The sequence below is a fragment of the Acomys minous genome (genome assembly GCF_964271855.1).
Source record: "Acomys minous genome assembly, chromosome: 12".
Classification (NCBI taxonomy): domain Eukaryota; kingdom Metazoa; phylum Chordata; class Mammalia; order Rodentia; family Muridae; genus Acomys; species Acomys minous.
The window spans coordinates 21716668-21958360 of NC_140493.1; the positions used below are offsets into that span (position 1 = coordinate 21716668).

General features: G+C 47.4%; 2 protein-coding genes across 5 annotated transcripts; one reads left to right on the forward strand and one right to left on the reverse strand.

Annotated features, from left to right (window-relative positions):
* Window positions 1-266: 266 nt before the first annotated feature.
* GRAP2 (GRB2 related adaptor protein 2) lies at window positions 267-71815 on the reverse strand. The gene is made up of 8 exons (XM_084750344.1): window positions 71452-71815; window positions 24777-24868; window positions 15574-15665; window positions 11812-11931; window positions 6011-6179; window positions 3464-3697; window positions 1587-1703; window positions 267-1168 (listed from the first exon to the last, which is right to left on the reverse strand). The coding sequence occupies exons 2-8, from the start codon at window positions 24852-24854 to the stop codon at window positions 989-991; spliced, it is 990 nt and encodes a 329-aa protein (XP_084606470.1). The 5' UTR covers window positions 24855-24868; window positions 71452-71815; the 3' UTR covers window positions 267-988.
* A 6475-nt stretch (window positions 71816-78290) lies between these two features.
* On the forward strand, window positions 78291-191476 carry ENTHD1 (ENTH domain containing 1). 4 transcript variants are annotated; one of them, XM_084751538.1, is made up of 7 exons: window positions 78291-78329; window positions 83265-83756; window positions 107345-107587; window positions 120740-120858; window positions 130746-130869; window positions 170655-171044; window positions 190320-191476. In XM_084751538.1, exons 2-7 carry the CDS (start codon window positions 83408-83410, stop codon window positions 190901-190903), a joined length of 1809 nt encoding a protein of 602 aa, XP_084607664.1. In that variant the 5' UTR covers window positions 78291-78329; window positions 83265-83407; the 3' UTR covers window positions 190904-191476. The 4 variants fall into 4 exon arrangements, with proteins under 4 accessions (XP_084607664.1, XP_084607663.1, XP_084607665.1 ...); XM_084751537.1 differs by lacking the exon at window positions 78291-78329 and adding an exon at window positions 78674-78746; XM_084751539.1 differs by lacking the exon at window positions 78291-78329 and adding an exon at window positions 78674-78746 and having other exon boundaries at window positions 170655-170837.
* Window positions 191477-241693: the final 50217 nt, after the last annotated feature.

Sequence of the window (241693 nt, forward strand, 5' to 3'; positions counted from 1 at the left end):
GATCTGTAGTCCACGCGCTTGGCTTTCCTCTGGTCCACTGGCAAAAATACCTTCAACCACAGGAAACCAGGAGCAAACCCTGACAGAGCTCCACAGAGACACTCTCATTGCCACAAAGCGAGGCTGCTTGACACACCCCACATTCTTGCCCAGGGCTTCTGCAAGCACTTCGCAGTTTAGGTTACACCTTTCTTTGCAGCTGGGGAAACAGAAGTTACATTCAAGTAAGCCACAAGGGCCTATGGGGGACCCCTGGTGTCCCCATGTTAGAGACACTCTTTCTTGTCAGGCATAGAGGAAGAGGATTGTCTAAGGGACAGTCAGGGGTGGAAAGTAAAAGTCGCATGCAGACTCTGACTAGGCCCGAGGCTTGCAGGGCCCTCCCACGCCAAGCAGACTCCTGACCACGCCCTTGCAGGCTCCCTGCTCAGACTTGCTTGGTGCCCCTGGCCCTGCATCTGCTACACCTTAATTCTCAGGGTGCAGTGCCTGTCCTGTGGAGAACAGGAGCAAAGCTGCCCTGTAGGTGGATGGAACCAGGTGAGCTACTTAACGTGCCTCGCCAAGCCCAGCCTCGCCCCTCGAGTCCATCGCTGGGGTGTGATCTCTGCTTAGCTGCTTGCTCTCTTGGAAAATTCCCAAGATAGGAAAGAAGCCATGAAAGTTCAAGGATTGGGAGAAGTCCATTTCCCCGCCTTGCTCCCAGCTCCCTACTGCCCTCTCACACAGAGAAGAGGCGGAAAAGCACCCGACTCTTCATATGAGTCCCTTCTCATGCCAGCCGATGAACCAACCCGCATGCCCATAAATCACTATCATAAAACGTTGGGTGTAGACATAGGCATACATATACATATTTTGTGTACACATGGCCACACATGCACATGTATGCATGTATGTGTAGTTATGAAAGTCCAGCTCTTTTCCCTTGTCCCGGTCTTGCAGGCAGCTTCAGACAAAAAGCCCCTAGCCAGCCCCCCCACAGGATTCATCGCATCATGGGGGCCACGTAGTTGGCGGGGAAGAGACCCAGTTTGTTATGCAGACGGCCGGTCCACCAAGACGGGTTGGAGCTGTCCAGGACTTCAACCACCTCTCCGCTTCGGAATCCCAGCTCATCCTCCTCCAGGGCCTCAAAGTCATATAGTGCCTTGGCCCAGCGCACACGCTGTAGGGGAAATAAGAGATGCTCCGATGAGCTCAGTAGGCCGGTCTTTGGAGCAATTGTCACCTAGAGGAACCATGAGCTTCTAGATCAATCCCGAGTCCCCTGGGCCCTTCCGGAAGTCTGACCTTGCAGCAATCAAAAGCAGACATGGCATGCACAACCCTGGGCCATAAGTTACTGGGACCCACCAGCTTTGCTCTTGATATAAATCTTATTTTGATTTTGTGGTACAGGGGATGGAAGCTGGGCCCTGCCACTGAGCCAATCCTGAGACCAAGTGCACTGGATCATGGGGATGAAGCTTGCCCATCTCTCACTGCCAGAAGAGTGAGAACAGTTCGAAAATAACAGCCTGGATGAGCCAGGCCGAACCCTCTCTTGAGATGCTGCCGAAGCCACATGCTCTCCGCTCACTCACCCCTGCCACCTGGAGCTGTACTGGGTCTGTGTGTCTCCGGTGCATCAGGGTGGTGTTCATCTCACTGCCAATGCCACAGTGTCCATCGTTTATGTCCAGGCTGCCTCCACGGCGGTCCTAGAGACATGGAAGAGAGTGCCACTACATGAGCAGGAGGGAGGGGTGCCTCTCACAGCCCACCTAACCTTGTGTCTTGCTTGGGGTGCTGTCTACAGAAATAACACCCAAGAATACTTGCTGACCATCACCTTTCATCTTGGAAAATGGACAGGAGGGAATGTGAAAGGATCTTAGATTCTGAAGGTAAACATGACAGCCTTCATGTAGCCAATGAAATAGCAGTAGCTTGGGAAGTCTCATGTGTTCAGGCCTTGGGAAAGCAATCATCATCACCACCATCACAATCATCCCCACCATCATCACCATCATCATCACCACCATCACCACCATCACCATCACTACCATCATCATCACCATCACTACCATCATCATCACCACTATCATCATCACCACCATCACCATCACTACCATCACCATCACTATCATCACCATCACCACCATCACCACCATCATCACCATCATCACTATCAGTGTGTGCATATGTGTGAGTGTAGAGGTCTGAACTTGGCGTGGGGTATCTTCCTCTGTCACTCTCTGTCCACCTGAAGGGATACTCCTGAATCTGGAACTCACTGATTCAGCTAGACTTGGTGGCCAATGAGCTGCTGGAATCCGCTGTTTGTACCTCCGGCCTCTGCAGTGTGAGTGCTGGGGATCTGGTTTCAGGCCCTCTTGTTTGCCCAGCACTTTACCCATTAAGCCATCTCTCCATCCCTATTTTTTTTTCTTTTAATTTTAAGACAGGTCTTTCTTTGTAGCTCAGGCTGACCTTGCATTCAGTATGTAGCCTAGCCCAGAGTTGGGCTTTTAATCCTCCTGCCTCAGTCTCCTAAATGTTGGGATTACAGGCACACATTGCCGTACCTAGCTTGTACAGTTCTTTTACTATTTAAAAACAAATCAGAAACATTTACTAGTAAGCATTAATTAGTTTAGCACATATACAGTAACGTGCTAGAGTGAGCAGATGGAAAGTGTCCACGTGAGCCTGGGAAGATCATGGAAGGCATCCGGGAAGAGGCGATGCCTGGGCTCCAGCTTGGTGGAGAAGCGGCACCAGGCTGGAAAGACCCATCAGGCAGACAGAACAGCTTATAAAAATCCAAAAAGACCATGCCAATGACAAAATGTGGTGTGTGTGTGTGTGTGTGTGTGTGTGTGTGTGTGTGTGTGTGTGTGTGTGTGTGTTAGTAAGGGTCAGTAGGAGGATATGGGCCTGGGAAAGTACATACAGGCAGCACACAAAGGACTCTGTGCCCTGTGGAGGAATTTAGACCAATGTTAGCTTATTGTATTGTCCATCTCCGTAAGTCTCCTGCAATTGCCTTCTGGAACAGGCGAGGGTAGATAAGTACACAAGGCTGCAGGTGTTAATCCGGTTTTCTTTTTACCGGTTAAGGGGTAGGAATTGAAATTCTGCTGACAGGAAAATTAGTCTTCAGGGTGTGTGTGTGTGTGTGTGTGTGTGTCTGTCTGTCTGTCTGTCTATCTGTCTGTCTACTTCATAAAGAATTTCCATCCATGGGGCCCAGAATCTTTTCAGGAGGTTGGTCTAGGCCTGGGCGTGTAGACTAAATGTGATCTACAAAATAGATTTTATTTGACCCAACTGGTGTGTGGTGAGTGGGTCCAGGAAGTCAATACCAGGGATCCTTCTCTATCCCGGTCTGCCTTGTGTTTTGAGACACAAGTTCTTCACTAAACCTGGAGCTTACTCGTTCACTCTTTGTTCTTGTCCCTTCCTTCTCTTTAAATACCTGGTGGAAATGGTGGTACGGCAGATACCGCTGCTGTGAAGGGGGCTGGGGCCCCGGTGGGAACTGAGGTGGCGGTGGCTGCTGTTGCTGCTGCTGCTGCTGGTACTGCTGGGGACCCGGAGGAAGGTGGTCCGACAGCTTCCGGTTCATCAAAGGTCGGATTTCTTCTCCTAGGTTTCCACTTGGGTGAGGGCCTCCCTGGGACCTCCTGTCCAGGCTGTTGCCTCGGTGACCCTATAAAACAAAAAATAAAAACTAAACCAACAAGGGTTTGGATCTCCACATTATCAAAAGTGTCCTCCGCATTCTCAAGTCTTCCCTAGTTCAGGAGTGCAGGCCTCTGGATGACAATCTGTTTCCACATGCTTTCCACCCAATCCATTTTTACTGGGTTTGTTTTCTCTCTGTAATCAAGCTTAAATATTCTATTCTACACACATAAAGGGATAGGTGACTTGAAAAGGACATGTGTGCTTCAGGAGAAGTAAACCCCCTCTTCCTCAGCTGTTCTCAAGACTGGCAAGCTCTAACCATCAGAGAAAAGGATTCCCACCCAGAACCCACAAAAGTTAAGAAAAGAAAACAAAGTCAACCGAGATCTCCTGGGTTATTTGTCACATGTTGCTGAACTGTTGGACAGCCTATCCTCCTGATAGCTCTACTCTTGACTTTTCATTGTCTGGAACTGTCATTTACAGCCCCGTGACGGGGTCCCAAGACAGCAACATTCTAGCAGAGCCATAGAAACCAGGCCTGGCCGGGCGTGGTGGAGCACGCCTTTAATCCCAGCACTCGGGAGGCAGAGGCAGGCGGATCGCTGTGAGTTCGAGGCCAGCCTGGTCTACAAAGTGAGTCCAGGACAGTCAAGGCTACACAGAGAGACCCTTTCTCTAAAAACCAAAAAACAAAACAAAACAAAACAAAACAAAAAAACCAGGCCTGGTGCCCCGTGTGCCAGGAAGGAACAAGGCCTCTCTGTTTCATGTTGTAACCGCTCATGGGACAGAAATACTTTATTGTTATTTTTATTTAACAAACATCTACATAGAGCCTTGGGCTCAGTATATGCTAGCACTGTGCAAATATTAACTCATTTAATCCAGTTTAATGAAAACTTTATACTGCCTCTCTTATCTCTGAGCGCCGCATCCTACTGAGTTAATACTTCTGTCCGTTTCCTGGTTAAAATAACCCACAAGATCTCGGTTGACTTTTATTTTCTTTTCTGAACTTCTGTGTGCTCTGGTTGGGAACACCCTCTTCTCTGATGACTGTAGCATTCCAGCCTTGAAAGCAGCTGGTGTCTTGGAAGGAAGGGCTTACTTCCCCACGGGCACACCTGTCCTTTTCCAGTCACTTCTCCCAGGGACCGCAGCTCTGCTAGTCAATGCGTCCTCCTTTACTCCACCTATTTCTCACAGCCACATTCTTTTCTATGAAAAATAGTTTGTGCTTTGTGTGTGTACACATGGGCACACGTGTGCGGATTCCCTCGCGTGAAGTAGTAACTTTGTTGGTGCCTGCCCGTTACGGACCAGATTCTGTGGCAGGGCCTGTGACTGTGCCCTAAGTCATACTGAGTCCACTGAGGGAGCTACTATTTGGCTTTCCATGCTAAGATGAGAAAACAGATACTCAGAGAGCATCCTTTTGTTTGTCTGTATGTTGTTTGTTTTATTATTATTTTTCAGTGTCTTGCTTGCCCTAGTTGTCCTGGTCCTTGCTATGATGGCCAGGCTGGCCTTGAACTTGCAGCCCTCCTGCTTTTACCCCTCAAATGCTGGGTACAGTCATGTGCTACCATACCCAGCTTCAGAAAGTTATATACATGCGTGTGTGTGTGTGTGTGTGTGTGTGTGTGTGTGTGTGTGTGTACCCATGCATATTACACATGTGTATGTGCCCCAGGAGACCTGAAGAGGGCATCAGGTCCACTGGCCCCAGAGTTACTGACATGAGGCTGGGAACTAAACTCAGGGTCCTCTGGAAGAGCAGCTAGGGCTCTTAACTCCTGAGTCACCTCTGCAGGCCTCAGAAAGCATTCCTAACCTGACTAGGTGACACAGGTAGTTAGGAATGAAGTTGGGATTAAACCTTTGTGGTCCCTGTACTCCTTGAGGCCATCAGGAAACTGCCCTGGCCCCTAGGCTCCCCCTTCTAGCACCTACCATCTATTGTTCTGATCCCTCGAGCAGCTCCAGACCTGAAAACACTGGAGTGAGATCCGCAAATAACCAGACAGCAGCACCCCCAATGGGAGTTAACATTTACAGTCATGTGCAGTGTGATTAGGAGTGATGGAAGAGATTGGGAAACATTAGACTCAGGACCCCCCCACCCCCACCCCCTCTTTATGCTGTCTTAAGGGATAAGGAAACAGGATCTGAGAGCCACACAGCCGGGAAGTGTTCAGATCGGATTAGGCCTGACATCTGACTACAGATCAGAATACTTTTTTTCTCTCTCTTTCTTTCTTTTGGTGGCTTATACAGGAATTCAGGCTACCTAAAATCCCTGGCCTGGAGTTTCTCCGGACCCGAGGCATACCTGGTCCTCCCGGGTTCTATCCCGGAGGAAGATCTGCTTCTGTTTGGAGATGGAAGTCGTCCTGTAGTGGTCCACCAGCTTATTTAGGGATGGGAACTTCTCAGTCCACAGGAAGTAGTTGCCTTTATTGTCTCGCATGACTTTGAAGTGCTGAACATCATCCTCGTGCCTGGGGGCCAAGCAAAGTCAAGTTGTATGTTACTTGGTGACCATATCTCTACTGGGGTGGCTGTTTGTACCCAGGGACAGTGAAATTCTGTTTGGGCAGGCGTTTTATGAACATTTCTTGGAGGCCTGGGAGTGACTTAAGCAAGCATCTGTTCTACCCAGATAGGGCACCAATGACAGAACAAAGTAACAACTCCACTCAAGTCTATCTTGGTCAACCAGTGAGTTTAATTAGGGAGACTTAAGGTACCATGGACAACATGCAAACAGCGATGCCACTGGAGAGAATATTTCTTTAGTCCCATCCACTATTAATTGCCTTCATATCCTCATGGAGGGGTGGGGTCTTGTGACCTCCTGGTGGCATGATGGGGTGTTATTAGGCCCACCATCCTGTGTGGGTCTCACGTGGATAATCATAGCTGCTGAAAGTTCAAGACCTCCGTGGCCACATCACGCCATAGAATAGCCGTTCGGTCTACAGCAGCAGGAGACATAGGTATGGTCAACCCGAACCAAGCTCTAGTGGCAGGTTTGTGGGAGGGAGCATCAACAGAAGGGGCTGGTGAGCTGACTTAGCAGGTGAAAAGGTTGTTTACTCTTAAGCAGTTTGATCTTCAGAACACACATGGTGGAAGGGAAGAACCAACTCGCCCAAGCTGTCCTCTGACCTACACATACACATACACACACACACACACACACACACACACACACAAATAAATAAAATGCAAAAAAAATAGTTGGTCAAGAAAAGGAGATGTTCCAAACACCTTTATAGCTTTATTTTATTTGTAATTATGTGTCTGTCTGTGTGAATCCATGCCATGTGAGTGCAGATACCTGTGGCAGCCGGAAGTTGGGTCTCCTGGAGCTGGGGTTACAGGTGGCTGAAAGCCCCTGCATGGGTGCTGGGAATTAAGCTGGGCTCTCTTGGCAGAGCTCTACGCTCTTACCCACCACCGAGCTACCTCTCCAGATATGTTCCCAGGAAGGACTAAGCAATCAAAAACCGCTCATGGTGTTTATCTGAAACAGGGCAAGATCAGAGTTCTCCACTCTGCTGAGGACTGGCAGTGCAGGGTTATTTTTAAGCCCCTGTTGCTTTGCTATCACCAGAAATGGCTTGACCCATCTCACTTCAGTCCATGAGCTGAACCAGCCAGCAAGAAACTATCCTTTACCCTAAGAAATTAATCACTGGGTTTTTTTTTCCCTCAACATAATGAAGATGTCTTGATCTGTCTTAGTTTATGTTTTGTATAAGCAAGATTAGAAAGCACTTTGTACTTTGAGAGGAAACACATTATACAGAGTTGTGGATTTTAACTGGAGAAGACCTTGGGGGCTACTTCAGCCTTCTTTGACTTACAGGTGAGGATGCTGAGACTGAGAGGGGTCCAAGGCCTCAGTCAGGGTCAACAGGGGCCAAACCTGAGGGAGAGCATCTGGCCTGATTCCAGCCAGGCTGCTTTTAGGTCTGTGCCTTTTGCTACCAGTTTGGATGAGGTGGCCAGGCACAATTGCACTGGGTTTGCAGAAGTCAGAATTTAGCCATTTGAAAACAAGGGAGCAGGTTTTACTACCAGCTCTGGTCTTTCTTCACAGCCAAGCCGGCCTTTCTCAGTTACAAAGTTTTGTGGTTCCCCCCACCCCCAACATACTTGCATCTGCTTGTTGCGGGTGTGTGAGTATCAGTGCTGTCAATGGCTGGTTCCAGCAGAAAGATCAAAAGTTTAATTCCTCTAAAGGTAAGTGTGGCTTTCTTAGGGATGGATTTAGGGGTCTGTGTTTGAAGGGACCAGGTATTCTGGTCTTTATTTTCATCTGGTTCTGCTCATAGGGCAAGACAAAGGTTGTACAATCACTTCTTGCCCAACTGATTGGGGTGGAAGCTGACACGTGGCCACCATTGCTAGTCTTCCCCAGGAGTTTGGACACTATTAACTTTTCTTCAAGATTCGGTAGCTCAACTCCTAGAAGAGGAAGCATTTCTTGTGTATAATAACCACCTGGTCCCTTTCAGCAATCACATCATGTTGCTGCTTGACATCTGTGTTTATGACATAGAATGACCTGCTGGTACCGAGAAACGGTACAGAAAATTATGTGGCTCAAGTCTCCAGATCTGAAAGGCTAGCGTTTTAGTAAAAGCTAAGCAACAGCCATGATGGGCTCTTAATACTCTGTGTTTATGCCAGACAGCAGTTGTAAGACTGAATGAAAATGATGGTACGTGTCTTCAAAAGACAGTATGGAGAGCACTCTAATGCTCACAAGAAGTTGCCTTGTCTCAGTACCCGGGAAGACTGTGGCAGAAGTCTAGACCAAGTGTCATATACAATTCATGTCGACCAAGGAATATGACCCAAAATTCCTAGCTGAAAAAGTAAAGGTCATGGTTCTGAAAACCAAAGGCACCAAGAGATGCACTCCAGTCTAACAAAGTGCTTGATGCAGTTTGTAACCAAGGTCTTTAACAATAGGTTTGAGCCGGGCGTGGTAGTGCACGCCTTTAATCCCAGCACTCAGGAGGCAGAGGCAGGTGGATCTCTATGAGTTCAAGGCCAGCCTGGTCTACAAAGTGAGTCCAGGACAGCCAAGATAACACAGAGAAATCCTGTCTTGAAAAACTAAAACAAAACAGACAGACTATGGGACTGCTCTTTCAGAGAACTCAGATTGGATTCCCAGTATCCACATGGTGGCTGACAGCCATCTGTAACTAACTCCATTTTCAGGCGATCTGGCTTGCACAGGCACTTCATACAATGGTAGCAGACAAAAATGCAAAGCACCTACACACACATACACAAACATACACATACACATATTTTAAAAAAGGTTTGATTGATAAGGCTTATTTAATTTCTTTATTTTTGAGACAGGCTTTCTCTGGGATTACAGGTGTGTGCCACCATGCCTGGCAATAAGGTTTATTAATAGAGCAAATTTTCATTGATGAAGATCCAATGAGTTTAGAATTTGAGATATAATAATATTTATGGCCAGAGCTAATATTTATGATTATCCAAGATATGAAGAAGTTTTAGGTAAGGAAAATTAGGAATATAGGGCTAGGGGCTGGAGAGATGGCTCAGAGGTTAAGAGCACTGGCTGCTCTTCCAGAGGTCCTGAGTTCAATTCCCAGCAACCACATGGAGGCTCACAACCATCTATAATGAGATATGGTGCCCTCGTCTGGTGTGAAGGTTTATATGCAGGCAGAACATTGAATATGTAATACATACATACATACATACATCTTTTTTTAAAAAGAAAAGGAAGAAAGGAAGGAATGAAGGAAGAAAGAAAGAATATATAGCTAGCCGGGCATGGTGGTGCACGCCTATAATCCCAGCACTTGGGGAGCAGAGGCAAATGGATCTCTGTGAGTTTGAGGCCAGCCTGGTCTACAAAGTGAGTCCAGCAGGACAGCCAAGGCTACACAGAGAAACCCTGTCTTGAAACCAAGGAAAGAAAAAAAGAAAGACTATACAGCCAGTGACATGGCTCAGTGGTGTGATGGTCTGAATAAGAATGGTCCCTCATAGGCTCATGTATTTGGATGTTTAGTCACCAGTGAGTGACACTACTTGAGAAGGATAGGACGTGTGGCCTTGTTGGAGGATGTGTGTCACTTGGGATGGGCTTTGAGGTTTCAAAAGCCCATCTGTCTCTGTCTCTGCACCCCCCACCCCCTACCCCCGCCCTGCACCCTTTCTCTAGGCCTACAGATCAGAATGTAGCTTTCAGCTCCTTCTGCAGCACCATGTCGGTCTGCATGCTGCCATGCTACCCACCAAAATGATAATGGGCTAAACCTCTGAAACTGTGAGCAAGCTCCCAATTGAATGCTTGCTTTTTTATAAGAGATGCTTTGGTCATGGCGTCTCCTCACAACAATAGAACAGTGGATAAAGGTGCCTGCCGCCAAGCTTGGTGCTCTGAGTTCAGTCTCTGGGACCCACCCACATGGTGCAAGGAGAACTTCAACTCGATAAACTTATCTTCTGATCTTCACATGTACATACATGACCCTCCACCACCACACATGGAATACACATATGCACGTGCAATAAATGAATATATATGTTCTTTATGTTTTAGCAAGATGTCAAGGTTGGTGACATTAAGGAGACAGGGGTATTTGCAAGTACACTTAAGGTGCACAGGCCTATAGATGGCCGGTCCACTGTTTATTAATCCTTCTTATCTATGTTTTGGAAGATCCTCTCATTTTCTTTCTTTCTTTCTTTCTTTCTTTCTTTCTTTCTTTCTTTCTTCTTGGTTTTTCAAGATAGAGTTTCTCTCTGTAGCCTTGGCTGTCCTGGACTCACTTTGTAGACCAGGCTGGTCTTCAACTCACAGAGATCAGCCTGCCTCTTCCTCCCTGAGTGCTGGGATTACAGGCATGTGCCACCACAGCATGGCTAAGATCCTCTTCTTTCTAAATCACAAAGCAGCCACCATTTATCACCAGAGATTAGATTTCTGCACTGGAAGCAATAAAGCCTTTTGAAACCTAGCAACTAAGGCAGGCCAGTGCTACCTATCAATCCCCCACCCCCACCCCCAACCCCCCCCATCCCCTACCCCCACCCCCAACCCCCCCATCCCCCCCCACCCCCCCCATCCCCCACCCTCCATCCCCCCATCCCCCCACCCCCACCCCACCCCCACCCCCAGCAGGAAGGAGGTGTGTCCTCTGTAGGCTCTGGCCTCCTCTTCCTCTGCTGTGAGCTGCATTTCTTGAACTTTAGTTATGTGCTCACCAAGTCTGACTTGCAGTCTTTGCCACGCTGACCACACGCATTGCATTCAGACCTGGGGTTTCTCAGTTTAGGTCTGTTTCATGTCCCTGCCTGGACTTAGTCACTTCCTGTAAGTTGCGGCATGAGAGTGTCAAGGTTCTTTCTGATCCCCTTCTCTAGGGGCCCCCCTCATCTCTACCCTGCTCTTCTCAGTTTTGCTTTGCCATGACCTTGCTGTGGGGAAGCAGCCTATCTCTGTGTCCACTAGCTTCCTTGGGATTTCTGCTTTTCTGTGGCCTTCCTTCAGACCTCTATTGACAGAAATAGGAAAGGTTAAGACACAAACTTTCCGGATGGAAGACACAGTCAAGTGAGAGTTCTATTTCCTTCTTCTTCCCCTCTTTCCACAGATACATCTTGATATCTGCAGGCTCTGTTAAGAGCACACACATAAATAAAAAAAAAACCAAAAAAACAAACAAAACCAGATCAACTTGCTTTCTGAAAATATCTGGGCTAGATGGGGAAGCAGATAAATATACACTTCTTCTTTTTTTTTTTTTTTTTTTCTTCCTTCAACTGGTTCTTAATATGTATCCCCGACTGTCCTGGAACTCACTCTGTAGATCAGGCCGGCCTTGAAATTACAGAGATCAACCTGCCTGCGCCTCTTGAGCGCTGGGATTAAAGGTAGGCACCATCACTACACACACGTCATTTTGAACAGAAACCAATGTATGGAGGAGGAGTTGGGGACACAAGCTCTGAGAAGGAAGTAGTGTTGTAGTTTAACAAGCTGCCACCATGCCTCTGGTCATGAGGTACCCTCCCAGCTTCCGCAGGCTGAGAAGGATCAAGGTGGGTTAGGACAGCCAGTACCTGACAGAGATGGAGAAGTCTCCTGGGGAGCTCTGGCTGGCTCTGATGATGAAGAATCCAATGTCTTTGCCCATGAGTAAGTTTTCTGCTTGATGTCGAGAGAGGCCTTCATGGAACCACCTATCACAAGATAGAGAAAGAGAGTTCCTTGAGACATGTGATAGTGGTGGGGAGGGAGAAGGGACCTGGAAAAGAGGGGACTCATGGGAGGAGGCCAGACACCCTGAGTCAGGGTTTGGGGCATGCACTCTAAACCCTAGCAATGGCACTGCTCAGCTTTCAGGGACGCAATGGGCTCTGCATGTGCTCTCTTTGTTCCCTTCCTTCCAGAAGTTTCTCTCTAGCTTGGGAAACTTGAATCATGGAAGTCTGCTGCTGTACCAAAATGAGGCCACGTGAGAGTGACTCGCAGCCACCTGCCACCAGGAGAGGACGTCAGAGAAGGGAATGCATGGCATGCTGCAGGCATGGGCAGGGCACCGGGCCAGCTGGTGGACAAGGCCTGGGCACCCATTCCCTTCCTGAGATGTCAGCACAGTTTCAGCTCAGGGGTTCAGGCTCTTTGGGCTAGCATGGGAGCCTCAGGGGGTTTGACGATTGTGCCCAGCAGAGACTGCCAAGTGTCCAGGAAATCTTGCACACACTTGGAGATGAGCAACTCTAACGGCAACAGCTTCTTCAACTCTTTTGTGAGCCGTCCCCTGCGCTTCCACGTCACCCCCTACAGAAATCCAGGTTGGGAACATCTTTACTGAAGAAACAAGAGACATAGAAGAGAAAGAAACCAAGCTTCCCAGAGCACAGGCAGTCAGGGTGGCAGCGGCTGGAATGTCGAAAGTGATCCCACCCGCTGGGCTAGGCCAACAGTGGCTGCCAGCTGCTGGCAGGAGACCACAAACCCCTCTCCGCTCCAGAATGAGGGTTTCATCACAACTGGCAGAGGGAGGACCTTGTCACATTGCTTTAATTGCTGCCACCCGAAGGCTAATTTACACCCAAGTCCCATTAGGACAAATGCAGGGCAGGCCTCAGGTTCTGACTTCATAGAACCGAGACCCCTGACGCCAGACTCAGATAGCGGGAGGGGCACTCTTCCTGCAGACCCGGGCCACGGCAGCAGCCCGGGCCACGGCAGCAGCCCCAAAGGGCCTGGAGCCTGGAGTTTCTGGTGTCTCACACCTCTGCAGGGCTGAGCAACTGATTGCCACACGAAACACAGTAGTGACAGGTGTGGGAAGGCCACGTTCTCCACAGCAGCCATAGCTCCAAGGGAAGTTCTTAGCAGAGGCAACAGGCAGACCAGAGAATTTAGAAAAGCTGCCTTCTCTAACTAAAATTGAGAATGGTTAAAAAAAAAAAAAAAAAGACATCCAAAAAATTTCACACAGATACAGGAGGTTAGAACTTTAATCTTCCTTATTATTCCATAGCTATTCTTTTGCTTACTTTATATCTTTTATTTATATTTTTGGGGGTTTTAAAATTTTGAATTGGTTAATTAAATACTTTGAGATAGGGTATTTCTGTACAACCCTGGATATCCTGGAACTCACTGTATAGACCAGGCTGCTCTTGAACCCACAGAGATTTGCCTGCCTCTGTTTCCCAAGTGCCTGGAATCAATAGTGTGTACCACCACACCCAACATATTATTTCTGGTTTTTGGGTACATGGTTTCATGTAGCCCTGACTTTCAACTTGTTGTATGTTAGAGGCTGGCTTCCTTTGACAACAGGTGCTGGGATGTCAGCATACCTTAGCGGAGTCTGACAGTTTTATTGACCACCATTTTGTTTTTGTTTTTGTTTTTGTTTTTGTTTTTGTTTTTTAGGCAGAGTTTCTCTGTGTAACAGTCCTGGCCATCCTGGGACTCACTTCAAGGCCAGGCTGGCCTTGAACTCACAGCGATCTACCTGCCTCTGCCTCCCAAGTGCTGGGACTAAAGGCGTGCGCCCCACTCCTGGCTTTTATTGACCATCTTTGAACACGTGGGACTGTTTTCTTGGTGCTAGGAAAACAGTGATGAACAGAACAGACACGCAACTTCACTCTCAGGGAACTGACATTCTAGGTGGCCCGGGAGACGCACACTAAATAACAGAATAATAAAAATGGCATGCCAGGGGATTGTGAGCCAGGAAAGAAAATGGAAACAGAGTGGACAGGATGCTGGGAGTGGAAAGCCATTTAAAATGGCCACGGGAAGATGGCTTAGTCAGCAAAGTACTTGCTTTGAAAGCATGACAACCTGAGTTGTCACTTTCCTTGCACCTCGCAAAAGCCTGGCATAGAGATGTGCAGCTGTAGTCCCAGGACTGAGGAGACCAACTTGGGAAGATCCCTGAGGCTCACTGACTAGCCAGCCTAGCTTAATTAGCAAGTAATAGACCAGTGAGAGACCCTGTCGCAAAAGATGTAGATGATGCTTCCCTCTGGCCCCCTTCTGTATCCATGATCATACACGCCACCACTGGGGGGAAAATGGTGATGTGAAATGTTTATTGGAGAAGAGTGGGGGAGGGGAGCAGCCAGGGCACTGGAGGACCAATGGGAGGAGGCTGGAAAGAGAGGAGGCATTGCTCCAGTCACAGAATATGTTACAGTGGGAAGGAGGTCCCACCATGCTGGGATGCTGGCTGAATACGAGCAGCTGCAATCTGTAGCTAGCTGGGACCTTGTGGGCAGGAGTCCTGGGGGATCCACAGAGAACGGGAGGGTGGAGTTGGTAATAGGAGTGCAAACCCTTTTGAAGAAAGGAAAGGAAAGGAAAACTAGAAGGAGTTGGGACCGACAGTTTCGCGGCTTTGTTTTTCATTTGTTTCCCTGGCTGAGGTCATGGGTGATTCCAAGCAAGCCTGTTGTCAGCTGGCAGGAATGCTCCAGCAGAGGGACGGACAGTACAGTGGTGGAAAGGGGTCCTTCTCTGCTGGAGGCGGGGGACAGCTGCGTCTGACCGTGGCTGCAGGAGATGCTGGTCCCGTGGGAGTGGGCCTGAGGGCGGGGGAAGGGATCAAGGAGCTTCTCTTCTGTGGTTTCCACGGTCCCCCATTCACCTGGGAGGAAGGTGGCAGCGCTGAGAGGTAGGTGGGAGAGTGATTGGCATGCAGTGGCCACCTAGCAGATGACAGTGGCAGCCTTTTGGTTCAGTGGTCTCTCCTGGGTCATAGAAAGTGACACCACTGCCCCTCATCTGAGTCATCACTGCTACTATGATTTTTCTTACAAAGACTATGCTCTTGGGGCTAGACCCTGGCTGTGCGACAAAATTCGATTTCTATCTAACCCTTGTGGTCAATTCTTGAGACAAATATAGCCCAATCTGTGTTTCACTTCCTCTTTCTGGAGGGAATTCCCCCACTCCCCACCCCTGAGTGAACAAACAGAGGAATGGCTTTTGAGGTGGAACGTCCAACAGCACCCCCTTTGGGATTCTTGGAGATCCTACAGGCTGGCGCTCTCTCTCTCTCCCCCTCCCTCCCTCCCTCCCTCTCTCTCTCTCTCTCTCTCTCTCTCTCTCTCTCTCTCTCTCTCTCTCTCTCTCTCTCTCTCACTCTCTCTTCAGAAAGGAATGTGATGCCATGCAAATCAACCTTCCTCCCACCTGGCCTCCGGCTGTGGGTTCTGGAGGCCGGGTTCTGGAGCTCTCTGGAGGCAGCCATTTCTGACAGTTCCCTGGGTATGCATGGATAATTTTAGTGACGACTGAAAAAGTAAGGGGAGCGTGTGTGGGTAGATCCATCTTGGCAGGCTGGAAATACTTACTCAGGAAACTCGATATCTATAAAATTCTTCGGCACATATCCTTCTTGGCTCCCAAGCTCCGCCTTGAGCCACTCCTCCTGGTTGCTTAGTATCTAGGTGGAAGAGAACAAAGGACAGGGACTCTGATGAGAGGACACCAAGGGACAGGAAGGGGCTGCAGGGCCCTGAGGAAGGAAGATCAGCTAAGGAACTGGGTGGGACATCAGCTCTAGGGCTTTGTGTGGAGGGAGGGAACACCAGGCCTCGAGTCCCTAGAGTTTGACTTCTTTTCACATCGTCATTTTTCTCCACTTGTGCCGCCCACTCATGTCACCCCAGCATAGCTCAGACCTAGCACTCAGAGACTGCCCCGAATCCTTTCTTGTCATTTTAGGTTTTTTATGTTGATTTATTTATGTGCATGCATTTGTCTGTGTGTATGCACAAGTGTGCCACAGCATGTCTGTGGAAGTCAGAGGACAACGTTTGGTAATACTCTCCTTCCATCTTGTGGGCCTCAGGGAGCAAAAGTCACTTACTGAGCAGTCTCATCAGCCACTCATTTTCTACGTCCTTAGTTATTTTTTATTTTATTTATTTATTTATTTATTTTATTTTTTTGAGATGCGTTCACGTGTAGGTCAGGCTGGCCTGGAACTCACTATGAAGGATGGCTTTGAACTCTTGACCTTCCATGTTCTGGGATCATAGAGGTATATAACACCACACCTGAGCAAACATTTATTTTTAAACAAGAGGACTAAAATGTACCTATCTAAGTGAGGCCAGCTTTATAACCTAGAACGCTTTATATCCCCATTTTGAATCTTGAAAATGGTTGGGATAGAATTCAAGATACTTGGGATGACAGAACAGGCGTGGTGTCTCAGGCCTGGCATCTCGGCACTCAGGAAGGTGAGGCATGAGGGTTTCTGTCAGTTGGAGGCAAGCCGGAGCTGTGTTGTAGTCAGTTCCAGGTCACGGAATAAGAACTCGAGAGGGACGGGGCCTCTCTACGGAGACACCTGGGATGCATTTTGTAAACTCAGAGTCAGATCCTCAGAACAGCACTAAGAGTCACCTGTCTTGGGGTTGGGGACTTAGCTCAGTGGTAGAGTGCTTGCCCAGCAAGCCAAGGCCCTGGGTTCGGTCCTTAGCTCTGGTGGGGGACGGAGGGGGGGGGGAGAGGACAAAATAAGAGTCCCTTCCCTTGGTGATGCACATGATTCTGCAGACACAGATGTAGGCATCATCATTGATTTCAGAAAATGTGATGCCCTTGATGGTATCTGCCATCTCCACTGAGAGGCTTTCGAAAGCATGTGGGCTTGGACTAGAACAATGCTCCTACCCAAGCAAGGGTGGCAGCATAAGAGACTGGGAAACCTTTGATGGCGCCCACCAAGCCTCCTGAGTCAGTCACTTTCAGACAACCCCTCCCTCATTGCTGGGTTTGGAGGAATATTAACTCCTTGCTGTTGCTGAAGTCACTGTCTCTTTCTGGTAGCTGAAAATGTTTTCATGGGTGGAGACGCTAGGGTCGAGGGAAGAGGCGAGGGTGGCTGGGTAAGACTGCTGCCGACCTCGCCCGGCGACGCAATGAGCTAAGTGGGCCACGTGTGATGATGGAAGACCCTCGTCCGTCTTTGGTCTTTGGTTCTTGGAGCTCAATGTCTTCCCTCTAGCTGGGGAGGTTAGAAGCATAGGGCCTTGTGGCCCATGGTTGAAGACTCCGGACTTTTTGTTTTCAGATTTATAGAGAACCCCCAAAAGATTTTAAGCCAGGAAATAACAGTAAGAATGAGAGTTAAGGAGGAGCTTTGCCGGTGAGCTGGGGGCGGGGTCAACCCAGGGGACGAGGAAGGAAGATGGGTGGAGCCGACCAGGTAAGGGATGGTGGGCCAGGAGGACCTACTTCAGAGGATTCAAGGAAGTAAAATCAGGCAGGATTTTGTAACCATTTGGGGAGGGAGAAGGGGATTCTGGGAAAAGTCTTAGCTTGGGAGACTAAGTGGGTGGTGATGTCTCTACTGAAATAGAGGCACAGGAGCAGGAGGGACTCAGCTTGTAGCGGGTGAATTCCAGCTGCAGTGCTTCAACTGAGAGGAAACCGTCAGTGAGCGGTGACTGCTGTGGATGTACGTGTTGGATGGGGCTGGTGACTGGGGTTTTCCAAGCTTCACCCAGAAAGGGTAGGCCAGGAAGTCCTTGGGTCCCTTGGATTTCTCTCTCCCACAGCAAAAACTAATGCTGGAGGAGCCAATCGTCCCTCCCTCCCTCCCTCCCTCCCTCCCTCCCTCCCTCCTCCCCTCTCACTCTCACTCCTTCCCTCCCTCTTCCCCTCCCTTCTTCCCCACTCCTTCCCTCCCTCCTTTCTTTCCTTCCTTCCTCCCACAGAGTTTCATGTAGCCCAGGCTGGCCACCAAATTCCTATGCAGCTGAGGGTGGTCTTGAATTTCTGATCTCCCAGATTACATTTTCTGAGTGCTGAGATTACAGGCAAACTCCACCACACCATGCTTATGCCGAGTTGGGCTCCCTGCATACTAGATGAGTGCTCCACCAGCCGAGCCTCATCCCCAGGTCTAGGCTTCACTTATGTTAGTTTTCTCTTTCAAAAGAGGGCCTCACTGTATAGCCCTGGCTGCCCTGGATCTCACTATGTAGACCAGGCTGGTCTTGAACTCATAGAGATCAGCTTACTTATGTCTTCCAAGTGCTGGACTTAAAAGTGTGGCACCATTATGCCTGGCATTACCTGTAATACCACTCCTGAGAAGGAAGAAAAGGAATAGTGCCATCAGGTTTGGAGCAAGAAAACATGGTTTCTAGCTTCAGCTCTGTCGTTAGCTTTGTGACACAGGACAAATCAATTAGCCATGTAAAATATTGGGATAACAAGAACCCCACTTGAGCCTTATAGAGTTTACGTGAGGATAGATAGAGCTTTGGCACGTGAAGACCTATCTGAAGGAAGATATATTTATATGTATTTATATTTGTTTTCCAAGACAGGGTTTCTTTGTGTAACCCTGGCTACCCTGGAACTTGCTCTGTAGACCAGGCTGGCCTTGAACTTAGATCTACCTGCTTTTGCCTCCCAAGTAATGGGATTAAAGGTGTGTGTCACTACGTCAAAAGGCATGTTGGCATGCATTCTTTGTGTGTGTGTGTGTGTTCTGCTCAATGCTGTATCTTTATGAGGGAGGCCTCCAGTTCTGAAGGACATGGAAGGGTTTGTAATTCTTGCAAGCGTTCATGAATGCTTGAGCTGTAATCCTTTGTTCTGAGGCAGTAAAATCATGTCCCACATTTGAGCTCGAGAACTGCTGAGAACAGAGAACTCTGTGACATCAAATGTGGCTCTCGGCTTTGCCGAGGGTGGGTGTGGGTCTGCGTACTCTGTGTATACTGCCGAGGGGGTGGGGGAGCACACGATCTAGGTCAAGGGAGGGCGAAGAACCTCAGCAGTGGCATCTTCTACCCACTTCAAAAGCACAAGAACACCTCCCTCCACGCACTGCTCCCCAATCGACAGCTTTGGAATTAGTTTTTCCTAGCACAGGGGACCTGGGGGAGGGGAGATGGTTTGGCCAGAGTAACCAAGGTCAAATTCTAAGCGAGCAGGGGTGAGGTGAAAGACGCCATTTGGAAATTGGCTTATCACAGTTACGAATCACACTCTGTACTTCCCTCTCTGACCGGCAACAAGGTGCAATCTGAGTAATCAAGGCTGGTGTGCATTCTGCCTCCTCCAGAAACTAGAGAGTGTCCCTGACTGCCAGCCATTTGTCTCCACCACCTGGGGCTGATCTGCTTGAGGCAGTGTTTCCAGAGAGGTGAATTTACAGGCATTTTATAGTATATAGAGGGTTTTTTAAAATCTTATTTTCTTCAAAGAAAAGTGATACTTTTTTTTTTTGAGGGGTAGTGGCTTCCTTGTGCCTCGTGGGCCCTGAGCCTCAAAGCTTCCTGTTCTGTCTCTCCATCGATTGAGCTCCCCCTGTCTCGTACCCATCATGTAAGCCTGAGCAAGGAGTTCAGCCCAAGCACACGAGGTTCTACACTTAAATTGCTGTATCGTCTTTCTTAAAATGTTCCCTAGGAGAATAGTTTTCTGGGTTACATGGTCTGAGAATAAGCTAGATGTGGGAAGAGAAAGGCCAAAAGTACAGCTGGGGGGGTGGGGGTGGGGGAAGTAAAATTGGATGGGAGCACAGCTCTTAGAGGCTCAGCGGAGAGCCGACGCATTGAGGAAGTTAATTGTGTGAGATTAAGTCGGTGCTGTTAGGCCTCTCTTAGTAGGGAGAAATGGGGTCGGCTTGGACACATTACACAAACAGGTAGGAACAAATTGGGTCAAATGTCATTTTTTTCCCCCCCAAAGCTGCTGGCGGATTCCGATGTAGATCTGTGTCCTGTGTAGTAGCTACAGGGTACGAACATGATTCCCAACATCCTTTGCAGCTGTTTATTTCCCCAGAGAACATGGATCAAGCCACTTGGCAGAGGTTCCTCGCCCACCATCTTACCTACGATTTCACGCACATCAGCATCTAGTAAGCACCTACTGTTTTAGCTGGGATGCAGAGAAGAAGTGGGGGAGAGCAGCTGGCTGGTGAGGGCAGCCAGGCGCGTCTTTAAAAAGTTTGCTTAACCTTTAGCACTGAAGGCCAGTCAAGAAACCTGAGCACCTCACAGTGACTTTCTGGGGCGCTCAAGAGCTGGCCTGGAGATGGTTTGCCGTAACCCTGGGTGTGTTCTCTGACTTAGGATGAGGGTGCCTGACACGTACGCTAATGGCCGCCATTCAGACGGAAGAGCTTTGGAGCAGGCTCTCTGTGGCTTATTTACCACTGCAGCCACAACAGGCAGAAATGGAAAAAGTGGGCAGAGCTGGCTTGCAGGGGGCGGGGGTGGTGGAGTATTCTACATGGCCACATAGATGCCATTTCCCAGATCAAGGCATATGCACTGGGTCCCTGTTTGGGGATGTGACTTGTGGTAGATGCTGGGAAGGCACAGTGTTGAACTGGAGTCTCTCTGGGGTCAGGGAGTTCATCAGTGGACAGACCCACCATTCATTCATTCATTCATTCATTCATTCATTCACCCATCTAACATTGGTGAGAAGCAATGTTCTGCTTCTACAGATCTGAAGTACGTGTGGCCTTCATCCCTACAAAACTCCGCCTCGGCTAGCGGGGTAGCCAACAGGGAACCAGCAATTAAGGTCACGTGGATGTGCAGTGCTGGGAAACAAAGAAGAGGCTTGGTTTTGCTTGGGACCTGGGTGGTAAGGAGGGGAGAGGATCAGTAAAAAGGGGGCGGGGTCTCTGGAAAGATGGGCAGATACAAGAGGACACTTGGAGACCCGGCAGGGGGAGCCTGAGGTAGGCGAGGTATACCACAAGTGGGGCAGGAGCAGCGTGTCCTCAGGGACGTGTGCTGTGTGTACGTGTGCACATGTGTGCTGGCGTGTGAGGGCGATGAGACTGGACCGTGAGCTGGGGTCAGTGGGAATGGGAGCCACGAGTGCTTTTGAGCAAGGAAACGATATGATCTGATTTGTCTTTTAGAAAAAGCCATTTTGGGACCAGTATGCAGAGTGACTGAAGGAGGAATTGAGGGGGCTGTGGGGAGCAAGCAGGAAGCCACCATTTGCTCAGTATATGCTTTGGGCCTGGGCTGTTACTTTAACTCCTCCCCTGGACTCTGCAGGATAGGTGATCCCTGCATACACAGAGGCAAACACTGATGCTCTGATCCTGCAGGAACCTAGGCCCAAGCCACAGGGCTCATAGGCTGGGAATTGAAGGACTATTCATATGGTTCAAAGCCTATGTTCCTTCCCTTCCACCTCCATCGCATTTTTCCCCCTAATGTCAAAGAGCCTCTCTTGGGGGACTTAGTGAAGGAAATTTAGGATGGAGATAGCGTATAAGGAACAACAGAGTGCTACCCAGGCCCGGGCTCAGTCACTATCTACCTATGTGATTTTGACATGTTGTTTATTTTCTCAGCCTTAATCTCACACTTATGGATTGGAGAAAGTACTCCCAACCTCCCAGGTTCACTGCGATGCGACAATGGTACGTGCAGCCCCTGTGCCAGCCCTGGCAGTAGTGACCACCAGGATTTGGCGAGAGAGGTGTGCAGTGACTGAACTTCGATAGTACTTGGATCACGGAGGAGTCGGTTGCGTGGAATTTCGGTTAGGTGGGTATATGGGGGTTGTGCAAGCCTGGTGGTAGGGGCTGCGGGATATGAGGTGACATCCAGCAGGCAACTGGTTTTGGGGTTCAAGGTATAGACTGGAGGATCTTTAGCATAGAGCCAGAGGAGGGGTGAGGTTGTTTAGAGCAAGAAGCAGAATTGGAAGGCCAAGGACAGAGCTTCAGGGGGGGTGAATAGCAGCTTAGAGGAGGACAGGAACATTCACAAACAAAACACACAGGAGAGGAGAAGGGAGGGGAGGGGAGGGGAGAGCAGGGGATGGGAGTGGGGGGAAGGGAGGACAGAGGAGAGGAGAAGACAAATAAGACAGGAGTGCCACCAAACAAGAGAATTAGAGAGCCCCAGGAGAGGGGCGCAATAGAGTCTCATTCCATAGGTGTCTGGGTAGAACATTCTAGACACATGATGGAGGTTGCACATGCTGGGTTGTTTTTGTTAACTCGACACAGGCTAGAGTCATTTAAGAAGAGGGAATGTAAACTGAAATCAGATAGGCCCATAGGCGAGTCTGTAGGGCATTTTCTTGATTAATGATTGATGTCGGAGGGCTCAGCCCACTGTGGGCGGTGCCATCCCTGAGCAAGTGGGTTAGATAACAAAGGTAACTGCTGAGTAAGCCGTGAGTCAGAAAGCAGCGCTCCTCCATGGTCTCTGTTTTTTCAGTTCTTGCCCAGACTTCCCTCGGTGGTGGACTTTGATGTGGAACTGTAAGTCAAACAAAACCCTTTCCTCCCCAAGTTGCTTTTGGTCAAGGTGTTTATCACACTACCGGGAAAACAAACCAGGACACAAAGTGAGGGGCAGGCTTCAAAGGGCCGTGGAGCCAAAGGGGAAGCGGAGGGTACCCAGGGCAGATAACTGCTTCCTGTTTGAGCAACAGAGGAGAGGAAATATATAAGGAGCCAGGCTTTTTTTTCCCCCTTTCATTCTGCTGGACAGTGGAAGACAACAGGCGAGCTTAACAAGGCATTAGGTTCTATGTGTGCTGAACATAAGGGTGAGATCTAGTCGGAGCAGTGGCTGCTGCAATGTGCTTGGCATCTGAATGGTCACAATGCCCTGTAGAGGGGGAAGGGAGGACTTATCACATGACAAGTGTCTGTGACCCCAGTAAGGATCCAAAGATGCAAAAGCCACATTCTCATCAATCGGTAGCCTAGACACATTTGAGCTTCTAAACTTCAAACTTGGGACACCATGGGGTCAACCACGGCACTAGATCCTTCAGGCTGAAAGCAGTTAGAAGGTTGCACAGTCGGTGCGGGGTGGGGCGTGGATGTTGAATGACAAATGAAGCCTTCTTTTCTACATGCATGTGCTCTGTGGACACTTTCCACGTTGCCCTCTGACACCCCCAACGAGGGCCTCTGTAGGCCATTGCTCTCTGTGGCAAGGCACAACAGTGGCCTTGGTGACTTAGACATGTGAGAGGGAGGGCCACCTGGACAGCTGAGGGGAAGAGCTGAGGCTTGCTCTTGGAGGGTGCCCCTGAGCTCAGACAAGGGCGCACTGTCACCACATACTCCTGAATATCCTATGGACAGGTTTACAGTCGTTTGCGAATGACAAAGGCTGGCTTTTGGAGTATGTAGATGGACACCTGGGGTGTGGAAGAGGTCCAAGGCCACTCCAGCTCTGCAAGTGGCCACTACAACTGGAGTAGGGCCTGAAAACAAGTTTTAAAAAGCCTCTTAGTGGCTGGGTGTGCATGGCCTCTGTCAAGCCGCCTCGGGGTCTGCTGCCTCTCCCTGGCGACTTCCACCCATACCCTTTCCATCTGAAGCCTGGCCTTGCATTTCTATGGGTTTGCTGTTCCCTGACATCCACATTGCCACGATTTCACACTGCCCGCCCTTCAAGGTGCAATCCCATGTCCCCACCCGTGCTCCTGAGCACCGAGAGGAGAGCATATATGAAGGCCAATCAGAAGCATGTGCTACCCACTCCATGCCACAGGCATGGCGGGAGAAAGAGGGCGACTTATGCCAGCTCTGAATTTCTGTCACCCAACCTGGTGCACATCAGTGCCCAGAAGGAATGCTTTGGAGGGATGTGAACTTCACTGTGCTGTGCTCCAAGCAAGGCTTCTTAAGGATGGCTTTCCTGGGCCTCAGGCCCCAGGAGAGCATTCAGGCAGTGAATAATACACCAAGGTCTTGAATTTAAACCTCTAGTATCCACATAAAAAACCTGGGGACAGAGGCATGCATCTAGAATCCTAGCACAGGAGAGGAAGAGGCAGGTGGATTCCTGGAGCTCACTGGTCAGCCCGCCTCAGCCAAGTCAGGGAGCTCCATCCAGGTTCAGTGAGAGACCCTGATTCCAAAAATTAAGCGGGCAAACAAAGGAGGAAGACAGCTGATGCCAACTCCTGGACTCTACACTTAGGCGTGCACGTGTACATGGACATGCAGACACACCTGCATACATATGTGCATGCACATACACATGCAAACACACACATATACACATACATGCACATATACACAATGACTCTTGTTTACCCAACTGGGGTGCTATTGTGATGAGGGACATAACATTTGTGTCCTCCCTATAGCAAAGGTCCGTTCCTCTGCATGTCTTCCAGGCAGTATTAGTGGGGTAAGGCTAAAGAGCTGCAGTATTTGTCCTCATGTGGGTGGTCAGTAGATAGAAATAAATCTCTGTCTCTCTCTGTCTCTCTCCTCTCTCTGTTTTGAGATAGGGTCTCATGTAACCCAGACTGACCTCACAAACTCACTATGTAGGCAAAGCTGGCCTGGGACTCCTGCCCCTCCTGCCTCTACCTCCTGAGTGCTAGGACTATAGGTATGCTCTCACACCTGGCTTTGAAACTCTCTTGTAAAGAAAATATTAGGAAGAAAAAAAAAAATAAAAAGGAACTGTGCACTTTTTCAGAGACAAAGGCGTGGGTTGTGAGTGGCGTTGGTGGCCAGGCTCAGGGACCTCACTCCTCACTGTTTCCCTGGGACCCCCACATGACCTACCTTCAGAACATCTCCAGTGTGAAAGCTCAGTTCATCCTCACCCGAGGCCATGAAATCAAACTTGGCGATAGCTTCCATGTCTTGAGGAGAAGCTGGAAGAGAAACAATGTGGTCATTATGCCTTTCCACCAGGGACGGGCTGAAGAGCAGATGGAGCTGCCTGGCTGGCTCAGCAGCGGGCAGGAGGGTGGCCCAGCGGATGTCTGCAGACTGGAGAGCTAGGATCAGGCAGCCGAGAGGGCCATGCTGGGCCAGAGCTCATGTTTGCAGCAAGAGCTGCTGCAGCCTTCCAGATCTGGGTCCCAAAAATCATTCTCTGAACCTCTAGAGACCAGAAGTAGGAAATACAGCCAGGGACAGGCCAGGCCGCCTCCCTCCAGCTCCCTTGCCCCTCCTCCCCCTGTGGCCTGTCACTGCTTCTGGGGTATCTCTGTTTCTCACTGATAAGGACAGAGGCTTGCTATAAACTGGAACTTGAGGCCCAGGGGCCCAGAAAGGCTGCTCAGTAAACACTGTCCCTCGGCTGTCGCTGGGCAGCTATATTTAACCAGGCAGTGTTAATTAGACAGATGCCATTTTCCCTTTTACATCTGAATCATTTAAGAGAATTAGACAGTATTGGCCAGTGGGGAACTCAGCGTCCTTCTGTCCAGTTTGACAGTAGGAAGTGTTTTTGGTTTTTGAGCCAGGCAACTCAGTTGGTCCAATAGCTTATTTTAACATCATGATGTAACCCGAGTAACATTTCAAAAATTTCAAATTTGATATTTCTGAATTGAATTAACCCACCTTACAGTAACACCCATGTACTGATCTGTGTCTACTCATTAAATATGAAAAACATTCAAGAGGCTGTTGGACATGTCACAGAAAGGACTGAGTGGAAGTGGGGGGGAGGTACGCACACGCGTGTGTGTGTGCATGTGTGTGTGCGTGTGTGTGTGTGTGTGTGTGTGTGTGTGTGTGTGTGTGTGTGTTTATGAATCACTGTATGATATTGGCCAAGTACTTAAGCCTCTTGGGATCTCATTTTCCTCATCTTTCGAACGGAAATCTTAATAGTGGGTCAAGTTGTAAGACAGAGTTAAGTAATAGTTGCAAATGCTATACACAACACAGCTAAGGAAGTGATGTTTTAAAATGATTTTATGAGTGAAGAGGTGGGTCTATTGTTTAGCATGCATGAGGAGTTTGAGCCCCAGCACCGCATGAACCGGTCATGACAGCACATCCCTGTGATCCCAGCTCTCAGGAAGTAGAGGCCGGAGGAGGATGAGAAGTTCAGGGACATCCTTGGCTACATGTCAGTTGGAAGCCAGCCTGGGCTACATAGCATCCTGTATCAAAATAATATAGTCCTAATTTTATGGAACAAAACTCTCTCCAGCCAAGGCAGCATGAAGCAGGGGAAAAAAAAAAAAAAAGACCGTGTCCCACATCGCCTATAAACTATTCCCACTGACTGTGGCACTTAATCAGCAGAACTGTCACATTCTCTGATCCTCTGCTAAAACAGCTTACTGTCAGGGCAGTGTCCGGAAGACTGTGGTTTGGCGTTTATGCTTTACAAACTTTCACTAATTCTCAAGCCCTTGGGGTGAGTTAATAAGTAAACCCTCAGACCTAGTGGGCTCTCAGTGATCAGGACGCGGGGGCTACAAATAGTTTTCTCAGAAACTTCTATCCATCTTAGGGAGATCTGGAGCCGTCGGGGATGGTAGCGGTAGGTGGCAGGGTGCAGCAGGGAGCTCTTGGCGGATTATAACCCACTGTAGCGGGATGATAGTGAGCCGCTCAGGGTGCTGGCTTCCTGCATCTGCTTTGTGAGGTGACTAGTACCGATCTCCAAAGGCAGACAGAGAGTGAAGCCTCCCCCGGGAGCCAAATAAAATGCCATCTTTAGCTCTGTGTGCCCTCCCACCAAGTCACAACTTATTTCCACATAGCAGCAACACAGATGCATTTCTTTTTGTTCACTTTCTTCAAGAGGTGTCTATCTGAGGCAAATTAACATGTTGGTGGCCTGAGGCCAACTCCCTGAGCACCCTGAGCAGGGAGGAAAACCCTGCCCTTCCTCCCTAAGGCTAAATGTTTTTGCTGAATTGACTCACCCCTTTGCCTCAGCACTCAAACCTTTCCCTAATTAAAGCCTTGCCTCTGGTTTGCTGGGAGATGTGACTTCTGTGGGTCACTGTCGTGGTAGCCACAGTAGACACTTGGTCACCTCAAGAGTTCAGGTGTCGGGTGAATGGGTCCTGAAAACCATGATCCCATTTCCACACAAATTTACCTTAATAAGGAAAGTGAAAACAGGGGGAAAGGCAAATACTAAATGTATCAGAAAGTCACATAAATTAGAGACGAGAAAAGCATGCCCTGGGTGTGACCTTGAGCTTGGGAAGGCAGAGCCTAACCGCGGGCTTGGTTCCCAACAGCTGTAAATCACTTGGGCGAGAAGGCCCAGACGGAAGTAAAATTGCTACTGAATAGAGTCACTTTTCTGTCTTCCCCCAGGGAAGGTTGACAGTGTGGAGGAGCCAGAGGTACGGGCATATCACACAGCTCCCCAGCTTGTAATATTAATCCTGGCTCCGAGAACTCGATTAAACAAGCCCACTCTTTGTGAGATCCACTCCCATTTCCATTTGTGAAATAAAATCTGCTCGGGCTGCTGTTTTGTGAGAAGGAGGTATTCAAGGTGGGGAGGGGCTCTGTGCTCCCTCTCATCCTCCTGAAGAAGAGAACAGTTTGACTGCTGAAGCGTATAGACCTTTAGATCTCGATTCTTCTGTATTCATTACTGTTGGTTTGGAAAAGTTTAACAGGGACCACTAGGGAAGAAGAAAGTTGAACTATCGATACAGTTTATGCAGTGAATATCGATTGCTTTTTATGTGTGTGTGTGTGTGTAAAATAGTGTGCACCTGTCGCCACAACATTTTACATCTGGAAAACAAATTTATATCTCTCTATATGACTAGATTAAAAAAAAAAACTGAGTAGCAATGCTGAAGGGAAGGAGGGGAGTGAGGAGAAGAACGTAACCTGAATTCAAAACTGCCTTCATGCTGTTATTTGTAATTTCTGTGCTCCTGACCTCTGGGAGAAATGAGGAGAGAGACCCCTTTCCAGAGTAGTTCATCCTTACAGATGGACTCAGTGTGGGTTCCCTGCCAGGGACTGGCTCTAGAAATGGCTGAAATGACACCTGCCACACAGTATGAGAAGCTGCAGCCTCCAGGGGCAGCCTGTAACCTCCAGCAGCCTTTTCCTCTTCCCCAAAGCCACACCCCACAGATGATGCCATTTGTGGGGCTCTAATGCTAGTCAGCTTCCCTCCAGCCCTTTTCCGGCTTTTGCACGCATTATCCATTAGCAGCCCTGAGACACAGATCAGCCTCACCACAGGGTGACGCCACACAGGAATGCCTGAGCTGATCTTCTCTGCCCTTGAATTTCCTTGTAAGCTGCTTTTACTAGGATCAAAACAAACAAACAAAAAAAATCACCCTGGAAAATAGTCAAGTTATATACGAGGAATGTTTGTCTACTTTTAAAACACCATCACCACAAGATGAAAGCAAAAGGCACAAGGCAGTTCTTTAACTCCATTTAGAAGCCAGATAGAATAGATTTGTTCAGAAAAGTAGTTATCATCAAAATGGTACCAGGAAAGAAACTTCTTGCACAATTCCAGCTCCTCCTAAGTTGGCTATGAATAGCCAAGGCTTCCATTTTATGTCTCTCTTAAAAGGAGCAATTGCATAACAGCACAAGGCTAAGTGAGACTCAGACTTAGGACCCAATGAAAGAGGGAGGTTGGGTCTTAAATTGAACCAGCCATACTACTTCCTATTTTGCTGGGGACAGCTCTAATTTGAATGCATGCCCCAGTTTGTGTTGTAATTCAGACAGTGTAATGTCTTGCAATGAGACAGAGAGAGAGAGAGAGAGAGAGAGAGAGAGAGAGAGAAGAGAAGAGAAGAGAGAGAAGAGAGGAGAGAGATTGCTTTTATGGATACTGCTGACCACACATTTATCAGAACATTAGCCACAAATGTAATTTTTATTAGTTTGTTTGAAATGAAGAGAACAGTGAAGAGTTTACCGTTTTTGAACTTAGGGTTTGGGTTACAATGAAGAGCTAGAAAAATTGTAAAATTGTGCCCCTAATGCTACATAATATAGACAGCCGGGGGCCACAGCCTTTATAGTGTTGTTACTATTATGTTGAGGTAGGATCACCTGAAGTCTTGCTATGTTGATTGGGCTGGCCTGGAACACCGGGACTCAAGCAACGCTCCTGCCTCAGCCCCTCTCGGAGACAATCAAAAGTCAGCTTCATTACTCTTCAGAAGCAGAAACCCTTATGCTGCTGCGGGGGGGTGGGGTGGGGGGTGGGGTGGGGAGGTGGATATTACAGCTGAGTCCCATTGCACACAATAGAAAGCTTCTTGGAAAGCTATTATGAATAGAGTATTTGTAAATGGAATGTATTAGCATGTACTGTAGAAACTCAGCTCTACAAAGCCCTTATGAAATGAAAAGGAAACTTTATTATGCAAATAACTACCTTTTAATTGATCCATTTTAAGGTCTGAGTTTGTAGGCATCAAGTCTTAAGAAGAACACACCTGCGTTATCACCCCTAGCTCCCCCACACTGGGGGCCAAGTAAATATTAGTCTCCACCACGCTCAGTCCTGAAAATGCTTTTAAAAACTACTGACAGAGACACCATTCTACCTTGGAGTGTAGACCAGGGGTCAGGGGGCTTTTTTTCTGGACCGGGCCTGTAGCGAATACCTTTGGTTTTGGGGTGGAATAGTCTCTAGTGTATCGTTGTAGCCTCTCCGTCAGCCACAGATGACAAACGAATGGGAACAGTTGTGTTCCGGTCATACTTTATTTGCGAACACCGGCATTCATTTCTTCTTGTGTTGTTGAGACAGGGTCTTAAGTATCCTAGACTCTCAAACTAGCCAGGTAGATGAAGATGACCTTGAACTTGCGATTCTCCCTCCCAGTCCCATTGAGCGCTGAGATTATAGGCATGTGCTACCACGTTAGACTTTGTTACTGGCTTCTGGAAGGGAGGGGTTATAGCTAAAGGGGTGAAAATCAGGAATCCACTGGCATGAACCGGAATCTGTAATGTGTCATTTGCTTCTTGGATGGCACGTTGTCTCATCCACAAAACTGCAACAACCACAGGTCCTTCGTGTGTAGACCCTAACCAACATATGTGTGGTCACCATGCATGTTATTCTGAGAGCCCCCACAACCCCCAAGCAATGCTTAGTAGGTATTTCGTAAGTGTTTGTTGCATGCACAAAAGCATAACAAATGACCTGCCACTAGAGTTACAACCACATTGGATTGCATCAGGGGAAGAGAACTACGTATCTAAGTTTACAAGGACCAACTAATTTCCCACTCCAAGGTGCCGTGACTTTTCAGCAAACTCAGCTAGAGACAGTGAAGCACCAGGCAGCTTTAAGAAGTCTGGCCTACTTAATCCAACAGAGGGCAATGGCGCACCCCAAACTGTGGCTTGTAGCTTGTAACTTTCTTTTCTTTTCTTTTTTCCTCCTGAGGCCTTGTAATCTTTATCCAGGATGGTTTGGTGACTGTCCTCTCTTTGTCCCTTCTGAATTGTGAGGCTTGTAGGCATTAACAGTTTCAGAGTCTAGCACCTATAAAACCCAGCCTTGCTTAGATGGAAGAGAATTCAACGCCATCTTCTCCTGACATTTTCTGAGGCTTAAAATCTTTCTGAACACCATGGCAAGAGGGCCCCTTTCATCTCAAGGTCCCCTACTCTGTCTCCTCCATGCACACACACTTTGCCTTTCAGAAGCAGTGTCTCACTTTGCAGCTCAAACTGGCCTCAAACTTGCAAAAATCCTCCTGCCGTAGCCTCCAGAATATTTGGATTCCAGGTGCTTGCCACTACGCTTGACTCTTAGTGTGCTTTTGATCTTGTGTTGAAATCTAGATTGTGTTGTTTCCTTCTTTCCTTCCTTCCTTCCTTTATTTATTTTTTGCATGTGTCTGTGTAGTTTATGTCTCTGTCTGTGTCTCTCTCTGGGGTATGTGTATGTGCGTACACACACACACGTGTACTAGGTATTTATGTATTTAGGCACACTTATGTGTTTACATGTGGAGGTTTAGTTTAACATTTATTCATTTTATTTTATGTGCATTGGTGCTTTGTCTGCATGTATGTCTGTGTAAGGGTGTCAGATCATGGAGCTACAGACAGGTATAAACTGCCATGTGGGTGCTGGGATATGAACCTGGGTCCTCTGGAAGAGCAGTCAGTGAGTGCTCTTAACCACTAAGCCATCTCTCTAGCCTTACATGTGGAGGTTTAAAAACAAAATTGGGTGTCTTCCTCACTTACTCTCTGTGTGTCTCTTTGCTGAACCCAAAGCTCACCAATTCTGGCTAGTCTTGCGGGCCAGCGAGCCTGCCCCAGGGAGCACCTCTCTTTTGCTTCCAAGAATTATAGGCAGCAGTGATACCTGCCGGGCTTTTAGGTGGGTTCAGGGATTCAAATTCCAGTCCTCACTCAAAGTGCCTTCTCCACTGAGCCACCTCCCCAGATCCTAGTGTGTGCATTTGTAAAAATGTTATCTTATTCTGACCGCTACAGCTGTGTCTGGGCCTGTCTGCCTTAGTGGACATTGGGTTTAGCAGAGGAGAACAAAAAGGCACAGATAGATGCCTCTTGAAAATTTATAATCATTGGATGGACAACGACCTCTCAGCCTGCCTGTCAGCTTCTGTTTAAATATTCTCCTAGAGACACAAACCAATTTATTCTGGAGGAACATGTGGGAGGCAGAAGGCTTGGCGTCTCTGTTTTTGGGCTCTCAGATAACAGAAATGTTAGCCTGATTGCCAAACAAGACATACATGTTTCTTTACTGTGTCTTCTAGAATTGTCTCTAACGCATCCTCTGTAGCCTTTAAAACAGTGCCCCGTGAATCCCTTCCTAGTAAGATTCCACTTCTGTTTCTTCAAAGATTTGAATCTAAGGCTAGGTCCAGAGTGTGGAGTGGGCAGAAGAATGGGAGAGCCGTCACCAGCTCACACAAGGCTCCCTGGTACTCCTCCCTGCCCCATCCATCATCACCAGGTCAGGGCTGCAAGTGACCCTGCTTCTGGGGGTGGCCCTCAGGGTCCTCTCTATTAGATTTGCAGCCAATGGTTCCCCTAGATGTTGGTCCTCTTATGTGAGACACTCCATCATTTTTTGGGGGTGGGGTGGGGTGGGTCTCAGGATTTTAGGAGAATAATCAACCTTCTCAGTGGAGACAAGTGATCTCTCTTCAGGGAATAGATACTAACATTTCTGATTTTACTGCAACCGAAGAGAGCAAGACTAGCGAAGTACGTCCCACCAGAACCACTTCCGTCTAAGAGACTGAGATCCCGTCCTGCCCTCAATTGACTCATTATTTTCTCCCTCCTGTGCCCCAGGAAAGTACAAATCCCCCATCACGGCTGGCAGGGGTGAGCACATGGAACTCAGGGGGCCCTCTGCAGCTTGTCTAAGAACAACAATCCATCAACCCCAAGCTGCTAGTGCCAGCCTTGGAGACCCAGAGGAAGTGGCTTATGAAAGGAAACCTCTGGGCCCCACCCCCAACTCCCATCCATTTCTGTCCTGAGCGCAGGTGTGTTCCCCGCCCCCCCCCTCCAAATAACAGTTCATCTTCTTGCCGGCTTCTCTTCTGCAGGAAGCCACCAACAGTGCTGTCTCTAATGACAGGCGACAAAGGGGCAGCTGGTTTGGCAGCGAGGTGCTGAGCAGGCAGGCAGGGAAGATGCTGCTTTTCCCTCCTCATCTGGAGAAGCCTGGGGCTCTGCCCATCATCACCGTGGCATTCAGGGAGGCGAGGCAGGTCATTCCAGGCTTTGCCTTACATCTCGCTGCTCCCTATTGCCAGGGCCCCTCCTGGAGAGTTTTGCCAGCCTGGGATCTGGGAGCCCCCTGTTTCGGTAGCTCTCTCGTGTGATTTTTCTTATTTCCAAATGGGAAGCAGCTTCTCTGTGGTTGGAAGGCATTTGGCATTCAGGTTTGTGGGAAGCATATAAGCAGGATGTTTTTCAGACGTACAGACAAACTTGACACGTGGGGAGAGCCCCTAAAATCCCTGATGTCCTTATTTAATCTAATCACTGTTCTGCGGGCCCCTGTCACTGAGGACTGTGGTGACTGCATTACTCTCAGAGCTTGGGCATCTCTCATTTTAAATTAGCCCTCTCCATCCCCCTTTTCTCTCAGTTGTTGGTTTTTTGTTTTGTTTTGTTGTTATTTTTATTTTTTATTTTTTTATTTTTTTGGTTTTTGTTTGTTTTAGAGGAAGGACTGGGAAGAGAGGAAGTAAAAGAAGGGAAGAGACATGTGAGGATGCTGTCCCCAGGCAGGTCCCCTCCCCTCTTCCCAAATCCCAGTTTCATCCCTGGCTCTCAACATCTTCCTTCTCTTTAATCCGTTCAGCCTGGCTTATATAATCAACTATTTTTTTTTATGCTTATCACATAACATCTCACTCACCCCCAATCTTTATTGGAGAAAAAAATACTCTTTTTCTTTCACTGCAACATGCATGCTCCCACCTGTCAAACTGTCAGGCGACGCTGCCTCTGAAGCAGGGATGCTCACCAAAGACCAGGGCCAGGGTCAGACAAACCTGTCCTCAAACCCCTGTTGCTTATGTGGTAGCTGAGGAATCTTAAGTCTCCGTGCCTCAGTTTCCCCTCAGAGAATTCAGACGGCACACTTCACTCCATCACCTTCCAGGGAAAGCGAGTGCAGAAAGCTTTGCTCAGCCCCTGGCATTTGCCTGCGCAGTGTCTTTCCCCAAAGCGTTTTGGCATCTGAGTATTCTACCAACATTTCTTGTAGAGAAAAACAAATGTCAAACTGCTTTTAAAAGTGTAAATCCACCAAACATATGCTCCTTTTTCCCCCCCTCGTTTGAAGCCTCCGTTTCCCCTCACTTCCCCTGGGCAGGCGCTAACTTTTTTCTTCTGGCCACAAGCCCTGGCTGTGGTGTTAGCCAAAGATACAGCAGTGGCGTGGGATGGAGACCACTCGGTAGGTAGAGAGAGAAGGCCGCCTAGCCAAGGGGAAAGGAGGAAAACGATTTGCTTTCTACACTCTGCCCAAACACCCAGAGTGAGATTGTGGTGTGGCTGGCTTAAAACAGGAAGGCCCGGGACAGCCAGGGAGGGAACATGCCACCCAAGTTTTGCCAACGCCTAGAGACAAGGGCTGGCCAAGACTAAGCTGCCATTGCGTGCTGTGGTCTATAGTGTACCCAGGGTTCTGCCAGTGGGCACTGCTTGTAATTCTGGGGGAGGGGCAACACTGGGAATTGAACCTACTGCTTCAGGCATGGTAGGCAAGCTCTACCATCCAGCTACATCCCCAGCTCAACATTTATTATTATTGCTTGTGACTAGACACAGGAGAAGGACACAAGCTATTAGAGTGCACGTTTGATGGGTCCTAAGGCCATGCGCTCTCTCTGCTTGGTTTTTTTTTGGCTTCTGTTGGGACTAGCAAAATCATAGGCCCTTCTCCCACCAGGTCAGAATAATTGCTAACTAGCTGAGGCTTGCTGAACCTTCCTGGGTGGCTGTCTGTCAGCTAAGAAATTGACAGTAGCAATTCTCACATACCATGGAAATTCAAGCCCATTACTTCTCGGTCAAAGAGGCAATGACTGCAATAAACTGGCTGACCTCAGAATGGGCAATCATGGGCTCGAAGGCAATTTTGGAAATAGGAACCATGTAACTTCACACACTCACAACCTGCCTGCAGCTCCTTCTGCTTCCATCCCCCTCCACCCTTCCTCCTCCTCCTCCTCCTCCTCCTCTCCTTTTCTCCCTCCCCATCTTTCCCTCCCACCTCCTACAATATACCCAATAGTTTTTCAAGTTCACTTTCTCCTTTAAACACTGGTCACTTATCAGGGCTATATTTAGAGTGTATGTTTTAAATTCTCCTGTTGTTTTGGTAAAACAACACTATGAACATCTCGAAGCAACAACATCCAAATGCCAGGCTCCCAGCAGCCCACCCCCACAAGAGAGGTCCCTGACAGCCCCACTGTGCTGTCTGTCAGGCTGACTTCAGACCCAGCAAGCCTGTGCTTTAAAGCGACTATGGAAATGGGTGAACGGTGATGCATTTCTGGACCAACTGCTGCATTTTATCCTCAGTGTTTCCTAAAGCCACAGCAATTGTCTACAGACACACCACGAATACTGCGGGCAAATCCAGATGGAAATGAAGCATCACAAATACCACCCCGACTCAGAAATCATCTTGTGAACCCCTGTCAGACGGGCATGGGGAGCAGCTGGGATGGATGAAGGTAAAGGACAAGAAGGGGACAGACAGACAGATTTTTTTTTTTTTAACAAAAGCCAGACTTTTTTTTTTTTTTTATCCTTTCCATTTCCTATTCACATCACGCTTTCCCTTCAAACACATCACTAGGATTTTATGGGGCCTTCATGCTCTTTTCTCTTTTTCCCTTCTGCTCACTTCATGTTTGTTTTTATTAATCTGGGCTCTGAATGTGCTAATATTTATCATGTATTTGAAAACCTCCATCTTCTTGCTCTCTGGCCACCGGGGCTGTAGCATTGCTCAAGCACGTGACAAGTACCCCGCCTGCTGTCTTCCCTTGCTTCCTTCCCTATCTGTGCCCAAGGCTCTTGTCACTCTCATTTGACCAACACACAAGAGTGTAGCTCAGAAGACTCCATGATCACAACTACCTTAATCTTTTTGTCACTTTTACTTGTGTCATCAAATTCCCATTTATCACCGGCGCGCTGGCCATTTTTCAGCTCACTGGTTTCCAAGCTTGCAAAAGTGAACATTAAGTCAGACAGTCACTTACCTACCTTCAGTCCATAAGTCTATCCCTGAACATCTAGAGGTGCTGACAGCTTCATACAGCAAGTCAGCCAGGAAAGGCACGAAAAGTTGCCAATCAAAGGGATGATATCAATTGGGTGTGGTGGTGGCATGCATGTGCTGGTAATCTTAACACTTTTGTCAGGTGAGGCAGGAGGATCACAAGTCGATTCTGCTTTGGAATACATAGTGGGTGTCTGTCTCAAAAAAAAAATATCAGAAAATAAAACAAGCAAAAATTCAGACAAAGGGATTCTATTTTGAATTTTGCTTGTCAAGTAAATAATTAGAATTTTTCTCATTTTAGGGAAATGTAGGCCTTTCTAAGTTGAGTTTGGTAGAATACAGTTCTCTCTCTCTCCCCCCCCCTCTTGCCCCAGTTCTCTCTCTCCAGCAGGGTCTCACATAGACCACACTGGATACATAGTCAAGGCTGGCTTCGAACTCCTGATTCCCTGCCTTTACCTCCCCAGTGGCAAGATTATCCTGTAAGCACCACACCACTAGTCTTTCTTTCATTTTTTTTCTCAGCAGTTTTGAGCCAATCCTGGGCTCACCAAATTGGAAGCAGCTCACAAAGCTGGTGGATTTTTTCCTCAGAGAGTATGTGAGTGCAAGGGAAGTGGCCCGGATGGCACTTGGCGAGTCTGTTAACACTGAACAAAAAAAAGTCTCTTCATTCCAAACATTGCTTGAAAAACAAACCACCAAACCACCACAGATCCCGGATTCTTGTTCCTGAACTTGACTGTTGCCTGGGTCCTTCACCACCCGCCCTTGATCGCTTGCCATTTCAAGGGCTTCATGTCAGTCATCCCCTGCCCTCAGAACATGTCACTCAGCTGAACTCAGTACTCAGGATGCGGCTGAGCAGGGCTGTGTGGGCTACATGATTGAATTACTCTCTCTGCTGCTAGCACCTGGTAATTGTGTTATACACTGCTGCTGGCTGGTCCAGAGGTAAGATACGCTAAGAACGCAGGAAGATGGCGAAGCTGGGCCACTTGTGTTGTGGGGGCGTTGAACCAGAATGCAGGGCTTCACATGGCCCCTGACTGTTTTGTTTCTCTCTGTTCCTTTGGGCAACTGCCAGTCCAGTTGGCATGCAGGCGTTCTGATTTCTTTCTAGTCGCTTCCTTCAAGTTTTCTTTCCTCCTCCTCCTCTTCCTCCTCCTCCTCTTCTTCCCTGCACCTCATTTTATGAGACAACCTTTCACAGGGCTGCAGCACACCAATTAGGTAGGCTGGACGGCCAGCGAGCCCACGGACCCACCCGTCTCCATTTCTTCAGTGTTGTGATGACAGGCACACACAACCACACTTGACTTTTTGTCTTGTTTTGTTTGGTTTGGTTTTTCGAGACAGGGTCTCTCTGTGCTAGCCTTGGCTGTCCTGGACTCGCTTTGTAGGCCAGGCTGTCCTCGAACTCACAGCGATCTGCCTGCAATCTCCCAGCACTCAAGAGACAGAGGCAGGTGAATCTCTGTGAGTTTGAGGCCAGCCTGTGCTACAGAGTGAGTCCAGGGCAGCCAGGGCTCTGTTACACACAGAAACTATGTCTTGAAAATCATTCTCTCTCTCTCTCTCTCTCTCTCTCTCTCTCTCTCTCTCTCTCTCTCTCTCTCTCTCTCTCACACACACACACACACACACACACACACACACACACACACACAAAGGAAAGAAAATTAAAAAAACAAGACTAATGTGCCATCTTCATAGTGTCTTGGGATGATGAAGTAAAGTGTTTATCACAACCATTTAGTGACATGCCTGGTACAGAGTAGGTGAGCAGTGAGCATTAATTATTGGGGCTTTTAAGACATTAACATATTTATTTTTCTCAGCGCCTACTAAGGAGGTAAGAGTGTGAAAATGTAACTCCTTCAGTCAGGTTGCCAGGTAAAACAGAAAGTGCCCAATTAAACTTCTATTTCAGATAAATAAGTTGTTAGTATGCGCATATCGCAAATGTTTACCCACTCCACAGGAACCTCTTAAAGCGTAGACTGGAGCCCTGCTGAGAATAATGGCCAGAGCCCTTTGCCGCTGCCTCCCTCTCAGCTCCACACTCCTCGCTATTCTCCCCTCACACAAAGTCTGCCCCTAAGGCTGAGCAGAGTGCTAGCAATCAGACTGGCAGCTGCGGAAGGAAGTCTGTAGAATTCTTATTTTAAAAAAAATTTCTGCGTTCTTGGGGCAGAACTCAGGGCCTTGTGCATGCTTGGCACACGGCCTGCTGCTGAGCCACATCACCAGGTGTGAGGGGAGGGTTGCATGCTGCATCCTGCAGCCTATGAGCCACAAAAAGTGGTCACGTCTCTACCTTGGGTGATTTGCTATTTTTAATACTTGCGGGTCAAAGTTGAGCTGTAGCCGTAGGTTTTCTGTGTTGCAAATCCTGCTCTCTACACTCGTAACCCATCCTGGGCAGAGCCGGGGTCCTCCAGGCCCTCTCTGGACTCCTGTCACGCCCTTGTGATTATTCCGGCATCTCATGTTGTTATTTCCTCACACCTATAACTTCTCACACGCTTTCCTGTTGGCACTTGCGCCACGACACAAAATTCCTGGCTAGTCCCGGGAGGTCGTTAGTGATCCCATCACAGAGCCGCCAGGTTGACATTGCCTGTGTCACCCATGTATGTACTCCTGGTGACAAATACTCCTTGAATGGCTGATGACACCACATCCTATGTGATTCGTGTCTTCCTAGAACTTCGCTTCTTCCTGAAACCATCTTAGAGGAAGTTACAAAACCACCAACAGTCCCAAATGCGCATCTGCGCGCCTCCCTCTCTTTATTCCTCCTCCTCTTTCTTTTTATATTCTCTCATTTCTAATGTCCTGTCCCTGACCACCCTGCCTAGTCCCTTTCTCTTATTTCAGGAAGTGACCTTTTCTTCCCAAGTTATTTCTAGTGGCTTGGCTTCACAGAACTCTTTCGGGGACTCTGTCTATCTGTCTGTCTGTCTGTTTTGTTTTAGGGAAAGTCTCACACAATTGCCCTGGCCCACCCAGAGCTATGTAGCTCAGGCTGGCCTCAAACTTGCTATCCTACTGCCTCTGCCCCCTGAGTGTCCGCATTACAGATATATATCTCCAAGCTGAGCAGGAACATCTGACTGTCAGTTTGTCTGGGGCTTGAGGCCTGTGTGGTGGTGCTAGGAATCACAACCCTGGGTCTGATTTGCTAGGTCACCTCTTTACCCAATAAGCTACATCCTCAGCACCAGGAGCATCTATCTCGACACCTCACGCATTCGTTCAACAACCTCTCCCAGGCTTTACTCTGTGCCGGGCCCTGTGCTGAGCATGGGGACTCAGAAAGCACTATAGCTTGGGGGTGGGGGGCTCACAGCTTTATCAGAAGGGTAGATCAGTCAACCAGAGATGTGGGCCATGTTGATAAGGGAACCCAACTGCAAGTGTCAAGAAGTTCGTAGGCGAGGCTTCCACAATCACCTGGCCACTAGAAGGCAAGCAGAACAGAGAACCCAGCACCTGTGACACATAAACACGAGAGTGCCATGAGCAAGGTCGATATGGGGACCCAGTCTTTTCATTATAGTGCTTGTGGAGTGGCCAAAGACGAGATGAGTGGTTGGGGTGGAGGCAGGTCACAGAGTGAAAGGCCTTGGACCTCCTGGAAAATGTACTGCAGATACAAAGATTCCATTAGCCTCTGGTGGCCTTATGGAGATTGGAAGGCAAGGGCACCAGAAGATGGAGAAACTACTCCAAGTTACTGTGGCTAGACATAATGACATAGCAAAACCACCATGGGGACATTTTAGCTGATGGCCCTGGCACTTCCTGAAACAGGGAACACGGACAGGAAGTGATTCAGGAGGAATCTGAAATACAAGATTCTGGTCAAGGGTTAGTCAGGTAGATGCATTTCTCAGCAGGAACAGACTACATAGAGATGAAAACTTGGGGGCTACTCCAAAACAGGTAAGTGCTGTTAAGGGGTGATTGGTGGTGGTTGTGAGGCTGCTGCTACTGTGCCTTCCTGGCCATAAAGAGCTCCATTCCCAGAACTGTAATCCAAAACAAGCCCTTCCTCCCCTGAACTGCTTCTTGCCAGGCAAGGAGAAAAGTAGGGAACAGACCTGGCCTTTTCCAGGCACTTCCTCCACTGGTGACATCTTACACAGTGCAATATCAGAACTAGAAAACGCTGTGCTGTAGATCACGGCAGAAACTACCTGTGTCATCGGCTCTGTGTCTCCACCTGCTTGTTTATTCCTTGACAGCCAGAAGTATGATGGGTAGAAAGGACCAAAATGGTGTAACCTGTAAGGTTCAAGGGTTAAGAGTTTGGTATATTCGGGAGGTTTTCTGTTCCCTAAACCCTGAGGCCACAACATCTTTCCTGGGACCACATGCAGTCTGCACCAATATTCTGTGGTCAGACCAAGCGCCTCACGGTTCCCTTGGCTTTAGCTTTGTCAGGGAGGAGGATGAACGCACAGGTTCTCTGTGGCTCTCACCAGTGTCATGGTTAGGACACAAGGATCAGAAAAAGGAGGTAATGCACTTCTGGTCACACCCAAGCTGCTGTTAGGACATTTCTTTAGTGAAAGGCAGTTCCTGCCACTGTCTGCACAGCAGAAAGCCAACAGGTTAGGCGGAAGCCAGCATTCCTATTGATGACTCCATCTAACTTGCAAGTAGAGAAAATTTGAGAGGGACGTAGAGCCCCCCAGCCTCCACCCCAACACAATAGACGCTCCATAAATGCCAGGGATAGAATCAGACTGATTTCCAGCCAGGTACATTTCTCAAAAGTAGAGTCAGACAGAGCCAGTACCCAGAAGTCTCTTTGCTTCTAGGAAATAAACGCACCAACGCAGAAAATGACACCACCTTGCTGGAAATGGTGGCTGTTTATCCACCAGGGTTCAGTAAAGGCAAATAACCCATTGTTAATGGAGGGAGATAGAGTTCCCTGTGTTTCAGCTTTAAGCAGTAATTTGCTAACGGGTAAATATAGAATGACTTTCTTTCTCCCTTGGAGACAAATGAGTTCTGGCTCTCAGGAACCAATATATCTGGCAAGAAGTAGAGAACAGAAAGTAAGAAACAAACAAACCAGGTGTTTTGCCTGTTAAGCTTTCAAAAGTAAAGGGAACATTTATTTTGGACAGCTTGGAGAAAGGGGTTAGCCTGGGCACCTTCTGAGCTGCCGGAGGAGGCTGGACATGGGTGGCGAGATAGCTTTAGGCAGAGTGAACCCTCTAAGTGACATTTCTGCCCCTTGAGCTCTTGATTCATTGATTGAATATGGGCTTTAAGTTTTTATTTTAGTTTTCATGTGTGTGTGTGTGTGTGTGTGTGTGTGTGTGTGTGTGTGTGTGTGTCTGCTTGTCTCTATGTGTACCACATGTGTGCTTGTGCCCCAGAAGCCAGAAGAGGCTGTTGGACTACCTAAAACTGGAGTTACAGACCGTTGTGAGCTGCTTGATGTGGGCATCGGGTACAAAACCTGGGTCTCTGGCAAGAACAGCAAGTATGCCCAAGTCATCTATGCAGCCCCCTAAAAGATGGCTTTTTGGTTGCTTATGTGTTTGTTTTCAAGGCAGCATTTCATGGCGCCCAGACTAGCCTCCACTTGATATGCAGCAGAGGATGATCCTGAGCTTCTGATCCTCCTGCCTCCCCTTCTCAAGTGTGGGGATGACAGTTGTGTCCCACCATGCCTGGGCTCTGGGTGCTGGGGAGCTAACGTGGGGCATCGTGGATCCTGAGTCTGAGAGAGAACTCCTGGAAAGAAGAGGTATCTGCAGACACTGAAGGGCTGCTTGGAACTGCAGTACTGTAGGGAGGTTGGAATGCTGCAGGCCCAGAGGCTAATCCTTATCCTGGGCTAGTTCTAGCCCTCTGAAATAGCAATAGCCATCCCTTGCCCACCTCTGTGTCAGAGCTAACATCTTGTGACTAAGAGATAAAGACCCTTTAGAACCTATTAACCTAGCTGACCACTAGCTTCCACCAACCCCAAAACTAAGCTAGCATTTTGGGCCTATAGAAAAGCTTCCTCAGCAGGTGGATCTCTGTGAGTTCGAGGCCAGCCTGATCTACAAAGTGGCTACATGGAGAAGCTCTGTCTTGAAATACAGAGAGAGAGAGAGAGAGAGAGAGAGAGAGAGAGAGAGAGAAGCTTTCCTGCTTCTCTGCTGTATTCACCAATGTATTTTAGATCTGCCTTGATTTATGACTGACTTTGTTCTGCAAAACCATAAGACTTCATGAAACTGCTTCCACATTGGAACATGTAATTTGGGGGTAATCTGTCAGTGTTGCCAGGCCACGGTCACTCAGAATGGCTCCAGAATAAAGCATCTGTTTCCTTTAAGATGAAAGCTGTGGTTTTTGCATCGACATGGCCAAGCACTCTGGCAACCAGACCAATTTATTTGATGTGCCTGTACCTTCCTACTGACACCCAGTGTCACACACGATGTCGGCAAGTTTAAGAAGGGGGTTCTGAGAGCAGTCTGCAGTTATAAGGACAAACTTCCAGTCCAAATGTGACGGGTCTGAAACATGGGGTCTCCTTACTTTGGTGGTGCAGAGACATCAGCCGTCAAAGGGCAAGAAAGAACAATGCATGTGTGACAAAGATAAAGAGAATAGCTGAAATCAAAGGGTGAGAAAAAAAAAGCCATGCCTTTGATCGGCCGCATTGTGGTAACATGGTTCTGTCCCTACTACCCTTTTGAACAAGGCAGCTGGGACATTTGCATCTGACCCCAGCCATTTATTGAAAGGAAGAGACACAGCCTGCACTTCAAAATGTGTGTGGTGGCCTCTCCAGAACCCGCTCTCCAGGCTGACAGGAACACTGCCTACAGGACAGAAATGAACCTCCTTTCTTGCGCCACTTAAATTCTGGAAATTCCTCCTGATTCTAGACTACTGCAGGGCACTGTTTTTTTACCAGGGTCTTTCAACCCTAGCTCTGAGACACATCAGAGGGATTCTCACAGAAGCACCACAGCAATGGAAGTCTTCAGCAAAGCCAGAAGCCCACTGCTGCACGGTGGTGGAGGGGGTGGGGCTTCCTCGGAGGCCTGTGCCTGGGGTGGGGCAGAGGGCGTGTGGGGGAGTGAGGGAGCATTGCACTTTGAGCTGCGTAGAAGCTAAAGCAGCACTGTGGCCAACGGGATGGAATTAAATGTGTTCAACTTGGCATCTGTTTTCTCTCTCTCTTTTTTTTTTTAGCTTTTACATGAGAGAGGGAGGGAGGGAGGGGGAAAGAGAGAGGGGGAGAGAGAGAGGGAGAGAGGGGGGGAGGTGTAAGGAAGGGTAAAAAAACGAAGAAGAAAAAAGGCCCCTTCTTGAGGTGGGGTGTTTTATCTTGAATTGTCCCTGTGCCTCCGCCTCTGAAAGCCAGTGTCCACCTTTTGCTGAACTGTGGTTGACATGCTGGGCTTGATCCTATCTGGGGCCAGCACAGGGTGGTAGCTTCTGCTTCAAGCTTTCTGCACTCTCCCTTCCCCATTCCAATCACGATAAATATATTTATACTCACTTGATTATGTCAGCCAGACAATGCTCCCCTAATTGGCAGTGATCAGGGTTCCAGAATTGCTCAGGTGAACCTGCTGTCTCTCTATCAGGCAGAGCACTAAGGGGGTCCGCTAACGTAGTCCCCATTAAGAATTTCCAGGGGAATGAAAAGCAATCCCAACTCATGCATGGCAATCAATGCATTTTCCAAACAGTTCTTAAGAGCCTGCCTGTGAGGAACTCAGAGTAACATGGACCCTCCCACTTCCCTTTCACTCCACCCTCTCTTACCCCCCTCCCCACTGTACCCCCCATACCTCCCTTTTACCTACCTCCCTACCCCCTGCTGGTGCATTTAGAATAAAACAAATGAACCCTGAACTACTTCTTTTGCTGGGGACTCTTTTGTTCTTTGTCTTTTTTCTCTCTCCCTTTTACTGGGCTTCTGGAGCTAACTGTCATTTTTGGTTCTTGGGTCTTTGTAGATTTCAGGGACAGCTGGCATACACTTTACTGCGCTTGCTAGCTCTGGTATTTGTAGCTCTGCTTGCTGCGCTCTCTGTGCCTGTTAACGCACCGCATACATAATTTATGCATGCATAATTTGGAACTTGAGTGCATAGGTTTATTTTGACATTTGTGGAACTTCACAGTGCCCATCATAGGTAATGATGCAATACATACTCATGAAATGAATGACTGTACCAAGGAGGCACAAGCAGGCAACCATCATTCGTTCATCCATCCATCCATCCATCCATCCATCCATCCATCTATCCATCCATCTATCCATCCATCCATCCATCCATCTATCCATCCATCCATCCATCTATCATCTATCCATCCATCCATCCATCCATCTATCCATCCATCCATCCATCTATCCATCCATCCATCTATCCATCCATCTATCCATCCATCCATCTATCCATCCATCTATCCATCTATCCATCCATCCATCCATCCACCAGACACTGAATGCTTAGTAGGTACCCAAGTACTGTGGTAGATGATAAGAATTTAATCATGCACGCCCAGAGTCCTACCTCTCAGGGAGTTCGTTACTGAGGCATGGGAGGCAGATACATAAATAGGCAACATTTATTTTATTATTATGAATGGAGCTGGGCATAGGGGCACACACTTAGAATTCTAGCATGTAAGAGACTGAGGCAGGAAGATCCCAGGTTTAACACTAGCTTGAGCTATACACAGTGAGACCTTTTCAGGAGTTCAAGGCCAGCCAGGATACATTAGTGAGGTCTTGTCCCAAACAAACAAAATACAATAAATGACATCATAGAGACTAAGTGACAGCACCTTGTGCAGGCAACTTGCAATTCCAACAAGGGAGGTTAGTCCCCAGCAACATGCAGTGAAGTACACCGCCCCCACCCCAGCATGAAAGTGAATAGGCAGATAAATACTTTGTGTGTGCATATATGTGCATGTATGTGCACTTGCCTCTGTGTGTGTGTGTGCATGCTTGTGTGTTGGGTACATATGCACGTATGTACAGAGGAGACGACCTTGAGTGGTGTTCCTCAGGAACTGTCCACCTTGTTTTTTTTTTTTGAGACAGGTTTTCTCGCTGGTCTGCAGCTCATCAAGTGGACTAGTCTGGCTGCCAGAGACCCTCTTGCCTCGAGCACACAGCACTGTGCCTGGCACTTTTCCGGGGCTTTAGAGATGAAACTTAGGTCCTACTGACTGAGCTGTCTTCCCAGCTCAGATAGGCACTTCAAAGCATAATTCTATATAAATTCTTGAGGCACATTCACAGGAAGGCACTAAATGATAGCGACCCACTGTTTCCAGCCTGGGTCTCACACACACACACACACACACACACACACACACACACACACACACACACAAAATCAACTCATAGCTAAATCCTGTTAGACTTGCTGTCTCCAAAGTGGTGGTTCTCAATCACTGTGGTTCCCCTAAGACCATTGGAAAACACAGATATATTTACCTTACGATTCATAACAGTAGCAAAATTACAGTTATGAAATAACAATGAAAATAATGTTATAGTTGGGGTTCACCACAGCATGAAGTGTATTAAGGGGTTGCGGCATTAGGAAGGTTGAGAACCGCTGCTTACAGCATTGCTCAGCGCACACCCGCTCTATTAAGAAACTCAATTTACATAGAGAACAGCATTCAGTGTCACACTCAGGCTAAGCCCAACCACACCTGCCATACCCCTTACTCAGTCAGTTGGGACAGTGTTCATGAATGTTCCCTCTACCCGGCCTTGTCTCATTTGGTGCCTCCAGTAAAGGTCGGACTTGGATTGAAGGCCATTTCCTTTAGGTCTGCTGTCTGGCCAGCCTGTCTTCTTTTAGACCTTGAGGTGCATTTACTTGCCATGTTGTTTATGAATAGCTGTTCATTTTACATTGGAGGTTATGTTTTGTTTCTTCCTAACTAGTAAGCCCCAGGGGACAGGAACCGAGCCACACCCTTTCCATAGTCAAGGCCTTGCACAGTATCCCATTTGAGGTAAATAGTTGACACTGAACTTGTTTATAATGTGATAGATATAATTTTCTTGGTATTATAGAGTTGCAGCCCAGAGTCCTCGTTTTCTTCTTGGAGGAAAAAAAAAAAAAAAAGCTTGGAGAGAGCATGGCTGGGTGCGGCCATTTTGGAGTAATGACAATATAAGGCATGAGGCATTCCTTCCACAAATTGTAAACAGCATTTTACATGTGTTTCTGGGGAGCTTCAAGTCCGCCCAGGAACGAGATATTTCACAGATCAAAAGGAGCATATGTGCAGCCCACCATGGGGGATAGTCACGCTGCTAAGTTTAACAGAAAAATGATCGAACATGCCAGCCTGAAAGTAGAAATGGTTTTGTAGCACGTGGCTAGAAAGAACCATGAGTGACTTAATTTCTGGCTCTCGGGGCACATGTGCCGTGAGTAGCACACGGGGTTTTTCACAAGGAGAAACTGGCATAAAATCAATAACAAAAAGCAGCATTTCCTTACGGACCCAAAGGCACTTAAGGAAGCCAGTTCTGCAAAGGCACGCAATGGCGTGGAATTTGTAACTGGGCAGTTAAAACCACCATCTAAGATGGCAGCTAAGATTTCCCCAGAAGAATTTTGGGGAGGAAAAATAGTTCACTACTCATTTCCGTTTGTGGTGTGTGTGTGTGTGTGTGTTTGTGTGTGTGTGTGTGTGTGTGTGTGTGTGTGTAAAAGTGTTCTTATGGTTGTTGCTGTTGTTTCTCTATTGTCTTTCCTCATGGCTCAAACAAATGACTGCTTCTTTGCAACCACATGGAAATCCATTCATATGCCAATACTTGTCACTGACTATCCATCAGAAGTCAAACATGGGGTCAGACCCAGGTTTGGCACCATGTATATGATTCTAGCACTTGGGAGGCAGAACCAGGGTTATAAGTTTGAGGTCAACCTGGGCTACCAAACAAGACCTTGTCTTTCCTTTCCTCCCTCTTCTTCCTTCCTTCCTTTCTTTCCTTCCTCTTTTTCTTTGAGATATGGTCTTCTGTTTGCCTAGTGGCCTCAAACACTCTCTCTCTCTCTCTCTCTTTCTCTCTTCCTCTCTTTCTTTGAGATATGGTCTTCTGTTGCCCAGGTTGGCCTCAAACTTTCTTTCTTTACTTCTTTCTTTCCTCCTTCCTTTCTTTTCAAAGGTTTGTTTATTTATGCATCTTCACGTATATGAATGCTTTGTCTGCATGCACACCTGCATGCCAGAAGAGGGCATCAGATTCCAGTCTAGATGGTTGTGAGCCACCTGTATGGTTGCTGGGAATTGAACTCAGAACCTCTGGAAGAGCAGTAGTGTTCTTAACTGCTAAGCCAGCTCTCCAGCCCCCTGGCCTCAAACTTTCTATGTAGTCAAGAATGACCCTGAACCTCCAAGCATCTTGTCTCCACATCTTGAGTGGGATTATGGATATACAGCATCATGCCTGATCTTAGGTGCTGTAGGAAATCAAACCTGGGGCTTTGTGCATGCTAGGCAAGTGCTCTATCAACAGAACTATATCCTCATCTTGAGGTCTTGTCTTAAAAAACAAACAAACAAAAAACAAAACCAGCCCCTGCCCCGCAACACCTCTATGTTTTAGGTATTGGGAATGCAGATGGAGACAAGAGAGACAAAGTCACTGACGTCAAGAAGCTTGTACGGTAGAACGTGTGTGCATGTCCATGATCACATTGGAAATCATGCCAGACATAGACAACCAAGGTACTGCTAATGTCTTACTGCACTTGAAAACCTAACTCCAGGCTCTGTAGCTCTGTCCCTGCAGGATGAAGCTTATGTGTCTTGGACCAGCCCCAGCTGACCTCAACAGCTGTGTGCTCCTGCTTTCTCCCTAGACCCCAGGCCCCAGCTGTACCAGCCCCAGCCACAGAAGGACATACATATAGAGACCTTTCTAGGTCAAAAAAAATCAACCACAGGCTTTGCTCCCCCCAACACTTTCCTTTTTCCTTACTTCATTCCATCCTCTATGCCACTCAGAGGTCACTGCCCGAATCAAGGGTGCTTAATCCACACCCCTTTGGCCTGCGAGAATCCTGGCCTTCCCTTCCACCTCACGAGCAGTCTAACAGACAGGCCCTTGCGATGTTTTGCTTACTTGTGTGTCTCCCTTACAAGGGGCTCCCTTGAGGGCACATCCGCATAGAGAGTAACTTATTTGTGGCCCAAGGGCATAAGTGCCCGGCACACAACAGACACTCAATAACCGTTGAATGAATGAGTCACCAGTGGTCTCTTCTGGTTTGGCCAGTGACCTACACATTTGTGCATCAGGGGCTTTGGCAATACAGCAGTAGTCAGCATAACAAAGAATTCGACTGTGTTCTTCAGAGCAATAAGTTTTAGACACTTGAGCTAATGGGATGCAGATGATAAAATATTTCAAGACCCCCATTTTTCTTGACAATGTTTCTGTGTGCTCTGCATCTGGAGATGTTTGGGAAGTTCAAATAAATGATTAGAGCATGTCAAACAGACCCATGAAGTAATCTGCATCATTTCCTGCAGAAGAGAAACTTGAAGAGACTTAATAATGGTCCTTAATGAAAGGGAAGATTGTGATCCAAGGATGGCCAAGCTTCTCCATGGAGACAAAGAGAAGGCCAAGGCTGATGTGCCTGCAAACGCAAATTAAAAATATAATAATAATAATAATAATAATAATAATAATAATAATAATAATAATAATAAGCCTCACAGGTTTCCTACTGAGTCCTGTAGCCCATTTCAGCTTACTATTATAAATTACTCACACAGGGCCAGCAGGATGGCCCAGTGGTAAAGCTACCTGCCACCAAGCCTGACACCCTGAAGTTGATCCCTGAGCCCCGCATGGTGAAAGGAGAGATCCAACTCCCAGAAGCTGTCCTCGGCGTCTGTGCAGGCACATGCATATATACTCGCACACAAAATGATATATCTCAAATGTAATGAAAACAAACAAATAGGGCCAGCGGGATGACTCAGCGGGTAAAGGCACTTGTCGAGCCTGATCACCTGAGTTCAGTCCCTAAGGCCCACACTGCAGAAGGAGAGCAATTCCTGCCAGCTGTCCTCTGACCTCCACAGGTGCCTGGTGGAGCACACAGATACAAAGAGAAAAAGCGCGCACACACACACACACACACACACACACACACACACACACACACACACGACTAAAAAGAACGCTCCCCTATTGCATCATCTGACCTGCCAGTGAGCCCATGCCAGCTCTTCTTATTTTACTATTTCCATTTTATAGGTGAAGGAACGGAAGCCCAGGATGGGGAAGTAACTTGCCCAGGCCGCACAGAAGACAAGTTGTACTGCAGGGAAGGGGAGACTACAACTGTGTCCTTGGTCCGCCTTACGGCCTTGCTAGAGGCTGAAGTAGACGTCAAGAGCCCACTGATGGGAGCCCAAGGCTGAGCTCCAGAGAACGCAGTAAGTCCACATGGCTGTTTTAAGTCCCCCCACCTTTTCTCTTTGTTTCTCTTTGTTCTTGTTTTGATTTAGGATCTCACCATGTAGCCCAGGCTGACCCCAAACCTTCAGTGAAGCTCAGGTTAGCCTTGGACTCAAGATGCTGCTGCCTCAGTTTCTTGAGTGCTGGGATTATGAGCAAGGACCAGAAAGGCTGGCTTACAGTAAGTTTAAACAAGGAAATTCGTGGTTATAGCAAGAGTTTGTCATTGGTAGTGTGTAGAAAAGTAAGATTATTCATTTATATATACATAAGTATACATACATAAATATACATATATGCATATATATGTGTGTGTATGTGTATGTGTGTGTATATATATATGTTTGACCTCAAACTCCTGGGCTTATATAGTCCTCTTGCCTCAGCCTTCTGAGAAGCTGAGCCTGCAGGTGCACGCACAGTGCTCTCTTCACTATGGTGGCCTGCTCATCATCCCATTCTTTATCTTGGAGAGTTGGCCTACTAGTTCTCAGTCTGAGAATGAGGCAGATGTTGCTTTCTTGTTCTGCTCTGGGCTGTCGGGGCCTATATGTTTCAGCGCCCACATGTGTACGTGTAGTTATAAGAGCTGACATCAATCCAGCCCTATTTAGTTATTCTGACTTTACCTCCAGGGTGATGGCACTTAACTGTAAGGGCAGGAGAGCCAGCATTTTCTTCCTTTTTTTTTTTTGCAAGGCAACCTTGTTTATCCTGCCTCAGGGACATGCACAGCAGGGTCATAGTGATATAGAACAGGGGGCAGCTCATCATGTAACTCAAAGGCAACTCCAAAGTCTACACCAAACAGTCAGCATTCATCTGTGGGAGGGAAGCCAGGGTGACGGAGGGCTGAGCTGCGCGGAGCTGGAGCTGCGCAGGCCTGGGCCCAGTTCAGGGGAACTGCAGCTGCCCACGGGAGCCCCTCAAGGAGGATGTGAATGAGTCACCCGGCTTCTCGGGTTGACTGAGATGACTTCTGCAGATTTTCTTCGAATCAAGTCACATCATCAACATTTGCACATTGGGCATAGAGGGAAGAAAAGCGGGGATCGTTTTCTCGACAGTATCTGGACCTCAGCAGGGTGATGACGATAAGATGCAGGGTTCGATGTGACTTAGCAAGAATGTTTGAGGCAGCGCATGAGTCCCTTGTGTGTGCTGGGGGTGCAGCAGCAAATGGGTCTTCTTGGGTCCCTGGAGCAAGTGTCCTTTGATATAGCCTCGTTGGGACAACAGAAGGCAATGCTACTTTGTCACACTTTGACCTCAAAGTCTAGGGAAAGCATTTGCTTTTTAACATTGAGTCCCACGATATTCAGATGAGTTATTGACATCCTGTTTAAAGCCTTGAGTTTTGGGAGTTCACATAATTTTTCTGGCCTTGTTTTTGTTTTCGTTTTTTTTTTTCCGTCTGTCTGTCTGCCTGCCTGTTTGTCTCTCTCAACAGATTCTCATTATGTAGGCCAGGTTGTCCTCAATTCACAGAGATCTGCTTGCCCCTGCCTCCTGGGTGCTGGGACTAAAGTGCAGTACATGCGCCACCCCCCATGACTACCTTCTTCTCTTTAATAGATGTAATCATGGCCCTATTCCATAGGGTAAGATTAAGATCAGCGCATGGAGTGGGTCTGGACGGTGCCTGGTACACAGCATAAAGCTTGTATTTACATTAATGGACGTGTTGTGAAGGGTAGACAGGTGATAACAGCTTGAAAAAAAAAAAAGGTCTGGTCCTCCATTAGGGTGTCTTCATAAGCGTGGTCTCCAGCAACCCTAAGTCAGGGGGACTCAGAACCTGATACCACGCAAATGGTGATCTGAGCTCACAAAAAAATCAACTGGGGCCGCCCTTATTTCACGTCCATTACTTGCATAGCTCTGATTTGCATGCCAGAGATTACGTAACAAGAGATTAGGAGAGCAGCTTACGCTAGCCTTCTAGAACCATCATCAGCCGACGCCGACTGTTATTGTTCACACGGCACAGATTACAGGCCAAGAAGTGATGCAGAGAGACCCATGCACACGGAAAGCCCACATCGTGCTACCCTGTACTTCATATATTTCATATGCTCTGCCCTTTCTAGTACTCAACAGATTTTTTTTCTTATTCAGTATGTACTAATTCTCCCCTAGTTGCTGCAGTAGCTGGCATCAGCTGGATGGATGCATCTGTAATGAGGTAATTTAATATTTGCTAGGGGGAATAGGCCCAAGCCTATTAAAGGCAGATGTTTTGTACTTAAGTCTATGGTAAGCGTTGAAGAAACTGAGAGGGCACACTTAGCGGGATGCATGGTTTAGTCTCTGAAGAGAGGCGGCTTAGGGAGAGAGGAAGCATTTCTGCACAGTGGGAGGGAAGGGAGCTGAGGGTCTGGTGAAGGGGTGAAGGCAACAACAGGAGTTGTCGCTGGAGAGTTAGGCTGGGAATGCCACACAGAAGGCAGGTAGTGGGGCGACCATGCTTAAGGAGGATCCAGGGCTGGGCCTAATGTAATCAGAAGCTCTAAAACTGCAAAATGTAACCTATTAGTGACTCGGTACTGACTAAATATAAAACACCAAGGGCCACCTCCCGACCTGCAGTCACCTCCTAGGAGCAGACGTCCTTACAGTGGTGGCTTCAACCAGTAAGGAGCCACTTAATATATATAAAGAAAATGAAAGCAGCATTATGTTGTAGGTATTGGGACGGTATGTCAAAAAGTACCTTTGTATAAGGTCGAATCCTAGCAAATGGCCACTTTGGGGGGTTAAAAATTAGTCAGATTCCATCAATTTCATACAGCTCAACCCAATACATTGAGGTTAATTGACACTAAATCAAAAACACTTATATGACCTTGCCTCTTACCGCCTTTTAACTATGACCATAAAATGAAATTGGCCAATTTTATGTCTCAGCCTCTTTGACCTTCCAGAATTTTTCCATGCTAGATGCTAAATAAGTGTTTTGTTAATTGAGTGGTATTTTCTGTTATCTCCTCTCAAAAGTTAGGTCGGAATTTGCTGTGCTACTTACATTCTTAGGCTGTCCCTAAACTATAATTAATAAAGTGTTGGCTTCGTTTCAGTTTTCATGATTTAGATAAATCTTTCCTGTTCCTTGTTTGGGCAGTGCTGGGAATCTAATTAATATATTATTAATATATTTCACAGGCAAACAAGACTCTGCTTGCTCACACGGCCATGACAAGAATGAATTCAGGTCAGAAATATTTTTTTGCAATTACGGGAAAATGTTATTATAATAATGAAAAATTATTGTTTATATAACACAACCCTGAGCATTAAGACACATTATAGACTAACAAACAAGGTGAGTGGCAACCAGGGATGCTCTTTCCCAGAGGTGCCAATTACTCAGAGCCCAGTAGGAGCATCAGTGTGCCCTGCAACAACCCTGAAGAGATAACTTTTGAGCAATCCCAGAAGAACCTCATTATTATCAATTGTTATTATCCGTAAAAGGTTTCATAAGAGTTGTGGTTGATTCCAAACTTAGCAGCAAGCTCTGACATAGCTGAGAGGGTAGCATGAATTCATTTTCCACTCACAAAATAAAATGCTTCTGGGCTGGGCTGTGGCTCAGTTAGTTGGTAGAGCGCTTGCCTGGCAGGCCTGAAGTCTTAGGCTTGTTCCCTAATGCCACGTAAACTGGGTGTGGTGGTGCATGCCTGTACTCTGAACCTTTGGGAGGCAGGAGGATCAGAAGTTCAAGGTTTCCTTCAGCTATATCGTGAGTTCCAGGCCAGCCTGGGGTATAGGAGGCCAAGTCTCAAAAAGTGAGAGTGGGCTGGGAATAAACAGCGACTGTCTCAGTGGTTTTCTGTTTGCCTAAGAGATATGGGCTGGTCAAGGAAAGCTGAACAAGCCAGGAGTTACAGCACCTCTTCTGGACCCTAGTTACCCCTTATTTGTTAACTACCTCCTAGAGAATATTCCTTTTTTTTTTTTTTTAATACCATTTGCTGTTGTGTGGATAAATGAGCAACATCTTAAAATGCTGCAGGAGCTTGAGTCAGAAAGGATATTATTGAGGTTTGGTTGACCTGGGGCTGGGACAGCAGCCATGCCGTACGCACAATTCTGAGAAAACAGAATTGCTTTCAGTTTTGAGGAGAGCCACAAACCCCTCTATGTCTAAATCCCTTATTTGCACCGAACCTGTGGGCAAGGGAGGAGCGGGGATGCCAACACGAGACATTCAGTACCCATTTGAACTCCTCCGTCAAGACCAAGGCTATTCCTTGTATTTTCCTTTTCCTTTTTGAATAGAGCATTCACAGTCCTGCCTGGTTTGTGCAGTCCAATGGGGTCCTAAGCGCAAAGTCATGGGCTCTACAACGACATGACAACGCCCATGATAGCTTAGAGCCGCTAGGCCGAGAACAGCGCCAAACACACCTAGAGGTCATCAACGGCTGCTCACACAGCCCCGAGGTGAGCAGCTGGAGCAGCATGAAAGAGAATCAGCGAATCTCAGGAGGAGCAAGTTCCAGTGGTTTTGTTCATCTTCTGATTCAAGTGGGCAAAGATATGGAAAACACTGAAAGAACTAGGCAGTTCTGCGTTGCTCCCTGCGTTGTTCGAGGGGTTTCGGGGGTGTCGGGGAACAAGTAGCTGCTGGCAGGTGGTGGGGAGGTGTGCTGCAGGAAAACTGGCTGGGGTTTGAGGGTAGGGGTGTGTGCCAGGCCTGCGTTATGTGGAATTACTGAAGTCTGAGGATGCTGATGAAAGGGCAGGAGGATGCATCAGAAGTTGGCTCCGGGGCGAGGGCCCTGGGCCAGTCCCTTATTACATTAACAACACAGCTGTAATCCAGTATAACAGTGAGTTGCCTCCCATCACTACTGCCATAATCACAATCTGCTCTCAACAATGCCGGTCCTGTAACACCTCTGGATCCTTTCTCCAACTTCCCATTTCTGAAAATGGTTTCTAATGTGCACCGAAAAGAGAAGCAATCAGAAGCCATTCTTGTTGATTGCTGTTTTAAATAACCCGAAGTTATCCTTTGTCTGAGAGTACACAGTCTTTAAAAAAAAAAGCATGTATTGAGCACATATCATGTACTTGGCCTTTGCTCTATGGTTAACCTTTTAAAAGACGACTCCTTAAAAAGTCATTCAGAAAAAAAAAAAAAGTCGGCCTTACTAACGCATTAAAATAACAAGCACTTAGTCCCTAAAGTGCTTGTCACACAAACATGATGTCCAGAACCCATGGTAAATCCCTGTAATCCCAGAGTCGGGGAGGTAGGGAGACAGAGGCTCCCTGGGGCTAACCAGCCAGTCAGGCTAGCTCAGTCAGTGAGTGCCAGGCACAGAGAATGACCCTGCCTCAAAGATTCAGTGGACAGCCATGGAAGAACACACCCGTCACCTTCCTCTGGCCTCAACATATGCTTGCTCATCTGTGCATCCCCTCTCTCTCTCTCTCTCTCTCTCTCTCTCTCTCTCTCTCTCTCTCTCTCTCTCTCTCTCTCTCTGTGAGTGCCTCTGAGTGCCACCAGGCATCTCCGTCCAAGGAACATGTTCAAATATGGGGCACCAGAGTTTGTGTGTGCTAAAAAGTAACATTTTCTCATATTCTGTACAGGTTCCCTTCAATAAGGGAGCAGTGTAGCCTACATCGTGTGCAGTGTAACCACATTCAGCCAGATGAACCACAACCAAGCTGGGAAGCAAAGAGTGACACTCACAATTCAAAGTGTGGCAACTTTTAAGTAGAAAATCAAGTTACAAGAAAACATGTTCTGCTGTAACTTTTAGATCTGATGTGGTCTTTTTTTTTTTTTAACATTATTTATTTATATATTGTATGTGAGTGCTTTATCTGTAGAAGAGGCCATCAGATTGTATTATAGATGGTTGTGAGCCACCATGTGGTTGCTGGGAATTGAACCAGGACCTCTGGAAGAGCAGGTGGCTCTTAAGCACTAAGCCATCTCTCCAGCCCCCTGATGTGGTCTTATTATGCTCAGTCTAAAAACAGAAAACATACAGATAAATACAGAGAATAATTTTTATGTCCATAATATTTATGGTTTTGTTTTTGTTTTTGTTTTTGTTTTAGACAGGGTCTTGCTATATAGGCCAGGCTGGCTTGGAAATTACTAAGCAGCCCAGGTTGGCCAAGAATTTCAAGATCGTTATGTGTCTGCCTCTCAAACGCTAGGATTGCAGGTGTGCATGCTACCACATCTAGCTTGTTTTTTCTTGCTGGGTAGCCTGGGCTGTCCTCGACTTTTTTTTCCCTTGCTCTCCCTAGTGCTGGGATGTTGGGATAAATATGTACTTTTTTGAGACATGGTCTCATTACATAGCCCTGGCTAGAACTGGTTATGTAGACCAGGCTGACCTTAAACTAATAGAATTTGGCCTGCCTCTGCCTCCCGAGTGCTGGGGTTAGAGGCATCAACTACCCATGCATAATACTCAAATATAATTTGGCTCTTTTTTTGTTTTGTTTTGTGCCTCACTAGTCATAGGATTTTCACGTGCTGCTTTAGGTCTGTTTAATAGACCCTGTTTGTTTCAGAAGTGTATAGGCTTCCAAATCTAGTACCAACCCTTAGGGACAAGCCCTTCTGCAGGACTCTTTTGGTCAATACAGTTTTCTCCTTTCATTGGTTTGAGCTGTTTTCTCCATTTACCTCCGTTGGGGCAGTATAGCAGTGCTAGGGTTAAGGGCTGCAGCACATGCACAGGAGTCTGTGTCCACCAGCAGTTCACAGTTGATTCCAAAGTGGTACATATATGCCCAACTGTGACCTGAGATTGACAAGACCAGCTGGACGAACAGACTCCTTCTATCTTGGAGGCCGGTGGGAGGGTATGGGTTTGAGGCTAGCCCTTGAAGGCTGCCTAGGATTTTGGAAGGTATTGTGAGGGTCCTGTGAGTTCAAGCAAGAGCAGAAGCCCTTTGTCCCAGAGTTGGAGCAGATGAGTTCCTCGGAACTGTTTGTGTGTCCTCAACTCCGTGGGTGTGCTTTCACTGTTAAAACCTGGTGAGGAGCCCGCAGCTTATGGATGGAAGGGTTAATGTTCCACATTCTGTAATTTTCTATTTCAACTGGGCTAAGGAGGGAGCCTTGCTGAATTTTTATATATCATCCAGTTGCCCTCTAACCTCTAAAGTCATATAATACAGTCATAATTTCTTTTGGAGAGCATGTTGCAGTTTACAGATTGCTTTTTTATACCCATTATTACATTTGCTCTATATAACAGCCCCGCGCCATCCCGAAAGTGCTTCCTTTTGACGGCGACTGCTGGCTAGAAAACCTACCCACTTGGGATAGCAGCACACTCCACAGGAGCCGTGACACATTAGAAGCATGGGATAGCTAAAGCCAGCAATTCAGGAGAAACGGAAGGAGAGGGCCCAGTACACGCACGCACACACCAGGACTCCCCGGAGGCTGAGATGGTAGTTTTGAGAACTGACTGGTGTGGAAAGGGACAAATGCACAGCAGACGGGAGACCCTGAGCCAGGCAGAAGGCAGCTTCTCAGTGTGGTGCAGGTGCAGAGTAGGCAGTCACCTCAGCTACCAGTAGGGCTAGCATGTAGCTTGAATTATGACAATTCAAAAAATTCAGAAACATGGGGGGAGGAAAGGAGAGAGAGAGAGAGAGAGAGAGAGAGAGAGAGAGAGAGAGAGAGAGAGAGAGAGAGAGATATTTTGATAACTTTTTGGCTTTGAGACAAGGTCACATATAACCAGGTTGGCCATGAGCTTGGTAGCTCAGGGTGGCCTTGAACTCCTGATCCTCCTTGCCTGTACTTCCCGAGTGCTGAGATTATGGGTGTGCACTGCCACGTTCAACTCTAAAGAAGAACAACTTTTAAAAATTATGTTAGAGGACCAAGAGCTGGACCTCAGGGTTTGCCCAGAGAGGTGCACTCATCTGCTTGATGTATCTGCCTTCTGCCTCATTCCAGAACATCCCATCTATCATAAAACAAAACAAAACAAAACAAAAATCCATGCTAAAGTGGGGCACTTTGGCAACTGCTTTGTGGAAGGGAACACAATCAGGACGCTGTTATTGTTGCAATATAGCCAGGATAAATCTGATGGATGTTGGCAGCATTCACATACCATTTAGCCTGCCGAAAATCAGTTTACTCCCCTACTTAGAGACACGATGTGAAATGAGATTAATCCAGTTGCGTAGAGAGTTGAGCTGAACAAATCCCTCTGCAGCTCATTTGAATCAAAACCCACATGGCAGTGGAGTGTTGTCTCTAGCGCCTGAGTAAAGCCATTGATCTCAGGTTTATTTACAGTGAAATTCCCATCACATCGATGACAGCAAGCTCTTCTGTCCCGAGATGAGGGTCACAGGGAAAACATTGGTGGGACAATCGAGATGTTGCCTAAGGATGATTGTACAGGCTACACTATAATAAACTCAGCCATGATCCACAACTCCCTAGAGGAAGACGGAATAAAAAGCAACAAAGCCGTGGATGCTCTTTTCCATTCTCCCTCTACTCTCCACGGCCAAAAGGGCACTCTGAACACAGGATATAGTTCATAAATATGTTTTGGTGGTAACACTTGCCAGCAGGCAAGACTTGGAGGGGGTCCAGAGGGTCACGGCGGGGTGCAAGGGTTGTCGAGAGATGCTTGGGGTGGTAAGCTAATGGAACTGTGATTCTGCAACTTGACAAAGGGTTGCCTGGGTGGGTCACTGTGGGGGGTGTGCTGGGAAGGGTGAAGGAGAGCTGCTCAGGTGAGGGTGAGGGGAACACGGGGGGGGGGGGGGGGAGGGGGAGGGAACGGAGGACACCATGGTGACTTGGATGGATTCTAAGGAACCCACGGGTCCTTGGGAAATCTTTCATTGCCAAGTTTAAAGCTGAAGGGGAGATAATCTTTCTGAAGTGTCTCAGCTCCTCTATTGGGGGGAAGCGGCCTGGAGGCACCTCTCCGGCTCTCTCCAGGCTCTCATCCTGTGGTTCTGCAGTAGCCAGGGTCAGGACTCAGCTTGCTTCTCAGCTGCCTTTCTCCATAGCTCCGAGCACTCCGCCCCTTCTTGCAAGTCAACCGTACTGTGGACTCAGCAGAAGCCTCTCCTTGGTGAAGAGGGATTAAGAAGCTCACTGGAGCTGAGCGCTCAGCTGACCCTGCCACGGGTCACCCTCTGAGGCTGGCATGGCCGGCCCAGTTTTGCCAGTGGAGTCGGCCTCCTCCTTAAGCCTCTTCTTACTGGATTTACCTGAAATCCCTCCTGGCGCTCCCTGCTAATGCTCAGCACACTTTCTTGTTTTCCAGGCCTTACACGATGTTGGGATCATAAGAAAGTATTCACTCTACTGCCTGCTCCCTTCCCATCTCTCCAGCCCACCCCACTCCCAGCCTCCTGTGGCAGTCAACTGGCATTTGGTCCCTGTGTACAGACCTGACTTGCAGTAGGATTCTCTACTACCTGTCCCCTCTCCAGGTCCCCAACATTACACTGGCCACTGCCAGTTTATTTTATACCCCCCCCCCCGGCCATATGCACAGTTCTATTTTCCTATAGCACAAACCCATGAGTCCCCTAGAAGCCATATAACCCTACAGAAGGCTTTCTCAACTTTGTTGCCACTGACCTCTAAGCCAGCGACTGTGGGGACCACTTTGTGAAGTGCAGCTTCCACCCACTGAGCAGCATCCCATGTCCAAATGATAACAACCAGAGGTTATCTCCTGGCACTGCCAAGCACCCCTCCTAGGGATGGGTGGTGGCAAGCACATGATCTGCAGAGACCTAGCAAGGCAAGGGTATTTTAAAGCCAGTGCTCTAAGCCTTGAGAAAAGGGTGTGTAAACTGGGCACATTTAAATCTGGTAAGGTCATGACTAATGACTCTTTGTACTCTCAAAAATGCCAGAGGGGGTAAACAGCGTTAGGATAGAGCTTGGGCAAACCCAGTGAGATCACTTCACCCGATATCAGGCCTTCCCAAATGTCACTGTACACGGCAGTCATCAGGAAAATATTTTGGAAATTCAAAAATCAGATTCGGGAGGTTTGGGAAAGAGACCAAGAGCCTCTCTTTTTATTCATTTATTTATTTCTGGCTTATTGGAGGGAACTGACTTCAGATCTTTTCTCTCAGGCTCACAGGCAGCTGATGATACTGACCCTGGAACATGTTGCTGCACCAAGCACAGAGGCTCCAGGTCCCGGTCTCTGCTGAGAGCGAAAGGGGAGAGCATTGCGCTCGATAGTCCTGAGGTCACAAGAATAAGCCTGCACTAGAATAACAGGTCAGAGAAGCGGGAGACGTTCCCTGCACCTTCCTGCAATGGCGCAAACTGCACATGGGCTATTTTGAAACAGACACTTGCATTAGCTTGAGATGGTATGTTGTAACTTATCCATGAGCTCTTCCTTTCAGCCTAAAATGATGATTTTCAAATCTCTAGTTTCCTCAGACTATCAAAGGTTTCCAGGAGTCTGACAGACACCCAAAGCTCAAGTTGTTTGTCATTTGTGCACACTACCCACAGAAGACAGCGGTGTTAGGATGGGGTGACAGAAGGAGTGCAGAGAGCCACTTGACTTAAAGTTTTTTTTATCATTTAATTCATTTTTCTGTAGTGTGGTTTGGAGGGTGTGGTCTCTTTTCTCCCCTCAGTGCTTGGGATAAAATCCTAGGGCTTTGGGTATGCCAGGGGAGAGTGCTCTGTTACCAAACCACATCCTAGCCCAAAAGATTAGATTTTACACACATATATTATATATAACGTACATATTATATATAATACATATGCATGTGAGTGTTTTGTTTGCGTGTATGTTTGTGTATCTTGTGTATGCCTAGTGCCCACAGAACCAGAAGAAGGCAATGATATCCCCTGAAACTGGAGTAACAGGCAGTTGTGAGCCACGATGTGGGTGCTGGGAATTGAGCCTAGGTCCTCTAGAAGAGCAACCAGTCTCTTGGCTGCCGAGCCATCTCTCTAGCCCAAGTTTGAATGTTTTCTTGCTTGAAGTATTACAGCTCTTGGCTGGAGAGATGGCTCAGCCCATAAGGCACTTGCTGCACACAAGTGAGGATCTGAGCTGAGTCTCTCAAAGCCCACGTAAATGGCCTGAACCTGAAATCCCAGCATGAGAGACGCAGGGGCGGAAGGACTCCAGGGCTTGCTGGCCAGCCAGTCTAGCCAAAGCAGTAAGCTGCAGATTCAGTGAGAGACTGTCTCAACATATGTGGTGGAGGACAATTTAGGAGCACATCCGACATCAACCTCTGGCCTCCACAAGTGCACACCTGCACGCACCTGTACACTCCGGGGTGTGTGTGTGTGGGTGTGTGTGTGTGTGTGTGTGTGTGTGTGCGCGCGCGCGCGCGCGCGCGCGCGCGCGCGCTCATGTGCAGAAATATATATATATAGAGAGATTGCTGTTCTCTTTTCACATCAATCCAATACCAATCTCTTCTTTCTTTCTTTCTTTCTTTCTTTCTTTCTTTCTTTCTTCCTTCCTTCCTTCCTTCCTAATACAGATCTTACTATGTAGCTCAGGTTGTACTCGAATTTGCTATCTGGACCACATACACCTCTACCTCCCAACTGATGCCCATTTTCTTATGAATCTAGAATCCTCAGTCAGTTGGAGAGTCTCCAGGAACATGACAAAGAAACTCATCATGGAGATGAGAGCGTGGCAAGCACGAGCTTCTGGCCCAGGTTACATGACAACCATTCCTAATTCATGTGCTCTTTATACCACTGAGGTGTCACCTTGAATCGATCTCGCAAAGAAGAAAGGCCTTATGGCATTTACCCAAATGGCAAACAATTTTACTAAAAAAAAAAATCATATTAACCCCATACAGTGCTGTTACAACACCGAATCAGATAACCCAGTCATATCGTTAAGGCAGTTGCACAAGTGAATGCCCACTTGCTGTAATTCGTCGTGATAAATGTAATCAGATCTTCTGAAAGCTGCCCAGAGCCTGATACAAAACGTTTCCTTCTCTCATATAATACTGCTCACGCTAACACTGACGTTGGGTTTTGTAGACACCTAAGTCTTTGCGTAACCTGGGAAAGGAAATGGCCACGCCCATCTGTTACTGTTTTACAGTGAGGTCCTAGCATGTCTAAAGATATAGACTTCCCTGGCTGGGGGCAACTTACAAATAGGAAAGGGAACACAGCTCCAAAGCCCTTGAGATTGTCCCTGCTGCTACACTAGCACCTCCCCCAAGGGAGGAAGAGCTAATCTGCCTGGTCTGTTCTGAAATATTCTGACAGGTTGCTATCACTATGACCAGATGTAATAAGGATAAACGTCATTACTAAACCTCTGTCTAGTGTTCATCCCCTCTGTCTCTGCCTCAGTCTCACACAGACACACACCACAAACACACACAGAGGGTGTGTGTGTGTGTGTGTGTGTGTGTGTGTGTGTGAGAGAGAGAGAGAGAGAGAGAGAGAGAGAGAGAGAGAGAGAGAGAGAGAGAGAGAGAGAACACAGCACATGAGAACTCTGTGGTTCTAGCTGACCAGTTCAGGGATGAGTCAGCAGTGGGAGGCTAATGCAGCCACGGGCTGTATTACCAGAAGCAGAGGGAGAAGGTCTGGGGAATAGTTACCCTGTGGTATTTGCACTGTCAGAGCTCTGTTCCATGTTGGACACCCTGGCTGAAGAAGAGTTCGAAATTGGACTCTTTCTAGATAAGGCCACTTCAGACGATGGCGGCATGCAAAACTGCAGCACAAGGAGTTAAGCCAACCAACACTTCCTTTTTTTGAAAGAAGACTCCAAGGGACATGGTGGCATGGAGGAAGAGAGAGCCTCCTCTGAGAAAGAGCTCCAGCCACAGAAACTTAATTTCGGATCCCTAATGTGAAATAACTTATGAGGGCCTGCTCAAATTTTGCTTGTGAAATAGACATTTTCTCTCACGATTTCCTTGATATCATGTAAAAAGTTCAGGATGGGTCAGGGGAAACGGCTCAGTCGGTAAAGTGCTTGCCTCTCAAGCATGAGGACCTGAGTTCAGATCCCCTAACATCCTCTCGAAAGCCAGGCATGGAGGCTGTGATCCCGGCCCTGAGGGGAGCAGAGGCAGGTGGATGTCGTGTGCTAGCTGCACAACCAGTCTGCTCACCACTCAGCTCCAGTTCAGTGAGGGATCTTATTTCTCAGGCTAAGGTAAAGGGAACAGGGAGCTGGCATGGGGGTTTAAGGGTGCTCTGCTGCTCTCACAGAGGATGGGGTTCTGTTCCCAGAACTCATATTGTGTGGCTCACAGCTGCCTATAACTTTAGCTCCAGGGAACCTAATGCCCTCTTCTGGTTTCTGTGGGCACCACATACATGTGTGCACACACAGAGAGATACACACTCACATAAATAATTAATAAAGTAAAAACAATGTAGAGACCAATTAAAGAAGACATAGTGTCGACCTCTCTCTCTCTCTCTCTCTCTCTCTCTCTCTCTCTCTCTCTCTCTCTCACACACACACACACGGCCTGGATGCATTAGTGCCTCCTTCTGCCCTCAGGTATGGCTCCTCCAAGAAGCCTTTCCTAACAATCCCCACCTCCAGCCATTTTCTCTGTGGTTTCCATGTCATGGTTTCCCACTACTATAGCATTTTCTTCCACTTCTCCTACCTTTCCCGAGATTATCCCTTCCCCGGTGAAGAGGACTTTGTTATGGTTTTGATTTTTATCTTCCTAAATGTTCTCGGTTCATCCGGGTCATGGTCAACAAGAGGCTGAGGAATTTCTGCAGACAGCAGCCGAAAAATGAATTAAAGTATCCGGACAGGTAATCCTTTCTAACATCTACATGACAAAGCATTGCGGCTACTCTCTTGATGCTAATAAGGGAATCAGCCCTTTGGGTTATGATATAATGTGAGCCGACAAAGCTGGCTGTGCGCATCTGACTCCCTTACATCTCTATTTCCGTGTGGGCGCTGCTCATCCATGCTGTAGAAAACCCACCGAAAAGCTGTCTTTCCCTTCGTCCAGGCACCAGGGGGTGTCTCTCTAGCTAGGGGGCCCCTTCACTTCACAGTTGCCCTTTATTTACTTGGATATTTGTGGGGGTACTGCATGTTACAATGCTGTACGGGGCCCTCGGTTCATAAAATGTACTGTGGTCTGTTTATAAATATTGATCTAAGGAATCAGAATGCCACAGAAATGAGTTTGTTTAAGTAAGAAAGGACTGTGTAAGACATTTCCCATTGAGATGTTACAGGTTTTACAGCCTAGAAAAAGAGAAGCAAATGGTTTTGGGTTTGTCATGCACGGACATTCCAGAGTCTCCTGCATGATCTGGGCTGAGGAACAGTGTCCCTTTGTTCAAGGACAGAGCAGTGTGTGTGTGTGGGGGGGGGGGGATGGGGCAGCCTGAGCCATCAGAGAAGCTGAGAACAGAACAACCTCCAGGAGCTTCATTCATGTGCCGTCACTCTCTTTGTAGGGTTAGTGTTACGTCCAGTAGCCCAGGGACCCGGCACGGTGCAGAGTATACACACCCTTGGAAGATGTCGATGTGGCCTCATGACCCAAAGTCAATTTAGAAAGTTTAAAAAGCAGGATGATGAGAAACACAACCTCGGCTTCCCACCATCGGTGGCAAATCAGCAACACCGACAGTCACTTGCATGGCTAGCCAGCCTGGCTTTGCCAATGGCCACTGGGGAAGGGATTGCTATGTCCTTCCTTGGTCTCTGGGCTTTTGAGATGAGAGCTCCTGATTTTCAAATGGCCAAGGCCATTTCAGAGCTATTAAAAGCTGTAGGGAGTGGGTGGGCATGCACATGACCAGGTATGTGCCTGTGTGTGTGTGTGTGTAGTTCAGAGGTCAATGTCAGAGGCTTCTTCAATTGCTCTTCACTTTATTTTTTTGAGGCAGGGTCTCTCATTAAACTCCTTGACTCAGGAAACCAGCTAGTCAGTAAGCTCTCCAGATTATTTTCTCTCTCCATTCCCAGAAACAGGATTATAGACACGCACACCTACACTTAACCTTTTCTATAGGTCCTAGAACTCAGGTCCTTAGGCTCCTATGGTGAGCACTTGACTAACTTGAGCCATTTCCTTAGTCCCAAGGATATAACTTTTAATGAGAAATCATGTGGAAGGCATTGCGTCCTTCCAGAAGAGCAACCTCTTTACAGAGACGGGGCCTCTCAGCCCTGAATCAACCCATCAGCATTGCTTATGTCCATGTTGCACTCTGAACTGCCCACGAGGGATAAGAAAATAGTATGCTACAGAGCAAAGGTCAGAAGATAATTGCTGTCAAATAGCCCCGCGGCAAATGAGGTGCCAGGCAGAATGACACACAGTGGCCTGCAAAGGCACTACTGATATTTATTGTTCCTAATAAGATTTGGATCTTGCAAAGGAATCTATCAAGATGGAGAGAGACGCCAGCCCTCATGACTTACAGGGAAGGGTGAGAGGTCTTGCCACATAGGGCAAAAAGAGTCATTTACCATCTGTTCCCGGAGGGATACTTAACTCTCAACAGAGAAACAGAGGGTGTCAGAGGACACTTGCTCCGACCTTTCACTTGGCCAGAGGAAACGGAGGCCCAGGGGAGTTGTGACCTGCTCAAGGTCACATAGGTAGTTCTGTTAGGTACAGCCAGAACCCAGGTCTGCAGACACCAGGCAAGGAGGGCTCCCACGATGGGAGAGTAGCAAGCCCAGAACTGCGTGGAGGAGGGCTGTGCGTCCTGCAGGTGCACCCTGAGTGAGGAGCTTAAACTTTGCTTTTTCCTTTCTGCAAAATAGAGGTAAGACCTTACCCAGATCAAGTGAGATAGTGTGTGTGTGTGTGTGTGTGTGTGTGTGTGTGTGTGTGTGTGTGTGTGAAGACCCGTTTTAAAAATCCTGTTGGGCTCAGAGTAAAATAAATCTAGAAAAATTTTCCTGTTGGGCTTGTATGGATGGACACACACACATACACACACACACACACACACATACACACGTGTGTGTGGAGGCGTGGGAGGCTCAGTGCAAGCATGGGCTTCCTCCTGGTGTCACACTCCCCTCCCCCTCCTCTCCCACCACTGAGAACTTTGAGCGGTGGGTATCAGTGTTATTTATGGGCAATTAAAAAGTTGATATATAAGGTGTTGGATTTGTTAAGTTTTCCTAGACTCAGTATATGATCGGGCTCTGCTCGCTACAACCACTTACTGATTCAATAATATACACATTGCTATGAACAGGGGAAGAGAGGATTTTCAGCTGTGTGTGTGCATGTGTGCGTGTGTGCGTGTGTGTTTGTGTGTGTACAAACATGTGTTCCTGACGTCAACTCAGGTACCTTTATCAATTACTTTTTGTCCTATTTATCTTATTTACTGAGACAGGGTCTCTCACTGAACCTGAAGTTTGATTCTGTTAGGTTGACTGACTGGTCAGCAAGTCCCAGGGGTCTTCCCAGCTCTGGGATTACATGTGTGCACTGGCAAACCGCTCAGGCGTGCCGGGAACCCAGACTCGAGGCTTCGGGCTTCAGGAGCCACCGTTTTACCCAGCAAGGCATCTTTCTCGCCCCGACGTCACATTCTGCTCCTTCACAAAGGACCAAAACCCCCAATTTATAAAACAGAGCAGAAACCTCAAGGTACAAATCAACCATTTTTTCCTATTCATCTTCTCCCCCGTTACTATTTCTTAGTTATTTAGGTTCTTCTTGAAATTCATGTTAAACAGGAGAACGATCTACTCGCTGTTGGCTAAGTTCCTGCAGCGTTCTCAGCTGTTCGTGTCTAACAGTTTCCCATAAAATCACTAGACAAAAGACTCAAATCACAAGCCATTTGTAGGCGGACACATTGAAACCGTGCTTCTAGAAGGCAGAGGGGTGGAGAGGAAAAAACAACAACAAATGAAAAAGTATTCTTTGTGACCAATTGATCGATTAGGCTGCTTTTTCACCAAAAAAACATGACAAGGCAGAAGCAACGTGGTAATGACGGTCCTAGGAATGCGTAAAAGCGTTAATAACGCGAGATTCCTTTTGCTCACTTATTTTTTGGTTCTCTTTAGAAAATTACACTGGAGAGCCTTCCGTAATGGCAGTTTCAGGAGCAGATAGGCACAGTCCTGGAACCCGCTGGCAATGCTAATGAGGGCTCAGAGCAATCCCTGGCTGGGGAGGCTTTTGCTGGATAAAACTGTATGTTTCTGAGAGATTTGAGCCAGGTCTGAGTGCTTGAGATAACCAGCCGGGGGCATTGCTACCCACAGCAGACATCCATCATCCATTGGGTTACAAGGAAACCCAGGGTGGCCTTTATGAATTGGACAAAAAACACCAGTGTTTTAGTGGTAAAATTCTTTACAGTACAGAAATGTGAAAGATGAGGATCCCCCATCGCCCCCCCCCCCAACTCTATCAAAATATCATGTTCTGCCCCGAGGCTTTGGGGTCTCATAACTCCTTTCTTGTATCAGTCTTTTTCATTTCCTGCCCTGCCTTCTAGCTCTCCCTTTCTCACTCCCAACTCTTCCGCGTCCTTACGTTTCTTGATGAAGGGTCTAAGTGATGTGAATGCAGTAAGTAAATCTATGCCCCACAGAATGCCATTCCCATTCAAAAGACCAACACGTGCAATGCGTTTGGGTAGCCATGCTGGGTTTTCAATGTCAACCCTGGTTTATGCAGCCCCTTTTGCTCATTTCCATTCAAGTCTGTGCTATCGTTCCTCCTTCCACACGCCAGCCTTCACAGAGAATGTTCTGGATTCTGCTTGGTATCAAACCCCTGGCTCTGCTGTGAGTTACCTTGTGTGAGGTGTTTTGACCTCTTTGCACTTTACTTTGTGTGAAGGAACTATATCGCCAGCACTTTCTTGGCTACGCTAGGGAAAGCAAACAATTTAATACCTGCAAAGCGTCAGATTGGCACCGGAGGTCTTGAAGTGGAGTTTACAAGCAATATGAGAGGTAGAGCAACAGATTGGCCACAAGGCAATAACAGCAACCGCACCAACAACACACTGTTTTGGATACGTGTATAAATTATTTGATCCTCAGACAACCCCACTAACATCCTCATTACTCTCCCTTTGTGGCTCAAGAGACAAAAACAGAGAGACTGAGCTTTGCTCAGTTCACTCAGAAAATGGTAGGCTGGGCCCAGATTTAGGCTGTTTGACTCCATAGCAAGTACGCAGCCAGTACAGCTTATAATTATTACTGCGTGTGAACTTATGCACTCGCTAGATAAATACAGCTGCTGTCACTGGTGACTGAGCACAGCTTATGCATCTTCAAAATATATTAAAAATAGATATGAGCGCCAATGGAATATTGATTAAGGCAAAGCTAGCATCTAAAATCATCAAATGGAAGCAGTTGGAAATAGGATGTTAGCACAGTTCCAAAGTGTCACCTCCTCCAATTACTTGCTAATTGTAACAGGGAAACAAGTACCTTTCTAATGAGAGAGAGACAGAGACAGAGAGACAGAGAAACAGAGAGACAGAGGGGGGAGGAGACAGAGAGAGACAGAGACAGAGAAAGACAGAGAGACAGAGAGAGAGGTATCCCCAGAGCAAAATCAATGCCTAGAGCCAGGACCAAACTTGGCATCATGAATGGTGGAACAATCCAGAATGATGTACCTCCTGATTTGATGCAATATGGAGCACCCCATGGCACCGTATGGATGGTGTTCACTGAGTATCTCAGTGTGAGCCGGTGAGAGCGGGTGAAAACGCTGGTTGCCGAGCCCAACAACCTGAGTCTGCTTCCCGAATTCCACATGGTAGAAGAGAACCAAATCCTACAAGTTACATCCACACAGAGTAAATAAGTGAATATGCTTTCAGTCCTAATATGGAGTTTATGTGACAACGAAGAGCAGGGTGACTAATGAGCCACGAGGTAAGAGCCGATTCAGAACTCAGGGCATTTCCATAAGATCACTGGCCTGACTTGGGAAAAACAATTTCAGTGTTGAATAGAGAGATATATAAAAACTAGATCCTGGTTTTTTGTTTTTTGAAGTAAAGGTATAGGTGACAGTTGGGGACAAGATGGGGAAGGTTAATATGGACTAGCTACTAAGTAGTAGATATTAAGGACTCCTACCTTCGTAGACATAATGATGGCATCGTGATTACATAAGAGAATGTTCTTGTGCTTGGGGTGTGAACTGAATTATTCAGGAGCAACCTGTCATTCACCTGCGACTTACAAGAAATTCAGAGAGAAATACAGCAGACGGAGCAAGTGTGAAGAGGTTATGTTAGTAAACCTAAGTGCATTTAGCATTTCAACTTGTCATTAAATTTGAATATTTTTGATATACTCTTACTGTGAATCTGGCCTGTGAATCTTACCCTGAACTTGCACCTGTCCTTCTGCCTCTGCCTACCAAGTGTTGGGGTTCCAGGCATGTGCCACCACGGCCTGCTGAAGTCTGTATATAAATTCCCTTTCTTCATAAGACACGCGCTTAACATCTATGGCGAACATAGAAGGTTTCTATCATTGTGCATGCTGCCGTAGTTTCATTAACTTCTCTAAAACTTTGGGCTATGCTTAGAAAGAAAACCACTTTTAAACAGTATTTACTGAATTCTTCTTGGCTCAAGTCTATTAAAACCCAATGTGAGCTTTGTTAGAGTCCTTGGCACCCTAGTGTAGGGTGTGGAACAAGTTTTGGCACAAAGCAATTGCTCAATAAATGTTAGTGAAATGTTTGTTGAAGCTGTGATTTCCTGAAAAGTCTCAAACTACAAAAATGTAATAACAAAGGGGAAAAAAAAGCAGAGACACACTAGTTGAGGTGCTCCTTTGCATATGGAGATATGCAAAGATTTCAGTTATACAAAATGGGACTAACCTACTCTACTCTTTGATTCAAATAACTATGCTAAGTGACCACTCTTGAGCTCTTAAAATATTATTTTATAGTCTTTACTATTTACATGTGCACTGCATGCTACAGCATAAATGTAGAGTTAGAGAACACCTTGTAAGAATGGGTTCTCTTCTTTTACCATGTGACTCCCAGAGATTGAATCAGGCCATTAGATTTGGTGGCAAGCATCTTTACTCACAGGGCCACCTGGCTGTCCCCTTGAGCTTGCTTCATTGGAGCCCGAAGAGTCTGTTCCTTGGATAGACCCAGCGGCAACTGTTACTTAGTTAAGGAACCCTGATGGAATCACACTTAATGACATGTTTGTGGACAATTATAGACTTTTCTAGAGCCAGGAAAATGGGGCACGCTTGCTCAAGTTCAGGCATGAGCTCTTTAAGCTGCCGACAGCAGCAGGTGTTACTCTCTGGGAATCAATGAGCATGTGGAAGTCAGGATCACTGGCAGCTCTTCCAGAAGGCAATCGTTCCAAAAGAGATGGCTCTGGGGCAGCAAGAGAGACGTGTTTTGTGCAGAGATGGGAGGAAAAGTGATTAAGATTTAGGGAAACAATAATGTTCCCATTATGAGTTTTCTCAGTGCCTTTCCCTAAGATGCATGGTGTCCGTGTTAACTCTTTTATTCTTGCCGTGTCCCTATGAGGTAGGTCTGAAACAATTGGAGGCTAAGACATGGACACTATTGTTAGCAACCAAGGCAGCTCTTCATATTGACCAGATCGATCGCCTCCTTCCCCTCTGCTCCAGCAGTCATTTTTAAAAGATGAAAGCTATTACAATCTAGGGAGAATAAGATTACAGCTCACTACGTGGGAGACTCTCCGAGTTGAGTTTAATGGGGATAGTTTTCTCCAGTGATATGGGGCTGCCTCTTTTTACAGAAAACCGAAACACAAAACACAAAAGAGTCTCAAAAAGGGTGTAAGTCAGAAGTGTTTAAAACTTGGCATTGAAAGGCACTACATTGCAGGCAGATCTCTACGAGTTCGAGGCCAGCCTGGTCTACAGAGTGAGTTCCAGGACAGCCAGGGTTACACAGAGAAACCATGTCTTAGAAACAAACCAAACAAACTAGCTTTTTGAAAGAAGACCTATGTAAAATTATCCTATGAATGTCAAGCTTTGTAGGCCATGTCAAGTCACCAAAGAAGACCAAATTCAACTAAATGTTCTTTCAGAAATCAAAATGAAGGGAGGAAAAAAAAAAAAAAAAAAAGGAAACAGACCTACTAAAGAACTAAAAGTTTATGACAAATGTACCCGCATGCAAAGCTTGTCCATTTTATCTCACTCCTACAAAGCGTGCTCATCACTGCTTTACCCCTGTGGTGTTCTAGATCCCAAGTAGCCCCTTTAATTTGCCTCTGGATGTGTGCTTTTAATAATATGGAAATGGTTACATATGTCTTGCTAATAAGACTGCATTTGAGGTAAGTAGATGCAGTCATTTTTAAGTTAGTGAAAACCCGGTCTTTGCATTCCTTCCTCATGTTCTGGAGCAGATGGGGACAAGAGTGAAAATTGGAGATGGACTTAAGAATGGTACATAACTATTAATAAAGAGACAAAGATAGACGACACCCCTCCTCATATCTTCCCACGTGAAGTTTTCTCTTATTAAAGGAATCCAAACCAGTGTTCCTCATAAAGAGAGCAGGAACCACCAGAACTACAGTTTGCGCTGGTGGAGAAATCGAGCAAGCCAGAGAGTTCCTGACCTTGGAGTCCAGGCTCCATTCACTGATGCTCAGTCCTCTGCCACCTCCCACTCCCCAACTTGGATTAAATGCTGAACCTTCACTGGTTTGCTGTCGGTTGGTTGGTTGGTTTTTTTGTTTTTGTTTTTTTTTTTTTTGAGATAGGGTCTCTCTGTGTATTCTTGACTGTCCTGCACTCGCTTTGTAGTTCAGGCTGCAGAGGCAATCCACCTGCCTCTGCCTCCCAAGTGCTGAGATTAAAGGCATGTGCCACCACCGCCTGGCTGAACCTTCATTGCTGAAGGGAGATTTTTACCTCTGGGACTCCAAAGTCTTTTCCAGAGATCGCCCCAAGCCGGTTTGTGGACATGCTGTTTTCTTTGTTATGGGCCAAGTAAGGCCCAAGTTTTCTCTAGTTCATTTGACAGAAGTTGAATCCAGTCACAAATAATCCAGTAACATAAGTCAAGTAGGTAAGAGGCCTGGGCTGATGGACAGAGTATTGACAGCAAAGTTTAGCGAGCCAGTGGGACTCGATTTCGTTAGATTTGGCTCTTAGGGCACAGAATCTTAAAAGCGCTGAAGGTTTCTAAAGGGTGTGCACCCACATTGTATGACATACCTTTTGGAGGTGAAGAAGTTGAGAGTGTATCTCGGCTTTGACAACGAGTTATTAGAATCTTCGTTTGCTGGTGGGAAGACGCGCTGAAATGTCAAGATTGCCGCTCTTCAGCCTACAGGTTTGCCTTGGGCTGGCTTCTGAGCACCCGCGGAAGCAGGGTACGAGCCCCAGATCCATCAAGACAGCTCCCTCCTCCCTGCCTCTTGCTCTCCCTTCAAGCTCCCCCCAGCCAGTCTGCAGTCTGTAGGCAAACCACACAGGAACTAGCAGACACCCTGCTGCACAGAGCTGGGCGTGAGCCGTAGATTATGTGGTTTTGTTTTCTTGCTGCTAGAGTCGAACCAAAACGCAGGAGGTTCACCGAAACATGCCTGCTTCTTTATGTTTCAGTTTTAACAATGCCCCCCCCCTCCCGGCCCCAACGCTCATATTCACATAAGGAAATCTCTGATCCTGGATATGGACCATTAACAAGCCCCTTCCTCCATCCCGAGAAACACAGAGGGGCCACTGGGGAAAAAGTTAAAGTCGCCCTGGTCAATCACAATGTTAAAATCTCAGAGAAATCGCTTGCTAAGTGTCTCCATCCCATCCCATAACTCTTAGCTTGTGATAAAAATCTTGACCTGAGAGAAGAAAGAAAGGGGGTGGGAGACTCTCTGAGCAGGCGCTCTGTTAGAGACACACACTAACCCACTGTGTTAGCCAGCGGTGAGCTAGGGGTTTGAAGTCCAGGTTTGCCACAGTCACGAGCAAGGGTCTTCCCTTGGACCCGTGGGATTTCACATCCTCTTAAGCAAGCTGGACCCAAGGCTTTCTGAAGACTCATCTCCCTCAACCTCCCTGCTTCTCACCTTCATGTTTCTAACCCGCCCTGCCCCCACACCACCTGCAGCCTGTGAAGGCGGCACAGGCGGCTTCCTTTCTCTTTGTTCTTGTGTCTTTTGCACAAAAAGGAGACATATTTCAACTGGCTAAGCAACACCTTTAGGGGTTGGAGGTTGGACCCAAAGTGAAGAGGGAAATAATTAGGGCCTCACTTCCATTAATCTTTGGATAGTTTTCTCTACTTGATTCTATTCAAAGTTCTAAAATTTTAACTTATTCTTCATTCTTGCCTTCTGAGGTGGCATCTCATTGCTCCTTTACATGAAGAACTTTGCTGAAGCTTTGTTTTGTTCTATTAATTTTTTAAAAAGTTTTTTTCTTCTCCTTGAGACAGGGTCTCTCTGTGTAGCCCTGGCTGTCCTGGAACTCACTCTGGAGAACAGGCTGGCCTCGAACTCAAAGATCCCCTTGCTTCTGCCTCCTGAGTGCTGGCATTAAAGGCGTGTGCTAACCACCCTGGGCTTGAAGATTTATTTATTTTTTTTAAAACCTTCTCATTATAATCACTCTTTCTTCTTCTTCCTCCTTCTCCTCCTTTTCCTCTTCCTCCCCTCCTCCTCCTCCTCTTTTCTATTCCTCCTTTTTGGAAACAGGCTTTCTTACATAACGTAGCCAAGGCTATGCCTAGAACTCTCTAACTTCTTGTTATAACCTCAAGACTTGGATCCCACCTGCTCAAGTGCTGGGTTTAAAGATGTGTATTATCACACCTGCTTGGTTAAGCATTTCAATTGAAATGGGAAGGAAGAAGCCTGCTATAGAGCTGGCAAGCTACCTTTCTCAGAGTAGGTGCTCAGTAAATATTCATCAAATGAGCTAGAAGAAGAAATTTGCATCCCCCAACTCCTTAGTAATGGGATTTAAGAAAGATTTTATTTTAGCTTTAATTATGTGCATTTGTGTAGGTATGTGCATGTGAATTTTGTGCATATGTGTAGGTATGTAAAACAAATGCAGTGCCCATGGAGACCAGCAGAGTGCTGGGTCCCGTGAAGCTGGGGTAACAGACCACAGTGAGCTGCCGGACATGAGTCTCTGCAAGAGCAGACCCAGTCTTCTCCACTGGGTCATTTCTCCAGCTTCTTTAAAGTCTGTACAATTTCCTTAAAGCTAAGTTGTGTGCGAACAGGATGGCCATTATTTTCACATTACAACGAATCTTAAAGATAACACGTCACTGATTTTAAAACAGTAACTCAGGCTTCAGAGTTCCATCTTTGTGCTCTAAGATTAACTTCCTTGGCTCCACTGCTGAGAGTCAAGGGCATGGAATGGTCAGCTATGACTCTCTCAGCTTGCATAGCTGGGTTGTGGGCGGGAAGGGAAAATGGTGAATGGCTCTTTCTATCTAGAACCTCTCAGAGGGGTTTCATCGTGTCCCCTAATGGGAAATCCCTCTCCTCCCAAGTAAAGGGCAGATTCCAGAGCTGAAGAACCTCAGGGGGAATGAATTTTGCCAGCGAGAACTGACTGACTGGCAGACACGAGATGGGGGTGAAGCCACTTCAGTGGTTGGTTTGGTGACAGCTCTGTGACTGAAGGGGGACCAAGTCACAGTTTAGGAATAACGACCCCAGTGTGAGGACATCTGCATTTCAGCCTTCACTCTCAGGAGACACTTAGAAAAATAGCCAGTAATTGGGAGGACTCAGGATGTGTGAAATCCCACTTATCCTCAATGGAGAAAATGTCCTTAAAAAACCACAGTTGCTTTAAAAAAAAAATCCAGCAGCTCCTTTTGAAGGGTCACCATTCCTAACTTCTTATGTGCAATCGTGCTTAATTTGATTTTAGGGTAAAATATATACTTCTGATTCAGTGGAGTGCATTCAGATGTTCAGCCACTCAATAAATAAAGTCTGGACACCTCTGTGCATGGCTCTAGGGGTGTGCTAGGAATGTACTGGGGAACGTAACACATGTTGTGGCCAAGGGCAGCGAACTGCTGTGCTCTGCATATAAGGGGTGAGCATGAACTTTAGCTAGTTCCAGTCCCCAGGATCCCAAGGCAGAAGAAATACCATGAGTTCAAGCAGAGCATGTAAGTTCGAGGCCATCCTGAGTTACAGTGTTGAGCCCCTCTCCGGAGGCTGAGGCAAGCAGACTTCTGTCAGGCCAAGGGCAGTCTGGTAATGTCATTGTATCACCTACTGGAAGTGTAGCATCGGTAACTCATTTATTTGATAGCCATCTTGTATTTCAAAAGGAACCTGATAATTAGGACAGGAAGTAGATAGAAGACAAGCATCCAGAAGGACTCCACGGCTCACGGCCTGAGGAACTAGCACAGGGTGGTGCCACTGCATCGCCCCCCCCTGCACCCCCAGGAGACAATGTGGGGGAGCCTGAGTGGTGAAAAGGATCAGGGGTCTGGGTTTGGAAATGTTAAGGAGACATGCTAAGGGCAGTCAGAGCCCTTGACAGATGAGTGTGGAGGTCAAGAGAGAGAAGACTGCCAATGAAACCTCGAGAGCTGTGGGCCTGGAGGGGGTTTAAAGCTGTGAGACTAAACACCTACCTCCTGGGGCACAAGATAGCTAGAGAAGAGAACCATTTGGAGAAAGGGCACCTCCACAGGAGAGGGAGAAGTGAGGGGTTTGCTGGATCAGAGGAATTGACACCCTGGGAGCCAAGCTGAGTAAAGTCTGTTGGTTTTTGTAAAACTCCAAGTTCGGAAAATTAAAACCACCACCACCAACAACAACAATAACAAACCACCCCACCAATCAACTCCTTATCAAAGAAGGGCATTTGTGCTGGGGAGATACTACAGCATTGCAACTAAATTGTGACCCTAATGGAGGGCAACAGATAGAAAGGACCCCCTTATCTAATACTCTGTCAGGCGTGGTGCCCATCCCCCACTCCTGCTGGGCCTAACCAATTCCTCTGCAGCTCTCCACTTAACGGGGGCTACAGCCTTTGGGGGTGCATCATCTTATTTCCACCTGCCTCACCTATCACTTTCTCTGTGTTGATTCCCCTCAAGCTTTCAAAGTAGGCTGTAAACCTCCTCCCTTCTCTCCACTAGCCTGTCTTCTGGTGGCTTCAACTCATAGGGGTCCTCATAGCAACACTGGTGGAACCAGATTTTATCTCTTATTCCCGTTAAACCACCTTATATAATCTTGATGAACAACAGCCATTTGCAGTCACCCAAGAGAGAAATGGAAGGATCACTGCAGACTCCCCTTTTTTTCTCTTATCCCTATATGTTTTAGAGTCAAGCCCAGGGACTTTATAGCTGTAGTACAATTGGAACAGAACACACAGCACACCCATTGCAGCCACTCCATTTTAGTTGGAGGAGACACACTCAGACTTAGATGGATGCTTGACACTGCATGTGTACCAAGCCCCGTTAGGTACTGTGGTTTTTCCTGTACATGATACTGTTAAACTTACACATTAGGCATAGCAAGAGATGAACAATGGTGAAGAACAGTGGTAATATATTTCAATAAATGATAGGTGGAGGCCAGGGGCACCGTGTTTAATCCCAGCACTCAGGAGACAGGCAGCAGGCTCGCCATGAGTTCAAGGCCAGCCTGGTGTATAGGAGTTCCAGGTTAGCCTGAGTTGCATAGTGAGAGTGTCTCAAAAGACAAAACAAAGCAAGGGGCTGTAGGGATGGCTCAGGAGTTAGGAGCAATTGCCATTATTGAAGAGGGCCTGGGTTTGGTTCCCAGCATCCACACAGTGGCTCACAAACATCTGAAACTCTAGTTACAGGGGACTCAATCCCTTCTGACCTCCATCTGAAACTCTAGCTACAGGGGACTCAATCCCTTCTGACCTCCTTGGGCACCAGGCACACATGGGAGCATAGACATACACGCAGGCAAAACACTCAGTGACATGGCTTTTCAAAAGGATCTTACTGTACTGTGTTTAGTACCCTTTTTTTTTTTTTTTAAATACAATGCCTGCTTGATGGCAGGAAATGAGAGGAGCAGGCGTTGTGAAGCAGTCTTAGGCTACTATAAAGCACAACAGGTACTGTAAACTAGATGTAGGCTGTCTCAGTGGGTTTCTTGAACAAAGCACAGCCATGACTCAGTCCATCTGACAGCCATTAAGTGACCCTTGGAGAGGTAGTATATTCAACATACAAACACTGGAAAGGGGGATATGTTGGGTACCAGCTGGAATGAAATGGGATGTCCAGGGCATTATGCTTTCAAATGGCATCCAATTTAAACTTTTTTTTTCTTCTGGAATTATCCACTTAATATTTCTGGGCTAAAGTTGACTGTGGGTAACTAATGATTTTTTTTTCTGGACTTATCTACTTAATATTTCTGGCCTATAGTTGACTGTGGGTAACTAATGATTTTTTTTCTGGACTTATCCATTTAATATTTCTGGCCTATAGCTGACTGTGGGTAACTAATGATTTTTTTCTGGACTTATCCATTTAATATTTCTGGCCTATAGTTGACTGTGGGTAACTAATGATTTTTTTTCTGGACTTATCCATTTAATATTTCTGGCCTATAGCTGACTGTGGGTAACTGAAACTGAATTTGGAGCTGTGGGGAAGTGGGCACTTCTGTATTTCTGTCTTGGGCCTTCTTCACTTATTCCCAGAATTACTGCAGCGTTCTGTCCTTTGAAGTCTTCTGAACACATGCAAAATCCCACCCCACCCCCAAAGAGAAAACGGAATGGTTTAAAATGGCAATCTCTGGTCTCACAGAACAGCACATAGACTGGTGACTGAAAATATCAATGGGACTCAAAAATCAAGGACAGAGGGCTGTCTTTGGATGCAGGCAATGAGGACGGAGTTGGACACCAGTGATTAGGTTCCAGAGTCCAGTTATTGGATATCCTAAACAATCCTTATCACCCAGATATTTCTACAAGCACATCTCCTCCAGAAGTCTTTTCTTTGTTCCCACTGCACTCTATGGCTGCCTTCACCATGCAGCCTTTCATGGGGGTGATTTTGATCAGTCTATAATTTTCTTGTATTCTCATGGTGCAGCATAGAGCCTAGCACAGAGCAGTTTCTTAGTGATAGAGAAATGAATGTAGTTCCTCCGCATGTAAAATAAGATGATAATGACCAATTTTAGCAGCTCTTTGAAATGTACATACGATGTGTGTAAATTATAACTTACTGTATAAATCACTTGTTTGTTCCCTCACTACTTCATGGAATAAAATCTAAATATCTTAGAATGAAACTCAAGGCCCCAGACAATCTGTTTTCCAGGCTGCCTTTTCGTTTTGCTTCTGGCTCCACCTTCATTATATTATTTCCAGTTATGCAGTATTTCAAACATACCAACTTCTTTCATATTTCTCACGATTTCATATTTGACTTCTCTATTGACATACATGTCAGTATCAATTACTTTGGCTATTATGGTAGCTGAAGCCGTGGAGGATAAAAAGAATCAAACTTTACTTTTTAATTTCAAAGTCTTTTCCTACCCTCTAAGTCTTTCCATCCTAGTCAAAATTTCATTTAGTCACCAGCGTGTTTTAAAACATGAACTCGATTATACTGTCAGTGTCCATAGGGAGGAGGCTCTTTGGGACTTGCCTTAACTCTGTCACTTCGTCTCCCTCCACTGTTGCTCCACTAACAGCTAGCTCTACTGTCACAGCCACGAGAGGACTTGCAGTTCCACTGAGATAATAGGTGCTCTCTGTGTTCCTGCCTTTATACAAGAATCGTCCTTTGTCTCTGATGCCCCCCTCTTCTTTGTCTACCCCGTGAACTCCCTGTCATCCTTTACGATTTAATTCGGATGTAAAATGTCCTGCCCTTAAATACTCCTTGGCAGAAATTAGATGCTGTCTCCTCTCTCATTATGCAATACATATCTTGTCACAATCTTCTATGACTGCGCCTGTCACCTCCACTAACCTGTAAACTCATGCAGCGTAACGCTATGCTTTATCTCTGGGTCCTTCCTGCCGGGTACAAAGCGTAAGCTCACTGCTGATGGCATGAATATATCAAAGACTAGCCCTCGGTGAGAGCCGGAGCTGTCCTCAGAGCTACTGCGGCGCTGACCATTAGTCACACGGCTTTCCCCCCTCTAGCTAAGCTCCGAGGTGGCAGTCAGGGCTTGCAGGGTGGCACCTCTGATCCAGCACAATAGTAACACAAATCGTAGAAATCTAGAAAGCAAAATTCAAAACAGTGCTACTAACCGAGATTGGATATCAAGGACTTTTGTCTTTGGTCTGTTTGATCCGGCCAAGAGGATAGACCTACCGCAGACGCCTTGTTAGAGGCCCTGCGAGTAGCAGGCACTAAGGGGCCGGAAGTGAGGAAGCGGAAGCAAGGGAGCGGAAGTGGGCAACGGCGTGGGCTCTTGGGACGAAGATCGCTCTGGGGGGCGGGGGGTCTCGGGGGTTTGATATTTTGATGGGAAGGAGATGCCCAGGTAGGTGGCTGGAAGGGCCCATCGGATAGTAACCTCCAGGGCAGAACAAAGTGGATGGAGGGAAGCCAGTGGCCTTCCCACCTAACTTGCCAGTAGCCACCGTTCCGCCCTAGGCACAGGACAGGCCGGCCGGCGGGCGGGGCCCTGAGGCTGCTGCTATTGGATGCCATGCAGCCCCTCCCTCTTTCCAGAAGTTTCCTCAGCGAAGTTCCCCATCTCAGGAAACTGTGTCCTACGCTTGTGTGAAAACCTGGAAAGAGGGTGCCAGGAAAGTCCCTGTCTAGCGGAAGTTGATTCTCTGGATCTCTATCCTCCATTTTTCAGAATTCTCTCCAAATCCCGTGCCTTTCTTCCTCACCGTAGCCCTGTGCTGTAGATGAGGGAACTAAGGCTCAGAGGTGTCATTTAATTAGGGAATGGACCTCAGATCCGTGCCATTGGATCTTAAATGCACGGATGTGACACCTCACAAAGCCATGGTGTAGCGATTCCCTTGGGTGGGAACTGTGCCTTGTGCACCCATTTCCCTTATCGCCTCCTTGCTGGGATAGAGGTTGCCATGTAATCAACTTTGGGAAAAATCGCTTCACATGGAAGCAGCTCAGAAAAGTTTCTCTTCCTCGTTCAGCATCGAGTTCTTTCAATCAAAACCGTAACCCCTTTCAATGCCACGGTGTTCCTTGTAATGGTTTGATTAGCAGTCTCCACCAGAGCCTACTTCCTCCTGAGCCAAACTCATGTCTGTAGGCAGAACGCAAACAAACAAGGACTGGGCTTTCTTTCTAGTGTTCTCTCTGCTGTGTCTTTCCAGAGACGCCTTTGAGCGGTCAGCGTCTGAGATGCTACTGTTCTTAATGCCCACATCTGGATAGTTCCTCTGGGTTTTGTTTTTTGTTTTTTTGTTTGTTTGTTCTGTTGTTGTTGTTGTTGTTTTTAATTTTATGTGTATGGGTGTTTTCTCTGCATGGGTACTGCACCTCATGTGCAGTACCTGAAAAGCACCGTCAGATACCTCTCCAGACAGGTCAGAAGAGGTGTCAGATTCCTTGGAACTGGAGTTGCAGAGTCGTAGCCACTGTGTAGGTGCTGGGAATAGAGCCCAGTTCCTCTGGAAGAACAGTCAGTGTTCCTAACCACGGAGCCCTCTCCCTCTAGTTCTCCAGTCCTTTAGTTTCGGTTATGAAATCTAAAGTTTCGAAGACCAGTTTCCCTTTTTTTTTTTTTTTAACTTACTTAGGGAAATCTGAACTGAAATGAGACTGCTGATAACCTCTGTACCAAATATCTACAAGTTTTGTTGCAAATATGTTGGCGGGGCCCGTTGCTCAGAGCATCCCTACCCCTCACTGTGTGTATTCTGTAGTGTGTGGTACAGGCACTGCGGTGCCTTTCAAAACAGCAACAAAACTTCAGTTCAGCTGGCCTCAAGGAAATTGTGTGGGATTGTGGACCAGTGGCTCAACATCATCTGACAAACGCTTTCCTGCCTCAATTGAATTTTCAATTCAACAAAGTTCTCCAAACAGGAAGTTTTCCCCCCATAGGGAACATGATTTACATTTCTTCACAAACGTGTATAAATGGCTCTCAAGAGGTATTTGTTGATTGCTTTGGAAACATTTGTTCAAATTCTAAACTTTTACATACATGACAATTACAGGGGCTGGGGTTTTGTTTTTGTTTTTTAATGTCATGTTTGAAATGGGAAGCCGTAGAATCATTTCTGGGTTATCCCAAAGCAGAATCGTGTAGCCATCTAGTCATGTACTCCTCACATGTGTCCTGGGTTCCCACCATGGCTGGAGGGGTTGGGGGGGCTCCTTAGGTGTAGGATTGCAGTAATATATAAGACAGTGGCGTTGAGGGTTCTGTCCTTCAGGAGCTCCCAGTCTGGTGTTATTTGCCACACTCAAACAACAAGTAGTTAAGTACATGTTATTTTAAATGTCATGAAAGAAATTCCATTCTCAAGAAGGAAATCTACTGGGTGTGGATGATAGGATGACCTTTATGGTGAGGTCAGAGGTCGGAGGGATGACGAATCTGGGCCATGAATTGCCTTCTTCTCAATGTGATGGTGAAGTAGGTAGCCAGACAACCGAGAGTCACATGTGGAAACTTGTATCCTTGCCAGGGATTTTTGTCTCAGATACTATCTAGTCAAAAAGGTGCTTAATGCCAGGGGCACATTCTGAAAAATGTACGCTTAGGTCTACACCAGCATAGGGTATACTTACCCAAACTAAGATGGCTATGATGTCATCTTGTGTGACCACAGTCATGCATGACACCCTTGCACATGCAGCACATGACTGTAATTACAACCTCCAGGTTACCTCAGGGTGCGAGTAAGAAGCATTTCTCTACAGTTGAGTGTCTGAACATAATAAGCTCTCATCATTTCCAAATGACGCCTGTTACTGAGCTCTTTATGGTGCCTCATTCTATGGCCATGTCAGCACATGTGAGCAGTGACACTAGTTTACCCAGCTAGGCCTTTTTCTTTGTGGCGTTTGTAACAGTTAGGAGAGCACTTACTTTTGGCATGGTGTTGGGTCATCCCTTTAAAACTACTATTTTAGGTTAGAAGGCTCTTCACTTATTTTCTGGTGTAGCAAATTTGTTTAAGAAAACAGTTCAAAAATTTAAGGATGCAATTCAGAGAATATAGGAAAGCCGAATAATGAACATGGTTCTTTCAAAAATATAGATAGATGGCTATAAAAACAAAAGTTTTTTTTTAAACAACTGCTTAATTCCAGCAAGTTATAATTCTAAGGCAGTTTTTTTTAAAAAAATAGATTTGTGAAGACACAGATCAATATTGGCTACTCTAGGCTGGTGTTACAGCACAGCGCTGCATTGAGTAAGTTTGGTAGAGGAGAAAAAAAGGACAGTAGAAATTGAAAGTTTTAATAGCTTATTGAAACATTTATAAATCAGATTTTTGCTGTAGGAGGAAGTCAGACAAAATGCTTGTATTCAGGGTGCAAACGAGGCAACCAGAAAGCCACAGAAACACACTTCTCCTTTTCTATAGCCTATGAAGGATATGGTCTCTTTCTGAGAAATGTTAATTAAATCGATTATATTTTCTGTCTCATTTATTTGAGAGTGCATTGGGCTTGAGTCAAAAAGAGGAGGGACAGAATGGCTGATGAGCTCCTGTTTTTTATTTTTTTTAAGTGATAGTTCATTTACCATGCATCTGACAATTATGTCTTCCTTTGACACACAAATTAATCAGGCGTGAGCTAGGAGCCAAGGAAACAAAACTAAAAATACCAAACAGTCGTTATGGGTCTGATTTTTTTTTCTTTTGTGTGTGTGCAGCTTTGATAGTGAAATCTGATTAAGTCCATCTAGGCTTCATTGGGTCTGGATGCTCATCAGGGCTTGAAATCAGTTTGGCACAGTGCCTTGGTAGTTGTCGGAGGTGAATCACTAGAGAAATTGCAAACTGAGTGACTCACCTTCCTGCAGAGTAATGAAAAAGAGGAAAGGGACAGTTTCATGTAAATTATAAACTGATAATTCACAAGCATCTTGTGAATTCTTGGGGCTACATACTCCTCTTAAGTTTTAATGTGCTTTTATATTAACCTAAATATCTTCCATTTCTATGTATCTGGGAAATTGTCAGACACATGGTAATCACTCCAGATTTTAGGGAGTTCCTTACAATTCCCTATTCAAATGCCATTTAACACTGTTGAATTTTAAAGCTATATCTTTTTCCTGAAGGTGAGTAAAGAAAGTAATTGAACCTTTCCCCCTAGTTTGCTGGTTGTTTCCGGGCTAAAATACTGGTTTTTGGGTGCCACACATTGGTTGTAATCCAAGAAGGTAGAATATTTGTCTTAGTGCTGGCTCCCTAGATGGACAAGAAAGCAGAATGTGTTTAGATGTGATTAAGTTTAGATTTGTCGTTCTAGAGCTAAGTGTACTGGGAGGGCCTCACATTCAGTTTTTACCAGCATGTAAATTGTTTTCCAGGCACAATATTTGTATAATGGCAGCATAGGTTAGAAAAGAGATGTCAGCTGGGTGGTGGCAGCACATAATTTTAATCCCAGCACTTGGGAGGCAGAGGCAGGCAGATTTCTGAGTTTGAGGGCAGCCTGGTCTACAGAGTTCCAGGACAGCCAAGGCTACACAGAGAAACCCTGTCTTGATGTCTCGAAAAACAAACAAACAAACAAACAAACAAACAACCCTCCTGAAATACTAATTGGTCTGCTCTGTGCCTTTATACTTACTGTATTTCTTGCCAAAGGGATTGAGTGACATTTTCTGCAGCAACTTTTAGGAACAGATAGACAACCTACATTGCTTTGGATAATGGAGGTCAGTCTTGTTAGGGCTTTTCTGGTGCTCATCCTCGCCTACATAGTCCCCTCCTCCCTTCTGGCTGACTTGGGAATTAAATCTAGATTTTTTTCCTCCAGACTAACTTGGCCTTCTGTAGACATTTTTCTTTTAAAAGGAACTTACACATTTTTCATACTTTCCTTGCAGGAAATCGATACTTTACCATGTGGAGACAAATCACTTGTGTTTGAGAGCTGCAGACCCAGGGACAGATCTGTCAGGAGCTCCGTAAACCAGCCGTCCCTGTCCCATCGCTCTCACCCGCCCTCACCTTCACACTCATTGTAGCTATGGCACTCAGGAGGCAAGTGAAGAACTTTGTGAAAAATTACTCAGAGGCTGAAATAAAAGTCAGGGAAGCAACTTCCAACGACCCCTGGGGTCCCTCCAGCTCCCTGATGTTAGCTATCAGTGACATGACCTTCAACTCGGCCTCCCTCTCCCAGATCATGCACATGCTGTGGCAGCGACTCAGTGACCATGGCAAGAACTGGCGCCACGTGTACAAGTCCCTCGCCCTGATGGACTACCTCATCAAGAACGGTTCCAGGAAAGTTATTCAGTACTGCAGAGAGGGCTTCTGTAGCCTGCAGATGCTCAAAGAGTTTCAACACATAGACGAAGCTGGAAAAGACCAAGGTAACAGTTCGTAAAAAAGAGACAGGGCACCTGTAAACAAAGGCTCGCTGGGCAGACCCTGTTTTAAACCCTAAACTGGGCTTGTTTGTTTGTTTGCTTGTTTGTTTGTTTTTTGATTTTGAGAGTATCTTGTTGTGTAGCCTAGACTCCCGCCCTGCCCTCCCACATGCTGGGATGACAGGTGCACACCGTCACGCTGGGCTTGAAGAGTTGTCCTTAAGTGTCCCGGCCACCTTTCTTCTTAGGCAGCTGTGAGTCGCATCTTCAGCCTCTGTGCTGACTATGACACTTGGGAGAACAGTATGATTGCTTTCACACTTGGGGTCCTGATCCCATGACACCTCATAGAAAAACAAAAACAGCAAATGAAAAGAGGAGAGCACAGAAGTTTGTATATTGATGTCACTATAATTCATAATTATAATTAGGTTGGAACTTAGTCACACACTAGAGAAGTGTTTCTGGGAGTTCTGGGATCTCTGAAGGCTATAGAGATGGGGGTACCTAACAGAAGTGTAGAAGTTCATGACATAATTCTGGGCATGGAGAGGAGGTGACCTAGGAAGAGCCGAATAGAGTGTTAAAGTGAATTGGTGCCAAATAATTTGCAGAGGTCAAGAGTCAGCATTCTTTTCCTTTGTGTTAGAAATACAAAGTTATAATTTGTGTTTAAAGTGATGGGTTTTAAGTGAGAAGGGAAGAAAGTTTGCTATAGTTATACTCTGTGGTTACTGCATTTTAAAACTACAGTTTTAAAAAATACAAAAATTATACAAAAAGTGGTTTCTATGCACCCTTCTCCACCCACCCACCATCTCTCCAATTACTAACATCAGGGAGGGACATTTGCTACAAATGGCAGCCAATGTTGCTACTGCTAACGCTCATGGTTTACACGCAGCACAGTTGGCCGTAACCCTGTGCCCACCACCCAGGACAGCACAGGGCCTCTCACTCCCCCAAGCCTTAGGACCCACCCTCCCCTCTTGGCCCTGGAAGCCCCTTGTCTTCACAGTCCTGCTGTTTCCAGGCGTCATGATGTTATAAAGCTGGCTTCTTTCGCCGACATTACACCCCGAGCTTCCTCCATGCCTTTCCACAGCGTAAGAGCTTGTTTCTTTTTGTCTTTCCTCTTCATAAAAAGTCTTGTTTGGATATAATTCACAATACCATACAAACTGCACACTTAGATATGAGCCTACGTATATATTATATATAAAATATAAGGCTGTTTATGTAAGGTACATATAAGTATAAGGTCGTGTATTATAAGGTGTGATAGCTGGATCAAGACTTAACCTTTTTGCGTTCATTTATATTAATATTTTTTAGTCAGAATCTCATGTGGACTTGAGTTTATTAAGTAGCTGAGTTGAGTTGACCTTGAACTCCTGATCTTCCTACCCCCACCTTCCAAGTGCTGAGATTAGCAGTATGTGCTATCACCATGCCAGGCTCATACTTAGGTTTGTAAGTGCAGTTTGGTGGCATTAATTACATTTACTCTGCTGTGAAGCCATCGCCACTCTTGTTTAAACATATTTTTTAAAAGCACGCTGTCAACATTAAGCAATAACTCTTCATTCCCAATCCACTAAGCCTCTACTTTCTATCTTGATTAATTTAAAAGTCCTCTCACATAAAAGTGGAATTTTAATATATTTTTTTTCCTTCTCGTCAGGCTTATTTCTCTCACCCTACGGCCCTTGAGGTTCATCCATGTGGCAGGATGTATCAGAGCTCGATACTTTTGTGGTTGAATAACAGTTTATTTTCTGTGCTTTGCACATTTAAGCAAATCTGTTCATCTGTTGATAGATTCATGGGCTGGTTCTCCTTGTGAGCTCTTGTGAATAAGGCTGCAGTGAACATCAGTGTGTGTCAGGTCAGGTCTCTGCTTTCAGTTCTTGAGAGAGATGGTAGAATTGCTAGGACGTGTGTGAATATCGGTGTTTGGCCTTTTGAGGATCTGCTGAGCCTTTCCGGGGGCACTGAACCATCTTGCATTCCTATTAGCAGTGTAAGAGGCTTTCCTTCTTCCTGTGTCCTTGCTAGCGCTTGTTATTTCGTCCTACTTAAAATTATGGTTAATCCCACTGGATATGAAGTTGGCCTCGCTGTGCTTTGACTTCCATTCCTCTGAGAATCTTGATCTCAAGCATCACGTCCTTGATGGAGATGCACCTGCTGTCTTTTAGAAATGCCTTTTCAAGCCCTTTGCCTGTTTTCAAATGCATTCTTTTATTGTTGAGTTGTGAAAGTTCTTTAGTATTCTGTGTACGAGTCTCTTAGCAGAGAGGTGGCTTGGAAGTACCTTCTGCTCCTCTGTAGGTTGTCTCTGTGATCTCTTGATGTGTATGTCCTCCTGTGCACAAAAGTTTATTATTATTTTTAAAAGGAGTCTTACTGCATATCCCTAGCTGGCCTGGAGCTTTGCTGTGTAGACCAGGCTGGTTTTGAACTCACAGAGATCCACTTGCCTCTGCCTCCTTGATGCTGATATTAAAAGCATGCACCACCTTGCCCAGCTAATTATGCCTCTATTTTCTCCTAAGAGTTTTGTTGTGTTGACTCTGTTGTCTTAGGGTTTCTATTGCTGCTGTGAAACGACATGACCAAGAAACAGCTTACCCTTCCACATCACTGTTCATCGTTGAAGGAAGTCAGCACAGGAACTCAAACAGGGCAGGAACCTGGAGGGAGGAGTTGACGCAGAGGCCATGGAGGGGTGCTGCTTACTGGCTTGCTTCCCATGGCTTTATCAGCCTGCTTTCTTACAGAACCCAAGGCCACCAGCCCAGGGATGGCACCACTCACAGTGGCCTGGGCCCTTCCTCATCAATCATTAATTTTAAAAAAATGCTTTATAGCTGGATCTTTTGGAGGCATTTTTTTTTCCAGTTGAAGTTCCCTCCTTCCAGGTAACTCTAACTTGTGCTTGTGTCAAGTTACATAGCACTAGCTAGCACACTCTCTTATTCAGATCTTGGATTCCTGTAGACTTAATATTTCTGTATGATATGAGAGATAGGGGGCCCACTTCAAGTTCTTTTTTTTTTTTTTTTTTTTGAGACAAGGTTTCTCTGTGTTATCTTGGCTGTCCTGGACTCTTGTAGACCAGGCTGGCCTCAAACTCACAGAGATCTGCCTGCCTCTGTGTCCCAAGTGCTGGGATTAAAGGCGTGCACCACCGTGCCTGGCCCACTTCAAGTTCTTTTGCATGTGGATACCCAGTTAGTTCTTATGACATTTTGAAAACATGTTCTTCCCCCTTGAGTTACGCTGGCTCCTTGTGACGAGTCATTCTCTCCTCTAATCTGTGTCCTCATAGGTCTGTGTTTTTTCATTTGCCAGCATATTGCTATATCTTTGTAGTAATACTTGAAATCAAGGAGAGTGACTACTTCAACTCCAGTCTTCCTTTAAAAAATATATTTTATGGGCTGGAGAGATGGCTCAGAGGTTAAGAGCACCGTCTGCTCTTCCAGAGGTCCCGAGTTCAATTCCCAGCAACCACATGGTGGCTCACAACCATCTGTAATGCGATCTGGTGCCTTCTTGTGGTGGGCAGGCACACATGTGGGCAGAATACTGTGTAAATAATAAATAAATCTTTTAAAAATATTTTTTATTTGCATTGGTGTTTTGCCTACATGTATGTCTGTGAGAGGATGTTAGAGCCTCTGGAGCTGGAGTTACAGACATTTATGAGCTACAGTGTGGGTGCTGGGAATTGGACCTCTGGAAGAGCAGCTCTTAACCACTGAGCCATCCTTCCAGCCTCCATTCTTCCTTCCTTAATGCATTCCAAGTCTCTTGCATTTCCTTGTGGATTTAATGTCAGCTTACCACTTTCTGTTCAGACAAATGGGCAATAGAATTTTGGCTGGTATTGCATTGGCTCTCCAGACAAATTTGGGGAACACTGCTTTCTTATGAATTTTTTTCTTTTTAAACTTTTTTCTTTTTACTTTTTGAGATTATAAATTATATCATTTCTCTCTTCATTCCAAACTCTCCCACAGACTCCCACCTTGCTCTTTAAAATTTATGGCCTTTTTTTTGTTTAATTGTTGATATACATCTATCTATCTATCTATCTATCTATCTATCTATCTCTCTATATATGTATTTTTCTAAAGATATATGTATATGTATTATTAAATACACAAATAAGTGCATAAAATGTTACTTGTCTGCGTGTTTTCAGACTGGCCATTTGGTACTGGGTAACCGACTGGTGTGCTCTCCTCTAGTGAGGACGGTTCCTCCTGCCTCCTGTAGTCCCTTACTTGCCTGCAGTTCCTTGTCCAGGGCTGAGGCCTCATGAGCTTTCTCCCTTCCAGGGCAGCACGTCCTTTGGTATTGTCCACGCCGAGGTCTTGTTTAGGCAGCCATGTTGATGAGACATCATGGTTGTAGCTTCTGATATTTCTAGGAAACATCATCTCTCAGCAAACTTCCTGCTCCTTTGGCTCTTACCATCTTTCTGACCCTTCTTCTGTTATGACCTCTGACCTTAGGTGCAGGAGTTGTGCTGCAGATGTACAGTGGGACTGGGCTCCACAGCTCTGCATCTTGATTGGTTGTGGATTTCTGTAACGGTCTCCCTCTGCTACAAGGAGAAGCTTCCTTGATGAGGGGTGAGAACTACACTTAGCTGTGGGAATGAAGATAAAGATTTCCAGTGCAGTTAGGGATTATATTGGCTTAGTAAAATGGAGGTTGTAGATTCTCCTCCGAGATCCATGACTTCACTGGCCTTGAGCAGTTGTCTAGGTTTCCAGAACCAGGCACAATTTCCTTCTTGTTGAGTGGGCCGTAAGCCCAATTAGACAACTGTTGGTTACTGCCACAGTGTGCGGCCACTCCTGCACCCTGAGCATTACTGTTGCGTGCTGGTTGCTGATGTGGGCCGTGGGCATCATAACTGGGGAGCACGGTTGCTTGTTCCCCTCCTTTGGCAGCTGCATGGCTCCTTCTGGTTCCAGGAAAGCTGGTCCTCAAGGAGGAGGCTTTCAGGTTGGATTCGGCTCAGGTCCTCTGGGCCTGTGTGTCTGAAGTGCATGGTGTCTTCAGGAACAGGGACTTACCTTCCACCTCTGGGGGCAACCAAACACAACAGCAGTAGCCTGTAGTGCTTTGTGTTTGGGGAACCCTGACCAACAGCTCAAAAGAGGATTTCTCATGCCTGGGTGTTGTTGTTGTTGTTGTTGCTGGATAGTCTGTGGGTCTTGGCAAGGAGTATTGCCAGCCCAGATTGGAAGTTTTGTTTTGTTTTGTTTTTTTCTTTTCTTCCTTTTTTTTTTTTTTTTTTTTTTTTGTTTTGAGACAGGGTCTCCCTGTGTAACACAGGCTGGCCTGGAACTCACCGTCCTCCTGCCTCGGCCTCCCAAATGCTAGGAGTATACATTTGTGACACCATGTTGGTGAGCTGAGGGCTTTAAAAGAAACCAACATTTATTTATTTAATGTATATGACTGCTTTATACCTGAAGGCCAGAAGAGGGCACCAAATCTCATTATAGATGGTTGTGAGCCACCATGTGGTTGCTGGGAATTGAACTCAGGACCTCTGGAAGAGCAGGTGGTGCTCTTAACCTCTGAGCCATCTCCCCAGCTCGAGCTGAGGGCTTTTTATATTTGCTCAGGTTGAGTAAGTTTTATTCTGTTCCTGATGAGTTAGGTACATTTCAATGTCATTATTTGTTTGTTTGTTTTTGAGACAGGGTTTTGTCTCTGTGTAGCCTTGGCTGTCCTAGAACTCATTCTGTAGACCAGGCTGGCCTTGAATTTACAGAGATCCACCTGCCTCTGCCTCCTGAGTGCTGGGATTAAAGGCGTGTGCCACCATGCCCAGCTTCAATGTCATTATTACTATTACTACTGGTGTGTGTGTGTGTGTGTGTGTGTGTGTGTGTGTGTGTGTGTGTGAAGGCACGTGCGGTGTGCCACAGCATACATGAGGAGGTCTGAGGATAGTTTTCAGGAGTCAGTTCGCTCCTACCACGTGGGTTCTGGGGATCAAACTAGGGTCGGGAGGCTTGGCGGCAGGCTCCTTTACCTTCTGATCCAACCCGCCAGACCTTGAGTGTATTTTAAAACCAAGAAACCATGTTGAGTTTTGTCAAATGCTTTTTATGCATCTCTTGAGGTGATTATGTGTTTTAAAAATCCTTTTATCCAGTGAATATGGTCTATGACCTTGATTTTCTGCATTCCTAGCATAAGTCAGATTTAATCATGGTGCTCAACTTACTTTTAAGTGTTTATTTTAGATTAGGTTTTGGGCTTAATGATGAAATTGGAGAACCCTTCATGAGTTTTTATCCTGCTGTGCTTGATTCATTCAGAAAATTTTATACAAATCAACTTCTATGAAGATTAAATTTTTATTTATTTAGTAGATAAGGTCTCACTATTTTACTATGTAGTCCAGGCTGGCCAGAAATCCACAGTCTTCCTGCCTCAGCTTCTTGAGTCACAAAAAATATATATATATATTTATTTTTACAAGGTAAAATAATGCTAATTAAAATTTTCAGGTCTTCCCTTGAAAATTCCAGTGCCGCAGTTTTATAACCGGACTAAGGACTTCCATGACTTTGTAAAGCAGAGGGGTTAGTCCCTGGTATAAAGAGCTCATGAGCTATTCTGAGCAAGGGACTTGAAAAGTATAGAGAATTACAAATATTCAGACAGACCTGTTTATGCACACATAACTTTTGTGAACATTTAAATCTATCTTCATAATGGGTTTTCAGATTCTCCAACACTTGAGCTTAAAACCAAGTACAGAACAATGGGAGTTCTCCCAGTGGAAAAAAAAATCCCAGACCAGCGCTGACAAGTCCACAGAGGCATTGTGCATTTACCTGTTTACTCTGGAAGGGCACTAGTCATTGATTGATAGCATTGACACGTGTTACATTCATTATTGGAATATTTACTAATAAATGATAGTAATTACAATGTCTTAATTAATAGGAACAAATGAAATGAATTACATTTATCTTTTACATACCTCCCTTTTGGTGTTTATTTCCCAGAGAACGTTGTATTGTACAGGAGCAGCTCATGGCATCATTCAGTTTATATTGCGGTGTGCTTCTATGAGGATGGCGGATGCTGAAAGCTGTTATTTATGGGATAGCTAGTCAAGAGAGTCTGGCTCCTGATCTGTCTCTGTGCTTTTATCTCATTAGCCTTCAATGTAGGTTGCTCCGTCAACAAGCACCGCAGTGCTAATGCATTGCTTTGTGCTGTACTCAAAAAGTTCTTTGCCCTCTAGATCTAGAATGTTCATTTCTTTCTGTTGTTGAATTCCTCTTTACTCTTCAAATCCCAGCCCAAAGACCTTTTCCTGGGTATGCCCATTTTTCTTTCCTTCACTGAGAAATAGCTATGCTTTTTTAATTTTAATTTTATTTTTATTTTTTGAGACAGGGTTTCACTGTGTAGTCTTGGCTGTCCTGGACTCATTTTGTAGAGCAGGCTGGCTTCAAACTCACAGAGATCTGCCTCCCACTGCCTCCCAAGCACTAGAATTACAGATGTGCACCTCTACACCCAGCTGGCTATGCTGTTTTATTCATATCAGTGTAGTGCCTTTTATGTTATATGTACACATGTGATATATATGTCTACATAATTTCCTTAACCCGATTCTGAGGACACATACCATGTGTGAGTCATCTTTTTATCATCAGACCTTGGCACATAAAAAAAGGAAAGACCCACCCCCAAACAAAAGGTATATGACCATTGAAAAACTGCTGGATAAAAATGGTGTTGCTAGATTAGAGAAGAAAAGAGGTATAGTGTAAAGTCACTGAGAAAGTGCCAGAACGCACTTCCATGCAACTAATTTGCACTGGAAGCCTAGCCCACACACGGATCACAAAGAAGCCAAATTCTGCTGGGAAAAGGGCTTCTGGCTTTCTTGGTTGGCGCCCACAAAGTTTAGTAAGCCATGCTTTCATTTCACCCATTTAAAAACAATTGACCTTCTTTCCCTCTTTATTCCTCAACCCAAGTGTTATTTAGCTCTGGATATTCTAGCTATCTTCTTACTGATGTCCACTTTAATTCTGTTGCGGTCTGAAAACAGATACTGTATGATTTTGTATTCTTCTAAATGTATTGACACATGCCCCGACTTGGAATGTGGCCTGTCTCGGTGCATGTTCCATGTGGGCTTGATGAGCAGGAAGTGGCCTATAACTGTCTATCACATCAGCATTGACTCTGTGGATTCTGAGGCTCTCATTTGATGTGTAGACACTGAAAACTCTTGCATTTCCTTGGAGAATGCCACCTATATTGTCAAGCAGTTCCCTTCTTGCCATGGACACATTTTCTTGGTCTGATTTCTGATGTGTCTGAGATTAATTGTGTTTTCTAAAGCTACTCCGGATTTCTTTTGATTATTGTTAATATGGTGTGTATTTATAGCTTTACTTTTTTTCTAGTCATGGGGCATGAGTCTTTGAAAAGGCTATTCACAGACAAAACAGTTTTTCATCAGAGGAGGGCATCAGGCATCTTATTCTATCAGCCTCTGCCTCATTCCTTTGAGCCAGGGTCTCTCTGAACCTAGGACATATGCTTCTCAGCTGGTAGTCAGCAAGACACAGTGGTCCTCGGGCCCTGACCTTCACAGTGCTGGCATTATAAGCTTGTGAGAGAGCACATCAGCTTGTTATGTGGATGCTGGGACCTGAACTCAGGTCCCCGTGGTTGGTCAGCACTTGGTCTTTAGCCACTGATCCATCTTTCTATCTACCATACATAAGACGTTTTCTTGAGGAACAGCCGTATCAGGCCTAGCTCATCTCCTTCCCTCCCTCCAAGGGGTGTGTCTCACTTTGATACTCAGAGTAGCCTTGAACTTGTTGTCCTCCAGCCTTAGACTGCCCAGTATCTACTACTACAAGTGTATGCCACTATTCCCAGCTTCTCCACTTACTTTTAATCCCTAGTGTATTTTTGTATTTAAAGTGAGCTTCTTGCAGACAGTATTTAGTTGGATCTTATTTCTTGGCACTATTTCTGTCCTTTAACACTTAGCTCACTGGTAACTCAGAGTGATTCTGATAGTTGAATTAACAGCTGCCATATTTCTTACTGTTTCACTTTGTTGGCCTTGTTTTTTGTTCTCCTTCCTTCTTTCCTTCCTTCCTTCCTTCCTTCTTTCCTTCCTTCTACTGGTGCTTAAATACAAGACATCATGTACACGAACCACCTGCCTCTGTGGTTTAATTGGTAGTTTTGTAGATCTCATTTTTTCCCCCTCTTCTGGTGTAGCTGTACATCCTTTTCCTCATTTTTTTGTGTTCCTTAGTTTGTAGTGTGTGTTTACAGCCAGTCTGGTCCCATTGTTAAATGGCATTATGCTATGATTTGGCTAAGTGTCTGAGAGGTGTGGCCTCCAGATGATGGAACTACTGGGGTGTAGGTGTGGACCTCTTACGAGGTAAAGCCTAGTGGGAAGCCTCTAGGCATTGATGGCATAACTTTAAGGAAGAGTATGGGACCCTAGTCCCTTCTTCTCTTTCATGTTCTAGCCATGGTGAACAGGTTTTTGTTTGTTTTTTTTAAATACCATATTCTGTCTTATTTCAGGCCCCAAAGCAACAGGGCCAACCAGTCATCATGGCCTGAAACTTCTAATAGCAAGACCCCAAATAAGCCTGTCCTCTTTATACACTGGTATCAGTTACAGCTAGGGAGAGCTGATGAGTGCACGCTACACAACCTCATGGTTAATGCTAATATCTTTTTTTTTTAACTCTTTCAGAATGTTCTTTATTGACAGGCGCCGGACAAGTATAAGGCACATTTACAGGCTCTGAAGTGAAACACAGAAGTTCATTCTCTCAACAGCTACTCTTCTCTGTAGCTGATCCTGCAAACGCCCCTGTGCGCTCTGTGTGTACTGCTCTCATCTGTGAGAGCATGTAGACCATGTCCCAGGGACCGCCATGGAGAGTGTCTCAGAATAAGGCGTGAGCTACAGACAAAGTCACTGAGACACGACTCACATGGACACAGGTAGAAGGTGATTGCATTTCGAGTGCAACAGCAAACACGCTGGAAAACATTTTTTGTTGCTTGAGAGAAATGGAATGTAACCAGGGTTCATGTTTCTGTATTTGCCACGCCTACAGGTCACTAGTGACAGCCTCCTGTGTTGAGCTTCTTAAAGTAGTATTCAAACTGTAAACATTCTTAGCCCTTCAGTTCTTTGCCTGGAACTGTAGCTCCTCTTCATAAATCTTCAAAGTGCTTGTGATCCAGCTGATCCACATTTTGGAAATAAATTTAAAAACTTTTTGTTTGTCTGTTTGTTCTGAGATAGGGTTTTTCTCTGTAGCCCTGGCTGTCCTAGAACTCACTCTGCAGACCAGGCTGGCCTCGAACTCACAGAGATCTGCCTACCTCTGCCTCCCGAGTGCTGGGGCTAAAGGTGTGTGCCACCGCCACCAGCTTTATAAAATACTTTTAAATTAGTATCAGCTAAGATTTTTTTTTTACCCTGTCCACTGTCTGCTCACAGCAGTCCCACACCTGACACTATGATTCCTGTGCTAGTCTCATGAATCAGTCAGCCGGGGCGCAGACATGTCCAGCTAGCGCTGCGCGCAGGAGCACCGTGTGCCACCGCCACCAGCTAGCGCTGCGCGCAGGAGCACCGTGTGCCACCGCCACCATCGTTCTCCCTCCTGTGTTCTCCCACCAAAAGAGAAATGTACCAAACAGTCTTGAGGTGTTGGTGTTCAGATTGTTCTGTTTGCTTTTGTGTAAAGTAATGCATGCTATCTTGTATTGTGGCCTGAAAACAAACTAGCTTCATCACAAACTATTCAAAAGCTAGTGCCTTACAATAACAAAATAATTACAATTTCCTTCCCATACCATACATTATTGCCACCAGAACCCACACAATCAAATACATCTCATCACTACAGTAAGATCTCACATGGCCCGACTTCCCCTGAACTCACACCATGTAGCCAAGAATGACTCTGGACTTCTGGTCCTCCTGCCCCTACGTCCCACGGGCTGGGATTACAGGTGTGGGGCACAAGGCCGGGTTTCCAGAGTGCTGGGGATCTTCGTACCCAGGGCTCCCTGTGTGCTAGGCAAGCACTCTACCAAGTGAGCTACATCCCAGCCCCGCTGTGCTGAACAAACCACTGTGAGATTCACAGAGACCAAGGAGAAGAAAGATCTTTGTCTTACCTTTACTTACACCCACTCTGGTGCTTTCTTCTTTCACGAGGCTCGGTCTCTGGCCTTTGCTTTTACTTCTTATTACAGAATGTCTTTGAACATTCCTCGGAAGGCAGGAGTTCTGACATCAGATCCCTTAGTTTTGGTTGGAGAAAGTATTTCTCCTCATTTGAAGGACAGTTTCACAGGGCCCAAAATTCTGGCCTGGTGGTTTTTCTTCTAATAATTTTAATATTTCTCTCCATTCTCTCCTTGCTTGCATGGTTTCTGAGGAGATGGTGAATATGATTCTTGTCTTTGTTCCTTTAAAGAAAAGGGTTTTTTCCTTCTAGCCTATCTCTTTACCTTTGATTTTCTGGGGTTTGGAGATGATATGCCTGGGGTCATTTTCTGAGCTTACCTGAACCGCAACCTGACATTAATTTTAGAGGAATCCTCAGTGGCTGTTGCCTCACATATTTGTTCTGTTAACTTCTTTCTCTCACTCTCTCTTAATTCCCACTGACAGCAGCACACGTTTACCTCAGGGCTGTCCCGCCGGCGCAGATATCCCACTCTGTTTACTCTTCATGTCTTTCTCTTTGGGTTTCTACTGAGATGTTCTCACACTCGAGGTTCTTTTCTCAGCCACGTGCTGTCTAAAGCCAGCCCACTAACGACGCCCTTTGGAGTTTTCCATTCTTTCTGGGTCTCTCGGCTTCTCCACCCTCTGCCCATCTGCTATTCACACTGTGTTACCCATCAGTGCCCTCAGCCTCTCAATCGTCGCCATTTCACAGTGATTCCAACATCCCCGCCAGCTTTGATTGTACTTTTCACACTTGCTCTGTCGCCCCAGACTGTGCTTGCTGCCTTTTAGTCTGTCTTGTAATTTTTCTCCAATAACTGGGCTGGATGGACGGGTGGGAGGGGCTGTGGGAGGCAGGCTTTTCTGTAGTGGTGGGAAGGAGAGGAGGCAGAGAGGATAAACTCATCCTGTGGCTAGGGCTCTGTTGAGTGAGCCTGTGTCTCTGGGATGAGCATCACATGAGCTTTTCATTTCCCCTCCCTTGGCCCTCATCAGTGGGGCGGGCGGTTGGAGTAGATTGGGCTAGGGCAGTTTTCTTCTCCCAGACTGCTGAGATTCAGCATGTCCCATGTGTTAGCTCTAGCCGACACATTGCTCAGAGGTCAGAACTTGTTAAGAAACACAGAGTGTTGTGGTTTATTTTAAAAACCAGTTCTACCCCCGCCCCTCCCTCAACAGAAAGAACTGGGATTCTCCACATGTGCATTGTAGGAAAAGCATAGGGTCTGCAGGGTTGGATGTCCCATGGCTTGAGGTACCTATGGGCACCTTTGAGCACGTCCCGGTGGGCGAGGGGTCTGCTGGGAGTATCATCTGTGACTGAGATGACACGCTGAAGCTCAGGGGCTGTAAGGCTGCACACACGATTAACCTGAACACAACAAGAACTCAGGTCTCCCGATCCACTTAGCCATAGTCCGTTACTACACCAGACAGCCTCTCATGACTCAGTCCGTAAAAGACCTTAACAAAGTTTCACTGAAATTCTCAAATGAGTTTAATTAAAATTGCTTGGAAAATGCTCAGTGAAGTATGAAACTTTGTCATACTATCAAGTCATACACTTAGACAAATATGGTATTCTTCTAAAACTAGATTTTAGGGAATATGTTCATTGTACACTGATAAGTCCCTTTTTATTCTGAATCAATAAGTAAGTTGTGAAATTGCAGGTGCTTTTATTTACATTGGACATTTTATGCATGATTCCACATATTTAAATTAAAAGCATCTTTCAAAAAGGGATACATTCTAAAAGAACAATTTTTCAGTGTCATTAGAAAGCCATGTTAGGCCATTTTCCTGGAAGTGGCATCCTTTGGTGACATTACCATGCTGGCTTCCTAGTGCCATCATCAGCCTCTCCCTTAGGACACGTGGCAGCTCCCATCCATATCCACGGCTGGTTTGTGTGCAGAGTGCTCCTGCTTCTCTGACCTGCCTCCTCCAGAGTGCTGGGCCACACCAATCACTTATTTGCCCACCAAATTGTAAACAAGCTAAGCCTTTTAGGCCCTCAATTGCAGCTGTACATTAAAGTGTAGAAGCAAATATTCCAGAAACATAATGCTTAGTTTATATTCGCTTAGGCTGTAAATTACTAAAATCACTTGTGGGGTTTAGGTTCAGATTCTCACAGAAGGAAAGAAAATACCAGGTATTTGATTTGGTAAAGATTTAGACAGAGAACACAGAGTGGGTGGGAGGGAAAGGCACAAGCCAGAGTGTATCCTTTCTAAGCAACTCTAAGTAACGCAAAAGACCTGAGCTATTTACAAAAGGTTCAAGGAAATAAAAATCCTTTTTTTCTTCTAAGATAGGGTATCTCTACATAGCCTTGGCTGCCCCAGAACTCACTCTTTAGACCCAACTGCTTTAAACCCACAGAGATCCCCTTTCACACCTCTGCCCCTTGAGTGCTAGGATTACAGGCATGCACTACTGTGCACGGCAGAAAGAAGCCTTGGCTGTTAAAGGCTAGGCTCACCACCAAAAAGGCAAGAAAAAATATCTTTTAAATGCAGGAGTACTTACTTTAGATGTGATTAGCCAAGTCAAGGCTACAAATCTAACAACTGCAATTTGGGAGTATTGCTCCTTGAACAGAGGAGTCTAGACTTGGGGTAGCGGGAGGCCGACAGCCTCGCCAGCCCTAGCTAGCTTGATGCAGGAGATAAGCACAGTGAACGAAAAAAACAAAAAACAAAAAACAAAACCAAAGGAAAAAATCCTATCTAGCTTCAGAGTGGGTCAGACTTAATGTTTTCTTTTTTCTCTACTCTTGTCAGACAGCACTAGTCACAACTTTAATCTAAATACGCCTGGTGTGCGGTTGTAGACTAATAAATGCAGTTGCCGGTGAGCACTGGTGGTGGGCTAATTAGCGCAGCCTCCCTGAGTACATTTGTAGTGTAGGTAAGTTATGTGATTTCTTGCAATGGTCATTTTTTATGAACAAATAATTTCCTTTAACAAACACCTTAATTAACAGGTTTGGGGTCAGTATGAGCCTGCGGCTTTAAGTTATATCACTGTGCATTTAAGCAAAGTACCTTTACTTATCACAGTGGCAAGGTTTAGCCTTTTGTTCCATTTCAACAAATACAGTTGGATTGGTAATTGGGAAAGCAAGAAGCAAGACTTGAATTGATTTAGAGTTGAATGTGACCTTCACCCAGTGCTTAGTCTTCCCACTGTCCTCCTTGTTTACTGTGCCCAGCAGTGACAGAGAAAGCAAACAGAAAAGAGAGAGCAAGCAGGCCAGCATTGCCAGTGCTGTGTCAACAGAGTTACTCACTCTGGATTCTCATCAAATAAAATAGCGATGGATCATATGCCAAGGTCAGTCAGAGAGATTGAGGTGTGCTCTTGTCATTTTTACAGAGCCCGTCTCTACTCTCTAATGCGCTAGTGCTTTGGCTTTGGGCAAGTTTCTTCATCACCAGACGCCTTGCTGTAAAGTGGACTTCATAATGAGCTCGGAGGGTGGCCCTTAGGATTAGAGATGCGGTTGAGGGCCGGCCACATAACAAGCCATCAGTCTAAAACTGTTAGGGCAGAGTGTCTGTGAGGTGCCTTCCTGGGCCCTGTGCTCTCGCTGAAACAGCTCAGCGTGAGTGCTCACTAGGAAGGCCTCGCCTGCGGCCTGGATAGGGGTGCAGTTCTCCTCTGCCAGCTGGAGTCCCATGTCCATCATAGACCTTATTACACAGGTTTGCATGCCAATTCCTTCACTGTGGTGTGTGTGTGTGTGTGTGTGTGTGTGTGTGTGTGTGTGTGTGTGTGTGTGTGCGCTCGCGCGTGCTGCTGGTCATAATGAGGTGCCTGTATTTACACCTCTGGTTTTCATGGTGGACGTGTTGAATGTTTAGTTTCTAAATGACTGTCCGCCTGGATAGATGGCCAGTGTGCCTCTGCAGGCCCAAAGAAGTGACTGGTGGCTCATAGTTGTATGTATATGGAAGGCGGGCAGGGGAAGTCACTTTTTAAAAATGGTTTCATTATTTATAATAATCATCAATCACCATTGTAAATAATGATATGAAAAAGGATAAAAGGAAATGGAGGGAGTATTAATCCCGTTTTTATTATTACAATGGAATACCAAAGGTAACTGATTTATAAAGAAAAGAGGTCAGTTAGCACACAGTTGCAGAGGTTTGGTGGCAAGGTGCTAGGATCTCTAGAGAAGACCTCATGAAGCTGGAGTCACAAGCCTGGAAGGGAGAAGTCCATCTCAAGGCAGGGAGCCAGAGGGGGCTGAGTCTTCTGCCTCCCATAGGCTCACCTCCTAGAGAGCCCATCTGCACTGCCAGACTGAAGATGCCAGGGTAATAGTAGTCCCCAGGGGACAGTGCATACGATAGATTAAGTGCAGCAAAGGGGTGGGGTGGGGTGATGGTACTAGTAATAACCTGTCACCATTTGTCAATCATATAGTGCCAGCGATGAGATTGTTTATTGTTTGACTATTTTTTCTTCTATAAATTTGCTTAATTCTTTCCCTCTAAGATTCTGCCAAGAATATTTAAGGATTCACTTAATTTAGATTTATCTAATTTAATTAGTAGTTACAATTTTTATAAAAACTCACCCATACACAGTTAGGAATGATCTGGTGTTAAGTAGCAGTGTATAAAAAACAAAGAGCTAAGTGCCAAGCAGTCCAGCATTTAAATGTTCTGATATCAAAGAGAGGACTTTAAAAACCAAGGCAGCAGGCTGGGTGTGGTGGCGCACACCTGTAATCCCAGCACACGAGGAAGCAGAGGCATGTGAATCTCTGTGAGTTCAAGTTTGTACCAGCCTAGTTTATAAAGGAAGTGCAGGAAAGCCAAGGTTACACAGAGAAACTCTGTCTTGAAGAACCAAACCAAACAAACAAGGCAGGAGCCGGCATATGGTTCAGTGGTGGTAGAGTGTTTGCCAGCATGTATGAGATCCTGGATTTGATGCCAGTACTATGAAAGAAATAACAATATGAGAAGCTCACCTATACCTGGTCAAACGATGATATAGACAGATTTTGGGGATCTTGAAGGTGAAGCAGCTGAGATTTTTCAAGGAAAGTCACTCTCCAGAGTCTAAGTAAATAAGCGCGAGTATGTGTCCTAGTAAAAGTGTCAAGTGGTGTTTTGAGGAGAGTTACTGCCGTGCAAGTGTGAGGGCCTGAGTTCAATCCCTGGTACCCACATAAAAAGCCAGGCCTTGTGACACATGCCTGCACTCCCAGCACTGAGGAGGAGACAAGGGCAGTTCCTGGGACCGAGTGGCCAGCCAGGCCAGCCTAATCACTGAGCTCCAGTCAGTACAGAGACGATAGGCATGAGCCATGCACTTGGTCCAGACAGCACACGGTAAAACTGAGATATTGAGCTGTGGAGGCAGGAGGATCAGGAGTTCAAAGCTAGCCTCAGCCTCATAGCAAGTTTCAGGTCTGTCTGGGCTCTGTGAAACCTTGTATCAAAAACAACAAAACAGCAAAACCAAGACCTCTTGCGAGGCTGACATTAAGAATTAAAGGGTGTAAGGTTAAGAGAGAACCCAGAGGCCCCACAACCTCCAGTGCCTTCATTTTGTATTTCCCACAGTCTTAGACACAATCCTGACACTGTCCTTCCACCTGCTCTGGAAGGCCCGAGGCCATGGCCACTGGAGAGGCAGGGAGCGGGGCTTAGCAGCATAGTGCTGCATGACGACCTTGAGCCAAGGTACTTAAGGTACTTAAGACACATTCTCCATTTTCCCAGGCCTCGATTCCCTCCCAGTGAGCTGGTCTAGGAGGAGACCACATAGGGCACGCAAGGACACATGGGTAAGCAACTCTGATCTGGAAGCTGCAGCCCCAAGTAAACCCCTCTTCATGAGCCCAGTTCCTCATCTTCGTTGCTTCCTTCTCCAAGAAACATCCCACCGAACTCCTCTTCCCAGAACCTTCCTCAAGGTGGAGCTGGCCAGACCACATTTGACTCTGCTTTGAATTCTCACTCCCAGCCAAGGCAGTGAAGATGGAGAAGGCACTGTGAGGCCTCACTTTGTAGACCAGACTGGCCTTGAACTCACTGCCTCTGCCTCCCAAGTGCTGGGATGAAAGGCATGCGCCACCGCCACCCGGCCTCTATCTTTTTATAATACAGTACTAATAGAATTGCAATCTGTCATCTATAATTCCCTATGCTCATTTATTGAAGAGGCAGCTGCCTTGGTACTTTCTCAGCATGAAGACAGATGTTCTAGTGGGACTCCATTACTATACCCAGAAGCACAGTCTTGATGGTTGGTGATAATCCTGAGCTAGCTCAAGTGGCCTCATTTTTTTTAGTGTTGCCTGATTTACAGTGTTTCCACTACCTTCTCACAGAACTATCTGGATATGTTGTCCAGAGATGCCATTCCAATTCCCTATTGGTGGAGTGCACTTCTCAACCCGACAGAGAAATAGTAATACAAGTCATGATTGATTTTCCAGTGTCCATCCCCCAGATCCCAGAAGATGAGCTATGAAAATGTTAGCAGGTGCCATTGGAGTGGCTATCTCTCACAGCCCAAGCAGAGGGGCTGATGAGTCAGGGAGGCAGAAGGTATCCCAGCTCTTACCCTGTAGCTGCATCCGAGGCCTCAAGTCCAGAAGCTTCTATGACAATGTCTCTGTCCTAAATATGGGGACTCCCCTGGGTGGGCTAACCACTGTCCACTCTGTAAAGAGGAGGGTCAACACAGAGGCATAACTTTGTCCCTGTTTCCGAGCAAAGCCACAGTCAAGCAAAGCCTTGACTTATTCTCAAAAGGCAGAACAACTGAGGAAGACAGACCAGAGGATCCTGAAACCCTTCTCACTGATTCCAGTTTGTGCTAGGTGTTAGGTCCTCCACTAGAATGTCTGTCTACAAGGGACCACAACACTTAAAGAAAACTGACTCTCCCTCCCCCCATAGAAGGAACTGTCCTTAGCTCCCCAGGTAGGGGTGAGGACTCCTGCCTTCCTCCTGCCTCCGTGCTGGAATGTTGACCGGCTTGATTTTGTGCAGGTCTTGGTCAGGCAATCATGCTTGCTGTGAATGAGCGGCCCTGCCCTGTCCAGAAGGTATCGTCTGCTGCTTACAGTCTTTCCACCCTCTCTTCCGTGACGGCCCTTGGGAAGAGAGGCTGTGACGCAGATGTCCCGATTGTGGTTGAGTCCTGCAAAGGCATGTATTCTCTGCCCTTTGATCAGTTGTGAGTCTCTGCACAGAGAAGCTTCTCTGATGAGGTCTGAGAACTGCACTAATCTAATTTATGAGCATAGATAAGTTAATTCGGAAGGCAGCATGAGGCTTTAGTGAAATAGTAGTAATAGTTCTCCTGGGGCCTGCGAGTTCCTCAGCCAGGGCTTCCTGGCCAGATTTGCAGATCATTTTGATGTAAGAATTCAGGATTTACCTGTAATTCCCAGCACTGGTCTTTTTGAGCACTGCTGTTTTACTATTGCCATTAGGTATCTTCTTTGGAAACTTCCAGATGAATATTGGGGCCTTGCTGTCTGCCTGTTATGACTGCTAATTATTCTTTTGCTTGTGGTCTCACTGCTATACTTGGAACACATTGGTGCTGTTTGCTTCCATCAAGTCTTTCTTCAGCTGTTTGAGTCTAAGATGTTGAGGGTGTTTTTATTTTTATTTTTAATCTCAATTTTGACTGAAGTTTCATAGTTGGGATGCTTATTTGATTCCATCCTATCATCTGTTCTTATTTCACTTACATGAACCTTTGTTTTGTTTCTTATTTATATATGTGAGTCTTGCATTGTGTGTGTGTGTGTGTATGTGTGTGTGTGTGTGTGTGTGTGTGTGTGTGTGTGTGTGTGTGTGTTTTCACTCTGGGGATTCAGTTCCTTCCTTTCGCCTTTTTTTTTCAAGGTCTCTCTTGTCGCAGTCACTCTGTGCTCTCTGGCCCGTGAGCTTATGCCTGGTCCTCCTGACGCTCCCTCCCGTGGCACTGGAGGAGTGCGGGGATCACAGATGCGAGTCACCATGTTTTACTTTCTATGTGGGCTCCAGGGATCAAACTCAGGTGTCAGGCTTAGCCAAGAAGTGCTTTTACCTTTTGAACCACCTCTTCTATCCTCTGTTAACTTCTCAATGGTTTCTTTTTAAATCTTTTAAAGAAAAAAAATTAAAACCCTCTAGCACCTTGGTTCTGTAGAAGATCCTATAGATGCATTTCACCTGGGGAGGAATTGGTCTTATTGCTGCGCTTTAGGCTCATTGAGAAGGAGGTTTTTCTCACAGCTTCACAAGTTCACTTTGCCTTCACATTAGCTGCTCTGATTCATGTGCCCTGTTCCCTCCTGGCCTACAGCACAGGCCTTACCAAAGTGGCTTGGAGCCTGCGCCTTGTGGTAGAAGTTGGCTGTTGCAGACCCAGGCCTGAGCCAGCAGGCAACTTAGTTCCGTGAGTTAAGACTGTGTTGTGCCCCTTTTCCTGGGTCCATATAAATCTCTGAAAGTGGATCTTCCCCCAGAGAGTAGTGAGTGCCCTCCCTCTCTCACCTTCTTTTCATAAACACAGAGCCCTCCCATCAAAGGGAGATGAGGGCTAGACCTCTATCTGACACCTGAGTTGCTCAAGTCCTAGCTGCCAGAACAAGAGCCCAGCAGCCCTGTGTCTCCAGCCACACATGTGGCTTTTTCATGTGTATTTCTCTGTGGAGGGCTTTTTTTTTTTAATCTTGTTTTTGAGACTGGCAGTGCCTGTTCCCGCCACGTGGTTGGAGCAAAGCAGAGCAGAGAAGTACTTTGAAGCATGACCGCACTGTGCCAACATGGACGGATGGGGTTTGTCTTGCCTGTGTTTGTAGTGCTGTGGGCGGAAGTCAGGAGCTTGAGGATGCTATCTATGTAGGTGTTCCATTGAGACCTCCCCTTAACCCCTGTCTGAAATGGGGGTTTTGTTTTTAGTAGAAATAACCTGGTCAGATACTTTAGCTCAGTGGTTCACAATCTGTGGGTTGGGACCCTTTTGGGGTTACATATCAGATATATCCTACATGTTAGATATGCACATTACAATTCACAATAGTAACACATTTATAGTTATGATGTAGCAGCCAAATAATTTTATGCTTGGGGGGTCACCATACCATGAGGAACTGTATTGAAGGGTCGCAGTGTTAGAAAGGTTGAGAAGCACTGATGTGGATGCTCCTCCCTCTCTTCCAGTCCCTGGCACTTTGAGGCTTCTTAGAAGGTAGATCAGGAGGAAGATGAAGAGGTCAAGAACTTAAGCTGTCGTAGACAGCAACGGATCTGAAGTAAGGGAGGTGGAGGGGGTGGGGGTGGGGCGAGACGCATTCTTCTAGGAACCTTTGAGCCTCTCCTTCCCCACCTTTGAGAAACATCTCCTTGCCATCCTCACCCGTTCCACACCTTCTTAATGTCCAGGGGACCAGCAAGTATAGTTCTGGCCTTTGTGGGTGTTGGAGGAAAGGACAGCTGTCAAATGGGCAGCTCCAAACTGTAGCAGACCTCTAAAGGACTTGAGTAAAGTGCTCTGAGAGGCTGGAAGGAAGGCCTGGCCACGGCTGAGCCCAGGTCTGTGTAACCCCTCACTGAGACTTCTGGGACCGCACCCCACACTCACATCCAGTGTGACGCCCTTTCAGACTTTCTTTAGAAAACACAAGAACCTGCGTGCATCTGTGCACTGTCTCCTTTTCCTGCTGGGTCCTCAGTGCTTAGAGCACTCCCTGAACTGAGAGGTGACGGAGTGGCTGCAGAAGCTAATGTCGTAGGACATGGTCTCTTGCACAGCTGCTCCCGTGACTCTTGTCTCCTAGTCTCTTACCTTGGGTTGGAGAAGGGACCTCAAGTTGACCTGCTTGGTCTTTCTCCTGCCTTATTAAGCTTGCCCTCATCCTAGGTTTTTATTATTTTTGTGTTTATCTATCAATATTTTTGTATATTTTGTGCTTTTCTTTTAAAGACATTTATTATCTTTATGTGTGTGAGTGTTTGGCCTGCCTGCATGTATGTGTACCGTGTGCGTGCCTGGTGCTCACAGACGCCAGAAGAGAGTGCTGAATCCCCTAGAACTAGAGGTAATCACAGTTTGAGCCACCATGTGGGTGCTGGAAACTGAACCTGGGTCCTCTGTAGGAGCAACCAGTGCTCTCACCACTGAGCCATCTTGCAGCCCTGTGGTGTTTTTTCCAGTGGAGGTTGTGTACTGTAGCCCTCCACCCTCTGCCAGAACAACACGGGACTGCTTCAAACTCTGTAGATCAGTCATTTGCATGGATCCCTTCAGTTCATAGGAGGAAGAGGGAGCCCTCCAAATTGCAGAGTGTGAAGTGACTCAGTTCAGAAAATCTGTTTTCTAGCCCTGCCTTATTCCTTTCTTTTTCAGACACGAAGCTGCTGTCCTTCTTGTACTGTTAGGGTTTTATGCTGTGTCCTCCTTCATGTCTTTTTAGAGCGTATTGCTCAGAAATGAATGGTGCCGTTGCTGTTGTTTATCTCCTCCTTGAAGCAGACTTAGGGGCTCTTCTTGCCTTTCTTAATTCTCACTGTGGTGCTTTAGAGAGGTCTGGCTGGTAGAGAGGGCAGCAGAATGGGAGCTGGGGGAGGTAGGCAGGGTTAAATGAGTTGTCCACTTCTGGGGGATTTCTTTCTTATTTTTGGGCAAAACACAGTGGCCTGCCTTCCTGAAGCTGCTTCTGTTTCCTTGAGGGAGTCCGATGCTCCAAGGAGGCGGCTCCCACCAGGGCAACTAGCTTTCTGCTTGCTATGCCTGCTTGCCACTTAGAGCCAGTGAGCTGCTCCCACATCCCACCAATCCCCACAGACTCCAAGTAGAATGTTCCAATTCTAGCCCGTAATTTCTAGTTTCTAATTGGGGGTATTGCAGGAGGCTATTTTAAGCCAAGCAGCTTTCTCAGGCAGCTAAGTTGTAAATTGGCCACCAGCATCTTTCTGCAATCTGCTTCATTTACACCATAGCAAGAGGAACATTTGAAACTTTTTGATAATGTTTCTTTCTTGATTCATTCACTCAGTAAATATTTATTGAATGTATGTTCTGTGCCATCGGTGTCTGCAGTGAGGCTTCTCTCATGGGCTTTATATTCTAAGTGAGGAAGTGAGCACAGAGGTGATAGCGGGTAGTGGCAGCTGCCCCAGGAAGAAGCAAATCAGGACAAGGAGTAGAACGATGAGGCGAGGCTCCTTCCGAGGGCAGCAGGAGGAAGGCTGCTCTGAGGAGGCGGTATCTGAGGGGAGACCAGATGAGTCAGGGATCCAGCCAAGCAGCGCTCCTGGAGGAAGCAGCAGCTGCCTGAAGTTCTGTGTTGTGGGCAAGAGGCTCAGGGCTGCAGGAGCAGGTGTTGGAGGAGGAGAAAGGCAAGGAGCCGGCCTCCTGAAGTTGAGAATGGGAAGACACAATATTTTTTTTTGTGTGTGTGTGTGTGGTTTTTTTTTTAAATCTCCAAATCTAGACTGTGTCCCTGTTCTCAGGGAAGGACTGTATGTGACATCATCCTCAGGGACTAAAGTTCCAACTGACTTCTGCCTGTCATATGACACTGAGTGGGCCTAGCACACAGTGGGCCTTTTCAGTTAGGCACTGTGAGCTGTCCACCAGGAACTGAGGGTGTTTAGAGCAGCATTTGAGACAGTTATAAAGGAAAATTGGAAGGAAGAAATGACTAAGAGGTGAGATTGGAGAACGCAGCCTTTGTGCACATGGTTGCCTGTTGCGTGCATGTGGAAGCCGGAGGCTGAGGTCAGGTGCCTTCCTCAGTCTCTCTCCACATTGTCTTTTTGAGACAGGGTCTCACTGAACTGTTAGACTGGTTGGTCAGTGGGTCTCTGGATACGCCTGCCTAGGGCCCAGCACCGAGGCTGCAAGCAAACACCGCTGCTCCTAGATCTTAGTGGGTTCTGGGAATCTAAACTAGGTTCTCCTATTCCCGTAGCAAGCATTTTACCCACTGAGCAATCTCCCTGCCCCCACACTCAAACCTCTCTTGTCTGCTTATGTTAGTGGATTTATTGCAGAGTTTGGATAGCTTTCCAAAGAAAAATCCACTAATGCATTTAAAATGAAAAGTATAATGCCAGCTAAGACGCGGTTTCATCACAGGTTGGTGATTTGTATGCTTAGTGAGCATGGAGGGTGTGTTCATCATCAGTCTTCTCTTGTCTTTCCACTTGGCTACATTTTCACTTTTCCTTAATTTTCTTTAGAATAAAATTAATTATAGTTTTACTCAGTTTTTCCATTTTAAGCAAATTTCTTGGGTGTTTTTCAGGTCGCTTTATCAGGGAGAAGTCTAATCAAGTCATCACTTTGTTGACGGATGAGCAGCTGCTTTGTAGAGAGCGGGAAGTGGCAGCTAGGACGAGGCAGCGGACCTCCTACTCCATGACGTTTCCCAGCAGCTTATCTGCCTCAGGGAACTCCCCTGCAGCGTGCGCCTCCATCCTCATCCCAGAAAGCCTGACCTCTGAGAAGAAGCACTCGCTCCTGACAATCGCAAGTCTGCGTAGTAAAAGTGCGTACTGTAAGCAGCGGCCTAAAACATGATAGGTTTCCAGTGAGAACAGCTAGAAACACAAACACACCAGGTTCACACCGACGTGCCAGCACTGTATCAGCAGGAGCCTCCCACTGTTCCACTGCATCACTGTATCAGCAGGAGTATCCCACTGTTCCACTGCAGCACTGTATCAGCAGGAGCATCCCACTGTTACACTGCAGCACTGTATCAGCAGGAGCCTCCCACTGTTCCACTGCATCACTGTATCAGCAGGAGCATCCCACTGTTCCACTGCAGCACTGTATCAGCAGGAGTATCCCACTGTTCCACTGCAGCACTGTATCAGCAGGAGCCTCCCACTGTTCCACTGCATCACTGTATCAGCAGGAGCATCCCACTGTTACACTGCAGCACTGTGTCAGCAGGAGCCTCCCACTGTTCCACTGCATCACTGTATCAGCAGGAGCATCCCACTGTTCCACTGCAGCACTGTATCAGCAGGAGCATCCCACTGTTACACTGCAGCACTGTGTCAGCAGGAGCCTCCCACTGTTCCACTGCATCACTGTATCAGCAGGAGTATCCCACTGTTCCACTGCATCACTGTATCAGCAGGAGCATCCCACTGTTCCACTGCAGCACTGTGTCAGCAGGAGCCTCCCACTGTTACACTGTAGCACTGTATCAGCAGGAGCCTCCCACTGTTACACTTCAGCACTGTATCAGCAGGAGCATCCCACTGTTCCACTGAGTTCTGCTGGGAACAAAGATGAAGGAGGGTATTCAGTTGGCGTGTGTGAAAGTTTTTGGAATGTGTTACTTCTGAATTACATAAAATAGTTTTCGGCTAAAATTGTTAGCCCAATGGCTATCCTATTTGGCATCTTTATTCATTTTAATATTTTTTCTAACTGTGATATGAAGGAGGCTTACTTTTAGGGAGTCAGCCTGGGTACATGGACATGTTTCTTTAAATGTGTTTGAAGAGTCTAACCTAATTTAAATATTTTCTAGCATGGTTCTTTGTGAGCCTTTCCTTTGCCTAAAACTTTAACTCTGGATTACTGAACTTTAAAAACAAGGGTGGGGAAACTATGACATTACCAGGGATATAAAATGTCCTTTCCTATTAATCTTGTTGAAACATCAAGGAACCCATCTTGCTGTAGCTTCTCCAGCACCCCCTGATGAGTGGTGCATAAAGACAGGCAGTTGGGAGGAGAAAGCATGGATGGAATCTGATGTAGTTCTAGCTGCTCCTTAAAAGCAACTAAATTCAGTGCTAAAAGTGTGGGCCTCCTAGTCACAGCATCTGTGTCTACAGCAATGGACTGAAGGTTTGCCCCACCTGCATGTTGAGATAGAATTTGCAGTGTGCTGAAAGCTGGAGGTGGGGTAGAGCTTTCAACAGGGCTTGAGCCCTGAGACCCTCGGGAGCTCTCTCTTGCCCTCAGGCTGCTGTGGGAAGAGGTGGCTTCTTAGGGCCTGACCTTGCACAAACCCCGATTGCAGACATCCCATCTTCTGGAGCTGTAGGAAATTGATTTTTGTTGTTTCCGGGTCACCCATTCTGTGGTGCGGTTAGCAGCCTGAACCACCCGAGAGCTGCAGGGACCCACCATGAGCGTGAATTGCAGTTGTCAGCGGAGCACAGAAACTCACACATACCAGCAGTGATACGGACACAAACCAATCCTAAAATCACCCTCCCCGAGTTTGTCAAGGCTTCCTAAATGCTCACACAGTTTGTACCTGTGGGCCACTGACAAAGAAAGGCATTCAAAGGGGTTCTTTGTAATTATAACAGTAAACACCACCAGATAGTTCTAGAAGTAGTGGAACATCTTTTTCAGGGGAGCCATTTATTTTGGAATGAGTCCCCTTCAGCTGTTACTAAGAACTGTGACACCAGCTCTGACTCTTCGGGGCTTCTTTTGCTGTTTTCTGTCCTTTCTTGCTCGTACACACATGCACATGCGTATGTGCATGTGTGTGTGTGTGTGTGGTATACATGTTCATGTTGGTGTGTATATGTTGGGGCACATGTGAATGTGGAGGCTAGAGGTCAATGCCAGTATTTTGCTCAGCTGAGCCTCACCTTGTTTTTTGAGACAGGGTGGCTCACTGAGCCTGGAGCTTGTCAGTTTGTGTGGGATGGCTGGCCGGGAGCTCTAGAGATCTATGTGTCTTGACCCACAGTGCAGGGATTCGACTGTGCTCCAATGCCTGGCCTTTACACGGCCTGTGGGGCTCCTCATGCTCAGCAGCCAAGCATGGATGTAAGCGTCAGGGCTGCAGGCATTTGGACGTCCATCTGGCTTATGGAGCAGAGGTGGTCACTTTCATGTAGGTCCCCATGCTTGTGTGGTGGGCCCTTTACAGTGGGGTCACCTCCCAGGCCCTTTACAGTGGGGTCACCTCCTGGGCCCTTTACAGTGGGGTCACCTCCCGGGTCCTTTACAGTGGGGTCACCTCCCAGGCCTTTATGCCACTTTTTGGCTCACTTTCTTCTTGAGCTTTATTGCTTGAGACCCGAATGCCCGGCAGAAATGGAAGCAATAGCAGTGAGGGAATCACTTCACTATGGAGCTCACGTGACAGAGGCCAGCCCAGGGGCACACATGCACAGAGTAACACAAGACATGTCACATGGTAATGTGTCCTTCAAAAGGGAAAGCAGTCAGGGACAGAGTGACAGGGATGGCTTTATTTGGGGACAAATATGGGATGGGGCAGCATTTTGAAGGAGGGGACTTTAAACAGAGACTGGCTACAGTGCAGAAGCAGGTGGGTCACGTGCTCCTGCCCCGAAGCAGCCATGGGTGACAGCAAGCTAACAAAGGGAGTCCCGAGTCCTTGCAGAAGCAGCTTATCTCTGAGCCATGTTTGTGAGGCACATAAGAAATTCTCGCTACTTTATAGTCATGGAGTAAGTTGTTTTTAAAAATCCAAGTGGCATCTCCCAATGTTATGACACACCTCAGTCACCAGGAAGAGCTCTGAATGACCCTTTTTAAAAAAATCATAAACTCAACACATGGTGGCACACTACCGAGACCCCAGGACTAAGGAGCCCTGTCAGGAGAGTTGAGTTTGAGGCTAGCCTCTGCCACACAGCTGGACCTTGCCTCAAAGGGAAAAAAAATCTGGAGCTTTGTTACAGTGCATTTAGCAGCACAGACATAGAGAACGGCCTGCCACCTTCCAGGCCCTACAGTAGGCATGGTAAACAAATGCAGTGCTTCTGCTGCCGTGGGAGTGACATGGGGTGATGTACAGCACTTCACAACATGAGGCTCCAGGAGCGAGGCCATGGAAGTGCTGCTTGACATGCATGTTTGGATAAGGAAGCTACTGGAGCCCTGCTAATAGAAACTCGGTTAGATTATTTTTGTTTCACTTGCCCGCTGTCTGTACTAGATACATAGATGTATGCATTTATGTTTAGAAAGGAGCAACTGGGTTGAGTAAGTTTAACTGCAGTACCATTTCCACAGTCACCATTTTCAGGAAGATGTTGGATCTCAAGCTGTACTTTCAAGGAAGAAAAAAGCAGATATTTTGGGATAAGAAAAAAAAAAAAAAAAAAAAAGAGGCCAAGCATGGCTGTGCACTCCTTTAATCCCAGCACTCGGGAGGCAGAGGCTGGTAGGTAGATCTCTGTGAGTGAGAGGCCAGCCTGGTCTACAAAGCCAGCCCAGGACAGCCAGGGCCACTGTGCAGAGAAGCCCTGCCTTGAAAAACCAAACTAAAACAGAGTTGGGCAGGGGCCTCCTTAGCGGGACAGGGAAGCAGCAGGTGGAAGTGTCTAGAGCAGGGATGCGTCTGAAGTGGGAGGTCACGAGCCACAAGCAATAGAGGGAGGCACAGGAATCCTAGTGGCGTAGCCACGGTGGGGATTTCTTTCCCTCTAGAGGAATGCAGAATAGGTGTTTAAGGACTGATATGGCTTCCTGTGGTGTCAGCAGCCTCAGCAACTTTCTGTCTCATTGCTATACCAAAGTCATGACGCATGGCTACCAGAACGCCAGCATCACACCAGCGTTCTTGCTGTAGGAAGAAAGGTGTGTTGAAGACCCAAATGCCCCATGCTGCTAGGTCACGTCTAACGTTTTGGCTTACATGTTGCTTATCACGCAGCCACATGGATACTCCTAGTCGCAAGGGAGATTGGGTAGCTGATTTAGAAAGAAGTCAGAAGAAACAAGGGGAGAATAAATAGAGGAGATGATAAAATAGTCTCTGCCACAGTGGGAAAGGGTACAAGCAGAAGGTGGATCAGGCGTGGAAGAACTGCTTGTATACTAAATGGAATAAAAACTAAATTTGAATATGCAGAAAAATGTGGGCAGACACTTGAAAGTTTTCTGAGCAATTAACAAAAGGCATAATAAGTGGATTTTGGAAATTTCAGTTTGCTCGAACTTGTGCCTAGGAAGCAGTTCAGGCCTTGAACAGGAGGCCTGTTTAGCTTAGTCACAGAACTTCGCTTTCTCATTACAGAAAACAGCTGTTTTGGGGAGATAATTCTTATGGCTTTGTGTGGAAATGAAGGAGATGTGGGTTGCAGGGAGACTGTGAGGAACAAAAAGTCTGAGTACAGGACCCGCCTGGGTGGGAGGGGTGAGGGGAGGGTCCTGTTTGAAGACAGCAGTACACAAAGGGGCAAAATGGGTGTCACACTGGAAAAGAAAGGGACGAACTGAAAATGCCTTCTGCATCCGAGTTAGAGCAAAGAGGTAGACAGCGGTATCATCCAGGTAAATTTCCATCCGCGGGAGTCTAAAGACGTGCCTGCCTTATTTAGTTACAGCGGGATGTGAAATTGAGAGCATCACTAGAAAGCCTAGAGCTGAAACAGCTGTGTCGACTGCTTCGAGGTAAATTAGCAAGGGAAAAGAGCGCTCCGAAGCAGCCTTCACACATCACCACTTCTTGTGTTTTATTTCTACTCTTGGATGTTTCCCTAAGCTCTGATTCTCCTCGATTGCTTGGGTGGTTTCTGTTCGGAAGGCTTTGATTTTGAAGGAAGAGATGCACTAAAGGCTCATTGCTGCTTGATGACAGCAGGCTGCAGAGAGCTGCTCTGACCCAGCTCTGACTCTGTGGGTCACACAGGCCCTTTCTTAGAGGGGCACCAGAGCTTCTCTCTCCAGAAGCATTGCTTACCCACCCCAGCACCTCGGAGTTCTCTGGGAGGTGTCTTCTTTGTAGTACAGTTTCATCTGTTTCATTAGAGAGCTGGCTCAGAGGTTAAAAATGCTGCCTGCTCTTCCAAAGGTCCCGAGTTTGATTCCTGGTCATCACAGTTTTGTCTGTGTCTAATGAGGGTTCTTTTGGGAAGTAATGGCATTGCATGGCTTGGAAGCATTCCCGTGCAAATGACATGATGGCTGCGGAATCAGTTACAGTGCAGGTCACCATCCTGCCTTTCCAATCACAGCCTGATGCTTTGTCTGTACTGACCACCTTGCTCACACACAACAGATGAGGGCTCACACCACACATTGGCTGCCGCTGAAACACTTAAGCTGGTGAGACCTGCTGTCGATCCTTTACATCTTAAAAGGAAACATAAAAAACCCATAACTCATATTGCCTGCCTCCCAAAGCCAACAGTTATTACAAAGAATAGTGACTTCCAGTCTGCCTTTCTTTTTGTTTTGTTTGTTTGTTTGTTTGTTGTTTGTTACTTTGTTCCTGTAAAATGACACAGGCTCTTTGTAAAGGTCTGGTTACTTGTAATCACATCCTAAGTAATCAGTGCTGCGTGAACATAACCCTAGGCGTGTGTACACACAAAGGGGTGACTAAGGAGAGCTTAGTGCACAGCGTGAGCGACGTGTCTTTTCCCCCCTTTGTGAAGGAGAGGAGCAGGGTCTTGCTGTGTGGCCCTGGCTAGCCTTGAACTCAATCCTGCTGTCTCAGCTTCCTAAGTTCTGAAATCACAGGTGTGCACCAACTTCATATATTAGATGCTAATTTATGGTAAAAATGTCAAATGTCTGCTGTAGCAGTAACTCTAGGGGCCCATCCTGTTGCATGCCTCCTGAGTGCTGAGATTAAAGGCATGCACCACCACACCTGGCCATAATCTAAATATCTTAAGAAGACCTGTAGATGGGAAAATATGCCATGTTTATTACTGAATGATGAAAATATGCCAGTTGTTTCCAAATTGAAGAGTTGGTGAGGTTTTTCTGTCTTGGTACCACTGCTGTTTTGATCAGGTTGAGTCTCTTGTGAAGGTTTACACTGTAGGTATTCTCCTTGCCCTCCACCCCTGTGTGGTATTGGTACATTCCTTACTGTTGTGAGAGTAAAAAAAAAACTTCTGCAGACATGGCCAGATGTCCCCTGTGGGCCAAAATTGTCTCTAGTTGAGAACTACCGATTCAGTGCAATTACAATCAAAATTTCCAGAAGGATTTTAAAAAGTGAACGTGATGGGCTGATAATAAAATGTATTTTGAAAAATCAAAAAGTCAATAATAATGCATGACATGAGCGTGTACGCGCACAGACGCACACACATCACGAGCAGCCCAACAAGCTGTCGTCTGCGGTAGTTCATATCACACCTGTGGCCTCAATGCCTGGGAGACAGAGGCATGAAGAGCGTGAGTCCCACAGGGAGACCCTGTTTCAAAATGAGAGCTGAGCATTCCGGAAGCGGGGTCAGGCGAAGGGCTGCCTTCCTATCCAAGCCTGGGAACGAGGTCATCACAGCATGCTACGGAGGCAGGCAGGTGTGGACAAACAGGACAAAGCCCTGAGCAACTGTGTGGCCCCAATAAAGGACAGTGGCATCATTTCAGATTTATGGGGAAGGACGAATTGCTCAATAAATAATAGGCCCACCACTAACAAAAATGAGATTATGCCTCTGTCTCATGCGCACACACAAAATCTAGCTGAATTAAGGACGTAAAGGCACAAAAGCAAAGTAAAGGTGTTTAGAAGATTTGGGAAGACATATCTTCTGTAATATTAGGTAGGGAAATACTCTTTTTAGACATATAACAAAGTGGATTCCCTGGGACTGAACTCGGGTCTTCAGGCTTGGTGGCATGTGTCTTACCCGACTGTTTTGATAGACAGAACCTGTTATTTTCTCTTCTGAGGTTCTGGGGTTGAACTCTGGGCCTCTCCATGATACACAAGCACTCACATCTGAACTATAACCCTCAGCCCCCTAAACAGTGCAGACTGGAAAGGAGTGAGTGAGTGCTCTGTGGCAGCAGTGTTCCGCTGTCGGCCCAGTGTGCCCCCACCCCCACCACACCTACTTCATTTAGTTCAAAACATCTTCTTAAATGTTTGTGCTTTCTTCTTCTTTATTTTTCTCACCCTTAAAAATTGCCTTTCCCCAGAAACGCTGAAAATTTGCCTTCAAAGGAAAATATGTAGTATTTGTATACCCTGTCTCTGGTGAGAAGCAGCCAAAAGCAGAACAGAGCCTGTGAGAGGTGTGTTTAGAGTGCGGCCTCCAGAACTTTCCCTCCAAGGTCATGGTGCTCCATTCCTTCAGCTGTTGGAAAGTTGGTGACTGAGGTGTTGTCCCCTCCCCCTGTCCTTCTCTGGGAATGCCTTGTAGCAGAAGGCAGCCTCCTTGCCCAGGGTCATGGTCCCTCCTGAGGATGTGCTCAGGATTGGCTGTGGTCTAACCTAACCCTCTTGCTTCATGGCAGTAACTAAGAGGAGAGTCTAGCTTGACAGCTACTAGAAGGATCTACCCAGTCCTCTCTTGCTTAAGTGCAGTTCTGCTTCCCTCGCTCCTCATAGATCTTGTTTCTAAGAGCTCCTCCTGCTGAGCCCCCATGTATACATGTGTTTTCTGGGGAACTCAACAGTAGCTCTCCCTCCAGAGTGAAAATAAAGGGCAGTAATGGCAAGTGAATGTAAAAGAGAAAAGAGATAAAACAAAGGCTGAGGACACTGATGATGGCTGAGTCTACATGGTGAACACATGGGTGCTCATGTCATTCTTGAGCATTTTCTGTGAGTTTAAAATTACGATGAAACTGGCAGTTTCAAACAAGTAGAGCAAGGATGGGTTGCTTGAAGATGTTCAAGTGTGATAATGCTCCAAGGGGATGCAATTTAGCGGAGCGTGGTGGCTCATCTGTAATCCTTGCAAGAGGCTGAGGAGGAAGGGGTGCTGTGAGTCCGAAGCCAGCCTGGGCCACACAGTGAGAGAAACTGGAGTCAAGATTCCAGATGTGTGAGTCTGCAAAATACAAAGAAGTTCCATCACCATGGAGCTGCCTTTATATCTTCCTGGTTCTTCAGTCGTCCACCGAGTCCAATCCTTCCTTCCTCTCCCCTCCCTTCTACTCCCCTCCCCTCCCCTGCCCTTCCTTTCCTGTGTTCATGTATGTGCATGTATGCATGAGGATGTGCATGTGTAGAGACCATAGGTCAATTTTGGGTAGCTTTCTTAATTACTCTCTACCTAATTTTTTGAGATGTAGTTTCTCACTGAGCATGATGCACTGCGAGGACCCTCCCATCTCTACCTCCCTAACTCTGGGATTTCTAACTGCACACAGCTAAACCTGGCTTTCTATGTGGGTTGTGGAGATTTCAACTCAGGCCCTTGTTTGTACACAGTAAGCACTTTACCAACTATGCATCTTTCCAGCACCTGGGTGTTTTCTTAGATAGAATATATTCTCTCTTTTTTTAAATTTTATTTTATTAATTTATTCATATTACATCTAAATTGTTATCCCATCCCTTGTATCCTCCCATTCCTCCCTCCCTCCCTCCCATTTTCCCCTTACTCCCTTCCCCTATGACTGTGACTGAGGGGGCCCTCCTCCCCCTGTATATGCTCATAGGGTATCAAGTCTCTTCTTGGTAGCCTGCTATCCTTCCTCTGAGTGCCACCAGGTCTCCCCAATCAAGGGGACATGGTCAAATATGGGGCACCAGAGTATGTGTGAAAGTCATACCCCACTCTCCAATATATTCTCTTTTATGAAAATTTGAAAAAAAAAAGTCTGAACTGTGCTGCCCAGGTCGGCCTCCAGAGCTGCACCTGCACACTTCTCCTGCCCCAGCCTCCCTAGACTACAGTGTAGGCCGCCATCCTGCCTCTGAAGAGTAACTGAAACATGTTTACTTAAATCACAAGTGAGAGGACCCTGTGGATCTACAGTGACAGCATTTGTTAACTCTGGGGGAGGAGTGGGACAGTTTGCATGCGCTCGTTTCCAGGGCATCTCAACTCTAGCATCACAGTGGCACTGATCGTGCCCTGTAGTCTGTCAGCTCAGTATCTCATCTAAGAGCTGTCATGGGACCCACCAGTTCTGCTTTGTGGTGTTATCTGAGCTCTGCAGGCTCAACGAGATCGCCAGCTTTCCAGATAGTTTCTCCAAAGTCAGCTGCGGTATTGGGCCACTCATCTTCCAGGGCCTCCCTGGCGTCGCTTCCTGTGGCATCTTCACACTTTCCTCTGGGGCCTCTCATTCACTTCCTCCTCCTCCACCTCATGATCTCATAGTTCTAATTGCTGGACTTCATATTTCCAGCAAGGAGCTAAATGTGCGCATGCGCACACCTCCTCCTTGTGGAAATCTGGCCGCACATGTTGTTTAGTCGTCTAATCTAATGGAGCGCGCCTCACTTCCAGTATCATGCTGTGTGATATCAGGCAAGGACGATCATGAATGTCCCGAGGCTTTCTGCAGCCTGCCTGCCACTCTTCCTGGCCATGGATAGCTTCGTAGTATTTTACCCGTTGTGTTACCTAGTTTTAACTGTCAACTTAACACAGTCTAGAATCACCCAGCAAGAGAGTCTCAGTGAGGAACTTTCTAGATCAGGATGGCCCATGGACATGTCTGGGAAGGATTGTCTTGACTTAATTGAGGTGGGGAGCCCCACCCTTAATGTGTGTGGTGCCGAGGCCTGGACAGTGTTCTGAAATGTGTGAGAGCGAAGAAAGCCTGCTGTGCACAGCAACAAGCCGGCAGTGGGAGGGCTTTCATTTTTCCACTCTTGACTGTAGCTGGAAGTAGCTGGGATGCGACTAGCTGCTGGATCGCCTGCTTTGATTTCCCCTAGATGACAGACCATGATCTGGAATTGGAAGGCAGATGCCACCACCCTCCTTGGTTACAGCAACAGAAGTGAAATGAGAGGGTGCTTCTGGGCCAAAGTGCATCTGCGCTGTGCTCAACTTCTCCTGAAGGTTCCTCAGAAGGGACTTTTGGAAATGCTTATTAGCCTCCCCCTCCCCGCCCATGCTGTTGAAAGAGCCTGGGCCCATGTCATGTCAGACATAATTTTGCCGCTGAACACTGAAGGAGCAGTTGGTACAGCTTCTGGCCAAACCTAAGAAAAGCAGGTAGACGAAGCCCCAAGTCCCCACTGTTTGCCACGACTGATTAGAAAATCTCCACATCAAAAATAAGTCCATTTTAATGACTCATTTTCATGTGACGCTATAACAAAATGAAAAGCTACCAATGTAAATGAAAAGTCATTATTTCTTCAGAATTTGGCACCTACTGTCCTTGTGCTTTCTGCCAGAGATGATTTCTGTCCACCTGTTTACTGGGGTGCGCACCGCCTCTCAGAGCCCCTTCAAACTGACTTCCTGTGCACAACCTGTCAAAGCCACTGAACTCACAGCGCGTCCTCAGAAGTGCTTATCACCCATAGAGAGTCCAACTTCATTGGAGACACACGCTTTAATGAGCTAAGTGGAACCATTCACCCACACATGGATACTATTCATTGCTCGCTGTAAGCACTCTGCAACATCTATTTTATTTCATGTTTTTTAATAGATATAAATGCTTTAAAAACCTGTTCACAGAAATCATAGCCAGGACTAGGAGGTACTTTATTGTAACACTGTCAGTCAGTCCTATGAATTCCTTCCAAGTAATGTGCCATCAGTATCTAGTGACTAATTATAGGAATATTTCCTGTCTCTTGTCAGCTGGAACCTGATGAAGTCTTTCTCCCATGTTTTTGAAAGCAAAGAGTTGAGAACACATTATTTGATTATTTGGGGAAAGGTTTTTTTAAAAAAAAAAAACAGTCATTAGGAGTAATTTACTTTTTCAACTTCTGGGAATACTACAAAAACCCCTTTATTCAAATTGATCAGCTATTAATTAAACTTGTACTCTAACCCAACATAATCAGAAATTGCAGGGGAAATGAAAATACTAACCGCCTTATGATTGTCAGTGTAATGTATTTGTCAGAAGCCGATTTTATAGCGTGTGCTTTAAATGTTTTCAATTCTTTATAACTGCAGACTTGGTTTATGCAATTTTGGGAAAATAGCTACCATATAATCTTCTTGGCAAGTGCAACTCTCATTGTCAAATCAATAATTTGAATTGGATTTCAACTGGCTTTTTCTCCATAAAATGCCTTACTCATTTATTCTAATAAATATAAATATTTCTACCATTACCTTCAAATCTCTACATCCTTTACAATTATTATACTTTTGTTTACTTACTTTGAGCGTGTAAGTGAATGTGTACGTGTGCCCATGCATGCCCTAGCATGTGAGTGGAGGTCAAAGAACAGCTTGTGGTGCCTTTGCCTGCTAAGCCATCTTGCCTGCCATTTTCTGAGGGGTGGGCATGTCATGGGGCCCAATCTGGCCTCAGAATCTATATGCAGCAGACCTTGGCCCCGAACTCGGGGTCCTCCTGCCTCCACCTCCTCAACGTTAGGATCTCAGGCACACACCGCATGCCTCCATAGGACTCCTGAAGCCTTTCCTAAGCAGGCGGCTAGCTCAGCCTTGGAGCCATGTGAACTGTCAGTAATAACATAAAGATGCCTTCCCCTGTCCACACGTATACCCAGGCTTCATTACTCTGCTCCCGGGAGACTTCCTTAGGAGTGATTCGTTCTTTGACCATCATTGGGATGAACAGCACATGATGTTAAATGGAATTGTCTACCTCTCCTGCTGCTCCATGCTGGGATAGTGTTTCTGAACATCAGGTGTTCTGGTAACCCCTTGCCATTGCTTTGCCTTTAAAAGACCATGTATGGGACAAAACACTGCGTCTTCCCTGTCTTGAGTAATGGAGAGCTCCCTGAGGTGGCTTGCTCATTGTGCTGTTTCTATTATTGGTGCCTTACATTTGGGGAAGAAGACCTATTCACAAAATGGATACATGGTATGTCTTTGTTTTTATGAAGTGGAGGAAACCATGAATGGCAAAGGGAAAGAGTTGGCCAAGCCCTCTTAGGCAGATGAGCTTTTGGAAGAAGATCTGTAGATGTTACAGACCTGGGAAATGATTCCTTTAAGAGTCAATGTAATCTTAGCCCCTAAGGGGCACTTATGCTCCCCACAAGTGTGCAGACACCAATATGAAGATGGCCGTCTTATATCTCTTATTGTCCACATTAGCGTGTCAAGATAGCGTTAGCACTAATACTTTTAGACACTCCTTTTCCAGTGCTCATATATGCTGAGTAAATGCTAGACAACTGAGCTGCATCCTGGCCCAGAGGTTCACCTTTAGAGCTGGGTAGTACTACACAGTAACTAACCCAGAAGACACGGGATATTAAAGCTGAAAAAGATGCCAAATACAGTAAACATGGGCAGACATACCAGCTCATTTTCATTAATGTATTTTCTCCTTTATGCTTAATGATTTTTTACATTAAAGGCTTATTTGCTGCATAAATGATCTATGCATTTCTGATCTGTTCCTCCCACATAGAACACATGAAATTCACTTTGCAGTGATAAGACTCCTTAAATATCCTAATAATTATAGTCATTATTCTTACAATCCTAAAACCCCCTCTCAAATAGTTCTCACCTTTGAAGTTCTAGTTTGTTATGCATTACTATGTGATAACACTATAGCTACCACTTCACTTTATGTTGTTTTTTAAATGCTTCCAGAAATAAAGCTATAACAGAATTTCTGAGATGGGACAGGGCCATGGACTTCAAACCATAGTTTTTGAACCCCTCTGGGCTTGCTAATGTTGTAAAGTAGTGAGCGCATCCTCAGAGGTTGCCTTTTGGGTGTGATGTGTATTTAGAAGGCAGAATGAATCCTCAGAAGTGATTAAAGTTACATATGAATAAAAAATATACAAAATACTAATATTTATTTATTTATTGCCAAGGTAAAACTAGCTTTATGTTGTTGACAGAAAATGCCTCCAAGGCAAGGCTGAGGCTGGAGCAGTGCCTGGACATCCCCTCACCTGCTGGTACCTCCCCGGCCAAGGACTCTCCTCCACTCAGGATGAAGGCATGGAAATCGACAGAGGTGAGGTACTCCGGTTTCCTTTGCTCCTCTGCCAGGTAACCAAACATGCACGCTGAAACCTGAGCGCGTTCATTTGCACCTCTGCAGGTTGAAAGTGTCTGTAAGGCATTTGTGTTTTATGTAATCCAGAGTTTTAAATACTGGTTAGGTAAAATTGTGGTGAGTTTTCCTTTATAGTATAGTTTGGGCTGTCCATATATTTATTTTGTGATGTTGGGCACTGAACCCAGTGTGTGCTGGGCCAACACTCTATCTACCTCAGAGCCAAATCCACAACCTAAAAAAGCCTTGATTGTGACTTTATGGGAAATTGACAACAGTACAGCATCTTAAATGGCCTTCTCCCTGCTTTTTTCAGTGTTGACAATGCCACACATTCAGATAATGTTTACATCCGTATCCCCTTGGTCATTGCCCTCCTCCCCTGCGCCCTTCTTCTCAGCAAGTCTGTACAGATTAGGCATGACAACGTCCCTGGTGCATGGGGGAGGAGCCCACAAGGCCCTACCTTCTGGCTTTCATGTCTTGTATTGTACAGCCCCTGAGTTTAGTAAGATTTACTTGCCCAAGCACACATAGGAGGTTGTTTAGTAAAGCAAGGGCAGCTTGTCAGTGGGTACATCGCTGAAGAAAACAGTGTCCCTTTTCCTCCCCACCACAATTTCCAGTAGTCCCCGTGGAGGCATGGGACAACATGGTTAAATGGAGGAGTGGAAGTGGCCACCCCTGCAGTACTGAGGCTGCACATTGATTCTTTATCTTTAGCACCCCAAGAAGCAGCAGCCTTAAAGGGAGACCTGCCTATGTAGGAGTTGAAACAGGAAGAGGGAAAAGCACATTCCCAGGCCTGCTTGCTCATCCCTACCAAGCAGCTCATCGCCCTACCTCAGGGCCTTCCACTGTGGAGTACGGCTTCTGACCCTAGCATACGGTAGGCACCAGGGCAGCCAATGGATGAGCTTCCTCCTCACTTTATCCCACCACTGTGCCACTCACCTTCTGCCCAGGATAAGGCCCACCTCAGCTGCCCCGTCCATGCACACAGAGAGCCTTTCTCAAGAGCTCAGGGCCCCCTTTTCTTCTCATTCTTTCTCTCCCTAGCACTCGCCAGCGCCTGCTGTGTTCCTCCCGTGTCCCCCTCCTCAGACCTGCACCTTGCTCCCGTCTGTGCCTGCATATGGCAGCTCGTGTTTCTGGTTCAGACACAGGGCTCTTCCCATACTGCTTTATCCTACTGCTTTGGAATTCTTTCTGCTTAGTAGCTCCTAGGTACACATCTGGCCATTTAATCTGTCATTCCCCATGCTTTTCTTTCTTTCTTTTTAAAAATTATTTTATTTTTGTACAAAAGCATTTATATTATTACACACATATACAATAGATCACCTATGGCAAGAAGAACCGTGACAGAATCAGGAAGTATATAAATGTTACATTCTTAGTGCTTTGGCTATTTGTATTTGACAGCCTTGAAGAAGACATCTTTTCTATCTTGGTGCATCTAAATTTCTGAATGTAAATCAGTCTCCATCACATATTGTCATTATCAACTTAGAACACCTATCTAGACCTAAAAACATCTTAAACCCTAAACAATTAAGCTTCATCGTAAAACTAAACTACCTGGCCTTCAACCCTCTCAGAGACTTGAGAAGGAGTAAACTTGATTAGCTGAGTATGCTGGGAGTACAGGTTAGTAGCTTTCCAAATGAAAAGATGACAGAGACAGTTTTCTACCTGAATAGTCACCCAAAACTCTCTATAACATTGGAACATCTTCTTCAGCCTTTTGGCCCAATATATCTGACATATTTGTGAGGCAGGAGCTATTGAGGACTTGCTTACCCTGTCTTGGCAGAGTTTAGCTATTGACTCTGCCTGCATCCAAGTTTGCCCCCCTTTTTTTAAAGGCAGAATTTTGTCTATGGTAGAAATGACCTTTTCTTCAGTGACTAGTTTGCCACATTTGAAGCCGTCTCCATAAGAAGGTTCTTTAATGCTCATCATCTTCTTTGAGGTAGGCTGGGTGTTGCCAAGAATTAACCTGTTTCATTGTCAAAGATTCTTTAAAGTAATAAAAAACATTTTAAATGCCATATTCTGCATGTTCCTGGGGTTTTTGAAGACTTTGTCTTTCTATAGAATCATATCTATCTGCTGTACCTAAGATGGTACATCTACACAATGGAATACTATTCAGCTATTAAAAACAAGGAAATCTGGAAATTTGCAGGCAAATGGATGGAACTGAAAAAGATCATCCTGAGTGAGGTAACCCAGACTCAGAAAGACACGCATGGTATATACTCACTCATAATCAGACATTAGCCAAATAATAAAGGATAATTACACTACAAAACAGAGTCAGAAACATCAACCAAGGACCATGGATGATGTGGACCTAGACCCACTGCTTGGATGCAGTAGCACAGTCTCCTTGTGGATCCCACGTCTGGAGAGTAGGGACTACTTCAGACATGCGCTCTGGCCACCAAACTTAGATCACTTCCCCCTGGCAAGATGGCCATGCCAGACTACAGAGGAAGAGGTTACAGCTAATACAGATGAGACTTGATAGGCTGAGCTCAGATATTAGGGGAAGAGGGCTTTCCTGTCTGAGTAGGGAGGGAGGGAGGGAGGGGGGATGAGGGAGGGAATGAGGGATCAGGAGGGAATGGGGGGAGGGGTACAATCAGGATGGGAAGAATTTAAACTGCAGAACTAGCAGGTAACTTGTATTGCTAATCCCACCATATGGAACTGGCTCTGAGACTGGCTGAGACGTGAATGTCTAGGCATAGACAATGCTCCTTGTTGTCTACAGAACCCCGATGATTACTATTAGATGCTGTTCTTCATATGGCATGAATGAAGTGTTTTTTTGTTTTTTGTTTTTTTTAGTTTTTTTGACACAGATTTTCTCTGTGTAGCCTTGGCTGGCCTGGACTCACTTTGTAGACCAGGCTGGCCTCGAACTCACATTGATCTGCCTGCTTCTGCCTACCAAGTGCTGGGGTTAAAGGTGCACGCCACTACACCTGGCATTCCAAATGCTTTTCAAACTAATTTTTTGTCTTCCATTTTCCTGCTCAAGCTGTCCAGAGCCAGGACTTACATTGACAGCTTGAGGCTCCCCACCTTCACTGATGTCAGAGATGTAGCCAATCTGGTCTGTAGAGCACTGGGTGCGACCCCTCTCCTACCTGAATGGTACGCTCCCTCAGGCTGTGGCTGAGTAACAACAGGCTGTTCCTGCTTCCTTCCTTTATGAATAGTGACTTAGTTCCCAGAGTGACTCCAGGCAGTGTGGCTGCTTTGGCCTTCCATGGCTGTTTCCTGCCTGACCTCCTTCCTGGAGCTGAGTAGGTGTTTTCTGCCCCGCGCTGGCCCCAGAGCCCCGGTGGCCTGCAGCTTTAAGCCACGGTTTTGCTCATGCTCCTCGTCTATGAACATAATAGCTTCGTTTGTGAGCACGCTGTGTCTTTTTGATTTTCACATTGTGTTTTTTCCCCTCCTTACTGGATTTTTGGAGAAGGACGGTATGCACAAAGTATGACCTTGCAGAACTGCCTTAGTTGGAAATCTCTTCCACTTGTTATTGATGACTAGGTGAAATGCTCACTGGCCTTTGCTGTTTTGTTCATTTTGACTCTGTGCTTTTCAACCAGAAGAGCGCCTCCTTGTGAGACAAGACTGCCGCCCCAGGTCTCCGGTGTGGATGGCTAGCGTGCTGCCTTCCCTTCCTTTCCTATGAATGCCGTTCCTAGGAAGGAGGCTTGAATGCTTGACCAACCCTCTTTCCTCAGTCCTTTTAGGCCCTGGATCTAAGGGCTTTCCTGATAGTTTGGAAAGGGATTTATAGAGTTCAAATTTACTGTTCCTCGATACACAGTGGTTTACAGATTAAAAAGAAAACTAGATTGTTTTAAAAGATAAGACATGAGGTAAAATGATTTTAAATTACTATTAATTTCCTTGATGCTGATAACTTTTCAGTAAAAAGCAGATGTGACTATTTCTCTGTGTAGTTGAGCCCAAGGCACCAAATGCCGCCCTATTTCTTGGATTAGTCTTTAAATCTTGACATTCACCCTTGTTTTCGAGGAGCCCTCACTTACTGATTTACGTAATACTGCATTTTGTATCAGTGAGAAAATGATAGCTTCTTTCACCAGGAGTAGTCTAGAAGCTGAGCTTTCATTTTTTTTTAAAGGCTTGGTGGCGTATCAACACTGACCACCCCCTTGACAAGCACGGCCTCCTGTTACTACTGGGAGCAGTCAGTGCAACCCAACATGTCTTCTCTGGCCCCCATTCCTACAGCAGAAGATAAGTCCTAGCAAGCTGAGCAGCAAAGCTGATTGTTGTCATAGTGAGCTGCCTGCGGAGTGCACATCTGTCCCTTGTTTCCCCGAGCAGAGCAAGAAGGGGGCGGTGGTGGTCAGGGCTCAGGCAGAGTGGGGTGGCTTTGAAGTAGCTCTTAAAAACTCAAATAGAAACCTCTTTAATTGTTCTCTTTCTACAAATAAGAGAAAAATTACCTCAAAAGAGATGCATATGCTTCTTTTAAAAGTATGTTTAAAGATTTGTTTGTTATTATGCGTCTGCCAGAGTGAGTGAATGTCTCGTGTGTACAGTGCCTTGGAGGGTAGAGGTGTTGGGTCCCCAGGAACTGGAGTTACAGATGCTGGGAACTGAGCCTGGATCCTCCGGAAGAGTTGTTGATGCTCATGGCCACACCAGCTTTATTCAGTGGGGGGACTGGGGTCTGAACGCAGGCCCTCATGCATGCGCGGCAAGTGCTCCTGCTGGCTGAACCGCTAAGCCAGCCCCAAGTTGCATTTTTATTTTGGTGCTGTTCATCTTTTACTAGTTCTTATCATGCAGAGTTAAATCTTCTAATAAAAATAATGGAAAAATTAAAATAAAATAAAAAGAAATGAGCCAGCAATCCATAAAGACATGCAAGAAGCCAGTAAAAGTATATGCACCACGGGAATCCAACAGTATGAGAGCCTGGAAAAGACAGAACCCGGAGAGTGTAAGATTGGAGTCTCTGGGGTGCAGGAAGAAATCTGTAGGCAGTTCAGGGACAGCTTTTAGGAAAACTGATCTATACAGTAATGTATACACATGATTGACATGTGTCATTAGACCTTTGCTCAAACCCAAAACATGAATAACAGCAGTGCAACTACAGACCTGAGTGAGTGTGTGTCTGCAGACCACTCAGCAAGGGTAGCATTCAGGGAGTGTGCCCATGGTGACGCTGTGGGTAAGCTGAACAGGGTTTACAAAGAAACCTCTACCTTCTGCTCAATTTTGCTGTAAACCCAAAGTACCTCTGAAATATATTCTGGTTTTGTTTTTTAAAGGAGATTTTTTATAAAGTTGTAGACTCTCAGGCAAATGTTTCTAAGAATTCTTAAACTCCAGAAGTAATAATGGATAGATAAGTAGATTGGACTACATAAAAGCTAAAGACTTCTATCAAGAGAAAACAAAACAACCAAACCAAACCAAAAAACAAAAAAACAAAAAAAACCATAAAAGTAAAAAAAAAAATTTAAGTTAACTGAAAATGAATAACGGGCTGATAATGAGATACTTCCTCAGTAGGTCAACAGTTCTAGACGTTGATGAAAAGGGCAGCAGGAAGGCTCCGTGGGTGAAGCTGCTTGTCATCAATCCGTTGACTAATGGTGGAAGGGAAGAACTGACTCTTACAAGCTGTGCCCCGTTGTCTTCTATGAACTGTGGCATATGTGTCCCCCCTCGCACACACACCAAAAATGAGTAAATGGACATAGCAAGTCCCTTTACGAAGTTGTTAAGCAGGAGGCTGGGGCTACAGCTAAGTGGTAGAGAGTGCTTGTGTCCCTGAGGCCCTGGATCCAATCTATGGCACCAAACACCCATACACAAGAAACGATGAAATGCCTTACAAAATATCACGCAGTCTCATGTGTAATTAGATAAAACAAAATTTTCATGCCTTTCATGCTGATAAAAAAATTTAATTGCTCCCACCCTGTATTTGCACCGAGAGGAAGGGCCCCGCCAATGAGTTGCTGATACAGGCAGGTGCGCTTGGGTACAATTTGGCACCATTCAAACTCAAGTCAAACCTGCGTGAGTGCTCACTGGTGCCACTGTGAATACACAGCTTGAAAGGTGTCTGTATGAAGCTTTTTATTGCAACAATTTTAATAGATAGAAACAAGAAAAAAAATCCTGAAATGATTACCAATAGGGAATGATTAAATTAATTTACACATCAGGAGTACAGCTCAGCTCTGTCCTGAGAGAAGCAGGTCTGTCACAAATACTTGAGTGACAGAAGCCTAGGTGGGGACAGCACACAGTGAATGCTTGCATTGATTACATAGAAAGATGGCCAAGATAGATCGCCGATGCCAGAGAAGGCTGGAGAGAAATATATAGATTGTGAGTCCATTTAGCTTTTTAAAATGCATCAACACAGAAAGTATCCCCCCAATTGATAAAACAGGCTGAGTCCTAGTTGCCCCGAGTAGAGGCCAGCACTTGTGGAGAAGCGAGCAGAAGCCTCGCTCTTGGCTCTTTATCATGCATGGTGTTTGGTGTTTTGCAGTGAGTATTTTCTAATCTAAAATATAATAATTAAAACACAGATAAAGGCATTCAAGTGGACTTTTAAGCAGAAGCAATGGCGCAGCAGAGACAGGGGTGATGAGCAAACATACTTAGAGTGAGCATAATTTCCACTTCTCCAGCAGCTCTGATGAGTTAAAAATTTTGCAAATAGGACAAATTGCACAGAAATAAACCAAAGGACAAAATTTGTATATTCTTTATTTTGCAAAATCCTAAGCGGACACAGCAGAACATTTATCACCCATCACTATTGATTTAGCACCTGACAAGGACATAGAAGGTTTTGGTCAGCCTTAATTTTGTGTGAACTGCTTCACAACATCCCTGTTGGTTGCTATGGAAACAGCTGCAACAACAACAATAACAACAACCCTGCAGCTTTGGTTTATTTGTTTATTTATTTATTTATTTATTTATTTTTCACTTTTTTAGTGGGCAAGAAAAGAAGGATTTCTTTGTTTGTTTTTGTCATAATAAAAGTACAAATAACCTTATTTCCAAACTTAATGATAAAAACTCTGGACAGCAGGAAGAGAGAAAATGGACCAGTGTCAATCATAAACATAAAAGGTTTCCTTAGTTTTGAAAGCTCATTCTCTAGTGAGCCCTGCTCTACCTTTGAAAGCTCTGCTTTGCTTTCTGTGGGGCTGGAGAGATGGCTCAATCATGGGGAGCACTTGCTGTGTAGGCATGAGGACTTGAGTTCAGATCCTGAGTACTCACATAAAAAGGGGCGTGACCATGAGCATCTGTGACCGCAGTGCTGGGCAGAGGGCGGGGAGGGCAGAGGCAGGGTGCAGTGAGCTCAGGGTTCAGTGAGAGTCCTTGTCTCAAGAGAATGAGACGTGAGTGAAAGATGACAACCCACGTGATCCTCCAGTCCTCAGGTGCACACACAGACACACACAGACACACAGACACACAGACACAGACACACACACACACACACACACACACACACACACCCCTCAATGGAAATAGTTAACCATGTAGTGTGTTAAATGACCTTTCACTGTCTGGATGTAGTGTCAGCCGCCCATTCACCTACCAACGCTTGCTTGCAAGTTTTGTCAATCATGAATAAAACTGCCATGAACATTTGTGTGGCAAAATAGGCCAGACTCAGATACCAGATACCACATTTCCTCATCAACATAGGGTCTAGATTTATATATATATATATATAGTTGTGTGTAGGTTTTTGTCATTGAGAACCTGGAAAGCTTTGTATCATTATAAAACACAATTCCTAAAATACAGAATGAAATTAACATACTTGCATTCATTTGGGGTTTTTCTTCTGCAGCAGTATTTTTGCTCTGAGATGATGATGAGTTTAATGTGTGCAGGATCCAACAGGTAACCATGGATACTCTGTTTTCATTATCTTTGGTGTCCTTACCATGGAAGAAAGGACATTCAGACACACAACAGAAGAGATTGTCACAGGCTTGAGTTGGTGACATGTCAGCCTGAGCTCATGCAATTTGCCTTGTCAACAAGAGAAAGAAAAACATATCATGATAATTTCACTTGATAGAGCAGTGCATTTGATAGAATACAGCACCTATTTATGGAAAAACTCAGCAAGCTGCAAATCAGATGGTAAACAAACAATATGAATAGTCATTTCATCAAATATGGACAATAATGAAATGCTAGGAGAGATGGCCTGCGTTGTTAGGCCCGAGGCACACACGGTGTCATATTGGAATGGCTGGCACAGAAGTGGTGACAACCCCGCATGCTAACGAGAGTATGGAGGACTCAGACCACTCCTGTTTTGCTGGTGGGACTCTCAAAAGGTGAAATCAGCCTAAGAAATCATTGATGGTGTCTTATAAAGCAGACCATGTGGGACAGAGCGAGGGCTGTGGCTTAGAGCACTCCCTGCTCTTGCAGAGGACTCGGGTTTGGTTCTCAACACCCACAAGGCAGCCCATAACCACCTAAACCTCCAGTTCCAAGGGATCCCATACCATCTTCTGGCCTCTGGGCACCAGGGACACACATGGTGATAGATGTAACATCCATGCATAATAAATAAATCTTTAAAAAAAACAGCAACAAAACAAAACAAAACAAAACAAAAAACCAGCAAAAGTCAGCAGAATGTGTGCCTGTGCTGGGCATGGTTGGTTAATCCCAGCTCTCAGGAGGCAGAAGCAGGTGGGTCTCTGTGAGTTCCAGGCCAGCCAGGGCTACATCATGAAACTCTGTCTCAAAAACAGTGACACCTGATTATATGACATCCATCCGCATACCCCTGCAACGGCCCCCCTAGTGGTCTCATAGACATGGAAATTAACTTACATCATACAAAAACCTATACCCAGAGATTTTACCTGAAACAGCCCAGATCTAAAAAGAACCCGGTGTACTTGAATGTGTCTGCCGCACTCCTCAGCAGGGAAGAGGAAGGGGCTTTTAGTGTGCACAACACGCTGGGTGAGTCACGGGAACTGTGCTGGACAAAAAGAGCCAATCCTAAAGGGTCACAAAACGCACCTTAAATATCAAAATTACAGAAAGCCAAACCGCTTCATAGGAGCCTGCGATAGATTTGCTTTGTCTCCTGGTTGAATTCGTGTCCGATCCCAAACGTAATGTCCTATTAGGGCTACTATTGGTGTGATGAAACACCATGACCAAAAGCAGTTTGGGAAAGAAAGGGTTTATTTCACTCACAGTTCTATATAACACTTCATCACTAAAAGCAGCGAGGGCAGGAACTCAAACAGGGCAGGAGCCTGGAGGCAGGAGCTGGTGCGGAGGCCATGGAGGGGTGCTGCTTACTGGCTTGCTCCTCGTGGCTTGCTCAGCCTGCTTTCTTATAGAACCTGGACCACCAGCCCAGGGACGGCATCACCCACCATGGGCTGGGCCCTCCCTCATTAATCACTAAATAAGAAAGTACCCTTACAGGGCTGTCTACAGCCAGATCTTCTGGAAGCATTTTCTCAATCGAGGCTCATTCCCTCCTCTCCAGTGCTTGTAACTGGTGTCAAATTGACATAAAGCTTAGCCAGCACACACCGGTTTTCTTTTGATCATGTGTCTCGCTGTGTGCACATGAGTGCAGGTGCCTTTGGAGGCCTGAGATATCAGATGCCCTGTAACAGTTGGGTGTACCTGCTGGAACCCAATCCAGTCCTTTCAAGGACAGCCACACTCTTAATGGTTGAGTCAACGATACAGTGCATTTGTTGTTGTTGTTTCTATGTGTTTATTTTCTCTCCTTTTTCTGTCAGGACCTAACATTGTTGCAGGATGAGTATCTGAAGCAGCTTTTGCCAGTGATACCTCCTTCCATCACGTCTCCTACTTCCTGGCTATCAGAAGGGGAAGCGGAAGTCTGCAATCTCTGGGACACAGGTAATTTGGTTACAGACGGAAGTGTCTTCAGAAGCTGGCTTTGTTTCTCCTTGGTAACCAGGGAGGGGACTGCCATGATAAGTCCAACCCGTGCCCGGCCTTAGACTCCCATTTTGTCAGGCACTTGCTTTAGTGGTTTTTATTTCTTTTGCTTCTTTTTCATTTTTTAAAAAAGTTACCTGCAAGCCTTAAACATTTTTTTGAAAAGCTTTAAAGAATAGAAGTAATTTTATGTTCTTAAAAATATTTATTTTTGTTATTTTATATGTATACGTGTTTTGCCTGCGTACGTGTCTGTGCACACATGTGTGTCTTGTGGCACGGAGGCCAGGGGAGAGTGTTAGATGCCATTGGAACTGGAGTTGTAGACAGTTGTGAGCCACCACATGGGTCCTGAGTATTTAGCCCAGGTCCTCCGCAAAGGCAGCGGTTGAGTCATCTGTCCAGCCCAATTTTAGTATGTTTTTTAACGTAACTTATTTTTGATGAAGTTTAATGAATGAGAGCGTGATAAAGCAGGCATTAAGTGGCAATGAGGATAAGCATAATGCATAGGTCAGCCCTATGGATCACTTCACCATCTCTTGATAGTTAACATTAGGGAAGGGCACAGGATAAAGCTGGGCGTGAGGGCTGACACTTGTAATCCCCCTGCCCCCAGGACAGTGAGACAGGATTGCCACAGACTCAAAGCCAGCCTCACCCAAGCCAACCTCACCTACAGTGTAGGACCCTGTCTCAAAAACTGTGGGAGAAGAGGGAGAAAAATTACACCAAAGGCACTTCTAATAAATGACAGTTTGGAGTCCCGTCTGCATCCTGCTTTCAGTAGGCTCCTCCTCTTGGTATGCGCAGCAGGTAGGGTGGACCGTCCTCACCAGGATGTGAGGGTAACGTCCTTAGCCCCTCACCTGCCATCTGTCTTGCATTTGTAGCTCCCAACCGTCCTCTCCTGCCTCACAAAGCTGGTTCCTTGAGGTTTAGATTCTCTCTACTCCCTGTTCTTGGACCATTCGCCTCCAAGTTTCTTCTTTGACATATCTGCAACACCCAAAATGAAAAGCCACAGTGTTAGCATAGACTTATTTTCCTTAGAGACACACATTTACCAATAGTTCCTATAAATGCTTGTGGGAATTATCTTTTAATAAACAACAAAGACTTGAGGTTGTATAATAGCATTAACACGGATAATTGTTGTCAATGGCTATACTGCAGGGACAGCTTGCTTGACATTTATTTGTTTGTTTGTTTTTGAGAGTGTCTCACTATATAGCCTTGGTGTGCCTGGAACTTGCTGTGTAGACCAGGCTGGCCTGGAACTAACTCACAGGGATCCACCTGCCTCTGTCTCCTGGGTGCTAGGACTGAAGGCGAGTGCCGCCACCGCATCTGTCTGTTTAGTATTCTTCCACCTCCCAACTCCAAAAGCTTGAAAGAAGAGCAGTGAGGAAAATTTTTCTTGTATCCTAACATCGCCTAACATTTTCCCTCCTAACATTTCAAATATAGACTTTCTTTTTAGGAGCAGTTTTAGATTCACAGCAGACCTCAGTGGAAAGCGCAGAGCTTCTGTGTGCTCCTGTGCAAAACGCACGTGGCGCCTCGCTGCCCACATTCGTTCCAGTCAGGCTTGTATTGACGTGACGGTCGTTCTAAGTCTGTGGTTTTGTCCCAGCTCACTCTTGGTGTAGGGCGTTCTGTGCGTTTGAACACACGGCATACATACACTGTTGCCGTGTGCCACGGCTTCATTGTCTGAAGGTCCTCTGTGCTCCGCTGTCCACCCTGCCTCCCTCAGTGCTGGCAGCCACTCACCATCTTGCTGTCTGCAGTTTTTCCTCTCTTAGAACGTCATAGCATTGGAATTATGTATGAGTAGCCATTTTAGATTGGCTTCTCGCTGGCATGGTGGCGCACGCCTTTAATCTCAACATTAGGTGGGTCTCTGAGTTTGAGGCCAACCTGGTCTAAAAAAGCAAGTTCCAGGACACCCAGGACTACACAGAGAAACCTTGTCTCGGAAAAAAAAATTTGGCTTCTTTGAGGTCATGACCAGCCTTGAAAGTTCTTCTCGTGGCTGCAGAGTGCAGAGTGAGATGTGCCAGCTTATTGATTCGCCCACTGTGGGACGCCTTGGTTGCTTTCGGTCCTGCAGTACTAAATAAGCAGCACCGTAGGCTTTTGTGTGGATATGTATTTTCCCTCTGACACTTTAACACAGTGAGGGTGACGGAGATGAGAGTGAGAGGCCACAGAGCATGCTGCATGAGGAAACGTCTCCGTTGTTTCCCTTGGCCAGAACCCATCTCAGACAGAGGGGCTCTGGCTGTAATTTGTAATATATGTGTATGGTGTGTGTGTGTGTGTGTGTGTGTGTGTGTGTGTGTGTGTGTGTGTGTGTGTGTGTTCATGTTTGGGTGTGTATGTGTAAGTGTATGGCCATGCCATATGTGGAAGAGGCTTGAAGTAGATGCCAGGTGTCTGTCTCACTGGCTCTCCACTCTGTGTACTGAGGCAGGGTCTCTCACTGAACCCAGAGCTCACCAATTCCTAGTAGTCTCGCTAGCCCACTAGCCCAAGGCTCCCATCTCTGCCCCGAGTGCTAGCATTACAAGCGCTCCAAGCCTACTTGGCCTCTGTATGCAGCAAGCAAGTTATCCACTGAGCCATCTCTCCATACCCTTTTCCTATTTTTATGCCTTTCTTTTCTCCAGCCTTTCCCTGGCTTGCTAAAATGCAGATCCTAGCATTTCACTTCCCAGCCTCACAACTGTCAACAGCTCTCTGCTGCCAGTGGGATAAATCTAAGTTTTTCATATTGTCATATGAAATTTCCATAGTTTGATCTGAGCCAATCCTTTTGGTCCCATCACCCCACGCGGCCAGTACCCACAGGGCTCTGCGACATTCCATGTGTAGTCCCTTCTCTTGATACTGCCTTTGTTCTAGGGTAACATGCTGGTCTAAATTTTGTGGCGTAAATACCATTTATTATGTCCATAGATTCTCTGGGTCAGGAATTAGGACAAGGCACAGTGGGGATGGCTTGCCTCTCCCATGATGGATAGAGCTCTGAGCCTCGGCGGAAGGCCTCAAAGGCCAGGCCAGGAATCTTCTGAAGCCCTGCTCCATCGTGTGTCTGGCCTTGCTGCTGGCTATCCACTGGGGGGCCTCAGTTCCTCTCCACAGGAGCCTATTTAAGTGGTCTTTCCACGTGGGCTAGTGAGAGCTTCCTCACAGCATGGCGGCTGGGTTCCCAGGGTGAGCATGTTCTGTCCAAGCAGAGAGCAGAGACCCAGTAGACACTGTATAATCAATCTCAGAAGCCATGTCATTGTGCTTCCAGGCTGTCAGGAGGCGGGAGTGCGCCTCCACCTCTGCATGGAGGTCATACCACACTGAAAGAAAAAAAGCCTTGGGGTGGGATGCACGTTGGTGCATACATGTATGAGCCAGTATGAGGTTTTGAAAAATGTCAGTCAGCCTCCTATCAAACTATAAATATTTGACAAAAATCCTATTCAAATAGCAAAGCCCAGTGAAAATGTCACAACTGTTATAAAATCTTTCTATGTGCTAAATAATTTCTCATTTCAGTATGGTCTCAGATGACTTACCCTTTACTTCTATTATAGTATTTTAAAATGTGTATTTTAATACGTGTAAATTATACTTCCCTTATAAGTACATGAGTTAATAAGTGAATATACTCATAAAAAATATTGAACATTGGAAATAAAGCCATTCTGCATCCTCACTGTCTCTTACTCAGCACAGTCACTTCCACGGGGTTAACGGTTAATAATGTGGTGGGTATTTCTAGACCTTTCTCTGTGTATTTGTACACGTATGTATTTTGAGTTATACATATATTTTGTTTTGCAACATTATTCTATGTTTTTCCTGAAACTATGTGAAGTGTAAGAATACCACTGGGTTGGAGGTCAAAGACTGTTCAGTGTTTCGAACACTTGCTGTTCTTTCTGAAAATCAGAAATCACTGCACGTGTGTGCACACACACACGTATACACACACAAACACACACACACACACACCTTAAAAAAATAAAAATAAGCCTTAAAAAACAAGCCAGAATACTAGTTGGTTAACCTTGTGTGTGGGGGGGGGTTTTGTTTGTTTGTTTACTTTGCAGGCATTTTTCCTAATCTCCTGTAATATTTGAGTACATAATTTATTCGCCTGCTGGTCAGGATTTAGCTGTTTCATATTTTTCACTCTTAATTACAGCTTTTGTGAAATGCCTTGCACACATATGTAATGTTCTTTAGGGTGGAGTTTTAGAGGTTGCTTGCCTAAGTTGTAGTGTGTGCCCATTTTCGTTTGCATTATTGCTATCAGATAGCTCCGCAAACATCAGTGCCGGTTCCAGCTTGCAGAACATGAGAGCGCCCATCCTCTCACATTCTCACTAACACTTGTTATTTTCAAGCTTTATATTTTTATCACTTGTATGAAAGTTGCATTACATAGCTGGTATAATTGGAATATTTCCACATATTGATTGGGTGTTTTTATTTCCTCCTCTGTGGCTTGCCTATTTATATAATTAACCAATTTGTCTTGTGTATTGTTTGTTGTTCATCTGAATTGATTTTGTAGCATTACATATACATGCACATATAATTTATGTCTGTAATTTGTGTTGCAAATCTCTTGTAGGCTGTGGCTTGTCTTTCAGCTTTCCTAGTGATGTGTTCAGAGAAGTTTTAGGTTTTGTGTCATCACTGTCTTCCTCCAGAGCTTGTGAGTGTGTGTTTTACAGTGTGAAAAGCAGCTGACAGGGTCTAGGTGTGGCTCAGTAGGTAAAGTGCCTGCTCTGCAAGCGTGAGGACCTGGGTTCACATCCCCAGAGCCCATGTAAAAAGCCTGGCATAGAATAGGCTACCTGACAACAACAACAACCAGGCAAGAGGTTCCCCAAACACAAAGCACCATAGGCTACTGCTGTTGTCTTTGGATGTCCCCAGAGGTGGAAGGTAAGTCTCTGTTCCTGAAGACACCATGCACTTCAGACACACAGGCCCCAGAGGACCTGAGCCGAATCCAACCTGAAAGCCTCCTCCTTGAGGACCAGCTTTCCTGGAACCAGAAGGAGCCACGCAGCTGCCAAAGGAGGGGAACAAACAACCGTGCTCCCCAGTTATGATGCCCACGGCCCACATCAGCAACCAGCACGCAACAGTAATGCTCAGGGTGCAGGAGTGGCCGCACACTGTGGCAGTAACCAACAGTTGTCTAATTGGGCTTACGGCCCACTCAACAAGAAGGAAATTGTGCCTGGTTCTGGAAACCTAGACAACTGCTCAAGGCCAGTGAAGTCATGGATCTCGGAGGAGAATCTACAACCTCCATTTTACTAAGCCAATATAATCCCTAACTGCATTGGAAATCTTTATCTTCATTCCCACAGCTAAGTGTAGTTCTCACCCCTCATCAAGGAAGCTTCTCCTTGTAGCAGAGGAAGACCGTTACAGAAATCCACAGCCAATCAAAGTGCAGAGCTGTGGAGCCCAGTCCCACTGCACATCTGCAGCACAACTCCTGCACCTAAGGTCAGAGGTCATAACAGAAGAAGGGTCAGAAAGATGGTAAGAGCCAAAGGAGCAGGAAGTTTGCTGAGAGATGATGTTTCCTAGAAATATCAGAAGCTACAACCATGATGTCTCACCAACATGGCTGCCTAAGCAAGACCTCGGCGTGGACAATACCATAGGACGTGCTGCCCTGGAAGGGAGAAAGCTCATGAGGCCTCAGCCCTGGACAAGGAACTGCAGCAAGTAAGGGACTGCAGGAGGCAGGAGGAACCGTCCTCACTAGAGGAGAGCACACCAGTCGGTTATCAGGACCAAACGGTCAGTCTGAAAACACGCAGACAAGTAACACTATACAGACTGAGCAGGTTGGATATATTTAGTAATATAAGTGTGTGTGTGTGTGTGTCTGTGTGTGTGTCTGTGTGTGTGTGTGTCTGTCTGTCTGTGTGTGTCTATGTGTGTGCATGTGTGTGTGTGTGTGTGTGTGTGTCTGTCTGTCTGTCTGTCTGTCTGTCTGTCTGTGTGTGTGTGTCTGTCTGTGTGTGTGTGTGTGTGTGTGAACAATTAAAGGAAAAGAGGCCAAGAATTTGAAAGAGAGCAAGGGATGAGGTGCTACATGGGTGCTACATGGCAAAGTTTGGAAGAAGAAAAGGGATGGGAAGATGTAATTATATTATAATCTCGATTTTTAAATTATTTAACTAGGAAAACCCCTGGTATAATACGTGCATTCTTATAATCACAGTCTTAGGGAAAGGAGGTAGAGACAGAGGGATCCTTAAAGCTCACTGGCCAGTCAGCCTCGCCTGGTGAAGGCGCTTGCTGCCAAGCCTGACCGTCTGGAGGTTGATCCTGGAATCCACATGGTGGAAGGAGAGATTAACCTCGCATAAGCTGTCCTCTGAGCTCCACATTCATGCCACGATGCTCACGCCCAAGTGCATAAAAGCAAAAGTGGCATGAGATTGAGGAAAGACCCTAGATATCAACCCCAAGCCTCCACACACAGGACATGAACCCAACCCTCACACACTACACATATACACAACACCTCATACACGCACTCTGAGAATATATCCCAAGCTCCTGGCATGTATTCGCCCATTATATTTTCTTTTCTTTTCTTTGTTGTTGTTGTTTGTTTTTGTGAGACAGGGTCTCTCTGTCTAGCCTTGGCTATCCTGGACTCTCTTTGTAGACCAGGCTGACCTCGAACTCACAGCGATCCACCTGCCTCTGCCTCCCAAGTGCTGGGATTAAAGGCGTGCGCCACCATGGCCGGCACACCCATTATATTTTCATGGCTTAAGTTACGTACTTATTTATCTTGATTTCAAGTGTTTGTGAGTGGTTGTAGACAGCTGCCTGGCCAGCCAGTTACCTCAGAGTGCTTATGGACCCGTCCATTTCAGTCATTCTGTGTGTGGGGCACACTCACATGTTCATATGTACTTGCCTGTGCATGTACACAGGGTCCTGATGTCTACATTGGGTGTATTCCTCTGTGTTGTGGTTAGTTTACCAGTATTGCCTAATAATGTTTATTATTAGGTCTATAATTATTATTACGGCAGGATTCTTTAGCCCACTAGCAATCAATCAAGACACAGACGCCTGTCACATTTCAAAATAGCCTTAGTTAACCTGGAGCAGGGCAGATATTAATCCCCTAAACTACTTCCCAAAACTTGCTAATTATCTTCATCCGGGCCAAATCTCCATCCACCTAACCTATGATGGCACCTCTTTCACTTCCCCTCCCCCGCCCTCCCCTCTGCTCTCTCCCCTCCCCTCTCTTCCCCTCCCCTTCCCTCTCCCCTCCTCTCTTCTCCCCTCCTCCCAAGATTCTCTCTGTCTCCCCAAGCCCTGGAACCTTAGCCGTGCCTATTCCATTTGCCCTGCCCAGGTGTGATGGCCTTTTATTGATCAAACAGATTAGGCTTTTAGGCCAAGTACAGGTGGGGAAGAGACAGTAAGCAGTAATTAGTATCAGACCAACCTCCAACACCTCTGTCTTCTCTACCTTATTTCTTTGAGACAAGGCCTCTCACTTAACGTGGAGCTTGTCATTTTTGGCTAGTCTGGCAGGCCAGTGAGCCTACATTGCTGTAATTACAGACATATGTGGCGACATCAGGCTTTTGTGGGGCTACCGGGATCTGAACTCATGTCCTCATGCTTACGTGCCATGAGTTTACCCTCTGAGCTGTCTGCCCAGCTCCTCGATGGTGATTTGAAATGATTCTTCAACCCGTGCTAGCAGCCGGAGTTTAACAGCTCTCCTGATCACCCCCCACCCTCAACGGCTCACAGTGACTATGGCTAAACCAATACACCCCAATACTCTTCTCCTGGGTGACTTCAGCGCTTTCACTGTTACATAAATGATGGTGAGGTGACACTATTTCTCTCCACTAGAACAAGGCAGGCTTTTATTTCTGCTTCTGTGGTTTGATGCAGATTTCAAAACACATTATTCTGAGTTTCTGTCCAGCTCTCTAACTTATCCTGTCAACAGATGGTTCTGATTTCCATGTTCTGATTTTGGCAACTTCAGCCCATGGCAAAAATAAAATAAGAAAGCTATTCTGGCCAGGCCCTCCGTTCTGTTCCCTTCTCCTTGGCTTCTGCCCTGGTTCTTTCTTTCTCTTCTTTCTCACGTGGCGTTGGGCCCTTAGGATCCATCTACAGACACCGCCTTTGTTCCCCTTCGCCGCTGCACGGTTTTCCCCTGTAGGGGCGCTCTGTCACCAGCAGCACGCCTTAGGTCGGTTGCTTGCTTGCTTGCTGTCTTGTTTTTAATTACACACGGGGCTTGTATGATCTCACATAACTTGTCCAAGACTCCTGGACCTCACGGACAAGAAGTTCTCCAGGCAGCGATTTGTCAGTCAGCCACGAGCTCCTTGAAATCACCTAGCATGCCAGCCTGTTTTCTAAAGACCTAGTTTCTACAAGTCCCCGCCAGCCCCTGATCTTGTTACAATTGAAAAACTGCCAAGGTAGCGGGAGCGATGGGCTCTCATTTGTTCTAAACTGTTTTTTCTTTCAAATGAAACTGAGCATATTTTCATGTGTGGAAACACTCCACCGTCTGACTCACTCGTGTTTCCTTGTGTAAAGCATCTGCATGTATCTCTTTGCCACTTTTCTGCTGGGTTGTTTGTCTGTTTCCTAATTGATCTGCAGGAGTCTGCATCCAGGCGGGAGGCTGAGCACACCACCTCATGTGTGGTTTCGCAGCTCACGGGTCCTCTTTACACTTCAGATGGAGGGTTCGCAAAACAGAAGTTCTGAATTTTAATGAGGCAGAACTTTATTCTTTATGATCTGTGCCTTCTCTAATCTGTGTCTTCTCTAATTTGGGAAATTTCCTCCTTGTCCCGAGAGCATGAAGATAACTCTATGTAGGCTAATTTTTAAAAGTACTTTGCTTCTCATAGTTAAATCACCATTTCACGTCGATGGTGAGGTGTGATTGAAGTCGGTGTGCAGTTTCTTTTCTCCATAGAAAAGCTGCCCAAGAGTCATGAGTTGAAAAGCCCGTCCTTTCCCACGGCTGCAGGGCCCCCGTGTTCTAGAGCATAGTTGACATGCACACAGATGTGCTTCTGGCCTCTGTTTAGAGCTGCCAATTGTGTGAATGCACCCTTACAGCAAACGGTTTTCCTCACACTGCGTTTACAGTAGCTCTCGATGGACTTCCCATCAGCACAGTGGCTGTTCCCACCCCTCTGCTCTCCTCATGAAAGCTCGTCTATTGGAGTCTTGATTGGCACAGTATTGAATCTTTAAATCATTTTGGAGGAACACAGTTCTTACAGCAGCAAATCATCCCATTCACCTAACTCTTGCCTGCTGTATTTGTACTTTTTCCAATTTGTAATTTTTTTTTTCTAGGTTTGGTTCTTTGTACTTGCTCTGCATATGCTCTCAATGTAAGGTGGTGTGATCATGATTTTTCAACTAAAGGCACAAAACTTCATTTCGAATTTGGAATTGTGGTCTTTTCTGGGCTAGCAATCTGCCACATATTTGGTGGTGCTGCAGAGAGGCTGAGGGCCAGAGTCCCCAGTCAGCCCTGTGATCACAGGGCTGTCCCTGGTGCTCTGCTGTGTTCCACAATGCCAGGTGAGCTGGGCATATTAATGTGCTGTCAGTTTGCTGTGTTTTCAGTTTGCAATGGCTTGATCAAGTCTACCTACCTCCTTAGGATTGCCTTGAGTCTTAAAATGAACCTCAGTTTTCATGACTGCTCTAAGAAACTTCATTTGATAAATTTCATTTATCTTGTCTGTTGGTAGTACAGATGCATGGAATTAATTGTTTGTATATTGATTGTTATAGCCAGCCCCTTACTGAACTCTTAGCAATTTTCCTGATTTATGTAGCTTCTTCTGGGTTTCTCATATTGAAAACCACATCATCTGTAAGTGATGGCAGCCTTACGTCTTCCCTGTGTTTGTGTTTGGCTCTGCCCACTGCCCCCATACTTCATACGCTGCTGAGTAACAGCAGGACCACGGGCTTCTGAGACCTAGTCCATACCTGCCAGAGGCCAGCGTCAACCCCAGGTAATAGGAGATATTCCCTGTACAGTTTGCAGATCCCCATTGCTAATTTCTTAGCAGCATTTTTTTTTAAATCAAGACTACATTTCAAATTTTCCCCACTTAGCATCTATATCAATACCTACAGATTTCTCTTTTAGACTATTAATTTTATAAGTGATTGATTTCTAAATATTAAAACAACCTTGAGTTCCTGGAGGAAAAAAACCTCAATTGTCCTGATATATTCTTTTTTAACTTATTTCTAGATTTGGCGTACCAATGTTTTGTTCAGGAGTTTTGCGCCTATGTCTTGAGTGACATTAAGACTGTCTTTCAAATTCTCTTTGTTGTGTTTTGATCTGGAAGCTTTGCTGCAAAGGACATTGGGCGGGAGCGATTTCTCTTTTTTTATCTCCTGGATGGAGTTGTACAGTGCTGCAGGGCACATGCTGGGAGACACACAGGGAGACCTGTAAAAGCGCTGACAGTGGGAGACACACAGGGAGACCTGTAAAAGCGCTGACAGTGTGGTTTGTCCTCAAGACTGCAGGCAGGGATGAAATGCCAGTGTGGGTCCTGCCTTATGAGGAGGGCTTAAGGGGTCCAAATGAGTCAGCCTCGGCACCAGCTGATTGGTTTCCTCCCTTGGGGTGTGGCACAGTTTGGGCAGTCAGGGTTCGTGCTCATCACCGTCATGGTAAAGAGATCACCCTAATGAGGGACCGTTTCTGTTGCTGCAGCCTCACCTGCAGGGCAGTTCAAGGTCACAGCAGCCCTGATGCTCAGCCACAGCCCACCTAGCAGCCACTACCTCTGACTGAATAGAGCATTTTCCCAGCTGATGTGGGAGCAGATCCTCCACAGTGGATGGCATTCACAGGGACACGAGTGTCTTTGCCTCAAGTACATGTCCACAGAGTTGTGTCTACCAACCTTCTCGTCAGCAATCTTCTCACCTTATCCTGTCCAGCCCCTGCTGAGGACCCTACAGCCACTGCTCATGAATTCTAGTTGATTCTTCTTGGCAGCTGGCCTTTCCCCTTGCATCATATGATGATGTACTGTCTGCAGTTCTGCCTCTGGAAAAGATTTTCCTGCTAATGTTTAGGGGCATTCTGAGGGGGGCTGTAGTTTGGCCACTTCACTCCTGAGCAGCGCTTTGCAGGCTGACTTAGAAACCAGTCTGTCCTTGTCCCTCCCCATGGCTGCAGTGAGGCGCTCTCCATCAGTCTGTGGGTGTAAGCTGAAGCAATGGGAGTGGTGTGCGGCATCCCCACCACCAGCCTGTGGTGCTTCCATGGGCCTCTGAACCAGCTTGATCTGTGTTATATGAACCAATCTACCGTGTGTGTCCAGCTTTGTGTTCCGCAGACCAGATGACATAACAGTCATTATGTGAGGGGACACAGTTGTTTGGTGTGCTATGATCAGACATTTGGTCTCTTATCAAGGTCGTGTCATAAGCCAAGGTTGTGGACAGTAACCATAAGCAGAAGGCATGGCCTTGCCCTGGTACGAAAGACGCCAGCCCTGTTGTTTCCTACCAGGGCAGAAGAGCTTCCACTGAGCATGCTGTCTGCCTCAAGCACTTACTTTTTCACTGGCTCCCCCAGGTTACACAGCTCAGCAATCACTGTGGCTTGACTAATAGCCCAACCCACTACAGAGCCTTGCCTTGCCGTGGTCTTCACTCAGTGCAGGCAGTAACCAGTCGAACACTATACCATGCCCTACAGAACCCAGACAGGCCGTGGACGGTGTGTTTCTTTCTTTATGTTGGGCAACTGGAAGAGCTCACAGTTTGCCTCTTGCTTGTGTGTGTGTGTGTGTGTGTGTGTGTGTGTGTGTGTGTGTGTGTGTGTGTGGCGGGGGAGGTCCTTCTCATTGTCCAGGCCACTGACTCCTCAAAACCCATCACAGACGTGGCAGGCCCTGAACTCAGTTCACACAGCTCCAGGAGTGCCTGCTGCTGACTGTACACATTGAGTTAACATCATGCCACCAGTGGAGTGGCCAACGTGACGCTCTATGAGTTGGAATGAAGGAAGTTTGGTCCTCACAAGATTCAGCAGAAACTGCGCATATGGGTCGCTCACTCCCATAATCCTAGTACCTAGGTAGCTAAAAAGATGAGCTTGTGGCCAGCATTGGCCACAGAGTGAAACTTTGTCTCAAGACAAACAAAGAAAAAAGGCAGCTTTGAAGCAAAACAGTAAAGGAATGGCCGTGGTGTCTGCCACATGAAGGTTGATACTGTGTTAGTGGGAGGCTGGCAGCTGAGCAGTGACAGTAAGGCTGTGTTGGCCTGCTACGGTATGAACCGAACCGCACAACTTGCCGGTTATCAGCAGCCATCCTCCAGCCCACTGGCTTCACGGCACCCGCTCACACGGGGATATACAAGACTTGCCACCACAACATCCACATCTTTGATGCCTGCACAGACCTCTGCAATTTTCCCAGAAAGACAGGATGGTTTAATTATAAGTGTCTTCTTGTCCTCCGTAGCCACAGCAGCCTGCCCTCCATGGGCACCACCATAAGGATCTGTCTATTATGAAACATGTGTGTTCCCTGAATGTTCTGAGACCATGTAGTTGCAGGTCTTGTGGTAAGGTGGATCCCAGAGTAAGATTCCTACACTACCTGAGTTCCATAAACTCTCTGTGGCTGGCAGACTACAAGTGCTGCCACTAGGACTCCAGAAACCAGTGTCCCTTCAGAGCCATCATACAATAAGCTAACGGAAGCATGAATATTTCCCTGCCTATGACAGATGGAGATGATTCCTGGTGCCTCTGGGAAAGGCTGTGTGTGTGTGTGTGTGTGTGTGTGTGTGTGTGTGTGTGTGTGTGTGTGTTAGCACCTAGTCCTCCTCATGTAACATAGTCTCACACTTTCATCCCACTGTGGTGTTACAGGTGCAGGGGGGAGGCCTTCCTGGATATTACAAATCAGCCACCTCCCCACCACTAGTGACACCTTCCTGTAGCCAACGTTTGCTACTTGGTGGGCTCCTTTTTCTTCCACCTTTCTCCATCCTTTTCCTTCTTTCCTTCCAACTCCCTAATACTAGATATGAGAGAAAAAAGGATAGAGAGGAAAGGGGGTGACGTTATTGTTAGACTGCTTCCTGCTGATTAGGGGCATCGAGCTCCTTGGGGGCAAGTTTGATCTTCGCCGTCAAGATGTCTATTTCCTCCTACTACTCTTCTTCTTCTCCTCTTCCTCCTCCTTCTTCCCCTCCTTCTCTTCTTCCTTCTCTTTGTGTACAACTACTTAACAAACTGCAACCAACAACCACCCATCAGGGCTCTAGCATTTATCTACCCACTGAAAAGGAATTTCCAGAATTCCAAATGTCACACACTTGCAGAAACTATCTGCACCCAGCAAAAATCATGCCTCTGCTAGAGCATGAGGCAAATTATAGTCACCTGCTGTGGAGCAGCTCCATATTCCACACCTGGGATTAAAATGAAAACATGTTCTTATAATATTTCAGTGTTTTTTAAAGAAACCAAAACTCCAAAATTCTTGCTGCACCTTTTTCTCTCCCAGGTGTGTTCTCTGTAGCACTTCTCAGCATCTGACATACTGTGTGGCTTATGAGCCCATCTAAACACACATGACCCTCAGATGTCACAGTGAACCTGCCACTAGTACTGACCAGGTTTGGACTCTGCTCTTAGGCAAGTCTAAGTGTGTGTGTGTGTGTGTGTGTGTGTGTGTGTGTGTGTGTGTGTGTGTGTGTGTTGCTTTCTGAAGCAGCTGTGTGAAATTTGTGTGTGCTTCTCATGACCCAGGATCATTTCCTAAAGCCTTTTATTTGAGGGCAGTCACTAAGTTCCTTCATCTCTGCCCTGCCAGTGCCAGTAAGCCATCATTAGAGCAGAGTAGACCATGCCTGGGGTATGAGCTGATACAGAAACACAGGACATTGTTAGCATAGTGGCCGAGTACCAGGTTGGTATTAAGAAACCTGATTAAACCCATTTAGAACTCACTTTTTCTTTCTTTCCCCTCCCCAAAACATGAGAATGGATGACTTATATGTGCAAAAATGGATGGAAACAAAATGATTAAAGGCTTCCACTAAAATGAGTGAACAGGCAGAACAAAACCCCAGGCACCTGCGTAAAAGCCGAGGCAGTAACTGCTTGAAGTGCAGGGGTGGATATGACTTAAGTACATGTATTCACGTGTGAGATTACCAGAGAATATACAATACAAATTTATTTTAAAATGCCAATTTTCATTTACTGTGTATGTTGTGCTCAACCATCTCATCATTGTGATGATTAACAGAAACACTGACCGAGTGATGCTGACTTCTGAAGTGTTTGTGAAGTTTTAGGTAAAGAAATGGTCCAGTGTAAACCATTTTGCTGAATGGGCACATTATAAAGATGTCATACACGCCCCATCAACAGTTCCAATAGGGAAAATCAAGTCTATTGTAAACTAGGTTGACAGGCTTTTTATCAAAATGACCATGATCTCTCAGGTGTGTCAGCCCCAAGTTGACTTTATTTGGATGACACACATGGCTGTGTGCTTATTACCAACAGTGGGTTCATTATCCTCCCCAATAAGGTCGTAAATGCCTGCTGTGTGTTAGGCACTGCGCATCTGCTAAACAGCCTGGCTTAGCAGGGGCCGTGCTGGGTGGCGCTCTCCCCCTGTGGTCTAGCCCTTGAGAAGCCGGAGGGCGCCTGATCTCTACAGCAAGTTCTAGGCCAGCCAAGGTTACATGTCAAGGTCCTGTCTCAATGAAACAAACAAACAAACAAGTGTAAACAAGGTCTTTGCCTTTCAGCAGCTTTCAGGCTAGTGGGAGATGACAGCCTTAGTCAGATTGTGTCAGACAAATGGGTGTCAGGACGGGAGGGGCACAGTGGTAGCCTGGAAGGCCCCCGGCCTCTCCTTGGGAGACCTGGGAGGCTCTTTGGGGAAGGTGTTGTCTGGGCTGGAGCTAGAAGGGTGGATGATGACCGAAAGGAAGGCTGACCAAAGCATTGCATGTGCTGCAGGCTTTAAAAGGTCTTTACTTTTCATTTGCATAACAGTTTTCTCCGATAAATGAGGAAAATCCACATAGAATATTTAAGTGATTTGCCCCAGGTCAGGGTCAAGATTTGGAGAGGAGAGGTGAGACTGCCTCAGGCAGGAGAATAGTAGGTGAGAGGCTGGGTGGTGGAGCAGGAGGGCAGGGGTCAGGGAGAGCTGGCAGCTCTGAGGAGTTGGAGGCTCCAAAGCTTAGGGAGGCCTTGAGACTAAGTGGATGGCAGGAGGGGTGCCAGGCAGAGAGTCGAGTAGGGCTCTGGATAAAGGCAGCCATATAATTAGTGTCCAAACACTCCACACAGCAAAAGAACACAATGAATAATCATTGGCCTTGGTATTGGCCAGGATAACCATAAATCTGGATATTCCTAGGCAACAGGGCATGGATGCCCAGTATCCTGATAAGCCAGCCACGCTGAGGACTTTCTATGGTGTCCAAAGCAGTATGGAGCCTTTCGGGTGCTTTAATCTGGGACAGTGTCCAGCCTGGTGCTTGCATCAAAATAAGGCTTCCTGCCTTTCATAGCTCTGGTGGGAAGTTAGTGAGTTAGACAGACAATGAATGGGACAAGCTCCAGGTCACGTCCTGCACTGGCCTCTGCTCACCTGGAAGAGTCACCTGCCATTACCTTCCTCCTCCCAGATGGAGGTCCAGCTTAGGCACTGCTTCCCAGACACTGTGATCTCTGGCCTTGTCCCCACTTGTCACTGCTCTCCATTTGTCCGGGCTCAGCTCATCTGGGTTCAGCTAGGATGCCCTGAAGGCCGGAGGCACAGCTTGCTACAGCTTCTTCTCAGGCCCTGGGGGCAGGCCCTGCTTCCTTACACTACAGCGTAATTCTGGGAGGCAGGCCATGTCTTGCTCAGCACGCAGGGAGTATTCCCTTAAATGCTTCTTGGTGAGTAAGTGGCATTGAAATGCCCCTAAGTAGGATGCAGCCATCCTTGGAGTTTTCATTCTGTGCTTTTTGCATACTCTTTAAAAGCGTCTTCAAAGAAGATCTACCACAGCTCTAAAAGGAACGTGGCCTGTGCCACACAATGGAAGTGCTTGGAGTTCAGGCTGGGTTCGCTGCCTGCAGAGTTGCCTTTTGAAGCTTCAGAGAACTTCCTCATGCCTGTGGCTGACACTTGATTGTTACGATAGTTAAGGTTCTGTGCGAAAGGAGGGAGTGCACAAACACAGTGCATTGGAGATGTGTCCAGAGCGAAGTGAGGATGTGTGCTAAGGCCGTGACCAGACCCAGGTATCACCCACCGAGTTCTTCCTCTCAGCTGTGAACCCAGGAGCTGTCCCTGATGTGGCAGGTGCCCAGAGATGTCGCATCAGTGGCCGCCCACCCCCCACATACAACATTCCAGGTTCTAGATGTCAACAGGGATGGGAGGGCTGCAGGTGGGGGAGGAGCAGCATCCCTCTAGCAGCCAGAGGGACGTGGTCATGGAAAGCTAGCAGAGGCAGAGGCCCCTCAGAGATGGAGAGCATGCCTTGCTCGTGCCTGGGCTGCAGGTAGGCATGCTGTCCTGATTACAAGCTGGACTATTAGTATTCAAAAGGGATAGCTGTGTTTTTCTATGTTCAAGAGAACCTTCAATCTCTTTGGTTATTCTGGGCGTTTACTGTGTGTGTGTGTGTGTGTGTGTGTGTGTGTGTGTGTGTGTGTGTTTACTTATATCTATCACATCAGCTTTGGGTTTCCCTTCCTCCCTCAGCCTGCCCCTAGAAGGCTTGGCACTGTGGCTTTGTGGAGGGGGAATACTCATTCCCTGTTGTTTGGACATTTCTTCAGTGTGGCCTCTGGTGAGAGGAATCTCTTGGCACTGCCCTTGGTTGCCTATCTATCTATCTATCTATCTATCTATCTATCTATCTATCTATCTCTCCCTCCCCCTCCCTCTCTCTCTCTCTCTCTCTCTCTCTCTCTCTCTCTCTCTCTGCCTGCACCCACTGGCCTGGTCTAAGTGGTAGGCTGAGCAGGTCTATTTCCTCCTTGCCCCATGGTGAGGCTCTGTCCATTATACCATCCCCTCAGCTAACTTTTCAACCCAGAAGCTTCTGGAACTGCTCCTACCTCTCATGGCAGACTGAGTAGCTGGCTCAGATGCCACCTCCCACCTGCCCTTCCTTTGCACCAGTGTGGTGTTTCTTCTCGACCACCTTGTCTCTCTCTGCTGTCAGAGTGAAGAGGGCCGCCAAGCCGAGCACAGCTCACTGCCCCGGGCTTCACCAGGAAAGCAGGCAGGAATCCTCTTTGCCCCTGGAATGAAAACAGTGTGGGAAGGAATTTCTCACTTTTGCTCACTGCTGAAAGCTCGCTGTCTAGAACAGTAGCCAGCTAATAGGCTGAAAGGAGTTGGCTGACTGGGTCCTCCGGGTCTCTGAGGCTTCCATGGCTTTGTCGCAGGCTGGCTTACCAGACACCCCTCCCTGCTTAGGCTTCCTGACTTCCCTCAGCAGCTTCAGTCTGGGTTGGGAGCTCACTGTTGGGGACACTGCAGAAGCCAAGACAGCCGGCTTCTTCAGAGCTCTTGCTGCTACTCATCTGAATTGTGCTTGTCTTTTCATTTGTTGTGGCAGTGCTGGGGGGTTGAACCCACAGCCTTGCATGTACCAGGCAAGTGCCCTACCACTGAGCCACATCTCCAGCCCTTCCTGTTCTCATTGAAGATTCCATCTCTAGACCCATCTTCTTGGGCAGTGGTGACTTCATACACGTGGCTGTGCTTGAGGATTCCATGGTATGTGGCGCTGTGGGGACAGAGACCACTTGGTAACACTTGTCCATTCTTCTTCTGCCTTTGTGTCCCCAGATCCTAGCACACAGCAGACAGCCAGTGCTTGCTGTTGGGGTGTCTGGTGAGTGTAGAACTGGTAAGAAGAGAGAGAAACAGAAGCCTGAGGGTGGCCCGGGGGTTAAGACTCCGAGAAGGGGTGTTCAGCCTCATCCAATCCCACTCAGTGCAGCTCCATGACTTACTGATTGAGGGCAATATGGTTAGAGCCTCAGGCTCACACACTACATTAAAGGCAAAGCCCCGAGAACACCCCCTTTCTGTAAACATAAACTAGAATAGCTCTTAACCAGATATCAGTGGCAAAGTAAACACAGAGTTCCAGAAGAGGAGACTGAGGAATTAGATTTTAATTCAACAAATAGCTATTGGGTTCCTGCCACTTGTGCTATGGTGGATGTGGATTTATGGCAGACCTGTCTGTCCTCTAGAAGCTTCTATTCTGGCTAAGGTAGCAGACAATAAACAGATAAAGCACTTAGGATTGTGATACGAGGATGAGGAAAACAGACCAGGGGCTTCATAATTAACGGTGGCTTGTGCTGGGACACCTCTCTGCAGAGCTCCGGGAGCTGAGCCAGGAGAGTGGAAGGCACATTCTCTTTATTTGTTGGCTTGTTTTATTCTTCTCTCATATATTATATCCTAACCACAGTTTCCCCTCCCTCCTCTCCTTCCAGTCCCCCCACACCTCATCTCTCCCTGGATCTACAACTACTCCTCCGTTTCCCTTAAAAAAAGAAAAAGAAAAAGAAAAGAAAAGTAAAAGAAAAGAGCAGGCCTCCCAGGGGTAGCGAACACACACATCATAGTATGCTGCAATAAGACTAGGCACAAACCGTCATATCAGGCAAGCCAGTAGGTGGAAAAGGGTCCTAAGAGCAGGCAAAAGAGCCAGAAACACACACCTGCTCCCACAGTTACAAGTCCCACAGGAAGACCAAGCTCTACAGCCATAATGTATATGCAGAGGGCTTAGAGCAAACCCATGCAGGCGCCATGATTGTTGCTTCAGTCTTTGTGGGCCCTGCTTAGTTGGCTCTGTGGGCTGTGGTCTCATGCTGTCCTTCTGAGTAGAGAAAACAGTAAGCTTGGAGGCCAAAAGTGGAGAAGGTTAAGTTTTCCTTCAGTTACAAGAAGCCGCATAGCTGGAATATAGCACAGGAGAGGAATGGTGTGAGGGAATGATTTAATCCTCAGGCCAGGAGGCAGGGGAGCGTTTGGACTGACTGCTGAGGGCAGAGGGGAGAGGGGAGGGTGAGAGAGCAGAAGCACAGAGACCAGAGAAGCACCTGCGCCTGGCGTGGCAGTTGTGGTAGGACAGAGCCGCTGGCTGTGGAGAAAAGGGCACAGGTGCACTGCACTCTGTCAGGATTTCCTGATGAGCGGGTGTCGGGGATGACAGGGATGAGCTTGCTTTTCAGCCTTTGTAAAGTGAGGGTGTGACAGTGTCGTTTACTGAGAAGGAGGGGACAGCAGGGAAGAGGGGTACCGTGTGTTAGCTGTGTCAGCAGCCCCTAGGAACTCTTCTTCTCTGGGAGGATGATGATACTTGAGGCACCGGGACAGCTAGCTCACAGCACAGACAGTCAGTTGTCAGGCTGTCTCTCTCTTTCCCTGAGAAACCTGGTTTAAAAAATTCTAATTCTCCCCCTCCAGGGGACATGGTCAAATATGAAGCACCAGAGTACGTGTGAAAGTCACACCCCACTCTCCACTCAACTGTGGAGAATGTCCTGTCCATTGGCTAGATCTGGGTAGGGGTTTAAAGTTTACGGCCTGTATTGTCCTTGGCTGGTGCCATAGTTTGAGCAGGCTACCAAGAAGAGACTTGAGACCCTCTGAGCATATAAAGGGGGAAGAAGTCCCTCTCAGGCACAGTCATAGGGGAGGGAAGTAAGGGGAAAGTGGGAGGGAGGGAGGAATGGGAGGATACAAGGGATGGGATAACCATTGAGATGTAACAAGAATAAATTAATAAAAAATGCAAAAAAAAATTCTAACTCTGAGCTGGGTATGGTGGCGGAGGCAGAAGCAGGTGGATCTCTGTGAGTTCGAGGCCAGCCTGGTGGACAAAGCGAGTCCAGGACAGCCAAAGTTAATACAGAGAAACCCTGTCTCAAAAAATCAAAAATAAAAAAAAAGTAAAAGTAAAAATAAAAAAATCTAACTCTGTTTCCTGGATTGTATGCTGTACATCTGAGTCAGCTGATTCTTCCATTGCACTGGCCGTCTTCAGACATGCCTAGCCTTTTAATAAAATTCTGGAAGAACCCCCTAGTAGTTGATCCCGTCCTCCTTGCTGATTACAGTTCGTGTTCAAGCTGTTGCTTCATTTTCTCAAGCTGACAGTCATAGCAAACGTGAGTGGTCCCAGGCATGTTCATCTTGGCACTGCTGTCTCCACCACAGCAGAGTGAGCACGCCTCAGAGCCTCCAGTCAGCCTTCCATCGCTGCACCAGACACCCCCAGCACCAGCTCATAGAGGGAAAGGCTATTTAGGACCACAGCTTTGGCCATGTCAGTCTGTGGTCATTGGGCTCTGCTGCTTCGTGGCCTGTGGTAAGACAGCACGGTATGGTGGGAACACAGGGAGGAGTGGAATCTCTCGCCCTTCTGGTCAGGAAGCAAAAGAGAGGAACAGAAGGGTGAGTCCCACAATCCCCTTCAAGGGTATGCCCCTCAATGACCTGAAGGTCTCCTGTAAGGTTCCACCTATTTATTAAGGTTCCATCACCCCTTAATAATTCCACCCTGAGGACATGCCATTAACCTCCGCCCTTTGAGAGACACTTAGCATCTCACTGTGGCCGAGAACTAAGCTGTGTACATACCGAGCTAGTCTCTAGTGTGCTGACTAGGCTTGGACAAATGTGACTGTTTGTTTGTTTGTCTGGTTTTTCTTTTTTCATGTCTACAGTGTGTGTAACTAAAACAGCAGCATACTGTGGCTTTCTGAAGGGTCTCCAGATAACCCTATGGAGTTCTGCAGCAGAATCCTCCTCCCCGCCCCCCCCCCCCCCCCGCCCCCGTTGCTGGGTCAGCATGCAGTGTGGTGAGGGCATAGCAATTACAAACCTTGATAAGCAAAGGCGGGGGCAAGAACAGAGCTTGACTGTGGCTCTTGCCAAGGTCAGCCATTTCCCATGATTGTAGATCAGAAAGGCACTTTGCTTGTAGGCAGGCTTTGATTCATTTAACTTAGAAAAGAAAAACTCAGAGAGGAGTTCACCATAGCTAACACCTGTTGCCAGTCCCTTCCCTTCCGTAACCTTGGCAAGCTTAGTTATTCATAAATTCTCAGCCATAGTATTGTGACAGTCCTTTGTTGATCACATCTTTACTGCCATCTCCGTCTCCTGTGGAGCCTGGTCACTCCTGCCTGGACTGTTGTGATGTCTCCCTCGTGCTCTCTCTCCCCGAGCCTTGCATCTATCCATCAACTTGTCACTTACTCTACAGAGCAGCCTTGGTGGCTTCTCACAGTTCCAGCAGTGAGGACCAGACACCGAAGGTCTTCCCACCCTTCAAGGAGATGAACAACAGGGCGAGGACGAGAGAAAATGTTGTGCGCATGCTCGGGGGTGAAAGGACAGTTATAAGGTCAAAACAAAAGAAAGACAGGCTTGAGCGCTGGACCATGATTGGAGCATTAGCTGCAAATGTAAACAAATCAAAAGACAGGTAGGGTCTCCCAAGGTGACTATGATGCCAGCATCACAGCTGGAGAACTAAGCCTTGAGCCAGGAGCAAAGGCAGACACTGGACCTCAGGTCACCTTAAATTGGAGCTCCCAAGGGGGCTGCAGATCCACGTTCCCAGTTGCCAAGATAATTCAGACCTTTGGGACTTACAGCCGGATGTCATAGTCAGTGACCACCAACCAGAAAAGGGAGTAGGGCTGCAGTAGTGAGAGTCTTCAAAGGCAAACCAGGCATTTGACCCCAAGACTCAGGACCTGGATTACTTCCTGAAGGATGTTAAGCAACTCAGTGTGGAATGATTTTGTTTTGTTTTTTAAAGATAGAGGCAAAGGGTGGGGGAGATGGCTCGGCGGTGGCAGTGTGTGTGTGTGTGTGTGTGTGTGTGTGTGTGTGTTTGCTCAGGGAGACCTGAGTTTGGATGCCCAGCAGGCATGTAACAGCCAGGCGTGGTGAGTAGTACTTGCCTGTGAGTCCGGTGCTGGCACAGAAGGATGAGGGCAATGGGTAAGACAGGAGGATCCTGGAGATTTGCTGGCCAACCAGTCAACCCAGCATGGCAAGCTTCCGGTACATGGAGAGCTTGTTTCCAAAAATTAGGTGGAAAGTATTTTGTTTTGTTTTTTTTTTATAGGCACCTGGCATCAACTCTGACCTCCACATGCACATGCATTGGTGAACACACACAGGTGCACATGTGTGTACCACACATGCACATACACATAAGGGTGGGGTCAGTAAATGAGAAATGTCCAGAGAGATTTGAAAATGACCACGTAAAACTACCAGAAAGGAAAATCCAGCAGGTCTGGAAGGAGTAGGCAATAGTTAGCATCAAACCTGAGTGAGGATTGCAGATTCTGGTGCAGATCAGGAAGAAGCCAGATAGATGCAGCAGGGGCCAGGGAGGTGGGAGGAAGTTAAGACACAAGGAACAATGCAACTCACTATAGCCAAGGAGGGAATTACAGAAGAGAGGCAACATTGAAAGATGGCAGCAGGCCCTGGTTCCAGAACTGGTGAGAGACAGACACAAGAAGTGCAGCATGCACTGAGGACGAGAAGCAACTGGGAACATTGCAAAGTCACGTGTCAGGGTGTAGGAGACAGAAGACAAAATGGAAGTGGTGGCTTCTAGGAAGCGAGAAGGGAGCAGACCTCCTCACAGCCCACTGGACAAGGGGCACAGGTGGTTTAGGTGCAGAGAGAACCCCTGTCTGCTTAGAATGGGTGCTCACTGATAAAGTGTGAGGAGGAGTTGGGATGGACCAGACCCAAGTTACCCATAGGCCCTCAGGAACTCGTCACAGCATTTCAGGAAGTAAGGAATTAGACCAGAAGGAAGATCGGAGATGCAGGAAAAAGTAGTGAGCTTGGAAGTTGACAAAGAGTTGTGAAGTCTAAGCGCTGTTTACAATAGTGACAGCATCTGAGAGAGCTGAACGGCAGCTTCTGAGGAAGGAGGTCACTGTGTGCCTGGAAGTGACTTCAGAAATGAGTGGCATTGAAAAGGGCAAGGAGAAGGGCTGGAGAGATGTCTCAGAGGTTAAGAGCACTGGCTGCACCCCCAAAGGTTCCTGAGTTCATTCCCAGCAACCACATGGTGGCTCACAACCATCTACAATGAGATCCGGTGTCCTCTTCAGGCCTACAGGCAGAACACTGTATATATGATAAATAAATTAATAGTTTTTTTTAATAAAAAGAGCAAGGAGAGATTCTCTAGGTGTGTGCTCTGTGGAGAGAAGGCAAACAAGATAGGGCCAGGTTTCCAGGCCTACGTAGACCAGACCCCTGAATTCTCCAGTGTGGGTGCGAGAAAGAACAAAGGCACCTTCCTGGGAGGGGGGACCTTGCTGGAGCAGCTGGAGACTCCCCAGAGCAGAAACCATCTTACCTGGCATTAAAAGGCAGAAAGGGGCAGGCTGCAGAACTTGTGTGTGTGCAGGCTTGCCAGTGGTGTGTCTGCCCCTCAGAGGGGCAGGTTAGAAAGACACGCAACACACGTCTGTGGATCACATGATCAAAAGGTAATTAAAAACAAAATTCATCAGTTGAAAAATAATTATCACACCTACTGTGTGGTGTTAGAGTGAGAACTAATCTGTCAGGTAACCATAGTGTGCAACTGTTCCAGGGCCCTTAAGACTTGGAAGGTGGGTTCACATGGGAGCTTTAGACACCCCTAGCCTACACACACACACACACACACACACACACACACACACACACACACAGAGAGAGAGAGAGAGAGAGAGAGAGAGAGAGACAGACAGACAGACAGACAGACAGACAGAGACAGACAGACAGACACAGAGAGAGAGAGAGAGACAGACAGACAGACAGACAGACAGACAGAGACACAGAGAGAGAGAACTGGTTATAGAGGTACGGTATGGTGAAAGAGGAGGAAGCCAATGAGGAGGCGGTGGTAAGATTTCTTGGCCAGGAGCTGTTGTCATGTTGAGTCTCATTTTCCCCATGAGGCCATTGTCATCATGTTGGGTCTATTTGAAGAGCAGATATCTCTGAATGAGGATGCCGGAAGTCTGGGAGGACTTCCTCCAAGAGATTGCCTAGCACGGTGGCATCCACCCCGAGCTTCAGCATAGTGCCTGACTCACTTCAGCAGTGGGAAGGCTACATTGCTTGACCCAACCTTGTGGGAGGTGTTGAAGGGTGTTCTTTAGGTTGGTGGCCTCAAGGCTAGGAACCTGCTTCATGCTGGATGGTATAGTCAGGAACCGCCTGTAGGAGGAGGGCAAGGTGGCTGGTCGCTTTGGTGGTGAGCCTCTGTGGCCTGGTGAGTGGGGCTGGCCTATGCCCCAAATTTGGTCAGAGCATGGGCTACATCCATGTGAGCTGGGTGGAGGGCACCATGGTTACCGTGGGTCTTGTCTTAGAGGGTAAAGAAAGACACCCGAGTTCAGAGAGGAAGGTGCCACCTACAATTAGGTTGTCAAACTCAAGTCATCTCATGTCACCTTTGCTTCCACAGCAGAAACTATATCTAGAGTCAGACCATCACTGGCATCTGTCCCTGTCCCCAGCAAGAGCTCAGTGGTTACTCTGGAATCCCTGTGACCTGACATCTCCCCTGTGTCCTTTCTTCTTCTTCTACGCCTTTTCCTACTTGCTCACCATGCTACAGGCATCTTAGATCATTGGGATCCTTGAAATGCATCTTCAGGGACTTTTCTCCCACTGGAACATTCCAGACTCTTCTAGTGTACATGATCACCCTAGCACCGAGCCCCCTCTGGTTACACTGTATGAAATAGTAGCACGGTCCCCACCAGCCTTTGGCACCGAGCCCCCTCTGGTCACACTGTATGAAATAGTAGCACGGTCCCCACCAGCCTTTTCATTCCCTGCCTCTGCCCCGAATGGTTTTATTTTCCTCCATAGGATTCATCATTGTCTGAATGGCTAAATATAAATCCTCGTTTAATTATTCATTTCCCCTCCCCCACTGTGCAATCTAAGCTCTAAGAGGGTAAAGGCTTCATCTTTCTGTGCACTGTCATATTTTTAGTACCTAGAATAGTGTGTGACACCCCGCCTAATAAATATCATTTGAATGAATGAGTATATGAAATGAAAGGAGCAGAAAGGGGGGGGGGGCTCGTCAATCTTAAATGCCACAGAAATGTCCTGAGACAGGACCAAAATTTTCCACTGGATTCAGCAATGAACAGGCCAGTGCCGGCCACCCAGGGGCAGCTCCGTCAGAGAGGAATGGGAGCATGCTGCAATGTCATGAGAAGCCAAATAGCAAAGAAGGAAATGAAGTTAACACAAAAAAGTATTGTTGTAGCCAGTTGCTTGGGTGAGTAGAGCAAGAGAAAGGTAAAACATAATAGCAGAAGGGGCCCTCTGAGGAAGTGTTGAAAGCTGACGTGACTTGCCGCAAACACAGAATTCTCACACGATCCAGCAATCACACATCTGGGAACCTTCTCAAAGGAAGTGAGATTACAGTATGTGGAAGAGATGGCCTCCCATGCTCACTGCAGTAAGGATGCAGCCAAACTGTCCATCAGTGGAGGAGTACAGAGAGTAGGGCCATGTGCACAATGGGATGCTCTCGGCTTCACCGAAGGTGAAGCATGGATGAACCTAAAGGGCACTGTGTTACACAGATCAGGCCCCCGCAGCACAGAATAAACCACACACGATTGCACACACATGTGGAATCTTCCAAAGCAGAAGGAATCCAGAAGCAGAGAGTAGGTGCTCCCACTGTACAGCATGGAGCCTGGATAACCATCAATGCAATGCCTGAGAATTGTAAACGCTTACAAAATGATTAGTGTGTGAGGTGGTAGGGATTCAGTTAGCTTCACTTAACTTCACATTGTATCTCTAGATACATAAACACACACAGTTCCTGTGCGTTGAGCATAGCCCAGGAAATACAGATGTGCTGGTGCGGGGAGGGCGGTGCACCCCTGCAGACCAGGGCTCAACTGCAGGGAGGGCGGTGCACCCCTGCAGACCAGGGCTCAACTGCTACAGAGCTGAAGACAGGAGGAAGTGCTGACCAGAATGAGTGCTGGTGACAACCACAGCACAAAGCAAGTAGGAAAGGTCAGGTTGCAGAGTGAGTGTTGGTGACAGCCACAGGACAAAGCAAGTGGGAAAGGTCAGGTTGCAAGAGGTGCCCGAAGCAGCGAGGAGTGTAAGAACGCAAGCTAAAACCATCAGCTGGAGGATGGGCCTCTCCTGATGCTCCAGACGACAGTAGACCATGAGGTTACGGTGGTGTAAGCCGGAAGTCCAGGTGTGAGGCAGTCTGCAAAAGTTAAATGTCAGGAGGTACAAAGAATTGGAGGAAGATGTCTCGGGCCTAGAGTCCCACACAGGGGACCATAGTAAAGGGTGGCCCAGTTAGCTTTAACTGTCTGCTTTTCACAGCCTGGAGTCACCTGAGAAGGAAATCTCAGCTGAGGAGTTGCCTAGGTTAGACTGACCTGTGTCTCTGGGGGTTCGTCTTGATTGCCTTATGCTGTGGGTGGGGCTCAGCCCACTGTGGGCAGATAGCCATGAGTTTATAAGAAAGCCAACTGGGCATGACTCTGCAGTCAGCCTGTAAGCAGTTCTCCTCTGTAGTTCATGGTTCATGCGTTGGCTTGAGTTCCTGCCTTGACCTTCCTCAGTGATGGCCAAACAAACCTTTTCCTCCCCTATGAAACTAGAGCAGGCTCTCAAGGGAACCTTAGAGATTCTCAGATTCACTCCACTAGAGGGAGAACTTGGGGATGATCCCTCTCACAGGGCCAGAATAGCCAAAGCAGCCACCACCAGTGAAGGGACAGTGACAGTGCCCAGGAGAGAAAGAGACAGACACCTTCCCTCCTGTGCTTTCTATGGTCTAACACCCACAGGACAGAACACAAGGGACAAGAAGAGACACGGTAGACCATAGGATGAGTGGGGAAAGGAAGGAGCAATGGTGAGGGCACAGGCGCACATAGGAACCTCACATGCCCAGAGGCCAGCCTGCAGTGGTCACATGCCCAGAGGCCAGCCTGCAGTGGTCACATGCCCAGAGGCCACCCTGCAGTGGTCACATGCCCAGAGGCCAGCCTGCAGTGGTCACATGCCCAGAGGCCAGCCTGCAGTGGTCACATGCCCAGAGGCCAGCCTGCAGTGGTCACGTGCCCAGAGGCCAGCCTGCAGTGGTCACGTGCCCAGAGGCCAGCCTGCAGTGGTCACGTGCCCAGAGGCCAGCCTGCAGTGGTCACGTGCCCAGAGGCCAGCCTGCAGTGGTCACGTGCCCAGAGGCCAGCCTGCAGTGGTCACATGCCCAGAGGCCAGCCTGCAGTGGTCACATGTCCAGAGGCCAGCCTGCAGTGGTCAGGCCACAAGGCTGGAGGAGCCACGCTCCTGTCAGAGTGATGCTAGTCACACTCCGCTTGACGTGTCACTCAGTCTTCCTGCTGGATTTCTCTCCTGTTTATCTCTGCGCCATCCACCGAGTCATTAAATTTTCTTCCAGTTTTAAAAGAATTTTAGGATATTATATTTGGATTCTTTAGTGAAATCTGCATATATTTTAGCTTTTATAATCTCTTACTTTTCCCTCATCTTTCAGAAAGATTCTTTTCTTCTGAGCTGTTGTATCTGGTGTTTTATCTCCAGTCTTAACAATTCCAGTGACTGAAGAAGTCTTTTCTGGCTTTTGCCTCCTCAGTACAGTGTGTCTGCAAAGTGCTATTTCATGAATGAAAATATGTGGAGAGCGCTGGAATGAGACAGAGTAAGCAAAACATAGCTAAGTTACAGATCAGTGCTGCAAGCCGTTCAAGAGGATACGAGCAGAGAGCTGTAGGAACAGCGGTCATGCAGCAGTCTAGGGTATGCACTGTCTCTGGAAATCAGTAAGGTGGTCCCAGAGGGATGTGCTCTCGGGATAGCGCTGATGGGTTTTTTAATTGTTTTTTGTTTATTTATTATGTATACAGTTCTCTGCCTGCATGTATGCTTGAATGCCAGAAAAGAATATTAGATCACATTATACATGGTTGTGAGCCACCATGTGGTTGCTGGGAATTGAACTCAGGACCTCTGGAAGAACAGTTAGTGCTCTTAACCTCTGAGCCATCCCTCCAGCCCAGGCTGATGGTTTTAATGGGAGTCTTCTTGGCTTATTTTGAATAAGAGCACAGTCCTGCTTCATAAGAAGTAGCGTTTCTTCTTCATTCGCAATGTAAATGGTATTTAAAGGCTGGTTGCTGTGCTATAGACATACCCAAGATTTTCACTTGCTGTTAAAGTAAAAAAGCTAATTATTGGTATGCATGCTAAATTAGGAAACTGTTGGAGAGTTGTCTTATCATCATATCCCAGAGTACAGCATCCTCTGCATCTCAGATGCCGCCCGCAGAAGATGCAGAGAACCGCGAGCCAGGCTACACACCTCATGCCTGAGGCTACAAGAGCAGGCTCGTTCAGTTCTGCTAGCCTCCAGGCCTTGGCTGCCTCCTAACCACACCTCAGGCCAGGCACAGTTTAAGATAGTCTGTAGTTTAAAATAATTTAATTCTGGCTAAAGTTCAACCTCGGACCCAATTCAGCTTAAATCTTCACATTTCTGGGGTCATTGTTTGCCTGTCATCGTCAGTCGGCCAGTCACCACCACTTACTTATGCCTTTGCACACCTGCTTATCTCACAGGGCCTGGAGTGTGCTTGCAGCACAGGGTGACCTTTACATGGCAGATAGCAGCTTCCAATTCTCCAGAGCCTTAGAAACACGGACTCTGCGATGGGCGGGCAGTGATCACCAGCCTCACAAAGGCCTTTCTTCCTCCCTTTCTATAGCTGCAGTCTAGTGAAGTGTGGTTTTTATTGCTGGTGGAGCCCAAGCTATGACATAAAACTCAATAATGAGCACTCTGTGCCTATTTTATAATCCATTCATTACAATCCCTTTTCATGGCATGAAACTGTTAGCTGCCCCACTTGAAGACACTTTTTAGAAGTCCTTTTCTGTAGGTCCCAATCTCCGGCTTCCTGTTAGAATGCAGCCGCTCTGTTCCACAGGCTCACTCTCCAGGAAGCTGTCCATAGAGTTGTGAGTCTCCAGGCTACAGTGTTGAGCGTGCTTCTTCTTTCACACTTGGTTGTAGTTGTAGCACCATTAGACATGACCATGAAACTATTCCACACTTAGCACAGATCCCATGGAGCCGGTAGCTGCTCAGATTTACAATTATTTAGGATTTTCCGCATGTACCACCAAAACCATTTTTTTCTGGTCATGCATACAATTTAACTTTTGCATTCAATACCCATTTTAGGTTAATGCCCTGCCTCTTTTAAACCGGTGTATTAGTACGCAGTTTAATCACTCCCGTGTTAATAATTTGTAACTGTGGCCTCTTAGCAAAATGACCTCATTATTATCTTCACATCCTGTTTCCTCTGATTAACTTAATTACTAAAAGGGGGAAAATCCTTCAGTTATGCCTTTTTAAACTACAAAAAGCTGTATCTTGGCATCCATCTTCAGTCATGTCTGCCAGCTCCCTCCTCTGTAGCTGTAATTGGATCCTATGCGTCAGACCAAGAGGAGAATGGAGCACAGTGCCCGCTCTGTTGGACTAGAACGCCCATTATTAGATTTATAATAACAAATACATAATATCACGCAATGATTATAGCCCTAGAACAAGCCCACGGAGTTGCTGAAAAAATGAAAAAGGCATCAGTGTGGAGTCTGTCGGCAAAGTCTCTCCAGTCAGAACCAAACTGAAGTCTGTCAGAATGATCTCACACTCGTGAACTGGCCAAACCCTTCTTGACCCACTGAGAAGGCTGGTCTCTTTGGCACAGAGGCAGTTTGCTGGGCTTGATGTTTTCTGCATGTTCATGTTGGTCTGTGTGGAAATCATAGTCTGGTGTCCTCTGCAGAGAATGTGCTCCCCGAAGGACAGCTATCAAGCCTAGGATGACCAGCCTTCAGCTCTCAGGGTCCCATTTTGTATCAGTCAGGTCTATTGGCTACAGTGAGCTGGTGGCGTCTCATGATTTAATACTGAGCCTCCTATCGAGGAGTCCGCTGAGTAGATGCTAGAGAGAAAGCTCTGACATTCAGAGTTGAATTGAAAGAAAACGAGAAACCAGATAACGCCAGCCAACCAAATTAATTCACTCAGAACTCCTCCCCGCCTTTTCAGTGGCATTCACAGAAATTCTCTCCTGGAAAAGGTTGGGAAGGCTTCTGGAACAATCCCATTGGCGTTTGCAGTGTATGCAATCACATGTTTGTGTTCAAACGCAGAAAGGCAGGCCCGGTGCTGTACTCCATCACAACCCTCACACTCTTGAGAGCTGTAGGGAAATGTCCACGAATGCTGGCCACTCCTTACGTGTTCAGCAACCATCCTCCCGCAGACTTCCTTCCAGGAGCTGATACACAGGCTCAGACACATATGGAGCACATATGATCCCGCTCACATGCCCAGCATCCCATGGATGAACAAAGTGATCCTGAGATAGGATCATGTAGAAGTTATGGACACAGCACACGTTTGAGTCATGGCACTGTTAGTGAAGAACAACCCTGTGTGCACAGCTGGCTCTCCCGGCGTTTCTAGTCCTTTCTTCACGTCCCAAGGCAGAAGAGCATTGACTTCGTGAGTCTGGCAGAAGGTATTCTTTCTGCCCTTGAATCCCGTGTGGTCTCAAATGAGCCCCTAGATCTCTGGGTGTCTCCATGCCGCGCCTATCAAAGGACTACGTCAGAATATCCTCTTTTCCTTCCCCTGGCTCTACAGATGAATTTGTTTGTGATTATATTATTGGGACAATAATGACTATCAGACACTCTGTAAGTTGCCTGTGGGTTGGACAGCTTCAATAGGGGTTATGCTCTGAGGGGTGTCACTATACTGGAGGTGACAGTTCTGTACAAAAGAAATTAGACTGAGTTAGAAACAACACATTTGTTTAGTGCTGTGATCCCTGAGCTTAGGATACTGCCTGACACATCCTTACACTCAATATGTGTTTGTCAAACAAGCAGATACATTTGAAATAATGAGATTGGCTAAAGAAAAGTCAGTATTCATATGGCATTCATTTTGCAATAGTAAGTAAGGAAAACAGATTCTTTTTAACCTGGAAGGTTCAACATTTTTTTAAACAAGAAAGAAATTGGTTGGGCACTGAAGAATGAAATCATCTTTTGTCAGAGTGGGAAAGAATCCTGCAGGCTGAGGCATGCCCGTGAGCAAAAGCATAGGCCTATCTAAGGGGAGCCAACCTGGAGGGGGCAATCCTGGGCCTGTAAGGAGGGGAGAGAATTTCAGGTGAAAGGACCAGCTGGGTAGAGGCTGAGGCCCAGGAGGGGTGTACAGGTGGAGCCAGGAAAGCATCGCCGAGCCACAGTCTTACAAGGGCAGTGATGCAGGTACTGCATGAGAGGTAAATGGGGCTTGTTCATGCAGAGCCATGAACTGCATCCGATAGTTTGAGAACCAATCTCTGTGGTGGGGCAGATCCAGAGACTATAGTGGAGGCTTCCAAAATAGCTCAAGTGCTGGGGAAACTGATGGCCATGTCAACTAAGGTAAAGCAGATATCGGGGACAGGAGGTCAGGATGGTGAGCTCTCCTCCCAAGGAGCAGCCGACCTCAGCAGGGACCAGGGTTAAAATGTGTGACTGGATGGCACAGACCATCCTACTTCTGGCTGAGTCCAGCAGCAGCTGATACCTTATTATTGACTCAGAGAAGTCAAGTATCAAAAATATACTGCCTACATTCCATTCCAGAGGAAAGGAGGGCCACAGACAAAGACAGGAAGGCGGCCTGGAGCACAGGAGAGGAGACAACGGTCCATCAAGGTGTCCCACGATTTCCGAAAGTGTCCCATGATTTCTGTTTCCTTCCTCCCAACTCCTGCATGCCAGTCGGGAGGTCCACAGCCCTGACTTTCTCCTCCTCTCTCGGGCACACAGTAAGAACTAAGAACACCGAATGGCTCGTGCCTGTCCTGCTGATGCCACCACATGATGCTGGGTACAGCCTTCTCTCTCTGAGGAAGTCCCATTTACTGAGGCGCTTTCCCATCTTTCTCCTCTGCCCTGACTTTTTACAGTATTTGTAGAGCTGGATGATTGGCCTACTTAGTGTATCCCCAGAGCCTTAATACAGCCCAGAGTAAATAGGAGGGATCAATTAGCTGGCCTTTCTCTCCCTTCATTGCTCACTCCTTTCCTTTCCCTGCCCAGGCCTTGTTAGTTTTCATGGTACTTGGTATCAAACACAGAGCTTTCCTTATCCTAGGCAAACACTCAACCGCTGAGGTAAATCCTAGCCCCAACACTATGGCTTGATTGAGCATTCTTGATTTTAGGTTTCACATCAGCATGCTTTGATGTCCACAGTGCCAGCATATAAAGGTGATGCCAGGGAGAGACACATTAGGGACCAGTTAAATTTAGCAGACATTTGCATCTCTTCCCTATGTGAAAGCATCCTGTAGGCTGTAAAGCCAGAATGCAGGAACTTCATGTATGATTGGCACTGTATTGTATGTAATTAAGTAAAACAATGGCTTCATGGATGCGTGCGTTCTCGTTTCAGAAAAGGCAAGGCTTAGGGTGGAGAGTTATCTGTAAGATTCTAGAAGCAGTAACTGTTTGGGGTGGGTCTTGTGGGATCCCTAGAGTTTAAGTCAGTGAAATAGGAGGGTGTCGTCTGATGGGCAGGATGCCAGGAACAGGAGCCGAGTCAGCCCGAGGATGCAGCTCAGGGTAGGTAGCAGGTAAGCAATGGAGAGCCGAACCCATGAGGTACAAAGTTGGTCACTGGCATAGGAGGGGACTTTTGCATACCAACTATAAAGAACTAAGCAGTGAGTACACAGAATTAATTTGACATGGTGTGTGTGTGTGTGTGTGTGTGTGTGTGTGTGTGTGTGTGTGTGTGTATAATTGGGCTGACAGCAAAGACACCCAAGGCAGCTTTATTCTAGAATCTTCAGAACGTTCCCATCTTCTGTTCAAGCAGATAATGTGCTGTGCATTTGAAATCATTTTTTTTCCTAAGCAGTCTGCTACTGAGCTGTATCCCCAGCCCCTGTCATTGGACTCTTTTTTTACATCAAAGTGTTCAGATCACTGACTACATTCCCAGTTTGAGGCTGAGAATCTAGCTCAGTAGTAGAGTGCTTGCCTAGCATAGCTGAGACCCTAAGTTCAATTCCCGACACAGTTAAAAAATATTACTAGCTTTAATAAAAGTCCAAGCAACCAGTTTGCAGTTTATTCTTCCTAGACTATCAGAAAAGGGGGTCGATAAAAATAGAAGGACTTTGGTCTAACTTGTTTTGTTGAATTTTTAAATTATTTATTTACTTATTCTGGTTCTTTGAAGTAGGTGCCATGTAGCCCAGGCTGACCTTGAACCCTTGATTTTCCTGCCTCCACCTCCCAGGCACCACGTGAGGTTTACGTCATGAGCCTCCACATCCCACCATCTCACTGAATTCTTGAGCTTGTGTTAATTTTGAGCTTTCGTACTAAGTATTAACATGGCATCTAGAGTCCTTGCTCATGCCAGTGCTGGTATTTGGGTTGAGTGTTCTTAGGTTATTTTAATGGGAAAGCCATTGTCATCCTGGGCTGCCCCAATTTGCATACCACTGAATTTTAAAGTGATTTCATTAGAGAAAGAGCAAAATATTTTTCTCAAATACAATAGAGAATCAAGAGAAATATTTAAATAAAATCCCCTTTAAGGAGTACTTTAAAGCAAATATAGTAACATGCACATGCATTCTGAAGTACCATGACTCTGGTTTCCTACCAGGATATATTAGTACTTGTAACAAAGCCTTTTACCAACCAAATATAACTAGGTCATATGCTAATTAGTAATATTTCAGAAGAGGTTATTTTCATCTACCAATTTTCTGTTTCCTTTTATTATTATTAAGTTGTTAAACTATGTTAAATTTAGAAAAACAAAAGCATTATCTCCTCTTTGGTTCTTGTATCTGGGTTTTTCCTTCCATTGAAAAGACATTGATTGAGCACATCCCTCCAGGACTGGCACTGTTGGGTGCTGGGACACAGAGACAACTCAAGGTGACAGGCTGGGACAAGGCTTGAATGAAGGCAGTGTTACAGTTGCTCATCAGGCTCCGTCCAGTCTTTGGTAGTGGAGGCCATAGTAAGACAAGGCAAAGACAGAAGGGCCAGGGCAGCCATTGAAGAGAAAGTGGTACTTGAGCCGAATTTTCAAAGATAGAAGAAGCCAGACATTACAGCAGAAGGCGAGAACCACAGCACTCAAGAGACAGAGGCAGGAGGATGCTGAATTCCAGGTTAACCTCAACTACAGAGTCAGACACTGTCTCAAAACCCCAAAAAATAATGGAAAGCAGTATGAAGCCCCCCCACACATGCATGTATGTATTTGTCTGAAAGCAGAATGTGACTGGACGCTGTATTTCCACTCATGAGCTTTGCTGGGTTACAAGACCTGGGGAAGCTTAGGGCTTTGTTCTTGGCACTTCACTTTGGGAAACAAGCCACATGGGGAGTTTTCCTGTCAAGTTGTTTCAGTTTGTGTTCTGACGTCTAAGACTAGTGCGTGCAGAATTAACCACAGGAAAAGAAACACTTTACAGAGTGGACTCTAGAGGTTGACACTCAAAGCATCTTAGCAATGTTTTCTCTTTTAAACATGAAGCCGTATCTCAGAACACTTCGGTGACAAGTGATTTGGTCTGCTAAGGAATCCAGCTCAGCAACTTAAACCGTTCAGATGGCAAAGTTAGCCATAAGGTACCTTTTGTCTCCCATGCTCCATGTGTTGTCATCTCTGTCCAGGGGCGGCCGCTACAGCTGCACTGGAATATCCAAGGTAGGATCATCTTTGTCGGTTCCTAGGCCAAGCGTGAGCATCCTGTAGATTCTATTCACGTGTGGCTGGGGATCTTCCAGAGTGAAGCTGGAAGTCAAGAGCGCAGTACATTTAACAAGATGGCCTGGCCCTTCGCAGGCCTGCCATTCCTGTCAGCCCTCTACCCTTGCCTGAAGGGGCCAGTGCTGCAGTGGTCAGCTTTGCCTCCAGGTGAGTCTTTGCTGCCACGTGACCTGTTGTTGAGGTTCTCTGAGGGCTTGAGCTCTGCTGATTCTCTCCAAGTTTGCTGTTCACCCCCCCCCCCGCGTGTGCTATGATGTCGTCACATGTGGGTGCCACCAATCACTTTGACCTTTTCAACCTTCCCCTCCAAGATGTCTTTCATAATTTTGTAGAGGTTTTAAAACTTTGTCTTTTTCTCTCCCTGTTATCTTTCTCTTCTTCATCTTCTATAAGATGATGACACCAAAGTCTTGCCCTCAGGTTCCTTCAGCGGGGGCATACGATACTCATCAGTGGGCTCAGTCAGATAGATCACTTCTCAGTCTTGCGGTCGGAGATGGTCCATGAAGGCCAAGTTAACTACTTGGTCCTTGGTCTCAGCTGTGGTAAAATGGACGCGCTTCTGGTTTCCCTCGTTCTGGTGCAGTAATCCTTGAGAGAAACCCCCTCCTCCTCAGAGCTTCTTTGGACTTTGAGCATCTTCATGAATTCTAAGCTTTTTATTTTTGAGAATTGCTCATAAAGTTTTCTGTGGTTCTGTTTACCTTCTGCCAGTTCAATGAAGAATTCTAAGTGTTTCTCAACCAATTTCTTTCTGATAACTTCCAAATTTTTGTTTTGCTGCAACATTTCATGGGAAATATTTAGAGGGAGATGCTCAGAATCCACTATCCTTCTAATGACATTCAGACACTCAAGGAGTAACTCCTCACAGTTAGCCACGATGAAAACTCTGTGTATGGACAACTTGATGGTCTTTCTCTTTCTGTTGTCAAACACATCAAAAGGAATGCGTCTTGGGACAAAAGAAGGGCTCAGAATTCCAATTGTCCTTCAACAGACAAGGACATTGTCATTCAACGCTTTGCCATGAATGCTCTTCTCGGTCACTGGTCTTGTAGAACTCTCTAGATGCTTCCTTAGCAGTGTCATCAGAATTTCTGGTCCAAATGGTCTTTGTTTTACTTGGTTCTTCTTGATCAATGTACTCTTCCTGGTCTTCTCCTCATCACTATCCATTCTTCTTCTTTTTTTCATCAGAACCAATATCTTCTGTTTCTTTTTTTCTCTTTATCTCCTTTAAAATAACATTTATTTATTTGTATTTTGTGTGCATTGGTGTTTCCTCTCCTTTCCTTCCATACATTGTCTGCGTGTATGTCTGTGAAGGTGCCAGGTCCCCTGGAATTAGAGCTACAGACAGTTGTGAGCTGCCATGTGGATGCTTTGAATTCAACCCAGGTCCTCTGAAAGAGTAGCCAGTGCTTTTAACTGCTGAGCCATCTCTCCAGCCCCAAAATCCAACATTTTTGTTTTGTGAAACAGGTTTTCGTGTAGCACAGGCTGCCCTTGAACTTAATGTGTAGCCAAGGGTGCACCACAATCAGTCATGCAGTGCTGGAGATTGAACTCAGTACCTCATGGATGCTAGGCAAGCACTTTATCAACTGAGCTACATGCACTATTTCCTTTTCCTTCGGCCTCATCATCACTGACTTCCTTTTCTCATTCCTTCTCCACAGAGAAAATAATAGGGTAGCCAACTAGCTGAGAACGTTTGTTCACAACCTCATTTATTCTCCTTTCTCCTAAATACTCAGCTTGGTCTTCTTTCACATGTAAGACAGTCTTTATTCCATGGCCTGTTGGTTTGCTGTGTCAGTCCTCGCTGTGTCAGTCCTCATGGTGTCAGTCCTCACTGTGTCAGTCCTCGCTGTGTCAGTCCTCGCGGTGTCAGTCCTCATGGTGTCAGTCCTCACTGTGTCAGTCCTCGCGGTGTCAGTCCTCATGGTGTCAGTCCTCACTGTGTCAGTCCTCACTGTGTCAGTCCTCGCGGTGTCAGACCTCGCGGTGTCAGTCCTCGCTGTGTCAGTCCTCACTGTGTCAGTCCTCGCGGTGTCAGACCTCGCTGTGTCAGTCCTCGCGGTGTCAGTCCTCGCGGTGTCAGTCCTCGCTCTGTCAGTCCTCGCTGTGTCAGTCCTCAGTCCTCGCTGTGTCAGCCCTCGCTGTGTCAGCCCTGGCTGTGTCAGTCCTCACTGTGTCAGCCCTCGCTGTGTCAGCCCTCGCTGTGTCAGTCCTCGCTGTGTCAGTCCTCACTGTGTCAGCCCTCGCTGTGTCAGCCCTCGCTGTGTCAGCCCTCGCTGTGTCAGTCCTCGCTGTGTCAGTCCTCGCTGTGTCAGCCCTCGCTGTGTCAGTCCTCGCGGTGTCAGTCCTCACTGTGTCAGTCCTCAGTCCTCGCTGTGTCAGCCCTCGCTGTGTCAGCCCTCGCTGTGTCAGTCCTCGCTGTGTCAGTCCTCGCGGTGTCAGTCCTCGCTGTGTCAGTCCTCGCTGTGAGTGATGCCCCTGCTGAGGACTCCCAGGCATACAGCCCATCATTGTCATGCTTGGTAATCACAGTCACTTCTTCAGCAACAAAATACGCAGAGTAAAAGGCAACACCAAACTGTCCAGTCATGGAACTATCTGCCCCAGCCTGCAAAGCCCCCCATGAAGGCTTTGGTGCTAGACTTGGCAGCAGTGCCAAGGTTATTGATTGAGTCAGCCTTGGTCATGCCAGTCCCAGTATCCGCAACAGTAAGGCTTTGATCTTGTAGGCTGGGAATGAGATTAATTTGAAGCTCCTTCCCAGAGTAGTCAGCTAGGATCTGTCAAACTCCCAACCCTGATCTAACGTAGAGCATCTAATGCATTTGGAATGAGCTCTCTCAGAAAGATCTCGTTGTGAGACTAGAAAGTATTGATGATTAAGCACATTGGCTAGACATTCCCTGAAAGGGAAAAGCCTTAACCTTTTCCTCCTCCATGGGTTGGTCTTGGGTCTCGGGTCTGGGTTTTTTTAATCTTACCAGTTGAGAATAAGATCACTACCACAATTTAGAGCCAAATTTGAAGCAAGCTTTAATTAAATCCTGGCCAGGAGGCTGGCCTCTGGCCAGGTCCATACCTGGGTTCCCAGGAAATGGCCATGAGTCATGTTTTGCAGGAGCTTGAAAGGCAAAACCACCCTATTTCTTATCAGGTCCAATCAGGGGCAAGCATACATCCTGACCTACTTCCTGCCTGCGTACCTCCCATCTACATCCAATCAGAGGCAAGCATACATCCTGACCTACTTCCCGCCTGTGTACCTCCCACCTACATCCAATCAGGGACAACTGTAGATCTTGACATATTTCTTGCCCATGTACCTCGTGCCCACATGTGACCAAGTACATCTGCTACACATGGGTCAAGCAAACTTAAACATAAGCAATTGCCTCCAGCGTTTTACTTTGGTTCTGTTCCGTCTCAGTTTCCTCACATCTTTGTTGAGTGACCACACACAAAATGACTAGCTGCATCATGACAGTGAAGCAACTAATACAAGTTTCTTGAACTTTCTACTTCTGAATAAATACCAGAGGCTCTCCTCCAGACTCCGAAAGTTATGGGAGCCTGTATGTGTGCATTCTGACTTGTCATACGGTATAACCACCTAACAGTGAACCCACAGCCCCCGCAGCCTCCTCCCTGTAGGATTCCTATTTCATGAACCCAACCACTTTGTGTGTGTGTGTGTGTGTGTGTGTGTGTGTGTGTGTGTGTTTCGAGACAGGGTTTCTCTTTAGTCCTGGCTGTCCTTGTCTCACTTTGTAAACCAGGCTGGCCTCAAACTCACTGAGATCCACCTGCCTCTGCCTCCTGACTGCTGAGATCAAAGGCATGCACCACCACATCCGGTCATGAACTCAACCTCTTAGAAACAAAATTCTCCCATTCCATATCCAAGTCAGGATGAAACTCTGAAAACAGTCCCTCGCACTGAGGGTTGGGGTCTGGTCCCATGTAGAAATTCAGTCCAGGCCCTAGATGTGTGGGTTCAGGCAGTGGTCCCTACCCCACTTCCCCTGCAGTTTTGGCTTCTTACACTGCTTCAGCCCCTTGTGCTCTGGATACCTGGCCTGCTCCAGGCTTCCTAGTGCTTTGGTGTTTTAATGACTAGTGACAGAGTGGACAGAACGGTTGCATTGCAGTAGCCATCAGAACAGCTCTGTAAGAGATGGTGTTGTCCTCCACACAGACAAGATTCATTATAATGGTGCCGCCCCTGGAGTGCTTCTGAATGTGCCCCTGAGAGGAGACGGCTTTCCTTGCAGGAGAGATGAAGGGTTTCATCGGGATAGAATGATGTGTATTTTGTCTAGCTTCTCTTGTAAAGGATGAAGGTTGGAAGGTCCTAAAAATATAGTGGCTGAGAGACGATCAGTGGGTGAAGGGAGAAATACTTACAGGGAAGTTAGTTGAAATTTTCTGTGCCTTGTGTTTTAGTGCCTCCGAGGGGTGGGGCGGGGGCGGGGGAAGGCAGCCACCAAATGACTAAGACATCAGTTACAGCTTGAGGGTACTTGAAATAGCACATCCCAGCCTAGCAGGAAAGCAGAGGACTAAATAGGAAAGATCCTACTTATTAAAGTGGATTTTAAATGGAATGTTTCGGTTTTAATTTGGGGCTACTTGCTATTTTGCAGAGGCTGTGTCTACTCCCTCAGAAAAAAGCCCATCGATGCAGACAAATATGAGTTTAGGCAAGAAATTGGAGAAAACCATTGCAAATACTATCACAGAAAGTCCCCCACAAACTCCTCTGGAAAAGCAGCCAGCTGAAAAAAACTTTGAAACCCTGACACCGTTACAAGCATTTTGGCCATCAGGTAAAGATGAGTCCACCAGCGTGGGTTTGAGGATGACCAAGTCAGAGTTCATGTTCCACAACCAGTCCTCTGTGGAAACACTCTACGCCTCACCCTCATTCAAAACCATTAGCCCAGTGAAGGAGACCAGTAAGGACCTCCAGACACCTGCACAGTCCAGCATCTGCCGGGTGGAAGATGTGAGCCTCAAGCCTTTAGCCATGTGGGGTGAGTGTACCCCTCAAACAAGCCAATGAAGCGAGGGAAAATGCTCTGCAGAGGCAGTCTGTGATGTCTCTGCTTTCTAGTCTTTTCTTGTCTCCTCTTGCTCTTTGTCAGTTCCATAGAGCACACCCACCACTGAAGGACTTCTTGGGTGGTCATGTGTCTCTTTTATTAAATGAGTTGCATATAATTCAAGCAAGTATTTGATAAAATATATTACCATCAGCTTCTGAGTAAACCAAATTAGATGTTCCTGGCATTAACTGAGGCTTCCAGTTAAGTCTATAGGTAACTTATGAAGGGATTGTGTGCAAAAGAAGTGGGTTTTGTTGTGCGTCCAGGTGTGTATGTGCACAGCTGTGTAGGGGTTCTTTAAGGCTCTGTACTATTTGCACCAATGGGACAAGAGAGCATGTCCTTTCTCTGTTGTTTTAAAAAACCAAGGGGCTGGGCATATCAGGGTGTACGGCTGTTCCAGCACCCTGGAGCCAAGGAACAGGCTTGAGTTCAAGGTGAGCAGGGCTGGGTAGTAAGCCCCCATGTAAAACAGAACGGAGTGAAGTGGCCTGCAGTATCATTTAGACCCTGTGATGGAGGGTCAAGCCCCGCTTTTAACTGCCAGGCTTTAAGTCTTGTGTTATGTAATTATGCTTTTCTTTTCAAAGTTAATCAGTAAAAGAATAGCTTGTTTGTGCACCAATTTTTCAAAACCTAAGTGGTGGTTTTGTTGGTGTTTCTGTATGATAATGCTTACCAACTCATATAAATTCAAAGATTTCAACATAAATCTTTTAAATTGCCTCAAACACGAATCAAAAATGCATATAAACAAAAATAATGGAAGCCAGCATGTAAAAATACATATAAATAAAAACGATGAAGCAGCGTGTAGTGGCTAAATTAATTGACCTTGGTTTCAAGGGCAATGAATAAAAAAGGATTCTCTTTGAAAAAGAGATTTCAAAGATTGCTGCATTTAAAACACTTTGGAATTGAATCACCTAAAGGTAGTAAAACTGAGTCTTAGGGTCCACAAGATGGCTCAAATGGATCTGAGTTCAGTCCCTAGCATCCTACATGATGGAGGGAGAGCACCTCCTCCCAATGTTTTCTTTTGACTTACATGCACACCATGGCACAAGTGTGCATGCACACACATGGATGCATGGGTAGGTGGATAGGTGGGTGATAAATAAATAAAATGTATTTGTTAACGAATGTTTGTTTTGTCATCGAATTAACTTTCCTACTGAGACTGCTTGTCAAGGAAGCCACCTAGCACTGTGCCACTGTGGTGGCCCCTGTACGGGTGTCCTCTGAGAAGGCGCTATTGCTATAATGAAGTTGCTAGACCATCTAACCCTCCTCTTTACTTATTGAGAGGCTGTGGGACTTGGGAGAATGGAGCCAATAAACGAGTCAGTCAAACTAAAGTCTCAGGCAAAAGCTAACTTTGGTCAGAGCATCAGACAATTTATATTCTGGGGGTTAAAGAGAATCACATGAGACAAGTGTATGATCACAAGGACAAGCCACGTGTGGCAAAAACATGTTTTTCATAGAGGCATTTAATTGAATAACAGCAGCAAGCAATGTAAGTAATCTGAGATAAGCACACTCCTATCTGCTGTGCCTGGAAGGAGCACAAGAAAATATTTCAAGAACAAACTGAGGTCATAAGACTCTTGTCTTTTTTTTTTTTTTTTTTAGTTTTCACACAAGCACTCAGAATTCTCCTTGTATGACTCCATTCTTAGACCATTTTCTGACACACTTCCAATATTAAAGCTGAAAAATCAAATTAATAAAAGCTTGGTTAAATTATCAGAAGATCTCTGAGGGATAAACACTGTGGATCTGGACCCCAGGGCAAAGAGTATTTTGGTGAGTCACAATTGACCTCGGTCATTCCTCTCTTTGGGTCAGAAGTGAGTCCCCAGGCCCACTGGGCTTTGGAGACAGAGTTTGAGTTTTTGGAGTTCCAAAGTATCTCAAAGCTCAAAGTGGCTCAGGTTCAGTGAGAGAACAAGAGCCCACAGGGAAGGAATTCTTTGTCTCTGCAACTGCATGCAGCAAAGCTGTGTTCTCAGAGAGAAAGAAACTGAAGAGCGTTGGGGGTTAAAGGAAGAGCTTCTTAGAGACCAAGAAGCTAGGCTGAGCCTCTGATCACCGTCGGATACTAAGACAGACACACAGCATTCCAGGAAGATGCTCCTCTTGTTCAGCTGGGCGCTGGGGGCCTGACAGGCTGTCCTGCACAGAGCTAGCCTCTAGGAGGACAACACCAGAAACACTGTTCTTACAACAGAAAATCCATGTACAGTCTAGGTGACTGCCTTGGGTTCCATTTGGCATCTAGAAGACAGACCTTTTTGTGAAAGCTACTGTAACTTTTCATGAAAAAAATTTAGACATACAACAAAAACAACAAATTCCCAGGTATAAGAAGGAGTGAACAAGCATGCAGAAAGAGTGCAGAAGCGGAGCCATGGATACCTACACTCTGGAGGCCCAAGGCATGTAAGGCAAGGGCTTGTGAGGAGAAGGTAGACTTTCATTAGGCCATTTCCGTCTGTGTTGTGAAAAGGCTGAAGGGAAATTTTAAAGCTGAAAAATACATCCCTGAAATTAAGATCATGAGGGTACTCTGTTCCATGTGGTCTAACAGGAATGCCCAGCCTTTGATATTGTCAAGTGACACTGTCACCTGCAACATTTGCACTCAAGAGCCAAGGGCTCGAGCCTCCAGAAAAACTCACAGACCTCTCATTCATTAAGTACGTTTATGAGTCTGTGTTAGGCTGGACTCATACATGTCCTTGGCTGTGTGTGGCCACATGTGGCTTAGACCACACGTTTAACATCCCAGTACAGCTACAGAGGAGAGTTCAGTGTACAGATACTAGGTGGGTGTGAAAGAAATCTTGAGGGAGACTGAGATGGGTGAACCTATAAGCTGGTATAAACTCTGCCCAAATCTTTGACTGATCATGAACTAAACTTTCAGGGGGGAACCAGAGTGAGTGCCCCCCAAGTCCTGCTGGAAACCAAAAGAAGATGAAAGCCTTCCACCCGCTGCCTGGGTAACAGTCTGAAGAGTCAGGCAAGTTCTCGTTCTCCACCTACAGGAATGGAGACCAGTCTTCAGGGGACTAGCACAGAATCGAGAGGCTCTACAAACATACACTACAGTGTTTTTTAAATGCCCGACATGGAGCTGGAGATGGGACTCAGTGCTTAAGAGAATGTAGCGCTCTAACAGATGACCTGAGATCAGATACCATAGCCACATCGGTCACCTCACAGAAGCATGTACCTCCAGCTCCAAGGGATCCAATGCCCTCTTTGGCCTCCACAGACATCCTCACTCACATGCATAAACACACACAGACACATAATTAAGAATTTAAAAAAAGTGTCAGGCACCTGAAGAAATAGGACAGAGTGAGCCACAATGAAGGCATGGAGTATGTTATAGAAGCTGGCCATGACGACACAGACACTGTGATTAGCAGATGAGTTCATGAAGCAGCCGTTAAAATGTGTTTAAGAACTTAGCCTGACATGGCAGTGAACACTTGTCTATGCAGCACTCATGAGGCAAGAGGACAATGACTTCAAGGCTACACAGTGAGTTTGAGGCTAGCCTTGGCTACACAGCAGGATACTTTCTTAGCAAACAAACTTTTTTATTCCACAACTTGAAGTAGTCACAATGAGTGAGCAGAGATGATGTCTCAGAAGACAACACTAAAAAAGCAAAATGGAAGCTGTGGAGATGAAAACTAATTGAAATGACAAATTCACTCGAGGTCTTTATTTAGCAGTGGGCTGGAAATGAAGGAAGGAAAAGTAAGTGAGTTTGAAGATAAATCAACAGGAATTATCTAATATGGAAAATGGGGAGGGATAAATAACTAAAGACAGACAGCCTGGCAGGGCATACTGCACAGCCTGGCTTTGGTGTGACTGTAGTTCCAGAAGACGAAGCAAGAGAGGGCAGAAAAATGATGTGAAGAGATCCTGGCCTCAAACTCCCAATTTTGTGGCTAGAATAAGCATCCAGATTGAAAATGCTCAAACAATAAATACAAGGAGAACTACACCCAAATGCATTGTCACTAAACACCGGCCGGAGTCCACAGACAGAGTTAAAAGCAGCAAGAGCAACAGCTTTGTTCCATACAAGAACGACAGTATGGACGTTGCCTCAGTTTCCATCATGAGCTCTGCTCTGAGAGCCAGAGAGGTCACCTCACAAGCCGGAAGCCAAGACCTGCCAGCCAGAAATGCCATGCCGAGAAGCATTTTAAATGAAGAAAAAGATATCTAAGGGCAAAAACGTAACTCATGATCAAAAGATCTATTAATAGTGAATAAATATTTTCATAAGAATAGAACACTATGCCAGAAAGTACCTTGAATCTACAAAAATGACGAGTCTTAGAAATGACAAATATTTGAGTAAATAGAAAATACTGTAGTTTGACTGGTGTACACAGCAGTCTTGACTCACTCTTTCTGAATACTGCAGCACATTACCCCATCATTTCATGAAGAGGGTTAATCCAGGTCCAACATACAGTACAAGAATAGTAGATTAGAAAACAACACATATTAGCATGAGATGCAAAAATGCTTAAGATGTTAGCACATCAAATCCAGCGAGGTCAAAAAGTGCCAATATGCTGTGCATGACCCAGTGGGATTCTTCCCAGCACTGTAGCTTAGCCTTGACGCTTGAAAATGAATCTCTGCAATCCACTACATTAGTAGAAAAAGATTTAAAATGATATAATTATCTTGATTCATGTAGAAAATTGATACAATTCTACATTCAATTATGATTATAAAAAATGTAAGCAAATTAGGAATAAAAAGGAACTTCCCTCAAGCTGATAACGAGTGTATTTTAAGATTCGACTGCAGACATAATTAATGATGAAAGAGCAAATGCTGTTCTGAGTGGATCAGCAAGGAGAGACGCGTCTTTCTGCACCACTTTTATTCAGGAGTGTGTTAGAGGCAAATAGAAGGCATGAATACTGGAAAGGAAAAGATAGCCTTGCCTTTGATCAATGATAATATGATTCTTTATGTAGACACCCCCCCCAAAAAAAAACCCTTCCAGATCTAATAGATCTGTAGCTAGATCTAATAGGCAGGTCCATCAAGAACTCAGGATGCAAGATCAGTGAACAAAATGAATGATAACCAGGTGCTGCTCAAGGCCAGCCTGGACAACAGAGCTGGTCCATCTGTAGAAAGAAGAAAAGTTGTATCACTGTTGACCAAATATGGACAGTTAGATGTTAGAATTAAAGGGACTGGAGAGATGGGGAGAGATAGCTTAGGAGTTAAAAGCCTGTGCTGCTCTTGCAGAGGCCAAAGTTCCTCTCTAGAACCCACATTGGGTGGCTCCCAGCTGCCTATGACTCCAGCTCCAGGGCACCCAATGCCATCTTCTGACCACCTCAGGCTCCTGCACACACATGGTATACAAGTGCGCGCGTGCACACACACACACACACACACACACACACACATTATTTTTAAATAACTAAGAGTAAAGGAAGAGTATCATTTATATTAGTAGAACTTTTAAGAAAATCTTGCACTGAGGGCTGGGATGTGAGCCAGTTGGTAGCATGCAGGAAGCCCTGGGTGCCATCCTGAGTGCTGCATAAACTAGGCGTGGGGGCACACACCTGTAATCCCAGCGCTTGGGAGATGTAGACGGATCAGAAGCTCAAGTTCCCCCTCAGCCACTTAGAGGAGGCTCTCCCGGGATACTCAAGACCTTGTCCCAGAAGAACCGAAATAGTCCCTGCACTGAGAGCAGCAGAGGGCCTGAGCAAATGGAGGAACTCTGTTTGCCATTTCAGGTTGGTAACACTGGGCAAGATGCTATTTCTCCCTGTGTCACTCTGCCGACTCGGTGCAACCGCAGAGGCTTCTGTTGGTAGAAGGGGGTCTTACAAATGGACACTTTGGGTCTTACACTGTCCATTGGAAATGTAAAGCACAGAAAATAGCCCAAATCTTGAAAGCAGAACTGTTCAAGATGTGTCATAAAATGAGACACCAATAGTGCATGTGCTGGTTTTGTGGTGTGAAACTTTCACAACTGTTAGAGTGCTGGCCCTGGGCGGGGAGTCTCTGGCTGTCACTCAGGGCAACTGGCTGACTAACAGAGCTAACCTGTCACTCCAGTCACTGCTGTAGAACTTAGTCTGCCAACTCCATGTCTACATGTAATTTCTTTAACCTTTCTTTTGGACCTTAATTTCTCTTTCCAATTTTGTTAATAAAAGGGAGAGGCATAAATAAGTAGGTAAGCGATAAATAGATAGACAATATATTTATGTGACATTGATAAATTTTACAATTGCTGCAAATTGTTAAAACATCTCTGTTACTAAACTAGCACTAAATTATGTTTGTGGTGGTTGCTACTTTCAAGTTATTGCATCTATCTATCTATCTGCCTATTTATTTATGCATTTATTTATTTTCTATTTGTTGTGGATGTGTGTGTGTGTGTGTGTGTGTGTGTGTGTGTGTGTGTGTGTGCGTGCAACAGATCAATTATGGAGGCTAGAGGACAAACTACAGAAGTTGTGTTCTTACACTGTGTGGGTCCCAGGGATAGGGTTCAGCTTATAAGCCTTGACAGTAAATGCCTTACCCACTGAGCCATCTTATCAGCCCAGAGAAGCCCAATGCAAAAGACACTGTGAATTTCATAAAGATCGATGGCAGAGTTCCCAGTGCTGGAGAGACACTAGAGAGTTAAATCACACACCTTAAGCCTCACTGTGAAGCCTAAATAGGGCTGAACAGCATTCCTGTGACAGTGCAAGCTCTAGAGTTGGACTGTCTGGATTTATGATCCCAGTTCTTCTGCCACTCACAGTGTGGCAACTGGGGGAGGCACCTGGCCTTTCTGCGTGTCTGTGGGACGGATGGAGATGGCTCTGCTGCATGGAGTTCAGGGAAGCAAAGCCCTCCGAGGAGGACATGGTACTCAGTGCACGTGGTCACTGCCGTTGTTACTCGGGTGCACATGTGTTTAGAACTTCGCACCCTCGGCTGCTCATAACCTTTAAGATCTCTCTGTTGGCATCCTTCTTGTGCCTTCTCAGGAACAGGCACCTACATGCCTGTCTTAAGTAGGGTTTCTATTGCTGTGATGGGACACCATGGCCAAAAGCAAGTTGGAGAGGAAGGGGCTTATTTCAGCTGACACTTCTAGGTAACAAACAGTGCATCACCATGGGAAGTCAGGACAGGAACTCAAGCAGGACAGGAACCCGGAGGCAGGAGCTTATGCAGAAGCCATAAAGGAGCTCTGCTTACTGGCTTGCTCCCCATAGCTTGCTTATCCTGCTTTCTTATAGAACCGAGGACCACCAGCCCAGGGATGGCACCACCCACAGTGGCCTGTGTCCTCCCCTACGAGTCACTAATTGAGAAAATGCCTTACAGCCAGAATTTATGGAGGCATGTTCTCAATTGAGGTTCCTTCCTTTCAAATAACTCTAGCTTGTGTCAAGTTGACCTAAAACTGGCCCTCATAACAACTTCCTCCCAGAAAAGGCATTCCCACTGTGGAATGGTGGGCACGGGACTGAGCACAGAGGTCCCGGAGAGCACCAGCTCATTTTCCACAAGGCAGCCAGTCAACTGTGGGTTGATCACTTTTCCTTTTTTCTTTTTCTTTTTTTCTTTTCTTTTCTTTTTGTAGATACCAAATTGCCTTCCAAGCCCTGAGCATCCAGGCTTCCACCCTCTCACCAGCCCGTGTTCTCTTATAAGTCTTGGTTTGTCCTCTAGTACAGTTCCCTCTCACCAGCCTTCTCCTGCCCCCTCCTGCCCTGTTCACCCCTGTCCAGCTTTCCAAGAGCATCCCGCATGCGCCTTGGGGTTGAAATGCCCCCATGCGTTATCTCCCCTCTGTCTCCCATAACACCTTCTGTTACTCTTGTCAAACAGTGGCTACATATAGATTCAGTAGTTGGGTGCCTTCTCCCCAGCTGGAATGTAAGCAGGGACCCTGCCTGCCCTGCTTTTGGGCATACGCCCAGCACCAGGCACAGTACCCTGAACATTATAGTGCTAGTGTTCCATAAGTGAACCGAAACCAGCTTAGAAATGGCAGCAACGGTGCAGGTTCATGAGAAATTCAGAATGGGATACTAGTGCATTAAGCCAGAGGGACAGGAGCCCGAGAGGCAGGTTAAGAAGTCCGAGCTTGAGGGCTGGAGAAATGGCTCAGCTGTTAAGAGCCTGCACTGCCATTAGAGAGGACCTAAACTTGGTTCCAAGCACCCACTCAGAGTGACTAGAGACTGCAGAGGAGGAGGTACAGGAGGTAACCAGTGGTCCCAGTGGGGCGTGACCCTGGGAAATTGGGCCTGAGTCCAGAACCCAGAAACAAAGGGAAGTGCCTTTGTGGAGGTGAGAGGCTGTTTCAGGGGGCTGCTTGCTGTTTTGAAGCAGTGAGCCTCTGGGTGACCTTTATCCTAAGACATAACCTCCGTACCTTCTCACTGGGGGACACCTGTGCTGGCAACGTGACCGCATCTGGAATCACCTGGGAGACAGACTTCTGGGCGTGGCCTGTGATGAGTTAAGACCCACCCTATGTGCGGGCAGCATCGTTTCATGGGCTTGAATCCTGGACTGAATCAAAAGGAAAAGGGGAGCAGGGCTCCAGCACCCCTCACTCTCTGCTTCCTGACTAGGAATGCAACGTGACCATGTGCCTCACACTTCTGCCACCATGACCTCCCCACCATGTGTGCCATTGAACTGCAGGGCCAAAATAAACCCTTCCTCTCTGGAGTTGGTCACAGCACAGAAAAAGGTACTGAAGACTCCCTCCGCCTGCAGGGTTTGGAGCGGTTGGAGAAATGACAAGTGCCTCCCGGCAGAAGAACCTAGGAGACACTGATCCTGCCGGAGCAGACTCCCGTGCCCTGTGCAATACGGAGCCCTGTTCTCTAGGAACTGCAGCCTGGGTGCAGGATAAGAAGGATGGAGGTCCACCTCTCACAGTGGGCTGTGTCCTCCCCTACAAGGATGAGACCTGCAAAAGACAGCCTCTGGCCGCCGCTGCCTGCGTGGGGAAAAAAGTGCCTGGCGTGCCGCCTGCCTGTCTGCCTTATAGATGGGCCTCAGGAGCTTTAGTACTCCGGTGGCAGTGAAGGACAGCAACTGCAACCCAGGCCGCACAGCGCTGGCGTCCAGATGTTTAACATGTGGTCCTTATAGCAAAGGAGTGCAAGTTAGCAGATGAGACAAAAAAAGCACAGTGGCACAGCGTGGCAATGGCAAGGTGGTGGCAGTTGAAGAGTTGGTGGTGGCAATCTGAGTTGATACCGGAGGGAGCACACAGTAGGGCTGCCTGTACTGCAGCCTCAGCAGGCTTCCTGTGGGTGCTTGAGAGTCATGGGAGGGTTGGGTGTGAATGAGACAGAGCAGAGCAACTTGAGAACCAAGGCTTGAGAGCAGGGCAAGTTTTGAGCACTGTCTTGCTCCAGGTGGCCGAAGGTCACAGTGGTTGAGGAATTCAGGCAATTCGGCCTGGGGTGGCCATCTCATCTCCACATGCTGGGGATGATGGAGAACAAGGAAGCGCTTATCTTCTGATTTTACGAACTGTTCATATGAAGGGCCCTGGTCTAACATCAGTAACTCTCTGGGGTAAAGAGCTGAGCAATTAAAAGGCACTTGCGCACGTGAGTCTCTGTGTTCTCAAATGGGGAAGGGGTGCCACTTACACGCTTCGACATCCTCCCGAATGACAGTTCCTTCTGGCCTTTGGTTCTGAAGAACGGCCCCTGGGCAGTCATTGCCTCACCTCAGCTTGGCTTGTTACTGCCAAAGCTCAGACTACCGTTTCTCCTCATTATCTGTTTCCTCGTCACACTGAACAGACCATCAGCGGGCTGTGTTCACCCCTGCTCTCAAGTCACAGCTGCCTGCGTGTAGTCTTTTTTAGAGGCGAACAGTCTGGTGTCCACTCTGATGCGGGACAGCAGCAATGTGCGTTGTGGCCTCAGCCTGCTTCTTCCGTCTTTGGTCCCCAGTTGTTCTGTGCACTGTGCAGCTCTTTGCTGGTTCACCTCTGCTGGTGAGATAAGCAAATGGGTGCCACAGAGTAAGATTTTTTTTCCTTTTAAAAAATGGGGGGATGTGGTTCCGTGGGTCAGGGCACCTGCCTGCTGCACAAGTACGAGGACCTGAGTTCAAATCCCTAGTCCCTGTGTAAAAAGCCAGGCATGGCCACCCCATCTGTAATCCCAGCACCGGGGCAGCAAAGACAGAAAGATCTCTGGGGCTCCCTCACCAGCCAGCCTAAGCTGATTGGTGAGAGATTCTGCCTCAGAAAATAAGACAGAGCAACTGAGGACACACGTGCACGCGCACCAGTGCAGGCACCACACACACAAGCTTGTACTTCAGTGCATTTTATATCTTCTCAGCGTTGTGCAGCCGCCCACATTCCAGAATAGTTTTCATCGCCTCAGAAAGCCCTGTGCCCATGAGCAGGCTCTCTTCAGTCCCACCCTAGCTGCTGGCCACCAGCAAGCCTCTCTATGCCTGTGTCTTGCCTTTTCTGGACTTTTCACAGACACACCATCATCTCATATGAGACCCCTTGTTGGCTTCTTTCTCTCAGCATATTTTGAGAGTTGCAGATTGCCTCAGTCCATTCCTCTTCATGACCAGATGGTAGTCCATTGTGCAGATAACAGGCTACTGACCTGCTTATCAATCAGTAGACGTTTTAGTTGTTTCTACTTTTAACATTATAAACAAATCCTTCGCAACATTTATATAAAATGCTACATTTCTTAGCCACAGGGGGAAAAATGGCAGTACTTCAGTGTGTGTGTATTGTTCATTTGGAAGTCATTGTACGCCATCCGGGAACACTGAACGAGATGAATTGAGGAGTGAAAAAGAGAAATCTGTGTTTAGCCATCCAGGGCCCGGCTGCTCCTGATGAAACACATGTATACTCAGGCAAGATTTTAATATCCCTGGAAATGTACTTTTTTCATCTTTGCAACAATTTAAATGCCATTTAAATGGAAAGCCATTGTATCTTAATTACCAGGTCTCTTACATTTACAGTACAAACAGTTAAGGAAAACACACTGGCATTCAGAATAAATTTGTCATCGCTGTCTCGGAGCAGCTGACAACTGGCCTGTGCATTTCACATGATGAGAGTTTAAAACACAGCCACTTGCTATATCTTATTGCAGTGTTTGCTACACACAGAGGATGGATGCCAACAGGATGCCCACATCGCTTCTGTGGGGAGCCAGAGCGGGGAAGAGAAGAGGTAGTGGAGGAGAGCGCCAGGAGCAGAGTGCAGGGCGCAGCACAGCTGTGAGTGTTTGGAAACAAAGGGAAATTGGTGTGCAGTAATTAGCACTGAGTGGTTTGTCACAGGCACTGAGCCTGCAGATCAGAGCTGGAGCCTGCAGGATACTGTCACTCAGCAATGGAGGCACAAAGCCACAGGAAGCTGGCCAGAAGAGGACTTGCCCGGTTCCTACTTCAGAAACACCCGGAACCTGGAGAATTCTGCTTTTTTTTCAGCCCAGCCTTGCTTCTGGTTCACTAGGCCCACGAGCCACACTCAGACAAGTGCCCAGATATCAGTGCCACAAACACAAAGTTAAGTGGTGGACAGTGGTTCTCAACCTTTCTTCCTTTTTTTTTTTTCAAGACAGGGTTTCTCTGTGTAGCCTTGGTTGGTCTGGACTCTTTTTGTAGACCAGGCTGGCCTCGAACTCACCAGAGATCTGCCTGCCTCTGCCTCCCGAGTGCTAGGATTAAAGGCGTGTGCCACCATGCTTGGCAGTTTTCAACCTTTCTAACACCGTGACCCTTTAATAGAGTTCCTCGTATTGTGGTGACCCCAACGATAAAATTATTTTGATGCTACTTTATAGCTGTAGTTTTGCTACTGTTATGAATCATAATGTAAATATCCGACATGCAGGATATCTGATATGCGACCCCCAAAGGGGTCCCAACACACAGGCTGAGAACCACTGTGTGGTTTAGTGGTCTCGTGTATGCGTGTGCATACCTGTGCCCTTGTGTGGGCATACCTCCTCCTTAATGGTTGGTTCCTGTACTTGTTTTCCTCATGGTTCTTTAGGGCTTTCCTCTGAGAACCTTCTTTCTAAACAAGCAAACTCAAATTCTCCTGTTTCCCATTTTGCCCCCACATACACCCTCAGTCCCCCTTTCTTTCCCCTTCCCCCATCAAAGCCAGTTTGTGCCTCCCAAATACACTTGGATGTGCTGTGCAGCGTTCCACTGGAGTGCACTTGACTTGTCTGTCAGAGGAGTGCCGCTCTCAGAGAAAGCTGCCCTCCTTCTCGCAGCAGCTAAGGAGTGTTTGCTCCGTGGCTGGAGGCAGGACGTCATGCCCAGCTCCCCTCCCCATGCTGGCCTTGCTCTGCCTTAGGTCTGCATAGGCCTTGTCCTTGTTGTCATAGTCACTGCGAGTTCACATGTGCAAAGCTCCCTCGTGTGTTTAGGAGACACCGTTTCCTTGTCCACCTCCTCTGGCCCTTAGACTCATTTGCCAAATACTGTTTCTGAAATAGTTTCTTAGTACTCTAGTAAATACGTTTTGGGCCCCAAAATCTCCAAATTTCATCAAGACATTTTTCTGCCACTGGATATGTAACCTCCTCACCAGGGAGTCACAAGCTCCCTGAATGTCAGGCAGCCTGCGTTTCCCCTGGAATGCATGGCTCGTGTGGAAAACCATTAGCATCAATAACTCCTTGTATTGGTGACTGTTGTGTTTCTATGACCACAAACCCTACCAGAAACATCTCAGGGGAGAAGAGACTTGTTTTGGCTCATGGTTTCAGAGGATTCAGCCATGGTGGTGGGGAAGGCACAGCAGAGCAGCTGGACAGAGCAGGGGAGTCCTGGGGAGGAGGCTCACATCATGGCAGCCAGGAAGCAGCGAGACAGGAAGCAGGCAGGGAGAGCACCTCCCCCCACCACCACACATGATCCTAGGGGCCGACTGCTGCCAGTGAGGCCCCACACCAAGAGGTTCCCAGCCTTCCAAATAGAACCACTACCTAGGGAGTGAGCATTCAGGCTGCGAGCCTTGGAGGAGCTTTCAGCTTCAAACCACTATAGCTGTGTTCACTTTATGGGGCTACAACCCATTTTGCTAAAACTTGCACATCCTGACCACCAGTCTAACTCACGCACAGTAAGAGAAATGCCAACTGATGAAATACGGTTTCTCTCTTTTTCTTCGATCACCTCTTTTTCAATTATAAGATTAGCAGCTCCTAAACTGTCAGCTCGTCACATGGAGGCCGTGTCCATTCACCATCCTCATGGTTCCTTCTAAATGTTATGCCCATAATTTAACCCAATTCTGTAATGGATTGAAACCAGTCCCGGGGCAGTGGAGTGTTGTGGAAGTGCAGCGCCCTGCCTGAGCTTACAGTCCATGACATCAGAGACACTTGAATTTGAGTCCCACACCTGTGTCGTCTTAGCTTTGTGATCTGAGAGAGATTTCTAGCCACGGAATCCCTTTGCACCATGTTTAAAATGAGGTTATAAAACCTATTCCATATCAAGTGATGTACCAGTGTTCCATTGTTGTAACGCGATACCGGAGACTGGAGACTTTGTCAACAAGAAAAGGTTTACTTAGCTCAAAGTTCTGAATATCTAAGAGTGTCTGCTCAGCTCTGGTGAGGGGCCCTTGGTAGTATCAGAGAGAGCATCATGAGAGAGAGAGAAAGATCCCATGATAAGAAGTCAGAGAAGGATGTGGGTGCCCAGGGTTGCTCTTTGTAACAAGTTTCTTTCCCAGGAACTAACCTGGGTTCTGTAAGAAACTACAGTCCTTCCTGTAGGCAGTATCCCCAATGACCTGATGCCCTCCTACTTGACCCAACCCTGGACTTGGTCTGCCTCCTCTTGTGGCAACACTGAGAAACATGCTTCCAACACTTGAGCCTGTGAGGACAAGCCACATGGGAAGTGCTGGAGAGGACTTCAAAGCAGCTGTTTAAAAAAGCCGGGCATGGTGGCGCACTCCCAGCACTCGGGAGGCAGAGGCTGGCAGATCGCCGTGAGTTCGAGGCCAGCCTGGTCTACAAAGTGAGTCCAGGACAGCCAAGGCTACACAGAGAGACCCTGTCTTGAAAAAAAAATGAGTCCCATAGTCCCAGCACTCAGGCTGCAGAGGCAGGTGGACCTCTGTGAGCTTGAGGACAGCCAGGGCTACTTAGAGAAACCATAGGTAGGTAGGTAGGAAGGTAGGTAGGTAGGTAGGTAGGTAGATAGATAGATAGATAGATAGATAGATGAATGCAAAACAACAAAAACACCACTACCACATCATAATAAGAATAATATAAAAGAAGAGAAATCCTGTCTCAAAAAAAAAAACCAAAAAAAAAAAAAGAATAATATAAAAGAATAAAATAAAATGAGTTCTATCCTTGGGCTTCATCTTGAGGCAGTCACCTTGAATAGCCACCTACCCTACAACTCCCAGGGTTGGGGGGTCTGGAAATCTGGAGAGAATAGTTGGGGGGTCTCTGAAATGCAAGCTCCAAGAGGTGTCAGGTTGTGGAGACTTTAACCAGAGCAGCTGGAGGAACAAGTGAGCAGAGAAAGGCGAATGCTGGCGCCTTCCCTTGTGGTTGCAAGAACGCTGGCAGCCAGAACTCTCCTCTCATAGCAGCAAATGTAAAGAGAGTGAGAAGCTAACCTGTCTCAGAAGAAAGACCTGACCTACCAGCATCTGTAGTTCTTGTCAAATAACCCGCCCCAGCGACTGTGCACTGGGCCTCCAAGTTGGCGCCTCACACTCATCTTCAAAGCTGCTGTCAGGTTTCACCCTCTATCCTTAATCATTAGCGGGCATGGAATGGGGCCTCCTCAGGGAAAGGTCTCTCACATGGAACAGTGTGGGAACACAATGGAGAAAATTACACTATGAAGGGGAAACAAAATACTTTTTTTTTTCCAAGACAGGGTTTCTCTATGTAGCCTTGGCTGTCCTGGACTCACTTTGTAAACCAGGCTGTCCTTGAACTCACAGAGATCTACCTGCCTCTGCCTCCCGAGTGCTGGAATTACAGGTGTGTGCCATCATGCTCAGCTAATGCCAGTTAATTTGAAAAGAAAATGCCTTTAAAATGTTTTTTAAGGTCCCCCCCAAAGATAAGAAAATATGATGTGTCTATGAAAGAAGAAAGGCTGTTTTGAGAATTTCTGAGAACAACAAAAAAACTCCTCAAAGTTAAAAAATCCAGCAGAAAGAAAAAAAATCACCAGAAGGATTGGAAGCTAAGGCTGACAAAACCGCCAAGAAGTAGGGCAAAGAGACAAGGTTAGGAGGAGGAGACGAGAGAAGAGCTGGGAAGGGAGCTGGCAAGATGGCTCAGCCAGCAAAGACACACACTGAGCAAGCCCATGTAAATGTGGGCAGAGAGAATAGCCTTCACAAAGTGTCCTCTGACCTCTGCACGCGCGCGCACGCACACACACACACACACACACACACACAGAGAGAGAGAGAGAGAGAGAGAGAGAGAGAGAGAGACAGACAGACAGACAGACAGACAGACACACACACACACAGAGAGAGAGACAGACAGACAGACAGACAGACAGACAGACAGACACACACACACACACACACACACACACACACACACACACACACTAGTGCTTGAAGAAGAAGGCCAGAGAAATGGCTCTGTAGATAAAATGCCTCTCAAGCATGAGGCGCAGACTCCGGACGCCCAGAACAGAGATGTGGGGGCGCACATCTGTGATCCTGGTGTGTCTGTGTTGAGACAGGAGATAGAGAAGGATAGCCGTGGCAAGCTCCAGCGGAACATGGTCAGTGGTCAACAAGAGGCTCTGTGTCACAGTGGAAGGAGGGGACCCACAGCCAAGAGCGTGGGTCTCTGCAACACATGTGCGTGCGCACACACTGGACACATAGTAAAAATAGGAGTTGGAAGATGGCCCAGCTGCTTTGAGAGAGAGAGAGAGAGAGAGAGAGAGAGAGAGAGAGAGAGAGAGAGAGAGAGAGAGAGCGAGAGCGAGAGCGCTCACGCAGGGACACCGGGGCCGGAAGCTCACTGATGGAAGCCTTGAGAAAACATTTGAATTTGAAGGAAATGAGTTGCCTGATTAAAACTCGCTTTCGCTTGACCTCAGTCAATGAAAATTGCCCTGCTTCAGTGCACAGCATTGAGGCTTCCAGAATACTGGGGACGAAGAGGAAATGTGCTAATACCTTAGGGGTGCAGCCGGCTGTGCCGTGAATAAGAATTAGAACAGCAGGGCTGGAGCGGGGCTCAGCAGTTGAGAGCACTGGCTGCTCTGCGGAGGACTCCAGTTCAATTCCCAGCACCCACATGGTGCCTCACAGCCATCTGTAACTCCAGTTCCAGGAGATCGGTGCTCTTCCCTCGCCTCCACAGGCACCAGGTATGCACGCAGCGCACAGACATGCACACAGGCAAAACACCCAGACACTTAAAATGAAAATTAATCTTTAAACATGAGAGAGAACAATACTGGACATAGGAAGCCAGGGGAACATGGCTGTCAAGAGTCAATGGCCAAGCAGGTGCCATCCATCGTCTTGTGGAGACCTGAGTTTGCCTCCACAGAACTCACTACCATGCATGGCTAATGTAGTGAATTCTGCGATCTGGTGCTCCTAGGAAGAGATGGTGGGCGGGTGGAGGGAATTCCCCAGAACCTCACAGGCCAGCTAATTTGGTGTACACAGCTGTGAACAAGAGACCCTACCTCAAACTAGATAGAAAGGTGAGAACAAACGCCCTAGGTTGTCCTCTGACTTACACGGGGGGGGGGGGGGGGGGTGCGGGGGTGGAGGTGGGGGCAGGGGGTGGTTTAAGTCCAAATGAAGAGGTTTTTCTGCCCAGAATCCTTAACACAAACTGTCACTAAGCCTGAAGGTAGAGCAAGAGTATTTTCAGGCATGAATATTCCAATGTCTTCGCCTCTTGGGCCGCTTTGTCATTGGCCTGATAGTGGTTGTGCTACCCGCCCCCCCAAATGACAGCAAAACAAGAAAGAGGGAGACAAGGGAGCTGCAGAGCAGAGAGCCAGCCCAGGAGGTGAAGGGATGCAGCAGAGGGCAGCTGGGACCCAGCTCAAAGCACGTGAGCTGAGCTCATGGGTCCAGTGCCGCAGCAGCGGGCCTCTCTCAGCATCCACACGCCCACTAGCATGGTGCTACCCTCCCAGCCCCAGGACAGAGCAGCTGGATTAGCGTGACCCAGATTCTCCCCTGAGCTCTGCTGGCCTTGACCATGCGCACTGAGTCCCCCCTTCCCTTTCATCCCTGTTGCCGCACCAGCTGAGAATACTCTTGGCATCCAGAACCAAGTTTTGTGATTGGAACTTTCCCTGAGAACTGGAGATAGGGCCTTGAAGAGCTTAGAGGCAAAAAATAGAGAGTGGCCACCTGCCCCAGCCATTTTTATGAGTTCCAGTTTAGTTCAGGAGGGACATGAATATGTAGTGAAATCTACCAACAAAGCCAGTCCCCCACCCCCACCTCCTGTATGCTGAATGGCAGCCTTCGGCTTCCCTGCTGTGCGCCAGGCGGAGTAAATCTTTAAAGGAGCAAGTTCAGAGCAAATCACAGACACCTGATTTTACCAGTTTGTACCGTATATCCAAAAATAAATCCAAGTAGATATTCCAAGAGGAAAAAAAAAGGCCTTGTGTTAAAAAAAAAAGTTTGGGAAACACTTGGATAAGACGCTTGGGAGCTGGGGGTCTAGCTCAGTGGGTAGAGTGCTTGCTCAGCATGCATGACGTTCTGGGTTCGATTCTCAGCCCCACATAAACCTAGTGCCATGGCACACCTGTAATCCCAGCACTTGGGAAATGGAGGCAAGCGGATCAGGAGTTCAAAGTCATCCTTGGCTGTGTTGTGAGCCTGGGCTACATGAGACCATGATAAAGAACTATAGATTTCTCATCACTTTTTAAAGATTTATGTACTTCTTATGTATACAGTGTCCTGCCTGCTTGTAACACCTGCATGCCAGAAGAGGATCACATTATAGCTGGTTGTGAACCACCATGTAGTTACTGGGATTTGAATTCAAGACCTTTGGGAGAGTGGGTGGTGCTCTTAACCTCTGAGCCATCTCTCCAGCCCGATTTCTCGTCATTTTAAATGTGCTGATGGATATAATTAATCCTAATGGGAGGACTAATGTGCGGTGACCAGTCTCACTTGACCACAAAGCCCTGATTTTACAAAATGCCTGCTGTTTTGTTTTTTTTAAAGATTTATTTTATTGTGTAGGTGTTTAGCCTGCATGTACGTACGTGTGTGTACATGTGTGTTTGGTACCCATGGAGGTCAGAAGAGGGTGTCAGATGACCTGGAGCCAAAATCAATGATGATTGTGAGCTGCCACGTGAGTGCTGGGGACCAAACCTAGGTCCTCTGCAAGAGCTGCAAGTGCTCTTAACCACTGAGGCATCTCTCCAGCCCCAGCGTAGGCCATCTTAAGGAACACACTGAGGACAGTTTGGGAAACTAGAGTGAAGTAGATACGAGGAGACGTTTAATATGATTTTTCCTGAAAAGAAATGAAGTTGTTCTCAAGTCTTTAATTTTATGAAATGGGCTGCAAATGCCTTTTCACGGGGCTTACAGATCCTTCATGAGAAGAGTGGGTGTGCGTGTGCTGCAGTGCTCTAGATCGAAGCCGGGTTGGACTCAGTCTTAATTGTATCTGACCACAGAGAAGAAAAGATTCATGATGCTCACTGGAGTTTATTTTGTTATAATAATATCTGTACGGGGAAAGATGAAGGCTACAGCAGGGCTCTCTCCGCCTTCCTGCTTCAGATGCCTACACAAAATGCTGTCAGGCGGTGGGAAGCCTTAACACCTTCCTCTCCTGGACGAGGTCTACAGCAGTGTAAGAATGTGCTGGGCAGGGTTTGGAAGTCAAAATGAATACTGAGCATTCTATTTTAGACTCGTTTCCCGAGCGTTACATCTCTAGATTTGTCTCAGTTTCCTGCTTTGGGTTTTCAGGTTTATGAATTTTTAACTTTTAAAATTCAAACTGGTTTGGAACCTTCCAGATAGGTGTTTACACGGCGCCGTCGTTCTAGCTGGTACTCTTGTTTGTACGTTATATAAATCTCTCTGTGTCTTTCTCCGTTCTATTTCAGTCTCCACTGCCTCTGAGGCCGCATCTTCCTTTTCTACTCTGTCCGTGTCTTCTCCTGAGCCGGCCTATCCAGAGAAGTCAACCCATCACTTTACCCCGGTTTTGAGCAGCCCTTCCTTCTGGACTCGGCCCCAGCCACAGTCACCTTGTGCCCCCTTCACAAACAAAAACGAGGCAGCCAGGGTCCACCACCCTTTCGCTCCCAGGGGCACAGCATCTTCGGATGACGAGGAATACCTGAATCTTCCAGATAACTCCGATTCGGCTACAAAGAAGCCAGGTCACATTCACAGCAGCAGTGGGGCAGTGTTTTCCACCCCAACTAGAGCCCACTTCCCTTTGCTGTCCTGTGCTACTTTTCAGGCAAACGAAGGCTCCGCCTGGGACTCCGAGTCCCACTCCATCCACACTCTTCTAGGCGAAGTGAAGAGCGCCGTGGTTCGGCTCCACGAGGACCTGAGCCTGGTGATCCAGGAACTTGCTGTCATCAACAGCCGCCTAGGCAACCTGAGTGGCAGCAGACCACCAGCTGCCGAGACCCTGCAGGACCCCCAGTCTTCCCGGGGGAGTCCAGACCCTATCTAGTCACCTGGCTATTTTGCTGGGACACAATGGTTTCCACTGCCCACAGACCTAGGAGGTTCCCATTGCTGTAGGGACAAAAAGGCAGTGACTTAATTTTTACATTGTCAAATGTATTAGCACATCTTTCAAACCGACAAAGCCATTTGAGTGCTGTAATTATTTTTTTAAGAGAAAGATGTCTCTGTTGGTCATTTCAGGTTTAGATATTGGTTCCTTTGAAAGCAAAGAGTCTTTCTTTCATTCGTCACGTTTCTGTACTTTATTCCTAATGAGGTAAGCTTTAGTGAAAGTTCTGGGGAGACTTTAAGGTGCAAGTAGCTGTTGGCGGGCTTTTGGGTGAACAAGTAAGCCAGGAGAGCCCCTGGGTGGCCCCTCCCCAGTGCTGACGTGGGATGCCAACAAGTTTCTGCCTGCCCAACAATCAAGGGCCGGAAGTCTCCTCAGCTGCCACAAGGTCAGGAGAGAAGCTGAGGCAGGTAGGATGTGGAGCAACACGCACATTTTTATGTTTATTGCAGGGAGTTTGGGTGCCTCCCTTTCTCTAGTAGTTCATAAATAAATCTGATGTTTTCAACTTGCTGTACCTTCTTTTTAATTTACTAAAGCAACTTTCCAGACAAAATTGCCACGTTTCCTTTATAGACAAGAGTGACCTAGTTTGAGTGTTACAGACCATACTTCTCATCCAGGTGCATGCTGGGGTCAGTACAGAAGCGACTGTTTGTTGTTTGTGGCTCTGGGTTGGAACCCAGAGGCTCACACCTGCCAGGCCAGTGCTCTGCTACCTTGCTTAAGGCAGGGTCTGCTGTGCCCATGGTAGCTGGCCCGAGGGATTCTGGGTGATTTTCCCCTTTCCACCTCCCTTCTTACCTCAGGAGTGCTGGCTTACAGCAGGGCTCCACCTCAAACAAGGTGGAAGGAGAACCAACTCCCAAAAACTGTCCTTTGACCTCTACCTGCCTGTGGTGGCAAGTATGTGTCCTCACTCACAGATACAAGTAAAGGAAGCTTTTAAAAGGGACCCGTGAGAGGGCTCATGCAGAATTTGCTTCACAGCTTTCTCATACCTTAATGCTTCTTGAAGATTATGTCTTTTTAGCTTTTCTCTTTTTTCCCCCTCCACATTTTTTTTTCCAGAGCTGAGGACCGAACCCAGGGCTTTGCACTTGCTAGGCAAGCGCTCTACCACTGAGCTAAATCCCCAACCCCTCCCCCTCCACATTTTTACTTATTTATTTGTGGTGGGTGTGTACACAGCACGTGTGAGGGTCAGTGGACAACTTATACGACTCGCTTCTGTCCTTCTATCATATAGGGCCGAGGGCTTGAACTTGGGTTGTCAGGCTTGGCCGCGAGCCTCTCTACCCACTGAACTGTCCCACTGACCCTCCTGCAGGTATTTTCAAACCTGCCTTCACTAAGAAGAGCAGTAAGCAGATATCCTGACTAGCAAGTGTAGAGTTCTTGCTCTCACAGGAAGAATAACAACTTAACTAGGACATATGCTAATAAGCTAGTAAGTCTGCATCACAGCTGTCACCCATTCCAGAACATTTTCCTCACAGCAAAGCCCATCCAGTACCTGCAGCACATGTTGTGCCTTTGCTTTCCACACTGTGGAGACGAGAAGCAGGTTAAGGAAAGAAAGTTCTGGCTCACAGTACAAGGGGAGACAGTGCATCGTGGTGGAGGGAGGCAGAACTGCTGTTCACGTTGCATGAGTAGTCAGGAAGCAGAGGGCATCAGCTATAAAGCCTTAACGAGACCCACTCCCACCCTACCCACCGCAACCCACTTCTTTCAGCAAGGCTCCACCTCCTAGAGATTCCACAGCCTTCCAAAACAGGGCCACCATCTGGGGACCAGGTGTTCAAACACATGAGCCTTCTGGAGGAGAGTTCATATTAAAACCCCCAAACCCTTCTGTTGTATAGCAATTTCCTCCTATATAGATCTTCATCTTTTAGGGCAGCACCCTAATACTCAAGATGTTCTAAGGAGGAGTGAAAACTTCCATCCAGGGGGAAGTTCACTAAGCTCAGGAAGTTCCTGAAACTGACCTGATTCGCCACACATCTACATAAGCACTGAGGGCTGCTGAGCTGTCTGGAAGAGACAGAGACCAGCAGAGATGCCTAGAAAGGATGCTCTGACTATCCAAGCTGCATAGAGGCTGCTCAGTGTGCTCCAGGTTCTGAGTTTTGTGAACTGTCACTCATGTGGGGTGAGCCTTGGTAAGGTAGCTGTCTTTTGTGGGGCGAAGGAGACATGCAACTGGAGGGGTCAGCCTGGAGCAAGAGACAGGTCAAGGCGTGTCCAAACCCCGGAAATAGTGTCTTGAGACCAGCAGGAGTAGGAACATTTCCTCCCTGCCCTGGGCCTTAATGTACTGGGACACACATAGCCTTACAGGCCCCACCTCTGCCATCCTTGAAGTGGTTACATAGCCTGGTGGCTATGTTTCAGGATAAACTTCCTCTCTCCTTATAAAGTCATGTCCAGCAAGCGCCTGGAATTCCTCTCCACGCAAATAAGGCACTCACTCCCAGCACCTTGGCCCCAGCCAGTGATATACACTCACCCCCAAAAGCCTTTATCCACTACCCAGAGGTTTAAATAGTCTTTGCTCCCCACAACTAAACAAGCTGCCTCTCTGAAATTGTCACCTGAGAAGTCTGTTTTGAGGTTCCCACCACCCCTGTCCATCCCTGCCCCGGTTTCCCTCTCAGGTCACGGTCTGATCGCAGGTGTTCATGCCATTAAGGAATGGGGTGCAGAGTGGGAACAGTAGCCTTTGAGTCCTCTTTGCCCCAGTAAGTAACCCCTCACCCATATTCCAGTAAGTAACTCAATAAAACTCCTTGGCTCACCAGCTGCACGTCAGTGGCACCCTTAGTTTGGTCTGCTCTTAGTTACTTGTCTGAGGTGAATAGATGTTTGTTCATGTCTCCGCAGGAGCAGTATCACACAACACCCTCTCTTCCAAATTCTTGGCACCGAAATGTATTGTCTACCTCCATGATATTTTATATAAGTGATATTATATATCAACAGAATCATACAGGCAGCCATGCAGCCGACTGCACCACATCCCCAGCTCAGGGAGGAATCATAAAACATGAGGGCCTGTGTCTGGTTTCTGTCATAAAGCATCCTATTGCAGCATTCATCCATGTTGTAGCACAGGTCAACACTTCGTTTATTTATGTGGTAAAGTAACATCTATCATATGTAGATACCACGTGCTACTTGGCCATTAGTCATCTGGTCTGGGTCGTTTACACTTCCTTGCTCTTAGGAATGGGGCCGCTGCAAACACTTGGTGAACGTATAATTCAGGTCCTGTCCTGGTCTCCTTTCTGCTACTGTGATAAAAACGCTTTGACCTGAAGGGATAAAGGGCTTATTGGGCTCACACCAATCCGTCAATGCAGGGAAGTCAAGGAAAGAATTTGAAGCAGCGGGTCACGTCACAGACATGAGGAGGGGAGAATGCATGAGTGCCTGCCTGCTTGTGCTCAGCCTTCACGCTACACCCAGACACTCTGGGATCCAAACCCAAGAAACCTTTGGGCTGGGTCGTCCCACATTAAGTAAGATGGTGAACTCCGTTCTCCCAAAGACATACCTTCATGCCAACCTCTCCCGCTTTCTTCTGGGAGCTCCTTCCTCCACCGAGAGCTCTAGGCTCTAGTAAGGACGTTACTGCTCTTTTTGTGGTGGCTCAAACACTTTTCAGTTACATATTATGAAGAAAGAACAGGGCGGGAGAGATGGCTTGGTGGTTAAAAGTACTTGCTGCTCTTACAAAAGACCCTGGTTAAGTTCCCAGCACCCACCTGGTGCCTTACAGCCATCCATAACTCCAGTGTCAGAGGATGTGGCACCTCCTTCTGTGACTCAGCAAATGCCACCTGCACATAGTGCACATCCATGCAGGCAGGCAAACACCCATACACATAGAATAAATATGAAATAAAAAGCAGTATAAAATAAAAATCCTCCAAGACACATCGCCCCTCCTTCTCCGTTCATATCCCCCAAAGCTGCTATATCTGGATGTTGAATGGGGGGGAGTAACCCCCCCACGAGTAACTGGGGGTTACTACAACAAAAACTACCTCTTTGTGAAACTCCCTCCTTTACCACATGCTTACCAGATGCATATTGTTGCCTCCAATTATAACTAGGTTCTACATAGCTCATATATTTTATGTAACAATTTGCTAATTAGTATAATTAATAAGCACTTATGTGAGCTTCTATTTAGCCAACTCTATTAAACCAGTAGAAAAAAAACTTGGCTTAAATGAAGAGAGGGTCTATTCTGATTGACTTTCCAATATTCTCGTATTAAAAATATTTCATGAGATGTTCTTCTCATAGTGTTTTAGTCTGAACTGAAGATCGTATTATAAAGCAGTTATAAACATACTTTACAGTTTGCTTACTGTCAAATTACTTATGTGCTCATTCTTTAAATATTTATAAAGTGCTGTTGGGCGTAGGCAGTTTGCCAGGCATCGGGACACAATAGTGAACAAGATGGATGAGTCCCTGTCAGAGTTTCGGCTCTGTGGCCGTGCGAATGGATGAGTCGGTATTTGTGCTACAGTGTGTGACCTTGCAGGGCACAGGGTGATGGGGCAGGGGTTGGTGCAGAGTGCAGGCAGCTTGAAGAGATTTGGGGACCTCGCATAGAAGACCTGAAGTCTACGTGGAATCTGGAAGAAGCAGAAAAGCGCCAGAGTGTGGAAGGGAAGGGGTAGTGTGTCTGGGCGGGGGGCAATATAATGGTGGGAGCCCGCACGGAGGATGCGCCAACAGGAAGGGCAGCAGTTTGAGCGCTTCCACGGTGGCTGCACTGTTGGTAACAACAAGGTTGGCCTTTACACGCTCAGAAAAAGACCAAGAAACATGGAAAGGGATTGTTCTTAAAATGTCACAGAAACTCGGGGGTGAGTGGGTCTCTAAGAACCAACCTCAGGCTGAAAAAAAATTGGCTCTGGAGAGAGACTGCAAGGGCCTTGCTGGATAAACTTCCCACTAAATGAACTCGCTGGGACCATGGTTTCCCCCAAGTGGGCACAGAGCTGTCTGTGTATGCTCAGTTAAGAAATCCAGGGACCATCAGGAGCAACTCGGAGACTCCATAAGACACTCAGTATTCTGGGTGCTCTTCTCAAGGTTTTACTGTATTTTCAACAAAGTGGATTTTGAGATGTGATAAAATGGGTTTAGAGATGTGGAATTGAGAGGTTTTTATTTCTTGAAGAACACCAAGGAAGTTGACGAGGCCGGTACATTGTTGTTACGGCAGACATATGTGCCTCCTCTTATCAGCAGGCAGGCTGAGGAAGAGTAAATTGGCTCCGAAGAAGCTGGATTTCCAACATGATTTTGTTTGGTAATTTTGAATTCTGTTTTCTTACTGATGGTGCAGAAAGTTCCCAAAGATATGGTAATTACTGCAGAAATACGGCTGCTAGCGTTTCCAGCTATTCAAACAGTAAAATTCCATTATAAAACACCACAATCTATGTGTTCGATGATGCTGCAGTTCAGCATGTGTCCCCTGTACTATTTCCTATAGATTCATCTGTGGGGGGAGGGGCAGGTATGTATGTGTGCACATGTGTGTTTGTTGGGGGGGGGGAAGGCCAAAGGTCATCTTCAGGTGTCCCTCAGGATACCCTCCATCTTGATTTTTATTTTAATTTACTGTAATTTATTCAGATTACACACTGAATGTTATCCCCTCACTTGTATCTTCCTGTTCCTACCTTCCCTTCCTCTTCTGCCCTATTCCCCTCCCCTAGACCTCTGACAGAAGGAGATCTCCTTCCCCCACCATAAGGCCACAGCATATCAGGGTCTCATCTGGATAGCCTGCTTCCCCTTCCTCTGTGTGCCCACCAGGCTTCCCCACCAAGAGGAAGTGATCAAATTGGGTGCACCAGAGTTCATGTGAGAGGCAGTCCCTGCTCTCCCCACAACTGTGGAGAATGAGCTGTCCATTGGCTACATCTGAACAGAGGGTCTGGGTTTACTGCATGCATTGTCCTTGATTGGTGCAACAGTTTGTGCAGGCCTCCCTGGGTCCAGATCCACCAGCCTGATGGTCTCTCTGTGGGCCTCCTGAACCCTCTGGGTGCTTCCATCCTCCCATTCTTCCATACTATTCTCAGTGTTCCACCCAGAGTACAACAGCAAGTCCCAGCATCTGTTCGGATGCCCTGCTGGGTGGAGTCTCTCTGAGAACATCTACTTTGGGCTAATATCTACTTATAAGTGAGTACATACCATGCATGTGTTTCTGAGTCTGGGTTACCTCACTCAGGATGATCATTTCTAGTTCCATCCATTTGCCTGCAAATTTCAAGATGTCCTTGTTTTTGATAGCTGGATGGTATCCCATTGTGTAAATGTACCACAGTTTATTTATCCATTCTTCAGTTGAGGGACGTTTGGTTCTTTCCAGATTCTGGCTATTATGAATAAGGCTGCTATGAATGTAGTTGAGCATCGTCCTTGTTGTATAGTGGAGCATCTTTGGGGGATATGCCCAGGAGTGGTATCGCTAGCTGGGTCTTGAGGTAAAAGCTATTCCCAATTTTCTGAGAAAGCACAAGATTGATTTCCAAAGTGGATGTAGAAGTTTTCGTTCTGACCAGCAATGGAGAAGTGTTCCCCTTTCCACATCCTCTCAAACATGTGCTGTCACTTGAGTTTTCGATCTTAGCCATTCTGATGGATGTAGGATAGAATCTCAGAGTGGTTGTGATTTGCATTTCCAAGGACGTTGAGCATTTCTTTAAGTGTTTCTCAGCCATTCAATATTTTTCTGTTGTGAATTCTCTATTTAGCTCTGTACCCTATTTTTAATTGGGTTATTTGGCTTGGTGGTTTTTAATTTCTTGAGTTCTTTATATATTTTGGATATTAGCCATTTGTCAGATGTAGGGTTGGTGAAGATCTTCTCCCAGTCTGTAGGCTGTCATTTTGTTCTGTTGACGGTGTCCTTTGCCTTACAGAAACTTTTCAGTTTCAGGAGGTTCCAGTTATTAATTGTTTATCTTAGAGCCTAAGCTATTAGTGTTTTGTTCAGGAAGTTGTCTCCTGTGTCAATGAGTTCTAGGCTCTTTCCCACTTTCTCTTATAACAGATTTAGTGTGTCTGGTTTTATGTTGAGGTCTTTAATCTACTTGGAATTTAGTTTTGTGCAGGGTGATAAATATGGATCTATTTGCATTTTTCTACATGTAGCCATCCAGTTAGACCAGCACCATTTGTTGAAGATGGCACCTTTTTTCCATTGTATGGTTTTGGCTTCATTGTCAGAAATCAAGTGTCCATAGGTGTGTGTGCTTATTTCTGGGTCTTCAATTCAATCCCATTGATCAACCAGCCTATTGCTATGCCAGTACCATGCCATTTTATTACTGCTGCTCTATAGCACAGCTTGAGATCAGGGATGGAGATTCCGCTGGAAGATCTTTTATTTACAGGATTGTTTTAGCTATTCTGGGTTTTTTGTTTTTCTGTATGAAGTTGGGAATTGATATTTCTAGGTCTCTAAAGAACTGTATAGATATTTTGATAGGGATTGCACTAAATCTGTAAATTTCTTGTGGTAATATGTCCATTTTTACTATGTTGAGCCTCCCGATCCATGAGCACAGGAGATTTTTCCATCTTTTGATATTTTCTTCAATTTCTTTCTTTAGAGATGAAGTTTTTTCATACACGTCTTTCACTTGCTTGGTTAGAGTTACACCAAGATACTTTATAATTGTTAAGGGTGTAGTTTACCTAATTTCTTTCTCATCCCATTTGTTATTTGTATATAGGAGGACTATTGATTTTTAAAATTAATCTTATATCCAGCCACTTTGCTGAAGGTGTTTATCAGCTGTAGATGTTCTTTGATGGAATTTTGAGGGTCACTTATGTACACTATCATATCATCTGCAAATAGGGATACTTTGACTTCTTCTTTTCCTATGTGGATTCCCTTGATCTCCTTTTGTAGTCTTATTGCTCTAGCTAGAACTTTAAGTACTATATTGAAGAGATTTGGAGAGAGTGGGCAGCTTTGTCTAGTCCCTGACTTTAATGATCTTTGAGTCTCTCTCCATTTAGTTTGATGTTGGCTATTAGCTTGCTGTATATTGCCTTTATTATGTTTAGGTATGTGCCTTGTATCCCTGATCTCTCCAAGACTTTAAACATGAACAGATGTTGGATTTTGTTAAGTGCTTTTTCAGCACCTAAGGAGATGATCATGTGCTTTTTTTTTCTTTCAGTTTGTTTATATGGTGGATTACATTGACGGGTTTCTGTATGTTGAACCATCCATGCATGTCTGGGATGAAGCCTACTCGGTCATGGTGGACGATATTTTTGAAATGTTCTTGGATTCAGTTTGAAAGTATTTTATTGAGTATTTTTGCATCAATGTTCATAAAAGAGATTAGTGTGAAAATCTCTTTCTTTGTTGGGTCTTTGTGAGGTTTAGATATCAAGGTGACTGTGGCCTCATAGAATGAGTTTGGTACTGTTCCTTCCATTTCTATTTTGTGGAATAGTTTGCAGAGTATTGGTAATAGCTCTTCTGTGAGGGTCTGGTAGATTTCTGCACTGAAACCATCTGGCCCTGGGCTTTTCTTGGTTAGGAGACTTTTGATGACTGCTTCTAGTTCCTCAGGAGAAATAGGACTATTTAACTTGTTACCTGATCTTGATTCAACTTTGGCAAGTGGAATCTATCAAGAAAATGGTCCATTTCATTTAGATTTTCAATTTTGTGGCTTATAGCCTTTTGAAGTAGACCCTAATGATTCTTTGGATTTCTTCAGTGTTTGTTATGTTTCCCTTTTCATTTCTGATTTCGTTGATTTTGGATAGTGTCTCTCTGCCTTTTACCATCTTGATTTTTAAGACAGGATCTCTGGCCAGTGAGCCCCAGACATCCTTCTGCCTCACTGAGGTGTACACCATCACGCTAAGCTGTGTTGTGTTTTTTTACCGTTTCATACAAGTATATAATGTATTCTGCCTGCTCTCCATGCACTCTCTCCTCTCCCTCCCGTTCTTATTAGCCCTCCCCCGCCATTCCTACCAGTTCCTTATCCAGACTTATGACTTTCAGGGGTTTTTGTGACCCATCTAGTTTAACAGGGCCATCTAGGTGATCACTGCGTGGGAACTAGTCAGTGCAGTCGCCAGGGTCATCAGTGGGCACACAGCTGAAGACAATGACCCCTTGTGGTGGCTGAAATGAGGAATCTCTCCCTCAGGCTCCTTTTCTGAACACTTGGTCCTTCTCTCTCCTCTCTTCCCTCTCCCTTGTCTCCCTCTCTCCTCTGTCCTCTCTCCTCTTTCTCTTTTCTCTTCTTTCTCCTCCGCCCCCCCCACCTTCTGTTCGCCTCTTCTCTCTCTCTCTCAATCTCTCTCTCTCTCTCTCTCTCTCTCTCTCTCTCTCTCTCTCTTTCCCTCCCTCTCCCTCCCTCCCTCCCTCCCTCAGCTTCCTGCTCCTCTGCCTGCCTCTCACTCCATGCTTCTCTGCTCTGATGGACTCTAACCCGCCGCACCCTTGAGTACATGTTTCCCTCTGTAAGTTGCATTGGTCCTGGTGCTTTATGACAGCAGTGGAAAAATAACTAAAACATCCACCTTCCAATCTATGCACAGCCAATGGTCCAGCAGGGAGAGGTTGGGTCTCCTGAGCCCCCCCTCCATCCATGCATGACTCATGACTAGCCCATTCAGTACAGACTCAGGCAGGTAACCACAGTTGCTGTGAGTTGCAATGGCTGTTTAGCCCAGGAGATGGCATTTAGCAACCTTCTTCCTGTGCTCTGGCTCCTACATTCTTTCCAGTTCACCTTTGCAGTGTCCCCTGCTTTGCAGGAGATGGTGTAACTGCCTTATTTAGGGATGAACACTCATTTGTCACTAAGTCTCAGCACTTTATGTAGCCATGAGTCTCTGCCTTCAGCACTGTTCACTGCAAAGAGGCCCCTCTAAATAAAGTAGCATTTGCCTGTGGTTATAAACACAAATATTTAGAAGGTAATACAGTATGCCAATTTAGATAAACAACAGTGTTCAGTGTTTCCCGTCAGGTTTATAGTAGCAAGCATGGATTCATTCCTGCGGAGAAAGCCTCCAATCCGATCAGACAGCAGTTGGCTACCCCCATAATCCTAGTACCACTATTGCGCGATGGACACACCTTGCCTGGTCTTATAGTTCATAGAGGTCACAGCTGGGTAACACCATTGATGTCCTGTCTCTTTCAATGCCTGGGTAGCACCGTCAGGAACTATGACAGCTAGGAAAACATGGCTCCTTAGAGCAGCTTTTTCAGAAACACACTGAAGTGTTCTCCCTTCAGACATATAAACAAAACTTTTAATAAATCCTATTTTTTAAGTTTAGTTCCAAGATAGTAGGTTCCCATATGGCTTTTTCACACCTCCTTCAGTTTGGTTACTCCCCACCCCGACTCCCCAGTCACATCTGTCCCCTCCTCAATTAAAGCCTCTCCGCCCCCAGTATTCCCATGCCTGGCTTTTTTTACATGGATTCCTGGGACTCAACACAGGCTTTCCTCCCATAGAAATATCATAACCCAAACCCTACCAGGCGGAGGAGGAGGTACCCTGACCCACAACCTCAGCTGACAAGGACGACGTATCATCAGGGGGGACAAATGCCCCCTAACAAGGCAAAAACATCAGCTTAATACCCAGGCACTCCTTTATGCAGTATTACAGTGGGTCTATTCAAGTTCTCAAACTGATTATGCAATCGGAAATCTAATAAATTACACTTTTCTTAATGATCCTGTACCTAATAGTCCATTTACTAACTGAACAGCTCTTAGTGCATCCCAAAGTGATCAAAACCATGATTAGCAGAGGGAGGGCTCAGCTGGTCTGTGGGAATGGTGGGCATCTTCTGATGACTGTTGCTGAGTCAGTCAGCGTGAGCGCAGAGGTGACAGTGTTGGGGGAGAGGGTGCTGTTTTTAAAAGCGTAGTCATTGGTCATTCATAAAGACCCAACTGACTCCAGGCCCAGCAGGTCCAGCCCCATGTAGTGAATCTGGGCTTAGAAAGTATTGCAAAGAGGGCAGAAAATGCCTTTCCTAGAACATTCTGGAGCTGGGACAATGGGAAGCCTCAGAGGAGGAGAATTAGCACTTAAAGTATATGGGCATGAGCATGCGGACACAAAGACAAGTCTTCACAAAGGGAAACACTACACAGTTCTAGGTGAATGGCACCAGGCCTGGAGGAGGGGAAAGTGCAGTTGTCACAGTTGTCTGGGGGAGCTTCAAACCAAATGATTGCTGAGCCTACCAACCCCTAAAACCTGTGTCTCTGCCAAGCTTATCACCAACCGAGGACCGTGCCACCATCCAACTGTCAAAGGGGACAGCTCACAGACGGGGGAGCACCTTGGCACCCACTTTCTGTTTTGAACCTTGCAACATACCATGGCTTCGCCATCTTCCTCCCCACTTGCCTCTCTCACTTGCTGTTCTGGCCACAGCGTGGAAGCTCCAGAGCTGGCTATGGGCCCCTCTCCTCTCCCAGCACAGCCCCGTTGTTGCCTGATTCCGCTGACCTGCTTCGTCCCCTCCTTGGCACACACTTGGCACCCCCTACCTCCCAGTTCTAACACTCTGCATACATCTAGACCTTCCCAGGACACTGACCAGAGTCGCAGGCGATGTCCTAGACCTCACACCAGCAGCCCAGGTCAGGACAGAAGCAGCAGGAGCAGAGAGGAGAGGCAGGGAAAAGCAGACAGGCTGGAGGAGAATGCGCAAGGAAGACAGCCTACAAGTCCGTAAACGATGATGTCTTCATGAGTTTTTACCCTGTCACAAGTCTCTAAGGAGGAAAGGTTTGTGTTGGTTCACAGTTCCAGAACTTTCCGTCCACAAGTCACTTTACACTCCATTGCTTCTCTGCCCATGTGTGGTGAAGCAGAATATCATGGCAGGTATAGAAGAGACTGGGACGAGATGTAGCCTCTTAGTGACCTACTTTCTCCACAAGGCCTCCCCTCCAGTAGCTCCCTTCCCCTCCTGACAATGTCATCAGCTTCTGGACCTTGTCAGTGGATGAATCTGTGGACTAAGTCAGAATCCTCATGATCTCATCACTCGGTGACTGGACTCACCAAGCTGGGGAAACTATGACATTTAAAGGTGCTTCCCACACAAAGCAGAGCTGTGATGAGCTGATGCTAGGGACTGGGAGAGGCGGGTGGTTGTGGCTCAGCTCCGTCCTGCTGGCTTAGTGATCACAGTTGACACTTGGTAACAACTCCCACCGCCCTGAGCTCAGCTCTGTTCTGCTCAACAGCCCCACCAGGAAGGGGTTGGTGACCAGTGCTTCCTCTGGCAGAGCTAAAAAGAAGCTGAGGGGTGCATTTCAGGGTCCCACACAAAATCACAAGAGTCAAAGCCAGATCTTGAACCCTGACCAGCCTTCGGGGGAGTCCCCCAAAGCCTCACACTGGGCATGGCTGGCAGGAGAGGCAGACAGGGTCTCCCACATCATCCTGCTCAGGTGGGGCACCCTGCACCCTCAAGATCTTCCTTCATAGCCCTCCCCCCCTGATTCTAAGGAGCTTTCTGTCGACACCCATTCACCACAGCACCACCACCACCTCCCTTGCTGCTTTCTTATCAAGACCCAAATTAGTGAGGCCTGGGCAGAGGAGGGGTTACTTTAACTGCAGGCTTGGAAATGGGGAGGCTGGCCCAGCCTCTCTCTTTTCCGCCTAATTAAGCCTCAGGAATGTCATGTAGCCACACACACACAGTTTGATTTTAATTGGGGCCTGTGTGCGGGGCTCACCCTAGCTGCAGAGAACACAGGCTTGCTCCGATGGGTCTCGGCTCCCGAGAGTGTGTGATGAGCTCTTGAAAAACCACGCAGAACAACCCAGAAATAGCCAGCAGACCAAAGGGAAAATGGTTTGCAGCCGGCTCCACAAAGCAGCGATATGTCCTTACTTATTTTTAAAAACAAAGCAGGGGCCCTGAGGTGTGACCCCGAGAGATTGATTCCCTAGCTCTGCACTGCCGGGGGGGGGGGTTGCCTTCCCTCCACACCCCCGGAATCCAGGAGTCCCGAGGAGGGCCAATAACCCCAAAGCTGCCTTTTTTTTTCTACTCCTGTATCCTTTTCTCTCACATCCCAACCAATACACAGAGAAGACAGAGCTGGGAGCACATGTGAGAGAACAAAAGCATGGCTTGAAAAGCACACGCCAAGGAGAAAAAGAACTAGGCAGGGTGAAGAAAATAAACCAGGGCCCCGCAGGATAAGAGGCTGCGAGAGGCCGGGATTAAGCCATTCTCACAGGGGCGCACATCTAGCAAGGCAGGCAGCGCCACTCTGCCCTTTTCTAAGGCTAGAGCGAGTGGTTGATCAATAACAGCACTGCCTTCGGCCTCTGATGGCATCTGGAATCCCTCAGGGAAGGGGCTGGTGGGACATTTTGGAGAATCTGGCTCCAAAGTAGATATGTATCAGGGCTTGGAGGCAGAGGGTGGGCAATTGAGATCTCTAAGGTTGGGTATCCGGGACTTATGCTATGCCAACAACATAGGGCCCTCCCCATCTTGGAGGTCACTACGGTGAAACACAGTCTCCATGGGACTGTCGGGAAACATGAAGTCTCCCACGTCACCATGTCCGGGGGATGTAGGAGGCTTACAGAGACAGCACTCATCCAGATTCCCACAGTGTGGCCGGGAGTGGGGGTGGGGTGGGGCTCTTCAACCCAGAAATGTCTGTTGACTGAGTACATTATTCAAGCTCACCAACCTATTCCCGGGAACCCTTGCTGAACATACCAACATCTGTCTAAATTGCCACTGTTCCAATTAGAAGACACCTCATAGGTCGTGGTCCCCATAAGGGACAGCAATGGCATACACACAGCTCAGGAAGAAAAGGGTCCCAAGGCTATTTAACCTGCTATGGAGATGGGAGATAGATACATCTCCCCTGCCCCCCCCCCCAGGATTGCAAAATTCCCTTTTAAGGTATTTTAGGAAGCTCTCAACACCTGGGTGAGGAGTGCTGATCTGTTTCACTCAGAAGCTGTTCCCTGCTCAGTCCACACTGTCCCTGGCGCCCCCGCTCCATGCCACTTGCAGCACATTTTGCAATGGGGAAAGAACTGGAACAGAGCTTAGTTTCTTCCCACAGCTCTTTGGAGGAATGGGAGTCCCAGGGAGGCTGGGTCACTGGCTGGTGGTCACACAGCGTTGCCTCCTCCAGGATTTCTGATGCTGCAGGTGCCTCAGTCTGTTCCGGCTGCCATGCAATGCACCGTGAACTGGGTGGCTGGCAAGCCACTGAAATGCATTTCTCCTGGTTCTGGAATAGACTCTACTGTGTCATGCACAGCAGAGAAGATTTCAGGGCCCTGGAAGGAGCCTCTTTGACATGCTGAGGACTTAAAAGTGAGAACACCGAAAGTCCCTAAGGGAAAGTCTCTCCCTGCCCTTCAATTGTCCTGTCTCCCATCTACCTCTCCCTACAAATCCAATTATAGAAACAAGGGTTCCAGTTCCCCAAGGACATGTCAGAGAAGTAGATATGCAAGCCTCCTTCCCCACCTTTCTGCAAAGCAACTGGCTGGAAACCTGAAGGCTGGAGAGATAGCTCAGTGGTTAAGAGCACTGGTTGCTCTCCCAGAGGACCAGGGTCCCAGCACCCATATGGCAGCTCATGTCTACTACTCCACTTCTAAGGGTTCCAAATCCCCTCCGCTGGACTCTGTGGGCACTGGATGCATGTGGTGTGCACACATATATACCTGCAGGCAAAACACACACATACACACACACACACACACACACACACACACACACACACACACACACACACGCACTGGATACATGTGATGCACATACATATATACCTGCAGACAAAACACACACACACACACTCACATACACACACACATATACACACACACACACAGGATGCATGTGGTGCACATATATATATACTTGCAGGCAAAACACACACACACACACACACACACACACACACACACAAACATGTGCCCACAAATGCGTGCACATGCCTGAAAAGTCAAATATTTCAAAAAGTCTTTGATCCGTCTTGTCATCAGGAGGGGCAACAACCAGAAATGGCAAGGAAAAAAAAAAAAACACTCTGGTACCGTTGTGTTATATCTCATGCGCCCAAATGCAGTCTCTATGCAACTGCCCATTCCTTGTTAAACTCAAGTAAAACACAAACAAACAAACAAGATTCCTGGGTCTTGGGACTGCCATACCTCATGCAACTTTACTTAGTTAATTAAATGATATATAGTTTTCTTGTTATAGAGACATCTGCTGAGACACATGTGCTGGACAGGAAGCTCACACTCTTCTGTCCCTACAAGGCCACGAGGACTCTCCTGGCCTCCTTCACAAAAGGATTTGCCCCAGGGTAGCCTAACAGCCTCCACTTGTGGTGTGGATAAGTAGGGTCCCAATCACCCACACTTTGTCTACCTGTCACAGGCTTGGTCACTGTCGAGCCTCGCTTGACCGGCAAGAAAGACGCGACCACCGGTTCTTCTCCTAAGCAGCTTTATTCAGGCCTTTCTTCTTCGCTTCGGTGAAAATCCCCCCAAGCCACTCCCCTCACATTCATTTATAGCACTCAAACAGCCAATCACACCAAGACACGTCTCACGCTCTGATAGGCTCGCGAGCAGCGGGCCTTTTTCAAATAAGGGGTTGTTTAAATCGAAACGGCTCCGGCTGCATGCCGGGCGCCCTGTGGAGGCGGGGGTCCACAAAGGGCTCCGTGGCTCTCCACAGGTCACCAGGATGGTGCTGGCTGGACAGTGTACAACCTTTTAGGAGGTGGAGCCTAGGGGGAAGAATTTGCCTTCCCAAGGGATTGTAGGAATTTAATCTCTTCCTCATTCCTTCATCCATATCCTGACTCACAAGGTAGGTGGTTTACTCTGCCGCATTCTCCTTCAGTGACATTCTGTCTTCGCTAGAGGCCTAAAGATATAGGCCACTCAATCTTAAACATAAACTTCCCCAGGACTCCGGAGGCAGAGGCAGGCAGGTCACTGTGAGTTCGAGGCCAGCCTGGTCTACAAACTGAGTTCAGGGCAGCCAATGCTACACATAGAAACCCTGTCTCAAAAAACCAACCAACCAAACAAACAAACTTTTAGAATCAGAACCCAAATAACCTTGAAAACAAACAAACAAACAAACAAACAAAAAGCCTCAAATATTTTGTTACAGTAATGCAATGCTGACTAGTACAGCTCCTAACAGTGTCCTTGGGGGGAGGGGGCGTTCAGTATGAATGGAGTTAGGGAGGCACAGACACCACAGGAGGATTCCTGCTTCCAGGGTCTCTAGCATCACCCAGTCTCCTGCCCAAACTCAATGGGGAAGCTCTCCCCTTGAAACCAACTTCCGCATTCTTAATCTCCTACATGAGCCTTGTTTAAACCATTAGCACATGGCATGATGTCAAATACATGGGAATTAGTGTTTTTATACGGCCCATTGATCTCTGCTCTTCTCTATAGAGGCTGAAGTTACCGGAACAGTATTAGAGGAGGCAAGAGCACCCCACAGGCTCAGAGGAGCTAAAGGAAACCACAGAAGGAGGAGAATTTTAGCAACTTACCTGTCACAGTTTGCACGTGGTGACACTCGCCAGCCTTGGTGCCTCGGCACTAACACGAGGAAAGCTAAATGCAGGTGCTTGAAAGGCTAATTCAAGTCACATTGTTTTAAAATTGGGGTTGTTTCTAAGGCAGGACCTCTCATTGCCTAGCTCAGTCTGGCCTGGAACTCACTAAGTAACCCAGACTAGCCTCAAACCTGCAGCAGTCCTCCTGCCTCAGCCTCCTAAGTGCTGGGATTACAGCTGTGCAGCACGGCATCCAGCTCAAAGTTGTGATTCTTAAAGAAAGTGTAAAGAGCATTGGGATAGCGCGGAAAGCAGGTGTATCTCTCTCTTCTGCCTTTGTGGCTGGAGAGAGCAGCCCCCACTGGCAGCGTGCCCGAGTATCTTATCTGTACCAAGTGTTAACCTGTCCCTTGTTAAAACACAGCCAGCCTGGCTGGAAACACGATACAAAGCACCCTGGCCACCAATCCACCAGAATAGAGGCAGGGGACGCCCCACCCCCCCACCCCTAAGAATACCTGCGTTTCCAGAGGCAGCAATAGGCCTTCAGAGGATGGTGAGCTGGGGATGGGGCTTTGACTTTTCCATGGGTACAGAGGTGGACCCCCTCCAACAAGTAAGGAAACTGAGGCCATCACAGACCTTGTGTTAGCTGCTCAGTAACAAAATGCCATGAGCCAAATGGCCTGAAACCGGACATGTTGCCTCAAAGTTCTGAACATGAGGAGTCCAAGGTCAAAGCCAAGATGTAGACAGGGATGGTGTCCTCTGAGGCTGGGAGAAACGGGGTGCCTGCCTGCCCCAGCCTCTGTGGTTAACCATGATGCCCATCGGTCCTGTGTACGTACACGCTCTCCCCAGGCTCAAGCTACCTTTGAATGGCCTCCCAGTTTCTCTCCTGATGCACTCTTGGTTCATGGCAGCTCCTGTCCCAAATGTCTCCTTCCTGTGAGAACACAAGAGTCAGCTTGACCCAGAACTCACACAAACGGCCACATTTCATCACCTCTCTAAAAATCCTATTTCTAAATGAAGTCCTACACCAAGATGCCCAGGATCAGGATGATGGGGCAGTCCTTTCTTCATCACAGGGGATGTATTCCAAGCCTCTGGGTAGATGCCTGAAGACACGGTCGACAAAAACCACCAGATACGCTGGTTGTCTGACGTGTCCACCTGTGATGAGGTTTGTGAGTCAGGCATGGGAGGAGACGGGCAGTAACTAAGAAGGTAGAAAGTTACAACAACACACAGTGTGAAAGTCACGAAGCTGTGGGGCCACTTTGGAAAGAGCCAAGACAAATGTCAATCCTTTTACACTGAGGTTGACCAGACAGAACAGACCCCCAGCAAGCAGTCCTGTGGATAAGGGGTGTCACCGCGAGTTTTAGTTGTCGACTTGTTACAACTCGAAAACACGTGGGAAGAAAATCAAGCATGGGTTGTCAAGATCGGTCCGCCTGTGGACACAGCTGCGGTGGAGAGACCCTGATTGCTTCAGCTGAGGCGATACCACCAGCCTGATAGTGTGTGGCACCTGTCCTAATTTGCCTTCGGTTGCTATGACAAACACCGTGGCCCAAATCAACGTTGAGATGAAAACAGGGTTGTTTCATCTTACAACTCCCAGGTCACAGCTCATCAGTGAGGGAAGTCGGGTAGGAACTTGGGGCAGTAACGGAAGCCGACTATGGAGAAGCACTGCTTACCAGCTTGCCTTATCCAGCTCACTGAGGAAGTCACATGACTAGCTGCCTCCAAGTTCCTGCCTTGACTGTCCCCAAAGTGATGGCCCATAACCTGGACTTGTAAGCAAATAAATCATGTCTCCCTTATACTGTTTTTTGTTTTTTGTTTTTTTTTGGTTGGGACACTTTGTCATAGCAGCAGAAATGAAACGCACCCACAACAGCTCCCAGTTCTCACGTGCGGCCTCGCTTGTTCACCTGCGAGCAAACGCTTGCATAAAAGCAGGCACGGTCCCAAACACCTGGCTCCATTCCCATCCTGAACTCAAACAGAGCTCGACAGAGGTTCTTCCATTTCTTCTCATATTGAACAGACAGAGCTTAGCCCTGGGAGGAGATGGGGGTCGGCCATTGATGATTTAGATCTGGCTCCGCCCCTTCCGGTCTCTAGCCCTTAGCCTGAACCCACCCTTCCTAAACCCTCATTTCCTCCTGAACATTGGGAAGTTATTACATCAGCCACCCCTCCTAATTGTAAGAATGAAAAGGGATCAAGTGAACAACACATGGCTGGCTGCAGACGCTCAGCGGGCCCTCACGCCATCCTGACGTCTCCCCCATATCTTGCATGGTCCTGGGACTTGCTGCTGGCCCGACCTTGCCATTCAGATCACACGCTACTATGCCTCTTGCTCCTCAGCTGACTCTGTGCTTCCTTTAGTTAACAAAGGTGGAACATTCCTCAGTGCCTGGGTTTTCAGAAGCCACAGAGGGGTACCAAGTCAAATGACAGGCTGCCTCCTTTGAAAAGGATGCAGGCCAAATGCCATGCCTGGAATTGATTGGCAGGTGCAGTGTCTCCAGGTTCCACAGTGTGGGAGCCTTTGTGTCTGCCCTCCAGAAATCAATCACACTGTGCCTGAGAGCCTTCGTCCCAAGGAGCAGCATTCAGCAGGGACAGATGCACCAGAGAAGGTGTCGCTCTGCCTGCGAGGGGGGGGGGGGAGGAGCTCTCCGTCCTCCATCCCTGGCTGTGGTCAGGCAAGGCTGCAGCCCACTTCAAAAAGGCTGCTCCTAAAAGGCTGTTTCTCACTGGATCCCCGCCAGCCACCTTGATTTTGCCGCCTCTGGAACCCCAGTTTTATCAGCCCTGGCAGGGTTCATTCTTCAAGCCAAGGATGGAAAGATTGGCATAGTTTTCCATGCGTCTGATCCTGTGATGGGCAGAACAAAGGGGTAGTAACAACCCCTGGATAAGCCAGAGGGGGATGAGGCTGGTGAAGCAAGCCAGCTGACCCTGCAGCCCTAAGCCTAGGGAAGCCTTCTCAGCCAGAGGTCCCAGGTTCGAGGTCCCAGTACTCACCTGGCAGCTCACAGCTGTCTGTAACTCCAGTTCTGAGGGATCCAGTGCCCTGTTCTGGCTTCAAATAAATATTTATTTAAATCCAGGCTAGCCTCAAACTCAACATGTAGCCCAGGATGGCCCTGAATTTCTGGTCCTCCTTTCTCTGCCTGCCAAATGCTAGGATTACAGACACTACACACCTGCGGCATGCAGTGCTGGTGGTCGAACCCTAGGCTTTATGCACTCTATCCACTGCGCTACATCTCCAGCCGCCTTGCTTTCCTTTCTAGAGAGTAAAGTCTCCTAAAGCCAGAATCCCTGTGTCAGTGCGGAAGCACAGAGGTCACCTGTTGGAGAAACAGAGTCGCATCCCCAGAAGCTCCCCATCCCCTAGACGCAGCGGTAAGCTCTCTTTTTAATTCTTCATTGGCTTCTAGAAAGTTCTCTGGATGGCAGCATTACCCCATGACATGTTACAAGTTTCACAATCACGGCTGATTTCATATTACATTTCACAGTGGCTGCTTGCTGACGGCCTAGAGACGTTCTTCATTTCCTGCAGGTCCCCTGCCTCCAGATCACAGTGCAGTGTGCCTATGCGCCCGCTGGCCACCGGCTCACCCACAACAGCCATGACTTTGTCCTGGGCTTCAGGGTGAGTTGAGGACTGCTCCCCATAAACAGTGGAGCCTCCTAAAGTGGAAGCTTCAAGTCGAATCTGCTTCTGAGGGGGGGTTGGGGGAGAAAGAGAGGCAGAGTTGGGGAGGGCTTGGATAACATGAGAGAAAACAGACTCAGCAAAGCTGGTCCAGAAAGGGTGGCCCATCACTCCATCCCGGTGTGGGCACTGTTATCTAAAGCTCTAGAAGGTTCAAAGAATCATAATTCCTACAGAGCCAGTTGTGCTGGACTTTTCTCACTCCCAACCTGAGCTACTTGTCACCAAAGCCCTGCCCTCCTCTCCACTGCCACCACCTACCTACCCATCACCCACTTGCCACTATCCACACTCCATCCACCCTCAGCCTCCAGCTCCACCCTGCCCTCCATGGAACAGAGGAGGCATAGGAGGCACAGTGTGTGTATGGGGGACGAGGGTGCACTGTCACAGCAACCTGGAAAAATCCTGGGGGCCAGACTTATCCAGGGCTGTTGGGGCAGGTGATGAAGATGACAGTGTGGTAGGATGGAGGGACAGATAGACAGAAATGAAACTCAGTCACACAGCCACACGGCAGCCTTGTTTATATATTTATCATGCACGCACTATCTTCTGTGCTATCAAGGAAAATCAGGCTTAGGGCAGTGATGGAATAACCCAAGAACACACAGCCAGTGAGAGTTGGGGGGGGGGGTGATCTTGGGGCTGCCTAAAGCCACAGGTGTGTTCTAAAACTATATCATCCGCTACCTCCTACCAGAGGGAGGGGCGAAGAGCCATGAGAGCTTACAAGAGATCCTCAAGAAGGGGAAGAAAATCTGCCATGGGCCAACGGGAAGTGCTGATGGGCGAGAAAAGCATATAGAAATGTCTCCCTCAGTGGCTGAGGCTTCGAAACTCCTAGAAAGAGAAAGACCTTTCTTGATGAGATAGTTCTAAGCGCTGCTTTCCAACTTAATTTGGGGGCAGGCCAATTAAAGAGGTGCCCCCACTGGTCAGAATTTCCCCCCCCCAGAAACCTCCCTGCAGCCCACCAGCATGGCTTGCAGACTCCACACTCATGTCCATCTACATGCCCTGTACCGCCCATCCGCAGGTGCATTGCAATGATTGGCTGTTAGGCTCTGGGGCCCAGGTCTATTAAAATTCTGATGCTTCTGCGGCTGTGGGAGCAGAATATGATAGAAACTTCAGTGAAGAAAGAGAGGAAACACTCTAATGACAGTCCGTACCCCGGAAGTCAAAGGCAGAGGGGATGCCACAGGGCCAGGGGGTGGGGTGGGGGTTTGTTCTCCACCCTTGGCCTGTCTGGAGAAGGTAACCCTTCATGGCCCTGGGGTGATGGCCACAGCAAATTGTTGGAGTAATGTGACAAACATAAGAACTCACTATTAGCAGCAGCAAATAGCAAGTATGACACATTTGATGTGCGTGTACGTGTTTGTATGCGTACATGAGGAAACCAGGGGCTGATATAGATGTTTCCGCCCCTCTCTCTCCCCCTGCCTTGTTTTATGACACAAGATTTCTCTCTGAAGCTATTGTTCCCAATTTCAGCTACAGCCAGTGACTCCCTAGAATCTGTCTGTCTATACCTCACCTCCCAGAACTAGTATTACCATCATACACCACTGAACCCCACTTTTATCTAAGTTCTGGGACTCAAGCCCAGGTCCTCATGTTTGCACAGCAAGTACCTTGCTGACAGCATTCTCCCTGGCCCTACATTAATATTTTGCATTTGTGCTTCATGCTCATAATTCACATCTGCAGAGGGCCTGGGGTTTACCAGCGTGCGTCACATACAATTCTCTCCCTTCATCCTCACAAGCTGGGGAAGCAAGCAGGGAAAATGCCATGTAAGCGTGAATGCTGTCACCACACAAGCATGGTCCCCTCCTCCAAGGCACAAAGCAGAATAACACTCTCTCCCACCCACCTACCCACCCACCCCTAGAGTTTGGCTGTGGTAAGCCACTTAAAAGTGTGGATGATTGGGGCCGGAAAGATGGCTCAGTCATTAAGAGCGCGTACTGCTCCTGCAGAGGACCCAGGTTTGGCTCATCAAGACCCAGAACTGCCTGGAAGTCCATTGCCAAGGAATCTGCTGCCCATTGCTGGCCTCTGTGGATGCTGCACTGCATGTGGTGCATATAGACTCACACGGGTGCACATACCTAAATAAGTAGATAAATAAATATCTTTAAATATAAACAAAGCCTTTCCTCTATAAGACCTATGCTCCCCCCCCATCCCCAATGCCCCATATGACTTGGATTCCTGGGGGATACTCAGAGGAGAATGCCCAACTATCCAGCACTAGGTGTGGCATGAAGGGATGTTTGTCACAGCAGCTAACTACAGCCATACTGACTAGTGCAGAAATGATTCTCACCTCAGGATGAATCAGCAGAGCCTCACACTTGCTGCCCTAGGCCTCCTAGACATGAACCTGGATGGAAATTCAAGACTTGGCTACCTGGGCAAGAGGCTGGCACCATCGTGAATCAAAATGGACTTGACCAGGTAGGCAGAGTGGGCACTGAATCCAGAGAAGCGCTTCCTGTTGTAGCTTGAGGCCATGAGCAAGTGATTTGGGAACCACGTGAGGGGACCACTCCACAGAGTAGTTAGGAGTGCCAACACTGTGTGACCCACATGGCACACTTGGCTCTGACAAGCATTCAATAAGCATTGGTCCCTGCTGACCTGTGTTCTGTTCACTCAGTTGCTTCTGTTTCCAGAGGTTTCTGTACAGCTCAGGGAGTTCAAAGGTGATTCAGGGTCCCCCAGGATCCAGCTGAGGCGTCTCTGCCACCTTCAGTTAAACAGCACTTTTATCTCTGCCTGGGCTTGGAATCCAGAAGGCATCCCCTTTGTGTCGCCAGGAACATTTTTCATTTCGAAAGTATTGTTGTCTCGGACAATGGCAAAAAGCAGAGCCTACCTGGCTCCCAAGAATAGAAGGAGACAGTGAAAAGGGGCCCCCCCAACACCTTGGCACCTTTGAGTGGCAGTCTTTCTCCGTTCCTCAGAGCCACCTGCTCTTGCTGTCAGCAGGAGAGGGCTTGGTAATTAATTTTTAAATTTGCTATTATCATGCATTTAGGCAGCAGACTGAACTTCCAAGTGATTTGACCTTTCAAAATGTTACAAGCGATATCAGTTTTTCTCCTGTGTGAAGGCATTGACCCAGAGGCTAGGAAACAGCAGCCTGGAGGGGGAACAAGCCAACCTGGCTCTGTCCTTTTTATTTGCCTCACCCGTTTTGTATATAAAAGGAATCCCCACACCCATACCTTTTCTTTTTCTAGGAATGGGCTATCCTTAAATCCCTTCCTCTCCCACACTCAAAGTGGCTGTCATACACTCTTTTCAAGTTGTGGTAAAATGTACGCAATATAAAATCAGCCATCTTAGCTGTGGTGTGTTTGTGCACATGTGACCGCATGTGCACACGAAAGCCAGAGAACAACCTTAGGTAGCATTCCTCAGGATAGCATCCGCCTTCTTCGCTGAGACAGGCTCTCCCACTGGTCTGGAGTTCACACATTAAGTTAGGCTAGCTGTCCCCCAAGCCCCAGGGATCTACCTGTGACGGTCCACAAGCATGCACCACCATGCCCAGTTTTCCTTTCCTCCTCCTCCTCCTCCTCCTCCTCCTCCTCCTCCTCCTCCTCCTCCTCCTTCTTCTTCTTCTTCTTCTTCTTCATTTCCTTCATTTTTGGGGGGTCTTTTTGTTTGTTTTTTGAGACAGGGTCTCTCTACATAGCTCTCTCTGTCCTGAAGCTTGCTATGTAGACCAGGCTAGCTTCTGCTTCATGATATCCTCCTGCCTCAGCCTCCCAAGCGCTGGGATTAGAGAAGTGCGCAGCCATGCCCAGTTTTCTTAGGTTGGTTCTGAGGTTCAAATTCGGACCCTCACACAACCAACCATGACCCAGAGAACTCTTTCATCTAACCATGCTGGCCCCTTGTAGCTCCGAGTCCTGGTCACCCCGCCCCACCTCACTTGACTTCACTCTCTCTCTCTCTCTCTCTCTCTCTCTCTCTCTCTCTCTCTCTCTCTCTCTCCCTCCCTCCCTCCCTCCCTCCCTCCCTCCTTCTCTCCCTCCCTCTAGTAATGTACAACAGCAGAGCTGGAGTTGCAGACAGTTGTGAACTACCTGGTGCTGGGAATTGAACCTAGATCCTCTGGAAAACCAGCCACTTCTCGTAACTGCTGAGCCATTGCTCCAGCCTCGCACATTGTTTTGTGACTGGATTGCCTCACTCTGCATCTGTCCTCAAGGTCGGCTTGTCTCCATCTAAGACAGAACTTCCTTCTTCGCTAAAGTGGCTGAAACCCCCCTCATGTGTGAGCTGTGATGGAAAACCCCCAGCTGCCAGCAGCTTCCTACCTGTCCTGTTTAGAAAGTTTTCTCCACCCATCCCTTTGCTGGGGCCCAGAGATTTCATGTCTCCCCCTCATAAGCACACTGTGTCACAAACACAGATGAACACACTTGTGTCTTTCCACAGTGTCAGAGTATCCTGAAGAATAATAAAGACACAAGGGATGATGGTCTCATTGGCAGCAATTTACCAGAGTCCTGCTTTCCTTGATGGCCTTGGCTGAGGCAAACACAAATCCTTCCATTACAGCCCTAATTACTGATATTAACTCTCAGATTACACATTACACAGCACACATACACACAAGACACACACACTCACACACATATTGGTGTGTAACTATGCTTCTCAAAATGTGTACGTATAGGTTATGAAATAGCTATAGAGAATTAAGTGGCTGCAGCAGAATTCAATAGGTTTCAGAGGCCTGAAAAATAAGGAAATTAATAATGATGTGAACAGAATCTCTGTGGAGAAAGCGGAGAGCTAACACACCAAGGGGAGGTGCTGAGGCTGTCAGCCAGAGTCAGGCTGCAGCGTCAGAGCTGATCTGCAGAAGAGAGGTGCAGTGAAGGGTAGGACCAGGTCCAGACAGACGGACGGATGGATGGATGGGCGGACAGGCAGCGGTTGAATAGATGGCATCAAGATAAGGGATGGAGGCAAGCTAAAGCCCCTGGGACAATCAGGAGTTCTCTGCCTGTTGGACCACTCCTAGAAATGGTCAGATGGCATGGGGACCATTGTCATCACAGTATTCGGTGTCCTCTCCATAAAGGGCACAGGAAATGGAACCATACTCTTTACCAAGTATATTCAGTAACTTCTTGGTTTTCTTGATATGATCGCAGTATGTGTCCCTATACTCCCATTTCATCTTGAGGGATTTGTATGGTGGCTCTCGTGCCACTCCCATGAAGAAGCCCTGTATCACTCTGTGCCACGAGGGTGGTTCTGGATCGATGGTGCCATTCACGTGTCTGCCCGGGTACAGAGTCATCCTCCATCTTCAAAATGGAGTCAAAAGCTGCCTGTAAAATGGAATCTGTCGGGACAAGGGACAGCCTGATTTGGGGGAGGGGTGTCACCGTTTTACACAGTATGGAATAAGCTGGAGTAGGCCTTAGCCTGATCTCAGCAGCCACTGAGACTCTGACAAGCTTCCCAAAGCCAACCCTGCCACAGCGCCCTGGCCCACCCATGACCTCATTGGGAGTAGCACTGGCTTCACATTGGCCTGAGGCCCATTTCACTCTAATTAACACCCCTCCCTCCTGCACCTTCAGCAGAGCCTCTTAACAGAGGCAGCTGAGCTCAGAGCATGGTACACCCTCTTACAGCCTTCTAGAAGAAAACAAGAGAAAACTCCATCCCAGTCTCTACCCCAGGATCCCCAGGCACCTCCTTCCTGTCTTCCCTATAGCATGACTGACCATCAAGGGGACAACAGCAGACAGAAGCTTCCAATTTGCACTAAAGCCATGCATGATAAACCTTGACCCAGGCTCAGCTGTCATCTCCCTACTGAGAGCAGCCATCGGGAGCAGGCCCCTACTGAAACCAGAGAGGGGTGTCTCCTCCCTCTTGTATTTGGTCACTCACACAGGAAGGATGTGAGGGAACCTGAAGTTCACATTTTTTCCCCTTCCAGGAGACAGGAGCATGGGACACAGAGTCAGGATGGAAGAAAACTGATGGCCGAAGCCCAGCTTCCGCGTAGAGGCTCCTGACAAGATCCAGGCTTGGGGTCTCCCTACTGCTTCTCTCACAATGGTCTCGGGGACCCCTCCTCAAAGTCTACACCCAGAATGTCACCCTCTGTGCTCCATTCTGGAGGAAGCTGATGGTGCCAGTCTTAAGCTGTGTGGTTTCTTCACTGGGGCCCAGTGGCCACGGATGCCACCAAGGGGAAGGAGACCTGATGTGGCCTTGATGACAGACTAGAGATAAGTCTGCCTGTTACCATATACATTGTTCCCTGTGGCCACATATGGAAGGACAGGGGACAAGTCTTCCCAAGGCAGAAGGTGGAACACCCAAGAAGGCTTGTCTTCAGGGACAAGCTCTCTGGGCAGTAGGGTAGGGAGACACACCCAGCGGAGGGGACAGGTTGTGCATGGCCAAATGGGATGTCCTCAGGGAAGGGCCAGCTGGCAAATAGCAGAGGACGTCCTAGGAAGCAGGTGGGGAGCCACCATCTGCAGGACTCTGGAGGACAAGTTCAGGAGTCTGTACTTGGGCCTGCAAGCAACAACGGAAGCTGAGAGAATTTGAGAGATGAGTCAGGGGTACCAACTCCTGCTGGGAGGCCACAAGGGAGAGGAAAAAGAACAGCCAGGGGCAGCAGCTGGAAGCCTTGGGGACACTAAACCTAATTGACTACGGCAGAGGAGGAGATCGGCAGGAAGTGCTTTGGGGAACAGATGTGTCCCTAGCTCTGAAGGCCCTCAGAGGAGTAGATGTGTCACCAGCCACCACATACCTGGATGGGGAAGATGTTGTACACACCAACTGATGGAGGCTGACTTCTTGCTACCCATGGCAGCTGTGGTAGGGACATAGAGTGGGGTGGGCTTTTGAATGAAGCTGAGATGTGTGGCTGGCCCAGGGTCCACTGAGGGAGCCCTGGGGAGCCCTTTGGGTACCTGGAGACATTGTCTTCTTCCCATCAGTACAGGTTCTTGCCTCTGGTGCTAAACAAGTCCTTTGTGAGTATCATACTTTGAAGGGACGTCGGAGCCTTCCTCCCCAAGCTGCCGTGTGATCTTAAGGAAGCCCTTGAGCTCTCTGACTTCTATAAGAAAACTGCTTTCTTCAAAGACAGTAAGAACCGTATCTTCCTAGGCAGAAGGGTGCAGAGCAGGGTACCACACTCTTCCTGGGGGGAGGGGCGCAGCTCTTCTTTGTAGTTCACCTTGGGGGTGGCCTCCTCAACTCTGTTGCCATGGCCACGCTACTTGAGAGGTACCTGCTCTTCTTTGAATGGTCTGGTAAGAACTAGACAAATGCCAGTTACCCCAAAGCCTGGGTTAAGTACCAAGAAGACAGCGAATGTAGACATAAAATATGATGCATGATACACAAGGCATCCGAGGGCACGCCATTACAGCCCACCCGCCCCATCAAGAGGCCCTGATCCTGTTGCACACATTCCTAAGGAAAAAGATACGGTTGCATTCTTGAGCAAGTTCACATGGACTACACAGCCTCATGGTGTGTGTGCGCGTGCACTCATGCAGTGACAGCCATGTTAGTGTGCTTCACACCATGGTCACTAGCTAGTTCTACAAATCAGGGCTGGTTAGGTTTTTATTGGCAACAAGACACAACTCCGAGTCACCAGAGAAGAAGGAATCTCAGTTGAAGAATTGCCTTAATCAGACTGGCCTTGTGGCCATGCCTGTGAGAAAATGTCTTGATTGATGACTGATGCGGGAGGGCCCAGTCCACTGTGGGCAGCACTACCTCTTAGGCAGATGGACTGTATAAGAAAGCTAGCTGAGCATGAGCCAGGAGGCAGCCATCCTCTGTGGTTCCTGCCCTGGCTGCCCTCTGAGATGCACTGTGACCTGGAAGCCAAATAAACTCTTTCTTCCCCTAAGTTATCTTTGAGTGGAGTGTTTGCCTTATCACAGTGACAGAAAGCAGCCTAGAACGCCAGCATACCTCTGGCTAGCTGCACCGCTCTTTCCTGTGACATGGAGGGACTCATCCTCTAGGAAATGGGAAACAAGTTCAAGAGAAAACAACCCACAGATCTGTCCAAAGGCAAGTGCAAAGCTTTTCAGAGCAGCTGGGCCCATCGCAAGCCAAATGGCCACTCATTTGTTGAGCTATCAAGCAAGCCCAGGCATTTATGGAGAACAGAAAGGTGCCAGATCAGTGTCAGCTTGAAGCAAGGATGACAGAGAGTGACCAGGCATGAGCCACGTGAAACTCTTGTTTTTAAGCACAGAACTGACTTTATGTAATTCAGTAATCAGGCTCGGGGGAGAGCATCAGAGGACACACCGGGGTTATCACACAGTGCCGTACTCCCCACACCAAGGAGCAGCGCTGCCCTAGCCCCACCTTGGGGGTTTCCTGGCCCTCCAGGAAATTGCTTTCAGAGATCCTTGGTGCCCAAAGTTCACACCACAGCCGCTTCTACACCAGGAGCTGGCTGGAAACCAACGAGACTGCCATTAGAGAAAAGAGAAGGGCAAAGACCTCATGTCCTCAGTCTTGCTTCCAAGTCCAAACTCAAGTGTGCTCTTCATCCAGCAACAAGGAAAACAGATAAAGCCTGCCAGTGCTCATGATATGGTGGACCATCTTCCCCGGCCACAGAACGGGCTTTGGGTAACTCGGCTTTACGTAGGTGCCCATACACCCTGTTGCCAATGCAAATCACAGCTCTTGCTCCCAAGAGGATAAAAGATCACTTGTTCTAAGCTAAGTATGGGCAACCGCAACCTAGATGCACAAGATCAGGTTATCCTGAATAGCAGCATCCTGTTGCAGAAAAGGTTACATGAACCTTTATAGCCACAGACTAATCTAGCCATAAGGCCATGCGTTTCCCAAACACATTGGTGGGAGCATCAGGCAGGTGGGGTACGGCCTAGAGGGGAAGCTTCTGCTGTAGGTTTCACGTGCTGTCTGATGACACTCCTCTCTATGTAACACAAGGGTTTTGGTTTTTTTTCTTCTCAATCAGCAATACTTCAGCTCTCCACAATCAGGACCATCCAGGCCACCCCTCAGTCTTCTGGATCTCCAGCATAGATGTGACTTTCTCAGGAAACATCAGTTACAACACCATTGCTGCCTTCTAGGGCTTTTGAGCCTACTCAGGGGCAGAGTGGAGGTTCCATCAAGCTTAAAACAGTAAGGGTCTTGCCTTCTGCTCACTTTGGGAGCAGGGCCTAGCACCTAAAACATCTGACTTGATTGCCCAATGAAGATGCTCGTTTGGGAAGCTGATCCTGCCCCCACTCAACCCCAGTGCCCTACCTGGTCCTCCCTAAGTGTAATTGATGGGCCAACCCATAGCATCACATCCATGCATTCATTCTCACATCTCAAAAATCCCAGGGAAGGGGCCCTGGATGCGGGAGGGATATAGCTTCCCAACACATGAGCTCAAGACCAGAAGGAAGATGGGAGGTCGGCAATCCTCTCAATGTGTGGCCTTTGATATGGTCCAGGAGGACAGAGAGGAGGACCCAGTGAGGACCAGGGTATTGGTGGAGTGTCTGCCAGAAAACCAAAGGTGAGGGACAGGCAGATGTCTGTCCTGCTTTTGGACCTAAGGGAGTGACCACAACAGCACAAAAGCTGATGTTCACAGAAGACTTCTGGAATGCCAGACACCGTGCAGGGGCCTTTAACTGTGCTGTTTCATTCACCGTTGTCTGTTCTCGCCCACGTTTGACAGGTGAACAAATAGGTTCGGAAGGAAAAAGAAACTTTCCTCAAGCTCATATAGCTACAGGGATCCAGGCTCAGGATCTGAACCTATTCCCACAGCCTAAGAACTGGGACACTCTGAGGAAGGCAGGCAGGGCATTCAATGACAGTCTGGAGAGGCCCTGAGTGGGCAGTGAGCACTGAGGAGCAGAGCAGGAAGTAAGGAGAGCTGGTGTGGCAGGACCCACACCCGGGAATCCCTGCATACACCTGCATCTAGATTGTCTCTGGGAGCCAGAGTAAGAAGATAAAGGCCAGGATAAGTCTGAGATGTAGGACCATGATAGAGGCCTAACCCAGGCCCAGCCTCTGGCTTCTTATGAGCTGTGGCTGGAACTGCAAGGTCAATAGCTATCCGGCCAGGCTGTGACTACAGTGAGACCTCATCTGTGACACAAGGATAATGGCTTGGGGGGGGGGGGGTGCTATGTTTGGACGAAGTGGAATGGCATGTGTGAAATGGCAGGCTGGGTTCTACGGCGTATGAAATCACCCCAGCTGCCTCAGCAATAGTCACTGACCATGTTACATCCAGCCAAACCAACCTGGAAACTATATGGGCATTAAATGTTCCACTTGTGACTCTTGAGAGCTTGGGAGGGCACGTGAGCAATGGAGGAGGGGACAGTCCTCCGGCGTGTGTACAGGAACTCCCCAGGGGCCCAAGGAATGGTGTGCACCAGGCTGGGCTTCTTCTTCTCAGCCATTTTTAGTAAAGGTAACAAATCCATGGGGCTGGGGAGATTATTGAGTAGTTAGGAACACTGACGTGCCGGCAGAGGAACCTGGTTGGCTTCCCAGCACCCACGTGGTGCTGACAACAGTCTATAACTCCAGACGACCTCTTTTGGAGCCTCTCTCGCTCCTTCCCTCCTTCCTTCCCTCCTTCCTTCCCTCCCTCACTCTCTCCTTCCCTCCCTCCCTCCCTTCTTCCCTCCCTTCCTCCTATGACCACACCTGGCTGTGCATGTGCATTTTTCATTTGAGGATGGTACAGATAGATGCCCCTTAGAGATTTTTCTCTATCAGGCCACACAGATGGAGTCTGTGCACTCTTGTGGCTTCTCGGAATTCCAGGATAATCAGGGACTAATGCCTTGTTATCAGTTTCGATACCATCTCAACTTGGGTTTCTGTAAATATCTTTGTGTATTTGTTCAGTGAATACATGGGAATGCAACTGTTAGGTCAAAGGTCACAGGCCTCCCTGAACACCACCTACCGTCTCAGCTCTACAATTTACTGGAATGTCCTGCCAGCCCAACCACCTCTCCATTTCCTTTAAGCTCCAGGACAGGCCTTGTAGGCAACTCAAGTCAGGCTTTGATGTTCGTTCGTTCATTCGTTCGTTCGTTTGTTCATTCATCCTTTCTTTCCTCTGGTCCAGACCCTGGTCTGACTGCTGAGCACACACATAAGGTCATCCCCAGCCTTCAGAGCCTTCAGTGTAGACCTGGATCCTTTTCCTCCATGAAATCCCCTGAGCTCCCCATGCAGGCCTCCAGTCTCCTCTCTGAGCCCTACAAAGCCATCTACAAATAATCTTCACATCTTCACCTGGGTAGTAGAGGCACACAGAGGAGTCATCCAAGGAGATCCGTTCTACAACCAGGGACACAGCACCCTCCCTCCATTCCAGAGACCGCCCCTGTCCATCCCTGATGGAAGTAGGGTTATTGCAATTCGGATGCCTGTCCCGGAGACTTGGAAAGGCTGAGCTGTTGTGCAGAAAGACGCTGGGATGAGAAGATGCAGAGGTGAAGATGGCCTAGATCTACACACTAGAAAAGGCTATGGCACGGCCATGACGCCGTGGCAGGGAAGCTAGCCCGTGGCTTAGAGAAGTAGACTGCCACAGAGAAGGATTAAAGCTAGAAATAGAAGTCCTAGAGAAAGTCCCATGAACTTCCTTCCCTCCCTGAGGACCCCCTGAACCTTCTCAACAAACTGTTTTGTTTATCCTCAGTCCATCTGATCCATTCCTTGCCCCTGCATAAGGCCCCTCCAATTCAGTCTAGGGCACCTACCCCTCCGCTCCCATCCTGGTGTGCTGGAGCCCCTCGTCCGCACCAAGTGAGAGCTGAGTGTGCCACAGGGTACCTGCCAGACCCTTGAGGAAGTAGCACGGCACACCCTCTTCACCGTGGAGCTGCTTCCAATGCCACTGACTCAAATCCTACATGGCCTTCATTTCTAGAAAGTTCTCAAAGCCGTGGCCCAAGTCCCTGATGTGGCCTTCAATCCGGTGTCCTAGACAAGCTGGGTCTGCACAGGAACATTACTGAGAAACGGAAGGGTCTGCACTGCCCAGCAGGCTCTGTGTGAGCTGAGCCAGCAGTCCCATAAACTGCCAGGCTACGGGCCCCTTCACTGTCACTTGAGCTCTCTGCTAGGCCCTGGGGGACCATGGGTAATGAAGAGACACCGCTTGGAACAGTCTCACTCTATAGCCAGCACAAGTTTACTGTCCTTATGAGGCTCCTGCAGCAGGGGACAAGAACACAGGTCTCACAGAGCACACTGTGGCTGAGGCTTACATAAGTTAGTCAGTAGGAGGGTGTCCTCCCACGGTGACATTGCACAGCCTGCCGGGCTCCCTGCTCCACCCTGTCATCCTGACGAGTAGGGCACAGTCAGGGGACAGGAGCTTCTGATGACCCTCATCCTCAAATTGACAGGGCCATCCACATCCTTGTCGTGTCCTCCTAGACTCCTAGAATGTGGGGTTCGCTTGCCCGGTCACTTGAGAGCTTTCCAGTTGGATGCCACCCTGGCACCCTGAGATCCTCTCCCAACCTTCCTGCTGAGACAACACGATGACACCAAATGATGTCATTCTCTTGGGGGAGAACAGAGTCTCTGAGCTGTGTGGCCCTTCCACAGATATGATCCACTGATGGCAGCAGTACCCAGAAGGCTGTGGGCCAAAGACTGCTGACCGGCCAACATTGCTCTCAGACCTTTATGCCCTCATGGTAGGGAGGGGCTCCCTTCATGCCCTCAGGGCAGGGCAACTGGTCTCCAAGAAGCAAATCCCAAGAGCTAAGGAGCCCAAAGGCTGAGAAGCTCCCCAACACAGTGGCCTAGTTGATAGAGCTCTTGTCTGAGGTACCTGACGTTCTAGGCCCAACTACACTAGGCATAGTGATGCCTGCCCATAATTTCACCACTCTGGATGTGGAGGCAGGAGGATCAGAGGCCGGACAGAGAGCTCAAGACCAGCCTGGCTTACATGAGAACTTGTCTAAATAAAAATAAAGCTAGCGGGGGTTATTTTGGCAAAGCTCAGAGAACGGAGGAGTGGAGCACTTAGGCTCCCTAAATGCGGGAACCAGGGACAACAGAGGACACACCCTGACCTGCCTGGAAGAGTGGACAGAGGCTTGAGATGCTACACACCTTCCGATGGCACCAGGATCTGCCAAAGGTGAAGGACAGGTAGAGCAGGCCATTTGTGCCCACCCTAGATCCTGGGTAAGGGATAGGCAGGGAGTGACCATTTCCCCCACTCAGTCAGTGAGCCACCATGCCTCAGAGGTGGAGCGTCTGTAAAGTTTTCAGAGCATAACGTCCAGATTCCTTTGGTTGGGGGGGACAGGGCACTAGGGACACTGAGCACAGACAGCTGAAGGCCAGGGCTGACCTGTTCCCAGAGCCCAGGGAGACATCACCCTGTTGGTGGCACTGGAGAGGCAGTGACAGTCAAGAGAAAGAGGCCTGAGGCGAGGTGGCAGCTGGCCAAAACCACTAAGCAGAGCCCAAGGGAGGGAGAGGCTTCCCAGGGCTATTAAACCCACTCATTAATTTAAAGAGTAAAACCTTCCCTTACGATAGCCACTGGCTGTCCCCAGAGGCTTCTGGAAGGCTGGGTGCTGCTTGTAGGCTCCAGGTAACAGAAATGTCATTAGCATATTACAGCCTTGGCCCTCTGGATTGTTTTTATGTTCTGAAGGCAGAGGATAAATGGCCCTGATCACTTTTATGATGCAGGTGTCACTGAAGAAGCTTTGCATAAAGTATCTGTGTGTGTGTGTGTGTGTGTGTGTGTGTGTGTGTGTGTGTGTGTGTGTGTGTATGTGTGTGTGTGTGTGTGTGTGTGTGTGTGTGTGTGTGTGTGTGTATTATTTATTGGGTGCACCAGGTTCTCTGCACCTGAGCTAAGAAATGGCCTTTCCCACCTTGGCACCGGGTTACTCACACAGGTCTTGTTGATCCAAGTCCATCTCTGTGGGGCCATGTGAAGACCTTGGCATCACAATTCAAGGTGCAAGGGAGGGCTGGGAGATGGCTCAGGGGGTAAAGTGCTTGCCGTGTAAGCAGCAGTTTTGATCCTTAGCACCTACAAAAGCCAGACATTGTAGCATGCTTCTGAACTATGAGGGGTGGGGGTGCAGAGAGGAGGATCCCAAGGCCTCACTGGCTAGTCACAGCTTAACCCAAATGGTGAGCTTTAGGTTCAGTGAGAGACCTGTCGATGATGACGATGATGGTGATGATGATGATGATGATGACGACGATGATGTTATTGCAATGATCAATGTGAAAGACACATCAACATCAACCTCTGATCTCTATATATGCACACACACTTGGGCACAATCATTTGCGCACACACACACACACACACACACACACACACACACACTCTCTAAGGGGTGCTTGAGATGAGCTGGGCTGGGCAGGGCTGCAGCCCTGTTTCCACCCCCATAGGGAAGCAAGTGCCCTGGGTCAACCAGCAGCTTGGCTGGACAACTGGTCTTGAGGAAGCTGGCCTCTGTCACTGGGCCTCAGGAAGAGCCGGAGCAGCTCGCGTAGAGCATCCCTGGGGGCTGCTGTACAGGCTGGAAGCTAATGGTCATTCGACAGCCAGGACACAGAGGTCCCAAAAATCATTATCACAAACCAGCCGGAGGGCTACCGCCACAAGAGCAGACCCAGTACCTCCGACCAGCACACCCCTACCTGTGGCGTCTGTGAGGCTGGAGGACCAAATCGTATGTCGAAGCAGCCTACAGATCTTTGGTGCACACGGCTGATGGGAGACTTTAAAAACACCTCGCTGGGCAGAGCCTCTTTGGCTTGGAAGCTGGATGTATTTGGAGACCTCTGTGAAGGTCAGGGCTGGAAATGCAGCATGACTTCAAGTCCCCAGACAACTTAATCAAGACTCAATCCACTCTTTTTTTCATTATGGGCTAGACTCCTTGTTCATCTTTCAAACTAATGAGAAATCTTGTCTGGGCATGTTGGGCACCTTCTGTCTCCTCCCGATTATCACTACTAGTATCATTACTATTATTACTATTATTATTATTATTATTATTATTATTATTATTATTATTATTATTATTATTATTATTATTATTACTTTCCCCCATATTCCCAGCAGCCTTGCAGCTGAATGTTTTGCCCTGGGTCTGTTCAGGGCTCTAGGAAGCTAGAAGGTCACCCAGAGAAGCAGGGGACTAAGGCTCTTGTGGCCGGGTTTGTGAGGACTGGAGCAGAGGCAAGGTGGACACTTATGCTTCAGCCATTGATGCTCCTCCAGCCTGTCCTGCCCCCACTTCCCAAAGGGAATCAAAAGCTTACAAATGAGTTGTTGGTGCTCCAGCAGCTGTCCTCTGCTATCCGGGAAGGAGCTAAGTACAGAGCGAGCATGAGACAAGTTAAGGTACCTAAGTGTGGGAACAGAGACTTCTGTACTGGCTAGGGCGACATTGCCATAATGCAGGACTGGGCTTTCCCTAAGGAGCGCAGCATGCCTGGTTTGCAGCCCAGTGACCTCAGAAGGACTCTGGGAAGCAGTACTCAAGCTGGTCCTCATAAGGCAGGAGGCACATGTGACATCATGTAAGGACACTGGCTGTCTGGATTTCCCCATTCCCACCCCCACCCCCACCCCCACCCCCACCCCCACCTGCATCCATCCATAGAGAGGGTCCTTCTCCTCCCAGATGTGGCTGGGAGCAGTGAAGCAATTCACATAAGGTCTCCTGACTAACTTCGAGGCACATCAGCCTTTCCACTGATGAGACCTGCATATCCCCTCACCCCCCCTGCAAGGTTTGGGGAGCAGCAGCAGATGCATGAAAGAGTTAATCCTGGAGTCAGGTCTGTCTGCCAGGGCTCAAGCACACATAGCAGCCATATAGTTTGCCTTGGGCAAGCCCCCTTTCCTTGCTGTGAGGATTCATTTCTATATCCCAAGTCATCCCATGCCCAAGTAAACACTGCAGCCCAACATGGGCTGCAGAGCTGAGCAGGCGTGACAGGGACATACCCTTCAGCCGACTCTTCCCAGGGTCCCAAATCTCCAGGGAAGGTATCTCAACCAGCACAGCCCATGCCCACAGGCCGGGCATCGAATCAGAACTGAGTCACAGTCATTTCCTCTGTGTGGGAACTGGCCTTGGCACACATGACTCAGTTACTCAGAGATAGGTGGGGCCCTGTGGGGGTGGGGGCGGCATCTGAGCCCAAGGAAGGTGCAAGTGCTGTGCTGTCTGGCTGCTAGTTAGTTTGGGACACTTGGAGTACCCCACTCACGGCGGCTGCAATCGGTTCCAAGATGTTCCCTGTTCCTCCAGGAATGATCTGGGTCCCTCAGTTCCAGAGTGCATCTCAGACATCTCACAAAATGCTTTTCATGAACATAGCCAAGTGGCCAAGAAAGCTCTCCTAGCCTTCTGGCACTTTCCCCGTTGGGCATTTGCCAAGCAAGAAGTAGGTCCCCTGGAGTAGCTTATTCCAGGGTTTCTCAGAGGACTTTGAAGCTGAAGGCTGAGCTCTGGGATGGGCCTGCGTGCTGTCCAAATTCCCCACCTTAACATTCACCTGAGCCCCAGGAGGTCTCTGTCATGGGTGCCCATGCCCGCTAGCCCCTCCCACAGGATCCAGATTAAGGACAGCCACCAAGAATAACTGAGACCCAAGCCGCCACAGTGGCAGCTTTTTTTTTTTTCCTCACATGACAGTCCACACAGCCAGCAGCACGTGTTCCCATCCGATGGGGCTGCAGGCATGGGCCAGGTCCATGTCAGGAGTCAGTGACCCAGAGAGAAGATAACTGCAGGGCCAGCCGAGGCTGCAGATAATGCTGTTGAGAGAGTTCGGTCCTGCCTCCATCATGGGCCTTTTATGCCTGGTCCATCAGCATCCATGGTTCAAGAAGGCAGGTCCCGCTCCCACTGCTGGAGCCATGGCCATCCCTCTCACGCCTCATAGCCAAGATACCTTCCTGGTACTCAGCTCTGATTCAAACCATTATTCCTCATTACTCTGCTGAGCGCTCCTCAGCAAGCATCTCCTCCTCCGCCTTCGTGCCCTTCAAAGGACTACAACAAGACTCATTTCTTGGCTAAGGGACAGGCCATCCGTCTTCTTAATCTGCCCTCATAAATCAACCACCTGAGTACCCCAGGCTGCCCACCTCTGCTGCCCTAGAACTCTCAAATCCTCTGGATATCTCTCAGGGAAGCCCCCAGGCTCTTGCGGAGGGGGCAGTCATGTCCCCAGATCACCCAGCAAGCCTCTCTCTCAGTGCCTGTCTCATGTGAAGGGGTGGGGGGCCTGGCAGATGCCTCTACAGGAGGCTTGGCAGCAGCCACAGCAGCTGCTTCGGCTGTCAGCGGGGCCTTCTGCTGGAACGGGATGTCTTAAGCTTGTTGGGATCAATTGCCCGTGGTGCTCTGATTAAAGCCCCTGCCAGGTGGCTGACAGCTTCAACAAAGAGGGGAAAGAAGAAGGACTTTGTTGGGACCCTGAGCAGATCCAAGGGACGTGGTTGTAAGGTGGAAAGTGGAGGAGGAGGAGATGGGGTCTGCCAGGCACGGGCAGAGTTCAAAGGTGCTTCGCTGGGCCCATGGTCTGGTCTTTAGGAAAAGCCCAAAGCAAAGGGCAGCAGAAAACTACTAAAAGGCCACAGAAATTTACAACTGAAGAAGAGAGAGAGAGAGCTAACTAGTAAACAGGAAATGGGTGTGAGTGTGCATTTGTATGCATGTATATGTGTATATGTGTGTAGGTGTATACGCATGTGTGTGCACACAAGTGTGCATATGCGTGCCTATGTGTGCACATGTGTGCATAGGTATGCATGCGCACGTATATGTGTATATGTGCATATGTGTGTGTGTGTGTGTGTGTGTGTGTGTGTGTGTGTGTGTGAGATTTATTTGTATATGGGGAAGCCCAGAGGTGTCTTTAACTTCCCTCTCCACCCAAAGTCTCTTTAGGATTCATAAAACAAGAGCTGAAGAGATGACTCAGTCAAGTGTTTGCTGCACAGGAGGACCTGACTTCAGCTCCCAGCAGCCATGCAAAAATCCAGGCATGGTGATGAGTGCTTGTAACACCAACGCCGGGGAGGTGACAACAGAGAGATCCCTGGGCTTGCAGGCAGCTATTTGTACCATTTTGATAGGCTCCAGGTTCATTGAGAGACCCTGTCTCGAAAAATAAGGTGGAAGGCTGGGCGCTATAACATACACCTTTAAGCCTACCACACGGAGGCAGAGTTCAAGGCCAACCAGAGGTATGTATTGAGATCCTGTCTAGCAGAAGGAATAGGAGGAAGAGAAGGAGGAGGAGGAAGGAAGGAAGGTAGAGAGAGACTGAGGGATAAACCGGATGTCAGCTTATGGCCTCCACATGTGCATATGCACACATGAATACACACACACACACACACACACACACACACACACACACGTTAATAAATATCATTTTAAAAACAAAAACAGGGCTGTTGCCTTCATCTGACAATGTTATGGGCTTTGAGAAGTCAGATCTTGCTTCCTACTCATTTTTGGCTCTTAAAAAATGCCTTTTGCTTCCTTGAAAACTTAGCCCTGCACTGAATAAAGAAATTTCTGGCATCTCACCTGCCTCCCATACCTTTCTCTACTTGAGGATCCCAATTGGATTGCATTCCCAGCTTCCCTTGCAGCTAAACATGGCCACTACAGTAGATGTGCTGGGTGCTGCTTCCAGGCTTACCCCTCACAAACGCCTCCCACACAGAGTTTTTCATGCTGGAAATAAATGCTTTCTAGGCCACTGATCCTGTTTAGAGGAGAGACGCCCACTATATTGGATGTCACTTGAGCAGTAATAATAGCTGGCGTGCCTGACGTAGCCGCTAAGCACCCCTTAGCTAATACCAGAGAGTCTGTGGGTAAGTACTGTACTCAAAATATTCACAAGGCTTAGAGATCCAGAGGTCGGACCTCGTCACAGAGCCTGAGGGGGGGGGGGTGCATCCCACTACTGCTGCAAATGGGATGATCTGGCTAAGGAAGGCTTCCACACATACCTCCTAGCATCTTAGAACCCTACCTTAAGCCCTATGTTGGCCCATGGGGTTTTCTACTTTCAAGAAGTTCCTGGGTAGGTCAGGCCATGGATGGACACACAGGTGACCTGAGACAGAAAGATGATGACTGTTGTGGGTCTGAGGATAGAGGCTGTCCTTCGGGAGATGGCCCATTCAAGCTGAGGTCACAGGGCCTGGGTGGGGCTCTGCCTTGCCAGAGGTTCCCAGTGGCAAGAGCACTGGGCAGAGAACACCAGGCAGGGCGCCGCCTAGACTAGAGCAGCTGGGACCCCTGAGGGCAGCCTGGCTGCTCTGAGAAAAGGTGTGGGATGTTCTGAGGATAGGCTTGGGGCCTGGAGCTGGCAGGCCTGATCTATGCTAGAAAAACCTCGGTCCACGGTTTTCAATGACAGCTTGCCCGGCAGTAGCCAGAGCCTTCTGTGCAAACATGTCAAGAGCCCGTCAATCCCTTGATCACTGTGGAGGTCTGGACTGCCTTCCAGCGGCTGGTGACATTCCTGAAGAGTGCCTGTGGTGGCAGGCAAGCAGGAGGAGACCCAGCTAAGACCTGACACTCACACCCTCCTTTGCCCTCCTCAGCAGCCTCTGGCTGATGAAATTGTGCCAAATGGGCTGCTCCTAGCAAGGCTGGAGTTGAAATCTGAGCCAAGCTGTGGCCCTTGGTTCCAAGACAACATGGTGGGTTACTGGGCACGAGGGTGTAATCACACACGAACCTAGGTATTTCTGGGCGGTATTTTGTAGATGTCCTCATTTCCAGTGAGTTTCCTGGAAGTAAAGGAGAGGGCCCTTGGTGATGCGAATGAATTCATCCCACCACTTAAAGGGGGAATCCGCTTGGGATTATGACAACTGCCTGCCGTGCCCCACCTCTTGGATTCTGAGGTTACCATTCTCACAATCTTGCCAGCCAATCCCAAACCAATATTTTAAAACATACTTAGTAATAAATTAGGATCAATTCTGACAAATGCATCATTTAGGAGAGTTTGCCATTGTGCAAAGGTCACAGTATGTGCTTGCCCAAAGTTGGATGGTACAGCTGACTGTACGCTCAGAATGTGCGGCACGGCCACCATCACGCACATAATCCATCATGGACTGGATAACTGTCAGGCACATGGTACACATGCGTTGTACTGGCCACTTTTAGGTCCCAACAGACCTACAGAACAACAGAAGGGAAGAGGTATTTGTTTTGAGGCATAGTTTCAATCCACAAGTGTCCCATGTGCCTCCCCAGGACATCATGGCAGTGGGAATGCATGGTGGACACTTTTCACATTGTGGTGGACCCAAAAATCAAGGTGGGGCAGGAACCAAAGGCTCCTAGTGGCCTATTTCCACCAGGTAGACCCTGCTTCCTAGAGGCTCCACAGCCTCCCAAAACAAAGTAACCAGCTTCGGGACAAGCAGTTCAAAACACAAGCCATAAGCAGACACTTCAGATTCAAACTATAGCATGTCCTATAGTCCCACGTGAGTCCTCGGTGGCATACCACTGTCCGTCCCACCTTGCTGCAGCACCTATGCCAAATCCCAGATCACCTGCCACTCTTCTGGAGTCCATGGCTGGTTTCTGCTTTGGATTCAATGTTTATGCCTTAATTTCACACATTGAGGAGGTCCCAAGTTCCAAATCAAGAGTTCTCTATGAGAGGGGGGTCTTTGATTTGGACTAAATGAGAGCATGAGGGTAGAGCCCTCATAATGGAAATAGTAGCCTCACAACAAGAAGAAAAGATCAGAGCCAGCTGTCTCCTCACAGGGACAGAGGAGGAAGTGATGTGAAGGCCCACAGTGGACAGTGGATGTCTCTTAGGAGATGCTTGGTTCAGGCTAAGGTCACAAGACCTGGCAGGACTGTGTCTACAGGCCGGGATGAGGAGTCTCGCCAGGTACTGAGAACCTAAGCTGTCTGATATCTTTGCCTCCTGAACTGTGTGTGAGAGAGAAAAATACCTACTGCTTAACACCCTCATAGCCTCCATCACCCCATCAGCACCCCAATCTGTGGTCTGTTGTAACAGCAGCCAGAGCTAATGGAAATGGTCCGGGAGTTCAAATGATGTCAGCCAAGGGAAAAGCTGTGGCAGGTGGGACATCTGACTCCATTGGCCAATAAATGAAGGCTCAGAAGCCAGGGCAGGGGCGGAGGAGTGAACTGCTGTAGTGCCACTCAGGCTGGGGTCACAGCCCAACCCAGACACATCTACCCAGAGAGTCTAGGGCATCACAGGCAGAGGAAGCGCCATCACACCCAGCGAGCTCCAGCCAACGTGGGACAAGCCTAGAGTTTTGGGTTGACATTGAGAATGCTGTGCTCCCCACACCCACACCGTATGTAACAAATCCACCCCAGCCTGACCTCTACCCACCCAAAATATAGGACCTGCAGTATTGGAGACCAGGAGAGGTGGCGGTGAGCCTGGCTAGACTTCCTTGAGAAAGTTCTTAGTGAGAGGTTCTCTGAACCTGGCTTGCTCTATTCAGCTGCCCTGGGAAGTAGGAAGAGTTGTGGCCAGCACCACTCTGAAGACACTGGCATGCGCTCTACACTGCCCCACGTTCCACAGGGTATAGATCTCAGCAGGAAGATCAAGTCAGAGCTGAGGGCACACCTGAGATTGTCTGTCAATCCTCCTGAAAGCAGAGGCCCCTGGCAGCTGGGCACAGCCTATAGCATGCCTTTCCGAGTTACTGTACTTCCTACCCTGATAGGATCCATGTCTGTCCTACTCTGGGTACTACAGCTAAGAAAAGAGCCTCTGGATTCCAAGATAAAAGAATAAAGGGGTTGGGTGTGGTGGCGCAAGCCTTCAATCCCAGCACTCGGGAGGCAGAGGCAGGAGCATCGCTGTGAGTTCAAGGCCAATCTGGTCATAGCTACAGGGAATAGCCCCTCCCTGCTTCTCACCAACAGTTCACCTGTCACTCAGATCCTGCACAGAGTCTCCTTGAAGCAGGCCACTCGGAGGTGACTTCACCCACGGTTACCCTCTCATCTCTGTTTCCAGCCACCGACGTGGGTGTGGGCAGCTACTTGAAGGCCTCTAACCAGAGCTCTCAGTCCTTCACCGAAAGCTGTCTGGATGACGTCATTGTTTTGATTCCTTGTCCAAAAGGGACACTTCTCCACAGTGGCTCAGAACTGACAGTTCATTTCCCCTACAACAGGTGTGAACAAGAAGGAAATGGATTGGGCTACGCATGTAGCTGGATTAGTCGAGTGCTTGCCTGGCATGCACAAAGCCCTGGGTTCAATCCCCTGCAGCACACAGAGCAGGCGTGACGGCACAGGTTTGTAATCCTAGAGAGTATGGAGGTAGGAGGATCAGAAGTTCAAGGTCATATTCAGCTACGTAATGAGTTTGAGACTAGACTAGGCTACTTGTGAGGGAGCCTTTTAAAAGGGGGCTGGGGTAGCCAACTGAAGTGACATCCCATCACTGCCTACACTCTTAATTAGTTGGACACAAGTCCCTGGCTCCAGTACACCCACAGGAGAGGGAATTGGACAGCACCATGGGTTCTAGGAGATGACAGCTTTGGTTGTTAGTTTTATGTCAACTTCACACAAGCAAGAGTTACCCGAAAAGGGGGGAAATCTCCATTGAGAAAGTGGCTCCGTAAGATCTGGATGTAAGGCATCTTCTTAATTAGTGATGGGGGAGGACCCAGCAGCCCATGGTGGGTGGTGCCATCTGTGAAGTAATGGTCCTGGGTTCTATAAGAAAGCAGGCTGTGCAAGCCAGGAGGAGCAAGCTGGTAAGCAGCACTCTTCCACGGCCTCTGCATCAGCTCCTGCCTCCAGGTCCCTGCCACCTCCGGGTCCCTGCCGCCTCCAGGTCCCTGCCTCCAGGTTTCCTCCAGGTTTGAGTTCTTGTCCTGGCTTACCTGAATGATGAACACTGATGTAGAAGTGTAAGACAAATTAACCCTTTCCTCTCCAGCTTGCTTTTGGTCATGGTTGTTTCATCACAGCAATGGTAACCCTGACTAAAGACAGCAGCCACGTGAGTGACCAAGGCCATTGCTGAACCTCTGAGTGAAGCCTCTCTCCCTCCGCGTGGTTTTGAAATGCCTATGCCTGCCTATCACCAGTAGAAGCAGAATCCCTAGTGACAGATCTAGGCCAATATCCCTCCATGTGACATCCAGTGGGAACATGTCCCATCCATAGGTTTAGAGAAGGCTGGGCCCTGGCCCAAAGCTAATCAAGGTTTTGAGTGTCTGACTTTTCCCATGAGCCCTGTGCATATGCTCCACCCAGCAACATGTGGGGTGAGGTGCCTGGGTAAGGGAGTGGCCAAGGCACCCACCTCTCCCAGTGCACCCTGTGCATGGAAGAGCACACCCACACTTGAGACATCACTGTAGTATGTTGTCCCTGGGTTACCCAGAAAGGACCACCCTGGATCCACCATCACCCAGGACTGGACCTGAGTCCTGATCTTCTCTGGAGATGCTGGAGACTAGAGTGTGAGGAGAAAGAGCATAGAGGACTCCTGGGTGGAGCGTGACTGTGACAGGGCAGACTGCCCTAAGGTGCTGTGATGATCAGGGTGATGCACTGTGACCGGGCCTAAGAGTGGCTCCGGAGAGGGCAGGGCGTCAGACAGAGGCTGCGGCTGGGGAAATAGATTCACGGATGTGACAGACAAAACACTGAAAGGCCAGGGAAGGCTGATGGTCCCGCAGTGGGATAAATCAAAATGTCAGTACCAGCAGGACTCCTCGCTGCTGACTGCCACCTCCGTGTCTGCAAGGGGGAACACAAAAGCCTCATCCTCAGGTGTTCCTGCCTGGCCCTAAAGATAAGGAGACTCTGCCAAGCAGGCAGGAACAGCGTGTGGCCCAGCCTAGGCCTGCTGCCCGGAGGAGACCAGACCCAACCCTGCTTGGAGAACTGGGGCCCACCTGGGGCCATTTGCTGTGGAGGTACTCAAACCCTGGAGGAAACTTGAAGAGACATGGACCCACTTATCTGCCTCCCAAAGATAGATTAGCTGGTCCATCTGAGGGTGTGCCTCAGAAGCAGAGATGCTGACTCCTCAAGCCCTTCATGCCCCAGGGCACCAGCCTGTAGGGACTCTGCTTTGAGATTCCTTTCAGGCTAGACAGTGGATGTCCACCGTGTCCTTCTTCTCCGCAGGGGTCACCAGGCAGGCTCTCCCTCCTCTGCAAATCCCTGTGATCCTTTGGACTTTTGGAAATAAACCTCAGAACATCTTGACAAATCATTGCCTCCCTCCCTGAGTCAAGCAGGCAGAAACCAGCTAAAGAGTGGAGGGAAGGGGCAGTAGAGATATCCCCCTCCCCCATGTATGACCCACTCGAGCAGGGAAAGGTGAGCTGCTGTGGTGAGCAGGGGAGCCAGCACCCTGGAAAATGGCATGGCAGCTCTCGTGAAGCAGGCAGGGCTTTCCCGCTGACGCCATGATCCCACTTGGGTGATAGAGGTAGGAGAAGCAGGAAGGAGGAAGTAACCAGAGATTTGTACATCTATGCTTGCAGCAGCCCAGCTCACCACGGGCAAAAGGCAGCTGCCAAACCAGGTACCTATCAACAGGGGGGAGACAGTGGATGCGCGTCTACAGAACGCTCCTAGGGCCTCCATCAACCTCAGGATAGGATGCCAAGAAAGGGCAAACAATGTGATTCCACAGTATGAAGTACTTAGAAACGATGCTTAGAAAAAATAGAAGCATGCGGGGCGGAGGTGGGGGTGGGGGTGTGTCCTCAGGGCCTGGGTGCTCTGTAGCAGTTTCCCCGGGATTGAAATTCTATCTTGGAGGAAAGCTTAGTCTCAGAAGCTAACAACTCTCACAAATTTACCAGATGCACAGGTGGGGGGGGGGGGAGGAGGGGCAGGGGGAGGAGCCCTCCCCAAGACTATATATGCCTCAGAGGCTGTGGCAGAGAAGAGAATCTTAGAGCTGTCAAGCCACTTGCAAGCCCTGCAGAGAGCTGTGGAGTGCCAGCTCTGGTGAACTGGGTGGGCTTTGGATGACTCAGCTACCTTAGAACTGCCCATACCCTTCCTGTGAGTAACTCCAATGACCTGACTCCCCAATTTGGACTTTGGTGGTATCATTACTTTGTCTGGGGTGAGAAAACATTTCGTCTAGTTCCCCCAGGAATAGTGTCACACAACAGTAGAGGGAGAAAATGGGTAGCTTGTATTTGAGGGGCCCAGAGCCTCAGTTTGGAAAAATAAAAGGTTTTGCATGGATGTTAGAAAGGGATTCACAACATCATGGATATATTTAATGCAGTAATTAAGATGGTTAAAATGGCTAAGATGGCATATCCTATTGTGTTAAGTGTAATTTAATACAATAAAACCAAATATGATTAAATTGTTTTTGTCTTTTAAGATGGAGTTTCATGTATTCCCAGGCTGGTCTCAAACTCATTATACAGCTAGAGATGGTCTTGAAATAATAATAATTATTATTATTATTATTATTGTTGTTGTTGTTGTTGTTGTTGTTATTATTATTATTATTATTATTAATTCAGTTTTTCGAGATAGGATTTCTCTGTGTAGCCTTGGCTGTCCTGGACTCTCTTTGTAGACCAGACTGGCCTTGAACTCACAGAGATCTGCCTGCCTCTGCCTCCCACAGTGCTGGAACTACAGGTATGCTACACCGCGCCCGACTAAATGTCAGTGCCTCCCAAGTGCTAGGGTTACATATGTGTGCCCTCATGCCTGGTTTATGTGTGGCTTGGAATTGGAGATATGGCTAAAATTTTGCAGAGCAGGGAGCTGAGGGTCAGCACAGAATGGTATCAAGCTAGAGCGTGGGGAAGTTTCTCAAGTCAGCAATGTCTCACTGGCCTACAAAGGCTCGAGAAGAGTGAACCAGCTCAGGAGAGCCTGGCAGAGGAAGCAGGGTGGGGACAGAACGGTCCAGGTGAAATTCCACAGTGGGTAAGGACCAGTGTCCTCTGGGCCTGGATGGCATCACACAGGTCCTCAGAGCCACCAGAGCCAAGCCATTCAACTATGGAGTGACAAGAATGATGTCACATGGCATATGAACTAGATGCCATGCACCCCTAAGCTCAGACTGAGAAGGACTCGTAGGGGAGACAGGACAACAAGCTGCCTCGAACAGGACCTGGGCAGAGGTAAGGGCCACAGGAACAGATGTGGCCTCCTCTGCAACTCTCACAGGCCGCTCTCTCACAGGCCGCCTGGACTTCGAAGGGAATACAGGACACCCTGATAAATCCAAATGTCAGGTGGGCAACAAATGGCTTGTCGGTGTGTGTCCCTAACTGCATGAGACACACTTGCACCAAAAAATCCTTTACGGTTGCTTGTTCTGTTTTCTAGTGTTGAGGCTGGAACCCAGGGTCCTGTGTGTGCCTGGCAAGCTCTCTATGGCTGAGCTCACCCCCAGATCCTATTTGAAACTCACAGGGAATAAGGAGGCTTTGCTCTCTTGCCCCTTATCTGGAAGGAGTGGCAGCTGCTTTCCAAGCCCCCCTCCTTCTCATCTAGCAGGTATCCCCATCTTGCCCCCCACCGCAGACCATGCTAGTAGAAAGATGGACCAACAGTCACTCCTCTGCCTCATCATCTAAGATGGCCCTGCTTCTGTCTCTGGCTATGTATCTACCCCTCACTCTGAGGGGCAGCTGTTTCTCTGCATCGGACCCTCCCTCTGACATGGCAGGTTCCACAAGCACAGGCACCTGATGCTATCTATATCCCCAGAGCCTAGCACAGGTCTGACACACAGTAGGTATGTCAAGACTGCCTCTCTGAAAGAGCTGCCTAGTGCAGAGGGGAGGAGGGAGGTAAGCATAGGGGTGAAGAGCTGCACCCCTATTCTCTTACTGTCTTCCCCCCCTCAGCCTCTCACTCTGGCCATTGGCCACTAGTCCCCTCTTTTTTTGAGGTACAGTGTTGACAAGCAGGGCTGGAATACAGGTCTGCCCTCACCCTACCCACAAGCCCAGCCTCAGGTGCACACAGTCCTATGGCAGCACCATTACCATGGCAACATCAACCAGAGGTCACAGTGCTGGAAACCAAAGGATGCCTGCCCTCCTGGAACACCACCACCGAGGCAGAATCTAATTTTCATTACAGCCATAACACTGGTTTTGCATAATGATACATATATTAATACCTAACACGCCTGTGTTTATGTGGTTAAAATTCATGAATTCAGGTCTAAATTTTTAAAAAAAAGTGCTGATGGCTGAAGTTTATCACTCTCTTAAAATGGTCTTGGATTGTTGTTTCAAGCCAATCTGTACTAGCCAGGCACTGGCTTCTAATTCCATTGCAAATGGGTAGGAGAAGAAACAGGGTTGGGTCACCCAGCCAGGCACTAGACCCGCCCAGACCTCAGGTCAACTCACCCCTGCCACAGTGGGTGGAGCCACACACTCACCTGTCAGTCAGTCTCCTTGCTGGAGTGGGTGGAGCTGAGGAAGGACCTACTAGAGGCTTTGCTGTGGCCCCAGCAGCTGCTGTTGCTCTCACACTGTCCCTCTTCCTCCCACTGGCCAGTAAATGTGTGACAGGAAGACACTGGATGTGCTATTACCCTGGCAGATCAATGGGCTGGCCCGGCACTTGTGGGTGCCATTCTGATCTGCCACCTGCAAAGTAGGGGAGCAGGTACTTGGAGCTGCCAAGTCAAACAGTGAAGGCCATAAAGATGAAATGAAGCCAAAGGGGCATTGGAGAGAGAGAGAGAGAGAGAGAGAGAGAGAGAGAGAGAGAGAGAGAGAGAGAGAGAGAGAGAGAGAGAGAGAGAGAGAGAGATACAGCATGGCCAGTAACACAGTAGCACACAGTGACCCTCTGTCCCCAACCCCGCTCTGGGATCACAGCAAAATGAGGCCTCTGAAGAGTCCTGGCAGGCTCTCCTACCTCTGGCTCTCAACTTCCCTTCTGTCTACTGCGAACCCCACGCAGCCACTGAACTGATCCCAGCTACCAATTCCCCCAGTCTCCCCTCCATCCATGTCTCTGCTACCTGGAGTACCAGTCCTAACATCCCTTTGTCTCTGTTTGTTCTTCTTCCCTTCATCACTTCATCCATGCATCCATCTACCCATCCAAATTCCATCTAGACTCTCACCTTGCCCAGCCCAGAGCTGTCCTCCAGGGCACAGAAACAAACCACTCTAAGAGCTCCCAGCCTCGTAGAGGAAGTGAATCGCCCACACTCGATGCCATCATTGCATGGTAGCGCCCGTACACCCCAGACAGCAAGGAAACAGAAAGCCTTGCATTCACCCTAAGAGGTCTCCTTGAAGTCTGGAGCGCAGGAACTCAAGAGGCAGAGTGGGTAGATGGGAAAGAGGAGCAGGAAGGGGTGGCAGGAGACAAGGGAGGAGGGAGCCGGAGTGTTATCTCAGAGCTGTGAGGGGCAAGGTAGTCAGGAAACCTGATGGAGCTGGGCCGGGGAGTGGTGTGACAATCCAAGGCCGTCTGGAACAATGGGGTCTGAGTGGTGCCAGTGATGACAGAGGAGGGGGAAAGTTACTCCAGAGAGATGCTGGCTTGGTCATGGGCTGATGCCAAGGAGGTGGCAGGAGGCATCAAGGCCACACTCAGAGTTCCAGGAGCAGCACCAATGAGTGGGCTTTCTGAAGCTGAGGAGCCAGGAGGGGCAGAAGTGTGATGAGAAAGAAGCTGGTCAGAGGCCCAAGGGAGCACCCAGAGGAGTCACCAGCAGGTCCATGATAATGGGCCAAGATAGAAGCTGCTGGAGAAAGGTTAGCTGGACACTTCTCTCAGCTGTGGTACCTATACCAGGGAGGTGCCCCAGGAATGAGGCTCAGGATGGGGGTACTGGCCCCAAATCACACATTCCAAGAATACATACATGGACTCAGGGCGCAGCCTGCTCTAAAGAGTGCCTTGATGTTTCATCTGTAAAATGGGGATAAAACTCCCTTTGTGGGGCCTGTAACCCTGAGGCATTGAAGCAGGTATTTGCATCTGCACACACACGCATGCCCACATCTAAACACAGTCAGCCACCACATACACACACAGATCCTCAAACAGGCAAATACACATTTCCCTACACACATACCAACCCTGCCCCTGCAGGGAGGCAGAGACCCGAAGTAGGTGTTCCAACATCCTCACGAATTTGGAGAGGAAACCTGGCTCCCTGTTCAGTCACAGCGCATTGGTTTCTTTTGCTTCCAAAACCTGCCATAGTCAGTGGATAGGAATCTCCAAATATTCAGAGAGAAGGTGCTCAGACCTAGGGTGCTAATGAGGTAGGATGGCTCAGGAGTCCTGGCCCCAGGTCACCCCTGTCTAGAGTCCTCAGGAAAGGGGATGCCTTGCTAGAGGCCGTGCCTGCCATCCTGGTGAGACCCCACCCCACCCTCCTCCAGGCCTTGATCAGCCCGTAAAGAAAGGGGGAATGCTCAAAAGAGACAGGTGTCCACCCTGGTCCTCTACCTGCCAGCTTGGCTGTTCCTGTGTCCCCAGCTGGCAACATGCAGGTAACCAGTCTGTCAGAGGGCCCCATGTGTCCTGTTGAAGGCAAGGATTAAAAGCCACTGTTGCCAGGAGCTCATCATGAGCGCAGGACCTTGACCTTACTTCATAGCTACAGTTCAGCAGCCTCCTCTGCCCTGGACCCCAGAGTGAGCACGTCATCAGGCCTGGCCAACGCCAGCACGGTGCCTCTATGGCATGGTGTAGACCTTACTCAACTCCGAGGAAGGCTGAAGGACAACACCTTTTGTCCTAGGGTGTTGCCAGGCTGCCCAGAAAGAGGTGCTAAAGGGATGGAGCATGCCAAGGCTGGGGCTGCTGATGGCCTCAGAGAGGAAGGAACAAATGCAGAAGCAGCCGAGTCAGGAGGTAGAGAGACTGTGTCCTGGTGACTCAGCAGGAGCCCTTGGTCCCGCAGCACCTGAAGCCAGCACTGCATCTGGGCTTCTTAAAATGTTGCACTATACCTGGTGGTGGTGGTGGCGCACGCCTTTAATCCCAGCACTCAGAAGGCAGAGGCAGGTAGATCTCTGTGTATTCAAGGCCAGCCTGGTCTACAGAGTAAGTTCCAGAACAGCCAGAGCTACACAGAAAAACCCTATCTCAAAAAAGAAAACAAACAAAAAACCCCAAAAATCTTGAACCATTACATTATTTCTGTTTCCTTGTTCTCCTCACTTTTTTCTCTCTCTCCTTTA

What these genes read in the sequence shown, in the direction of transcription:
- GRAP2 (XM_084750344.1), bottom strand. Translation starts at nt 24,854, where the DNA reads ATGGAAGCTATCGCCAAGTTTGATTTCATGGCCTCGGGTGAGGATGAA. An exon ending in GACTTCTCCATCTCTGTCAG is followed by an intron (nt 6,180 to 11,811) that starts GTACTGGCTGTC and finishes CTTGGCCCCCAG; the next exon opens with GCACGAGGATGATGTTCAGC. An exon ending in TACAGCTCCAGGTGGCAGGG is followed by an intron (nt 1,169 to 1,586) that starts GTGAGTGAGCGG and finishes TTTCCCCTACAG; the next exon opens with CGTGTGCGCTGGGCCAAGGC.
- ENTHD1 (XM_084751538.1), top strand. Translation starts at nt 83,408, where the DNA reads ATGGCACTCAGGAGGCAAGTGAAGAACTTTGTGAAAAATTACTCAGAG. An exon ending in CGCAAGTCTGCGTAGTAAAA is followed by an intron (nt 107,588 to 120,739) that starts GTGCGTACTGTA and finishes TGTTGTTGACAG; the next exon opens with AAAATGCCTCCAAGGCAAGG. An exon ending in CAAGCCTTTAGCCATGTGGG is followed by an intron (nt 171,045 to 190,319) that starts GTGAGTGTACCC and finishes GTTCTATTTCAG; the next exon opens with TCTCCACTGCCTCTGAGGCC.